Genomic DNA, 212,050 nt, shown 5'->3' on the forward strand with positions numbered 1-212,050 from the left:
AAGCAGGCAGTTGGCTTAGCAGCGGTCCTGAGCAGGGGACCCATTTCCCTAATTTGGGAGTGTGAAACTCTGGACGTCACCATCCCAGGCACATGACCCCACATACGCGCCTCCCTCCCCAAGCCTAAATCCCATGGAATGAACTAAGTCAGATTCTAACAAGGATGAAAATAGGGCAAAATAATTCCAGTTCCCTCTCTTTGTAGCCCCCCAAAGAGCTGATTCTACACACACACATACACACTTCTCATTTTTCATGATTTGCCAATTTAATATCCAATCAAGAGAAAACTACTCCCTTTGCCAATTCCAGAAAATAAAACTGAGCACAGCTTGCTGGCCCACTGCATATCCACGGCCTCGTCCCTTTGTGGGAAGTGGCCTCTGTCTCCCAGATTTGGGACTTCACTAAGTGTCACCATCATAATCCCAGGTGGCCTCACCATGTCCTAACCAACGACCGGTCCCTGTACCTGCCTCACACCAGCACCGTCAGAAAGAGCCGTCTGCTGTGGAGAAGTTGTCTTCTGCCCTGTCCAGAGCAGTAGTCTGTCACCAGCCACCTGTGGCTATGTGGCCACTGAAGAACTGAAGTTCTCATTTAAATACATTTACATTTAAGTAGCCACAGGGAGCTAGTGGCCGTGGTACTGGCCAGCACACAGTTAGACCCTCATAACAAGTCTGTAACGATTCTTCCCATTTTACAGATAAAGAAACCAAGTCTGAGGGACCAAGTCTAAGGGCCATAGAACTAGCTCAACCGTGGTCCCAAGGCTCTGTGTTTGGGGGGAACATTGCTTTGGAAACCTTCATTTCCTCTCCTATTTTACCCCTAAAAAGACAAATAATTATCCATAATTCCTTCAACTAGATAAAACCCACTATAAATATTTGCCTATTCCCTTACAGTATTTTTCTCACACTCAAAGACGAAAAATATATACATTTTTAAAAATTTTAGACATTTTTTACACTTGCTCAGTAATTTTTTTAGAAAGTTTATACTGATTTATAATCGGAGTATAAATGAATGTTTTCTTCCTGCACCTTCGTTAAATATCCTATTTTCTTTTGTTAAATTATTCGTATGTTTCTGTAGTGTGATGTCCCTTTCCTAGCATTAAGTGGCCATTCCCTGATACTTTGTTTTTAAAGAAATGGGGGTGTCACTATGTTGCCCAAGCTGGCCTCGAACTCCTGGACTCAAGCGATCCTCCTGCCCCAGCCTCCTAAGTAGCTGGGATGACAGGTGCGCACCACTGCACCCGGCTCCCTGATGCTTTTTGCTGCCTTCTTGTCCCAGCGTTCCAGTCCGGCAGGATCAAAATCCCCACTGGATCCCATGGACAAAGACACGCCGTCGTGGGAAGATGGAAAGTCATAAGGGTCAGCACGGGGTGGGGAAAGAAACACATCTCCTTGCAGTCTGCTTTTTACTTTATTTTATTTTTCTGCCAAAAATACTACACTGTGAGTTGCCACCGTCACTTGCCTGTAGCTGTACCTGTGACACCCAAAATGCCTACTTGGCAAACAGTCCAGGTTGTGTGGTTAGCAGCAACTAATCCACGTGGTTAATTACGTGGCCGATGCCATGCAACAACAGAAAAGGCTGCAGAGATGAGTCCAGAAGAGTGAAGAGGCCTTTGCGTCAAATGCTGAGTTCCGTCCTTATGAGAGCTCGGATCGGAGCTGCCTCATCCTTCCCCAGGGACTGCAGTTTTGGCGAGAGAAGAAGAAGGAGCCTCATGTTAAAGCTGCTGCAGGGGGAAAGCCCACCAGACCAAGTCACGACTGTGCGGCACGACCGGACCCCAGAGTAGATTTGGGGGTCCGATTGCCAGGATCCGAGAGAACACAGTCCCGAGCTTGCTGTGCCGGGAGGGCTTCGCTCAGATTGGGGCTCAGAGATGCAGCTTCCAGCCGAGCCGAGCTGCCATGCTGTCACTGTTCACAGCCTCCCGAGGCCTGTGGGCACTTTCCTGCCTTCATAAGCAGGTTGTCCTCTCTGCTGAGAACTGCCACATGGGCAGCTGGAGTGGCTTTGTGTGGTGTAAACATCACAGAGCCTCAAACTGGGGTGCCATGGGGCTTTATTCCAGAAGGCTCTCCCGAGTAACTGAGGCTGCAGAGATGGGGACGAGATCCAGGGTGTTTTGTCTTTAGGTCCTGGGTGGCCTCTGCTGTGCCTGTGACTCCAGCAGGTGATACGAGGGGGGAGGAGGACAGAGCTGTTGACGGTCTACAGAATCTGATGTCTGATTTGGGTCTCTGGGTTAGAGGCTTAGAGCTGCCACTTGAGCACCTCCCCTGCCTGCCTGTCCCCATCCATGAAAACTCCTGCTAAGACACAAATGTTTACCAGCCCCCAACACCTGCCTGGCCAGGTGGGACCAGCCCAGGGCTCACAGCTTATCCTATACACGTGCATGGGGACTTCCGCCAAAAGGGTTGGGAAATTTCCCAGCAAACCATGGCTAACCTCTGAGTCTTCTCTGTCCCAGGATGAGGTGGGGGCAGGGGCATCACCTGTGGGATGCCCACCTCTCAATGTCTCCATTTCTCCACCTGCCCACTCAAACCCCCAGGTTCTATTTTATGTGGACACGACATTCAAGTTCTAGAGAACAAAAACCAGTGCTGCATAAATGTAAGTATAATCTTCTCCAGGGAGCAAGGCCATGGGTGGAAAATAAATGATCATGGTCCCTCCAGCCAGGATACAGTCTGTGGCTAGTTCCAGTCCGGGGGAATAAATTAATGTCCAGGTCACTGGAGAGAGAAAAGCACCGCAGACCTCATCCATCAGCGTGTCGGGCAGCCCTGAATCTCACCCAGAGCTGCACGTGAAAGCTTTCTCATAAAAACTTGCCGGCAACTGCATCACAGGATCCTCAAAACAATCTTTTGCGAGAGGTGCTACCATTATGCCCACTTTACAGATAGGTACACTGAGTCAGGCTCAGACACTGAAGGGGCCATGCAAAGTTACAATGGTTGTAAAAGGCAGAACCAGGATGGGATCCCAGCATGTCAGACCCCAAGGTCCCCATGTCTGATACTGCAAGTGCATCAGTATCTGTGATGAATCGACATATCTCTATATATCGAACTGGAATCTGTGATGTTTTGGTCCAAGGGCCCATCTGGGCACCTCAGCCTCCGACACGCAGGCACGCACGGTCTTGTAGAAAAGAATAGTTCTTTCTGAGACTTCTCTCTCACTTTGCAGAAGACGCCTTGATACGTCCGAGTGGGGAAGGACACAGGGAGGGGAAAGAGGTGAGAGAAGAGAAGGACCCAGAACACACTCCCGCCTCTAAGTGTGGCCAGGTGAGTCACAGGTGCTAACTCACCTCTTGCCCCACCCGCAGTTTTTCCAACTACAGCCTGATAGCTCTAGGAGGATTTTTTAAATTTTGTGTTTTAATTTTTGTAACCTTTTTTTTTTGCTGATATAAAATGTCATGTTTTAATTTTGGAATCATCCATTGATGCTGTGCTAGAAAAGGTGAGACTGTCTCCTTTGCATCTTCCCACCTCCCACTCCCTTCTCTGGGATTTTTTTACTTGATAAAGTGCCTTCCATTTACATCCCATTCTGCTACCACAATTTCTCCGGTCGTTTGCTTGTTTCTCATTGAGGTCCATACGTTTTGATGAATTTTTTTTTCCTACAGATATTAGCCAGATAAGATACAGAACATTTCCATCACCCCAGAAAGTTCCCCTGGGCCCCTTGGCAGTCTCTGAAACGATTCTATCAGCAGTTTAAATGCCCAACCTTGATTCTAATGATACTTTGTGGTCGACAGATTTTTCACTGAGTGAATTTCGATTCTGAAGTTCCTGCTTCTTAAAGAGGGGTCTGCAGAGCCTTAAGAGTCTGGAAGGATATTCTCAGGGGTCTCAGACAAGACTTTTCCTTTAAAAGGGTCCAAATGTTACTCAAGATTGGGGAACTGGGGCCGGGGTTTTCTCTCCCAGCACACACAAGGCCCTGCCCTCGTGCAGGGCTTCCCAGCCGCGGTGCTGTTGCCATTTTGGGCAGGACCATTCTTGGTTGTGGGGGCATCCCGGGCATCGCAGGATGGTTAACAGCATCCCCGGCCTCGACCCAGAAGGTGCCGAGTGCACTCCTTCCCTCCGGCTGTGACAGCTAAAAATGTTCTCAGATGGGGGGAAATCACCCCTGGTTGAGAACCCCGGCCCTAGTTAGACAGGCTTAGGTCTGGAGAAATCAAAGATCCCTCAAATAAATCGGACTGTGACTTCTATAATGATGAAAAATAATAATAACTAAGGAGGTGCTGGATTTGGCAGGAGAGCTAGGACAGGCGGGGCAGGTGGGTGGGAGGCACCTGAGGGCAGGTGAGCCCCAGGGGGTGGGAGGTGGGCTCCCCAGCTACTCACACCCACGCCTGCCTGCCATCCCCACCCTGCCTCGAGGAAGGTCTCCGTCCCCTTGTCGGTGAGTCTCCTGTTCTGCAGGACCAGCAAGAAGGAACAGGGCACAGTTAGGAGGCCTGGCCAGGGCTGCCAGGAGCCCCAGAGTCGCTGTTGCTCGGATCACTGGTGGCCTCTGGGGTTTCCCGTAGGGAAGGGACAGTGCAAGAGTGGCAGGAAAAGCAGGTCCCCTGACTGAGAGGCTGGAACTCAGGGAGCTGTCCTCAGATCCCTGCAGGGGCCACAACCCCCAGGGACCTTTAACTCTGGGTTTATCCTTTTTTTTTTTTTTTTTGCCCCAATTGGAGAAGATTTACTTAAGCTCTTCTGTTTCAGTGAAGCTGCTCTTGTCCTGTTCCTGATGGAGTCACTGTTCTTGTTGGATAAATCTACCTGGGAGAAGAAGGCTTTGTGGCTGAAGCTGCCAAGATCTGAGAGACAGAGAGCCCTTAAGGGTTATTTCTTCATTTGTTTTTAACTTGAGATGTGGCCCAACCTAAATCAGTGCCTTGAGGGCTAACCTGTCATTTCCATGAAAATTCCTTCAACAGTAGATGGGTTAGGAGTGTGTGTGTGTCTTGGAATGGACTGGAATTGCTGTGTCATGTGGTCATTCTATTTTTTACCTTTTTGAGAAATTGCCAAACTGTTTTCCATAGCAGCGGTACCATTTTACATTCCCACCAGCAACTCACAAGGGTTCCAATTTCTCCACATCCTCGACAACACTTGTTATTTTCCAATTAAAAAACATGTATAGCCACCCTAGTGGGTGTGAAGGGACTTGGGGTGTTTATAGGATGTTTGTCACATATTCATTAAGGAGGAAATCACATCAAATATCCTCTTCCAGAGAAGTCAAAGTATCTACTTCTAGCAGTAGTTGTCACAAATAGGCTTTTTCATTAATATTTACACACTATCTCTGGGCATAATTGGATGCTAATGGCAAACCGGAGCAACCCTTCAGATTTGCAGACCTGGCCACAGATAGCAAAGGAATGCTCTCATTTTCTTCCCCAGCATATAAACTTGCTGTAATTCACAAAGAGACCTCAGTGAAAGATGTCAAAGTTAACAACCATAATATCTAGAATTTATTGAGTGCTTAAGCACATGTCAGAAACAGCTTCTATTTTTATTTCTGTTTTACGAATGGACTCTCCGAAGCTAAATAGCTACGAAATGGGAGTTAAATGGCTGTTGGGTGTCCTGGGGTTGGTAAGTGGCTGAGCAGAGGCTGACCCGGGCAGTCTGATCCCAGAGCCTGCGCACTCGGCCACACGCCATGCTGTCTCTCAATGGCTCCCTCCATCCCACAGCCCCAGTGGGCAGGACCTGGGAGTCCAGAGGTTTACCCAGCTGTGGACCTGGGTAAACCCACCCTCTTCTGAGCCTCAGCACCCTCATCTGAAAGCAAGAGGGTTGGACAGAGGGACCCGAGGGCACATCCACACTGACACCCCTGGACCCTCCACATTTTGGGAAGAGAGCAGACGCCTCACCTTTGCAGCCAGCCAGAGCAGCCTTGATGTCCTTTGGGGAGACAATATCGGTCATCATCATGGCTGGGCTAAGAATTAAGAAGTAAGAGTGGGTCTCTGCTCTGGTGCCCCCAGTCTGCCTCTGCTGACACTTAAAACCCAAGCCAAGCTGGAGAGTGTGGGGTCTGGCGATGAGGGAGGCGTCCTCAGAAACAGGCGAGGGCAGGATAGGAGGAAAGTCCTGTGCTGGCAGGGTGTCCCCACACACACACACGATACGGGGACAGGAAATGCAGTCTTGGCTGCCATCCCAGGTGCTGACTTGCACAGGTTGAGGGGGCCCCCCACAGCCTGAATCCAGCCCAACAACGAGTCTGGAATTGTAACTTCTGGAGGGCAAACGCATTCTCTGTTTAATTAAGAAAAGTGGATCCCTGGACCTGGCCTCCACCTCCCTGAGCGAATGCTTTAGAAATAGGGGTTCGGTTCACGGCTGGCGGTGGAGGAGGGTGAGGAAAAGCTTTTCTGCTTTGTCACTGTGACTGTTTGCAAAGGAAGCTGAGACGACCACCCTGTGAAGGAACCTGCCTGGGAATGGGAGGGTCCCCTCTCGTCCCGCACTGAGAGCAGGTCTCAGAGTCAATGGGGCCCTTCTGCAGAATTCCAAAGAACGTATCTAATGAGCAGGGCAGAGAAGGTACAACTCTCTTTGTGCCTGGCTGGGGAAACTCCTCTTCTCTGCCGTGAACCAGCACACGTCCCTGGGGCTCAGGCAGGGCTGGACAGTGGGTGGGGTCCTGGCTCCAAATCCAGGGGCCTGGCTGCTCCTGGGGGAGCCTCATTCCCTCCCTGGAACTGTTTCAGAGAACCCTGCTCTGTGATGTTCCACATTTTCCTATGGAAAAGGTATTATGAGTAACACGTGTATTACTTGCACAACTAAGATTTAATTTTTAAAAGGCTGCTTACTTGGAAACCACCATGATGTCACTCTTCCAGTTCAGAGACTTCCCGACCTGCATGTTATTGTGTTCTCAAGTTAATTAAGATCTTCCCTCTCCATTTTGTTCTCTTCATAGGAGTCGTGAAATTATCTTAGGTATTGGTTTCCTTTGGGGGTATCTGTCTTCACTCATTAGAATATAACAATAACAACGTGTATTAATAGAACTTACTCCACTCCAGGCACTGGTCTAAGGGCTTTGTCTATAAATTCATTCATTCATTAATGAATATGTCCATTAATACATCCATCTTATAGATGAGGACACTAATGCCGGAGAGATGAAGTGATCTGTCCAAGGTCACAGGGCCAGGAATTAAACTCCATCGTGAATTCTGGAATCTGGGTCCTAACCACCAGCCACGTTGTCGCTGGCCCATCCTAAGGCAGTGGCTGGTGCTTAGCGATGTTTCAAGGCATGTCTGTGGCCCGCTGTGAGGCACATGGTACCAGGGAGAGAAGGGGAGCAGTCGCATCTCCTCCCTGCACAGGTGCCGTTCCCATCAGCTCAGCGCCAGGCTCTGGCCTGAAAGAGGGTCCTGAGCCCATCAAGAAAGGGCCCCTGAAGGTGCTGGGGCCCACTCCTGGCTGCAGTGCTCCAGTTGGTCCCCATACTCTTAGGGACTTTACATCAGAAAGCATTACCCCTCCCCCAGTCCCCACCCCATGTATCCGGCAGCACATACTTGGGCTCCAGGCTTCCCCTTGGGATATGCAATTGGACCCCCAAGCCTACCTTTAGGAGCCAGGTGGGACCTTGAGGGTGGCCAGGAAGTAGATGCTGCCTCCTGTGGGACGTGCCCACACCTAAGCTTAGCCCACATACAGACCTCCGTGCTCAGCCTCTGGTTGGAGCCAGAGTCAGATGAACCCACCAAATAACCCCTTCGTGCTCTTTTTATCTCAAGAGAATACACAAGATATTTGCAAATGAAATAAGGTTAGTGGCTAAATCTGGCCAGATTGAATTTCTTATGATTTAAGCAGAGCCTTTAAACTTCTCCTCAAGCCCAGGGCCAAGGACAAAGAATCGCTGGGCCCTGCCCCAGGATGTAGGAGGAGCCACACGGACACGTGGGCAGTGCTGGGGAGCAGAGAGCCACTTACAGGTGCTAACTCATCTCTGCTGTGTGCGGAGAGCACCTGCGGACCAGGCTTGTCCTGCCAGCGCCTGGGCAGGAATTTAGCCTGCAGTATGTGGCTCGTGTTTTGGCAAATGAACAGGAACAGTGAGTTGTGTCAGGGCTCCCCAGAGAAACAGATCCAACAGGATACAGAGACATAGATATCGGTGATGCAGAAATACGAGATGGGTTTACTGTGGGAATTGGCTCAGGAGACTATGGAGGCAGAGGAGTCCCACCGTTCGCTGTCTGCAAGCTGGGGACCGGGAAGTCGGATGGCTCAGCCAAGTGCAAAGGCCGGAAACTTGGAGTTCTGATGTCCAAGGGGAGTGTCCCAGCCCCAGGAGAGAGTCAGAGAATTTGCTTTTCCTCTATCTTTTTATTCTTCCCAGACCCTCGGCCAATTGGATGGTGCCTGCCCAGCCTGGGCGAGGACAGGTCTCCCTTCCTCGATGCGCTGATTTAAACGCCAGTCTCTTCCAGGATCACCCCACAGACCCAGAGATCACACTTTGCCAGACCTGAACCCAGTCGAGCTGACACCTAAAATTAACCATCACAAATAGCGTTCACTCTGGTGTCCGAAAGAGGAAAATTATTCCCCGTTTGTTTCCTCCTCGTGAGCCGAGGGGGCCTGTCTCCCAGGCAGTCGCTATGACTGGCGGATGTCTGTCTCTGAAGCTGCGCACTCACCCTGGGCTTGGCAGATTTCTAGATTTCCCCTGAATTTACGAGAGGGGATCTTGTGCTTTTTTTTTTTTTCCTTTTTAGTTCAATAGTTATTTAAGGCCGGGTGCAGTGGCTCACGCCTGTAATCCTAGCACTCTGGGAGGCCGAGGCGGGGGGATCACTGGAGGTCAGGAGTTCGAGACCAGCCTGAGCAAGAGTGAGACCCTGTCTTTACTAAAAATAGAAAGAAATTATCTGGCCAACTAAAAAAATATATATAGAAAAAATTAGCCGGGCATGGTGGCGCATGCCTGTAGTCCCAGCTATTCGGGAGGCTGAGGCAGGAGGATCACTTGAGCCCAGGAATTTGAGGTTGCTGTGAGCTAGGCTGACGCCACGGCACTCAGTCTAGCTCAGGCAACACAGTGAGACTCTGTCTCAAAAAAAAAAGAAAAAAATAGTTATTTAAAAAAATTTTTTTAATTGCAATAAAATATATATAAGATTTATGATATTAACCATTTTGAAGTGCACAGTTCAGTGACATTAAGCACATATTGTTGTGTACCCATCACCATTGTCCACCTCCAGAACATTTTTCATCCTCCCAAACTAAAACTCAGTCCCCATTAATCACTGACTCCCTAACCCTCCTCCCCCAGCCCCTGGCACCTGCCGTTCCACCTTCTGTCTCCATGAATCTTGAATCTGGCTACCCCAGATCTCATATAAGTGGAATCATACAGCATTTGCCCTTTTGTGACTGGTGTATTTCACTTAGCATAAAGTCCTCAAGGTTCATTCATGTTGTAACATGTGTCAGGATTTCTTTCCTTTTTCAGGCTGAATAATACTCCATCGCGTGGATAGACCACAGTTTGTTTATTCATTCATCCATCACCGGCACTTGGGTTGCTTCTCTGTTTTGGCTCTTGCGAGTAAAGCTGCAAGGCACGTGGGTGTACAAATACCTGTTTGAGTCCTTGCTTTCCATTCTTTCATGTATATATCCAAGGGTAGAACTACTGGATCATAAAATCGCATTTTTAAATTTTTGAGGAACTGTCACACTGTCTTGCACAATGGCTGCACTATTTTACATTCTCACCAGCCAGTGCACAGAGTTCCAGCTTCCCCATGTCCTCACTAGCACTTGTATTCTGTTTTTTTTTTCCGATAGTTGCCATCCCAATGGGCGTGAGGTGCTATCTCATTGTGGTTTTGATTTGGATTTCCATAATAATTAGTGGCGGGGAGCATGTTTTCATGTGCCCGTTGGCCATTCGTACATCTTCTTTGGAGACATGTCTCCTCAAGCCCTTTGCCTATTTTTATCAGGGTTTTATTTTTATTGCTGAGTTGTAGGAGTTCTTGATATATAATCTCAATATTAATCCCTTATCAGATATATGACTTGCAAATATTTTCTCCCATTCTGTGAGTTGCCTTTTTGCTCTACTGATAGTGTCTTTCGAGGCACAAAAGTTTTAACTTCAATGTAGACCACTTTATCTATTTTTTCCTCTGTTGCCTGTGGTTGTGCTTCATTTGTAAAAAGCTGTTTACTTGGAAACCACCATGGCTTTTCTCCTACAGTCCTGATATGCGGACCATTGTGTTCTCCTAGTAAGATCTTTCCTCCAAGTGACTGCCGGGGGTTCTGCCTTCAGTTCATCCTGAGGAGATGGGTTCTCCACTGAGGGGGCAGTTCGCCTGCACCCCCCAGGGGCCAGCATCCGTGCTGCCATCCCCCAGTTAGTGCTGCAGACCGAATGGTTGTGTGTTCCCTAGAGGGGCTTGAAAATGGCTCATTTTGGTCAGTCTTCCCCCTTCTGGCACTAAGTCATTTTCTGCCATAGACAGAATCTATTTTGAACAGCCTTTTTTTGTCTCCTGCTTCATACGTGTGGGTCTCCTGTGGGTTTCACATCTGAGATGCCTCATTCCCTCGCAGACTCTCAGAAATAGAGCCAGCCAAGTGGGAGAGCTGTTCCCAGGCACAGATGGCACCAGTGGGGGAGAGGAGACTACTCCGGTTCTCTTCCACCCAGGCCCGAGGAACGAGGCCAACGCTTCTTGGCCACCCTTTGAAATCAGAAAGAGCTGACCACAAAGTTCCTTTTAAAGCCAGTTGCCAGAAGCCCTCGATCCTGTAAATAGGTTGCACGGTCGCTTCCTGTTCCCTGGGCTGAGATTGTGGTGGTTTGCAGACTGACGGCTCTAGAAAGTCAGACTTCTACAGGTGCATGTTCTCTGCTTAATTGGCATCACTTAGTGATGCTGGTAAGTGGCCAATTGATGGGGGGGAGGGGTGGATTTCAGGAGCAAAAGTAATTTGCTGTGTCTAGAATGAGGATTTGCCGGGAGGGATGGGGCCAGGAGAGCTGTAGAGTCACAGGACTTGGGGGTTCTGCTGTAAGTTGGCCACGGCCATCCTCAAGGGGCCACCACACTCTGCAATAACTATTTGAAACCCCCCATTCTCTCCCTGAGCCTCTGATCTCAGTCCCTTCCCTTCCCCCTTGCTCAGCCGGTGGCCTCACCACTTACTTGTAGGGTCCTGGGAGACTTCAGGCAGAAACCCGACTCCCCTAAACACACAGACCTGCCCTTATTCCTCCCTTCTTCTGCCCGAGCCTGTTCCCACCCACGACTTGGACCCCTCCCTGCATCCCTCCTACCACCTCTCCTGGTCCGCGGATCCACCAGGCCCTCCCCATCTGCCTTTCAACAGGCTTTAGCCCCTTTTATTAGAAACAGAAGAAAACACTCAAAACCCTCCCAGGACCCTTCCCTCCTCCAGCCATTCTCTTCTTTCTGCTTTTGCAGCCAAACTCCCCCAAAGATGCCTCTGACCTCACTGCCTCCCATCTACCTCTCTCTGTTGAACCCTCTCTCTGTCCCCACCCCTCCACTCCGGTCACAGTCACGGATCCAGGGGGCACGCCAGTCCTCTTCTCACCTGTTCTCTTGGCGAGAGGTGCTGGAAAGTTCTCTTTGCTGGGTTGGTTCAGTTGCTGCCACCTCGCTTGAGCTGCCTTCTCTGTTTCCTTTGCAGGTTCCTCTTCCTGCACCAGGCTGGGCGCTGCCCCCTCCCTCCATCCCCACCCCCACCCCCACCCCCGTGACTCCATGCATCTTCTCTGATCGCGGACATTCTCGTCAGTTTCATGTGATTCCCTATTCCCCATCATTATGTTCTATAAACTCAGCACAGACACCAAATCATCGAATACTGGACCATGGCTCCTGGGGGAAACATGGGGTTAGGTACCCTCGAGCCTCTCTGGTCACAACATTTTCATCCACTGATCAATGGGCGACCTTGTTTTATGTGTGTTTCTTCATAAAGACACATTATTTAATATATATTGTTGATTCATTAACATTGAACTTATGTCCAACAGCACTATTATTCATGACTGAATGACGTCTAACACATGTATATTCTTTTCAATATTCTAGATATATGATTATTCTATATGCAAATAATTATAACTATAAACACACTTATTTCTTTCCCTTATTTCCTTGCCTTAGTTAATACTTCCTGAACAAGATGAAATAAGTTGAGGCAAGTGGACATTCCCGTCTTTAATCCTGCTTTTTTTTTTTTTTGTTTAGACAGAGTCTCACTCTGTTGCCTGGGCTAGAGTGCCGTGATGTCAGCCTAGCTCACAGCAACCTCAAACTCCTGGGCTCAAGCAATTCTACTGCCTCAGGCTCTCGAGTAGTTGGGACTACAGGCATGCCCCACCATGCCTGGGTAATTTTTTCTATATATTTTTAGTTGTCCAGATAATTTCTTTCTATTTTTTCAGTAGAGACGGGGGTCTTGCTCTTGCTCAGGCTGGTTTTGAACTCCTCAGCTCAAACGATCCACCCGCCTCGGTCTCCCAGAGTGCTAGGATTACAGGCATGAGCCACCTTGTGCCCGGCCTATTCCTGCTTTTAAAATAATAATGTGGCAGGGTGTGGTGGCTCACGCCTGTAATCGTAGCACTCTGGGAGGCTGAGGCAGGAGGATTACTTGAGCTCAGGAGTTTGAGACCAGACTGAGCAAGAGCGAGACCCCGTCTCTACTAAAAAAAAAAAAAAAAAAAATAGAAAAAATTAGCCAGTGTTGGTGGCGTGCACCTGTAGTCCCAGCTACTTGGAAGGCTGAGGCAGTAGGATCACTTGAGCCCAGGAGTTTGAGGTTGCTGTGAGCTAGGCTGACACCACAGCACTCTAGCCTAGGCAACAAAGCGAGACTCTGTCTCAAAATAATAATAACAATAATAATGTTTCCAATGTTTTCCCTTTAAACGTGATGCTACACACACATATACACAGTCATGTTAGGGAAGAATCCATCTCATTATAGTTTGCTAGGAGTTTTTATTAAGAGTAGGGGTTGAACTTTAACATCTGTTCAGAGGATTAATAGGTCTCTTTTTGATCTTTTGAACTGATGCACTATCTTAATGCTTTTTCAGACACTGAGCCAACCTTGCGTTCTAAGAATGTACCTTTTTAATGGAATGCTAAATTCTTTAAAATTTTATTTTAAAATTTTGCATTGGTCTTTAAAAGCAAGATTGCTCTCTAGACCTTTATCTTGGAAGCTGTTTGGATTAGGTTTTAGTATCGGCATTAGGCTGTCATTATAAAAAGAATTTGGCAAATTTTCCTTCTTTTTAATTTTGTGATTTGTGATGGAATCAGCTGGAGTGGAACTTGTCTCGCGGGTGGTTTCTATGATTACATTCTCATTGTCATCCACCGTTGCCAGACAGACAGCCGCTCTTACGCAGGCAGAGAGAGGAGGGGCTGCCGAATCAATGAATAAGCTCAGCCTGGCTTGAGTGTCTTTGGGAGACAAAATTGGACTGAAGCAGTCTACACACCTGCAGGTGCTGCCCCCCGGAGCATCAGCCCTCGGAAGGCCCCATTTCCCGTTCTCCACGTGCCAGTGAAACTCTGAGCCCTCTGAGGAGAGTGCTGTTGTTTGAGGGTGTATTTGTGTCCTGGGGCTGCTGTGATAAGCCACAAACTGGGTGGCTTAAAACAACAGAAATTCATTCTCCCTCAATTCTGCAGGCTGGAAATTTGAAACCAAGGTGTCACCAGGGCCACACTCCTTCTGAAGGGTCTAGGGAAGAAGCTTCCTCACCTCTTCCTCACTCTGGTGGCTCCCAGCAAGGCTTGGCTGGTAGCCGAATCTCTCCAACCTCTGCCTTCATTTTCACAAGGTCATCTTCTCTCTGTAAGTGTCTGTCTCTTTCCTCTTTATAAGGAAATCAGTCATTGGATTGGTGGCCCAACCTAATCCAGTATGACTTCATTGTAACTTACATCTTAATTATATCTACGAAGACCCTACTTCCAAATAAGGTCACACGCACAGGTACCGGGGGTTAGGACATCGGCATCTCTCCGTGGGAGACACAATTCAACCCGCAGCAGGTAAGAAGCATCCGTCTCCCTTAAGACATTCCCCACTGGTTCAAACCCGTCCCTAGGAGTGATGCCAAACCATCCTGTGACCACACCCTTGTCATCATCTCTACAGGTCAGGGATGTGCCCTGAGCACAGTCAGAACAACGGCCCATTCACGAGGACCTATTGTGTGCCAGACACTGGCTCCAGGTACAGTGATCTGCCCAAACAGGAGCCTTTGTCAGTATTGGAAGGTTGAGGAAACCAAGCGAGTCACCGGTGAAGGGAGGTGCCTTGCCCAAGGCTACCTGGCCACCGAGAGGCAGGGCTGCGGGCTGCAGAGCCATCCTGCCCCTGTCCTGTGGGTCTGCTTGTTGGGCAGCAGGGGAGCAGAGACAGAGGGCAAGTGGGATTGAGTGTGTTGCTGTGGAGGGGACCCCTTGCCCAGCCAAAGGCAGACCCAGGCTGGGTGGCTTCTGCTGCCCAGTTTGTTGAGTCCACCCCCAGACTCAAACTCCAGGTCCCCCCCAAGGAAAGGAGGAAGGTGGGAAGAAGCAGGACTGCCTGACCGATGGTGTCCCGGGAAGACTCACCTGTTCCCAGGTTAACCACACTCCCAAGGAGGGCTGCCCAATCCCAGCCACAGGTACAACACGAGGGGCCCCCAGACCCCTTCAGGAGTAAAGAACCGACTCCCCCTCACTGCTGGGCATGCTGCCAGCAGATGGTCCTCTGCCATGGATCCTCTGTAGTGTTGATGTGGCTGAAGAGAGACCTGAGGTTGCACAAAGGCATGCTCTCTTCCCAGGACAGGTGTGTTCATTGACTGACTGACAAAGGGGTATGAAGACCCAGCCCCCTGCCTCAACTCAAGTCAGCTGTGAAGGGCCCTGGCAGTTCCGGCACTCCCTGTGGAGTCGGCTGAGGCCTTCATGGAGACTGCACGGCAACTCGGCTTTCCCTGCTGTCAATCCTGCCTCCTTCCCAGCCTGCCTTCCTCGGGGGGGGGGGTGACCCCAGGGGCACCCCCCCATCAGTGTTCTCCCAGCTCATCTCCGTCTGTGACACAACCTTGACTGGAATGATCCTGCAGACTACCTTCTCCCAGGGGCTGAAGTCAACATCTTCCCGGTGTGCACTTGGAAGGGGTCTACGTTTCCACTCTGCACCCCTCACTTTGGGTGCTGTTAACATGCCAACCCCACGTAAAGTGATGGCTTTTAATTAACATTTGTCCTCACTTATCCTTTTGTGCTTCTGCAGAGCATCCTCTAGGGCAGCAGCCTAGTTGGGGGTGGTTGATATCTGGTTAGTGAGACCCTGTTCAGTGCCTCACCATCCTTTCGACCATTCTCCACAGACTTTGAGCCAATCCAGCTGGCGGATCCACCTGTCACGCCACTCTTTCAGGTACCCCCTAAGGCATCCTCCCTGATTCTGAGGAGTGCCCAGCCTCAGCTAATCAAAGTGCCAAAGTACCAAGCCACCCTTGGCAAGGATCTATTTTTAAATTTATTTTTACTGAAATACATGCATAGCTCAGCTTACCATGGCCTAGACGCCAGTCTAAGGGTCTTAAACATGTTAACTCATTTAATCTGCACATCAACCCCATGAAGTAGGCACTAGTCTTATCTACATGTTATTATAGATGAGGAAACTGAGGAAGAGAGAAACCGAGGAACTTGCCCAGGGCCACACAGCTAGTGAAGACAGAGCTGGACTTGAACCCGGCCAGGAAGCCTCCAGACTCCGCGGTCTCCTGGACGATCGCAGTAACTTCCCAACCGGATGGTCCCTGTGCTGCTTCCATCTCAGCAGGCTCTGGCATGTGGCAGCCAGATGTCCTTTTACAAATGGAAGCCTCGGAATGAAGTTCTGACTCATACTGCACGTGGATGAAAACGTTATGCTCAGTGAAACAAGCCAGACACAAAGGGACAAATACTGTGTGATTTCCATGTATATGAAACATCTGGAACAGGTGAATTCACAGAGACAGAGAGTAGATTAGAGGTTACCAGGGGCTGGGGCAGAGACAGGTTATTGCTTAATGGGTACAGAATTTCTGTTTGGGGTGATGAAAACGTTTTGGAAATAAACAGTGATGATGGTTGCACAATACTGTGAAGGTGATGGATGCCACTGCACTGTGCACTTAAAAATGCCTAAAGTGGCGGATTTTATGTTATCTATGGTTTGCCACAATTTAAAAAAATTACCAAAATGTAATATACCAGAAACCATTGAATTGTATACTTTATGTGGGTAAATTACATGGTATGTGAATTACATCTCAATAAAATTGTTTTGTTTTTTTTTTAAATGGAAGGCTTACATCAGATCAATGTCCTCTGGTGGTGAGATGCTAACCTGACTCAGCCCTTGGGGGGTCTTCCACCCCCAATCCCTCTCTGACCTTCTCTCTCTCCTCCCCACTCACTTCTCAAACCACTTGGACCACTTTGCTGTTTCTCCAATACACCAAGGATACGCCTGCCTCAGAGCCTTCCCACATGCTGTTCCCCTGCCTAGAACTCCTCCCAGATTCCAGAATGCTAGGATTATAGGCATGAGCCACTGTGCCTGGCCCCAGATGCCTGCATGGCTCACTCCCTCACTCCCCTAGGCTCTCCCCCTAGATGTCATCTGAGACACCTTCCTTGGCCCATACAATAGCACACACACAACCCCAATGCTTTCTGTCCCCTGCTCATTTGTTTTTTTTCTTCTTAGTACATTTCACCACTTGACTATTACAAACATTTAGAACATTTTTGTCTTTTACAACCAGAATCTTGGCACTGTGAGAGAAGGAACTTTGTTTAAGTCCCCAACCCCTACAACAATGCTTGGTGACAGGGCATGTTTAAGTAATATTTGTTGAGAGAGTAAGGAATTGCATAGAATTCCAGGTTATGGGCGCCACATAATGTATTTAACCAGCCTTCACCACTATTAACAATGTTGCAGTATATTTAGGTCTTTGACTCCATGTTAGAGTGTGCCTAGGGCATAAATTCTCAGAAATGGAACCGATGTGTCAAAGGTCATGTGCATTTTGGGGGCAGAAAGAAGTTCCCAAATTGTCCTCCAAACACGGCATCAACCCTGCTGTGGCTGACCGTCCTATCAAGGACGTAGGCTTTCCCCACATCCTAAGAGACAATGTGCTACATTTTATCTTTGCCATCTGAGAAGTAAAAAAATACTCTTTCCTTCTAGTTTCAATTTATAGTTCTCATTTTGAATAAGTTTGATCATGTCTTAAAGCCATTTGTTTGATCTGTAGCTTCAAAACAATCCTGATCTATACAACAAACCCTTATTAATGAACATGTCTGTTGTTGCCATGATTTCAATATTTTAAATAAAACTTCAGTGCATAGATCACATGGCTTTGCATACTTGTCTGGTGATCACTTTCATGAAACGTATAATAGAAACGCTGTTTCAAAGTATACACCCCTTCATACTTGGGGTGGTTAACTTAGTCTTCCAAATAGTCTTCCAAAGTCTTTCCAGTTATTTCCACCAATAAAGTATGAGAACATCAATCTGCCTCCTGGAAAGATCTGTAATCACTTACACTCCCAAAACAGAGCTTGAGAAGACCTGTTTCCTTGTACCCTCATTACTCTGGGTTTTGTTATTTATTGTGCCATAAGGAATTTTATCTTCCCCAAAGAGAGGTCTAGCCTTTGCTCCCAGCTCCTTGCGCTGGGAATGTCCTCCTGATAAGGGTGTCTTCATTTGTTTGGAAACCTTAGGCCAGGCCAGATAGTCTAAGGATGTGATTTAGGGTAGGAGCTTTGAGTCACGTGGCATCAGCTCGACCTCTGGAGGGGCAGGAGACTAAGGTCTGCCACATGGGTGGTCAACCATATCTACATGGCTGAGCTCCATTGAAAGAAAACCTAGACACGCAGGCTGGGGTGAGCGTCCCTGGTTGGCAATACGTCACATGTGGGCATTGTCATACATCACTGCCGGGAGATGTTAGTGCTGCTCACGGATCCACAGGGAGGGGAAAAATGGAACCCTCCTCGACTCTGCCCCATGCTGAATCCCTTGGCTGAGTTTAATCCATGTCCTTTCCCTGTAGTAAACCATAACTGTGAGTCTAATGGCTTTGCTGAATTCTGTGGGTCCTTCTTGGAAGTTACTGAACCTGAGGCTGGTCTTAGGACCACTCAAACTTGCACTTATCCATGCAAAAAATCTGGCAGCTTCCTGTGTGGCCCATGTATGCACTGCTGTGGAAGGAACAGAAGCATCTACTTCCTTCTACCTGCCTTTTGGGGAGCCCTGATGGTTCCCGTTTTTTCCCAACTTTAGCTATTTGAGCTTCTGCTCTAGCTCATGGGGTTCTTCTCGGAGAGCTCGTGGGACATGGTCAGGGTGCACCCTCCCATGCTGGTTTGAGACTTGAGGACAAAACCTTGATGAATCAAGCACTCCGCTGGCCAGGCCACTACTTGTGAAAGATGTGGAAGACTAAAAATAGCTCACACGTCCCCAAGTGGGAGAATGGCAAAATGAATCATGGTACCTCTCCCAGGTGGAATGTTACGCAGCTGTTCAAAATAACCACATACACACAAAATAATAACCACAAAGACTGCAGCAACACATAAAAAAATGTCCATGATATAGTTTTAAGCAAAACAAGCAGAATCCAAAATTGTATCTGTGCTGACTCAAACCGTGTAAAAATACATTTGCAAGTGAACAGAGATGGGACAGGACATAGAAAAGTGTAGAGATTGGTATGGATGATTTTTCTTTGTTTGGTCCTTTGCTGTTGATGAGGCAATTGATATGGACTGAGAGAGGAGGGAGACGGGGAGTACATCTCATTCCTCTGCATTGAAGGGTTGTCAGGGAAAATGTATTGGTCTTTTCTGCAGTGCTTTGTACAAGGGGGCCACTGGGCTCTTCGCATGGGGGTCACAGGTCCACAGACACTCATGGCGGCCATGTGGACCTGCATTTCCCAATGTGAAACATGTCCCACCTGATTTCAAGACAAGTGGGTTTTTGCTCTTGTTGTTTATTGATTTCTGACTTCTAGCTTACAGAAGTGTGAGACAATACATTTCTATTGTTTTAAGCCACCCAGTTTATGGTACTTTGTTACAGCAGCTGCAGTGTTATGGACCGAACTTTGTCCCCCTCATCCCCCCAAACTCGTATGTTGAAGCCTTAACCCCCGATACCTCAGAATGGGACTGTTTTCAGAGATAGGGCCTTTAAAAGAAAAATTAAGTTAAAATGAAGTCATTAGGGTGGGCCATAATCCAATCTGACTGGTGTCCTCAAAAGAAGAGGACATTAGGACACAGGAGGGACCCTGGGCATGTGTGTGCACAGAGAAAGGCCGTGTGAGGACACAGGGAGACGGCAGCCGTCTGCAAACACAGGAGAGAGGCCTCAGGAGAAACCGACCCCATCGACACCTTGATCTGGGACTTCCAGCCTCCAGAACTGTGAGAAAATAAATTTCTGTTGTGTAAGCCACCCAGTCTATGGTATTTTGTTATGGCAGCCCTAGCAGACTAACACACCCAGGAAACGAATACAGGAGGAATCTTTTGTTACCAGTGACAGAAAACATCCTCTGGTTTCCGCAGAAAGGAAATGTACTACAGGAAGGAAATTTAGAGTAACTCGCTTTTCAAACTGAAATATATTTATTTTAAAAATAAACCGTCTGCCACTCCCATAAATAGCAAACAGCAATCGTATCCGTGAAATCCTGAGAACACACAGGAGTCATTTTGGCTTCAGGTGGGGCTTGCTAAAGCATCCACACAGCTTCACCAGGATCCACGCCTCAGCTCTGCATCCCGGGGTTGGTGCCAGAAAGGCTTCCCCTCCGCGATCACAAGGCAAATGGCAGCAGCTTCCGAAAATACCAGTTCCCAAAGCTACACTCAGTTCTGGGCTTACAGCCAGCAGGAAGGAGAACGCCCTTACCCACCAGCCTGGTCCTGGGCTTTGCTCTGATTGGACCATCTGAGGGCACAGGCCCATCTCTGAACCAATCGCTGTCTCCAGGCAATGTGATCTACCAATGAGCTTGGGCCTCAGTCACGTGCTCCTCCGCTTATGAGGGGTTGAGGGTGAGAAGTGGGAGGTTGCTTTCCTGAAACACTTTGGGCTGGTACCTTTGGGTGGATATCTTAAGGGAGGTTGGGGTGCTGTTAAGAAGATGGGTGAAAAGATACGAGGTGGTCAAAAACAGCAACTGCTATTGCAACTGTCCCAAATTTCATCCTCATAGTGATGCAGGGAGGCAGGAGCTATCATTGTCCCTGTGTCTATATGAGAAAGTCGAGCCTCTGAGAGAGGAAAGGAGTTTCCAGAACTGGCAAGTGGGAGAGTTTGGATCCAAACCTTAGTCTCTCAGTCTGTCCCCAAAGGCTGTCTCTTTCCCTCACATGCACATTTGTCCCCTCTAACTTCCAACACAGAATCTCTGCCCGATTCCTGTCTTACGTGTTATCTACTTGAAATCAGCCACGGTGGGAATAATTTACACCATGGAAATTGGCCACTGCTACATATCAGGGCTTTTCCTCCAAAGAGCCAGTGAACCTTGATAAATACCCACTATCCTTGTTCTTCCTACTGGTGTCCACCGTTTGGAGCCTCCATCTCTGATCTCACAAGTGGATCCCTAATGTTTTAATTTGGTCTGAAGAGATATACGAGTAGGGTGAGATAGAGAGGCTTATGCAAAGGTGAGAAAAGCCCGTGGCTGCAGCAGAGTAAGTGTGAAAACAGCGGCCTCTTTGTATCAGCAAGAAAGAGCGATTTGGGAGCCTCTCAGCAGCTGAGGCTTCTGGCAACCTGTGTTCCTGCACAGTCACTCACCAGGCAGCCACTGACAGGGCTTGCTCCTCCTAGCTGAGCTGGGGCTGTTGTGGCCCACCCATTCCCATCCTTGGCAGACCACCTGTTTGCTGGGTTTCCCTGGGATTCCTCCCTCAGCGTCCTGCACTCACAATGCTGGGGGATCAGGCAGGGTGGATGGGATACTGAGCTGCACTTAGATTTGGGCAGCAGCTGAGGATCAAATCTATTCCTAGATATATATTCTAGGCTTAGGGTCCAGTAACACTGTCCCCACCATGATGGAAGTGTTCTGTATTGACTTTGTCCAATATGTTGGCACTGGCTGCATATGGCTATTGAGCACTTGAAATGTGCTTAGTGAGACCAAGGAACTGAATTTTTAATCTTATTTAAATGTACTTGATTTAAATAGCCACATGTGGCTAATGGCTACCATATTGGACAGTGAAGTTCAAGAGAAATACTCTTTCCTGGACACCTGTACATGTTCATTGTTCTACTGTTTAAAATAGAGGAAAACTGGAAACTACATGAATGTCTACCAATAGAATGGATTGATTAAGGCTAATGCCTCAGAGCTACACAGCATGGCTGGGTAGCACTGCCATGGTGCTAGGGGACATAGAGTGTAGACTTGAGTGCAGCCCCAGAAATCTCACTTGCTCCTGCAGAAGCTGGCTGGCCCTCTGACAACGGCTCCAAATCCAAGAGGCCTCTGGGCACACTGGCAGTGCCCTGTGCAGTGTTCCTTCTTGTGGTTCACTCCCCTGGGATTTCTTGGGCAAAGCTCCTCAAAATCAGGCCCAGGCCCCTTGAGTCCCATCCAGCGACTTTGAACCCAAGCCCTTTCCCTGTCAAACACCCTTCACCACTTTTATCCACTCCCCCAACCAATGCCTAATCCTTCTTTGATAGTAGACCTTGATGGCCCATCCCCACCCTAGTAGATTGGATTAATAATAAAACCAAAACTGGCGGAGGGACAAACCAGTTACATTTCCATAGTAAAACGGCTTGAGTGCCTGTATCCTGATCCCTGAGCCCTTTTGTAAGAAAGTGCCAAACTGTCTTCCAAAGTGACTGTACCATTTTGCGTTCCCACCAGCAGTGAATGAGAGTTCCTGTAGCTCCACATCCTGGCCAACATCTGGCATTGTCAGTGTTGTGGATTTGGGCCGTTCTAATATGCATGTAGTGGTATCTCACTGTTGTTTTCATTTGCAGTTCCCTAATGACATGTGATGTTGAGCATCTTTTCGTGTGCTTCTTTACCATCTGTATGTCTTCTTTGGTGACATGTCTGTTCAGGTCTCTTGCCCATTTTTAAATTGGGCCGTATTTGTCTTATTATTGAGTTTTAAGAGTTCTTTGTGGATTTGGGATACAAATCCTTTATCTGGTATGTGTTTTACAAATATTTTCTCTGGGTCTGTGGCTTCTGTTTTCATTCTCTTAACCTGAGTCATTTCAAAAGCTCAGAGTAAAGATGGTTGGGGTACATCAGGGTGAGGGGAGGCTGAACCAGGGGCCAGGGGAACAGTGCAGAGTGGGACGGACTGGCCAAGGAAACTGGCCTCCCGACATGCCTTGCCCTCATCGCATGCGGAAGTATTGGGGCTTCTTTCCAGTTTCAAAAGTCTTCTGGGTTTGTAGGGGTGAGAACTCTGCTACAGGGCCAGCTACCCAATTTATGGAGCTGACTGCAAAATGGAAATGTGGACCCCTTGTTCAAAAGACAGCGAAAAAAGTGTGTTAAAGACAGTAAAATATCAAGTTTTATCCTTTCTTCTGCAGTCTGTCTCCTGACTTGTCATGGTGTTTTTAAAAAGTTTATTTTAAGTTTTATTTATTTATTTAGAGACAGAGTCTTGTTCTGTTGCCCGGGCTAGAGTGCAGTGGCCAGATCAGAGCTCACTGCAACCTCAAACTCCTGGGCTCAAGCCATCTTCCTGCCTCAGCCTCCTGAGTAGCTGGGACTGCAGGCACATGCCACTGCCCCCCCTCCCCACCTGGCTAATTTTTCTACCTTTAGAAGAGATGGGGTCTCACTCTTGCTCAGGGTGGTCTTGAATTCCTCAAGTGATCCTCCCACCTTGGCCATCCAGAGTGCTAGGATTACAGGTGTGAGCCACCACGCCCGGCCTGCAATGCCAGTTTTAAATACCAACATAGAAGCATTTAACTTGCCTCAGGAATCACCAAAATGACACAATTCATATTTTGTAGCTCATATGTGCATATGTATTTCCTTCTTACCACAACAGTGAGAATACTGCACCAAAATAACTCAACTCCTTTTATTTAGCTTCCTGACATGGACACATTCTGCTAACACTCTGTACTTTTGGTATACTGATGAACAAGGAAGAGCTGACAGCAAAGGAACTCTGCCCTATCTCACACTTTCCTTCCATGTCATCATTCCCAGCATAAGTGGTTGTCTCATACAGGGAAGAAACACAGTAAGAAAGGACAGGCTGGGTTCTGTGGTGGTTCATGTTTCTTAGGATGCCATTATATTCTTTTTGTATTTGAAGCAAGTTCTGGTTCAAATGGAAAACCTGGTCTCTCTGGGCTGTCAGCACCCACTCACTTCATACTAGCTTTGAACCTCACTGAACTCCCATGCATGGCAAGTCTACAGGGCATCAGGAATGTTATGTGGAAACGGGGCAGCAAGCAACAGTGACACACCACGCCTATCACCGCTGCTCATGCTCATGCCTCATGACCCATCAGACCACTCAGGAAACACAAGTTCAAAGATAAAATTATTAAGAATTTCAAGAAGGCAGCAGCAGAGGCTTAAACCAGATAGGTGACTCTTCTGAGCGCCAGGCCCTGTCTGACTGCACAACTGCTCACCCATGAAGCCTGCCCTGCTCTGCTGATGCTGCTGGGAGTGAGCAGATGAGGGAACACAGTGAGGGGAAAAGACTGGGGTTGGGAGGGAGGAGACAAGGCAGAGGTGACAAAGGAGTGTGGCTGGGGCATGCATTCTGATAACCAGCACTGTGGGCACTTAGAGAAAACCCACAGCCCTGGGCATAGGAGACAGGCCTATGCAAGAGGAGAAGTTGGAAAACATGGTTATAAATGTCCACTGGGGATTCAATGCAAAGATCAGCCACCATTAGCAATGATCTCTTACTTTCCTGAGGAGCAGGCCAGAAAACATCACGCAGAAAAGTTAAAAGGATGATACACTAAGTGTTGGTGAAAATGTGGGGAGATGGGAAGTGCACCCTGCTGGTGGAAGCGTTAATTGCCTCATTCACTTACAGAGCAATTGGCAATCCCTAGTGAATGGAGGATGCTAGGACCTCACAGCCCAGAAATTGTGTTTCTGGACATATTCCAGAGAGAATCTCTTGCATGAAGCACCAGCAGCAAGGTTGGAAGATGTTCATCAAAACATCATTTGCAATAGCAAACAATTGGAAACAATATAAATGAATATATTTTAAAAAATAAAATAGATATCTTAAAACAAAGGACTTCTATAAGGCAGCTGAAGTGCACATCTATCAAGAATAAATCTCAACAGCATAATATTGAGGGGAAAAGCAATTTTAAGACTGTGTACAGTGTGAAAATGCACGTGTAAAAACACAAAAACCAATTCTCTCCATCGTGTGTGGATACCTGCCTAGGTAATAAAGTGTAGAAGCATAAACAGGAAGGATGCAGCCAACTTCAGGATGGGGGTTGCCTCCAGGGAAAGAAAAGTAAGATTCAGGAAGGATGGAAAGGGGATTTCTGAAGGTAAAAATCAGAAACATGCAAAGCAAAAATGTTACCATATATTAATTCTGCATGGAGGGTACATGAATATTTTATTCCCTAGAGTTTTCTGTATGTTAAAACAATTTTATTTATTTATTCATTTATTTTACTTTTTATTTTTAGAGACAAAGGCTCACTCTGTCGCCCAGGCTAGAGTGTGGTGGCAAGATCATAGCTCACTGCAGCCTCAAACTCCTAGGCTCAGGCCATCCTCCCACCTCAGCCTCCAGAGTACCTGGGACCACAGGCGTGTGCCATCATGCCTGACTAATGTTTTAATTTTTTTCAGAGGCAGGGTCTCACTATGTTGCCCAGGCTGGTCTCAAACTCCTGGCCTCAAGCAGTAATTTCTGCCTCAGCCTCTCAAAGTGATGGGATTACATGCCACAAATTTTTTAAAAAAACAAGTGCTGAAAAGTTTCTCTTTTTGTTTTCCAATCCACTTCTCCCATCTCCGCCTTTTAAAGACAGGGAAACTAAAGCCTGCAGCGGGTGGGGATGGGGCGACAGGATTGCAGGCCGTGGATGAGACCAGGCAAGGGAAATGAGACCAGCTACCCACTTCCGGGATCCGGTTTGGCTCCGCCCCACCCAGCCGTATCCATGGCAACCAGGTCCATTTGCTTAACTGGACCAGCAGCCAAGCCAGGCCCTCAGGTGCTCCAGGTGGGAGTCAGAAGCGCTGCCTAGAGGAGCATTTCCTAAATATAAAGAACAGCGTTGTCCTGTCCTGCCCGGTCCCTCATAGCTGCATCCCCTACCCTTAGGGCGACGGCGAGTCACTTCAGAAACCGCTTTTGTTAAACTTCAGCTGCCGCCAGCCATTGACCACCACAGGTGTGCGAGGCGCCGCCTGGTGTCCCTCAGGGCTCTGCACATTTGTCATGGGTGTGTGTCTTCGTGGGGACCCCCCAGAGCTCATGGTGACAAATCACTTGGAGGCCCCAAGAGAAGAGAGGGCATCAGAACCTGCCAGTGTGCACTTCTATATACCAATATGCCCATCCGTAAAAAAAAAATGTTTTATAAGTTTGTTTTACTCTAAAAGTAACATAAATCTATAGAAAATGTGGAAAATCACCTCACCACCCATGCACAGCCAGAGCTAACACTCACATCTTTATCCTCCCGCATCCCCCTCCCCTATTCATTTTTGAGGAGTTAGTTTTTTTACCAAATGAGAAATCTATAGCCTCAGAGTGATTTTCAGCCACATCTCTGGAGACAGGTAGATTATGATACAGCTCCTTTGCTTAAGTGCCACCTTGGGCAAATTAATGAATTTTTCTACACCTTGGTCCTCTGATCTGTAATACGGGAATGGTAACAGCATCTACCTCAGAGGATCATTGGGAGAGTTTTCGATGATAAAATGCCAATAAAATGCTTAGCCGGTTCTGAACACATAGTAAGCAGGAAGTAGAACTGCAGCCACTGCTAAAATTATGGCAGCAAAATATAGCATGGGATAATTATAATATTCTATAATCCACTTTTAAAAATTTAATACATCATGATTTTTTTTTAAACCTTAAATATTACCTAAGGGCATGATTCTTACTGATCACATGACAATGTAATGTAGGGATGGATCCGATAACTTATTTAACCAATTCTCCACCACTGAATTGTGGGAAGGGGATGGTTCCTGATTTTTTCCTTTTCTAAACAATACCAGAGAGGGTGTCCCTTATTGATTGTTTACTTATTGTTGATTCATCAGCTTTTATGTGCAGGAAAACCTTCCCCTCCCCAGGATCAGATAAACATTCTCCTAAATATGTTTAGTTCCTTTATGGGTTCACCTTTTTAATTGACTTCTTTAATACCTCTGGAATTTATTTTGATACCATAAAGTGAAAACTAAGAAGTCTAATTTTATTCTTATTCATAATAAGCTAATCAATTGTCCCAGCATCATTTATGGAAGCAGCCAACGTTTCCTCCTTGATTTGCGTTTATTAGATTCTAAACTCGTCTGTGTACTGCTCTCTGTTGGCTCGTGGCTCTGGCTGGATTTGCACATGGCTTTGTTGGTCACAAGGCCGCACTTTGTTGAGGCTCACGGAAGCTTAACCTTACGGCACTGGCTCCAGGGTCAGAAAGAATTTACCAAGCCTCGAGCTCTTCTCCAGCCGGTCTTGACGGTCTGTTCTCTTTTCCCCACCATGTGCAATCCTGTATCCTTGTCAAGCCTCAATCCACATTCTCCATGCTTGGCCACATCTATCCATGGTCATTGTCATGACTTGGAAATCTCTCAGCACTTATATATTCAGCCTCCTCATGTGTAGCAGATTTTATTTTCCAAAGATGTCTTCACTGGCATATTTATCCATCCTATGTGCTCTTTTTACAAATTGACCGACAAGCCTCCCCTGAAAAGCCTATCTCTGTGCCCTCTGAACCTTAATGGGGACAGAGTTTCTGCTTGGGACGATGAGAGAGTTCTGAAAATGGATTGTGGTGATGGTTGCACAAATTGTGAAGGTACTTAATGCCACTGAACTGTACACTTAAAATGGTTAAAATTATAAATTTTATGTGATGTATTTTATCACAATAAAAAATACTAAAAAAAAAAAAGCAAAAACCAATCATCTCTGTTTTCCCCTCTCTAAATTTCTGAGCCACGGAAATCACCCCCACTAAGTTTGGGGTAATTTGTTATGCAGCAGGAGCTAACTTATATGACATTCTCCTGCCTTGCAGGAAACCCGGCCTAGGGAACAGTATATGTATTTTCCAGAAATGAATTGTAAATTTTCAGGGCAGAGCCTCTCCTCAAAGCAGCTAAAATACCTCCAAGAACACCAGTAGCTGCTCAATACATGTTTATAGACTTAAATTGAAAATGCTCTAAGCTACAGATGTGATCTTTAATTCTTTAATAGTGAGTAAAGTTACATCCTCTATCAGAGACTCTATGTAGCTCAGCATGTTGGAAAGAAGATTAGAACTATTTTTGGACTCTCCCGGATACCAGGCACATCATATACGTAGTGGTTAAATACCTGGCTTTTGGAGTCAGGCAAACCTGGATTCAAATTATAGCACCATGTTTAGGCTGATCTTGGTGTAATCTTGAGCAAGTTACTTGATCTCTCTGGGCCTTAGTTTCCTGAACTGTAAAATGGGTATAACAGAACCTCTTACAAAGAGCTGTTGTGAGGATTGAACAAGAGAGATGCACAGTAAAGCATGAGCAAAAACTTGGGGCATATTTAGTGCTCAAGAAACCTTGGCTCTATCTCATCTGCTCCTCACAATGGCTCTACAAAGTCAGAGCGGTCTTACCTCTGTGTTACAAGAACGTGGCTCTATGTTAGTTTTCTAGGGCTGCCGTAACAAAGTACCACAGTCTGGGTGGCTTTGACCACAGAAATTTATTGTGTCTCAATTCTGGAGGCTGGAAGTCCAAGATCAAGGTGTTGGCAGGGTTGGTTTCTTCTGAGGCCCCTCCTTGGCTTGCCCACGGCTGTCTTCCCTCTGTGTCTTCACATAGTTGTCCTTCTGTGAGTGTGTGTGTCCTAATCTCCTCTTCTTGGAAGGACACTGGTCCTATTGGATCAGAGCCCACCCTAACCCTAACGGCCTCATTTTAACTTAATCACCTCTTTAAAGGCCCCGTCTCCAAATACAATCACATTCTGAGGTGCAGGGGGTTAGGGCTTCGACGTATGAGTTCTGGAGTAACATGATCAGCTCATCACAGCTCGCCTTCCCTGTTCTTTTGGGGTTCTAATTCTGAAATAGGTGGCAGTGTAGATCAGCTGGGACCTCAGCCCCAGTGCCTCTTGGTTTCAGGGCTGTGTCTAGACCAGGAGGAAGCGCCCGGTCAGTGCAGAGCCGCCTGGCTGTCCCAGCCTCAGCAGCTGGTTCCACGTGGAACCAGGCCGGCCGCCTCCACCGCCGCCCGCACACCCTTGGCAGGACTAGAAAGAGCCAGTGAACCCTTGTGGAGAGACGCCTGTTTAGACAGGCCCAGGCCAGCAGCCGGCAGCGCTCACCTCCAGGAGAGGGGAAAAATTATCTGTTGGCTAAATGGAAAAGAACAAACCTTCAATTAATGACTCCCTGGGGGTGGGGAGAGGGTGAGGATTGGTGGGGGCATCGCTAGACGGTAAAAATTTCCATCCGTGGTGGCTGTGAAAATCCACTGGGATATACTGGGGCTGGGGGTGGGGGACAGGGGACAGACAAAAACACGGAAAAATAGATAAGCAAGGTGGTTTTAAATGATGATGCAAGTGAAGCCAGGTGATTTGACAAGGGGGTGCTGAGGGGGTGTCTGTTTTACAAAGGAGGGTCAGAGAGGGTCTCTTGGAGGAGGTGGCATTTGAGTCGAGGCCTGAAAGGCAAGGATTGAGTAATGGAAAGATCTAGGTTTCTCCAATGTAGGCACTATGGATGTTTTGAGCAGGGTAATTCTTTGGCGGGGGGTGGGGAGGGTTGTGTGCACTATAAGATGATGAGCAGATCCTGGGAACACACTCCCCGTCCGCTGGCCCCCAAGTTGTGACAACCAAAATGTCTCTAGGCCTTGCCATATGTCCTGCAGGAGGCAGCCTAACCACTGCTCCAGAGAGGGGCATCCAAGGAGAGGGAACAATAATAGTGGAGGCCCTGAGGTGGGAACGAGCTTGGCAGGTTTTCTTGGAACAGAAGTTTCTAGAAACAAATGCTTTCAAGGAGTCGATGGGTGGCATCCAGCATGGGAGGAGAGGGGAGGAAAGGGAGAGGCTGGTGGAGACGTGTGCAGGGGCCTGGTCCCACGGAGCCTGGTGCTGGGGAAGGGGGTGGGTCTCATTCAACATGTCGGGGCAACTCGGGGTGGGGGGAGGGGGGGTGGGACAGGACTGAAAAGCTCCCTCCAGCTGCTGGGGTTGGGGTGGGGGACAGACTGGGGATGACAAGAGGATCAGTTTTCCTGTGGCTGCTGTAACAAATTACCCAAGAGTAGGGCTCACGACACCAGCAACATATTCTCTCATTCTGGAGTCCAAAGTCAAGGTGTCAGCAAGGCTCCTGCTGGAGGTTTGAGGGGACGACTCTTCCTTGCCTCCTCCAGCTTCTAATGGATCCGGGCATTCCTCGGCTATGGCAGCATCATTCCAGTGTCTGCCTCTGTCTTCATGTGGCCTTCTCCCTGTGTCTCTCTGTGTCCTCTCCTTTTCTTATAGAGACACCAGTTACTGGACTTAGGGCCCTTGCTAAATATAGAAAGACAACTATTGCCGTCGCCAGGCAAGAAATGGGGCCCGGGACACAGGGCACCACGGAGATAGATCCCGTGGACAGGCCGTTCGGTTCACACAGCAGATAGCCCCAAGTTTCTGAAAAGGGGGCCCCCAAGTTTGGTACACAAGCCCAAGTCCTGCCCCAAAGTGTCCCCTCCCCTGCAGGAGGGAGTCAGCCCCTCCCAGGGCTGGGATCCAGGCTGCCTGGCACCGTGGCCGCCCTCCTCCCCACTTCTGGTGTGTGGCACTTGGAGAGTGCTGGGAAATCTCTGAGAAATCTCAGTTCAGTCCCTGGCCCCTGCCCTCCTCCTAAGGATCTCACATGAACATTCTTCTTCGAGAACTGAGATTACGAGCCTTTATCGCTGGGCCAAGGGTAAAATAGAAGAATGTCCCGGGCATTCCTGTGCATGTCACCCTCCTAAGTGTAGGGCTGGGCTTGTTTTTCAGGTTTTTTTCCATGAAGGATTTTTGTCCTCTGCAGAAACTAAACCAAGAGCCCTGGGTCCCCTGTCTTACTGGAGGACGGTGGGCATTGCTGGCCTGTCAGAGAGAGGGTCACCCCCATCTTCCAGCCACCTCTGCGGGAGCCCAGGTATTCTTGGTATCCCCCTCTGCCCCCCACCACACCTAGAGCCTCAGTGGCCCTTGGAATGGGGAAGTCACCTGGTCTCTGAGGTGACTGCTGCAGGAAGGAATGTTTCAGCAGCAGGGAGCCAGCTCCTGCTCCAGGCCACTGTAGAGGTGATAATTAGAGCTTGCAAGGTGTGGTGGCCACAAGGACTTTGCTGTAGGCAGGTGCAGACGTTGAGAGGTAAGGGGAAGGCTGAAGAAGGGAGGGGAAGGGACAGCAGGGGGCGCAGATCCCTGATGTCACTCTAGAGTGCAGTGTCTGTGCCACAGACAGGTCCTGCCCTGCCTCGACCTGCCAGAGCTACGCCCAGGGCTGTGGAGCTGATGCTCGGAGTCCGTGTTCTTGGATGCAGATGCAGACACGCTCATGCAAGTGACTCAGCTGCTCCCTGTGCACTGTGCCTGTCGTGGGGCTCACTGTACTGTGTGGGGACAGATGGCATTTACTGCCCGCATCTCCCCCTGAGAGATTTGAGTGCATGGACAGAGCCAGCCCAGAGAAGACAACAGAACTCTGAGCCGCCCCCTGCAGCCACTGGTCTAGGAAGCCCAAACACAACCTCTGCAGCCATCAACCCCAGATTCCTTAATTTCATACCTGCTTCCACTTAGGAACAAGTGGAGAAAGCCAGTTATGCACCCCCAACCAATTGCACAGGAGGCCCTGCTTCCCCGGCCACATACCTGCAGCACACCTGGGGTCATGTGCTTAAGGGCAGACCCACAGTCTTCCCTGTTTCGCTCTAGTGCTTTCCTCCTCCCCTGCCTGCCTCCGAGTCTCTGCCAAATGCAAAATGATGCTGTCTGACCCCCTCGCTACAGCAAGCTCTGAGTGAATAGCCTCTGTTTGTTCTCTTTTGGGTGGACTTCGTGCATTTCCACCAACTCATTATTTGAGCTGATTTGATTGTGTAACTTGCATCCTAACAGAAACGCCTCTTCTGCATCTCTCCATCACGAACTGGGCATAACTGTCCACTTCATGTGCCAGTCCCCAGAAGACCTTGGCACCTGACATGCCAGGGTGTTTTCTAATGGAAGGAAAAGAAAACCTGAACCCAAGTTGGGTTAAACAATAAGCATATTTGTTGTCCCACATGCTAAGGTGTCTGCCGGGGGTAGCAGCTCCAGGGTGGGTGCATCCACATGTCCAGCAAGGCCACCCTCCTGTGTTGGCTGGACCCCAGGGGACCTCAGGATGGCTCCCTGAGGGGTTTCATGACGGTAGACTCTCTTTGGGGTCACATTCAGGCATACAAGATCCACGGATGGAGTCTATTCCTTCTTCCAAATGTCCTGTGGGAGCAAGATGTCTCATTGGCCAGAACTGTGCCATATGCCAATTGCTAGCACTGGCTCTAGAATTATTATGATTAGCTGAGCTCAATCAATCACAAGCCACCTCCTGGAGCTGGGACTTGTCTTGGGGCTCCTGTCCCCTCCTCACTGGAATAAAAAGTGGGACCTGCCAGGAAGGAGAAGTAGGATGGAATGGGTGTTGGGGAGTAGCTGTTGCACCTGGGCAGTGCTGGGTTTTGGTCCTCAGTGGAGAGAAGGAACTATGCCCCAGGAATTCCTTGGGCTCCCACTGGGTGTGGACAGGGATGTTCCCAAGGGCCTGCTCCCCTCCTCAGGTCATTTATTCACGGTGAGGTCCTCGGCTAACTCCCTCACTGGGTCTGCATTCACTTTGAGAGCGAGAGTCCCTGGGAAGGCAGGAGGCAAAGCCTGGGAGTCCCAAGACCCTTTTCACTTCTGGCACCAACTGCAAAGTACAGAGGTCTCCAAGATCACCCTCATCCTGACCCCAAGTCACCATATCTACAAGTTCATGGGACTCCCAAGACCACCCTCAGGTTTGATAAATCACCAGAAGGACTCAGACAACCCACAGAAGGCCGGTACACTTGTGGTTACGATTTATTACAGGGACAGGACACAGATTAAAACCAGTCAAGGGAAGGCACGCATGGAGCAGAGTCTAGGGGGTTGCCACACACGGAGCTTCCATTGCCCTCTGCCCGAGGAGTCACGGGCGGCGCTAACATCTGCCAGCAGTGTGGTGTGACAATATGGGTGGAGTATCACTAACCAGGGAAGCTCCCTGAGCTTTGTTGTGCAGAGTTTTTATGGGAGCTCAGTCACAGACATAGTCTATGGCCCATGTGACTGACCTCAGTTTCCAGCCCTTTCAGAGTTTGAGCTGATACCGCACGGCCCAAAGCCCCCACCATAAACCACATGGTTAGACTGCCCAGCACGGCCAAAAGCCCCCAGGGAAACAGATACTCCTATCAAGTAGGATATTCCGAGTGCTTAGAGGTTATCTCCCAGGGGCCGAGGGCAAAGGCCAGACCTCTCTCTGGGTAAGGTTAACTCTTTTTTTTTTTTTTTTTTTTGAGATAGAGTCACTCAGTCACCTGGGCTAGAGTGCAGTGGTGTCATCATAGCTCACTACAACCTCCAACTTCTGGGCTCAAGTGATCCTCCTGCCTCAGCCTCCCCAGGAGCTGGGACTATAGACCTGCACCGCCACGCCTCACTCATTTTTCTCTTTTTAGTAGAGATGTGGTCTCACTCTTGCTCAGGCTGGTCTCAAACTCCTGAGCTCATGTAATGCATTTGCTTTGGCCTCCCAGAATACTAGGATTACAGGTGTGAGCCACCACGCCCGGCTGGTAAGATTAATTCTTTACTACCCACTGGATATTTAGCAAAAAATATCTGTCTTTGGAGGCTTTGATGTCACTATTGACTTTCAGGGAAGCCAAAACAAGAAGGGGTGAGGGAAGGTCTGAAAAGCCTGCATTGATCCCCCAGGAACATCTGGTGGGGGCCACATTCTTCAATGACTCCCTGGGCATCTTCATTAGAGGACCTTCCCAGACAAGAGTGTGTGGTGGTTAAAAAACAAAAGGAAGAAATTTGGTGGGAGGGGGATCTCATCTTCAGCCCCAAGCGGTTTTACAGAATGGCGTATTCAGAACTGAATGCTGACACCCCTCTCTGGTTAATTGTGGTTTTTGTCTCCAAGGGGTGGAAGCTCATTTTTCCTGTAATTAGGTGAAAATTCTGTTGCAATCATGTCAGTAATTGCTGTGCTCACACCACCAGGCAGACCTGAGTGGCCAGCCCTTGGGAACAGAAGCCCATGGCCCTTCCAGCTTCCCCTTGGACAGAGGCCACAGACTTCTCTCATTCCAGGTGCCTGGGACTCCGGGCTCATGGCCCTGAGGATCTAACCACCCTCTGGGTGTTTAAACACAGGCAGCAGGAGTTCCTGCAATTGTGATTTTCACCATTTATTGAACACCAGCTGCATGAACACATTACCTACGTTAGTGCATTCAGTCCTCACAATAATCCAAACAGATAGTTCCCAATAGACCCTGTTTACAGATTAGGAAAGTGAGGCTCAGAGAAGTAAAGCGATAGACCCAAAGTCATACAGCTTGAGGGGGCAGAGCAGGGGTTTGCACTGAACGAAGTGCGGGGTACTTGAAATTCCCTAAAACCTAGGTCTTAATCACGAGTCTCTCTCTTATTATAGATGCAGAATGGTATCTTCCCTCACACTTTAAGGTAGAAAACTGTATGTCTAAGTGGAGGGCTCTGCAGATCGGCCAAAGAATTTTCCTAAAATGTCAGCCATCCGCACACTACATATACACGCCAGCTCAAAACTGTGTGCTGTAACATATAGTGTATTAATCGAAAATGTAGAGAACACTTAGGCCAGCAGAGCAGGAGATGACTGCCTTTGAAAGATAGTTTTTTACTCACAGTTCCCAAGGTGGGGAGCCCTGTCACACCATGCCGGGCCACATGGGAAAGCACCAGTGTCCACCAGGAGGCAGAGAGTGAGGGAGGAAAACATGGGCAAGAGCCTTTATTGTGGTTTCTGGAAGGAATGGGAGAGGCAGGTTAGGCAGGGTTTGCACTGGCCAGTTTGAAGCATCTCAGTGGGCTCTGGGGCATAGGGGTTGTCCCTGATTGTCCGGTACCCAGCCCTGGGGTGATTAGGGCAGGAGATAGTGGCCAGGAGTGCGAGAGCCTGAAGGAGGTATTTGGGGTGTGGGCTCTGGATTGGTCGGTTTGCATATGAAAGGCACACTGGATTGGCTGAGTTGCTTGCTACCTTGTAGGATTTGGCTAGCCCTGGGAGGGAAAGTTCCTCTCCAGGGTCAGCAGGGTGCCAAGATGTCAATGCAACAGGATACAGAAAATAAAAGACACAGTTAATACACTATGCAAGGGATTTTCACCATCCTTCAATCACAATTGCACTCTGGACCATGTGAGAGGAGGAGGAAGATTTCACCAGGCTGGGAAGGAGAGGGAGAAGGAGAGGGGGAAGGAGAAGAGGAGGGGTGTGCAAGCAGAGGCAACTGTGCGAGCAAAGGTGAGGAGGCAGGAAGGTGCAGGTGTGTGTCACTGTAGTCTGGAAAGGCCTGGAAGGTCAAATAATCCAGGTGCCCCCCTGGATGCTCCCCTTCCTTTCTGTGCCAACCTGGCTGCCATCCCCTCAGTTTCCTACAATGCCTGTCATGCCTGCACCTGTCCACTATCTCCACTGCTCAGCCGAGTCCAGCCCCCATCAGCGCCCCCTGCAGGAACACCCGGGCTCCCAAGCGGTTTCCTGCCTGCTCTGAACCTTCCTCCCGGCTGCCATCTTCCTAGGAAGGACATTAATCTGATTGTGTTATTTTTCTATTCAAAACCTCCAGTGGACCTGGATATTTGAAGATATTAAGAAATTGCTGATTATTTTTGGTGATGACAGTATTGTGAGTTTTTTGGGCGGGGGAATTTATTTTTTAATATTTCCTATTTTTAAAATTTTCTATGATTTTGGCTATAATTTTTTTCTGGAATTTGCATCATAATAACATGGGTGGGCAAAGGAGCAGGTGGAGGTGAGATCAGACTTGCCTTGAGTTGAAGGTTTGCTAGAGCTGGAGGCAGGTAGAGGGGAGCTGTCCCTATATTCCTCCAGACGTTGTTCTGTTTGACGTGGCCCTGGCAAAAATTAGATGAAAAAAAAAAATCCTTCAGGAGTCCCTACCAACAACTGGACAGAGCCCAAATGCCCAGAGCTGGCATCACATAACCTCATGTCCCAGCCTCTTCTCTTCTCTGGAGGGTCTCCCCCCCTCCCCTGGGCTCCCCTGACATCCTAGAATGCACCCCACACCAGCCTCTGCTGCTTCCCCCTTAAAGGGAACAACCTTATGTGCTCAAGGCACATCCCAAGCCCAGCAGGGTGGCTCACACTTGTAATCCCAGCACTTTGGGAGGCTGAGGAAGGAGAATCACTTGAGCCCACGAGTTCGAGTCCAACCTGGGCAATATACTGAGATCTGGTCTATTTTTAAAAAGATACATGTCTTTTTTAAAGGAATTAAATTCATCTCCTTTGCCCAATATCTCCAGGCTGGCTTGCTGCCTTCACAGCTCTGTGTATTTACCTGCTTTATGGCCCAAATCACATTGTGTTTCTAATACCTGCTTCCTTATTTTTCACTGAATCAATCAATTAATCAATCACCCAATATTTATTAAGCATTTGCAATGAGCATTTATTCTAGCCTTTGGGGATATAGCAGGGATTGCATGTTTAACCCAGCCCAGGGTCTGCCATATTATAGACCAGATGATGGAAAAACAGGCCAGAGATGACGTTACCAGTCTGGCACCCTCTCAGGGGCTTCTGGAAATCTGAGCAGTGGGAACTAAAAGGAAAATGATGGGCATTGCTTGCCTGCGAGTGAACAAGTTCAGAGGCACATGCTCAATGTGTGTAAAGCATCCTTTCCAACAAATCAATGGCCCTTCCTTGGGTTGCACTGTGAATTGAGGGAAAGATGTCTCTTTAAGGGCATTTGCTCCCTCCTCTGTGGAGTCCTGGCCCACTGCTGGGAACCAAAACTCCCAAGCGGCAGCCAGTCTTAAAGCAATAGAGGAGAATCCTGCAGAAGCCACTTCAAACCTATGTAATGTGGGACATAAAACTTCCAAATACTGCCTGTCTCAGCTGCTTTACAATCCTAGGCCTATTTAAAAAAAAATTATTATCATTTATTTATTTTTAAACTGACAGCTAAGATTGTACATATTTATCGTGCACAACATGATGTCCTGAAACATATATACACTGTGGTACGGCCAAACCAAGCCAACCAACATGTGCATTATTACCTCACATAGTTGTCATTTTGTGACTGGAACCCTTAAAATCAACACCCTTAGCATTTTTCAAGAATACATGTGTTGTTATTAACCATAGTCACCTGATGTACAGTAGACCTCTTGAGGTGGTTCCTCCTATCTAACTGAAACTAGGTAACCTTTGACTAACATCTCCCCAAATCCCTTTCCCCCACCGCCCCAGCCCCAGGTCATCACTATTCTACTCTCTACTTCATGAGATCAACTTTTTTAGGTTCCACATTTGAGTAAGATCACATGGTATCTGTCTTTCTGTGACTGGCTTATTTCACTTAACATCCTCTGAGCCCATCCATGTTGATGCAAATGACAGTATTTCCTTCTTTGTTATGGCTGAATAGTATTCCATTGTGTGTATATATACATATCACAGTTTCTTTATCCATCCACCTGTTGATGATCACTTAGGTTGATTCTATGTCTTGGCTATTGTCAATAGTGCTGCAATAAATGTGAGTGTGCAGATGACTCTTTGAGACATTCTGATTTCAATTCCTTTGGATAGATACCCAGTAGTGGGATTGCTGGATTATATGGTAATGTTACTTTTAATTTTTTGAGGAACTTCTATATTCTTTTCTATATTTTTCATAATGGCTGGACTAATATACATTCCCACCCACCTTGCACAAGGGTTCCCTTTTCTCCACATCCTCACCACAATGATATCCTTCATCTTTTTGATAATAGTCATTCTGACAGGTTTGGGTGATAAATATCTCATTGTGGTTTTAGTTTGCATTTCCCTGATGATTAATGATGTTGAGCATTTTTTCATACAGATGTTGGCCATGTGTATATCTTCTTTTGAGAAGTGTCTATTCAGATCTTTTGCCCATTTTTAAATGGGATTATTTGGGTTTTTGCTGTTGAGCTGAGTTCCTTATATATTCTGGGTATTAGTCCCCTGTTGGATGAATAGTTTGCAAAGATTTCCTCCCATTCTGCAGGTTGTCTCTTCAGTCTGTTGATTGTCTCCTTTGTTGTGCAGAAGCCTTTTAGTTTACCATCCCATTTGTCTACTTTTGCTTTTGTTGCCTGTGCTTTTGGAGTCACATCCAAAAAAAATCATTGCTTGGACCAATGTCATGGAGCTTTTTCCCTATGTTTTATTCTACAGTCGTGGTTTTACAGTTTCAGTTATTACATTTAAGTCTTTAATACATTTCAAATTGATTTTTGTATATGGTGTGAGATAGGAGTCTAATCTAATTCTCCTGAAAGTGGATATCCAGTTCTCCCAACACCATTTATTGAGAGACTGCCAGGCTTATTTTTTTAAAACTATAAACTCAAGTGAATTTCAAGGGGAGAAAATGCAAAAACACTTATGCAACATTAAACCCCATAATCTCTTCAAATGATCTTTTGATCTTTCTTGAAGCCCATGGGTTTGTACATAGTTGTAATTAGTATGAACAGATATTTTGGGTTTTTCTCTTTCTCTTAACCTGATGTTTACTGCACAGTACCAGTGTAGTGTGGGGGGTTAGCTTAAAGACTGTGGAGCCAGACTGCCTGGGTACAACTCCTAGCTCCTTGCTTGCTATGTGTCCCTGAACAAGTTACTTAATCTCTCTGTGTCTCCATTTCCTCATCTGTAAGATCCAGTCCATAATAGTATCTACCTCATTGAATTGATATGATGATGGAATGAGTTAATCCACATGCAACACATAGAATAGGGTCTGGGCAATGGCAGAAGCAGCTCTATAGTTGCACAAGCCAGAGACTCAGAGGCCACTGCTAGCATCTATCCTCCTTGCTCTCCTTGCACGTCAAATTGATGACTACATTCTGTGGGTTACACCTAGGGAGGCTCTCTCCAGTCCTCTCATTTCTCCTCGTCTCTACCCTCACCACCTCTCTGTTGCTGGTCTACCATTTCCCACCTGAATGACCACATGCTCTGCTAACAGGTCTCTCCTCTTCACTCTGCCCTCCTGGTCCAGAGGTCCACAAACCTTTTCTTAAAGGGCCAGATTGTAAATATTTTAGGCCTTCTGAGTCATGCTCTTGAAACTGCTACTCAATTCTGCAGAAGACAGTCATAGACTATGCATAAACAAATGGGTGTGGCTGTGTTCCCACACAACTTTATTACTGGATCACAAAATTTGTATTTTATATAATTTTCATGTGTCATGAAATATTCTTCATTAGATTTTTTTCAACCATTAAAAAAATATAAAAACCATTCTTCCTCGTGGACCATACGTAAAATGGACCAGGGACCAGATTTGGCCCATGGCTATAGTTTGCCAACCCTTGGCTCTAGGCTCATCCATAAAGTTTTATTGTCCTGGGAAGGTGAGGTCAGAAACTGGACAAAGAAGTCGTTGTCTTAAAACAACCAATCAATATTTTTAAAATTCAAGCTATGTCACGAAGGAAGGGGATTTTCTAATTTCTTTTTGTTTCTATTAACATGTGTAGAGCCAGAACTGACTGACTTTATCATTTTACCTAATGGTTAGACCAGAAGTTCTTATCTAGCTATCTTTCCAGGTGGTAGAGGTTGGTGGACAGGAGGGAGCAGGTGATAACACTTGTGTGTTCTGATCTAGTTTTTCCATATCTAAGCCCCTGAAGGGGACAGGCAAGAGCTGAGGGCTTGGCCAATTAGTAAAGAAAAAGTGGGCTGCCCTTGGCAGGTGGGGCAGGGAGACAGAGCAGGACATACTCCAGCTACATACCACAACATGGGTGGCCAAAAACAGGCCTGCACAGTGGTGTGTTGAAGCCCGCTCAGACCTGCCAGTGATGTCACCAATTGGTGGGAGTATTTGCACTGTGAATATCAGCAAATGCTACAAATCAGGCCTGTATATTTTCTGGAGGGCCTACTGTTACCAGCAAATCCCTGAACAACTCTCAACAGATGATATGTTGAGCGAAAGAAGCTACTTACAATTTTACATGTATGATTCCATTTATCTGAAGTTCAAGAATAGGCAAACTTACCTCTAGTGACAGAAGTCAGAGTAGTGGTTATCTGGGGGAGGGGATGACTGGGAGGGACCACAAAGGAGCCCGGTCACATGGGGGAAATAGTCTGTATTGGTGCTGTCCCCTATGTAGCCACTAGCTACATGTGGCTATTTAAATTTAAATGTAAAATTCAGTTCCTTGGTATGATGATTCCTCAAAAAATTAAGCATAGAATTACCATATGATTCAGCAACTCCACTTCTGGGGATATACTCCCAAAAAGTGAAAGCAGGGTCTGGAACAGGCATTTGCACACCCAAGTTCACAGCAACATTATTCACAATAGCCAAGAGATGGGAGCAAACCAGTGTCCATCAATGGATGAAGGGATAAACAAACTGCAGTCTATCCATACAATGGAATGTTATTCAGCCTTACAAAGGAGAGACATTCTGACACATGCTGCAACATAGATGAGCCTTGAAAATAATTATGCTGAGTGCAATAAGTCACAAAAGGACAAACACTGTATGATTCCACTAATATGAGGCACTTAAAGTATCAAATTCATAGAAACAGAAAGGAGAATGGATGCTGCCAGGGGTTGGGGGAGGAGGATTGGGGAGTGGGTATTTAACGGGAGTTTCAGTTTGGGAAGATGAAAAGTGTTCTGGAGACAGATGGTGGTGACCATTGCACACAATGTGAGTGCACTTAATGCCACTGAACTGTACACTTAAAAGGGGTTACAATGGTAAATTTTATGTTATGTATATTTTATTTACTTCCACACTCACACCAGCCACATCTCAAGCGCCCAACATGTGGCCAGTGGCTACCATATTGGATGGCATGCAGATATAGCACATTTCCATCATCTTGGAACGTTCTACCGGCCAGCCCTGTGGCCAGGCTGTGTGGATGAGGAGCTGGTGTTATGACTCCTAGTGGTTGCTTCTCATTCATCTCATAAGAGAGCCACAAACTGTCTTCTTATGGACCTTGTGCTCAGGGAGTGGTGCTTGCCTGAGTTTTCTTATTGTCTTCCTGGATGGTTTGAACATGAACTGGACTTGATCACATGCACAAGCAAAGCCCCATGTCCTGTGTTCACCTTCAGCAGACAAGAGAGATGTGTGTCCTCACCCACCTCTAGAGAGACCGTAGCGAGTCCATCTTCCTCTCTGTGGCTTCAGCCTTATTTTCTCTCATCACAGCATCTTCACATCCTTGCACTGTGCCTCACCACGCACACTGGGGTCTCGCTGAGGACAGAGGCTGCATCTCACCTATTTTTCTACATTCTGTAGCGCCTACTATGGTGTTTGCCACAAAGTAGTCATTTGATAAGATTTATTTTTTAAAAAGTTGTACATGTGCCAGGTCTCCTGCCACAAAGGTTGAGATGGCTTATCAAAGGAAAACATGCAATAAAATAATCATAACTCAGATATAAAGAAGGAATCAGGGCTGGTTAAGGGGAAAAGAAATGACAACAAAGGACAAAAGCATTCAAAAGGCAAGTCAAAGGCTGACATAGTGGCTCTAGGCAGGCCTCTTATTTGGCTCAGAGCTTCCTGGCAGGCAAAGTGAAAAGGGAGACACAACCAATCAAATACATCCTTCTTATTGTCAGGGAAAGAAATAGGTCTTTGCCACCTTCAGGTCTGCTCTCAACTCTCTTCCAGGGTGTTCTCCATCCTACGAGGCTGAGCTGTCCAGAATATATCAACAGGTTCCTGTGCCCTTCTGCTCCTGGCTGGGATAAGCTCTGGCATGAGATCAGAGGGAGAGAGACCAGTGAAGTGTGACCATTTATCTGCTCCCTACCCTCAACTTTTTATTCCTTCAAGGTCAACTTGCCTTGGGCTGGGTATACTCTGCAGTTGAAGGTCATCCTTCTGTACCCAGCTCTCTTCCCGCCTGGGTTCTGGTAACCCCTCCTTCCGCACTCCTTCCTGCCATGGGTGATAACAACTTGGCTGCTATCATCCACACCTTTGTAAATAGCTCCTTTGTAAATAACTCCTCCTGAAATGCTCCTATTTTCAGTGCACCATCTGGATTCTGATGGGACCCCCAACTGATACAATATCCATTTCTTCAGCGAAGCAAGCTCTTCCTAGCCCTAAGTTCTAAAATAAGTTTCTCATGCGGAAGGTGACATGGGGGACAGTGAATAGGGGAGAGTTTGATGAACATGTCCCCACAGCAAGGGAGGAGGTGATGAGCAATGTCCCCACAGCAAAATCGAAATCGGCAATGATTTTCAATGGACTGCTTCCTTCAATGAGAGCTGGGAACATCTCATTCACTCATTCAACAAATCATTATTGAGCACCTACTATGTGCCTGGCACTGTCCTAGTTATTGGTAATTACAGTAGTGAACAAAACACTACTGAGAAGGCGGATCTGGGAGAGGCACAACCTGTGTGGCCCCCGATGTGTAGACTTGTGAGCAGTGGTTCTCAAACTGCAGCACCAGAATCCTCCGGGGAAGGCTTGTGTAGGCACAGATTGCTGGTCCCGCCTCCAGCTTCTGATTCAGGAGGTCTGGGCTGGGGTCTGAGAATGTACATTCCTAACAAGTTCTCAGGTGACGTAGATATTGCTGCTCGGGACCACCCTGACTTCTGAGGCTCAGATCCTGAGGGTGGCACATAGAAGGCCTCTGGGGCTAAGCATGACCTTCAAGCCCTCTAACCAGTAATATGTCTTCACCTTGACTTTTGTTAGGCCATCTGGGGCTGGGTACTCCAGCCAGGGCCCAGGATGCTAAAATCCCTGTTCTTGGCCATGGTCATTAGAAGCCAGGAGGAAATCCCTTTATGAAAACGAAGGTACCAATTCCAGGATCTGGCTGGTGTGGGAGAGCTGAAGGGTAAGATCTAAACCTGCAAGTGTCTGAGCACCCTCCTCTGTGTTCCCTCACTGTGGCAGAGGCTGCTAACTATCCCCCATATCTGTTGTTCCTTTCTTCCCTAGCAAATGAAAGCCACAATTCTTAGCTGGCCATGCAGCCACCTAGAATAAGGCCTATGTTTCCCAGCCTCTCTTGCAGCTAGGTATGGCCATGTGTCTAAGTTCTGGCCAATGAGTGTTTTCTTTGTGTGTTTCTTTTGTTTCTTTGTTTTTGAGACAGAATCTTGCTCTGTTGTCCTAGGTAGAGTACAGTGGCATCATTGTAGCTCAGTACAACCTCAAACTCCTGGGCTCAAGTGATCCTCCTGCCTCAGCCTCCCAAGTAGCTGGGACTACAGACATGCATCACCAAGCCTGGCTAATTTTTTCTATTTTTTGTAGAGATGGGGTCTTGCTCTTGCTCAGTCTGGTCTTGAACTCCTGACCTCAAGTGACCCTCCTGCATTGGCCTCCCAGAGTGCTAGGATTATAGCTGTGAGCCCCTGTACCCAGCCCAATGAGTGGTTGTTTTTTTTTTTTAATTGAGATATCATTCATATACCGTAAAATTCACCCTTTTAAAGTATACAATTCAGGCCAGGTGCTCTGGGTGCTCCTAGCACTCTGGGAGGCTGAGATGGGAGGATTGCTTGATCGCAGGAGTTTGAGACCATCCTGAGTAAGAGTGAGACCCCTGTCTCTACTAAAAAAAATAGAAAAAATTAGTTTGGTGACTAAAAATAGAAAAAAAAAATTAGCTGGGCATGGTGGCGCATGCCTATAGTCCCAACTACTCAGGAGGCTGAGGCAGGAGGATTGCTTGAGCCCAGGAGTTTGAGGTTGCTGTAAGCTAGGCTGACAGCACTCTAGCCTGGGCAACAGAGTGAGACTCTGTCTAAAAAAATAAAAATTAAAAAAATAAAAAAATAAAGTATACAATTCAGTGGTTTTGGGTATAATTCACAAAGTTGTACAATCATCACCGCTATAAGAATGGCCAATGTGTTTTAAGCTTTTGGGATCCTTCCTTAAAAGATGGCTGTTACAAACTCTCTGCCTCTTCTTCTTTTTCCCTTCTTCCATTTTCTCAAACCTGGAATGTGAATGTGATGGCTGGAGTTTCAGCTGCCATTTTGGACCATGGGGATAGGGCCACAGCTGAGGGATGGCAGAATGAGAAGCTGGAAGGAACCAAGACACCTGAGTCCTTTGTGCTGCCAAGACTGTCCACCCAGGCTTTTAAGTGAAAAAGGAATTAACTTTTGTTTCATTTAAGGCACTCTTTTTGGTGGGGATGGGTCACCAATAGTTACAGCTGAACTTAATGCTAACTGATAGCAAGAAGCCTGATGAATCAGTCTGGGTGCTTAGTTGTAATCACAGAGACTAATTCTAACAGGTTTGAGCAGAAAAGGAATGCGTTTGAGGATTCTGGGTAACTCAGAATCTCCAGGAAGGGCTGAAGAACCTGGCTTGGAGTCTACACAGTCAGGAACAAGCCTCAGGTCACACAACAGAACGGGTTCAACACAGCCACTGCTGCTAATGCTGTTAGAAGCAAATCTCAACTTAGCTGATTCCCTCTCACTAGACATGAGATGCAGCTGTGGCCACCCTCCTTCAAAGTGGATATGCCTGGTACCCATGCCTCTTTCTCCCCAGCCTCTGCTTGATGGAGTGCAGGTCACGTGGCAGGACCCTAGCTTCATGGGAGGCTGGGAAAATGCCCATCAGGCTCCTACAGCCAGTGCAGAGCAGCCAGAAAGAATGATAAATGGCCACTGTACCCACCCTTGGCCTCCTCCACAGCTGTTGCCAAACTAGAGGCTCTGATGGCTGTTTGCTGGACGGAGCCTCTGGTTTTTGCCTGTGTGGAGGAAATCCCTGATGGACAGTGACTCACCTCCACGACCTAATCAGTGGCACCATTTCATTCCTTCTGTTGCCAGTCACTGGATTTAACGAGTCTGTGTGGTGCCTTTCGAAATGCCCTGGCCCATCCCGAGGACAAACACGCAGGTGCAGCAAGCAGACCACGGGTTGCAAGTAGCTCCTGACCCAGCAGAAAATTTCCCCCCCAGCTCTTTCTCCAGATTCGCTCTTTCCTTTTTCTTTATCCCTGAGAGAATAAGCTGAGCAGCTGTTCCCTGGGCCCAGCCTTTATGACCAGAACAGAGGAACTATTTTGCTGCATGACTTGGACACAACACAGATTCTTCACAAAGTGAGGGCTTTGGACTCAAAGGTTTCTGAAGACCCCTCCAGCTCAGACTGACGTTCCAGGGTTCGATGCTGCTGTGTTTGCTACATTTCTTGAGGGGGGGCGTCCCTTCTGGATGCAGGGGTTGACACCAAGGATCGGAGCCAGAGAACTTTCTAAATGGCTAGTTTCTATCAAAATGTCTGCTTGTTCAGCAATTCCACTTCTGGGCATATACGCAAAAGAAGTGAAAGGGACACGAACAGGTATGTGTCCACCCATGTTCATAGCAGCATCACCCACAAAAGTGGAAATAACCCAAGTGTCCACCGACGAATAAATGGGTAAACAAAAGGCACATACATATGGTCGCAAAAAGACAAATACCTTATGATTACACCTGTATGAAGTGCCTAGAGCAGTCAAATTTATAGAGACAGAAAGTAGAATGTGGGTGCCAGGTGCTGGGGGAGGGGAAAGGGGAGTTAGTTTTCCATGGGGACACAGTTTCAGTCTGGGGTGATGAAAAAGTTCTGGAGATGGACGGTGGTGATGGTTGCACAACACTGAGAATATGCTTAATGCCATAGAACCGTACACTGAAATATTGTTAACCTCGTAGATTTTATGTTATGTATATTTTACCATAATAATAATAAAAAAGTCTGCTCAGAGTGGTGTCTTCAAAGACTCTCAGCTGGGTCTTATTAGCAGGACTAACATCAGCTGGCAACATAGTGCAAAAAGGTCTCATCAGTCCAGTTGGTTCATGGGTAATTGTAATCAACACAGAGGAAGACCAACCCTTTTTCTTCACCTGTGCTTGACTGATTTGCTAACCTGCATGTGCCCCAAGCCATCAAACCTGACTTGAGGAAAGCTGAAGCTCCACTTGGATATTACAAAGTCACATGGGATTTTTTGCTTTCCAATGACTCCAGCTTCCTTCTGAACATAATCGTGCACACCCAGATTGGAATATAGACGTGACAAATAGAATGTTATCTCCCTGCATCTACACCTTGCTCAGAAACAGCGCACAACAGCAAACTCAAAAAGCTATAAGCCACCACCAGACAGTAATAATCCTTCAAGTAAAATTTAAAAAAGAATACATGGAATGTAGCCAACCATCCCCACCAAAAATAAAACACTCCACTTCCCTCAGCCGATTCAATTATCTCTCTAAAAAAGAGCTTTTTTTAACACCTCCCAGCAGGCAGCAGATTCAGCAAGTTGGTGAGGATAACAGTGAATAATCATGGACCCAGAGCCCAAGGTGTAAAATAAAACACGGACTGGCTCAGCTGGGAGCAGTGGCGCCTTAGCTCCATGAATATAAATGTTTAGAAATGAATATTATCGCTTGGTGCCATTTGGAATATTTTTCACTATGGGAAGCACGGTTTTAGCAAATTCTTAATGATTTTCTAATGGTAAAGCTATCCGGGTGACAAAGTCTCTGTCCTTGACATGATATTGCTCTGAGTTGGAAATCTTGTCTGGAAAATCCACCCACTTGAAAACAAACATACAAACAAAGAAACCTCCCTCTGGCCTATAAAACAAGCCAGGCTCCTTACAGAAAAATGAAAACATTTGAGAAAAGAAGAAAAGACAAGAAAAGAAAAGAAAAAAAAGAAAAGAAAAGAAAAGGAAGAGCAGAAACATCCACAGTCCTACCACTCAAAGACAACCACTGTTAGTATGCTAATGCGTCGGTGATTTCCTTTCATTCCTTATGAATATGCATGAACAGAAATATGCATATGAGTATGAGGTCATGCTGCCTCTTTTTACTAATGCGATAACATGGGCATTTGCACTTGTTAACATGGTTGTTCCTGGTCTGGTTCTATTTGCACGATCCCCTTTTTCCTGCTTTTTAAGGCCTCTGCTGTCCGTCCTCTGGCTGGAAAGCTCTCTCTTGCCTTACTTGTTCCTTCGTCCTCCAGCTGCACAGGGATGTGATCCTCTGCTATTTATACCTCCCCAAAATGTGCATTTTACAGCCTTGACCTCCTGGCCACACTGGAGTCTGTGCTTGGGGCCTGTGCAGGGCGATCAGGCCCTTCTGGGGACCCAGCAGTTGGCTCTGCCCGACCCCAGCTCTTCAGCCAGGTCTCTCGCCCACCTGGACGGCTCTGCAGACAGTCACCGCTCACCACCAGCTTTATGGCAATGGGGAGACGTAGGGGGAAGGATCCCAAGTTGTAGATGTGTATTAGGATGAACAAGTCTAGAGCTCTAATGTACAACAGAAGGACTATAGTTAATAATATTGTATTGTATTGGGGATTTTTGGTAAAAGAGATTTTGAGGCGCTCTTGCCACACACAGAAGGGAAACTATGTGAGATGATGGATATGTTCATTTACTTGACTATTGTAACCACTTCACCATGTGTACGTACATCAAAACATATTGTACACCTTAAATATACACGATAAAAATAAAATTGAAAAAAATGGCTTATGAAGCCCCAAGTCTTTTCTTTGAAACACTTTTTTTGTAGCATCAAGGAGTTTGCATTTGGTTTTGTGCATAAGGAGTATTAGCTTACACGTTTTCCATTCCTTAGCCTCTTACCTCTGTAAAAAGAAAGTCACAGATGGTTGTACTCAAAGGAATCTGGGGGGAGGTCGAACAAGAGCCATATAAATCCCACAAGCAGAGGAGAACAGAGGCAGTTTTCAGGGATGCCCAGAGATGTGCCACACATTTGACACCTCACAGGGGGCGAGGAAGTCCCTGTTCACCATTTGAAGAGCTAGCTGAGGTTTTTGTCTGCTGGTATTGGCCCTGCTGTCCTGTCCTTCCCCAGAGTCCCGCCCTCTGCCTGGGCTAGACTGAGCCTCAGTCTGCCACAAGGAGAGCTGAGCAGGTGGAGCAGGGCCAATTGCCCCCAAGAGGACAGAGACTGCTGGCCTTAAGGCCCAAGTGAAGTCAGTGGTGAAGTTGGGCCTCCCCATCAGCTTCCCTCCTGCTGCCCTATAATCTGGCCCTATGTTGAGTCCTGCATCATCCTCAGGAAGACAAAGGTGCTCGGGTTTCTGCATCTGTAAAATGGGCCCAGCTCCACCCCCAGAGGGTTTACTCTGGGATGCAATGACATAACACACAAGAGATGCCTGCATGTCACCTGGGACATCCAGCTGTCTGAGCATCCTGAGCAGAATCTGAAATCGTGTGTGGCTCATTCCTGGGGAATCTGAGAGATTCCCACATGCCCTCCTGGCAGAGGAGATGTGGGTTGTGGTTACAACCCAGGTATACAAGGAGAGGTGAAAAGGCCCGTTTCTAATAAAATCTGGCAATTAAAAAAAATAGCTACAACTCCTTCTACTATTAAATAATACATCCATTGAACCTGCAGAAAGAACCACACATTCCGGCTGAGCCTGTTGGCAGACGCTGGAACCACCCTAATAAACAGTTTCAGGCTCAAACAGGTGGGGCAAAGGGAGGGGCAGGAAGTTACCTGGAATCTCCCCAACTTGGGCCCCAGCAGTGGGGGTGGAGGGGGTGGGCGAGGCACAGCTTCCTGCTGGGCTCTGAGCCCAAAAAGGGGCTACAGGCAGACCCAGTGAGCAACTGCAAGCAGCAGCCGGTGGGTTATCCAGGTGACCTTTGACCCCAGATTCTGGGCTGTTAGGTTACAGGGGAGTCACTTCCTCACTTCTCCTCTTAGGGGGTCACGTGAAGGGTTTGTTCCCCTGGCGGTTTGGGGCAGACAAACCTGCTCCCTTTTGGGAGAAGTCCCTGGAAAACTTTGAAGTAGGAGCTTAAGGTCAGGCAGACACAGAAAAAGCCCCCTGCTCCCCTTTCCTGCTGCCCTTGTTGAGACACTGGGATGGGACAGGGTGGCATCGCAGGTGGCATCGCAGGGGGTGGTGCGAGTCCCAGGCAGACCTCGCTGGAGGAGCCTCCCCAAGGACTCTGTTTGCGTGAAGGTTCAGGCTGTGTTTCCCGAACCCCTTTCTGGCCCAGTGGGGAGGAAGAGCCACAGGATGATGTCACAGGGGCTGGGTGGCCTGGGGGAGCCCCACCTGCCCACGTGCCAGCCTGGCACCAGCCTGCACGGCCTGCCCCAGCTGGCCTGGCGGGAACTGACACAGCAGGTGATTCCCATACAGCCAGCCTCGGTTTATGGGCTTGGGGCAAGGGTCCCATGACTGGCAGGGAAGCTGAGGCAGGCGGGGTTTTCCACGGTGGTCTGGGCTCTCCCCATCCTAGAAGTAACCTCCTTGAGCGTGGACATCTTATCTTCTTGTTCACCCTGTTGCCTGGGACACGGCCTGACATGCCACGGGCACTTTGTTTGTTTGTTGAAATAATTGTCTAATTATTGTTCTTTGAGAAGGAACAGATGTGAATAGAACATGTGCCCTGCGCAAGAGTGGTCAACAGAAACCAACAATTCTAATACAGAGCAAGGAGCTCTACGACCGCTCATGGCTGCCACGTGGATCTGTGGGAAGGGCAAGAGAGCTTTTCCCATCAAAACTTACATGCCCTAGGTCCTTCTACCAGTGACAGCCTCAATTTTGACACATCAGAGATAAAATATTAAAATCCATGTTCTTTCCTCCACCTGGAACTCTACCTCTCTCCTCCCTAAAAATTGAACTACCTATCTCCTGTTCCCCTCCTTGGGATTGCTGCTCAAATGTCACCTCCTCCGAGAAGCTCTCCCTGATTGCCAGGGCCTGCTCAGGTTGCCTTGTGTACATATTCTTCCCAACCCAGCAGGTCATGGTAGCGCATTCATAATCACATGTGTAATCAGCTGTGAGATTTGGTCTCCAATCAGAACATAAGCTCCAGGAGGATAAGAACTATGTCTGTCTCATCCATCAAGGTATTGCTAGTACCATGCGTAGTACCTGACACATAGTTGATGCTCCATGAATACCTGAAAGAGGATGATGTCATGAGGGGCCCTCTAGGGTTCCCTGCAGAGGGCCTGGCTCAGAAGCAGCACCCAAGGGAGAAGTGACCACAGGTCTTTGTAGAAGCTCCAAGTAGCTGACAGTTGGCTACAAGGACCTTCTGAGCAGGGTCTAGAGGTGGCTGGAGACCAGTGAATAGCTACAGGAGAGCTAGGACTTAGGCTCAGAACATAAGCAGCAACCAAGGGAGCTGGGCAGTAGGACTATCACCAGGCCCTGCCCTGGGAATTGTGTGGCTAGCCTGACATGGCTGCCAGAGCCACCTTAGACATGGGGGGTACCCATGGCCTGGCTGCTGGGGCCCCAGAGGACATGCCTGACCCTTAATCTTTACAGTGTAGTCCTATTACCAAGATTATATCAAGGAGCTTTCTCAGTATGGGAAGGGATTCAGCTGCCCCGCAAGCCAAAGACATTTAAAATCCAGGTATTCATCCCAAGGGAAGATTCTATCTTTCTCTGCAGGCAAAGGTTTATTGAGCAACTACTACCTTCTGGGTAGTATGTGTTCCCCCACCTCTGGCCCCACCAGAAGGCAACCCCTAATAGGGTCTCTCACCTGAGGGGTCCCCATGGAGCAATGTGGCCCACACTTCACATTTACGAAAGGCCTTCAATGTACACTTGACATGATTCTCTTTAGACACTGAGACTTAGCAAGGTCTCTGAAGCCAGGCTGCCTGAGTTTGGACACTAATTCTGCCACTTACCAGCTGTGTGACCTTGACCAGAGTCCTCAACTTCTCTGTTTCTGTTTTCTCATCTGCAAAATGGGAATAACAATAGATTGAGCCAGTCACAAAAAGCCACATATTATATTATTTTGTTTATATAAAATGTCCAGAATAGGCAAATCCATAGAGGCAGGAAGTAGATCAGTGGTTGCCAGGGGCTGGGGAGATGGTGAATGACTGCTGACGGGTACAGAGTTTCTTTTGTGGGTGATAAAAATATTCTAAAATTAGATAAAGCTTAAAGAGTTATTACTTATAAAGTGCTTAGAGCAGTGTCTGACACGTCAAAAGTGATCTGTAAGTCACTGTGAAATAAAACTTCCCTCCAAGTGAAGGCATACAAACTGATGAGCTTGGGGAAAAAAATATGTTCATAGTGCAATTTTAAAGTGGTATGATTCCATTCCCGAATTTCACTGTCTGTTGTGTACTTTTTGTACATCCCATAATTATCTTGTGGATGGCATCATTATATTGCTGTATAAGTTAAAAGTGTTAGTTTGTTAGAGTTAAACTTTAGCACAAGTTTTTACCATAGTGGGTGGCCCCTCCCCAAAATGGGAGGTACCCCAGGGCCTTGAAAGATACCTGGTGAGCTGTCCCTGAGTCAGACAGCTTTAGACAGAGGATCTAGAAGGCAACAACAGGTGAGAACGTCACACAAAGGCATTTAGAAAGAGTGCCAACTCATCATTACGCAGATAAAGTCGGCTGTCATCTAAGATGAGATATGTGGCCTTTGACTGGCCGAGAACTAAGGAAACTCAAATGACCTTTAACTTATTTGGTCTCATTACTTGCCTAACTCCAGGTTAATGTAACCACAGGAGGGACTCAGGGGAAGCAAGGGCAATCATAAAGACCTTGCAGGGGGTAGCCTATGGCAAGGCCACTGGTGTGCTGGCAAGGGTTTAACAAACGGCTCTCTGGGCAAAAAGAACCCTGATTAGCCGTGTTTGTTAATTTCCGTGGTATAAACGCTCACACCATGGCTTATTTCAAGTTATAGACATGTTACTGAACTTGGGAGTTGGGAAGAGATACAGTATTATAATTTTCACTATAAATAACCTCACCAGTATAGGTTACAGTAAAATGTAGTTAAATAATCAGGAATCAATGACTTTTCAGTGTTTATTATCTTTGTTTTTAACATGACTTTATTGAGATACAATTTATGGATTGTAAAATTCATCTCTTTAAAGAGGGCTTTAGTATAGTCATGGAGTTGTGCAACCATCACTATTATTTAATTTTAGAATATTTTCATCATTCCGAAAAAAAGAAACCCAAAAAGCCATATACCTATTAGGCATCACTCCACATTCCTTCCCCTGCTCCTTCTACTTTCTGCCTCTAAGGATTTGCCTGTTCTAGACAATTCATAAAAATGAAGTCATACAATATGTGGCCTTTTGTGACTTTTTTTCCCCCTTAGTGTAACGTTTTCAAGGTTTACCCATGTTGTAACATGTGTCAGACTTCATTTCTTTTTATTGCCAAATAATATTCCAATGTATGGTTATACCACATTTTGTTAACTCACTTATCAGCTGATAGGCATTTAGGTTGTTTTTACTTTTTGTTTATTATGAATGATGCCATGAACATTTATGTATAACTATTTGTCTACATGTCTGTTTTCATTTCTCTTGGGTATAAACCTAAGAATGGAATTACTGGACCGTATGGTGACTCTATGTTTAAGGGTTTGAGGAACTGCTTGTTTTTCAACATATCTGCACCGTTTTATATTCTGACAAGCAATGAATGAGTGTTCCAATTTCCCCATATTCTTCCTAACACTCATTATTGTCTGTCTTTTTAATTTATACCTATCCTGGTGGGTATGAAGTGGTATCTTGTTGTGGTTTTGATTTGCATTTCCTTAATGGCTAATCATGTTGAACATCTTTCCATACGCTTATTGTCATTTGTATATCTTCTTTGGAGCAATGTCTATTAGAGCGTTTGCCCATTTTAAAATGACGCTACTTAGTATTGAGTTAAAAGAGTTCCTGATGTATCTGAACACAAGTCCCTAATCAGATATGTGATTTGAAAATATTTTCTCCCATTCTGTGCATTGTCTTTTCACTTGTATTCTCTGAAACACAAAAGTCTTTAATTTTGATGAAGCCTAATTTTGATGGAACCCAGTCCTCCCTGCCTTTTTTTTTTTTGAGACAGAGGCTAGAGTGCCGTGGCATCAGCCTAGCTCACAGCAACCTCAAACTCCTGGGCTCAAGCAATCATCCTGCCTCAGCCTCCCAAGTAGCTAGGACAACAGGTATACACCATGCCCAGCCAATTTAAAATAATGTTTTGTAGAGACAGGGTCCCACTATGTTTCCCAGGCTTGTCAGGAACCTCTGGCTTCAAGCAATCCTCCTGTCTCAGCCTCCCAAAGTGCTGGGATTACAGGTATGAGCCACTGCACCTGGCCAGGATTTTCTACATACAAAAGGATGTTATCTGAAAATAGTTTAACTTTTTTGTTTTAAATCTGAATACCTTTTATTTTTTCTTCTTGACTAATTGCCTGGCTATAATCTCCAATACAATGTTAGACAGAAGTAATAATAGCAGACATCCTTGTCCTGTTTCTGATCTTAGGAGGAAAACATTCCGCCTTTTATCAAGTATGATATTTGCTGTGGGTTTTTCATAGATGCCCTTTATCATGTTAAGGAAGTTCCCTTCTATTCCTATTTTGTTGAGTGTTTTTTATTGTCAAGCGGATTTTGTCAAATGTTTTTCTGTGTTTATTGAGATGTTCATGTGTTTTTTGTCCTTTATTTACTAATATGGTATATGTTTACATAGATTGATTTTCATATGCTACCAAGCTTACATTCCTGGGATAAATCTCACCTGGTCATGGTGTATAATACTTTTTATATGCTTTTAGATTCTGTTTCCAAATATTTTGTTAAGGATTTTTGCATCTCTATTCATGAGTTATATTGGTATATATCTCATATTTTCTTTTACTATATAAGGTTACATATTGGTTTATATCCTTATTTTCTTTTTATTATTTCTTTTGCTATACTAGCTTCATAGAACGAGATAGGGTTCCTCTTCCACTTTTTGGAAAAGTTTGTAAAAGACTAGTGTTATTCTTCTTTAAATGTTTTGTAGCATTCACTAGTAAAGCTGTCTGGCCTGGGATTTTCTTTGTGGGAAATTTATGATTGCTAATTCTGTCTCTTTACTTTCCATAGTTCTATTTAGATTTTCTATTTCTTTTGGCGTCAATTTTAGTAGTTGTGTCTTTCTAGGAATTTGTCTGTTTCATGTAGGTTATCTAATTTGTTGGCATATAGTTGTTCATAGTATTCCCTTATAATTCTTTTTTATTTTTGTAAGGTTCGTAGTGAGATCCTCTGTTTCATTTCTGATTTGAGGCTTCTTTTTTTCTTGGCTAGTCTAGCTAAAAGCTTCATTTTGTCAATCTCTTCAAAGAATACACTTTTGGTCTTGTTGATTTTTCTCTACTGTTTGTATATTATCTATTTTATTCATTTCTGCTCTAATCTTTATTATTTCCTTCATTCTGCTGGCTATGGATTTAGTTTGGTCTTTTTTCCTAGTTTCTTTTTTTTTTTTCTTTTGAGACAGAGTCTCACTTTGTTGCCCGGGCTAGAGTGAGTGCCGTGACGTCAGCCTAGCTCACAGCAACTTCAAACTCCTGGGCTTAAGCGATCCTACTGCCTCAGCCTCCCGAGTAGCTGGGACTACAGGCATGTGCCACCATGCCCGGCTAATTTTTTCTATATATACTTTTAGTTGTCCAGATAATTTATTTCTATTTTTAGTAGAGACGGGGTCTCGCTCAGGCTGGTCTCGAACTCCTGACCTCGAGCGATCCACCCGCCTCGGCCTCCCAGAGGGCTAGGATTACAGGCATGAGCCACCATGCCCGGCCATTTTTTTCTAGTTTCTTAAGGTGGAACATTAAGTTATTGATTTAAGACCTTTTTTCTTTCATAATTTAGTGATTATAGCTACACATTTCTGTCTAAGCACTGCTTTAGCTGCATCCCATAAATTTTGGTGTGTTGGGTTTTCATTTTCACTTATCTCAAGTTATTTCCTGGGCCAGGTGTAGTAGCTCATGCCTGTAGTCTTAGGACTCTGGGAGGCTGAGATGGGAGGATTGCTTCAGCTCAGGAGTTCAAGACCAGCCTGAGCAAGAGTGAGACCCCATCTCTACTAAAAATAGAAAGATTAGCTGGGCATCGTGGTGCACACCTGTAGTCCCAGCTACTCGGGAGGCTAAGGCAGGAGGATGGCTTTAGCCCAGGAGTTTGAGGTTGCAGTGTGCTGTGATGATGCCACTGCACTCTATGCTGGGTGACAGAGCGAGACTCTGTCTTAAAAAAAAAAAAATTTCCTAATTTCCTTCGTGATTTCTTCTTTGACCCATTTGTTACTTAATAGTGTGTTGCTTAATCTCTACATGTTTGTGAATTTCTCTTTTCTTCTGTTATTGGTTTCTAATTTCATTCCACTCTGGTCAGGGAATACCCCTTATTATATTTCAATAAATAAATTTATTTTAACTTTATTGAAGCTTTAAAATTGGCCTAATATATGATCTATTCCAGAGAATGTTCCATATGCATTTGAGTTTATAGTGTTGTTCAACACTATATCCTGTTGATCTTCTTCCTAGTTGTTCTATTACTAAAAGTAGGATATTGAAATCTAAGTCTAAATTATTGTCATTATTATTTTTAATTTAATTTAATCTCTATTTTTTTTTTTTTTTTTTAGAAGCAGGGTCTTGCTTTGTGGCCCAGGCTAGAGTGCAGTGGCCCTGTCATAGCTCACTGCAACCTCAAACTCCTGGGCTAAAGTAATTCTCCTGTCTCAGCTTCTGAGTGACTGGAACTACAAGCCAGTACTACAAGGGCCAGCTAATTTTTCTATTTTTTTGTAGAGATGGGGTCTCACTATGTTGCCCAGGCTGGTCTTGAATTTCTGGCTTCAAGTGATCTTCTCACCTTGGCTTCCCAAAGTGCTGGGATTATAGGTGTGAGCTACCATGACCAACCTAAAGTATTATTTTTGAACTGTCCATTTCTCCCTTCAGTTCTGTCAGTTTTTGCTTTATGTATTTTGGGGCTGTGTCATTAGGTGCATAACTGTATATAGGTATTATATTTTCCAAATGGATTGACCCTTTTTTATTATAAAATATCTTTATCACTAGTAACATTTTTTTATTTCAAATTCTGTTGTCTTATAATATAATAATATATAATTATATGATGATAATTAGTATAGCAACTCCTCTTTTTTGGGTGCTTTCTGCATGGTATATATTTCTTCTTATTTTTCTTTAAACCTATTTATTCCTTTGTATCTAAAGTATGTCTCTAGAAGACAGCATAGAGTTGAATTATGTTTTCCTATCCATTCTGCCAATCTCTGCCTTTTGATTGGACTGATAAGTACATTTACATTTAATATAATTACCAAAAAGATAGAATTATGTCTGTTATTTTGCTCTGTATTTTCCATATTTCTTATATGCTTTTTAATCCTCTATTTTTCCAGTATTGCCTACTTTTGTGTAAAATAGGTATTTTCTAGTGTACAATTTTAATTCATTGTTATTTGTTGTTTTTAAATATATTATTTGAGTTTTCTTAGTGGTCACCCTGGAGATTACAATTATCATAATAGCCTAAAACAATCTACATACAATTAATACCAACTTAATTTTAATAGTATACGAAAACTTTGCTCCAATATAGCTCTTTTTCCACCTCTGTCTTTTGTGTTATTATTGTCATACAAATCACGTATTTATATATTATAAGCTCCTCTACACAGTTTTATAAGTATTGCTTTATGTAGTTGTCTTTTAAATAAGATAGGAGAAAAAAGAGTTACAAACAAAAATATATTTATACTTATATTATATTCTTACATTTAGCTACACAGTTTCCTTTACTTGGTGATTTTTATTTCTTTACATAAATTCAAATTTCTGATTAGTGACTTTATTTTGGTCTAAAGGACTCCCTTTGTTACCTATTGTAGGAAAATTCTGCTAGCAACAAATTCACTCAGTTTTTGTTTATCTGGAAATGTCTTAATTTCTTATTTATTTTTTAAGCTTTGCTGGACATACAATTCTTATTTGACAGTCTTTATCTTTCAGCTCTTTGACATGTCAGCATTTTGAATTTGTTATCCCACTGCCTTCTGTCTTCCATAGTTTCTAATGAGAGTCATTTGTTAATTCTATTGTGGCTCTCACAATGAGTTTCTTTTTCATGTTGCTTTCTAGATTCTTTGCCTTTGTCTTTTGACAGTTTGACTATGATGTGCCCAGGAGTTTATCCTCGTTGGAGTTATTTGAGCTTCTTGGATATGTAGGTTAATTTTTATCATCAAATTTGGGGCATTTTCAGGCATTATTTCTTTAGATATTCTTTCTTACCCTTTCTCTCTCTTCTCCCTTTCTGGGACTCACATTTTGTGTATTTTGGTGTGTTTAGGGGTGTCCCACAGGTCTCTGAGGCTTTGTTCCTTTATTTTTTTAACTTTTAAAATAAGCTTTTTGTCTTAGAATAGTTTTAGATTTATAGAAAAGTTGTGAAGATAGTACAGAGAATTTACATATACCCCATACCCAATTTTCCCTATTATCAATATCTTACATTACTATGGTATGTTTGTTACAACTAATGAATCACTACTGATACACTATTATAACTAAAGTCCATACCTTATTCAGATTTCCTTAGTTTTCACCTAGTGTCCTTCTTCTGTTCCAGGATCCTACCTAGTATACAATATTATATTTAGTCATCATGTCTCCTTAGACTCCTCTTGGCCATGACAATTTCTCAGACATTCTTTGTTTTTTATGACCTTGACATTTTTGACAACTACTGGTCAAGTATTGTGTAGAATGTCCCTCAATTGGGATTTGTCTGATTAAACTAATGTTATATGTTTTGGGGATGAAGATCACAGTTCATCACATTACAAAAAGAGCACATAATACCAATATGACTTAACACTGTTGATGCAGACCTTGATTATCTGGCTGAGGTAGTGTTTGTCAGGTTTCTCTATGCTTTGATAAAGCTATTCTTCCTGCCCTCCCACCATATTTTGCTCATTTTTAATCATTCTATTTTTTTCTGCTCCTCATACTGGATGATCTTCATTGGCCTACTTTCAAGTTCATTGATGCTTTCTTCTGTCAGCTCATATCTGCTGTTGAGTCACTCTAGTAAATTTTTAATTTCAGTTATTATATTTTTCAACTCCAGAATTTCTATTTGGTTATTTTTAAAATCATTGCTATCTTTTTGTCAATAGTCTGTATTTTTTTAGTGGTTTGTTTGCTCAGGTAATGAACTCACTTTTTTTTAAGTGTACAAGTCAATAGTTTTTAGTATATTCACATATATCCATAACCATCACTATAGTCAATTTTAGAAAATTTTTGTCATTCCCAAAAGAAACTTGTACCCATTAGCAGTCACTCCTTATTTGTTCCCATCACCCCCTCAGCCCTAGGCAACCACTAACCTATTTCTTTGCCCCCTCAGCCTCTGGCAACCATTAACCTACTTTCTATCTCTATGGATTTGCCTACTGTAGACATTTCATAAAAATAGAATCTTACAATATATGATCTTTTGTGACTGGCTTCTTTCACTTAGCATTAAGTTTTCAAGGTTCGTACATGTTGTAGCATGTATCAATACTTTATCCTTTTTATTACTGAATAATATTCCACTATAAAGATATACCATATTTTGCTAATCCATTCATGAGCTGATGGACATTTGGGCTGTAACCACCTTTTAGCTATTATGAATAATTCTGCTATGAACATTAGTGAACAAGGTTTTATATGGACATGTCTTCAATACTATTAGGTATATACTTAGAAGTGGAACCGCTGGGTAATATAGTAACTCTATGTTTAACATCTGAAGGAACTGCCAGACTATTTTCCAAAGCTGTACCATTTATGTTCTCATCAGCAATGCATGAGAGTTCCAATTTCTCCACATTCTCACCAACATTTGTCTTACCTTTTTTTTTTTTTTTGATACAGTCTCACTCTGTCACCCTGGGTAGAGTGCAGTGGTACAGTGGTGTCATCATAACTGACTGCAATCTCAAACTCCTGGGCTCAAGTGATCCTCCTGCCTCAGCCTCCTAAGTAGCTGGGACTACCGGTATGTACCATAACACCCAGCTAATTTTTCTATTTTTTTTTTGTAGAGACTGGGTGTTGCTCTTGCTTAGGGTAGTCTTGAAATCCTGAGCTCAAGCGACCTCCAACTCCCAGAGTGTTAGGATTAAAGGCATGAACCACTGTGCCCAGTGTATGTCTTGCCGTTTTTTATTAGATCTGTCTTTTTTATCAAAGACATTCTACTGGGCATGAAGTGGCATTGACTTGCATTTCCCTGATGCCTAATGATGTTGAACATCTTTTCATTTGTTTATTGTCCATTTGTATGTCTTCTGTGAAGAAGTGTGTGTTCATATCCTTTGTCCAGTTTTTAATTGTTATTCATCTTTTTGTCATTGAGTTGCAAGAGTTCTTTATATATTCTTATCAGACATATGATTTGTAAATATTTTCTCCCATTTTGTGAGTTATCTTTTTTCCTTTTTTGATGGTGCTCCCTGAAGCCAAATTTACCTATTTCTTTGTTCAGTTGTGCTGATAGTGTGCTATTGCTGAAACCATCATCTAATCCAAGGTCATGAAGATTTATGCCTATATTTTCTTGGAAGAGTTTCATAGTTTTAGCTTTTACATTAGGTTCTTGATCCATTTTGAGGAAATTTTTGTATATGGTGTTAGGTAGGGTTCCACCACCATCCTTTTGCACGGGGATATCCACTGTCCCCACACCATTTATTGAAAAACTACTCTCTTCCATTGAATTGTCTTAGCACCCTTGTTGAAAATCAATTTACTGTAGACTTTAAAGTTTATTTCTAGATTCTCAATTCTATTGTTTGATCTATATATGCCAGTGCTACACTGTTTTGATTACTATACTTTTGTAGTTCATTTTGAAATGAGGAAATGTGAGTACTCTAACTTTTGTTTTATTCCCCCCGGAAGAGTGGTTTGACTATTTGGGGTCCCTTGAATTTCCATATGAATCTTAGAATCAGCTTCTAAATTTCTGGAAAGAACCACATGGAATTTTGATGAGGATTGTATTAGATCTGTAGATCAATTTAGAGAGTATTGCCTTAACAATATTAAGTCTTTTGATCCATGAACATGGGATGTCTTTCCATTTATTGAGGTCTTCTTTGTTGTCTTTCAATCAACCTTTAATTCTTTAGACATCTTTATAATAATGATTTAAAGTCATTGTCTATTAAGTCTAACTTCTCAGCTTCCTCAGGGTAAATTTTTATTGAATGCTTTTTCATCCTGTGTATGGAGCGTATTTGTTTCTTTGTGTGTCTTCTAATTGTTTTTTGAAAACTGGACATTTTAAATCATGTATTGTGGCAACTCTGGAAATCAGTTTTCCCTGATATCTCCCTTCCCCAGGGTTTGTATTTTTGCTGCTACCACCTTTCATATTTTTGTGCTTTTCTTGGACTAATTCTGTGAAGTCTTTACATATTTGTAAATTGCATATGGCCACCAAAGTCTCTGTTTAGTTAGCTTAATGGTCAGCTAATGATTGCATGGAGATTTCCTTAAATGCCTTGAACCAAATCTCCCTGGTTTTGTTAAGGGTCTCTGTATGTGTGATGGGGCATGCATTTGATGCTCCTCTGGCGGTTTAAAATTCTGCCTCGGGCTTCAGTTCCTGCTTGCACAGTCTCATGATAGCCAGTGATGAGAAATGAGGGTTTACTCATGTCTTTCCTGTGCATGTTCATAGCCCTGCACATGCATATGGCTTTCAAGATTTCCAGGAATATAGTGGAGCTTTTCAAAGCCCCCAATTGACATATCAGTCCCTAGATTTTTCTTTTAAGTTTTTGATCAGCCAACTACTAATGCTGGCTCAGGTAGGCAACTGCAATGTTAAACAATCACCACTGACTATTTTCAACAAACCAGGGATAGGACTGTTTACAATGACAGATCTCTGAGTCATATCAAATAAAGACCCTGAAAATAGTGCCTTTCTAAGGAGCTGCATACAGGTCAAATAGTGAAAATTCTCTGAGGATATACCTTTTGGGGAAGCTCCAAACCTATTCTGTCTCTTTCAATAGCTGCTAGGTTGCTTGTTTTCACAGTTGCTATGGTAGTGAAGCTGCTGGTTTTCAAGGCTATCATGGAGGTAGGGAGAGAAGAATGGAAATAGGGCAAGTGAAAATGTCATAAAGCTCATTGTTCTTACCGAGATTCAGCCATTTTTCTTTTCTTTTCTTTTCTTTTTTTTGAGACAGAGTCTTGCTCTGTTGCCTGGGCTAGAGTGCTGTGGCATCAGCCTAGCTCACAGCAACCTTAAACTCCTGGGCTCAAGCAATCCTTCTGCCTCAGCCTCCTGAGTAGCTGGGACTACAGGCATGTGCCACCATGTCCGGCTAATTTTTTTCTATATATTTTTAGCTGTGCAGATCATTTCTTTCTATTTTTAGTAGAGATGGGGTCTCGCTCTTGCTCAGGCTGGTCTCGAACTCCTGACATCAAGCTATCCTCCCACCTCGGCCTCCCAGAGTGCTAGGATTACAGGTGTGAGCCACCATGCCCGGCCAGCCATTTTTCTTTAACAAATTGTCTCATGTTGTTGCAAACCTTTGGCTAATTCCTAGAGTTCTGAAGTTTATTTTGACAAGTTTTGCCAGTGTTCTTGTTGCTTTCCATTCTGGAAGTTCTTCTGCTCTTTACCTTTGTTTTTAATATAATTTAATTATAAATTTATATAATTTATTTTTTAACAAAGTCTGTGTTTAACAACCAGCATGCAAAATTCCTGAAGGTTGAACAGCTGGCTTTCATGAGGGCAGTTTCATAACTGCACCAACAGGACCCTCCTAGGTGCCCCATTTGATCCAGCTGAGCTCTGTGAACTTTTAATATCTCTGGGTGCCAGTCCTCTAGAGGTGCAGCTCATCCACTCCTAAACTTACTCCACATCCTTCAGCATCCAGCCCTCAGCCAGAGCTTACTGGTGGGACAGACACTGACAGGAGGGTCTTCTAAGTGCTGGCTTGCCATGGAGGAAAACTTGGAAAAGGCTGAGTCCGTGTGAGAACAGCTGTAGAAACTCTAAAAGATACTGCTCCTAATCTTAGGCATCTAGTCCCAAATTGTGCTAAAGGCTGTTTTCTAACGCCTAGGTAAAACTAAACAAAGCCAACAGGTTTTCATTTGTTTACTAAAAATCTCTAACTTCAAGAGAAGTATTGGGCAAAGGTATAAATGGTGAGGTGGGTGGTGGAGTAAAGGTTTCCTTTAGACACCCTCTGAGGATTGTGTACTTTAACCTCCGTTCTGGTGTTTTCTTTAAACTTTTGGGCTTGCTCAAATAATAACAAAACCTACTTTGGGACTGTAGTCTGATGTGTTGCTGGGGTGTACCTTAATTATGATTAACTACCACGTGGATTACGAGGCAGGGCCTTCGTTAGACCAGCACTACTGCAAGGAGTCAGAGTCTCCTCCCAGTACACAGCGTGAGTGTTCCCTGGCTTCCTTGAACTCAAAGTCCGAAGCTTCTTGATAGAAGTAGAAACACAACAGGGTGATTGTGTCTCTTTTCCAGACCTTTGCCTTCCTTCCACATCCCACATAGAGACCAGGAGAAGCCCGGGATGTTTTAACTCAGCATTTCACGTTCCAGCTGTTTGTTTCCTTAGGTGTTTATTGGCTTGCCTCAGTCATTCAACAAATGTTTTCTGGGTATTGTCTGTGTATACACCGCTGGGTTAGCATCATGTACAGCTGGCATTTAGGATGGACATTTGGGGAGTTTGGAGAATTGGGGAGGCTCCACTGTTGCCAGTTGGTCAAGTCCCATTTGATAAGATTCAAATCAGTTCCTCTAATCCACAAACTGGACACAGGTACTTCTCCAGAAAGGCCTGGCAGTTTCCCAATCCCCAGGCCCCTGACCACTATGTTACTTGTGCCTGGAAAGTGCTTTCTCTAGCTTCTCTGCAGGACCGTGGTCTCACCTCACCTCTTGGTGGGGAGATGCACCTTGGAGCTGCTCCTCCCTGGTACCCAGGACCAGCAGTAGGCACCATTTCTTTAGAGAACACCTCAAACCCAGGCCCTGCACCAGCCCCTGGGGATACCCCAGCTGAATCAGACTTCGTTGCTGTCCTTAGGGAGCATACAGTCACAGGCGCAATAGAACACGTAGCTGGGATAGCAGTCTGTACAGAGCCGGGGTAGGGCCCTAGGAGATGCTAGTCATTTCTCCCGGGTTTTCACAGATGACGTCATACTTCAGGTGAGTCTTGACAGATGAAAGGAAGAGTGTCTGCCAGGTAGACAAGAGGGGACAAGAAGGGCACTCTTGGCAGAGGGAACAACTTGAGCTCAGGAGCTGAGTCAGTGGGTGACGCGGGGAGATACATTCTCTTCTTGTGGAAATGAAAAGCTCCTTGATGGCTGATAGGATGTGTAGGTCAACCTAAGGAGAAAAGCCTAAAACAGTGCTGACAGGTAAAAAAAGGCAGAAGACAAAACAGACCTATTTTTGCATGTTATAAAGTACTGAGGAAAAAAACAGGATAATTTTTATGGTCTTCTTTACATTTTCCTATATTTTTAAATTTTAAAATAATTGTCGGTATTACCTACTGCCCACGCACTCCTCCGTCTGCAGGGGGCGCACCGGCGGCCACCTCTCTCCCCCTCAGGATGATGGGGCGGGGCCTCCCGGGCCAGAGTGGACTGACGAGTGGCTGGCCGGGCTGTCTATCACGGCGTCCCGCCCCCGCGCTACGTCACATGACGCAGCCCATCATGGCGGCGGGAGCGCGGCTCCCGGGGCCCGCGGCTCCGCAGGGCTGCTGCCGTTGCCGCTGTTGAGAGGCGGCGGCGGCGGCGCAGGCGGGCAGGAAGGATGGTGTTTGTGCGGCCAGAGCGGCAGGCGCGGACCAGGAGCCGGACTGAGGTTTGGCCAAAGCAACGTGTGCTCAGAAGCAGCCGGCGCGGGTGCCGTTGAGGCAGCGGAGGGAGGCAGGACCGACTGACGGACGGACGGAAGGAAGGCGACCGGAGAGCAGGTCCCGGAGCCGCGCGGTGGGCGAGATGCCGGGGCCGCCGGCGCTGCGGCTGCTGCTGCTGCTGCTCGTGGCCGCCGGCAGTGCCGGGGCCGCGCCACTTCCGCAAACAGGTGCAGGTGAGCGGGCCCGTGGAGGGACTGGGCTGCGGGTCCCCAGCGGCGGGGGCGGCGGGGGAGGGGGTGGCAGGCCCAGTCAGGCCTTGGCGCCAAGGTATCGGAGGGCCTGCCCAGGGCGGGAGGCCCAGAGAAGCAAGTGATTTGGAAGATTTCTGCCGCAGGGGCGTGGGATGGGGGGGGCGGGGGCGAGGCGATGCCTTTGGAGCTACGGAGGGCGGCAAGCGAGGTGGCAGCGACCGACCCCTCCCGGGGTAGGCTGCGGTACCAGCTCTGGACCTGTTGCCTAAAGGTCCTCATTTTCTATCCCTTCCTGGCAATTCTGCTTCTCTTTCCAGATGTCACCTGCGTCTTGTGCGTTTCTCACATCTTATAATAAGAACCGTTTCTTAGCTCTAATCATACTTAAATGCAAATGACTTGGCGAGCTGTGTGGAGTTTCCTTCGCTCCCTGCAACTTATTCTGAAGTTGTAAATTGATTTTAGACATTGTGCTTTTTATTCGGAATGAATCTCTGGGAATGGGAAGGAAACAACTATAAATATTTCTATTTTAGGAAGCCTGTGATTAGAGTAGCAGCCTTTGAATAACTATTGACAAACTGGCTGAAGGGTGATTGAAGTTTCTATTTTAGCTACGTCAGTATATGCTTTTTTCCTCCTCACCATTTTCTCAGCATTGTTTTCATTTGAGGTTTATTTTTCTAAATAAAACTTCAGCCCAAGAAAGCATCCCACGTTAGATCTTTCTTTTTTTTTTTAAAGGAAAAAAAAATCTAGGCTAACTTGCTACTATCATCTCGTGCTTATCTTTGAAGTAGGAAAAGATTGACATTTCATAGATTCATAGAATTTTAGAGTTGGAAGAGGCTTTAAAGAGAGTTTAGTCCAATTTCTTCATTTTGCAGTTGAAGATATCGGGGCGCTTGGGGTCAAATGACCTACTACCCAAGGTGACACAGCTAAATTATAGGCGGAGCCCTAAACCCAGGTCTTAGATTCCCCTATTTCTATGATTTTTTTCTACTTCAAGTCTTGTAACTGTTTTGGAATACTCTTCAGGTCAAGAGTTATTTTAGAATAATGGTAATTGGGTACAGAATGTAGAATTACTGTCTCCAGTATAGAGAGATTTTTCAAACAAATCTACAGTGGAAGCTACAAATAATTGCTTCCAGAGCTACACCAGGTTATGTCATTGAGTGCCCTTTAGGTGAGTGTTAAATGTTATCATTGTACCATATAATGTAAATTTCTGCCACTGCCTTAGATCAAATATTTGTAAGGTGAATTCTGTTTTCTGATCTGATAGATAAGAAGAGTGAATGTCATTAGAAGTGTGTAGGCGACCCAGGTAAGAGTCACAGAAAGTACGTGGGAAGTTATGGAAGATGATATGGAAAGATAATGATGTTGATATTTAAAGATATTGAAATTGAAAATTAGTACTAGAGTAGGAAAGTGGGTATAAAGAGTATTTATGTGAAGGGGATTCAAGAAGTTTCTGGATGACTTTGCACTTAATCAGATTTTTACATATTTTGAAAAATCAATTCTTTACAGGAACCTATGAAAATGTGTCTGCCTGTACACCTATTACCTGGTTTTTATTCATTTTTTTACTCTTTTATGGAGGCATGAATTATTGAAAAACTGAGTTTTCCTGGGGTGTTGTAGAACAAAGCAATCAGAAAAATTAATCCATACATAGCAATATCAAATCTTGACATAAATAAAACATAAAGAAATATTTGGTAATTTATAGTGGCTTTTGCAGATTTTTCTTTCATATTCTGGTCCTTGGAGAATAGGTATGTGTTTAGAGGTTTGGCGTATGAATAACAGGTACCTCAGGTTAAATTCTGTGAGAAAGATGCATAATCAAACAGAGATTCAGGGGTTTGTTTTTTCATCCAAAAGAAATTATTGATCCTGGTTAACTGAGATGGATTTTTGATCAAGATATATTAGACCAAGAAGAATAAAGACACCTTTGAGCTAATCCTGACTAGCGAGCTCACTGATTAAGAAAGAGGAACCTCTTCTAAACATATATGGTAGATAAAAGGGCAGTTACGTTTTGAAAATATAATTCTCAAGCTTTTGATGATCCAGGAGCCTGTATTCCATACGAACACGGTGCTAGCCATTTTCAAATAAAGATAGACCCATTGCATAGGGTCTTTTGCTTTCTTGGTCTTATTCTTTCTTCTTAAAGTTCAGACTGTTTAATTTGATGGTGGCTTGTGAGAAAGTATGTTTGTCAAAAATTTGTTGAAAAAAAAATACTTGAGTTTTATCCTTTGCCAGCCTATTTGCATGGGGAAAGAAATGAGGCAGTTCACTAAAATTCAGCTTTTAAACTGAAGTTCATTTATCCAAGGTGTCTTCATCATCCGGAGTCATTTCTAGGCTTGGAAGTTGAAAAAGATGTTTACTTGTTCAATCATAATAAAGCTAAGTAAATATACAGATTGTACTTGCACGTAAGGCAAGAAGGCATTTCTTGGTTGAACTTTATTTTGGATCTCTTCATTGCCGTGGGATGCCTTTATGCCCTCCTGTCTAGGAGCCTCTTTTCCTGAGAATCTGTATTTCTGCAAGGGCCTTTGTTGCTACATAGACCAACCTTGTTGGTTCTTGCTGAGAAGCTTTTATGTAAAGGGAGAAAGTCTACTGTTTTCACACTCAGTTAAATTACCAAACTGTGACTACAGTTCAATTCCTTTTTCCAGATCATAGTCATCAGGTCATTCTTCTCTTAGAAAACATTTATGTGCGTTTTGTTAGATTCTTAGGATTTACATCATAAATTGGGATGCAAAATAAAGATCTTGTATATGTGAAAGCATTCCTCTAAGCTCACACTTTCTTATTAATATTAGGATAGTGGTTAGACAAGGAAACCCACTTCTATTGTTCTGCAGCATATTAGGTCACAGAGTACAGAGGAAGCTTTTAGCAGTTCCAGATAAAGGACCTCACGGAAGTGTGTGAAGCCAGTGGGACTCAGCTACTGATTAAACCACGGCCTGGGCCTGTGAAACCGGGGCTCTCGTTTTAGGTTAAACAAACAGATTTGTATCTTGAAAAAGATTTCTAAAGTAAAGGAAATGCTTTCTAGAGTATGAATTTTTGTGTTTAACAGTTTCTGAGAAATCAAAATTATTTTCAACAGGCTTTTCATGCAGATTATTTCAGGATTTATACCTATTAGGCTTGAAATTTTATTTCAGTTGGGATTGCTGTAATTGCTTTTACATGGTGATATTTTGGGGTTAACTAAATATGCTCATTCGAATAGTAATAGGAAGCCTGTCCAGTAGTTTTGTAGCTGATCAGCATTGAAGTTATCAAATCCCTACAGTTTTGCTGATACCAGTGTGCTGAGTGTTCGCGCAATTCTCTTGAAATTTAGAAAGTCCTTGGGCCCTCTCTGCTGTCTGTGTGCTGTGTCATTTAGATAACAGCTGTACATATAATAAAAAAGACATTGTCATGTAAAGATGGGATGTCCAGGGTTCTGAAACAGTTAAACAAATGAGTCGTTGAAAGAGTCCTACAAGGACTTTTAAATGAACATATAAAAGAATCCAACGTTTTAGTCCAGTTGGGGGTAAAATACATGAACCAATCCTGGGAGGAGCACAGCATCTTGCAGAGAACTTGGGCTTTGGAGTTAGACTTGGGTGTGAGGCCTTCTGCTGCCACTTGAGTAGCTTGAAGACCTTGGATCCGTTACTTGACCTTTGGGCTTCTTAAAACTCAACCATTAAAAACCATGATGATGATGATGTTGTCATCTTCTACCTGAAGTGATGTGTGGGAGGGGAGTGTCACAATGGTGTGCCCTGTCACACTAGATTTCTTCATTTTTCTTTGTAAATTTGGTGGGTTATCATAGAATTGACTAATGGTAGGTGGTATGGCTTCAAAGAAGGAGCTTAAAGTGGTAGCTGCTTAACATGGCATGTCTGGAATTTACCTGATTTAAAAACCTTTGCTACTCACAATAACTTGTTATACAGTGGGTGGAGATTCTTTATAGAGAAATCTGGTTTATTTAAGTATGATATATAAGCTGGTGTTGTCACTACTTGAAATTCATAATGTTGAGGAACTATGCTAGAAATTTTTAGGATGTCAGGATGTGCATGGCTGAGAAAAAAAAAGAATTTTTAGGATGATCTGGATTAGTCTGCTTTTATGTAATAAACCTGTTTTTAAATTTCAAGATGACTAAAGCTCTTGCATGTGAACAGTTGCTGGTTTTAATTTTCTTAAGGGAAGTTTCCTTGATCCCAAACACAATTGTATATTCGAATGAAGCGTCCCTGAAGGCAGCATGATTAACCCAGGCTGTGGCAGAACAAGCCCAGAGCCGATGCTTCCCCCCTAGAAACTGAGGAGATTAATGTTACTGACTTTCTGTCTCTCTCTCTCTTTTAAAATTGTATACTTTTATAGTCTACTAGCTGTGGTTTATTACTCTCTTTAAAAATTTTATTTACTAAGACATGAAAAAATATTATGGAAAGTAAGTAGCTAGACCAGCATTCCTGTTTAGAACAGACTGCTGTATCTAGGGTTGTTTTTAGATTCGATTCTCTACTTTTCTTTGAGTCTTCACATGAAAATACTGTTGTAGAAAACTAGGGAAATATGGTAAAATCAGGGTGTCAGCAAAGCACAATAATGGAGTGATGTATTTTAAAATTGTAGCAAGTGACTAATTTGGAACCATGCTGTGGCATTACAATTATTTGAAACAAGGCAGACATATCAGAAAAATAACCTCAGTGTTTTTAAAAAGTTTTTTTGCAAAAGTTAGCACGGTGCAGTGATTCCAGATCTCATTTGATTTTGTGATCCAAGTGGGAAAAGTGAGAACTATTGACGCCAAATGTCTCAGGTGCCTCAAACCACAACGTAGTAAGTTCATTCTTCCTGCCTGATTTTGATCTTGGCTGTTTCTCCTCCCAGAACCACAAAAGAGTGATTTTGTGGTTTTGTGGCCCTCTGCTCCCTGGGCCTTCAGGGGAATGATGGTGGTAAACCTTACATTTTATTTTTGGCAGGTTGGCAGATTTGGGATTTTACTATATAATATGTGTTTATTTTACTATTTTTAAGGGCTTGAGTTACCCTCAAGTCAAATAGATGTGCCAGGACCATATGCTGTGGCTAAAGTAACCCTTGGCTCCCTGCGTCTAACCCCAGTTTGGTAAAGGGAGGTTATTGCATCTAGATGTCTGCTGTCAGGTGTCTGTTGTTTCTGTTGCCACCTTCCATAGGACTTTCCTAAGAGCTAAATTGATCTGTTTATAGCCTGTAAAACTATATTCTGTGCAAATTCTCATCTTCTAGCTCTCCATATATTATCCTTTTGCAGTTGCCTGTCTCTTTCCTTCTCTTAAGTACTGTTGTCTTTGTTTTTTTAACCTCTTTGCAGAACCAGCTTCCCTTCTGAGCTCTTTGTCCTGGCTCCCTTTAGAGATGCCTGCCCCTGTGAACTCTGGGAGTGTGCGCCTGTGGAGCAAGATGTTCCAGGGGTGCCTGATGAAAACATTGGAACTTATGTTTTTATTTATTTTCATGTTATCTTTTTAAAATTTCAACTTAATATGGCTTTTTAAGGTATAGACTATATTGGTACACTAACACTTGTATGGTTTATAAGTAAATAAATTTACATGGAATAGAAGGAACATACAGAAAATTTATTGGTAGGCTGTGTGATCAAAAAAGGTTTAGATTCATTGTACCAGTTTACCACTTGCACTTAACAGTACCACTTTGTATCATTGTGTAAGTCCTGTCTCTTCACCTAGTGTGCAGGGACCGTGTCTTATGTCTTTGGTATAGGTATATTACATCCTTGGTATTAGTGTTTGCATGGTATGTTGCAGGTTATAGACACTGAGTCAAAGTTTGTAACTGAGGATGATGAAAATGATACTGCAGAACCAAGTTCACCAAACCAGAACCCCAGCGTGTTTGTGTGTGTGTGTGTGTGTGTGTATGTGTGTGTACGAGTGTGTTAAAAGGAGAGGGTGTGAGCTAAAGCCTCCTATTCTACTACAGACTTGACTTTGCATGCAGCCACAGTCCTTCACCTGGAATGAAGCCAGTTATAGTTTTGTATTGTTTTTAAATAATGTTTTCTGTTAGAATAATTTTAGATTTATAGAAAAGTTGCAAAGATAGTACAGAGTGTTCCTGTATATCTCTTACCCAGTTTTCCCTATTGTTAACATCTTACATTAGTGTAGTACGTTTGTCACAACTAAGGAACCAGTATTAATACATTATTAGCTGAAGTCCATGCTTTTTTCAGATTTCTTTAGTATCAAATATTTCCCTAATGTCTCTCAGAATACCACATTGTATTCTGTTGTCCTGTCTCCTTAGGCTCCTCCAATCTGTTCCTTGTTTTTATGACTGACAGTTTTGAGGAGGACAGGTCAGGTCTTTTGTACAATATCCTGCAACTGGGGTTTGTGTGATGTTTTTCTCATGATTAGACTGGGGGTCTGGGTTTTTGGGAGGAAGACCACAGAGTTAAAGAGCCATTCTCATCCCATCACATTAAGGGCACATGCTTGCTGCATAACTTTTCACTTGATCACCTGGCTGAATGGTGTTTGCCCGCTTTCTCCACTGCAGAATGACTCTTTCCTCCCCTCTCCATAGTGTATGGGTGCACCTTAACCCTTCAGGGGTGGCCAGTTATGCTCCACCTCCTCAAGCGGAAGTATCTATGGACATTATGGGGAGTTCTTCTGTATGGGAGATTTAGCTATTCCCCCCATTTATTTATTTATTCAGGCATTTACTTATATGAGTATGGACGCATCAATGTTTATTTTATACTTTGAGTTAATCCAATGCCATCTGATTTATTTTTTTGCTCACGTTGTACCAGCTTTGGCCATTGGAAGGTCTTTCAGTTGCCTCCTGTGTGTCCCATTGACATAGCCCCATTTTTTTTTTTTCTTTAATAGCATTTCTTTACTTTCTAGCATTATAAGAAGCTACAGGCTCATCTTGTATATTCCCTGCCCTAGCCCTGGAATCAGCCATTTCTCCAAGGAGCCCTGGTTCCTTTTATTGGAGAATATTAGAAACCAAGATCTGGGTGCTGGATTTGCTCATTGCTTCTGAGACATTCATAATAGGGTTTTGATCCAATCCTTGGAGTTGGGGGAGGGGAGGGGAGGACAGTTTTGGAGGGACAAAGGACCTCTTAGAGACAGATGAGTTGGAAGGACTCTGCCCATGTTTTCTCCCTGTCACTTAAACTGTTAAACACTACCCTAAATATTCTAAATACCATGTTTGTGGTACCAATGTGTTGTAATAATATTGGCAGGATTTTATTTTTCTTTTTAGAGCGATAGATACATGAAAAGTAGATTTGATTTACTTTCTCCAAGAGCAGCCTAATCTTTATAATATGAGAGAAACCTCTTTGGCTTAAGAATTTAGTTAAAGAAGATTATTTTGTGTGTGGGGGTTCAGCATTAAAAATTGTAGAAAGGAGTTGTAGGCAATTCCTTGAATGGGTAAAAGTTCAGATAAAATTTTCCCTGACAAATCTCTTGAACAGCTCTTTTGTTTACAGGGCTTTGTTTTTCTTTTTTTCTTTTAATTTTTTATTATGGAAAATTTCAGACATACACAAAGTAAATAGTATAGTGAATGCTCATGTTCCCATCACCCGGCCTCACCAGTTTTTAATTTATGGTTCATCTTGTTTCCCCTCTGCCCTTTCCACCACCCTGGTCCCTGTTGTTTTGCTGTAAATCCCAGCCTCTGATCAGCTGAAAAGGCTTCAGGAAACAGTAAGGATGCTTTTATGAAACAGGATTGCTTACATCTGGATCTCCTAGGTGTTTGTAGAAATGCAGATTTTTGGTCTCCTAACTAACCAACTGAATCAGAGTTCTGGAGGGTGGTCTGGAAATCTGCATTTGTAATACTTTACTGGAAAATTGTCTTCCATAAAACTTAGGAATGGTGGTGGTAGGGTTGTGGGGGACACAGCAGGAGGTGAGTGGTGGGTGGGCCATCGAAGCTTCATCTTTATTTACTGCAGGGAGGGAGGGCACCCCCAACTGCCCCCCCATAGAAAAATTGTCTTCCATGAAACCAGTTCCTGGTGCCAAAATGGTTGGACACTGCTGTCTAGATGCAAAACAGTATCAGTTATTTACTAGAAGTCTGTTGACTCATGGAACTGGTGAGAACCAAGAAGGGAAGGAGAATTTTAGATATAATTGTAAACTTTAAATTTAAAATTAATGCCAACACCTGAAGTCTGAAGAGATCGCTAATCCTGACCACCATGCATGAATACTGTTCTGAAGAATCTTCCTGTGAGAAGTACGTAGGTTATAACCACAAAGGAATTTAAACACTCCCGGGTAGAAGACACTTATGGCTCTATACCTTTCTTTTTTTTTTAAACTTCAGCTCCTTCTCTGGAAGTCAGTATAAATAATAACCTCTTTACATCTTATGACTATCCTGTGTAAATAATCAGTAAAAACCGTGAGCTGGTAGCCTGACAGTCAGCAGCTGCCAGCAATAGTGAGCTAAGAACCTCGTGGCATAGATGTGCCAGCCCTGGGCTACCAGGCTCGGCCTGCTGCAGCTTGAGTCAAGGTGGCAGTTAACTAGCAAGGAAATTGCTAGAGCAGGTATAATATAATGACATTTTTAATTTCCCAGGTGATAGACATGAGAACTGCTGATTCTTGGTCTATACAATAACTTGCAGTTTTTTTCTTCCCCCAGTATAATATCATGTTGTTAACACTGTGCTTTAAAAAAGTTTATTTTTCTAAGTTAATTTATTTTAGTATGGCCTAGGACTTGTGGCCTATTGAATATTTTTCAATATGTAATTTTTTCTTAGCTAGTTCTATTTTGATATATTTGCTGTGGATGTATTGATATGTACAAAATATTCTTGTGTTGAGCTGGAGAAAGAAAACTATCTTTTAAACTGCTACATTATAATGATTGTATGTATAATCAGTTGGGTTTGATTAAGAACATCATAAGCTCATAAACTATAGTACAGACTATTTTTTTGGCAACACATTTGCCTTAGGTGGGAGAAAAGAATGCAAGCATCTAGGATAGTAATTTTTGAGTGAAGTTGCTCTTATTTAAAGGTGAAATTTTTTTTTTTTGGTAGTGATGAGGTCTTGTTATATTGCCTAGGCTGGTCTTGAACCCCTGGCCTCCAAGTGATCTTCCCCATTTGAATTTCATTTTCAAAGGCTTGTTTGTGTCCTTTTTCCCCCTTCAGGTTCATGTTCAAAGTCCATCCCAAAACTTTTTTCTATTTTTGCTATACTGACAGGAGAGTTGAGTTTGACACGGTATAATTGCAACCTTTAATTATAGGAAGTGAATCTCTAAGACATCTTGGACTTAGACGGTAAAGGATGACTTTGCAATCATTTTGCACATTTAAAATATCTATTTTAACCAATTAGTAATTGCAAAATTTTGTAGTTTCAACTTTTTATTGCAAAACCAAAGTGTTGTGATCTATTGGTTGCCTCTCAGATTAGCTGCTAAATTTCAGTTTAAAGTATTTTTCGCGTTGGAGATTCTTCCCCAGAACCCTCAATAAATTAAAACCCGTGTTCCTTTCAAAGGGGAAAAAAATCCTCTCCGGGTTAAAAAAATCCTCTCCGGGTTCCTCCCTGGCAATTTGTCTTTGTAGAATGATTGTCTACATAGGCAGCAACTGTTACTTTCCAAGGATACAGCCTGTCCGTGACTGTGCAGAGTCCCGCTTCACTCTTACCTCAGACTATTATTAAAATGCAACACCCGGACACTGATTGCTAGTAAGGCACTGAAAAATAACAAACTTACCAAAATAGTCCTCTGGGAACACTTTACCAGAGGACCACTGCAGCAGTGCAGTCCGGAAATCTGTAATTTAACTTAGTTTTCCTTCAGGAAAATGAAATTAACTTTAATAAAAGATCTGATCACCAGTATTAGCCACGTAGACTCTTGGTAGACTCAGACAATTTTGGAATCATAAATCTTGTCTATAGAATTTTAGAGCTGAAATGCCAATTTACAGATGAAGGAACTGAGGCCCAGAGAAGTTATGCAGTATAGTCACTCCCCTAGTGCCAGTTAGTGGCAAATCTAATTCTGGAATGAGGGATCCTAACACCTGGTCTACCCTGGTCGCCAAGGTGAACTGCCTCATGCTTTAGAGAACCCACTTGTTAGTGTGATGCATACACGGACACACATAGACTACCTCTAATCACGTCCCTTCTAGACATTTATTGCCGCTTACTCTCTGAAAGTACTAAGGTGAAATTTTAAACTATTTATCATAAAATTGATTCTTGAAATACTAAAGAAAATTCCATATTGAAAATTAGGAAACTAAAGTGCTGACTTCCATAATCAGGCTCAAAAAACCATATTGCATACTGTTTTTAAAATTGTAAGAGCAACTATTTAGTTTTGCTACCTCTGAGATAAAGTGGCAACGTTTAATTAAAGGTAATAAAAATATTTCTGACCTTTAAGAAATGTAATCATAACCTTGTAAACATGGAAAATCCTTTAAGCACCATTGATTTATATGCTTTTGTGGGGGTCTGGACCCTTTTAAGCGTCTGCTGACTGCTATGGAGTTCAAGAATGCTGCTCGTTAGCAGATATTTTGTATATCCTTTCAAGATTCACAGACAGGTATTTTAAAAACTGTGTGGGGTAGTAGACAAATGTCATTTTTGTCCTCTCTTCTTTCTCACAGTTCTTTAAGACCAGCTTCCTGATCAGTGCCCTTATCCCATCTTTTCCTGGCTCAGCTCCCTTGCAGGGCCTGGGGGACAACAGCCTCCCTCACTCTCATCCTCTCTGTTTTCTGCAGGAGCCTTTCTCTCAGCAACTCAATGTATGTATACTTTCCATAGAGCTTCATTCTGTAATATTTGTCAAATAATGTGTGTAAATGGTTTAAAAAGTTAAATAGTTTTCCAGGGCTTATAATTAAAATAGCAAGCCCCTGTGCTGTCGCATTCCTCCCCATCCTTACTGCCTGCTCCTCGTGGTACCGTCCTGCAGCTGTGTTAGCCGTATGGCTAAATGACCTGCTTGTACCACTGTTTGTTAGTTTAATTAGATATTGAATTTCTACTGTGCAAGAAGAGGATTTATATATTCACACACATACATGCATACCCTTTTCTCCTCAGCCGTTATTTTAAACTTTTTGTTTAAATCACTATTCATTATTTATATTTTTATGACCACAGACATTATTCACAGCTGACCCTATAGTGTTTATGATGATTAAATTTCTTTTACATCTTTTGGTTTGCCTGGACTTGCCCTTTGTTATCCATTTTTCAGTTTTTTATGTGCACATCCTTAATTCACCCATGCTCCTCAGCAGGAATTTAAATCTCCTCTCAGTGTGTTTGGCTGGTCTGTCGTGGAGCCCTCTGTCCCCTGTTCCAGTCTTGGAGTGGTGGCTCTGGCTGCCTTCCAGTGTTCTATTGAGAGGTCTGAGGGCATCTGATTTCCTTTCCTATGTAGCCTCTTTTTCCCCTCCTTGGAAGCGTTTGACGTTCTCTCTGTCTAGATTCTGAAAAGTTGTAAAGCTATGCCTTGGTATGAGTCTTTTTTCATTCATTCCATTCATTAACATGGATACTCAGTGGGCCCTTTGAATCTGGAAAGTTGTGCGCTTTAATTCTGGAAAATTTTCATATGTATGTATATACATACCTACACACCCTTTTTTGGGGGAGAATTATCTTCTCTTGTTTTTCTTTGTTCTTTCCTTTTAAAACTTTTATCAGTTGAATGTTGGATTTTTTGGAATGACCTTCCACTTCTGTTGATCTTTTTGTCTCTTTGTTCTTCCATGTGAGTATATTTTTCTATTGCATTTGATTTCCAGATCCCCCTTCCCCACTTCTTAAATAGCATCTTTCTTCTCATGAGCGTATTATCTCCTTTTGTTTCTGAAAATATTAATTATGGTTGTTTTGTTTTAGGTTTTTGTTTTTTTTTTAACCCCTGCATTGTCTGTTTTCTTGAAGTTCCTTTTTGTCTGTTTCTGTTGAGCACTGATTTTTGCCTAAAAGGTTTTCTCAGATGTCAGGTGATGCTTGAAAGCCTGCTCCTGTTTAAGAGTCAGGAATTTAAAAAATGGGTTGGAGGTGTCCTTCTTGGCCCTTTTCCCTCCTGCTTCACCTCACATCTGCCAAGTCCTGGCATTGCCTGCTCTCGCCCCGGAACTGTCATGGACTGGGAAGGGTGTACACTCTCAGTGTCCCCACGCAGTGGCTGTGACCTTGGGTAAGTTACTTTGTTTCTCCATTGCTCAGTTTCTTTGTTTTAAAATGGGGTTAATGATACTACCTACCTTAGAGGGTGGTTGTGGGATTGGATGAATTTAGAATAGTGCCTGGCACAATAATAAGCACATTTAGGTATTAGCTGTTTTTATAACCCCTCCGGACCAAAATCACCATCATTTCTTACATGAATTATTATAATATCAAAAATGTGTTCTCTGGTCATTCCATATAAAATAACAATGCCCCCATCCCCTGCTTTATTTTTCCTTACTGCTTCTCACCACAGGAGGTATCATATTTATTTATTTGCTTATTGCCTGTTGAGAATGGAAGCTGTGTGTGCAGAGACTTTGGTTTTTTTCATTTTTGCATTCCCAGAACCTATAGCAGTGCCTGTCCTATAAAAGAGGCAGAGTAAATGTTGGATGAATGAATGTGTTGGATGGGGCCTGCTGACTGGTGGGCTTCACAGTGGGGTGATTGAGCAGCCGTTTCAGTGGGAGACACCACTCTTCCACGGCCCTTTTAACATCTGGAAGTCTTTTATCTTAGGCTGGACAGCTGGGTATCTGGAAACGCCTGATTTATTGGATTGAATTGTCTTTAGGTTTATTTTTCTGTATGATGTAAAGATACATCAGTTGAAGCATCATCAAATAGGAAACCCTAGATAATCTTGCCTTTGTGTGCTATAGAACCTTGTCTAGGTCAGCGTTACAAACAATTTCTGGCTTAATTTTGAAGATAGTACTTAAAAAATAAAACTTTATTATTTTATTTATTTATTATAAATAAATATTAATAAATATTATTATATTTCTCTCTGAAGAGAAACTTTGAAGAATCCATTCCTAAGATTGCATTTTAGTTATATTAGCAAGAATTTAAGTTAGACCTTAGGAAGCTAGAGGGATTCTGAGAACATAGCTTCTATTAAGATGTAGCAGGAAATTTAAAGAAAAAGGTAGACTTGTTTTTCTAGGCTATTTAGGGTCCGCTCTACCTGGGAAGTAAGAAGCTTACATTTAGGACATCCCTCCTATGCTTTGGCTGTATTGTGCAGAAATTGTATTGGCTAAGTGTTGTGAATCTAGTACTACCATTGATTTACCTACACATTTCTACAGATTTCAAAGTGGAATTGTGTGGAAAAACAGAATATCCTTCTCCTAGACATTGGTGGTTCTCTGAACTGAGAACTCATGAGGGAAGAAGTGCTGGGAACCTGGCTCTGAGTTTCTACTTCTGGGACTAGATGCTTCCTGTTTCTCAGCCGGCTTTATGGGCTGTAGGATGATCCTGGTTCAAAGCTGTTACAAACATTTAAGTACTGTGAGTTACTCCACAATGAGACTATGCCATCAACTTAATTAAGATTCTAGTTCGCAGCCTGGTATGGTGGCCCATGCCTGAAATCCTAGCACTTTGGGAGGCTGAGGCAGGAGGATTGCTTGAGGCCAGGAGTTCAAGGCTGTAGTGAGCTCTGATCTGGCCACTGCACTCAAGCCCTAGCGACAGAGTAAGACCTTGCCTCTAAAAAAAAAAAAAAACAAAAAAAAAAAAAAGAAAAAAAAATTCTAGTTCACAAAATATCCATCCCATCATTTTCTTGGGGTGTGGGGGTCCAATAGCTGACAGAAGTCATTCAAGCCTGACTTTTTTTGGCCAAACAGTACTGCCTTAGATGAGCTCTTCTGTGGTTATTTCCATCCTAGTTATTGTTTTGAAAACTAGAATTAAGTGACTCTTTGATAACAGATTTTAATGGAATAAGCTGAGAGAAACCAGCATCTTTGTATAAAATGATCTCATTCCCAGGTATTTAATCAGCACTCAAATTATATAACCTTTTTGTAAGTGTGAGGCAGCAGTTGGGTTGGCTGACCTTGAAAATCACTTTTGAACAAGAGGAACACTTCATGTGATTAGCACACAGTGCGATTTGTTTTTCTAGGCCGTTGATATTCTGGCTTGGGGGGGGGGTCTTTGTGGAATCTCTGATTCATCCATTAGATCAGCTAGATCTGTGTGTTCTCTGTAGTTGAGTATATTTAGTGCTATGCTTCATTTCCCCTTTCCTTTCCAATATTAGAATACATTAGAGAGATTGTGGATTTTTTAATGTTATTATAAATAGATATATTGTTACATTAAGAGGCAAGGAAAGCATTTTGTGACTTAGGATTCTATGTAGAGGAAACCTATATAATAGATGGGTTTGTGATTTTGAGATGTTAAATAAAAATGTGTGATGTGCAGTGATTGCCCAAATTTTTATCCCCAAGTAGTAGGATGATGATTTGTTTCACTAAGTCTCTGGGATACAAAGCTACTTGTCAGGGTATCGGAAGAGGAAGGTGGACTTACTGCTTATTTAAAAAAAAAAAAAGAGGCCCAAACTGTATGTTTTAGAGATGGACTTTATGTCAGGGCCGGTTTGGAAGATTGCTAGTCCTTAGCTTCCCTCAGTTCTGCTGACTTTCCTTTGTCTAGCCCACCCACTATCCGCCAGTTTTATTAATAAATCTCAGGTAGGTACATAATTCCCTCCTGCAAATTCCCTAAGGTGAGAGTTTTTGGAAAACAGACAAGTTGTACATGTGCCTGACTCTCGCTTTACACTTGCTTTGCCAGACACAGTTCTTTCCCAAGGCAGGATATACCCATTCCTGAGCTGTCAAGGATGGACCCCTTACCAGTGGGGATGGTGTTCTTAAATTTACACAGCGCTATGGGCTGAATTGTGCTTCTCTGCCTCCGTAACTCAGTCTGTGTGTTTGGAGACAGGGCCTTCAGAGAGGTAAATAGGTTAAAATGAAGTCATAAGGGTGGCCCCTAATCCATTTTGACTGGTGTCCTTATAAGATAGGGACATTTGGACAACACAGAGACACCAGAGATGCATGTGCACACAGAGAAAAGACCACAGTGAGAAAGAAGGTGGCCATCTGCAAGCCAAGGAGAGAGGCCTCAGGAGAAACTAAACCTGCTGACACCTTAATCTTGGACTTCTAGTTTCCAAAACTGTGAGAAAATAAATTTCTGTGTGTAAGCCACCTAGTCTTTGGCATTCTGTTTTGACAGCCCCAGCTAACATAATACATATGGCGTTCAGACTAAAACTTAAAGCTAAAATGTAACACTTAAATTAATACTAAAATTTAGAGTCACATCTTAGCATCGATTGACATTCTTTTTTTTTTTTTTCCTTAAACAAATGTCAGAGTCTAGGCCCAAAGGCCTTGGCTAACCAGCAAAGGAGCCTGTCGATAAATGTGTTAAATATGTTATCACAGGAGAATGTAAGTTGGGGAATATCCACTTTTTAAGAAAACCTAATTTTTAAAGAAAATAACCCAGTAGTTATACTGCTAAACAGGAATTGCAAAATGGGTAATGATTTGTGGGAGTTCTTGGAGACCCGGGGAATAAGTGATTAACTGCCCCAATATAGTGTATGTTAGTAGTGAAAGATCCTCAACAAGTAAGAGCATAAAATCATTGGAGGAATGCTTCTTTTATAATCTTATTTGTTTGGCCCCGAAAACAAGTTTATTCTGTTACCCAGTAGGTGAGTGATGGGTTTCTTTCTCTCTGTTCTTTTCTGCATCTTGCTTGTTCTAATCCATGCTCATGCCCCTTCATTGCTGTCTCTCTCCCTTTGTCTCTCTTTCCTTCCCTCCCACTCCCCATTGCCGACTTCTAACTGAATGCCAGGCACTGGGGGTCACTGGGGGATTATGCAAGCCTGGGCCATGACCCCATTTAGCTTGCAGTCTTGTGAGGAAGGCATATGGGCATTTAAGATATAGAGTGATCGGCTGGGTGTGGTGGCTCATGCCTATAGTACCAGCACTTTGGGAGGCCAAGGTGAGAGGATTGCTTGAAGCCAGGAGTTCAAGACCAGCCTGAGCAAGAGCGAGACCCTGTCTCTACAAAAAATAGAAAAATTAGCTGGGCGTGGTGGCACGCCTGTAGTCCCAGCTACTCGGGAGGTTGAGGCAGGAGGATCACTTGAGCCCAGCAATTTGAGGCTGCAGTGAGCTATGATGCCACTGTGCTCTAACCTGGGTGACACAGTCTCAAAAAAAAAAAAAAAAAAAAATAGAGTGATAGATTCCATGGGGAAATTCAGGGTAACTGTGGGTCCGAAGACAGGGACTCTAACTGTGGGACCTCAAGGACAGTTTCCAAGCCGAGATCCGATTGGTGAGGATGAATGGGGGGTGTAGAGTTTCTTGGTAAGGGAGAATACAAGACTGAGTGACTGAAGATCTATCTGGAAGGACTGAGAGAGGGCCATCATAGCTCGTGGTACAGTTAGGGAAGAGTGGTGGTAGTCAGAGTTGGAGAGGTAAATGGTAGCCAGACAATGAAGGATGCTGTGAGCCTTGTTACGGAGTTTGGACATTAGGCTAAGGATAGTGAGAAGGCCATGGCACAAAAATAAAAAAACATCAATGGATAGAGTACCTCCTGCCTTTGTTCCCGCCACCCTCCCTGTTGGTAATTGCTGCTGCCAAATAGTTACCTACAGGGAGATAACCTGCTGTTCTCTACCTTGTCTGTTTTTGGTCTTTTCTTGTTTTCACTTAAACATGTATCCTAGAGATGGATTGAATTGTGTTCTCCCGGGATTCATTTGTTGAAACCATGACCCCCAGTACTTCAGAATGTGACCTTGTTTGGAGAGAGGGTCATTACAGGGGTGATCAAGGTAAAATGAGGTCATTAGGGTGGGCCCTAATCCAGTATGACTGCTGTCCTTATAAAAATGGGAAATCTGGATACAGAGGCACATGGAGGGAGGAGGTTGATGAAAAAACACAGAGAAAAGGCAGCATCCACCAGAAGCAAGGAGAGAGGCCTGGAACGAATTCTTCTGTCACGGCCCTCGGGAAGAACCAGCCCTGCTGACACCTTGATCTTGGACTTGTAGCCAAAACTGTGAGATAATGAATTTTGGATGTGTAAGCCACCTTGCTTGTGGAACTTTGTTACAGCAGCTCTGGCAAACTGATGCATGTATCAAGAGTAGGCAGGAATATAGGTTGTAAATTATTACATCTGCTTTTTTTTTCTATTTAAACTTTTTCTTTAATGGATGGGAAAAATTATTTAATAAATGGAAATCCTCAAGCCTTTGCATGACTAGATAGATACTACAGTGAATTCCCATGCACCTTTCACGCAGCCTGAATAATCATCAGCTTATGGCCTTTTTTCATACTGCTCCAGCCCACTCCCTCCACCCCTCATACTATTTTGAAGCAAATTCCAGACATCACTTAAAAGTAGGTCACTCTCTCTAAAAGATAAGGACTACTTTAAAAACCATAACCACATTACCATTCTCTCTCTTAGGAGAAATGAATCATACTTCTTAATATGGTCCGTTATTCAGTGTTCACATTTCCATTTGTTTCAGACGTCATAATTTTAATAGTTTGAATCGTGATTCAAATAACATCCATACACTGCAAAGGTTGGTATGTCTTTTAAGTCTGTTTTAGTGTTCGTGGCCCCCTACCCCATTTCTTAATCTCTTGTCTTTCTTTTTACAGTTTATCAGTTTTTTTCCCCCAAGTGTTTTTCATAGCCTGTATTTTGCTGATTACGTTCTTGTGGTGGTATTTCACATGTTCTGCTATTCTCAGTGTTTCTGTACCTTGGTATTTGGTTGAGAGGCTTGGTTAGATTCAGATTTTATATTTTGTGTTTGTTTTGGGCAGTATTATGTCATAGGTGGTGATGTGTTTTTCCATCAGGGGACACATAATGTCTTTTTGCATTATTAGCTATAGCTATAAATTTTGTGTGTCATGAAACATTGTTCTTCTGGGGTTTTTTAAAACAGCTGTTTAAAAATGTAAATTCTTAACTATTCTTAGCTTTCAGGCCATACAAAAACAAACCATGGGCAGGATTTCACCCACAGACCATAGTTTCCTGATCCCTATGCTAAGGTATCTACCTAGGAAGGAAACTGCTTAGACCACAGCAATGCCAAAGTGTTACAAAACGGTGCCAGATTGTTTTCTAAAGTGGTTGTAACACCAGCGGTGAATAAGTGGCTCTACTCCCTGAAACTGGGGTCTTTAAATGAGCAGTTCACTTTAAGAAAAACCAAGACTCTTGGGGAAATGATTGATATGAGGACTGAAGCAGGAGGGCACAGGGTGGGGGGAAGAGCGTGGAACACACCAGGAAACAAGAAGGAAATCCAAGACGTCTGGGCCCTGTTGCAGGACTGGGGAGCAAACCTCTTTGAAGGTCCTCCTGGCTAAAGGGCGGACGATGTGAGTGTCAGTAAGAATAACCACAACGGATAGAAACAGGCCAGGTAGTCTAAATCCATTAGTTCATAATGATACCACAGAAGAACAGCAGCTGTCCTAACTGGTGACTGCCAGAGAATGCTAGTGAACAAACCAACCCATTTTTTAAAAAACTAAAAGAGAAAGATGTAAGTATCCAGCCTACCTTGCCTTTATGACTTGAACCCCAATGGGTTATCAAATAGTTTATATGAGGAAATTTCTCTTTATAAAAGTCTATTAGCTAGTAAGTGAAGAAGGAATGACACAATTAGAATGTCAGCATTTTGTAATCCCTAATGGATCTAGACATTGATCATCATTTCTTATCTGTGGGCCTTTACAAATTTTTATTTAATCCAAAAATGGATTCATAGGTACCTCTTTAGTTAATTACATATGGTTCAAGTTCCACTTGAGGTTCTAGAGATCATGAATCAGATAATTCGGCTAGAGTTATAATGGTTGAATTAATAGTCAGGTAGTACTCCTGACTTACTCTGAGTCATTGCTAAGAAATTGCATTCTCCAAATTACCTGTCTCTAAAACAGATAATATGTACTTACCTCTTAGCGTTTCTCAACCTTTCTGCTTATTAAATCAAGTGCTACATAGCTATTAAAATGCTTTGAAAACTATAAAATGAAAACTCACAGAATGTGCTGTAGAGATACCAAGTAGTTTTAGTCAGTGTCTTGGGGAGGCATTCCAAGTACCCCAAGCCCCTAATTGCCCTTGTTCTTGGTTTGTAGTTGGTAAAGTTGCCTAAATATGGCCACACTCCTGTTGTTCTTGATGTTTTTCTTTGACAGATGATTGGTTTGATTTATTCCTTTCTCAGTGCTGTAGACTGAGAATGTTAAAGGAAAACTGCTTTTCTTCATCGTGTTCTAACAGCTGAACAGTTACAAGCAGGAACCTTCTTGGGGCTTGGTTTCTAGTTTGACCACTGGGGCATGGGGATTTTAGTTGTGGTTCCTCACGTCTAGAATTTACTTCCTCTCTGTGGTCTGTGCAAACCCATCTCACCTTCAGCCTATGGTTTGATTTCCTCATTTTATGGGAGTTTTTCCTTTATTCGTATATTTAAAGCATAGTACTTTGGACTGATGAAAAGAAGATTATAGTAAATAAAGTTTTTAAAAGTGGTAACTATAAAAATGCCTACTTGAGGCTACCTAGTAAATTTCTCAGGCAGTAATTTGTGGAGTCCTTTTAATGGATCTGTTAGACATTGAGAAAATCGGCGTAGAAAGAGCAAGTGCCCACTGCAGTCTTGTAATAGAAATAAGCATGGTATAAAGGTAAGGCACAGCTTGGCACAATGTGTTGTTTCTAACATGGGTGTTGCTTTTCACACCCACCTAATGACTCTAGGGACAGTTTCATGAATCAGATAATGGGCTGGCCTTTAGGCAGTCCTAATCTAATTTTACAACAAATGGGTAGTGTGTGATGGTAAACAACTATGGGTGAAGGAGAGGAAAAAGTAATTTTATATCAGCTTTTGGAGTTTGGAGAGTCCCAGAAGTATGAACTTCCTTAATTAACAGTGATAGACTTGAGTTCAAAGTACACTAGGCTGTTTTTAAGTGTTAAAAGTTAACCATATTGAGGCCGAGCAGTGTGGTTTCAAGGAAAGAGTAGGGGCTTGCACTCAGAACCCCTGAACCCTTAGTCTGGCATGCCACTTTCCCATTGTGGGTTCATGGGCATATCTTATATCTTCTTCATCTGTGACGTGGAGCAGACATGTTATGATGATCAAGTGAATTAACACCGTATTTTATCAAATCTCAGATAAGATTAATTATAAGTCACACCCTAATATTTGAACCATTAAAAAGGAGAAATGATGCCAATTTTAAACTAACTTGGTTTCAAGTGTGAGATGCACCTGAAATTCAGAGATGAGTTGGACACACTGTGTCTTAAAAATCAATATAATACAGTGTGTGTGAAAGTGCTTTGCTATATAATCCTCAGGAGTCATATTTAATTTTTATTATGTGAGTCAGGGGAGTGAGGCAAAGTTATTAAGAATAAATAAATACCAGTGGGGAAGCACAGGCCGAACTGGGTGAGAGAATGGCTAGCTGCAAGGAGGAAGAGAAGAAGATGATCTCTCTTGGTCTTCCTTCACAGAAAATTGGCTGTCAGTGCCTCAGGCTCCTCAGTTTACTTTTCCAAATGTATGCCAGTGCCAAATGTATGCTGTTGTTAGGGAATATCTTGTTCCCAGAGAAGGTTGACTTCCTCCAGATTGGTTTTGAGAAGAATCACCAAGTTACCTCCTGTGTTAAATGCTTGGAGGTCTGCTTTGGACTTTGATGATTTAGACCTTGCAGATTCTTGACAACAACTATTTTGTTCTGTAGCACAGACTTAAGGAAGGCTTTGACCAGAGCAACCCCACTTGTAACAATGGTGTTTCAGCATTGCTTTCACAAAGGGACCTTTTGTTATTGAAAAAGAACTTAGTCCTCTTTGCAGTTCATTTTAGACTTCTCTGATCTTCACTGAAGTTTATTTTAGAATAAACTTCAAGAATGTGTTTTGCTCACATAGGACTTTGGGTGAGTTTTTCTTTTCTTCAAGTACTATAACTTCACTTAAAAAAAAATGTGGCATTATTAACTTGTCTCTCTGCCTTCCCTTTGGTGCATTTGAACACTTAGCCATAGGGGAGGATTTTCAGGAAAAGTGTATTTCTTAGTAAAACCCCAGTAGCTGAGACTTAACAGTTTGCTCTAACAAAGAAAATATTCAAAGTAAGATGTTTTCTGGATAACTAAGTCCATGCTGAAAACTAGGTGTAAAAATCTTTATACTCTAGATAGGGATGGGAAAAGCAAAGCATTCTTAGCTGGGGAGGTCTCTCTGAGCAACAGCAGGCCACAGGCTGGTGGTTTGCAGACACTCCCTCCCCCTGTTAAGAAGAGCTCCTTTCATGACCAGAGCTCCCTGGAGAAATGGCTGAATCTAGAGTCAGGGTAGGGAAAATATAAGAGGAACCTGGAGCTTCCTGTAGTGCCAGAAAGTAAGGAAGTGTTAGAGAACAAGGAAATGGATGGAGTGTATCAAAAGGATCCAGTAGCCAACTTGAAAAAGCTCCCAGTGGAAAAGCTGGAACCATTTGAGCCACAAAATAAGTTATGATGGTATTGGATTATAACCCAGATAAATATCCATGAGTCCATAACTATATAAATGACAGAATAAAATAAGTGTGGAGGAAAAGGGACAAATCTTCCTCACAGAAGAATTCTAAATAATGAATATAGGGAAAAAGAGAAATAGAAAATCACCATTAAGACATCACAGTATTAATTGCTGTAGGTAAGATGCACTGTCAAATGCAAAAGTGGGTGTGCAAAACTTTAAGGAGAAACAGGGCATTTGTGTAGCCTCGGAGTATCTCCCCCCAAATATGTATTAATTGTTGTAGTGTTTTTAACATGTCTCTACAAACTCTTTTGTACTCCTTCCCCCAGAAAGTACAGCTTACTTCCCTTCCCTGTGAGTGTGCACGGACTTTGTGCCTTGCTCTTGAGGGATAGAACATGTGATGGGAAGGTGGCAACTTTGTGATGGTGAGGCCTGGCCAGAGCCACCTGGACTGTGTGATCAAAGGTCACCGGGAATAAGTCACGTTCCCTGATGTGATGCAAGGAGGAGGGCAATCTACCCTGGCAGTATTCTAGGTTCTTCCCAAATACCTATCACCTTGGTCTAATCCTGAGAAGACCTCAGGCAACCCAGATTGAGGGACATTCCACAGAATACCTCAAAGTTGTGAAACACAAGGAAAGACTGAGAAACAGACAGAGATGGGAGGAGACATGGTGATTAAATGCAGCCTTGGTAGTCTGGGTTGAATGCTGGAAAAGGAGAAGGACTTCAGTGGAGAAGATAGTAAAATCTAAACAAATCTGAAGTTCAGTTAATAGTATTGTGCCCATGTTATTGTCCTAGTTTTGACAAATGTACGGTGATATTGTAAGCTGTTAACATTAGTGGAAGCTGGGTGAAGGGTATATGGGAACTCTCTGTATTGGCTTTGCAACTCTTCTGTAAATCTTAAATTATTTTAAAATAAACTTACCTTGGATTCGTCATCAGTTTTATCTGGAGTGTTATTTTATTAACCCTTGGTCCCATTTGTATCCAGAGGAAGATATATTGGTTCACTAATTAAAGTTGATTTTGGAGTGTACATGTTTTTAATATTATTATCTCTCTTTCCAGGGGAGGCACCTGCTGCAGAAGTTTCCTCATCTTTTGTGATCCTATCTGTGTGCAGTTTCATGATATTAATTGTGTTAATTGCAAACTGTGTATCCTGCTGTAAGGACCCAGAAATAGACTTTAAGGTGAGCACAGATGGTAGGAACATTTAAAATCATCTTCTAATGTGTTTATCAATAGAATGGCTGCATATTACAGTCCCTTGGGAGCAGGGTCGGCAAACTTTTTCAGTAAGAGCCAGTAAGTAGTTTCTGCCACAGTGAATAGTACATACCGTGGGCAAGACAGTCTTTGTCACAGCAGCTGAACTTCGAGTCTGCCATTGTAGGGCTACATCAGTGATAGGTACTGTGTTAGCAAGTAGTCATGGTTTTGTGCCAATAAAACTTTATTTACAAAAGTAGGCAGTTTGGTTTTGGCCCATGGCTGTAGTTTGCTGACCCTGCCTTAGGACATCATTGACAGTGACTACTTGTCTGTGGTGAGTTTAAGTTTTTGTTAAGTGAGGAATAAAGCAAGATGATTGAATTCACTTGCCACAGACCTATGAGAAAGAGCAGGCTGGTTTTGTGTTGTTGTTTTCTTTTTTTTCCAAACTTTTCTAGGCTGGCGAATTTGTGGTTATTAATATTACTGAGACAAAAGGATCCCCCAATGTGTTTGTGTATGAGGAAGAACATGGAAACCTCCACTTCCCTAAAGGGGAGAAGAATGTTGCCTATTGTAAAATCCTGGCCTGGGGATAGGAGAGAAGGGCTGGCGGTGTAGCAGCTGTGAGTGGAATCTACCAGTAAACCAGCCGGGAAATCCTGTGCTAGAACTTGCTCTTTGCCTGCTGGCATGTATTAGGGCTCAGTAATTACTTGTTAAGGAGGAACACATGGAAAAAAAAAAAAAAAAAGAAGGAATGCATGCATGCAGAGAAAATGGTCCTGTAACTAGACCTGGCCCAGGAGTCCCGAGGGCCACTGGTTCAAATTGGGAAAAAAAGAAAGTTGTCTCCTAGCTAAAACCTTCACGGGGACCTGATTTCTAGAGCCTCATACTTGTTTTTATAGTGTGTTCTCTTTACCTTGAGTGTGGTGGCAGCTCTGAGGAGACAGGAGATGGGCTGTTCTCACAGCTCAGCACACAGAAGGCTGAGGACAGAGGAAGGCGGTAGGAAAAGTCTCACTAACATATGTCTTTTTCTTTAGAAGATTTTGCCTGAAACCTGTAGGGCTTTATTCACAGCATCAGCGCCTAGGCCTTAGAATCTGTACAGGTACTTCTGCGGGAACTTAATGACTGCACTACAGGGTCACAGTTGTAGGTAGACTGGCTGTGTCCCCTGACTATCGGTCTTGCTGAGGGACTTTGCACAGAAACCTGGCCATTTCGGGACAAAGATGAAGTCTGATCAGTGTTGTTGATACTGAAATCCAGTCTCTAGCTCACATTTCATGATACCTCATTCTTGCCTTAGATTGTTCTAACCCTTTTGAATCTCAGTATCAAATGAGGGAGTTTATTATGATGCAGATTCAAGGCAGGACGTAGGAATCTGTATTGTTGTCAGGCTTCCTCAGGTGATTCTGATGCAGGGGACATGATGTGTTACAGGACCCTCTCCAGCTCTAGAATCTATATGACTAAATAAGAGTTTTACCATCTGTGATTTGTTGGTTTCCTTTTAGACTTAGAGCTATGCAATTTCAGAGTTCATGGTCCTGTGGGCGTCATTTTATAGACCAGGAAGCTACAGTCTGCTGAAGTAAGCGACTTGCCCAAGTTCATCGAGGTAGCCGCTGGGATAACTTTAAAAGTGACCCAGTCTTATCTTATTTTTCTTATTATTATACTCTATTACCTGTCCGAGTCTTTAAAATCATCTACTGGTATACCTAATGGTATGTCATGCTGCTGCCAAGTTTTGAGTACATTATTTTTAAGATAGGAGTGATAGAGAAAGTCTTTTTAATGAGAGAACCTTTAGGAATGTCCAAAAAGGAAAATCAAAGAATTTTTTCAGCTCAGAAGTAAAGTTACAGTACCTTATTTTTCCTGCTCCCTGCCCCCTTGATACAAATAGCCATAATGTCCTTTAATGCATTTGAGAACATATGTGAGAATAATGTCTTCTCACATGCATATGTAAACATAAATGTTAGAGAAATCTACTTTCATAACTTTCAGTTTCTTCCTTGTATCGAGTGGGGGCTAAGGGAAGGTGGTAGAAAAGAAAAATGAAAGGAAGGATATTCATAGAGGAATGGAAATTGGTCTTGTTCACTGATCTGTTCCCAGCTTCTGTTATGGTGCCTGGAGGGATAAATACTTGTTCATTATCCGAATGAATGACTTGATAATTGGCTGTATCTATGGTAAATTAACATGGACATCAAGGTACACCCAACTCACTAGAGTGATGAAAGGATGAGTTGGAATAACTTTCTGCGGCACAGTCATTTAAAAGTTTTCCACAGCCTTATTGGTATGTCCACACTTTTAAAGTTGTCATCTTTAGAAAACCAGACATTATTGTATGCTAATTCCACTTACGTGCTACATGGTTTTACCACTGACCTCTGTGGGTCAGACCCTGATGATTTTTCTACCCAGTTTCGTAATGTTTTCATTGTTACTCTTTCTAGAGAAATAGGGCTCTCTTAAAAATATCTTTTGAGTCTTTTAACTGTCTTTATTTTGGTAGAAATCACATTGCAATTGGAAATACATACACAGTTTAAAAACAAAATGAATTTGTTTTGATTGAATATGCAAAGAGATTTGTGAAACTGAATAATTTTAAGAATTGCTTAAACTGTAGTAAAGTAAACTTTTCAGCTTAGAAGAGTATTTCCATGTTAACTTCCTTGGTTATTTTAGAAAATTTTGTACTTCAAGCCATCAGTTTTAAAAGTTACATAAAATGTATGTAATTTATTTTCAAATCTTATTTATTGTGCTGTTTGGAGTTGGAGAACATTACATATGCCTTTTTCTTGTTCATGTACAAATTGGAATAAAAAAACTACGGCAAATTCTAAATGAGTGAATGTGTCTCTATCTTAAGTGTTAGCCAGTGGTTTTTAATACTTACTCTCTTTTAATTTAGGAATTTGAAGATAATTTTGATGATGAGATAGATTTCACACCACCAGCAGAAGATACTCCCTCTGTCCAATCTCCAGCAGAGGTCTTCACACTTTCAGTACCAAATATTTCACTACCAGCTCCATCACAATTCCAGCCTTCTGTAGGTAAGACCTTCCATGCTAATGTCATATTTCCATGAATTGTTCTGAGAAGTGAGAATGGGAACCTTGCTATCATAGAATATTGGCCTGTCCATCCCCTCCTTTGCTTGGTTCTCTTCCCTCTGCTCCTGGTGAAGCTGGATTCTAGTGGTCAGGCCCATTGTATTCCTGCAAAAGCTGAGTCTTTTCCTTTCTGGACCATAGGCCTGGTATAAGAATAAAACTGGTCGTCTTGATTCATTGAAATTGAGTACTTGGACACAGAGCTCCTGGGCTCTGTTTTGGTAGCTGGTTTCTTTACTGGTTCTGGATCCTGCTAGTCGTGCTGAGTAGCACAGTGCTATCTTCTTACTGGGATGTCCTCCATTTGGGGAGGGAGGGATAGGTTAATCAGATTTACTTTTCATAAGCTTCTTAAGATAGGTTTGATTAGGTATTGATTTCTTGTTCAAAATAAAATATTACTTGTGGTTCAAGAAATAGGGTTTTCTAATCTAAGACTAATACAAGGTGGTTGTTTAAGTCTGTAGGTGCTAGGACTGCCTTTTGTGGTCCTACATGCACTGCGGGCTATGTTTAGGGCAGAATAAACCCAAGAGATGATTATATCACTGTAGGTATGCATGACTACAAGAAAAAGTCAGATGAAATATGACACAGCTGGTGCATTTCATTTAAATATTTGTAATTAAGGTGTATTTTGCTTAATCTCTCGGACAGCTTCTCTCCTCAGTAGGAGGATGGCTGCTAGCAATTCCAGGTCCATATCCTTGTAGTTTTACAAACAGAGAGGAAAAGGAGCTTCTGTCTCCTTGGACCAGAAAGAAAAGCCTTGGAGAGGCATTCTGGTTGGTCTCACCAAATCATGTGATATGGAGCCATCATGGTAGGTACGAAGGTAGGAACAGATAAGAGCCTGACAGCTTCTCTTCAAGATCTACTGGAGATGGACAGGAACACAGTCAAATGTGGGCGGGAGAGAAATTCTAGGAATCTGGGCAGCCATCCTAATTTTGTTTATACATATCCCCCCCTTTCTGTTTTACTGAAGCCCTCTGTTTTAAAATCCCTCTTAATAGGAAGAAATCATTTTAAATTTCTCTGCATAGAATACTTACAGAATGTTTTTTATCATCTTGGGATGTAAGAGGCCTTTCCAAGCAAAGCACCAAATTAGAAGCCATAAAAGAAAATATTGCCACATCTGATTTATAAAATGAAATATTGTATATGGAAAAAGACACTATACACAAATTTGTATATAGTAGCAAAAATATTTATGAAGTACAGACAGGATTTAAAATGGTTATGTATAAGAGTACAAACAATTATGTAAGAAAAAGAATAACAGATCACTAGAAAAAATAAGCTGAGGACGTGAAAGAAGAAACTCACGGAGAGAAATCAAATGGCCAATAAACGTAAGAACCTCATTATTAATTAAACAAATGTGGGCCGGGTGCGGTAGCTCATATACCCAGCACTTCAGGAGACTGAGGTGGGAGGATTGTTTGAGGCCAGGAGTTCAAGACCAGCCTGGTCAATATAGCTAGACCCCATCTCTATTTAAAAAAATGTTAATTAAAGAAATGCATACTAAGTAAGCTGATAACAGACAAAGATGAAGAGAAACAGCACTAGGTAGTGACTGGTGGGTGTTTGTAGAGGGAACCTGTACTGGCTCTTAGTATAGCTATGAGCTGATGAAGACATTCTTTCTGGAGGGGCAGCCTGACAGTATGTGTCATAATGTGAAATCTGTTTACTCTTGATCTAGCAATTCCACTTTTAGTCATTTATCTTCAGGAACTAATTGGTTAAATATACAAATGTATATGTAAAAGGAATTTACCGCAGCTTTGTTGAGCAGTGTAAAACCGAACCAGATTAAATGTCTGTCAATATGTGATTTGTTAAATTACAGTAAATCCATAAAGTGGAGTATTATGTGTTCCTATGAAAAGATGAAGGTGAATTGTATTTGACTATGAAAGATATTTGTGGTATGTTACGTGAGAAAGGTATGCCACATATTCAGGAGCCTAGAAAGAAAATTCTACCAGTTTTTTTCTTTTTTCTCTTTTTAAAATGTATTTTATTTTTTTTTGAATAAATAACATAGTCACTTAGTTCAAAAACCAAAACATAAAGTATATATAATGAAACGTCTCCCTCTAATATGTGAATCTGACCTCATTTTCCACCTCTACCCTCCTTAGGTAACAACTCCTCTTCTTGGTTCTTGGTTTCTTGTACATCTTTCTAGAGTTTGTTGATACAAATATCCCTACCTTTTTAAAATTTAATTTTTTAATTTTTAAAAGATTTATTTTTGTAGAGCAGTTTTAGGTTCACAGCAAAATTGAGAGGAAGGTACAGAGATAGCTACATACCCCCTGCCCACATATATGCATAGGCCCTCCCACTTTTTGACTCAGAGGTGTCATGGTAAATACATTAGTCTGTATCTTGCTTTTTTCACTTATCAGTATACCTCAGAGATCTTTCCATATCAATAAAAAGAACCTATTTATTCTTGCTTATAGGTTCATACTATGTATATTGTATGGATTTAGCACAATTTATTTAAGCAGTCTCTTGTTGAATATTTGCGTTGTTTCTAATCTTATGCTAGTACAAATGAAGCTTGTGTTTGTTTTGGACATTGTTGTTGTGCTTATATATTTGTAGAATAAATTTTTAAAACTGGGTCAAAGAGTGGATGTATGTGTTTATAATTTTGATGGTTATTGTTGGCTTACCCTTCACAGAAGTTGTGCCAATTTATATTCCTGTCAGTTGGGTATTAAATGGCATATGCTATTGCTTTTGAAGCTAAACTGGTATCAATTCAAATTAGATTGTTATAAGTTTAGGACCCTAGCCGTAATTGCCATGGTAGACACTAAAAATATACAGAAAAGGAAATGAAGAGGGAATCAAAATGATACACTAAAAAAAAAAAATCAATCACACATACACAAAGAAGGATGTTTTTGATGCACAAAGTTCCTAATTTTAATATAGCCAACTTAACAGTCTAAGAGTTTGAAATTTAAGTCAAAATTTTTTAGAGTGAAAACATTTTGTCTTAAGAAATCCTTCCTCATTCTATGATCAAAATAACCTCTCTTTTTTTTTTAATGTTTTAAGATTTTGCTTTGACATTTAAATCTATAACTCATCTTGAGTTGATTTTTGAGTATGAGGAAATTCAAGTTGTTTTCCTTTGTAAATTGATATATTTTTTCAGCTTCATTCATTCATTGGTCTTTCCTTTTCTTGCTGCTTCTGTGTGTATGCGTGGGGCTGTTTTAGGCTTTCTTTTCTCTTTCATTAGTTGATTTGTCTGTTTTTTGTCCCAGCACCACTCTCTTAATTATAACATGAATTACAGATTGTTTTTGCATTCTGTATACTCTCTTTCACTCCCTAAGTGTCCTTTGAAACATAAGTTTTTAATTTTGATGAAGTCCAGTTTATCTGTTCTTTTGTTGCTTGTGCTTTTGGTGTCATATTTAAGAAACTATCACCAAATCCAAAATCATAAAGATTTGCCTGTATGTTTTCTTCTATGAGTTTTATAATTTTAAGTCTTAAATTTAGCTCTTTGACCCATTTTGAGTTAATTTTTTAATATGATTTGAGTTAAAGGCCCACCTTAATGCTTTTACATGTGCTTATCCAGTTGTCTCAGTGACAGTGTTTGAAGAGACTGTTCTTTCCCCATTGACTTGTCTTGGCACCCCTTTTGAAAATCAGTTTACTGTATTTGTTTGAGTGTTTTTCTGGACTCTCAGTTGTATTCCATTTATCTATATGTCTGTCTTTATGCTAGTACCACACTGTTTTGATTACTGTAGCTTCTGTTTTGTACTGAGTTTTGAATCAAGATGTGTGAGTCTTCTGACTTTTGCTTTTTCAAGATTCTTTTGGCTATTTGGGATCCTTTACAATTCCATGTGAATTTGAGGATCAGTTTTTCTATTTCTGCAAAATAGGCCTTTGGGATTTTGATAGGTTTTTTTTTTTTTTTACATACCATTTTGATTTTCTCATTCTCTTTTGATGATATTCTTAAGATATTTTCTTAGTGATTACCATTAAGTTTACAATTAACATCCTAAATTGATCTCAGTTGAGTTTGAATTGATATCAGCTTAACTTTAATGGCATGCAAAAACTTTGCTCTTATATGGCTCAGTCCTTTCCCTTTAAGTTGTCACAAATTACATCTTTATATATTTTGTGCCCATTAATGTAGATTTATAATTTTTTATGTGTTTGTCTTTTAAATCATGACAATAAAAAGAGGAGCTATATACCAATAATACAATAATATTGGTTTTTATATTTACCTATGTAGTTACCTTTACTGGAGATCTTCATTTCTTCAGATGGCTTCAAGTTACTGTTTAGTGTCCTTTATTTCTGTGCTTTTATTTTCGCCTTTAACATTTGTTGTAGGGCAAGTATACTGCTACTGGCAGCATACTCTCTAAACATTTGTTTATCTCAGAATATCTTGATTTCACCTTCATTTTTGAAAGATAATTTTGCCAGATATAGAATTCCTGGTTCCCAGAAATTTTCTTTCAGTGCTTTATATATATCTCACTGCCTTCTGGCCTCCATGGTTTCTGATGAGTAATTGGCTGTTAATTTTATTGAGGATCACTTGTATGTGATGAGTTGCTTTTAAGATTCTGTATCTTTGGTTTTCTATAGTTTGATTATAATGTGTCTGAGTGTGGATGGATCTCTTTGAGTTTATCCTACTTAGAGATTTTTGAGCTTTCTGGATGTGTAGATTCATGTCTTTTAACAGATTTGGAGCATTTTCTACCTTTATGTCTTCAAATATTTTTTCTGTGTCTTTTTCTCTTTCTGGAGCTCCTATTATGTGTATATTGGTTCATTTGATGGTGTCCCACAGCTTCCTTAGGCTCTCTTCATTTTTCTTCATTCTTTTTCCTTTCTACTTCTCAGACTGGATAATTTCATTTAACTTATCTTCAAGTTCATTGAATGTGTCTGCTTAAGTTTTTTTTTGAACCTCTCTAGTGAATTTTTCATTTCACTTACTGTACTTTTCAGCTCCAGAATTCTGTTTCTTTTTATAATTCCTATCTCTTTATTGATTTTCTCTATTTGGTAGGACATCATTCTCCTGGTTTCCTTTAATTCTTTGTCCATGTTTTTTCCTTTAGCTCTTGGAACATAATTTAAGAGAGTTGACTTAAGGTCTCGTCTAATAAATCCAATGTCTGTTTTCTCAGAGATGGTTTCTGTTCATTCCTTTTTTACCTGTGAATGGGCTATACTTTATTGTTTGTTTGCATGCTTCATAATTTTTTTGTTGAAAACTGACATTTTGAATAATATTTACAAAAAAGAAGTCATAGAAAAGAAAGAAAAATACTCTCTAGGCCTTTACAGATTGGCCCTGTGTGTTAGGACACTCCTTCATCACTTAGACAGGCTGTTTACAACTCTGCCTTAACCTTTACTTCCTGAGCCTAAAGACTAGCCAGAGGTGAAAGCTTATGTTCTTCTCAAGTCTTTCTGAGCACATACCCTTGCCTGAGCATGCACATGGGTATCCAGGTTCCCCCCACACATAGTAGTGTTTCAAAGTCCCTTTTCTCCCCCAAAATCTCACTCCCCAGCTTTTCTGCCAAAGCTTTTAGCATATGTATTGTTTGCCTCAACTGTTACTTTTTGCCCCAGGCAGCAGCGGCTTGTTCATTTGACTTTTGTTGTTTTCAAGGAACATGTGACCACTGTGTCCTGATAGAGTTTTTTTTTTTTTTTTTTTTTGAGACAGAGTGTCACTTTGTTGCCCTGGCTAGAGTGAGTGCCATGGCGTCAGCCTAGCTCACAGCAACCTCAAACTCCTGGACTTAAGCGATCCTACTGCCTCAGCCTCCTGAGTAGCTGGGACTACAGGCATGCGCCACCATGCCCGGCTAATTTTTTCTATATATATTTTAGTTGTCCAGCTAATTTCTTTCTATTTTTAGTAGAGACGGGGTCTCGCTCTTGCTCAGGCTGGTCTAGAACTCCTGACCTCAAGTGATCCACCCGCCTCGGCCTCCCAGAGTGCTAGGATTACAAGCGTGAGCCACCGCGCCCGGCCCTGATAGAGTTTTGAGTTAGGTGAAACAAAGAGAAGCCACTGTGGCAGTCCTTCAGTGCTGTGATCCCCAACCTCCAGGCTGTGGATGGGTACGGGTCCGCGGCCTGTTAGGAACTGGCTGCACAGTAAGAGGTGACTGGTGGGTGAGCTAGTGAAGCTTCACTGTATTTACAGCCACTCCCCATTGCTCGCATTGCTGCCTGAGCTCTGCCTCCTGTCAGATCATCAGCAGCATTAGATTCGCATAGGAGCGTGGACCCTACTATAAACTGTGCACAAGAGGAATCTAGGTTGCACGCTCCTTATGAGAATTTGTTGGAAACCATCTCCCCCACCCCACACTTGGTATGTGGAAAAATTGTCCTCCATGAAACCTGTCCCTGATGCCAAAAAGGTTGGAGACCACTGCTTCAGGGAAACCCTAGTCAGGTCAAAACAAACACAGTTATTTGGGAATAAGGTCCACTTTGTTCCCTCTCAAACTGGTACTCACACTGGGAACACAAGCCATCTTAGACTGCTGCTGCACTGGGGTAGTGGGAGTGGGCTTAGGGTAAGTGAAAGCCACAACTTCAACCCTGTTCCAGTGAACTCTCTCCTGGTTCACTTTGGTTACTGTAAACCTTTGACTATCTTCCAGAGTTCTGATAAGGTTGATATTGATAGTTTTTTTTTTTTTTTTTTTTTTTTGAAACAGAGTCTCACTTTGTTGCCCGGGCTAGAGTGAGTGCCGTGGCATCAGCCTAGCTCACAGCAACCTCAGACTCCTGGGCTTAAGCGATCCTACTGCCTCAGCCTCCCGAGTAGCTGGGACTACAGGCATGAGCCACCATGCCCGGCTAATTTTTTTGTATATATATTTTTAGTTGGCCAGATAATTTCTTTCTATTTTTTTTTAGTAGAGACGGGGTCTCACTCTTGCTCAGGCTGGTCTCGAACTCCTGACCTCGAGCGATCCACCCGCCTCGGCCTCCCAGAGCTAGGATTACAGGCGTGAGCCACCGCGCCCGGCCGATATTGATAGTTTTTGAAATGATTTTTAGTGTTTCTAGGTAGGGACAGCCCCCAGAGATCCTTACTTCACCGTTTCCGCTGATGTCACCTCTTCTGTGGTCAATTCATTTGATAGAGGTGCAATTACATGGTGCTGGAACAAATGGATATTCATAGGCAAACAAATGAACCTTGATCCATACCTTGTACTATATGTAAAAATTAACTCAAAAGGCATCATAAGCCTAAATGTAAAGCTTGTAGAAGAAAATCTTTGTGATCTTAAGTTAGGCAAAGATTTATTAGATATGACACCAAAAGTATCATTCACAAAAGGAAATATTGATAAATTAGACTTTATCAAAATTAAAAACATCTGCATTTTGAAAGACACTGTTAAGAGAATGAAAAGTCAAGCCATGGACTGGGAGAAAATATTTGCAACTTTCAAAACTCAACAGTAAGAAAACAACCCAATAAAAATGAGGCAAAGATTTGCATAGATATGTCACCTCAGAAGATATATAGATGGCAAATAAGCAAGTGAAAAGGCACTCAATATCATGAATCATTAGGGACCTGAAAATTAAAACTAAAATAAGCTTGTATACCTTTTACAATGGCTAAAATGGAAAAGATTGACTATACCAAGTGATGGCAAAGATTTGGAGCAACTGGAACTCTCATGTTCTGAGAAGCAATTGGTAGCTTCTTAAAAAGTTAAATGTACACCTACCATATGATCTAGCCATTTCATCCCTTGGTATTTATCCAAGAGAAATGAAAGCATATGTCCATACAAAGACTTGTAAACATATGTTTATAGCAACTTGATTTGTGATAGCCCCAACCTGTAAACAACATAAATACCCATCAACCTGTGGATAACTAAACGAACTCTGGTATATCCATTCAGTGGAAAACTCTTCAGTGATAAAAAAGGATGGACTCTTGGTATACACAAAAACTTGATTGAATCTTAAAATAATTGATATAAGCCAAATCATTAAAGAATACATGCCATATGATTCCAGGTGCATAAAATTTTAGAAAATGCGAATTATAGTGCAAATGAATGTTTGTTTAGAGGTGGGCACAGGAAGGAGGGATTACTGAGGGGTGTGAGAAAACTTCTGGGGGTGATAGAGATGTTCAACATTTTATTTTGGTGGTGGTTTTACAGGTACATACATATATCAAAATGTGTCGAATTGTACACTTTAAATATGTGCATTTTATTATACATCCATTATACTTCAGTAAAGCTGTTCCTAAGACATTAAGGGAGAATAGTTTAGGAGGGCTAATCCTGTATCCAGGTGAGCTGTTAAAGAGAGATCATAAAAATAAGAACTAAGTAAAGGCTGTCTTAGTGGTGAGTGGTGGTTACGTTAGAGTAGTTGGGCCAGAACGAAACAGTACAAGGTATTAAAGGATCATGGTAGGATACTCATTAAAAAAATACGGTCAGTTTTAAAACCTGCAATTGTTTTGGCATTGTTAATTTGAAAGAGATGTTTTATGTGTCTATTTCTACCTTTATTGGCACAAGTGATAAATTTGTTAGTGTTTGTACTTTATAGGTTATGTATTTAATATTTATTTTAGTTAGAAACTTTTATTTAATTTTTAATATTCTTTTCTCTACAGAAGGGTTGAAGTCTCAAGTTGCCCGCCACAGTCTAAACTACATACAGGAAATTGGAAATGGCTGGTTTGGAAAGGTAAAATGTTCTTCACTTTGATTTTTTTTTTTGCCTCCTAATTTTACTGTTTAGAATTTAAAGCTAATTAAGAACTGTACCGTGAGACAATTCATGTTCTCTGTAGATGCTGTAGTACTAATTGAGTTTCCCCATAGTGAGCCTCAACATTCCTGGGTATGTAACTTTTTCCAAGAAGGTTGTCTTGGTTCATTCAGGCTCCTGTTAACAAAGTACCATAAGCTGGTTGGCTTAGAAACAACAGGAATTGTTTCTCACAGTTCTGGAGTCTGTGAAGCCCCACATCAAGGTGCCAGTAGATTCACTGTCTGGTGAAAGACCTGCTTTCTGTTTCCTAGATGCCACTTTCTTGCTATGTCCTCAGATGGTGGAATGGGAAAGGCAGCTCTCTGGAGCCTCTTTTATAAGTACACTAATTGCATTCCTCCCTAAGGACCACCTTCTTACCACGACATTGGTTAGGCCCCCACACCATGGCTCCATGCTCTGGTCTCACAGTAAGACTGGGACTCACCAGGACATTGGTGGTTAGGTTTGAACATATGAATTTTGGGGGAACACAAACATTCAGATCATAGCAAAAGTCTTTTTTTTTTTTTTTTTTTAAATATATTAGAGACTTTTTGGTCATTGTTTAGAGACAGGATCTTGCTCTGTCACTTAAGGCAGTTCTCCTGCCTCAGCTTCCTGAGTAGGTAGGACTACAGGTGCATGCCACCATACCCGGCTGATAGCGACTTTTCTAATTGTTGGCATAAGAACAGTTAAGAAGGGAAAAGAGACCAGAACTTTAGCAGCTTTTTGTCCTCCTCAAGTTAAATGATTTGCTTTTTACTTCTTCTCCTTTTTCTCTCCTTCCCCTCTTCTTTTTCCCTTCCCTTTATAGTACTGAAACCAGTTTAGCACTGTAAACATATAGTCTTAATATAATGACCACGGTGAAGAGCTACCTCTGTTTCTCATAGCCTGTCAAGTGGCCTGTAGTAACAGTGCTTTGTTGACCTTTTTCCCATAGAGTGTTCAGAAGGAATAATCTTACACGTCTTCCCACATGTAGCAGTCATTCTCTATAATAGGTTCCTAATTGAGGGGTGATTGCATCATCAACAGGGGGCCTAAGATGGCAGGATATATTTGCTCTGTCATCATTCATCCGATGCTGCTGCTGCTTCTGTTCAGATCTGTCTGTTGGTTCTGTATCTTTAATGTTTTCCAACCTTTATTAGTTACCAAATGTGAGCTGTTTAGGAAAACCTTTACATCCTAGGCATTGTTCTCAGGGTAGCGGTAGGATGTAGAGGACTGCAGGGAGTGCAGCAGCAAACCCAGTAGACTCCCCGATTCACAAGGCTTAAATCCCTAGCTGGGAGAGTTGGACAGTAAATAATCCGTTGCAGGAGGTGGGCTCAGAGAGGTATAGGGGAGCCAGATGATGCAGATATTGTATGCACTAGAGGCAGACTGTTACTCAGAGTGAAATGAGGAAGTACTCTGTTGGTTGAGAGATGAGTGACACGATTGTGTTACCTTTAAAAGGCTCTCTCTGGCAGTTGTAGGGGGAAAGGTGAAATCAGGAGGTTGGTGAGAGGGCTGCTGCAGTCATCCAGGGAGAGATCCAGACGGGCTTGAACCTGGGTGGTAGCAGTGGGGGTGGTGAGAAGTTGGGGGGACCCAAGATAGACGTTCAAATGAGAGAATGCAGGACTTCGTGTGGATTAGATGTGGAATCTAGAGGAAGGGAATAGTCAAGGATGGCTGTTGATGGCCTGAGTAAATGGAAGAATGGAGTTGCTGTCAACTGAAATGCAAAGAAGGCTACAAGAGAAGCAGGTTTGGAGGAGGAAGTCAGGAGTTCACTTTCGGCTATATTAGGTGTGAGTGGCTGTCAGACATTTAAGTGGGGCTACCAAGTAGGCAACTGGAAATGCAAATCCAGAGTTAAAGAGAGAGGTTCCAGGCCACGGAGTATACAGCTGGTGTTTAGAGCCATGAGACTAGAGGAAATCAGAGTTTCAAGATGGAGAAGACAGGGAGTATAAGGACTCGTCCCGGAGGCTCTGCACAGGGACAGGTCAGTGCAGTCAGGGAGAGCCAGTGGGCAGGGAGACGTGCAGGAGAGAGGTGTGTTCTGAAAGTCGGGTGAAGAAGGAATTCCAAGCAGATTAATTGTAAATGCTGCGGCTTAGGAATTGAATAAGATGAAGACTGGGAGAATTAGGATTCAGCCACGTTGAGTTCCTTGGTGCCCTTGAAGGAAGCTGTATAGGGGAATGGTGATGGCACATCTTTGTGTAGAATGGCTTCAAGAGAGGAAGAGGAGACAGTGCATTTAGACAACTCTCTTGAGGAGTTTTACTCTAAAGGGAAGCAGAGGTGACAGACAGAGACAGGAGGATCCCTTGAGGCCAGGAGTTTGAGGCCAGCCTGGGCAAAATAGCAAGAACCCATCTCTACGAAAAATTAGCTGGATGTGGTGGTGTGCCCCTGTAGTCTTAGCTGCTTGGGACGCTAAGGCAGGAGGATTGGTTGAGCCCAGGAGTTCAAGGTTACAGTGAGCTGTGATCACATCACTCCACTCCAACCTGGGTGACAGAGTCAGACTCTATCTCAAAAAAACCGAACAAATGAAAAAGAGAAGCAGAGAAATGGAATAATAGCTGTTTGGGAACCTCTGCAGGGCCAAGGAAAGGTTTTTTGATGTGCGTTTTTTTTTTTTTTACAGGATGGGAAGCTCTTTCAACATGTTCCTATGTAGAGGGGGAAGCACTGACAATGCAGGAGACAGGGGTAATTGCAGGAACAAAGTCCTTAGTGCGCAAGGGGATGATGGGTCAGTAGTGCAGCTAGAGGACTTGGTCTGAGGAGCAAAGGCAGCGTCTCTTGAAATGGCAGCAAAAGCAAAGGATGTGGGATACAGGAGCAGGTGGATTTGATGGAAGTTCCCTTCTGATTGTTCTTCAGTGAATAGGAGGCCAGTTCCTCACTTGAAAGGGAGGAGTAAAAAGATGTGTTAGAAGTTTGAACCAGAGAAGGTGTGAGAGAGTCATCTGGGAAAGTTTATCAGCTAGGGAAATGGGGAGTGGTGAGAGCTGAGGGCCCTCACCAATTGAAAGTGAGACTAGTCATTGTGGTTGTCTGGTCTCTTTTGTGTGTGTGTGCGCGTGCTTCTTTACAGGCTGGTAGTTGAATTGAACCAGCACTGGGTTTGGCTGGACTGATGTGCCTCAGAGAGAGGGTAGGGAGGGAGCAGGGGTCTAGGATGGTCCAGGAAGGTAGTGAGGACTGGTAGGGGGTTGGTGTGAGAAAATGGTGCTGTGAGTAGATTGGGAGGGCAGATTGGACACTTGTTGGGTTCCAGTGTTGGAGTAAGTGCGCTGGAACTAAAGGGTAGAGAAAGAGAAGTCAGAATTCAATAATAAGATAATTATTAGCTAGGTATAGACCCATGGAATTGGTTGCTGAGATTGTAGAGATGATTGGAAGGAAATAAAAGAGCTAAGAGGTAAGGGTGTAGAATGAATTGTCCCTGCAGGTATGGTAGTGATAGAAGGGGACAAGCTGAACCAGGTGGTGACAGTTGACTGTGGTTACTCTTTCCCTTTTCAAAAACTGATAGCTTATGATTGCTGTTCTTGTCATGTGTGTAGCTGGTTATTTGAAACAAAGAAGATGATTAATTATCAGAATTTCTTGTCCTCTTCATTTTTCTGTCCTTATATTCCTGATAAACACATTGAATTGTGTTCAAGTTCTTACTCTCTACTTTCAAGGCACTGAAATTAATCTATTTTATAGAAATATTTAAAACTATTTTTAAAAGGAAGTCTTTTAGTTTTCATTATTCTCTAAATAAAAACCTTTACTTTATCATCATTTTCATCTTAACTGTTATATTTTAGAATGCCTTGGCATTGTCCTATGTTACATTTAATACTTCCCTTGTAGGTAGTTCATTCTCATCTTGTATTCTATTAATTTCAGTGGACTGTTTTTCCTATGTATTTTGACTGATGTTTTGGTACAAGATAAAGGCCTGGTATTATTGGAATACCATGGATTTTTAAGTTTCAGTATGATTATTTATACATTGGCTGTTTGTCAGTTTATTTTCTCATGTAGCAGACTAACAAAAACTTAGTTGAAGTGTTTTTGAGAACCTTCGAGTTGTGTTTGGATTGAACTTATAAATTGCTCTTCTGTCAAGTCATGTTAATTTCCATGAAGTATAATACTTTTTAAAATAAATCAATAAATCAAATATAAATAAATAAAAAGTATAATGCATTTAAAAATAAATAGAAAAGAAATATATAAAAGTTACAAATATCTGATGAATGGTTTAACATGGCCCTTTTACTGGAGAAAAATATTTGAGTTTTGCAAGCTTTTTGTGAGTTAGTATGTAAAATAATAGAAGGCCATGTACTTGTTGTTTTGTTTTCCTGTATTCCATTACCTGGTAAATGAGACGTACTTCTTTACTGTTTCAATGGAAGTAACACAGAAATTGTTCTTTGGTTTTAGGTCCTCCTTGGAGAGATTTACACAGGCACTAGTGTAGCAAGAGTAATAGTGAAGGAGTTAAAAGCAAGCGCAAGCCCAAAGGAGCAAGATACTTTTTTGAAAAATGGAGAACCTTACTAGTAAGTAAACCTTAACGTGTGCTCTGAAACATAGTATGTGGTCCATGAAAATCAGGTGTTTAAAACTACTTTGGGATTTCCGCCTGCAATGTACATGATTAAATGAGACCCAGAGTCTCATGAGGCCCAAAATGTCCAGGTGTCAATTGAAAATCACTTATTACTTAAGAACCGGGAGAACTCACCTTAAATAAGAAAAGACAACAGACACCAGCCCTGAGATGACAGTGATGTTAGAATTATCTGGCAAGATTTTAAAGCAGCCATCATAAAAATGCTTCTCTGAACAATTGTAGCACACTTGAAACAAGTGAAAAAATACAAAGTGTTAGCAAAGAAATAGAAGACATGAAGAAGACCTAAGTGGAAATTTTAGAACTGAAAAATATGATGACTGAAATGAAAAACTCAATGGATGAGCTCAACAGCAGAATGGAGAGGACAGAGGAAAGAGTAGGTGAAAGTGAAGATAAAACAATAGATATTGCTCAATTTGAACAATAGGGAGAAAACAGACTTGGGAAAAAATGAGTAGAGCCTCAGGGACATGGGAGACTATAACAGAAGATGGAACATTCACATCATAGATGTCTCAGAATGAAAGAAGATAGAGGATGGGGCTGAAAAAGTATTTAAAGAAGTAATGGCTAAACATTTGGAAAAGAAAAAGCCTGCAGATTCAAGAAATCAAGCAAATCCCAAACAGGGTAAACCCAAAGAAATCCACGCTGAGACACATCATAGTCAAACTTCTGAAAACTAAAGACAAGCAAAAAATCTCGAAAGCAGGGAGAGAGAAACAACACCTTACCCATGGGGGGAAAACAATTTGAATGGCAGCGGATGTCTCATCAGAAACCAGGATGCAGAAGGAAATGGCATGTTCTTCAAGTGCTGAAAGAAAAGAACTCTGAAATTCTATTAATATATCCAGGGAAAATATCCTTCAGAAATGAAGGGGATATCAAGACATTTTCAAATAAACTAAGACAATTTATTACCAGCAAACTTACCCTAAAAGAATTACAAAGTTTTCTAAACAGAAAAGAGATGACAAAAGGAATCTTGGTACATTAGGAAGGAAGAAGGAACAACAGAAAGAACAAAAATAAGGCTAAACTTTCTTAAAAGGAAAAAACTGATATATTGTATCATGAAAATTAAAAACTTCTGCTCTGTGAAAACCCCCAGTTAGAGGGCGAAAAGACAAGCTACAGACTGGGAGAAAATACTTGCAAACCACATAGCTGACATAGCATTCATATCTAGGATTTATAAAGAACTCTCAAAACTCAACCAAAAAAAGATTCAGTTAGAAAATTGTCAGAAGACATTAAGGGACATTTCACTGAAGAGCATATATGTATGGATAGCAAATAACCACATGAAAAGATATTGCACATCACTAGCCGCTAAGGTAATTAATTAAGATCACAGTGAGATACCACTGCACACTTATTAGAAAAGCTATAATGAGGCCATGCACAGGGGCTTATGCCTGTATTCCTAGCACTTTGGGGAGGCTGAGGTGGGAGGATCCTTTGGGGCCAGGAATTCGAGACCAGCTTGAGCAGTACAGTGAGACCTCATCTCTAATAAAAAATATAAAAATTAGCTGGGTGTGGTGGTACATGCCTATGGGCCCAGCTACTCAGGAAGCTGAGGCAGGAGGATCACTTGAGCCAAGGGGTTTGAGGTGGCAGTGAGCTATGATGACACCACTGCACTCCAACCTGGGCAACAGAGCAAGACCCTGTCTCCAAAAAAACAAAAAAGTTATAATGAAAAAATTGTGTCAGTAATACCAAATGATAAGGATGTGGAGAAACTAAGTCTCTCACACATTGCTGGTGGAAATGTAAAATGGTAGAGCCCCTCTAGAAAATGGTTTGACAGTTTCTCAAAAAACTAACATATTAATATTTATCATAAATACTAGCATTCTCCAGAGAAACAGAACCAATAGGATGTATATGTACCTATACACATATACAGAGAGAGAGAGAGAGATTTATTTTAAGGAATTGGCGTATGGCAGTTATGGATGCTGGCAAGGCCATGGTCTGCACGGTGGGCCAGCAGGCTGGACAAGAGCCGATGTTACTGCCCAACACTGGAGGCTGTCTGCTGCAGAATTCCTCCTTCCATGAGGGAGGTTAGTGTTTGTTCTCTTTAAGGTCTTCAACTGATGTGTAAGACCCACCCACATTATGGAGGGATCTGCTTCACTGAAAGTCCACCCATTTAAATGATAATCTCATCCCTAAAACACCCTCAGAGAAACATAATAACATTTGACCAAATATCTAGGCACTGTGGCCCATCCAAAGTGACACATAAAATTAAGTATCGCATCATATAACCAGCAGTTGTACTCCTGGGCATTTATTCCAGAAAAATGAAAGCTTATTTCCGTATAAAAACCCTTATATGATTGTTCATAGCAGCTTTATTTGTAATGGCCAAAACCTGGGAAAACTAAACTGTCCTTCAGTAGGTGAATGATTAAACAAACTGTGGTACCTTCATACCATGGAATACTGCTCAGTAATAAAAAGGAATGAACTGTTGTTACACTCAGCAGCTTGGATGACCTCAGGGGGATTGTGTTGAGTGAAAAAATCAATCTCAAAAGGCCGGCCTGGCGCGGTGGCTCAGGCCTATAATCCTAGCACTCTGGGAGGCCGAGGTGGGTGGATCCTTTGAGCTCAGGAGCTCAAGACCAGCCTGAGCAAGAGCAAGACCCTGTCTCTACTAAAAATAGAAAGAAATTAGCTGGACAACTAAAAATATATACAGAAAAAATTAGCCGGGCATGGTGGTGCATGCCTGTAGTCCCAGCTACTCGGGAGGCTGAGGCAGGAGGATTGCTTGAGCCCAGGAGTTTGAGGTTGCTGTTAGCCAGGCTAACACTACGGCACTCTAGTCCGGCCAACAGAGTGAGACTCTGTCTCAAAAAAAATTAAAAAAAAAAAAACAACAAAGTCTCAAAAGGCCACATACTATGTGATTCCATTTATATCATATCTGAGAAGAGACTGATAGAAATGGAAACAGATTAGTGGTTGCCAGGGGTATAAATGGGGTGCCTGGGAGAGAGCTTCGTGGCGATAGAATAGTTCTGCATCTTTGTGGAGGTGGTGGGTGCACGAGTGTGCTAACATGACCCAGAACGCTACACACACTTCATCACAGTGTCAGTTCCCTGGTTGTGGTATTGTACTGTATGTAACTGTGTCAGGTGTAACCAATGGGGAAACTGGGAGAAGGGTATACCAGACCTCTCTTTACTGTTTGTAACTTCCTGTAAATTCATACTTGTTCAAAATAAGAAGTTTCTTAAAAAACTATTTTGGCTGTCTTCTATTTAACTTTATTTTCTTTTTGACAAAATATCTTCCAAAAAGATTTTGCATATACTGTGGGAATTTATGGAAATAGTATATATAAGCTAGATAGCCTGAAGGAGAAACTGAGTTAGTATTTGGCTTGAAGTGCTTATTGAATTTGTATATACAGTTGGCCCTCTGTGGCCATGGATTCAACAAATGGTGGATTGAAAATATTTCGGGGGGAAAAAAACATCAATGAAAAGTAATAAAACAGTAATAAACAATAATACAAATAAGATATAACTATATAGAGTTTACATTGTATTAGGTATTACAAGTAATCTAGAGATGATTTAAAGTATATGGGAGGATGTGTGTAGGTTATATGCAAATATGACCCCATTTTATATCAGAGACTAGGCATCTTTGGATTGAATTTTGGTATCTGCAGGGGTTCCTGGAACCAATCCCCCACAGATAACAAGGGGTAACTGTATAGTTTGCCTTCTTTTAAGTGCTCTCTTAAAATATTATCTCTAAACTTAAATTACTAAGGGTAAAGATTTTTATGTTAGGATCTCTCTTTTGTGAAAATGTTTACCTGATTGGTGTGGAATTATTCAATCACCAGATAACTTAGTTAATATCTGTTAAGTATAATCTTCATGTGATCTTTTCCATTTGTCATATTTAAATCATGAATGTTAAAATTTCGATTACTGTTTGGACAATGTGACTGTCATGCTTCCTGGTGAATAACACTATGACTTTTATTTTTACCAGTATCCTTCAGCATCCAAATATTCTTCAGTGTGTTGGACAGTGTGTAGAAGCAATTCCCTATCTTCTGGTGTTTGAGTTCTGTGACTTGGTAAGTTTTTAGCAGAAATTCAGTTCAAGCATTCAGAAGATTGTACCCAAGTGTTTTTGAGAGATAGAAATGCTGCATGAGGGACTGCTTTCATGTCTGTCCCCCATTTGAAGAACTTATAATGTATGAATTCATTATCTTTGGTAATAGTGTTGATTGACACATGGTGACTTACTATACTACAGTCCATGTGCTAAGCAATTTACTAGCATTACCACATTTAATTATAACAAACCCCGAGTCAGGTACTAATATTTGTCCATACTTTACATATGATTAAGACTTTACATATGATTAAGACATGTGATTAAGACGACGCTGTGTATTAAATATATGGCAGAGTGAGAGCTTGGTCTAGGTGTGCGTGTCCTAAGAGCTTGAGGTCTTAGCTTCAGCTGGGCATTTTGAAACACTTCACCTCAGTGAGAGAGCCCAAGAACCTTTTTACTTAGAGTACTCATGGTCTGTCAATTTTTGAGAATAGTGAATGTATATAACATTTATATTTCTAAAGAATTAGATTTATTTTCTTAAAATTAATGCCCTTATTTCTTGGCATGATATTACTTATTGAGACTTACAGTTCGAAAGATTGTTCTTTGTGTAGTTTTATGAATAATTTTTATGTGAAAAATTTCTGTAAATATCTTTTCCCCTATGGAGAATATTTCATCTTTTTTTTTAAAGCCTATTTTTAGCATGTAATTGTATTTTCCAAAAAGAGTGATAAGATGTTAATTTAATTAACTGGGTTTTAATTGATTTCTTTGCACTGTCTCAGTTTTCAGAACATTAAAACTTCCCTGGCTGTGCACAGAAAAGTGGGAGTACCCCCAAATAAATCCCCAGTTAATTCAGATTACATTTTCAGCTGTTAAAATAGTCATAAACATTGTGAATTTTTTGTTTTAATTTCTAAATGTGATTTGAATGTTTCTCTTATTGGTAGAGGTGATTAAGTTCAAAGAAAAATTAATGCATAAGCTTGATATATTAGCTTTCATTGGATTATGTCATAGTAACCCCCAAAACTCTTTGGTTAGAGTAACAACATAGCTCTTGCCCATCTTACATGTTGGCTTTGGGTCAGCTGTAGATCTTTTCCAGGCTATGTTCATCTTCAGTGTAGGGTCAGTGTTTTTTGTGTCTGTCAGCTGCTGGCAGAAAAAAATGTGTATTCTGGTGTTGTTCCATTCAGTGTTTTTTATGGGGCTTTTGGGTGAAGTATTGAGAGAGTATTGATGTGAGATTGTTCAAATCAGTTTTCTATTTAAAAGAGGCATATTAAAATCTCCCACTCTAGTTACGGATTTTCCTCATAATTCTCATTTTTTTGTTTTATGCATTTTGATACCTTGTGTAAGTGATACAGATTTAGGATTGGTATAACTACCTATAAATTGAAACTTTTATTATTATGAAGAGGCTCTTTTTAAGGTTAAAAGTATTACTAAAGATGAAGTCTGTTTTACTGGTGATGATATAGTGATACGAGCTTTCTTTTGGTGAGAATTTGCCTGGTTTTTCTATGTCCTTTGCCTATTAACAAATAGCTTACTGGTAAAAGTTTTCTTACTCTGGCAATCTTGGTCACTTAAAATGGGGCGTGTAGTCCATTTACATTTATTATGATTAGTGAGATAGTTGAAATTTTATCTACTTATTTGGTATTATTTTCACTGCCTGTTATAAGTTTTCTTTTTTACTTTTTTCCTAGTTTTGAGATGCTTTTTTTTTGTTGTTTCAGTTTTTCCCGACTACTTTACTTTAGATACTTTTCCTGAATTTTGTATATGAGTTACACTAGAAGTTACAACATGCATATTTAACTTAACAAAGTCTAAAATTAATTAAAATTTTAACCTTGCCTCAAAGAAGCTGGGACCTCATAGAGCTCCTCCTCCATGTTAGGGAAACTGGAATTAACCTACTTTCTGGGTTGTCCCCATATTCTCTTCCATTGAGGAGGGTGCTTACTTACTGAACACTTGCTGTAGTAACGCAGCATGCTGCATCCTCGAGATACAGAGACAAAATGTAATCATGCTCTAGGTCTCACAGTTAAGAGAGGAAGCACGTGGTAAGTTATCGAGAAGAGGCATGAGAACTAAGAGGAAGGAGTTCTCACTGTGTTCCTGATAGCGTCATTGCATATTATATTTTGTTTTGATTATCTCAACATGGTCAGTTATAATATTTATGATCCCAGGTTATGATGATATAAAGATAGCTTCCTTTTCATCCAGCTCTATGTGACCAGTATGATAGGTGATTCTGGTGCCAACATAGCATTTAGGAAAACAGATACAACACAAAGATGTGCTCTCATGTGATGAGACAAGTCTGCTTGTCAGAAGTTGACTTTTCTGAGATGTTTAGTGGTGCTTTTTTTGGTCCCTAAGCTCCTTATATTGGTTATAAATAACAACCGAAGTGTGCTCTTTGTGGGTGAAAATAAAAGAAATGTAGCAGGAATCAGCATCTACTTGAAATATCACCTGTTTCTAGGCTAATTGAGGTGGTTTATAAAACTATCTCATATATTTTTACATTTTTATATTGTTTGCACTTCCATATTCATTCCTGAAAGTTTTATTAGACAATATTGTTGGGTTTTTTTCCTGAAATAGTAAAAGACTGGATGCTCAACTTAATGTTTTCTTCTGAAGTTTTTTCTGGGTTCAGGAGACAGGTTTTGTATTAGTGCTGAGTTAAATTTATTTTTTAGTGAAGCTGTCCTTTTGGGGAGTAGTCTATTTTATAAAGAAACATTACACTGTAGCAAAATACACAAATAACTCCTGTACCATTAACATAAATGACCGAGCATTGATAAGATTCCAGCATATTCTTAGTATCTTTGTCATTTTTATGAAAATGTAAGTAATACATATGTTCTTTAACTCAACATTCTTTTTATAAAGTTTTTCCTGGCCAGGTGCGGTGGCTCACGCCTGTAATCCTAACACTCTGGGAGGCTGAGGCGGGTGGATCGCTCGAGGTCAGGAGTTCAAGAGCAGCCTCAGCAAGAGCGAGACCCCATCTCTACTAAAAAAAAATAGAAATTATCTGGCCAACTAAAATATATATAGAAAAAATTAGCTGGGCATTGTGGCGCATGCCTGTAGTCCCAGCTACTCAGGAGGCTGAGGCAGTAGGATCGCTTAAGCCCAGGAGTTTGAGGTTGCTGTGAGCTAGGCTGACGCCATGGCACTCACTCTAGCCAGGGCAACAAAGCGACACTCTGTCTCAAAAAAAAAAAAAAAAAAATTTTTTTTCCTCAACACTTTTAGATCTCAGATTTAAATACATGTTATGCAAGTACTTAGACTAAGTATTCAGAGCATATTAATTTACTGAAGTTTGATGGGCTTTCATACTTTCGGGTGAAGATTATGCATACAACCCTGTAGAATTAACAAATGTGACTTCTTGAAACCCATATTTTATGTGACCCTCCTAAGACACTTGGGGGAATAATGTTCACTCCTGGGGGCTGAACATCTGGAAGAGCTTTGGTCTCCACCAAAAGCTTCGTTGGCAGTGAAGAGCTAACAGCTATTTTTAATTTACATACATCACCCAGTGGTACATTGGTCAGCAATAAATTTTTAAAGCAGTCATTGTCAAAAAATTAAAAATAGAATAATCATGTGATCCAGCAATTCCACTTCTGGGGATATACCCAAAAGAAATGAAATCGGGGTCCCAAGCAGATATTTGCACACCTGTGTTCACATTTTTCACAATACTGAATTATTATCAGCAACATTATTCACAACAGCCAAGAAGTAGAAGCAGTCCAAGTGTCCACCGATAGGTGGGTAAAGAAAATGCCGTGTATCTATACAATGGAATATTATTAAAAGGAAGGAAGTTCTAAGATATGCTACAACATGAATTAACCTTGACATTATGCTAAGTAAAATAAGCCAGTCACAAAAAGACCAATACTGTATAATTCTGCTTATATGTGGGACCTAGAATAGTTAAATTCATAGAGACAGAAAGTAGAATGGTGGATACCTGAGGCTGGCAGGGGTGGGGGCACTGGGAATGCAGAGGTGTTATTTAATGGGTACAAAGTTTCAGTTTTGTAAGATGATCAAGTTCTGGGGGTGAATGGTGGTGATGGTTGTGCAGTGAAGTGAATATGTTTAACACAATGGAACGATGTACTTAGACATGGTTATGATGGCAGATTTAATGTTATGTATTTTTTACCACAATAGAAAAAATATTGATAATTACCTACTACTGTTTAAAGTGCCATGTCAGCTGTTACCTATGTTAGGAGGAGGCTAGTATGACCTTTGGAAGTCTTTGGTCATTACTTGGCATGGCCAGACTCCTGTCAAAGTAATGGCCATTAACCCGGGGGTCCCTCCAACTTGCCCAGTAGTAAGAAGTCTCTTTGGTCATATTTGTCTCCTTGGTCAATTTCATGCTCATTACTTCTGGGCCCGAGTAAACTTCTAAAGGGCAGGTTCTCTAGCAGCAAGGACTGGGGCCCTGGCAGTGTCTTTGATACTGAAGTCCAGCTTCTCTGGGCTCAGTTTGTGCAGAGACTGTGTGGCAGGCACGGTCAGGCAGCACCAGCCCAGTGAGCCAAAGAGGGTGTCCACCTGCACAGACTGACAGATAGCCCTTGGGACACAGCTAAGTTTGCGCTGACACTGAGCCCCACTCCCAGCCTGGATGCCCCAGAACCTGCCCAGATTCCGGCCAGTCTGTGCGGTGGGGGGGGGGGGGGGCGTAATCCAAGGCAGCGCCTGCCCTCTGGCTGTGGTCCAAAGGACAAAGAGGGCAGTGGTCTGGGGTTGGTGATAGGCAACTGTGGCCGCAGTGAAAGGACCAGCTCTCTTTACCTGTGCTTAGTAGGTCAGGAGCGATTGAATGAACAATGGCCTTTTAGTCGTCACTGCTCACTGATCGTGCCAGTGATAACATCTTCCACGTAGAAAGGGAGAGAATATTTTTGCACTGACTTAAGTTATTCCTTTTAAGATGGAATTGCCAGCCTGTTTTTAAGAAACACTTAATCTTGGAATTTTTATGCAAGTAAAGGAAAACTCTTCTGAGTTGGTAGCTGGACTGCAGCCACCCATTTGTAATGCTGCTGATGGTGGCAAAGTTTATGAAGTGAGTTGAGAGATTACCGCCGGGTGTTTTGTATACCTTGTTGCCATAGCAGGTACACAGTGCTCTCACGTGAATGTCAAGGCAATGAGATTGTCTGTTGGTTAAAGATCACTCATTCCACAAAAATGTATTGAGCAGGTATGAAGTGCAAAGAGCTGCTTAGCGTTTTAGGGCACACAGAAGGGAATCAGCCCCTGTCCCTGCCTTGTCTGCCTGCAGAGCCAGCTGGCCTGCCTTCAGGTGTCCATCCTGCCACTTACTTGTTTATCACCTTGGAAAATTCCTTAACCTCTTTAAGCCTCAGTTTAGACATCGGTAAAGTAGGGGTAATACAGCCTACCCCCGGGACTACCTTGACCATTAAATGAGGTGATGAATGAAATGACTGAGCACATAGAAGGTGCTCAGTAAATGGTAGTTATTTTTAGTTGCTAAAATTAATTGGTTGTAATTACTTATTAAATAAAGTTTTGAGTAATGTGTGTAGAAGTATAGAAGATTCTAACCAGGATCATTGGGGAAGGCTTTGCAGAGGAAATGGCATTTGATCTGAGTGTTGATGAGCGAGTGCGTAGACTTTCTTTTGGCAGAAAAGGATTGCAGGAGCCGCCTGGGCCAGGCCTGGGAGTCTGGCAGTGCTTGTGGTGTGGGAGCAGGAGCTGATCTGGCTTTGAGTGTGGGGCCTGGGGCTAGAGTGCCCAGGGGAGGCATGCTAGAGCTGCGGTGAGAGAGAGAAGGGTGTAGATTAGACTCGACTGTGTCTTAATCTTTCTTACTAGTCACCAGTTTCTTCAACTCTACCACCTGCCTCCAGAGCAGGGGATGATGGTATTATTATATTTTTTGCACAGGTGTGTTCTTGAGTGTAGAGTTTTGATTTCCTTCACTGATTCAGCCAGTAAAGCAGTGACGCAGTTTCTGAAAGCAATTAGCAGTGGCCGAATGGGAATGGGAAAGACGTCTACTCAGTGTTCTTTATGTGCAGCGTGTTCCTCCATGGGATCTGCTTTCTTGGGACTCTTGTGAGGAGCACGTGGTCCAGGTGGGCAAAGTCAAAGGAGGTTAGACTCACGGGCTCTTGGACCTGGAAGAAACCTTGGCTGCTGTCCCCAGCGGGGCGTTGGGAAGGGAAAGGTCTGATCTCTCTGTGCTGGGCCTTGGGCTGGACATTTGCTATTTGTTCCTCATTTCACAAGTCTTCCTGACAGCTGTAACATAGGTCGCAGTGGCTTCATTTTACAGTTTAGAAAACTGAGGCTGAGAGAGGCGAAGGGACTTGTTGAAGAATCAAACCCAGGTCTGTTTTCAGGACTGTGCTTTCTGTTCTTTTATTTGATTGGCTAATTGACTTGCCTGAGGGCACACAATTACTAATGCCAAAGTGGGCGTTTTAATGGGTGGCTTGGTTTTATTCTGTGTACTTCTACACCAGGTGGTGTAATGCTTCTACCCGCAGGAAACCCCCATTTTAGAATCGGCTTTTTGTAAAGAAAATGCCTAATTAATGGGCATCTTTGCTTTACAAATGTAGTCAAGTAAGCCCTGTGTACCAGGGACTCTTCCAGGTGCTGGGCACACAAAGATGAATGAAGTGTCCCTGCCCCTAAGGAGCTCATGTAGAGGAGGGGACATACAGAATCATAGTGGAACAAACATGAGGAGGGCTGGGGAGCAGGAGGACGGTGTCCCTCACTCAGAGCCAGCAGAGGGGACGCCTGCGCAGGATGACGACGACTGCATGATCAGGCCTGACAGTGAAGTGTGGGGCGATTGCCGGGTTGTATTCCCAGGCCCCGACCCGACCCTGTACTGGTGCCCTGCCAGTGGCCTTCTCCCTCCCCATGCCTGGCTGCCACTGGGCACCACAGCCTTGGCTCTTTGCTGACAGGCTGCCCAACTGCTTGTGGCCAGGCCCTTCCTGCCCTCCCTGGTGCCTGCTCTCCCTGCTCCCCACTCTCCAGGTTTGCTCTGCAGGTGCTGCTCTCCTGTTTGCTGTGGCCACCCTGCTCCTAGGTGCTGTCTCCTCCCCAAGTCGCTACAGTGATGGGTCATCACTGCTTACAGCACCAAGGTGTGGGAGGGACATGCAGTGGAAACAGTGGTCTCAGAAGTGATAGCTTATGGGCCGGGTGCGGTGGCTCACGCCTGTAATCCTAGCACTCTGGGAGGCCGAGGCGGGTGGATCGCTCGAGGTCAGGAGTTCGAGACCAGCCTGAGCAAGAGCGAGACCCCCCGTCTCTACTAAAAATAGAAACAGATTAGCTGGCCAACTAAAATATATATAGAAAAAATTAGCCGGGCATGGTGGCGCATGCCTGTAGTCCCAGCTACTCGGGAGGCTGAGGCAGTAGGATTGCTTAAGCCCAGGAGTTCGAGGTTGCTGTGAGCGAGGCTGACGCCATGGCACTCACTCTAGCCAGGGCAACAAAGTGACACTCTGTCTCAAAAAAAAAAAAAAAAAAAGAAGTGATAGCTTCTGGAATGGTATTGGGGGGCCTCATCATTTATCTGTAACTGCACCAGCCACAGGTGACTATTGAGCCCTGGGAATGTGGCCAGTCTGGATGGATATGCTGTGGAATGTAAAATTCATATCAGATTTTGAAGACTAAGAACAAAAAATAAATTAGAGTATCTCAATTTTTTAAATATTGATAGCATGTTGAAATGACATTATTTTGGATGTATTAGGTCAAATAAAGTACATTTTTATTTTTTGAGATAGGGTCTTCTGTCACCCTGGAATGCAGTGGCCTATTCATAGCTCGTTATAACCTCAAACTCCTGGGCTCAAACAATACTCCTGTCTCAGCCTCTGGAGTAGCTAGGACTACAGGTGTGCACCACCATCCCTGGCTGATTTTTAAATTTTTTTGTAGAGAAGGGGCCTCACTGTGTTGCCCAAGCTGGTCTTGAACTCCTGGGCTCAAGTGATCCTCCCACCTCAGTCTCCCAAGGTGCTGGGATTATAGGTGTGAGCCACTACACCCAGCCAAAATCCATTGTTAAAGTTACATTTACCTGTTTCTTATGTCTTTTTGATTTTTATATTGGTACTAGAAAATTTTAAATTTTATATATATATATATATATATATATATATATTTTTTTTTTTTTTTTTTTTTTAAGGCAGAGTCTAGCTCTGTCACCTGGGCTAGAGTGTCTTGGTGTCAGCCTAGCTCACAGCAACCTCAAATTCCTGGGCTCAAGCAATTCTCCTGTCTCAGCCTCCTGAGTAGCTGGGATTACAGGCACGCACCACCATGCCTGGCTAATTTTTCTATTTTTAGTAGAGACGAGGTCTCGCTCTTGCTCAGGCTGGTTTTGAACTGCTGACCTCAAGTGATTCTCCCACCTCGGCCTCCCAGAGTGCTAGGATTACAGGTGTGAGCCACCTTGCCAAGCCTGAAAATTTTAAATTATATATCTGGCTTGCATTGTATTTCTGTTGGACGGTGCTGGTCTATAATGTATCTCTAGAGAAATGCCTTCTGAGGTCCAGGTGGTTGGTTATACAGTCATGCGCCACCTACCTGTGTTTTGGTCCACCATAGACTACACATACGGTCGTGGTCCCTTAAGATTATAATGGAGCTGAAAAATTCCTGTTGCCTAGCAACATCGTAGCACAACATTTTTCATGTTTGTGGTGATGCTGGTGTAAACAAACCTGCATTGCCAGTCATTTACAAGTCTAGATGGCACATACAATTATATATAGTACGTAATAATTAATAATGATAATGAATAAGTTACTTGCTTATATATTTACCATACTATTTATCATTACTTTAGCAGGTACTCCTTCTACCTATTAAAAAAAAAAAGTTAAATGTAAAACAACCTCAGGCAGGTCCTTCAGGGGGTATTCCAGAAGGAAGGCATTGTTGTCATGGGAGATGAGAACTCCATATGTGTTATTGCCCCAAAGACCTTCCAGTGGGACAGATGTGGAGCTGGAAGAGAAATATTGAAGATCCTGACCCTGTGTAGGCCTAGGCTAATATGTGTTTGTGTCTTAGCTTTTAACAAAAGTGTTTAAATAAAAAGTTAAAAAAAATTAAAAATGGAGAATAGCTTAGAGAATAAGGCTATAAAGTATTTTAATATAGCTGTACAGTGTGTGTTTTAAGCTAAGTGTTACTACAAAAGAGCCAGAAAGTTGAAAAATTAAAAAGTTTATAACGTAAAAGTTACAGTAAGGTAAGGTTAATTTGTTATTGAAGAAAGAAAAGTAGTGGAGGTTTTATAAATTTAGGATAGCCTAAGTATACAGTGTTTATAATAAAGTTCACAGTAGCATTCGGTCGTGTTCTATTGAGGCCTTCACATTCACCACCACTCACTGACTCACTAGAGCACTTCCCGTGCTCCATTCATGGTAAGTGCCCTAGACAGGTACACTTGTGCCATTTTTTATCTTTAATACTGCATTTTTACTGTCCCTTTTCTGTGTTTAGATATGTTTGGATACACAAATACTTGCCACTGTGTTAGGATTGCCCACAGTATTCAGCACAGTAACATGCTGTCCAGGTTGTAGCCTGGGAGCCGTATGCTTTACCAGACAGCCCAGGCGTATGGTGGGCCAGACCATCTAGGTTTGTGTAAGTGCACTCCAGGGATCTCTACTTGGACGCTCACCCACCTGGATCTGTAACCCTTACACATCTCCTCCTCTTTGGTTACCTGAATTCTTTACCCTTGTAAGCTCAATCTCCTCATGAGTCCATCTCTTCTTTCCGCTCTAACACTCAAGTACCTCCCAGGTAAGTCTGACAAACCTTCCTCTGACTTCACAGCCCCTTTCCTGCTACCATCCCATGTTTCTTCCCTTCATGGATAAACTCCTCAGAAGCCTGATCCTGTTCTGGCTGGCTCCACCTCCTGGCCTCCCCCCGACCCCCAGAATCCTCCAGACACACTTTTTGCCCACCACTTGACCCCACCAGGACCACTAACCCATGACTAGATGCCTCCTTCCAACCATGGTGGGTTGCATCTCACCAGCGTAACAAGGAGACAGGCCCAAGTGGAGAAGAAACAGACACAGGCTGAGAACTTCTGGGGCGGGGGCGGGGGCGGATGGGTGGGGTGGGGGAGACATGGCCTTGGGTTGGACGAAGGCATGGCACGTTCATCAACAGGAGGGGAAGTGTGGCACTGTGTCATTATTAGTTAGCTGTGAAACAGCTTTAATTCTTTCATTAATTATTGTTGAAAAATCATAAATTTTTCCTAGAATCATCCTATTAAACATATAAATGACTATAATTTTTCAGATATAAAGCTACTTGTTGACTTTTTACATTATAATGAAATTAATTCATTGCTCTTGGGGTCCTGCAAAAAACTGAATAAAGCCCGCCTGGCCTTTTATATTAGCAATTAGGAGGGCGCTTATGAGTAACACATTTATAGGTCTTAGAATGACTCATTCTAAGAAGTCATCGCCAGTTGCTTAGTCTGCTGTGGGAATTCTTAGTGTAGCACTTTGCTGCCCTCTAGTGTCAGAAATTTTTCTTCTGAGTTTTTTTGGGGGGGTGGAAAAGAGCTGAGAAATTTTTAAAAATTGGATAAAGGAAAGTTTATTTTAATTCAGAAAACATTGCTGTTCTTGGTGAGTTGTTTTTTTCTTTATATGGTGGACCCAAGTAATAATCTAAAAGTTTATTTTAATTCAGAAAACATTGCTGTTCTTGGTGAGTTGTTTTTTTCTTTATTTGGACCAAAGTAATAATCCATGTCTACTCGTCATTAAACAACATTTAAATACAAATAAAATAAACCAGATATCTAAATATAGATTTGTCTTCAAGACTAAATATAGATTTGTCTGTTTTTGATAGAATGAACCAATTTTAGTACTTGTTTAATGTAAAAGTCTTTACTGTGACTAAAGATTTTTATGCTGATTTTTTTCTTTTCAAACTGTGGTGTACTGGGAGAGCTTTCAGGACCATTCTAGAACATAGAACTAACCCTAGGTCCTACATGGTCCATCACAAGCCTCATCTGTGAGAAACCATGATCAGGATCCTCAGTAATCTCTGATGTTGACTCCTTATTCCAGGTTAAAGATATTTTTGCCTGGATTGTGCTGACAATGTCAATTCTTAAGTAAGATCCTCTTTTCTTTATTCTTGCAGTGAAATTTGGGGAGGGGGCTGTTGCAGAGAGAAGCCATTTGAAGAACAGTGGGTGGTAATGTATATACTTCAGATAACCTTGCAAAATAACCGCACCCACGCCGCTACCCCTCTGCCTCCGTGGCCAGAGTCACTGTTGAGAATTAGCCAGATACAGCACAGCATAATCGTGCTTTTGTGTGAGAGTAGTTTTTTCCTTAGATGTTGCAGCAGAGTGGTTAGGCAGAAGAGTGTAAGTTGCCGTTGCATTGGTGATGTAAGCAGACTTCAGCTATTTCATGTTTAGTTTCTATATGGGCTACCTTATGAATAAAAATCTCATTAGCCTATAGTCCTGGAGTTTTTTGCTGGAATTTTTCTGGGTTAATTTAACTGTCATCTAAATCACTCATCATTCTCACAGCTCTCATGCTGGATAGAGCCTAGCCTGGACCAATGAGCATATATTTTTAGAAGCAAAAAAAAAAAGATGTCTGTTTCTCCTCTGGAGTAGCTTTAATTCCACTGGGGACAAAAGAAGAGAGCACCATGTTTGGAAGGAAATCTGTGAAGGACAGTGATGCCAAGTACTGCCTCAGTGTGCATGGTGGCATCAAGGGGAGGGTAATGTGTCCCTGGAAGATCAGTCACATGACACTTGGGAGAATTCTGCAAATTGATGGCATTGAGCTTATGTTATTTTACCGTCATTCTTATAAAGCAAATTGATTTCATCTGCATACTAACTTAATTCACTTGCTAAATAGAATTCTCTTGACTAGTTGGTAAACCAAAAAGAAGCAGCACAGCCCTATTCTTTATTAGCTCTGTGGCCTTGGGCAGATCTCTTAACCTCCCTCCCTAAGCCTCAGTTTCATATCTGGAAAACACCTCAAATTGTGACAAGTATTTGCATTAATAAGTGTGAATGCTTGGCACAGTGCTCAAGAGCTCAAAGGGGTAGTGAATATTAATGTCAACGTTATCATTCAATAAGCATCATTGAAACTGGGAATGGAAACAAATCGAGAATCTTGGAGTGGACCTGTAAGTGCTTAGTATTAAATGTGGACGAATGTTTATAAAAGAATATTGTGTTTTAAAGTTTTATTCTGGGAGGAATTTGATAAATTTGCCATCTTTAGTAATTTAGAATAAATGTATTCTTTAGCTGGTTAAGGAAAATTCCCTTCCTTGGGAGTCTTTTCTTGACTGAGATTTAAAGAACACTGAAAGCTATGGGCTTACTTTCTAAATTTTATTAACTTATTATAGAAAGCTTTAATTTGCTATTAAATCATAACAGCTATTTAATCATGTGGTAAGGAGAATATGGAGAATTTCCTCAAAACTGTCTCCCCCAAAATGGATATACTGTAAACCGCCCCCCCCCCAAACATACAGTTCCAAATTAGACTTATGAAATAAAGACAGGGTGACACAGGGAGGACTTGCAGGAGAACCTGGGAGCTCAGCATTTGCATGTCTGTGTACCGGACGCCTGAATGTGAGTTCGTTCATTTCCTGCTCAGGCTGTTCTCCTTTGAAGCCTTATTAACTTGATTAGGTTTTCTGGAGTGACTAGAATGGTCTTTCTCATGGTGGTCTCTGGGCAGCACAGGGCCCTCGGGAAGCTGGGAGAGCCGTGAAGCAGTTGTTACTAGAACTGCCCGGACTCTCTCTCCTCCCTTCCTACCCATTTTTCTTTCCTTTTCTCCCCATCCATTGCTCATCAGAGCTTTGGTGGTAGACACGTAGCCCTCATGACAAAATGCCTACTGCCCGGGTATCTCCTAGAATCCTTCAGACAGGCAGTCTGAGTGGCACCGTTTCTTCCGCTCTCCATGTTGTCTTAGTTGCCTAAGAATCTCTACTTCTCTAGTGTACGTAGTTTAAATTGTACATCATTGTACATCTTTTTTTCATGGTTTTGTTTTACATGTGTTTATATAACAAAGATAAACTAATGTTTAATCTAGTTAGGATGGCCCTAAAAACATAATAGTGTTCCATACTTTTGAAACATTGGGTTAGAATTCCTTTTTGTAATTTGAAACTTGTTCAGTCTGAGGTTCTTTATTAGGTGCAAACCGAAGTAATTTTTAATAAGTGATCTTAGTAGGTAGTGTCAACTAAGGCACATGTTTAAGTACTCAGTTTGTTTCTGCAGTTCATTTTGAAACTCAAGCGGGCTGATCTTTGCAGGGTGATCTGAAAGCGTATCTGCGCACGGAGCAGGGGCACATGCGGGGGGACGCACAGACCATGCTGCTGCAGAGGATGGCGTGTGAGATCACCGCGGGGCTGGCCGCCATGCACAAGCTGCACTTCCTGCACAGGTGGGTCACAGGCATGCCTCACACATCATTGGCGTGGCAGTCCACAGAGGCTGTCCAGATGTGAAAGGATCTACAGAAACCTCAGGGACAAGCCACAGAGTGAATTTCTGGCTTGTGCAAGGAGAAGCTACCCCTCTTCCCAGTGTCTGAGTAAGGGTTGAGTTAGGCTTCATTGAAACCAATACCAGGGAATAAAATGTCTTAATACAGCCTAAGATCTGGAAATTATTTCCAGAATTTCAAAGAATGTAAAAAATTGTCCTTGCCTGAGAGTTGGGAGTAAACAGTATCAATCTACAGCTCACTTGTTTCATCCTTTTCCTGTCAGCCTTGGGCTTCTGATTTTTCCTGCGAGGTTTCATGGTGTATCCCAGTTCACATTCCTGAGAGAGGAAGAGAGAAAGAATCTGAGAGGCCGACAAGCCTCATTTTTTGCAAGGTCATAGCATTGGTTTGTGGCCAGCTAAAAAGGTGGCTTAAGTTGCCTTCTCTGAAGCAGAGGTGTCGTGGGATCCCAGCTGAAGAGGCCTGCCCCTGCGTAGGGGTCAGGGATCGTGTGTGAGCAGCACAGTGATCCATGTTACACATTTCTGTCGTAACCTTTCAGAGTCCGCCTGAGTGGCCGCAGTTCTATTTTGTTCAGATCATGGATGCTGATTTTCATAATTAAAACAACAAAGGGCTTTGAGTCCTAGCCCAAATAATAGTTTTGTTCTGTGAACCCAACAGGAGATTTCTGCTTCTTTTCCTCTAGGCTGTTGAGCTCTGATTCATGTTTAAGATATGTTTAAAATTATTTCTTAGGTCTCTGGGGAAACCAGGCAATATCTCTTTAATTGACTTTAAGTAAATCATATAATTCTTAATAATCCAAAGACCTAAAAAGGAACACCTGTATGTCTTGAAGGATGTGTATAAAGTATTGTTTTTTTAAAAAGCAGGTTGTATAATAATATAGTATGACCCCATTTTTTTTAAAGTAAGAAAACACCTGCTCATATTTCTAGAGGCGCGTGTATGAATAGGCATGGAAAAGTACTGTACCTATCAAACTCTCAACATTACTTCAAAGTGGGGAAGAAGGAGAATTATTAACCTTTTTTTTTTAACACATCTATATCTTGTTTGTCTTGCAATAGTGAACAAATCATTCTGATAAAGTGTTTCTTTAAAAAAAAAAAAAAAAAAAGACCCAAAAGGTTATAGGTTTCTTAAGACCCAAGGCAGATCCCTTATGTGAAACTTCAAAATATAAGGATTTTATAGTGGAGAAATCCTATATATAGTTTCCTGAGTCTTTTATAACAGGTTACTGTCTAGCATAATTTGTATTGTTAATCTTTTGTAAAATGCAGGTGATTATTGCCTAACACCTGGTTTAGGAATTTTTAAATTTTGGAGAAGAGAATTTAATTTAAAAGAGCATCTTACCAGAATCAGTAGCATAAAGTTAGAAACAGCTAGAAATTGTGTTCAAAGCCCAAGTCTGTTTCTTCTAGTGTATTTAAAAAATTGGTGAAGTTCTCGAAGTAAGTAGTATTTTTCCTGTGTCTTCAAGTTAAAGTTTTACTTAATTTAGAATCTTGTGGACTTTAGAATAAATAAGAATGATAAATCACATAGTTGAGGTTTTATTCAAGTTCAGAAACACAAGGTAAAGAAAATCCTTAAAACCATTGACAGCTGTTTCATTTAGTTTTAAAAAGTAGCCATATTTTATCTAAAATTTCCATTCGGGGCAAAGTTTTGTGTTTTAAGTTCTTTTTCTGTTGGTAGCATATCATACAGTATATTTTTAGGTTGAAATTTAGAATATTTATTGGTTGACTCACAGTAGAACTTTCTGTGTTGTTTGAAAATAGAACAACCTGCGTGTCCAAGTGAAAGTTGTTAGCTGCGTTCGGAAACTAATCTAGTAAAGCACCTCCAATAAAATTTATTTTTGCTTATTAAGAAGAGCCTTATCCCAGGGTCTCAGGCAGCCTGCATCTCTGACGTAATGCACGTGACATTGGTGAAGGCCACATAAACAGCAGGTGCTGCCAGTTTGTTACCGTTCCATGCCACTCTTTGCCTTGCTGGCCTAGAGCCTGAGCCTTCCTGTCCCCTACCTCTGAGTCTTCCTGAACAGCGCAGCAGTGAGATAGATGCCACCAGGTTGCTGTGGTGAGCTTAGTGCAGAAAGTTCCCTTAGGCATGTGTGTCCTCACGGTGGCTCACATAGCTGGACACCTGGAACAGTGCCCTCCAGTAATACTTGGCGATGATTATGCATGAAAGAGCCTTTTTAGGATTTGCCCCGTTTTAAAGTTAGAGTTACTTTCTGCTGAGAAACGTGGAGGTTACTAAGTTTTCCAGCTCTCAGAGTGTTGGGTAATCAGGTGTTAAAAAAGCATGATAAATAAACCCTTAGTGTTTGGTGTCATTTTACATTATTTTTTGTTACAAATTGTATGACAAGTGTCCAAATTGGTAAAATTTAGTAAGTCTGGTCACTAATCAGCTTGTGCTACAACTCTAGCTTGAGTGTTTCTTTGAGTCAGTGAATTATTCTTAGGGGTTTTATTTGTGTTTGTGTGTAAAATCTTTAGATTACGCAGTCATGCACTGCATAAATGCATTTTGGTCAACGAAGGACCACATATATGTTGGTGGTCCCATTAAGATTATAATGGAGCTGAAAAATCCTATTGCCAAGTGACCTTGTAGGGGTCTTAATGTTGTGGTGCAACACATTACTAACCCGTTTGTGGTGATGCTGGTGTAAACAAACCTACTGCACTGCCGGTCAAATAAAAGTCTGGCACATACAATCATGTGCCGTGCATAATACTTGGTAATGATAATGAATGACTAACTATGTTACTGGTTTATGTATTTACTATATTATGCTTTTCATTGTTATTTTAGAGCGCACTCCTATTTATTAAAAAAAAAAAAAGTTAACCGTAAAACAGCTTCAGGCAGGTCCTTCAGAAGGTATCCAGAAGAAGGCATTGTCGTCATAGGAGATGACAGCTCCATGCTGTTATTGCCCCCAAAGACCTTCCAGTGGGACAGATGTGGAGGTGGAAGGTAGTGATATTGATGGTCCCAACCCTGTGTAGGCCTAGGCTAACATACACGTTTGTGTCTTAGTTTTTAACAAAAAAGTTTAAGAGGATAAAAAAAATTTTTTTAATTAGAAAAATCTTAAAGAATAAGGATATAAAGAAAGAAAATATTTTTGTACAGATGTGCAGTGTGTTTTTTAAACTAAATGTTATTATGAGTCAAAAGTTAAAAAATTAAAAAGTTTATAAAGTAAAAAAGTTACAGTAAGCTAAGTTTACTTTATTAAAGTAAGAAAAATTTTTATAAATTTAGTTTAGCCCAAGTATGCATACAGTGTTTATAAAGTCTGCAGTAGTATACAGAATATACAGTAATGCCCTAGGCATACTGTATTTTTACTGTCCTTCATCTATGTTTAGATACACAAGTACTTATCATTTTGTTATAGTTGCCTACAGTATTAAGTACAGGAACATGCTGCACAGGTGTGTAGCCTAGGAGCAATAGGCTACACCATATGGCCTAAATGTATAGTAAGCTCTACCATCTAGGTTTGTGTAAGTACATTCTGCGATGTTCACACAACAGTGAAATTGGTTAACAGCACGTTTCTCAGAAGGTATGTCCATTGTTAAGTGATGCATGACTGTATGTACTTTTAAAAATTCCTTCTCATGTTTACTAATTTAAAGATTGTTCTTTAAGGACAAATGGATATATGGCAATAAATATAATTTTTCTTTGATGCATTTGATTGTTAATTTTAAATCAAAGCCACAGATAGTGCCTGGCACATAGTGGTATTAAATTGAAAAGGACACTGCACCTCTAACATCATTTTGCTTTCCTGAGGAAAACCCAAGGCTTTCCCGTAGACTTTGGAATCGGGCCTCAGGGGGAAGCCTGCAGTACGGGGCCAGTGTGCGAGGAATGAGAGGACACACAGGCCCAGCCTGGCTCATGCTCTTCACTAGTAAAGTGGTAACAGTGGAACTGAGTTCTTGAGATTGGTGTGAAGAGCCAGTGACATCCAGAGCTCCCGTGAGTGTCTGGCCTGCTGACAAGCAGAGGAAGGAGGAGAGGCAAGAGAAGTGATGGTGGGGATGAATGAGGGTGGGCCTTGCCTTACTTTTAGAGTTTAAAGTTTTCTGCTTTTTTGAATTTGGTTTGATATTAAAGACAATGTAAAATCTGTTGATTCAGTAAGTATTCATTGAACTTCCACAGTCTGCAAAGTTCAGTGATAGATAAGGTGAGAAATAGAGACATATATTGAAAATCAAAGCAAAATACAGAGTTCTTGCTCACCACCTAACAGTGCAGCAGCAGAGTTCAAACATGCATTTACGTTCTGCAGGATGACCACTGTGTCCTAAGCATTTGTAAAATGTTCTGTGAATAGTTATTTGATCCTCAGGACAGCCCAGTGAGCCACAAGGCAGGTACTATCATTCATCTCATTTTACAGAGGAGAATACTGAGGCTCAGAGTAGTGACCAGTTTGTCTGTCTCTGCCACTAATTTGACCAGGATTTTGAAGCCAGACACAAATGCCACATGTAGTTGTTTGTACAGGAGGAGTAGTTAATTGTTGCCTGGGAGGAATCCAGGCAGGTTTTCTGAAGGAGGTGGAGTTTTAGTGATCTTTGAAGAATGGGCATAAGTTGGAGGATGGAGGAGATTAGGAAACTGCTGGAGAAGGGAGCAGCAAGCTGATGCATGTGGTGGGAGGAAGAGGAGGAAAGGGAGTTGAGAGATTTACCCAATAATCTAGCCTAACTAGTACAGAAGATGTACAAGAGCAAATAGTGAAAGAGACACAGCTTAAAGCCAAGTTATAGAGGGCCCTAGTGCCAAGGTAAGGCCTTCGGACTTTATTCTGTGTGCAGTAGGATGGCACGTCCAGAGCTTTGTGCGTGTGTGTGTGTGTGTGTGTGTGTGTGTGTGTGTGTAATCACTTCTGCAGTACAGTTTAGGATGGTTTAGAAAGAGAAGATGCCACTGAAGAGAAAGCCAAATAGGAAGTCATGTGTGGTGGCTGTGCTTGGATGTTTTTTATTTCCCTTTCTACATGGAAAGTGTATTGAAGGCAGAGATTGGATCTTTACCTTTGTATCGCCATGATGTATTTTACGTAGAAATGAGGAAAGGCATCAGGAAAGGAAACACTATAATGTAGTCTAGACACAAGAAGAGATGGAAAGGCTATAATCAATCAAGTGGCTCACCTGGAAAGGTGATTATAGGGCTTTCATGAAAAAGGCACCAGGTGCAGAGGGTTTCATGGTTGATTTCTGTGTGACCTTTAGAGAACAGATGAGTCCAGTGTATTTAAGCTGTTCAGTATCATAAGGAGGATGGAAAGTTCTATAACTCATTTTATGAATCTGACATAATTTAATAGCAAAAGAGGGTATAAGAGGTTATTGACAATTCTCATTTATGAATATAGATATGAATACCAGCAAACTACATCCAGCAATGTGAGAAAAAAGCAAGTAAGACTTATTCTAGGAACATAGTGGCAGGCTTGTATTATTAATATAAAAATATATCTGCATAATTCATTACATTGGACAGAATAAAAGAGGGGAAAATATATCAGTAGATTGCTGAAGCCTCGTTTGGTACAGTTCAGCAGCCATGCTATATTTAAATCTCTGATAGGAAAGAAAGAAAACTCATAAGGACTAGTTACCAAAACTCAATAGCAGTATCATTCTAAATGACAAAATTTATTAATAAGGCCTTTTCAATTAAATGAGAAACCAAACAGATACCCACTAATCCTATTAGTTTTCAGCATTTCATTGGAGATACTAGTGAATACAAATTAGAAAATTATCACTTTAAAAATAACATTTAAGCATCGTGGCGTGTGCCTCTAGTCCCAGCTACCCGGGAGGCTGAGGCAGGAGGATCACTTGAGCCCAGGAGTTTGAGGTTGCAGTGAGCTACAGTGATGTCACTGCACTCCAGCCTGGTCAACAGAGTGAGACTCTCTCCAAAAAAAAAAATAATAATAATAATCATGATTGTTAAGATTTACTGAATGATTTTCATATGCCAGCTACTTTCTAAGTGCTGTGTTTTATCATTATACCAACTCTGAGAGGTAGATGGCTGGTCCTTTCACTCCATGTTATAGGTAGGAAGACATAGGTACATACAAGCATATTTAACTTGTTCAGGGTCACACAGCTGTAAGGTGGCAGAGCTGGGATTCAAACCCAGACCCTCTGGTTCCAGAGCCCACACTCTTAGCCACTAAGCTACACTACACAATCATTAGTAAAGAAGAAAACAACACCCATCTTTACTGGTGACATGATATTATATATGGAGAAAAACGAAGAAACTAGTTTGTTTAAAAAATTAGAATTAATAAGAATTTATTGTGGCTTACTGTAAGGCAAATGCACAAAAGTCAGTAGTTTTACTCTGTACTAGGAATGAGTACCTAGAAACCAAATGGGAAAAAAAATTTCATTCTCAATAATGCCAAAATTAATTTGGGAATCAATTATGTGAGAAAGACAGGACTACATGAAGAAAACTATGAAATCTTATTGAAGGATATAAAATAACATGGAAACAAATGGAAAGATGTGTTATGATTTATGGTGGGAAGACAACAGAGAAATGTCAATTAACAATTCCAGTTAGAATCTTAACAGGGTTTTTTATTTGAGGAGGCAGGGAGTTGGAGGAAATTATCTTTAGCTTCATTTGGAAGAATAAATGTCTAGAAAAGCCATAAAGTATGAAAAAAGTGAACCATGGGGGCAGACAGGGAGGCTTGCTTTACCAGATATCAGAATATACAATAAGCCATTACAGTAAAAATCAATATAGTTTTGGCAGAGAAATAGGTTAATAGACAGTACACAGTACAAATAGATGTGACTATATGACAAACATATTTCACATCAGTGCAAAAAAGGACGGCTTATTTATTAAATGCGGACACAGTTATCTGGGGGAAAAAATTGAACCACAACATTTTCCCATATATAAAAATTGATGGAATTCTAGGAGACTATCTGTATAACACAAGGATGAGTAAGACCTTCTTAATTAAGACAGGAAACCCAAGAGTTATGAAATAAAAGGTGGATGTGGTTGACTATATAAAAATTACACACTTTGTATAGAACAGATACTGTAAACAAAGAGAGTTGGAAAGACACATCTGCAATGCATGTAGCAGCTAAAGGCTAATATTTATTAATATAATACACAAAGAGTTCTTACAAATCATCGAGAAAACCATGACCCAGTAGAAAAATGGGCAAAGATATAAACAGGCCCACAAACATGGAAATGTTCAAATTCACAAGTTGATAAGAGCTACAAGTGAAAGTAACTGGGACTCAAAAAGTAAAGGAGTGGCCACACCTATTGCCAGGAGGATACGAGGGAGAGTTTTTGCCATAAGTTGTATATATGTCATGTCACATGTAAATTATTGTGATGTTTTGAAAAGCTATTGGGCAATATCTATATAATTAAAAATGTTATCTTCCCTTTAATCCCATATAAACACTAGAATTTAAGATTATGTGTATTAGAAATAACTCTTGCAGCATTGTTTGAAGTGGTGGCAAAAAAAAAAAAAGACAAGTAAATGTTCATGGGGGAACTAGCATAAATTTAGGTACATCTGCACTGTGGAGTATTATGTGACTATTGTAAAGATTTAGAACTGCTAGGCTGGGCGTGTTGGCTCACGCCTGTAATCCTAGTACTCTGGGAGGCCGAGGCGGGTGGATCGCTTGAGGTCAGAAGTTCGAGACCAGCCTGAGGAAGAGCGAGACCCTGTCTCTACTAAAAATAGAAAGAAATAATCTGGCCAACTAAAATATATATGTAGAAAAAATTAGCTGGGCATGGTGGCGCATGCCTGTAGTCCCAGCTACTTGGGAGGCTGAGGCAGTAGGATCGCTTAAGCCCAGGAGTTTGAGGTTGCTGTGAGCTAGGCTGACGCCACGGCACTCACTCTAGCCCGGGCAACAGAGCGAGACTCTGTCTCAAAAAAAAAAAAAAAGAACTGCTAGACTAGTTGACTTGGAGCAATTTTCATGTTGTGATATTGTTAAATAAGGATGCAGATAAGAAGGCAGAATATCACATTTTTGCAAGGCAAATGCTCCTTATTCCCCCCATTTTGTGTATTTGTGTGTGTGATGTGTGTGCATATGCTGTGTAAGTATGGAAAGAATGTAGGAAGAGTGTGCCTACCAGTTTGTCAATACCTAGTACCTGGAAGGAGGAAGATGGTTAAAAGAAAACAAGGCTGCACTTGGGGAAGACACAGAAGAAGCCCAGCGTTCATACCACCCAGTGCTATCACTCCATCTCTCTCTGTCCTGGTTTAGAAATTGGCCCTAAGCAGAAAGCTGAGGGAATGTGGGGCTTAACTCTGGTACTTCCCTTCTCTCCAGGATCAGAAGCCTGGGCTGTCCCTGGTCCAGTACTTGAAAACTGCTTCCTTTTATATTTTGTCCAGTTTTATAGTTGTGGGACCAGAAGTTGAGGCCTCAATATGCCTGACTATCCAAGCCCAGTGTCAGCTTGATCCCTATTTTATCACTGGCCTCAAAACCTGGGTGTCAGTGGCGGACTCCATTTCAGCCAGAGGCATTTTCCTCAGGCTAAGAACTTCACAGTGGAAGAATTCCCTGTGTACCCAAAGCCTAGCCAGGTGCCTGGTATACAGGAGGCGCTCAGCAAATGCAGTGTTGCTCAGCCAGCAAGAACTGACCTTATAAGCAGGGCGAACTATCATAACCCCTTAAAGTTGCCTCTGTGCACCTTCTCAGAATCCTCCTGGTTTAATCTTCTGCTTGTCCCTCTCCAGCCCATCTTAGAATGGTAAGCACAGCGTCTCTTCAGATCCTTAGAGCTTTGTGGCCGCCCAGGCAGAGTGGCGTGGTCAGCAGAGAGAGGCTTTGAGATTGAAGTTTTAATTCACTTCTCATCAGCTTTACCGGTATAAGCCTCAATACTTAATCCTTTTGAGCTTCCCTTTTCTATAAAATGGGGATCATCTTTAAAGCCCCAAAGTGCTGCTGTCAAGATTAAATAGAATAGTGTGTGCCAAGCTCCTAGAAGTGTGTTCAATAACATTGTTATTTTGCTCCCTATTTGTTACTCTTTTTTATCAAAAATTCAGGTTACTCAAGAAAGCATAAGTAGTTCACATGAATAGCAGTGGGGATTGTTTTGAAAATGGCTCCCACTGTGGTCGAGCAGTTTGCGTCGGGGACTCTTTCTGAAGATAGGCAGACTGTAATCTACGTGAGTTAAAAACAAGCAGTGATGCTTTCTTGTGACTCGGGACGGGGCTCCCACTTCCTGTGCCCATCAGCCCTGCTCACATGGCTTTGAATCCCACGTGGCCACTGTCCTGAGTCACAGGAGTGCTGCCAGGCAAAGGTGACAGAGCCAGATCCTTCCCAGAGCCTTGCAGGGCTGGAGTGTTTGGCAGCCTTGTCACTAGACCTGTTTTTCAACTTGAAGGGAGAATATACTGGCTACATGTTTGTGTTTCCTGACAAAAGCTGCCATTGACGTCAAGAGTTACCTCTGTTGTTAAGAAGTTACACTGGTGTGTTTTTCTAGTCTTTGGCCTTGCACGTTGTTGGGCTTCAGAGAATATTATTTTTACCAGTTTTGAACTGAAGTATATCATTATGTTAAATCTGTACAGCACTTTAATGTTTTCAAAACATTTCATATGTATTCTTTTATTTTACCCTTTTAACAACCTTGTGAGTGAGCCATTTCAGCTGCATCCCTATTGTTTTGTGAGGAAACTGAGGCTCCGATGTGCATATGGCTTGCCTAGTGTCGCATGGGTCTGAAGCAGTGGTTCCAGGCTCCTGACCTCGCCCAGCACCCGTCCCACTGTGCTGGGGTGCCTGGGGTGCTCGGGTGGAGGTGGGAGCAGGCTTGTGAGAAATGCCCCCGGTCACACCGCTGCTGTCTTCCTCATCACCTCTGGGTTTCAGGTAATGAGAAGCATTCCTCCTCCCCTGGGACTACCAGGTGGGTTGCATTGGAGTTTTATGATGAGAGCCAAAGGCTTTCTGCATGCACAGTTGTTCTCCTTTATCAGGCCTTCATGTTTCTTAATCTGAAGACCTACACTGAACACTTGAGGAGAGAGAGAGAAGAGGAGGGAGGAAGTGGGACAGCCATCCTGTTGCCCAGGAGGTGCCTGAATGGACCTGCACCCTGATGGCTCCAGCCAGCCTCAGGTTGCTGCCCCAGCCCAAAGAGGACACACACATGCCCTTTTGGGAATGCTTGAGTTCAGCTTTTAGCTGTGGTCTTAGGAGGGAGACATTGGGAAGGTTTGGCAGGATCTGTTTGTAGAGACCCTGGAGATGCTCGTCAGTGGTTCTCAGTAACTGAACCTCCATTGGCAAAACCCACAACTATCCAGTTGCAGCTGTCGACCCAGTGGATAAAGCAGCCTTAAAGTGTTTTCATTTTCCTGCCTTCAAGTGGCATGTTACTCCTCCCTCTTTCCCTCCCTCCCTCCCTTCTTCGCTTAATTCCAAAAAAATGGGACCAGTTTTCTCCTTAAGATTGGAAGATTCTGGCCTGGTGGTGCAGTAGGCTCATGCCTATAATCCTAACACTCTGGGAGGCCAAGGTGGGAGCATTGCTTGAGGTCAGGAGTTCAAGACCAGCCTGGGCAATAGCGAGACCCCATCTGTATAAAAAAATAAATCAGTTGGGTGTGGTGGTGGCCTGTGCCTATAGGCCCAGCTACTCAGAAGGCTAAGGCAGGAGGATTGCTTGAGCTTAGGAGCTGGAGTTTGCAGTGAGTTATGATCACACCACACACTCCAGCCCAGGCAACAGAGTGAGAGTGAGACCCTGTCTCAAAAAAAAGAGTGTAGAGAGCAGTGTAATATAATTCACTCGAGTCCACCTGGACCATGTTCATTGAGGACCAACCATGTGCAACTGTTTCTGTGTTGTCATTCATAGTTATAGACGGTAAAAGTATGATAATCCTACTGAATAATAATTTGCTAGCTTTGTGGCCCTAGTGAAGTTACTTCAACTCTCTATGCCCTGGTTTCCTTATTTATTAATGAGGAAAATAATAGTCCCCACCTCATAGGTTTGTTGTGAAGATTAAATGCTTAGAGAAAATGCAAAGTGCTTAGAGAATGCCTCGTTTTAAAGTGCTTTGTGAAGATTAGCCATTATTATATGATTGAATCAATGTTGTTATGTACCACACTGTCATTGAATTATATCAGTGTTAGCTGTTGCCACTGTTACCTTCATTATTATTATATTTCAGACATGTGAGCTTTGGACATCAAAATCTTCAAAGATATGAATTTGATAGTTTAAGTTTTTGGTCTTTTACAATTATATAAAGACAAACATTTTTAATTTTAGACTGTAGAAATTTAGATTCCAATATCTTTAATTTATGCCTTAAAACTATAAATTAGGTATCCTTGTCTATTTTAATTTAGTGCCTTTTTAATTCATATGCCAGTTGATTATTTAAAAGATTCTAAGGACTAAAGCCAAAATCCAAACAATTTAATCTGTTACCTATATGGAAATTTCCTTTAGGAAAAGCAGTTTTTACTTGTTAAATCATGTGTTTTTGAAAATTAACTTGTTCTTAAATTATATAAGTAAATTGTTTTAAGTAAGTCTTGAAAATAAGCTCTTGACCTCCCTGTGGGGAGGTGGAGTTTGCAAGACTTGAGAGTAATTTGGAAAGGGCTCAATTATAATGCTTGCATATCTTTGAGAAAGGAGGAAAAAAACAAACATTTTTAGCAATGAAGATTATTTTGGGGTGCTTGAAGTTGTAACTTCATTAATCTTATCTTAAATAACAAATAGACTATTACTGAAGTAATAAAAGTTCTTATAAAAAAATTCAGACACTTTAGCTAATAACATTTTAGAATTCTTTCTTGGTCACTCTTAAAATACTAGGAAATAAGCCATAAATCTGGTTTTAATGCAGAGCATGGTATAGATATAGTCATTATTTAACCTTAGCATTCATGGTTATTTGCCCCAAAATGTGATCTTCATTATTTAAGTAATTGATAATATATTTAATATATAATCCTTTTCCTGTGAAAAAATTTTAAAACATTAATTATTAAGCAGAGATCTCAATATACTACACTATGATTCCTAGAGAAAGCCTTTTTATGTAGCAATTTCATGCAACAGTATCCTGATTGTTGGTTCTCCGTGTTGTTGTGTTCACTTCGCTCTTTCTGTTTTCAGTGATTTAGCCCTGCGGAATTGCTTTCTTACCTCTGACTTAAATGTGAAAGTGGGAGATTATGGAATAGGATTCAGCAGGTACAAGGTAAGCCAAAGGTTTAAATGTTGTCTCTTTAATCTGAGTTAATTTCAGTTGTGAAGTTGTAATAGCCCAGAAATGCCTCTCTGTTTTTGGAAGAGAGGGGCAAGAGTCTTGGTCATGATGCCTTTCTGGAGAGGGGTTTGTTGCAGTCATTTTAATGGCGGTATTGGCTTCTGTTGAGTGGTTTGTCTACATCAGTGGCTTTGTGCCCAGTGTTTTGTGATGGCTTTCCAAGTGCTTTGTTTAAAATGATTTATAAACAGTGTAATTGATATAGTTGGATGGTTCATAATAAATTTTAGAATGAACATGTGAGCAATAATAGTTACTATTACTTGTATAATAAAATATACATGTCATATAAATGTTTCTCCATTATGTGGTCAGTAAAATTTCAGCTCAGATTCATTAAGCTTGATTTAGGTTTTTTAACTCTTGTCATAAATATATCCCCAAAGGAAACAAGGGAAGAAGTAGATGAGATTTTCATTTGTGTGTGTTTTTGTAGCCCAGCTGAATGAGGTAGCATGATGTGGGGCAGAGAAGGAGATTGTCCCAGCTCCGTGCTGTCAGGAGACCTTGGATAAGCCATTTGGCCTCCGTTTTCTAAGCAGCATCATAAAGATAATACCTGTTCTATCTTAGGGGATCTTAGGGGCTAAAGAGGTAACATTTTCAAAAAATATTGTGCAAATGTAAGTTGATGATTTGTCTACATAGTGGCTCTAGTGTCTTGAGCACTTGCTATATACCGAGCATTTAGAAGTACTTGCCTTCATCATCTCATTTAATCCTCATCAGAAAGGAGGTAGTTCGTATTATCCTCATTTTACAGATAAGGAAAAAGACTTCACTTAGTTGTTGCTTACCCAGAGTCACATAGCTGGTAAATAGTAGAATGGAGAACTTACAGCCCAGTCTGTCGGATTCTAAAGCCTACAGTCTTATTCATTAACCAGCATCTCTATTCAGTGCGTAAGGCCCAGTATATTTTAAAAGATGTTTTGCTCAGTCTGCGTTGCATGCATCAGACACGGCGTACCTTCCTTTTCCAGGAAGGATGACTTAGCAGGCATTCATGGCTGAGAGACCAACTCATGAAGCCCAGGAGGCTTCAGGGAAACTCTTTACCTTCTGCCCAGAAAGTCTCTCTTCATGCCCACTTTTTTTTCCTGATATGTTTTTTGGGTTGGGTATATGTTTTCTGAGAATGCTCTGGAATTAAATCATTGAGCTCACTAAAAGTATCATTCCATTCAAAATTCTGTATGCTTTCTAACAAAACAGGAGGATTACATTGAAACAGATGATAAAAAAATTTTCCCTCTGCGATGGACTGCTCCAGAATTAGTAACCAGCTTTCAAGACAGACTATTAACTGCAGATCAAACTAAGTATAGTAATATATGGTATGTATTGGTTTACCATTTTATTAGGCTTTTGTTTGGCAAAGTCCTAGCTTCTTTCTCTTTGAGTAATTTCTTAAGGGAAAGTAATTATATAAGATGTAGGAACAAAAGAATGCCTGATGGTGTGAAAGAGAGCATTGAAAGATATGATAGCAATTGTCACAGTTGCAATGATATAATTAACTGTTTGGAGACTGTGTCTCTTACCCGTTTTCCTTTACAAAAGCAGGAACCAAGTCTGTTTTATATTCTGTGCCTCCCATGGGGCCTGGCATATAATAGATATTTAATACATATATATTGAAATGAATGAGAAAACCAAAAGGGGTTTGGACTATTACTTAATACTATGATTTATAGGGGTCAGTTTAGTGGAAGCTAAAAAGATGTATCTAAATTTTTGACTAACAGTTTCTATCACAACCTTAATTTATAGTTACTTTTTTTTTTTTTTTTAAAGACACAGAGTCTTGTTCTTTTGCCCAGGCTGGAGCAATCATAGCTCACGGCAGCCTCAAACACCTGGGCTCAATCAGTCCTCCTGTCTCAGCCTCTCGAGTAGCTGGAACTACAGGCATGTGCCACCATGCCCTGATAATTTTTAAAAAATTTTTTGTAGAGATGGGGTCTCACTGTGTTGCCCAGGCTAGTCTCAAACTCCTGGGCTCAAGTGATCCTTCTACCTCGGCCTCCCAAAGTGCTGTGATTACAGTTGTGAGCCACCATGCGCTGGCCTATAGCTGTATTTTTTGTGCTCTTGTTCTTTTTCCGTTTTCTTTTTCTCTTCTTGCCTTCTTTTGGATTAATTTCTTTAAAAAGTTTTTTTTTTTTGCTTTTATTGTTATCTTTAATTGACATAATAATTTGTGTATATATTTATGGGATACAGTATTATATTTCTTATGTTTCGATACATGTATACAATGTGTAATGATCAAATTAAGGTAATTAGTATATCCATCACCTCAAGCATTTATCATTTCTTTGTGTTGGAAACATTCCAAATCTCTTGTAGCTATTTGAAAATACACAATAAATTGTTGTTAATTATAGTTGCCCTATAGCGCTATAGAACACTAGATCTTTTTCCTCCTGTCTAGCTGTAATTTTGTATCTGTTAACCAATCCCTTCCTATCTCCTCTTCCCCGACCCTTCCCAGCCGATAGTAACCACTATCTACTCTGTACTTCTGTGACCTCAACATTTTTAGCTTCCACATGATTGACACAGTTTGATTCCTTTCTCTTTCTCCTTTGGGTATCTGCTTGCTCTCCCAGTGAGTTTTATATTTTTGCGTGTTTTCATGATGGTAGTTACCACCTTTCTCTTCCAGATGTAGGACTCCTTGAGCATTTTTTTTGTAAGGCTAGTGGTGATGAAGTCCTTCAGTTTTTGCTTGTCTAGGAAAGACTTTATTTGTCTTTTCATTTCTCAAGGATAGCTTTGCTGGGTATGATATGCTTGACTGATAGTTTTTTTTTTTTTCCCCCTTTTAGCACTCTGAATATATTATCCCATTCTCTCTTGGCCCATAGGGTTTCTGCTGAGAAATCTGCTGTTAGTCTAAGGGGAACTCCCTTAGACTTGATGCTTTTCTCTTGCTATTTTTATTTTTATTTTATTTTATTTTTTAATACAGGATTTTGCTTTGTCACCCAAGCTTGAGTGCAGTGGCACAGTCGTAGCTCACTGCAGCCCCAAACTCATGGGCTCAAGTGATCCTTCTGCCTCACCTCCTGAGTACCTGGGACCACAGGCACATGACCCCACATCCAGCTGATTTTTTTGTTTTCCTGTAGAGACGAAGTCTTGTTTTGTTGCCCAGGCTGGTCTCAAACTCCTGGGCTCAAGCAATCCTTCTGCCTTGGCTTCTCTAAGTGCCAGGAATACAGGTGTGAGCTACCACCTGGCCCATTTTAGAATTCTCTCTGTCTTTGACCTTTGACAATTTGACAATAGTGTGCCTCTGAGAGGACCTTTTTAGGTTGAATCTATTTGGGGACCCTTGAGCTTCCTGGATCTGTCCATATCTCTCCCAAGACTTGGGAAATTTTCAGCTATTATTTTCTTAAGTAGTTTTTTTCTATTCCTTTTCCTGTCTTTCATATATTTGTGTCTTATGAGTCCTGTAGGCTTTCTTCATTCTTTTTCATTCTTTCTTCCTTTTTTTCCCCCTGGCTGGGTAATTTCAAACAACCTGCCTTCAAGTTCAGAGATTCTTCTGCTTGATCTCATCTGCTATTGAAGTTCTCTGTTGTATTTTTTATTTCATTCATTGAATTCTTCAGCCGCAGGATTTCTGTTTGGCCACTGGGCAGGGGTGGTTTGGTGGCAGCTTGGCCTCAAGAACAGAAGCGTTCCAGTTCCAAGAGGATGCAGCACAGTAGCTGCATGGGCCACAGGGGGTGGGGCACGGTGTCGGTGCCTTCTCTGGAGGGGGTGCAGCCGTGTGGACTCAGTGCCTGTGAGGACTGGAGGGGACCCCAGGAGGACTGGAGGGGACCCCAGTAGTGAGGACTGTGAGTCCAGGGTGTTACTGGGGGCTGCTGAGATCCTCTTGCTTACCTTTCCCCTCAAGGAGACGTTCCTCCTGGTTCCCAGCTGATCCTGCTAGGGGATGGAGTGGTGCCGGGCAGGCATGTCCTTCTCTTCTCTGTGTGGCTGTCCTGAGTGTCTTTGCTCACCAGGGTTTCTGTTACTCCTTTGATGTATTCCACATCTCTGCTTTAGTTATTTTGTCAAAATGTAGTTCATTGGTTGTCTTGGCTGTCTTTGTGGGGGAATAGCGCCAGGGGCTTCATTAGTTGCCCTAGAAATTACAGCTTGCATATACTTCACCTACCTCTGCTTAATATTAGTTCGTATCTTAACCCTCCTTGTGAACAATACAGGGACCTTAGAACACTTTAACTTAGTACATCACACACACACACACACACACACACACACACACACACACACACACATGCACACAGTTATAGGTTATTGTTGGGTATTTTAAGTTTTTTAGCATCAGTATTTTTTTTTTTAGATTTATCCACATAATCAAACCACTTTGCTCTTCATTAATTTTTTTTTTTAATCTCAGACCTTCCATCTGGGATCACTTTCCTTTTGCCTGAAGTGTATCCTTCAGAACTGCCTTTAGTGAGGGTCTGCCTGGTAATAGAGTCAATTTTTTGTAGGTCTGAACATACCTTCATTTTGTCATTCTTGAAGTATATTTTTACTTGATGGCTTTTATTTTTTCTCTGCATATTCTACTGACTTCCATTATTGCTTTTGAGAATTCGGCTCGCTGTAATCCTACTAAGTTCTTTGAGGTAATGTGACTTTTTCTCTCTAGCTGCTTTTAAAGTCTTCCCTTTATCTTTTTTCTTTTTTGTAATAGTTTCACTGTCGTGTGTGGGTTTGGATTTAAGTTTTTTGCTTGGGATTTACTTGGCTTTTCAAATCTGTAGGTTAGTGTTATTCATTGGTTCTGGAAAATTCTTAGCCCTTATCCTTTAAATATTGCCTCTGCCCCCTTATCTCTCCTTCTAGAAATCTAATTAGACATGTGTTATATTATCTTGCTTTTTATCTCCTATCTCTCAGTCTCTCTTACGTATTCCATCTCTTCGACTCTCTCCCACATTCTAGATGGTTTTTCAGACTTAGACTCTAGCCACTAATTTCTCTCTCTTCAGCTATGTGTTCTTCTGTTAAATCTATTAAGTTTTATAATTCCTTTATTGACTTTTGAGTTTTAGAAAATATTTTTTATTTTAAAAATTTGTCACAGTGTTTTTTATAGTTGGATTATGATCTATGTGAGATAATTCCAATAACTAAAGTCTTGATCCTGCTGCTGCTTGATGGTTCCTTGTTTCCTCAGGGACTTTTTTGTGTTGGGGATTCTTGGAAATGTAGAATTGAGGTACATTCTTTCAGAGAAGATCTATATTTGTTTCTCCTGGGTACCTGGGGGTCCTGCTGTGGACAGGGCACTGTACGAGGCCAGGGCTTTACATATTCAGCTTGAGAGTTTATGAACCACTCAGATGATGTTAATTTGGGCTGCAAATCCAGGTAAAGGCCAACTCTGCAGTTACAACTTCTTAGGGCCCTGCCCCGCTTACACACACAGTCTCCGCCCTCACAGCACCTCAGTGCTAAGGCAGCTTGCCCTCCTGCCTGTGAAGGGAGGCAGGGGCAGGTTGATCCCTACCTTGAGGTCTCTCGGTGAACCCCCTTACCTTGGGCCTATCATCCCCATCAAGCCTTGGAAACCACAAACACAGAAGCCCAAGGTCTGTGCTTCAGCAAAAGCCCCAAAGGAGGTTGTAGTGTTCTGCTTAGTTCTCTAAGTTCTAGATTTTTGTCCTTGTAACTCCCTCTGTTCTTAGCCACTCTTAGATGCTTTTAAGAAGATGCTTTTGATGCTTCATCCAGCATGTTTATTGTTCTTAGTGGGGGGATTAAGCTGGCAGTATAGCCTATATTTCCAGAGACAGAACCAGCCCTCCTGCTGACAGTTTGAGCAGTCACTAGTGGCAGTGCCAGGTCATGCCAGCGGCAAAGCCCACACTGCCTCATGCTGGGGCAAATGAGAGGGACCTCGCTCAGAGAGTTTGGGGGTGAAGAGGGGATAAGAACTACAGGACATTTTTCCTCCCAGAAGAAAGAGTCTTGATGGTATTAACGAGGCACAGCCCATGGGAGGGGAGGAGGTGAATCCGAGGCAGAAGAGTAGGTGATGATGCCATGATCCCAGAGGATCCCTGCACGGCAGAGAACGCAGAACTCCAGGAGACAGATGTGCAGGGAAGATGCTAAGAGGCAGTAGGGGTGGGGCTGGGGAAGCCTGTGCTTCCTGTTCTGTGCAGAGTAGGGGGCAGGTAGAGGCTAGAAAGGGTTTGGTTTGTGGATAGGCCTTACTGGGGGTGGGAAAGGGAGCTAAATTAGGCACTTGGAGAAATTGAGACGGGCAGAGTTACTTGCCAAAGGTCAAGCCAGGCTTGGTGGTAACACTGATGTTGCCATTGATCATAAACCTACCACCTTTGTGGTCTTTAGTATTTCATGGAAATTTCTTATTTTCCTCCGTCAAATTGTAAACTCATTTGAGCAGCATTATCAAAAAGCTCCCCAAGGAGCTCCAACAGGTCACTACCCTAAACTTTTGTACAGAAAACTGTCACCTACCCCTACCAATTCTGTGCCAGGGAAGAGAAAGCACTTCTTACTTTCTAAATTAGACTGGTTTAGGTCCTTTTATTTCCTTTGATAGAAATGATCTCTCAACTTAGATACTGAATGTGCTGATTGTTTTTCACTAATTTGTGAAAGTGTAAGAGAATTTAAAGTTGTGTTACACGATGCCAAATAAACTATTGATAATTTGATACAGTTTGTAATTCACATAAGCATCCTGGTGGGTATTGATCAAAGTCGTGTAAACCACGAATGGATTGGTGTCAGAATCACTAGGGAGCTTTTTAAAAACACGGTTTTGTAGGCCATACCTGGATCTACCACCTAAGAGTCCTTGGGGCGGACCCCAAATACCAGTGTGTTTGTTTAAAGCTTCCCAGATGATACGGATGACCAGCCAGGCTCGGGAACATTGCAATAAATAGGAGAGTATAATGCAGGACAGAGGCAGTAAGTGGTGGGGAGGAGGTGCAGGGACCACGTAGAGGAAAGGACAGGCACTTCGTCTAACCTGAGCAGCAGAGGCCATGTCCGTGGGGGCAGAGCACAGGGTTGTGAGAATGGGCTGGGCAGGGACAGAGAAGGGGCGTTCCTGCTGTGTGCGGCAACCCTGGGGGCCTCAGAGGCTCAGGCAGGTGTCCTCTCCTCTCCTGGCACAGAGACGGCTGCCAGAGTGCTGGGCCATTCTGTGTGATAGCAGGAAAACCCAGAATGCCGAGGAGTAGCTAAAATAAGGAATGCGTGGGTCTCACAGAGAAGAGATTTTATTTTCCACATAAAGGTTTCGTTTAGATATTTTCTGGCATGTACTACTGTTGTGAATGAGCTTTTTTCCCACCCAAACCCCCAGAATTCAGGGTGTTTATCTTGTCTGCAGCCATTCTGCCGAAGTCGTGAAACATTCTAATGGCCTTTCACGTAATTTCTTGAGTTTTTGAAGTTGACAGTCATATTAACCTCATCTCTATAATTATGCCTGTCATCTCTGGTTTGTATTTTTTTTGTGGGCCAAAACTTCTAGAGTGGTATTCAGTTGTGATGTGAGGAGGCATTCTTGTCTTCCTTATTTTAATGGAAATGCCTCTTTTTTGTTATCATGATATTGATTATTGGTTTTGGAGCTATTTTACTAGGTTAAAGAACTACCTTATTATTAATAATCTTCAATACACACCTTGTCCTTGAAATTACTGACCACATAAATAGCAATGTGGGTGTTAAAAATTTGACGTCTAAAGGGAGAGAGAAATAACCATGTTTTTTTTCCTCCAGGTCCCTGGGTGTGACACTTTGGGAGCTTTTTGATAATGCTGCTCAACCATATTCCAACCTTTCCAACTTAGACGTTCTCAATCAAGTCATTAGAGAGAGAGACACAAAGCTCCCCAAGCCCCAGCTGGAGCAGCCTTATTCTGATAGATGGTTGGTAACTTCATGTTCTCTGGGTTCTGTTTTGTTACCTTCACTGCGAAGATGCTGTGAAATGTCCTGAAAACACAAAAATTTGGTGGTATATTTCTTCATTTCCTCTTTCACCACGCTCTCACCATGAACTGAAGTCCTTGGTGTGGTTGGCAGCGATTAAGGTGTAGAAATTTGTGGGGTGTTGAGTTTCCTTCGGGGTCCTTGTAAAGTCTTTTCTTATTTTAAAACATATTATTGTTCCATTAATTACTTCTCCTGTGCTGCTAGGTATGAGGTTTTACAGTTCTGTTGGCTGTCACCAGACAAGAGACCAGCAGCTGAAGACGTGCACAGACTGCTGACTTACCTGCGCATGCAAAGCCAGCGGGACTCGGAAGTTGACTTCGAACAACAGTGGAATGCGCTTAAGCCAAATACAAACAGCAGAGATGCTTCCAGCAATGCTGCTTTCCCAATTCTTGACCATTTTACCCGGGATCGGCTGGGCCGTGAAATGGAAGAAGTCCTCACCGTGACCGAGACGAGCCAGGGACTGAGCTTTGAGTATGTCTGGGAAGCGGCGAAGCATGATCATTTTGATGAGCGCAGCCGGGGCCACCCAGACGAAGCCTTGTCCTACACAAGCATCTTCTATCCAGTCGAAGTGTTTGAGAGCTCCCTTTCCGATCCCGGGCCTGGGAAACAGGATGACAGTGGCCAGGATGTCCCCCTGAGGGCCCCTGGAGTGGTTCCTGTTTTTGATGCCCACAACCTTTCTGTTGGAAGTGACTATTATATCCAATTAGAAGAAAAAAGTGGTAGCAACTTGGAGCTTGATTACCCTCCTGCGCTGCTCACAACTGAAATGGACAATCCCGAAAGGACGGGCGCGGAGCTACCCCAGGGTACAGCACGCAGGAGCCTTGAATTAGAAGAATCTAGTACCGATGAGGATTTCTTCCAAAGCAGTACGGACCCCAAAGATGCTAGCTTACCCGAGGACTTACATGTTCCCAGCGGCCCTGAGAGCCCTTTCAACAGTATATTTAATGATCTGGACAAATCAGAGGATTTGCCTAGCCACCAAAAAATATTTGACTTAATGGAACTAAACGGTGTTCAAGCTGACTTTAAACCTACCACTTTAAGTTCGAGTTTGGATAACTCCAAAGAGTCTGTAATAACCGGCCACCTTGAAAAGGAAAAGTCCCATAAGCTTTTTGACTGTGATCCTCTTTGTCTGTCAGAAAATCTTATGCACCAAGATAATTTTGATCCATTGAATGTTCAAGAATTGTCAGAAAACTTTTTATTTCTTCAAGAGAAAAACTTACTAAAAGGCTCGTTATCTAGCAAAGAACATGTCAGTGATCTTCAAACAGAGCTTAAGAATGCTGGTTTTACTGAAACTATATTAGAAACTTCACCTAGAAACTCTTTAGATACCGAGCTTAAGTTTGCTGAAAATAAACCAGGCTTTACTTTGTTAGAGGAAAACCTAAGTGCAAAGGGCAAAGATACAGATGTCGTGCTCACGGATGGCACTCCAAGCGCCTCGTTGCTGTCCTCCCCGGAAGTGCAGGTACCTCCTACCTCACTCGAAACAGAAGAAATGTCTCATGATGTACCTTCAGGTTCATTCCTGCAGCAGGGAGAAACCAAACCCGCATGTTTGGATGTCAGTGTCTCTGAGGACTGTCTCTGCCAGGACGTCAGTGCAGACACCGTGACTGTCCCAGTTGAAATTCTCTCAACTGATGCCAAAACTCACAGCGTTGGTGATGGGTCCCAGGACTCAACTCACCAAAATGAAGAGAACTTGGGAGTAACCAAAAGTGACCCAGTTGTTGTTGATGATATTCTTCCTAGTAAAGTGAGTACAGGGAGTAGTCATTCCAAATTAGGACAGAACTTACAAAATAAACCATTTTCAGAAGACCATCATAGTAATAGTTTGCCGGAGAAAAACTTGGAAGCTGTGGAGACTTTGAATCAGCTCAATTATAAAGATGCTACAAAAGAAGCCGGCTTGGTGTCTGCCTTTTCCTCGGACTCTACCAGTCAAGACAGCCTCTTAGAAGACAGCTTGTCAACACCCTTTCCAGCCTCGGAGCCGTCCGTGGAAACCCCGGACTCTTTGGAGTCAGTGGATGTCCATGAGGCGTTACTGGATTCTTTAGACTCTCACACTCCTCAGAAACTCTTGCCCCCCGATAAGCCTGCAGACAGTGGGTACGAAACAGAGAACTTGGAGTCTCCTGAGTGGACTTTGCACCCTGCTCCTGAGGGCACCTCCGACTCAGACTTGGCTTCAGCGGGTGACAGCGGTCAAACCAGTTTGCCCCCCAACCCCGTCATTGTCATCTCAGACATAGGCGATGGCCACAGAGGTACCGATGTGACCTCACAGACTTTTGCACCTGGCTCCCAGAGTTCATATCGAGACTCGGCGTACTTCTCAGATAACGACTCTGAGCCCGACAAAAAGTCTGAGGAGGTCCCAGGAACCTCCGTGTCGGCCTTGGTGTCAGTACAGGGCCCGTCCCTGCCCGAGCCAGTTGGCCCAGAGCAGAGTCCTGATGCCGAGGGTAGTTTCCTGGAAACCACAGAGAGCCAGCCGGCTCAGGGTTGTCCGCCTGCTTTGCAGAATTCCGGTCACCTGGAATTAAGAGAAATGCTGGAGCCAGCACAGGCTGATGTTTCCAAACAGATACATCCTGCAGACGACGAGGCTGGCAGTCCCTTGAGTTTGCTGCATTCAGAACTTAGCAGCAGTGATGACTTAGAGACACAGGAAGATCACCCCTGCACCCTCACTTCCATCGGAACCAACACTAATGAACTCCTGGCGTATGCAAGCTCGGCGGTAGATAAGTCCCTAACCGGCCACTCTGATGGCCCCAAGTTGAAGGAGCCAGATATTGAGGGGAAATACCTGGGGAAGCTCGGTGTGTCCGGGATGCTCGACCTCTCTGAGGACGGGATTGACGCGGATGAGGAGGATGAAAACAGCGACGACTCCGATGAGGACCTGAGGGCCTTCAACCTGCACAGCCTGAGCTCTGAGTCAGAAGAGGAGACCGAGCACCCCGTGCCCGTGATCCTCAGCAACGAGGACGGGAGACACTTGCGCAGTTTGCTGAAGCCCTCGGCAGCCGCGGCCACCGACCAGCTACCTGATGACTGGAAGAAAGAAAAGAAGGCGGTCACATTTTTTGATGATGTCACAGTTTACCTGTTTGACCAGGTATCTGTTACCTCTAAATTATATATACACACACATGAGAATTCCAAAATATGTTAGGAAATTGAGTGTGGTCTGGTTTTTAATTGCTGTTTTGGGGCAACAGATTGTGATTACTCAAAAAAAGCGATTTGGGGTTGGTTGCAGTTCCAAGAAGATGCAGAAATGTGGTTTGCACAGGAAATTCCTATTCAATTAGGCGAAGGAGACCTGGATGCTCTTCCTGGGTCACCTCGCAGAGTCTTACTGAAACTAGTTAGCCTTTACAGACCCAATTTTTAGTATCTGACATTGGCGACAGTACCCAACACCTGGGTGCAGCCCTGGAGACAGGCCGGCCAGCAGCAGCCCCTGCAGTGCACACAGCAGGGGAGGCTGTGGTCCTCCTGGCCTGTCCCTTGCCCCTGTCCCCTTTCTCTGCTTGGAGCAGACAGTTAGTGTACCCTGCTCAGAGGCACAGGCTAAGGATCCTTTAACAGCTTATAATTTGAGCATTTTTTTTTAAGGTTCTTTTTTTTCTAGTCTTTGTAGCCCTTTAATTTGCTTCTTGCACCAGCTGGATTGTGAGTAAACTCAGCTGTGGGACATGGGGATGGGGTCCCATCGCATCCCAAAAGGTGTGGGAGTCCTTGGCGTCTCCTTCACGGCTCTTGCCCTCCCTTAACCAAGGCCTTGTTCTCTCAGCCCCTGCGTAGCACAGTCCCTCTCAGGCCCGCAGCCCCGGTGTCCTGAGCGCTGTTCCACCTCCTCCCCGCAGATCTGCGTCTCCCTTTCTGCTGCACGGTACTTTATGCTTTGTTGCTTCTCTGTGTTTTGTTCACTTTTGTGTTTATGATGTTTCTCAAAAAAAAAAAAAATCATTAAATTACCCACATTTGTACTAAAGCATATATTGTGGGGAGGTGGACATTTAAAAAAAGAAGAGCAGCTTCCTGCGCTCAGCCGGACCCATTGAACCTGAATCTGCGAGAGGGCCCAGGAGGCTGCCTTCCTCTCTTCCTTTCCCAGGTGCTGCCTACACACATCTGACCTCGAGAACCTTTGAGCTCAGGGAGCCTGGGAAAGTAAGGTGCCATTTTCTACGAAGAGTGTAAGGGTGAAGGAGTCACCTGTGTTCTGTTGCCAGTGCATCCCAGTAGGCCTTTCTCCGCTGTCTCTGTGAACTTGAATTATAGTCACATTTCTGCACAGACGGGCCGATCCGCAGGTGGGACACAACTGTAAACTGTGTTCAGTGAGCTGCTCGGGAGTCCTGGGTCCAGCTGGAGTAGTGAGATGGACACAGCCCCAGGACAGGCAGCGGGCAGAGGAAGCTCCCGGGGCTCCAGGAGGCTGGACTCACAAGCGCTTCTTTGTGGAGCATGTCACGTTTTGCTTGCTGGCTTTACGAGACGGGACAGAATTGCAAAAGATGAAGAATCATGAAGGGCATGCCAGTGACAGGATTGAAAGTACAGAGATCAAATGTGAGACACACTTTATAGATGTGAGGCTTTGACCCAGGGTTTAGTGTGATAGAGAAAGTCAGAAAGTGGCTTAAGGCCAGAGAGTAAAATCCTGAAAATCTGATGATCTAAAATTAGTTTTCTTATGTGTCTCGTGCAGTTTGCCTTGGGGCGACAGCTACCAACCTTTTCAAGCTGATGATTGATGGTTTTCTGTTGCTCCTACTTTGTAACTTAATGAGCTGGTTTTGATGTAGTTTAGTTTTTAAGTAGTTTAAGTATCTTAGCTGCAGAGTTTTTACTGAGTGTTTGTGGGTTTTGGCAGCATTGTGCCTTGGTTGTGTCACTATTTGTTAGTTCAGCAAATAGTTAACCAACACTTACTACGTGTGAAGCAGCATTCTCACGAAATCACAGCCAGGTTGGTGAACAGTCTGTTGGTGCTGGCACTTTAGACACAGGGTCTTGTATTTCTCCCCATGCAGGGGTGGTTGTCTCGCATCTTTACGGAGAGGACCCTGAGGCTCAGAGAGGTTAGACCTGGCAGAGGAATAGAGCCCCAGTGAGTAGTGGCACCAGGACTTGCGGTGAACTTTTCACCACCCAGCCCTGCAGCCTCTGGCGTGGGCCTTTAAAATCTGAAGTATCCGGTTGACTTTTAGCTCCTACATTGTTTTTCTTGGTTACACCGTTCTGGAGGCAAAAGTAGTTGGTAACCATGCTTGCCCTCCTGAGCTTTTGAGGAATAAGCATTCTTGAGCTCCCCCCAGGTTTTTCTGTTGGTTTTGTTTTATTTGTTTTTTGTCACCGTCTTTGGTTTTGGTATCAGAGTAACTCTGGCCTAAGAAACCGAGTTGGGAAGTATTTCCTTCTCTTATAGTTTCTAGAAGAAAGATTTGTTGATCTTTCCAAAGAATTGTTTTTGGTTTCCTGGATTTTTTTTTAATTGTTCTTTTTCTTTTCAATTTCATTGATTTCTGCTTTATCTTCATTATTTCCTTTCTTGTTGCTTTGGATTTATTTTGCTTTTCTTTTGTAGACTCTTAAAAGCTTAGGATTTGAGACCTTTCTTCTTTTCTAATATCAGCATTTAATGCTATAAATTTCCCTCTTTCTACTACTTTAGCTGCATACTACAATTTTTAATGTGTTGTATTTTCACTTTCAGTCAGCTGAAATTACTTTTTAAATTTTCCTTAAGACTTCCTCTTCATCTCTCTACCTGTCTCATTCTATTTGACATGAATTTCTTGTAGGTAGAAGATACTTGGGTGGGGTTTTTAAAATTTATTCTGAAAATCTTTTAGTGGCATGTTTAGACCATTTACATTTAATAAAATTATTATGTTTGGATTTAGGTACATCATTATATTCTATTCATTTTTCTGGTCCTTATTTCTCTCCTTCCTCTTTTCTTTTTTCTTTTGGGTAATTTGAACATTTTTAGTATTGCATTTTAATTTATCTCTTGTGGTTTTTACTGTATATTTTCTCTTTGTGTAGTTTTATGTGGTTATTCTAGATATTACAATATACATAGTTTTCACAATCTACTTAGAATCAATATTTTACCATTTCAAATGGAATGTAGAAACCTTTCTACCATATAGGCCTTTGACTCTCCCTCTCTATCTTGACACCATCTTGTGTATTAACGTACACATGCAGTGATAACCCATTGGACAGTGTAATACGTTTTACTTTAATCATCAAACATGTTTTTAGAGATAGGGTCTTGCTCTGTTGCCCAGGCTGGAATGCAGTGGCTCAATCATAGCTCCCTGCATCCTTGAACTCCTGGCCTCAACTGACCCTCCTGCCTTAGGCTCCTGAGTGTAGCTAGCAGTTGCCACCATACCTGGCTCAGTCATCAAACATATTTTAAGAAACTCAAGAGGAAACAAATAGTATTATATGGTTGACCCTTAAACAACATGAGTTTGAACTGCACGGGTCCACTTAACACACAGGAGCTTTTTTTCTAGCCAAATGCATATTGAAAATACAGTATTCATAACTTAGGAAACCCATGTATGTATATGGAGAGCCAACTTTTTATATACTCAGGTTTTGCAGGGCTGACTTTGACTTGAGTACGTGCAGATCTGGTTATACATGGGCAGTCTTAGAATTAATCCCCCCAATATACCAAGGGATGACTGTTTACCCAGATAGTTTCTACTATAGTCATTCCTCAGTATACAAAGGGAATTGGTTCCAGGACCCCCCTCAGATACCAAAATTTGAGGATGTCCAAATTCCTTGTGTAAAATGGTATATATGTAACCTAGGTCTGTATATAACTTATGTACATCCTCCTGTATACTTTAAATGATCTTTAGATTACTCATAATACCCATACAATGTAAATGCTATGTAAAATTGTTATACTGTATTTTTTCTATTTATATTTATTTATTTATTTATTTATTTATTTTTTTTTTTTTTTGAGACAGAGTCTCGTTCTGTTGCCCGGGCTAGAGTGAGTGCCGTGGCGTCAGCCTAGCTCACAGCAACCTCAAACTCCTGGGCTTAAGCGATCCTACTGCCTCAGCCTCCCGAGTAGCTGGGACTACAGGCATGCGCCACCATGCCCGGCTAATTTTTTCTATATGTATTTTTAGTTGGCCAGATAATTTGTTTCTATTTTTAATAGAGACGGGGTCTCACTCTTGCTCAGGCTGGTCTCGAACTCCTGAGCTCCAGCAATCCGCCCGCCTCGGCCTCCCAGAGTGCTAGGATTACAGGCGTGAGCCACTGCGCCCGGCCCTATTTTTTTTTATTTTTGTATTATTTTTTCCAAATATTTTCAGTCACGGTTGGTTGAATCTGCAAGTGTGGAACTCTTAAATATGGAGAGCTGACTGTACTTCTGTTGTTCTTTGTTCATTATGGATGTTCCAGATTTTTTTCTAGTATCATTTCCCTTCTAACTGAAGAAGTCTGTTTAGCTTTTCTTTGCGTTCTTTTTTTTTTTTGGTGGGGGGAGGTGATGGAGCTCACTATGTTGCCCAGGCTGGTCAACTCCTGCGCTCAAGCAATCCTCCTGACACAGCCTCCCAATTAGCTGGTAGCTGGGATTACAGGCGTGTGCCACTGCACCTGGCTTCTTTTCTTTTCTTTTTTTTTTAAAAAAAAAAAACAAAAAAACACAAATTCTTAGTTTGTTTTTTTTTTTTTCATCTGATACTGTCTTTATTTGACATTCATTCCTGAAGGATATGTTCTTTGAATATAGAACTCTGAGCTGACAGTTCTTTCAGCATTATAAAAATGTATCGCTTCCTTGGGGCATTCATGGTTTCTCATGAGAAATGTGCACTCAAGTTATTATTCCCCTAGAAGTACAGGCTGAATATTCCTTATTTGAAATTCTTGGGACCAAAAGTGTTTTGGATTTTGGATTTTTTCAGATTTTGGAATATTTGGATTATACTTACTGGTTGAACATCCCAAATCCAAAAATTCAATATCCCAAATGCTCCAATGAGCATTTCCTTTGAGCATTTGTCAGTGCTCAAAAAATTTCAGATTCTAGAGCATTTTGGTTTTGGGGTTTTCAGATTTGGGATGTTCAGTTTGTAGTAAGTGTTTTAGCTCTGGCTGCTTGTAAGATTTTTTTCTTTGTCCTTAGCTTTGAGCAGTCTGATTGTGATGCATCTGGGCATGGATTTCTATGTGTTTATCCCATTTCCAGTTTGTTGAGCTTCATCTTGCAGCAAATTTGAGAAGTTTCAGCCATATTTCTTCTAGTACTTGTTCTGCACCACTATCTGTCTTGCCCCTCCTGGGACTCCAGTGTTAGACCTTTTCGTGTTGTCCCCCAGGGCCTAAGGCTCTGTTTCTTTCTTCTCCAGTTTTTTTTTTCTTGCTGTTGTTTGGATTGGATAATTTCTGTTGCTCTATATTCAAATTCGCTAATCCCTCTGTCATCTCCAGTCTTCTGTTGAGCCCATCTAGTGAGTTTCTGAATTTTAGTTATTGTATTTTTCCACTGTGAAATTTGGATTTTGTCATTCTTTTCATCCTTTATTCTTTTGCTAAGACTTTCTATTTTTCCATTTATTTTAATGCTCTTTACTTGTAAGAGCATTTTTATAATAGTCTTTTTCAGATAATTCCAGCATCTGTGGCACGTTGACATTGGCCTCTGTGGATTGTCTTTTCCCTATGAATTGAGGTTTCCTGGTTCTTTGCAAACTAAGTAATTTTAGATTTCATAGCCTCACATCATGTTACGTGATTCTGTCTTGTTTAAATTCTACAGAGATGTTATTTTTGTCTTAGCAGGCTTGACCGGGTGGGTTCAGGCCACAAGTTCCAACCAGCCTTCTGTGGGTTGTGGTTTCAGTGTCACTTCCCCTTTGAGAGCCTTTGTTGTGCTAATTCGAACCCACCCACGTGTTCCGTCCACTGACCAGGCTGGAGCTTGGTGGTGGTCTCCCCTGTAGTTCACTTTTCAAGGCCTTGTTGTGTTGTTGGGGTCAGATCTACCATGCGTGGCTCAGGGGTAAGCCCGGGGGTTCCTTAGCGGCTCCTCCCTCTCTGCAAGGTCCCTGGTACTTCCGATTCTTTGGGACCCCCCTTTTTGGTCCTCCAGCCAGAAAGTTGAGGCTTTAGGTACCATACTATGCTGCATATTTCCTGCAACTCTGCCTGTGTCTGCAGCCAAGTGGTGGATGATCGAGGGCAAAGAAAGCAGCAGGGGTGCCCCTCACTCTTGAGATCATAGTCCTCCAGGGGAGAGGAGGCTTCGCTCCTTCAGGACTGTAGGCACCTGTCACCCGGGATTGCCTGGGGCTGGGAGAGACCTGAGAGAGGAAAACAAAATAACCTGGAGGTTCGTGCTCTTCCTGAGCATCAGAAGGCCCCCTTTCTGCTCCTAGAACCAGAAGCAAAGGCTTCTCCTGGAACTCCCTGTCCACAACCAGTGCCCGCTTTGAATTTGGGGCTTGGTTGAGTCCAGGCCAGCGGATATGGGAGGGCACAGTGGCAAACTCAGTGCCGGTTTGGTGGTGCTTTGAATTCTGGCGTTCTTCCCCAGTCTGCCTGCTGCTGTTTACTTCTCCGAGGCCTGAGAGAGCAGCTTCCTGCATGCCCAGGTGTCAGAGCTGCAAGCAGAGGGGGAGACAGGGCTCTGTGTCTATTCTACCCCACCCAGGCCTGGAGCCAGCCTTGTTCTAAGATGCACACTTCATAGTCAGCAGCCAGACGCACCTGCCGGCTGGGGTTTCCGTGAGCAGGCCTCTGCTGACAGTTTCTGTTTGGCTTTTCAGGAGACCCCAACCAAAGAGCTGGGGCCCTGCGGAGGAGAGGCGCGTGGCCCCGAGCTGAACAGCCCAGCAACGTCCTCAGGGCTGCCCTACTTGAGCAGGTGCATAAATTCTGAAAGTTCCACGGATGAAGAAGGTATTTCACTTCACGGATTAGTTTTAAAGAAACTGAAAAATAGAGCTTTGAATAATATAAATGGTTTTTGAGGATAATGTTGCCTGTTGCTTTAAATGATGCCTTCCCGACACCGGGAGCAGCTATGCCATCTGTCAGCCGAGCTCACCTGTGCCTTCGTGCTCCTTCTCTTCTTTATTGCGCAGTGATAAGGGGAGGGTTTTCTGTTTTTTTATTTCTAGGTGGAGGCTTTGAATGGGATGATGACTTCTCCCCAGACCCTTTTATGTCAAAGACAACAAGTAACCTTCTCTGCTCCAAGCCTTCTCTGCAAACATCAAAGTACTTCTCGCCACCGCCGCCAGCCCGGGGCACGGAGCAGAGCTGGCCCCACGTGGCGCCCTACTCCAGGTTCTCCATCTCCCCCGCCAACATCGCCAGCTTCTCTCTCACGCACCTGACCGACTCGGACATCGAGCAAGGAGGTGAGAGGCACGTGTGTGCTGGGCTGGGGGGCGGGGCGGGGGGACATGCCATGGTGGCCTATGGAGCTATGTTCCCATGGTGTTTGCTGAGTAGATTACAGATCGGTTTTTGTCAGACTCCGACAGTCGTGACAGTGTGCTCTCAGGGCCATGTGCACCACCCTCGGTCACTCTGTGGGCTCATTACTGCTTACCCCTGCAGGCAGGAGCAAGCAGGTGGCACCACAGCTCTGGGTCACTAGGATGTCCCCAGGGTGGAATTCTCCCTCTTCCCTGTGTCCCCCTGTTCTCCCTTTTGCTGCTAGTCACCCTCCCCCAGCTTCCCCACCTCCTTCCCAGAGGGACTGCTCTGCAGAGGCATACGCTCCTGCGAGCACGTGACCCGTGAGTTTGGAACTGAGCCCAAGTGCGTCTGGCTCTGCCCCTGGGAATGTTGACTTTGCCATTAAGTGTTGGTCTTCCAGCGATACCAGAGGGCCGGTGGGAGTTACTGGGCGGGGCCCATTTGAAGTGGTGCTGTCTGTACATACGGACCCTCATTTCCCCATAACTAGATTGAAAGATAAATGGTAATAGGTACATTTTTTAATTTGAAGTTTACAGATCAAATAATAAATATGAAATAGAAAGAGCTTTTGTTTGTGTTTGCCCTGCGTTTCACGTGTGCTGATTAGATAATGCCAGTTCCCTCCCGCTCTGTCCGAGGGCAGACGTGTGGATCAGAGCGGGCTTGCCCTGCGCCGAGCGTTGGCATCCAGCTGCCATGGGAGCCACGCAGATGTGTCTGCGGGAGAGTCAGGCAGGTGCAGCTGCTAAAAGGGGAGCCGGAGCAGCTCGGGCAGGTGCTGCGACCCGAGCACTAGCTTCAGTTCCTCTTCCTGCAGTGCACCTCCGAGGCTGTGCAAACTGTCAGTCTGTGATGATCGTGTTTAAACACCCAGCTTTGTTGTGTTGCTTCCTCTCCCCTAAATAGGAAGCAGTGAAGATGGAGAAAAAGACTAGGCGGCTGCCGACGTGCTTTCAGGTCGGAGGCTGCTCCCCGAGCCGTGGTCCTGTGCCCTCAGCCCAAGCAGCGCCGTCCCCTCCACATTTGCTGCCGCGAGATTGGGAGAGCGGAGAGCGCACCAGGAGAAGGGGAGACGCCCCGAGCTGTGTCCAAGCCGGGGCCCCAGGGAGCCCCAGTGGGGAGCGTGGCCATGGCCATGTCCCAGCAGCTGGTGTCCCTCAGCTCCGCGCACCCGCAGCTGCTCTCACACTTGAAGTGCTCACGTGGTGGTCGTTCCGGGGAAGCGCCCACACCACCTCCGTGCGCCGGGCCGTGCACACCGCTGTGTCAGCGCTCCAGGTGGGCGTTCTCGGCGTCCACACCTGTACACCCGGTCCCCGCATGGGCGCCGCAGAGGACGCACTAGGGAAATGGTCACGAGTGAGCCATATTTATTATTTTTAAACAAATCACTAATTGCTTTCTGTAATTGCACTGTGGATAAATGTTAAGAGTCTCCAATGTTGTACAGAATCTTAAATTATTCAAGGAAAATAAGGCAGGTCAAGCTGGTGCTACCCACTAGTTTGATTTTTTTTCTGTTCTATAGTTTGCTCTGCATGGTACCTGTAAAGCTTAAATATTCTGAGTGTTATGCTGTCCTTGGAATTGTTGGAATTGTACATATGGTACTCTTTCATAAATGATAATGATTCTGAATGTTAGTGTTTTATGTTCTTATAGGAAATATTTTCAGTGAGTCCAGAAATACCACTCTGTTGTGTTAATGGAAGCAAACACATTTTTGTCTCTTGTCTACAAGGTGGTTTCTCTGCAGCAAATGAGGCTTCTCTCTGAGGAGCTGAAGGGTCTTGCAGCCTCTCCGTGCAATTCTCCCACCCCACCTCCCAACTTTTAAAACCCCTTTTGGTAAAAACAGACTGGTGGTGCGCCCCAGAACTCGGTGCCCTGGCCCTCGCCCTCCTGCCTGTGTCTAGGAGGCTGACTGCGGTGTAGCTTCAGTGTCCTCGTGAGTCCATCCTTCCAGAAGCCGGGACTCGGAGGAAGATGCATCTCCACAGAGGGCTCTGGTTGTTGAGGATGGTTTAATTGTTTGTATACTTCAGGTGGTGTTGATTAGAGCTTTTTAAAAAATCTCCACAGCTGAATTTTCCCCTCGGAGCCACTCCAAGTCACGTCCAGGTGTGGCCAGTCTCCTTGTAGCCTTGGAGATACACTACAGCCTGCACCTGTTGGGGCAGGGAGCTGAGGGACAAGGGCAGAGCCTCAGCAGCTGAGACGTCCGCCTGGTTGGGACCTTGGGTGGCCCTGTGTGGCCCCGGGGCTCCTCTGCACAGACCCTTCCCCCTGCATTAGGCACCAAGTTCTCTTCTTGCTTTGAAAGGGACCGATGTTTCCAGTGCAGCTTCATGGTGTTGGCAGGAACCGGTGTTCACAGCGGTGACACAAGGCTGACGTCATCCTGCCCTCGGTGAGCTCTGCCCTGGCTTGAGGAAGCCTTCGGTGGCCGGTGCAGCGCGCTGTGCTGAGGGAGTCACCATTGGTACCAGCTGGGTCCACAGGCCTGTGGCCCCCTCACACTGGCCCTTCACCCCAGATATTTTCCGGTGCTGATGTGCTTTCCAGACCCGGCGTAACCCCGGGCCAGCTCTCCAGACCCCGGCGGGGGCTGCCCCGTGTAAATCGGAGGGACTTGGGTTCTAGTGCAAAATGCAGATGTGGACACGGCCAGAGTTTATATAGCAAATTATGACCTTTAGTACCAGTTCTGGTTCACTCCACTAATTTTTTATACTAAGCAATAATTTTCCAAAGCAAGAAAATGTAGAATGAAGAAAGAATCCCCTGCCCCCAGCTTGGTGTGAACACCGTGTGCTCCTGGGCTGTACAGACAGCACTGGCTCCTGGGACGTGTGTATGTTTTTTAAAAAAATTAACAGGGCATTAGAAGATGATTTTGCCAAAATTGTCATAACTCACAGTTTCTTGCTATGGAGACTTCCTGAGTTTTCTGAATTTTTACATCTAACTGCCAGTCTTGGTTGACAGAGAAATGAGAGGTGACTATACTCATTTTTTTCAAATTACAGACTTACGGAGTTCAAATTTAATGAGTGAAAATCAAGCAGATCCATAGGATATATAGTATTCTTACACAGCCTAGGATAAATTTATTGATATTTGGGGATTGTACATTTTTCACTATGATTAAGGAGATTTTAACAACATAATTCCCAATTTTATTTTAAGTCTATATCACTCTCACAATTGCCAAAACATTTTATACATTGAGTTGGGGTAGACTAGTGGTGTTGCATGGAAGAGAAGATTTATATTTATAATAAACATGTGAGTAAACATGTTTTTTTTGAAATCTCAAGCAATACACAGGAAATTTAAGTAGATTGAAATTTTCAGCCCATTTTTGAAATGTCAGCATGTGCTTTGTTGTTCAATTCAGTTTTTGTTTGTTTGTTTTTTTTTTAACTAATAAGTTGGTTAACAGTAGTGGGTTTTCAAAATGTACTTGTTCTAATCAGTTGTGCCATGAATAAACCAGTGACATTCTCTAGATCAGCGGTCCCCAACGTTTTTGGCACCAGGGACCGGTTTCATGGAAGACAGTTTTCCACAGACTAGGGTGGGGGGAGGCAGCGCTCAGGCGGCCATGCAGGTGATGGGGGCGGCTGTACATACAGATGAAGCTCCCTAGCTGCTCACCTCCCGCTCTGTGGCCCCCCACACCGTCCCTAAATTGCATGGAAGACAATTTTCCACCAACCGGGGTTGGGGGGAGTTGGGGTGGGCAGTGGAGCTCTGCAGTCTGGTCCCCGTCCGGAGGTTGGAAACCTCAGCTCTAGATGACGTGGGGCAAGGTTTCTGGTTCACAGTGATATCTCCTGGCCTCCTTTGCATAGTAATCCAGAATCTGTCAGATTTTAATTAGTCTTACTTTGGTGGAGTTTGTATATTTTAAATACTATAATAAAAATAATCTTTCATTTCCTTCCTAGCAGATGCTGTTTTGTGTTATTAAACGACCCTGTCATAAGCCAGAAAGGGCAGTGTAGAAAAAGCGTCCCCCATATCCCACTGAGACTTGGACTGTGTCATCTTAAAGGTGAAAGAACCTCAGCTAAACTGAATTGAAAACAGAGCATTCATTCTATTTTTAAATGTACAGGCTCGATTGTTTCTATACAAATGGGTTTATCTCAGAAAAGTCTCTGTATGTCTTGCTGCCGTAAAACGCTTTTCAAAACCTCTTCCTTTGATTCATATTTCCCATAGGGTATTTGTAGCATTAATGACCTATTGCATGTCTGTCCTGAGGGCCCCAGGGGAAGGGAGGCAGCTCCTAGCCCGTATCTGAACATTTAGAAGTGAACCACGTGTTATACTCCAAAGGTTGGGCTTCAGTTATGGGGGCTTCAAAACATTAGCCTTATGAGAAGTAGCCTTAAAGTAAGAATGGGTGTACACAATTATTTCAGATTTAGGTCTCAAAAACAATATTCCTAAGTAGTAATGGGGTTGGCTCAAGCCTTGGCTATTAACAAAGGAAATTCTTTTTAGTATATAAATAAATTCTTAAAGATGTGTTGACAGTATTGAATTACCGACAACCTGTTGAGATCAATTGAGTGGCTCGAATTTGTGCTGTTTGAGTGTTCAGGTTCGCGAGGGTGGAGCTGGATCTTGATGATGGGACCTGGCGTAAGTGTCCACTATTTGCTCCCGGCTGCAGAGGAGGACTGACGGGGCCGTCACACCTTCCAGGTCTCCCGTTGTACTTTAACACGGTCAAGAGAGGTTCACGGCAATATAACAGTTAATGAACTTTGAGTTTAAATTGTGTACATTTTTAAATTGTAAGATTTTTACTGTATATTGATGCATAGTGTGATTCAATAAATTGCTTGTAATTTAAAAACTATTTAATATTCAAAATAAATATAGTTATATATTTATAAACTCTGTTGCTGCGTTTATTCCATGTTTTTCCCACCTCGAAAGAGTGGGGTGGCCTGGCACGGCCATGCGTGTGCCCTTTTCCATGCCATACTTATATTCCCCATGCTCCTGCTAACACGAAGATTTGCATAATCCCTGGAAAACTATAAACTTTTATGTGGTGCTGGTGCTGCCTTGAAGCAAATCTGTAATCAGAAGCCTTTGCACTCAATGAACAATTTCAGAAGCATTTTCATTTTGGTGGTCTGCCTTTGGCCCAGCCCCAGCAAGCAATAGGCTGGAGCCTACCTCCCTAATCTCGGCTCCAAACCAGCCTTTCCATGCGAGGGTGGTCCTGCCCTCTCTCCCGGTCCCTCCCTCCGGGACCCAGCTGCCAAGAGTGTGGGAACAGCCTCCTACCAAAACCATGGCTAAGGGGGTAGCTCCAAGACCGGTGTGACCCCCAGGAAGTACATGAAGGAGACCTCTGAGTCCCCATTCAGAGATGCCCGGGACCCAGCAGAGAGACCCGCCTCCCAGCTGGTCCTGCGGGTTGGGAGTGTGTGTGTGGACCCCAGGCCTGGCAGCTGCACCTGGACTGGCCAAAAGACTCCCTGTCACCACGTTGCTACAGTCCCCAGCGACCCCTGAGCAAGATGCTGCTTTTAGCCCCTTTTAAGCTGTAACAGGCGTGGAGACCGAGGCATGGGGGTCCAGTAAAGCGGCGGGCAGCTGAGCTGGTTTGGAGCCCAAGCTGCCTGCCTCTCCGCGGAGACCTCGGAGTCCGGGTCCCCAGTCCCTTAGGAATCTGGGCTGTTGCTCTGGAAGGCTGTAGCCGCTGCCCATTTAAGATCCTAGCATTGCAGGACGGCTTTTCTCCTGTGACTGGCTTGGTGTTCTGAGCCTTAACCCCAAGGCCAGGTGCGATGGCCACGTGCAGTCGTGGGGTTTCCCCTCCGCCAGGGCGGGCTCCCAGGCTCAGCCTCCTCATCCGTGAAATGGGCTCGGGGCCCCGTCATGCCACGCACCCGGGCGCCCTCGGCTCCAGCCGGCTGCGGGGGGGATGCGGGGGCGGGAAAGGCTGTGGGGGGAGGGGAGGACGTGGGGGGAGGGGCAGGGGCCGCAGGTTGGGGGAGGCTGCGGGGGGCCGGGAGGCGGGGAAGGCGAGGGGGGCGAGGCTACGGGGCGGGGCGGGGCGGGAGGAGCCGGACCGGGCTGCGCGGCCACCGAGTCCCCGGGTCCCCGGGTCCCGAAAGCGCCGGGCTCGGCTGGGCCGCCCGCCCGCAGGTGCCACCGCCCCCCGGGCCCGCCCCCGACACCCCGACCCCGGCCCCGCCCCGGCCCCGCCCAGCGGGTCCATTTACAGGCGTCTGCGGCCCCGCCCGGGGCGGCTAAAGCTACGTGTCCTTGTCCCCCGTGGGCAGCCTCGGCGCGTGCGGCCGCGGATCCCCAGGTAAGCCGGGAGCTGTGGGCCCGGGGCGGGGACCGCGGGGAGGGGCGCAGAGGCAAGGCCGGGTGGGGCTGGAGGAAAACGGGTGGCGCGGTTCAGGACCTGGAGCCCCTGCCGGGGCCATCCGCGCGGTGGGACTGCGGGCCGCTGCGGGGGCCACTGTCGACCTCTGACCTCCGACAGCTGCCCCATGTCCACAGCGGGCCTGCCCCGAGGTTGTCCCTGCGTGTGTCACGTCCAGCGGAGCAGGACAGGAGCGAGGTGGCTGGAGTCCATGCCTGTCAGTGGGGCAGAGAGGAGGCAGTGCAGCCTCGGGCGAGGGGCCGCCCTAAGCTAGGGTCGCCGCACATCTCTGGTTGGTCTGAGCAAATTGTCAAAGGTCACCTGAGCCCAGGAGGCACTCAGGGGACAGAGAGGGGCGTGGGCCAGAGTCACCCAGGGGGAAGGCGGGACAAGAACAGGGACCGGGCTGAGGGGTCAGTGTGGGGTCAGCTCAGGGCTCTGTGAACGGAAGGACCCTGGGGTCCCCTAGCGCCGAGTGGTCGCTGCCACTGGCTCCTGGTGTCATTGCCCTCAGCGGAGGGCCGCTGTGCGTGTGCCCTGGCTGTGCCAGTGACCGGCATGTCCTGTGCTCTGGATTTCAGTTCGAGGGCCCCCTCCCAGCTTCCTCTTCCCGGGACAACCAGTCCAGAGCCATGAAGACCAAGAGCCGGCCCCCCAGGCGCCGGGCCCCGCCACAGGACGCGGACGCGGGGGCCGCCCCCGGGGAGCGCACCCCCGACAGGTCCCCGCCGGGCGCGGGCCCCGATCCGGCCAAGGGCGTGCGGAGCCGGGCGGCGCGGGCGGCGGCGGCGCGGGCCGAGGGCGGGCGCAGGCGGCCGGGGCCGGGGCCGGGCGGCCGGCGGGACAGCAGCGCGCAGCGGCGGCTGGAGAGCAACGAGCGCGAGCGGCAGCGCATGCACAAGCTCAACAACGCCTTCCAGGCGCTGCGCGAGGTCATCCCGCACGTGCGCGCCGACAAGAAGCTCTCCAAGATCGAGACGCTCACGCTGGCCAAGAACTACATCAAGTCGCTGACGGCCACCATCCTGACCATGTCCAGCGGCCGCCTGCCGGGCCTGGAGGGGCCGGGCCCCAAGCTCTACCAGCACTACCAGCAGCAGCAGCAGCAGCAGGCGGGGGGCGCGCTGGGCACCCCCGAGGCCCAGCCGCAGGGCCACCTGCAGCGGTACTCCACGCAGATCCACAGCTTCCGAGAGGGCACCTAGGCCCGGCCCTGGGCGGGTGGCAGTGGTGGCCGGCCTGCTCATCCCAGCCCTGGTCCCCCATGCTGGGCCACAGATGGGTGGTGACATCCCATGAGGACACGGCCCCAGTGACTCCATTTTCCCTGGGCTCTCAGCCGCAACGCCCCCAGCAGTTTGTCCTGCACCTGTGGGGACAAGCAGGTGGCCTAGGGAGGCCATGGCTCCGGGCGGCCTGAGGCCCAAACCTCTGTGCAGAGCCGGAGTCCTGCGTTCCCACTAACCGGGAGTTGAAAGGCCTCAGCCTTTTGTAGCTAAATTCTCTTCACCTGACTCCCTCCCAGGCAAGGGAGATTCCAGGAAAAGGTTTACTTACAAGTGTCCCAGCCACACTGGCCAAGGCCCGGGAAGGACCCTCCTCCAACAGCAGTGTGGGGCTGGCTGAGGCCTGGGCCCAGCGTCCTCATTCGGGGTAAACTGAGGCCCAGAACAAGCTGGGCAAAGCCTGAGGCCTCTGTGGAGGGTGCCCGAGACGGTTGGAGCATCCAGGTCAGCTGCCAGAAACCCCTCATCAAGTGACCTTGACTTCAGTCTAACGGACCTTGGGACGAGGGGCTGGAGTCTTCTCCCTCCTCCTGAGTGGGGGCTTCTGTGGGGGCAGCAACCCCCCGCTGCGGAGGGTCTGGGCCGACCCCTGGGGGCGCTGAGGAGCTGGAGCTGGAGGCAGCCGGGTGTTCCCGGCGCTGCCCTCGGGGCTCACTCAGGAGAGAAACTTCCAGGCCCTGGAGCCTCCTGCCCAGCCCTGGCCTGTGTGGGGACAGGGGTTTGTCCTGGGCCTCCCACATAGTGTCATATTCGTCACTGATGTGAGGTCGCCCTGTAATTGGCGAGGGCAGTCTGTAGGACTCTAGGATGTCCTGGGTCCTGGTTTGAGTTTGGGGCCCCTTTGGGCTTTCTGCGAGTGGAGCCTGGGGGTGGCAGCTCTTCCCTCCCCCACCCAGGGTGGCAGGGCCCGGGCGGCTTGGCACGTCCCCGCTGCCTCAGGCCCAGCTTCCTTCTCTCGGGCGTTCCTGCCCCACTGGCTCTGCCGGACTTAGCCACTTTGCTCCCAACTCCTCCCTCGTCCCTTGGCCCGCAGCTGTCCCAGAGCCCCCTGGGGGCCAGGCCTCTCCCCCGGTGCTGTGGTTGGGGGCCAAGCCAGGCGCAGGGCACTAGCTGACCAGTCCCCACCAATTCAGCCTTGCCCTCCCCTTGGGGGTCCTGGCACCAGACGCTAAATGCACCAAGAGGCTTGGGGGCAGCCCTGGCCACTATATTAAGGGCAGCAGGTGGCACCTGAGAGACTTTTGGTCAGGCCCTCTGGAAGGCGGCCCCAGCACATGGCGCTTGCCTCAGTGAGACTTGCTTTCGCGCCGGTCCTGCTGCCCCTGTGGGTCTTCTCTGGGGCTGAGCATAGGTCTAAGCTCGGGAGAGGGAGAGGAAGCCCAGGTCTCCCCAGCTGTGGGCACCCACCCAGCGGGGCTGTGACATGGTGGGGCCTCCAGCATGAGGACAGTCAGGGTGCTACAGGCCTGGCAGCCTTTGTTTCCCACCGAGCCACGGCCAGAGCAGGGCTCCGTCCTTGCTGAATGAACACACAGGCTGAGCCCGAAAACACAGGGCAGGGTGCCCAGTGGAGGCTCTGTCCAGGAGACCAAGCCTGGTGACACACCACAGCCCAAGGCTGCCCAGGGATTTCTGACCCAAACTGGCACCTGTGCCCTCTGCTTCCCAGAGGGTGACCTGGGGCCAGCTGCCCAGTCCTTCACCCGTGGCCGGAGGGGATCTGCTGCCCCGTGGTTGTGTCAGGAAGGATGTTCCGACGTCCGAGTCCTACTTTGGGGTGTCAGGTCTGTGACAGGCCTGCTGCCGGGCTGCTCCCTGGCCCTTGTCCCGGACCCCAAGCCCAGGGTGGACTCTCCCGTCCTGCAGGGAGGCTCTGCCTGGGCCGTGAGGTCTGAGTGTCCCGAAGTCGTCACACAGCAGGTCAGGGACCCACATGCTGCTGAGCCCTGGCCGTCTGCGCCGCACCCCTGGGCCATCAACCCAGCCACCTACCCACCCCGCCTGGCACCAGCGCCCTGAGCCAGCTCCGGAGGCGAGGTCCTCACCAGCACAAGCAGAGAAACCAGAACTGCCACTTTTCTGTCTGGGAAAACCTGACTGGAACTGAACGGCCTGTGTCCTGCTGTAATTGTGAAAATGTTTCTTAAATGACACAAATTTGCTTTTATTTTTTTCTAATGGTCCCTTCAAAGTACTAATGAAATCAATGCTGTGTCATAAAATGAAAATAAAAGATTTCACAGCAGTTGCTGCTGTTGCCCAAGCACAAGTGCACGGGGACTGTGCGTTTTAATCACAACGTAGCAATAAGGACATCACGCCATTTACACTCTGGCGCAGATTTTTATTGAATAAAGCATCCGAAGGATGCTGAGCAGGTAAACAGTTGGTGCTTAGCAGTGAGAGAACACGTCACCCTGGAGAAAGGCAGAGTGACACCCTGCAGACAGCGAGTTACAGCAGGACGCACGGGGCACCGTTGCAGGGGACGAACCACAGCGCCCACCCCCAGGACAACTGACACTGGAATGTAAACACGCAGCACGGGGTCATCGCCCAGGACTGGCCTGAGCCCCGCACCAGACACACCTGGCCCCACCCCCAGCAGCACCCTCCCCACCGTGGGAGGGGACCCCAGAGAACTTTCTTAGAGTCAGCGTCTGGGTGACAGACACCGTGCAGCAAAATGGGATCAGATATAAATGCACAGCTGACCCCCTGCTGACGACGAAACAGGCAGGATCCCAGGAAGGCCAATTGGTGACAAGTCCCTTCATTCCACCTCAAACTGAGCAGAGACAGGACTTGGGCTCCGACGACCTCCTAGGCAAAGTGTCCAGTGTAGGAAGCAAAGTCCCCAAACGGGGCACAATGGGATAAAAAGCAGCAAAGAAGTTGCTGGACAGGAGCCAGGGCCACTCAGCCAGGGCCTTCTTCCTCGCCTGGCCGGGCAGGGCTCTCGCCCTGGGGTGCACAGGACAGGCTGGGGGTCTGCGTCCACACCCCGCCGCCGGCCCAGGCATGGTCTTGCTCCCCAGGACGCCTGCTGCCCCTCAATGTGATCCTACATCCGAGGAGCCCCTACACCCCCCGCACATCTGAGGAAGGGGCTGTCTAGGGGCTAACGGCGACCCAGCACACAGACGCCATCTCCCAGCCCTGGGCAGCCTCTGTCCTCTTCCAGCCTCCTGGTCCGCAGCCCCGGCACACCCGGGGGAAGAAGACACCCTGCCCACTCGAGCCTTAGCTGTGAAATTAAACCCCCTTTGCAAATCCTGCTCTGAGAAACAGTCACAGCTCATGACAAAGTGGCCCTGAGCCCCAGGCCAGTGTCTCTTGGGTGGGGGGGCGGGGGTGGCAGGCCTGGGTTGCTGCCAAGGGGTGGGCTCCAGGGGGCTCCTTCCTGGGCTCTGGTGGAGGTGGGAGGGGCGGGGCCTCTGGAGGTGCAGCCCCACCCCCACCCGTGGTGCTTCTGGGGGGCGGGGACACGTGCGGGGCATCCACGGAGCTTCACATTTCTGGGCTATTTCAGCCAGTGCTTCTGAAGTAGCTGTGGCCTCGGGCCAGGTTCCCTCCTGAGCCCACCTGGGTGGCCCCCCCATGGCACACACTGCAGCACAAAGATGGCTCAGCCTTAATCCTTCAACTGGGCACCATCCGCATCCAGGAGCGCTGCGGCCTTAGCAGCAGGCGGGGCCCGGGGCCTTGTGCAGGGTGCTCGGCTCCTGCTCCCGGGATGAGCTCCGGGGGGCCCTGGTGGCATTGGCCCGGACAGAGATGTGGTCCCAGCCCCCCTGGAAGGAGAAAGCTGTGTTTCAGCGGGTGCCAGGGCTCCCAGGGGCTCTGCCTGGGGACCTTCCTTCCACCCCAACTGCCCCTGAGTCCCAGTGCGGCAGTGTGACCACAGCCCTGGCCGGGGCAGCTGCCCCAACTCACCCCGATGCCGTAGTCCCAGCCCTGCCCACTGGGCTCGTGGGGCTGCACGCCCGTGCGGTGACACACCGTCCCCCGGCTCAGACTGCGGCTGCCCTGGACTTTGTCGGCGATCACCCAGACCTGGAACATAGACCCGCTGAGGCCCGGCCCCCGCTGCAGTGGGATTGCTGGGGACCCGGGCACCCTAACACCCGCCACCCTCTGACCCCCTGACCTGGTCCAGGGGCCCCACAGACACGCTGCACACGTTGTTGGACACGTGCTCCCAGCTGGAACCCTGCGGGTAGCTGGGCGTGATCCCCTGGCGACACCACAGGTTCCCTGCGGAGAGAAGCGGGTCAGACGCAAAGGCCTCCTGCGGGGTGGCTGGGGGCCTGGCCACCCAGTCAAGGCCGCCGCCCCTGCTGTCCTCTTGCCCGGGGCCAGCACCGCCCTCCGCACGCTCTGTGCCTCCCCGAGCCTCATAATCGTCCTATCGTGCCCGGCAGGGCTGGCGTCCTGATCCTCTTTCTACTGAGGGAGAAACTGAGGACAAAGAATTTTTGAACAAATAAAAGAGAACCGGGCATCTGAAGTAAACACCCTGGATTTCAGTCTTTTTTTTTTTTTTTTTCCTATTTTTAAGACAGGGTCTTGCTCTGTCACCCAGGCTGCAGTGCAGTGGCGCAATCACAGCTCACTGCGGCCTCGAACTCCCGGCCTTGAGCGATCCTCCCACCCAACAAAGTGCTGGCATCACAGGCGTGAGCCACCTCGCCCGGCCTGGATTTCAGTCTTGATTCTACCTCTCCCGGCCTTCTCCTTATCTGCAACAACTCAGATACGCAGGGAGCTGTCGAGAGCCCTGCCTGAAGCGACATGGAGTCAGGGATGGCCTCCTGTCACAGGCCTTGCCAAGCAGCGTCACCCTGGCCTTGACGCTGTGCCATCAGCAGGTGCCCCCAGCCCCTGTGAAACTTGGGGAAGAGGCTAAGTGCCTCTCACGGTGGTTACAGGTCCGTGTCAGGGGCCTGGGGCGGTGCTGCTCCGTCCTGGGCCCAACCCCCGGTGGCCTTTGGAGCCAACCTCATGGTCACTGAGATGGGCAGGTCACACCTGCTCAGCCCTGGCACCTGGTGCTCCACAGCCCCTGGGAAACTGTGGCCCAGAAAGGCCTGGATGCTTCTGGAGAAAGGGAGGACCCCCCCCCCACCTCCTGCAGCCTGTCCAGCACGGGGGCCTCATCCCATCAGGTGCTCAGGGACCCCGCAGCTCCCAGAGGACCACGGAGGAACATCAGAACAACTCGCCATTTTCGTCCAGGGCGTACACCGACGTCTGCCCGACAGACACCTGCTTCAGCCTCTGTTTAGGAGGAGACGGGATGTGGTACCAGCAGTCGCCTGCGACGGGAGAGCTGACTCAGGCCGCACCCACGGGCCCAGACACTCACAGCCCACCAGGCCTCCTCCCCAGCTCGCAGTGGGCCGCGGTCGCAAGCACACCGGACCTGTGTCCTGCCGCCCACCCAGCACCCCGGCCTTGCCCTGGGCCCTCCGGAGGCCGTGGCGGGTTCAGACCCGTCTCACCAGCATGGACACGAGGGCGCCCAGCCTGGCACTCAGTGGAGAGCCGGCCCTGGGGGCTGCCCTGCCAACCCCGGGTCTGAACATCCAGCGAACAGCATGGCAGCACGGCCTGCCCTCCCGCACGGTCCCCAGAGTGGGCCACGCAGGGCGGAGGTACAAAGTGACCCCTGGAAGGGGTGGGCAGGCCTGGCCAGGGCTGCCCTGTCACTGGGTGGTCCCTGTGGGACGAGGACACGGCCTCTGGGGATACCCTGGCTCAGCCCCGGCGCCTGGTCCAAAGGTGACATGCAACAAATTTTTGCCAAGCTGAACTGAAAATGACAAGACCAACTAGCCAGTGCCCCCAACTCAGACATGTCACTCACTTGTCACAGCCTCCTGGGGGGTGGCACTCACCGGCCGGCCGGGAGGGGGACACAGAGCCCCGGTAGAAGGCGGAGCCGTCCCTCGCCACGGCCCACACCTGGTAGCAGGCCCCGATGGAGACGGAGGTGAAGGGCTGGTCAGTGCCCACGTGCAGCCAGGAGGAGCCCTGGGGACGGGCGAGGGGACACTGAGGCGGCCACCAAGGTCGCCAGGCCCACCCACCCCCAAGGTCTGGGTGACACAGGCCCAGCAGGTGGGCAGTGGGGCAGCCGGGGGCAGCCAAGGTCACACAGACCCAGCCCTGCCTGACTTGGCCCTGACTGTGGCCTGATGGGGGCACTTGCCGAATCCTCCGTTCACCTTCTCATCTCACACGCAGGGAAAGCAGCAGCACGCGCACCTGACTACGGCAGTGTCCCCGGGCCTGCCTGTCACCCTTCTCCAGGCCCCGAGAGAGGGTGGGCCCCTTGCACCAACCTATCCTCAGCGCCAGCTGCTCACAGGGCCCGGGGAGGCCCGAGCTGAGCCTGACCCAGAGCTGGAGCCCGGCACTCACCGCGGGGTTCAGCGCGGACACGCCCAGGCGGCACAGCACGTCCCCCTTGTCGCTGACGGCCCAGAGCGCGACGCTGGGCCCACTCCTGTCAGTGCCTGGGCTCTCCGGGATGATGGACACGTCCCTGAGGGCGATGGGAGCCACCTCCAGCCAGGGCCCACTGGTCACCAGCTTGCATTTTCTGTACAGTGGAGAGAGAGCACAGAGGGGACCCTGATGTCACCATGCTGGAGCCCTGGGCACGAGGGAGGGGGAGGAGCAGAGCAGCCTGAGACTGAGGGAGGCGGAAACTGGGGGCCAGGACCCCGAGAGGGGCCAGGATGAGTGCCCAGGGGTGGCTCCTTCCCCACCCCCGCTCCCCACCAGCCCTGTCCTCTGTCCTTACAACTGGCCAAGCCTGCCAGTGACATTTCTCTTATTTGTTCTTGAAAACAAACTCTTCTGAAACCAGAGAGCACTGGGAGCCCTCGGGCATTTCCTGGGCTGACATTTACTTAGACTCGGCTTCCTGGCTTCCGGGTCCCTCTCCCCGTCCCTCTGCCCGTCCCTCTCCCACTGCTTCCTGGGACTGAGGGCAGAGGCCAGGGACCCCGCGGGGGAGAGAGGGAGCAAGAGTGACTGTCACTGTGGCCCCGCCTCACCTGGCCCAGACCCTTCTCCTGACAAAATCCTTCATGGTTTTGTACCCATGGTAAGAGCTGCAAGAGAAAGAAGATGAGATCAAGGCCACTTCGTGGAAGTTTCTGGAAAATGACCCCACACCCATTCTTTTTCTGCCTGTTACAGGTCACACAGCCTCAGTGTAAGCCACTGACAGGCTCAGAGGAGTAGGTGTCACGGTGCATGGTCCTTGCCCTGGGGACAGTGAAGGGGCCGAGGCCGAGGGCAGGGTCTGTCCTGGAGGCCTGGCTGCAGCGAGGGATCGGCCCTGGGTGAGCCACAATCCGGGGGCTGCTTCCTCCTCCCCGGGCCCTTCTGGCTCCATCGTCTTCTGACTGGACGTGACTCATGTGGCCCGAAGGGCCTGTCCATGCTCCGTGCCTGCCGGCTCCTCACCCACCTGCCCCCGGCGTGGGGCCAGGGCTGGCCGGGACGGGGGCAGCACGATGCAGGGAGGTGCTTACGCGGGGAAGTCGCTGGCGTACTGCCAGCCCTCCTGGTCAGTGCCCCCAGGCACGCTGAAATCCACAGACCAGTCAGAAACCTGGGGAGGAGCGAGTCAGTGAGGACGGGGCCCCCAAATCCACAGCTCAGGTCAGTTCAGGTGGACACCCCCTCCCAGGGGGCGACGGGGGGCTCACCCAGGTCCACTGCAGAGATGGGGGCTTCGTGCTGGCCTTGGTGCACTCCTGCAGCCCCGTGGCGTCACTCCACATGTACCGGTCCGTGGGCAGACCCCTGGGGCAGAACGACAGGGGTGCGCTGATGAGGGAGAACCCAGAGCAGGCCTGCCCAGCCCAGGTACCTGTACCGCCCGGTGGGGACCTGAAGGAAAGTTCCGGAGCTCCAGCCCCAGGGCAAGCCGCCTCCAGACACTCTCACTGGGGGAGGGGGGTGACAGGCAAAACCAGAACTGCCCTGGGCAGGAGACCAACTGCAGTGACCCACATCACCTGAGTGCTCCATGCAGTGTGGAAGCCACCTCTCTTTCCCTTTTGCTACAGGTTGAACTGTGACCCCAAAATATGTCAAAGTCCTAATCCTACATTCAACGCCTGGGAATGCAGCCTTATTTGGAAATAGGGACTCTGCAGATAGCCATGTTAAGATGAGGTCCTCAGCCGGGCACGGTGGCTCACACCTGTAAATCCTAGCACTCTGGGAGGCCGAGGCGGGAGGATCGCTTGAGGTCAGGAGTTCGAGACCAGCCTGAGTAACAGCGAGACCCCGTCTCTACTAAAAATAGTAAGAAATTAGCTGGACAGCTAAAAATATATAGAAAAAATTAGCCGAGCATGGTGGTGTGTGCCTGTAATCCCAGCTACTCAGGAGGCTGAGGCAGGAGGATCGCTTGAGCCCAGGAGTCTGAGGTTGCTGTGAGCTAAGCTGACGCCACGGCACTCTAGCCCGGGCAACAGAGCGAGACTCTGTCTCCAAAAAAAATGATGAGGTCCTTGTGGGGGGGTGCCCTAATCCAAGATGATTGGGGTCCTCACAAGAGGAGGAAATTCAGATTCAGGCACACATGGAGGGAGGCCACAGTGAGGACCCAGAGCCTGGGACAGAGCCCTGCGGCAGGTTCTCCCTCATGGCCCTGACAAGGAACCCCCCCTGCCCACACCTGGGCCTTCCAGCCTCCAGAATCGAGAGACAATACACGTCTCACGCTCAAGCCACGCAGTCTGTGGTTCTTTGCTGTGGCTGCCACAGGACACCAGCGTGGCAGAGAGCAGCACACGGGCCGGCGGGGGCAGGTGGCAGAGGCCGGGACGTCTGGAGCCTGCAGTGGGCACTCATGGGTGAGGACCCGTGTGGCCCTTGGCCTGCCCTCTCCGACGGACACGGGAGCACCACCCCGCTCTTCGTGAGGACCGAGGAGGACGTCAGGAGGACATCGAGGTTTAAGTCACCAGATATTTAAGAAACAAAAAACCAACCCAGAAAACCTCACACTAACATCCTGTGTGGACGCTACACTCGGCTGAGGTGCAGGTTTTCAGGAGATCTTGGCAACGTGCATCAACCGCCTTAGAAATGTTGAAATCCTCTGATTTATGGGGCAGACAGAGAGACACAAATATTTACACACAAGGGAGTCCTTTACATTGTTCCGTGTGGCAGCGGAAGATCGCAAACAATCTACACGTTCAAGACTGAGCGGAGGTCAGATTGGCCGGGTCCACCGTGGGTACGGGGAGGTGAGGCCGTTGCAGCCACCATCGCAGGACTGGCCTTGTCACCCCCACGCAGACACACGCGAGCACAGGGGCTGGCTGGGAGGCAACGGGCCACGTGCTAACAGTGGTTACTATCTCTGGCTGGCGAGATTAGGGTCCTCATGGAGTCTGTTCTTCATATCATTTGGTATTTATTTTGCCAATTTCGAAAATCAGGAAGGAAATCAATTGTTATTTCTTTACACAGCCTCCAACAGTTGAAATAGGAAATAAAGAAGTTTGTGTCATTTATAATGGTATCAAAAACCATAAATATATCACCTAATAAAAGATGTCAGGACATTTACATGGAAAACTACAAAACCTCATTGGGAAGAAATTACATAAATGGAGGCGTCAAGTCTGTCCACAGAGTTAGAGACTTACTCGTGGAAGAGAACTGTTCTCCCCAAGAGACCTACAGATCCAAGACCTTCCCAACCAAGATCCCAACAGCTTTTAAGGACAATGACAACCTGCTTCTAAAACTCATCTAGAAATGCTCCAAGAAGAGCGAAAACCCCATTGAAGAGAATTTGTTCCAGCTTTGAAACCTTCCTGTGGAGGGACAGTGACTTCACCGTGTGGATTGGTTCAAGGACATCAATTCCTCGGCGGGAGAGACCAGCCCTGGAACAGGCTGCTGCCGCTTGCTGCCTGGACACTCGATTCAAGACTAAGGTGGCACTTTGTAGTGCCGGAGGGAGAGGACAGTCTTCTCGATAAATGGTGTGAGTCACCAGACATTTAAGAAACAAGCAAAAAAACAACTTGACCTCACGCTATCTACCAAATGGTCTTGGGGGGGCGGCAGCTGCCTGTTTCTGTACGGCCTGCAAGCTGAGGGTGGTTTTTACATTTTTAAATGATTGAAAATCACCAAAAGAAGGCCAATGCTTTGAGCTTAGATTCCAGTGCCCAGTAGAAAGTTTCACTGGGACACACACGTTCCCTTATGCGCTGCCTGTGGCTGCTTTCAAGTGACAACTGCAGAGGTGGGTAGTGGTGACAGAGGCCGCATGGGCCACAGAGCCTGAACTATGTGCTATCTTTATAAAGTTTGCTGACTGCTGTTCCAGAAGATGGCAGAATATGCCTGATGCCTCCGGGTGACGAGATGTTGTGAAAGGATTTCTTAAAGGCCCTAAAACTTTATGCAGAGAAGATAACTGATCCGCTGGGTCACATTTAAAAACCAAAAGTCACCGCTAAGAGAGGGAAAAGGCAGACCACAGCGCAGGAGCCGTGTCACCACCACCTGAAATATGCAAAGCACAGCGGTGGCCAAAGTGAGGGTGGCAGGTCTTGGGGACGAGGGGGTTTCAGAGAGAAGGGCTGGGAAGGGGATGGGGGCAGGGAGGTTCGCAATGTGCTGGTCTTTGACTTGGGTGGTGATGACACTGGTGGCCGATTCGTGAGGACTCAGTGACATATATGTAGAGAGATATACACCATACATACAGATATGTACACATATTTGCTTTGTGAACTTTGTATGTTATACCTCTTAATTAGTGAGTTTTTAAAATGTGCACTCCACTTAAAGATTTAAGGGGGAAGGACCCCTCAGAGAGCAGTAAGGTCCAGCCAGCTCCAGGCCACAGTGGGCGTTGCTGTCCCGTTTCCGTCAAGGCCGGGGCCTGACGCAGGCAGCACCCCGGCCAGGCACCCGCGCCGCTCACCTGCTGGTGTAGCCCGTGACGGGGTTCCAGCGCTGGTTCTCGTAGATGTAAACGCTCTTCACGTCCGACTGGGTGTAGATGTTACTGGTGCTGCTGGCCAGGCCTGCGGGGACAGGAGGCTGCTGGGACCGACTCTGGCTTTCTGACTGAAGCGCTGATTCCAGCAGAGGGCAGGTGGGAGGGTGGGTTGGAACCAGGCCGGCGGAGGGGGCGAGCAGGCAGGGCCGGCCTGACTTGGGTTTCTCTCCTCTGTGCCCTGATTATTCTGGGGTTGCGCGACCTCAATGGGAAGAATCTACTGTGCATTAAACCTCCCATCCCCGCCACTCCCAGCACCCCCGCCTCACGCTCTGCTCTCCGCCGCACCTCTTCTTCCTTGCCATCCTCCTCATTCACTAGGAAGGTGCGAGGTCTACCCAGCTCACTCCTTATTAGCAAAGGTACCTTGGACCATTAACTTTATCTCTGTGAGTCCCAATTTCCTTGCTTGTACAATGAAGACGAAATTCTTGCCTCACAAATAGGAAAGTTGGTAAGTCTGCTCAGATGCACATTCCTATGGTCTTAGTGGACCACAGTTCTACAGGGTTAGCTGCTCCCCACTGTGGGGCATGTGGGCTGCAGCTTAGAACATTCTTTTTCAGTGTTTCTGCTTTCATTTTCTAGTAGGAGACACAAGGACTCCACCTCCCAGAAGGTGGGGGACCCACCAGGGTTCAGTAAGCTCTGGCCCTGAAGGAACAACCCACCTAACCGGTGACCAGACCTGTGGACTCGGAATCAAAGGACCAGGGACTAGGGCTCCCCGACGCCCCAAAACTTCACAAACAAAGGGCTGGACAGCTGGCAGCTGCCGTTCTAGAATCCTCAAGGCCTCTGGCTCAGCAGGTGTGTCCGTGGGGACGTGTGGGAGACAAGGCCTGGTCCGGGGCTCCTGAGCCTCATGGGTCGGCCCAGGTTGGCTCAGCCTGTGTGGAGGCTGGCAGTGGTGAAGGTCACCTGTCAGCCAGCTGCTAGCCGAGTGTGAACACTGGGACAGCCGCCCGGCGCCGGCAGGGGAGCCAGGCGGGGATCCGGGCAGGGAACGCCCTCACCTTGGAAGCAGCCTCCGCCGTAGCCGCCCGTGTACACCCAGGCCGTGTGGTCGTAGCCGAGGCCCCACACCACGCCCTGGCTGTTGGCCTCCACCACCCGCAGGTGGCCTCCCATCTGCCGCCAGAACCTGCGAGGACGAGAGAGTGTGGCGGGAACCTCAGTGCCAGCTTCCCAACCTTCCGCTTGCCACGGGCCTCTGTTCTGTGGCCTCCCCCGGACACGGTATTTTCTAATGCTCGGTGTCCGAGTGGGTGGAATCCTGCCCTGTGTGGCTTCCCCTTTTGCATTGACACTACCGAGTGGCATGAGAGGGTCCCTCACGGGCAGGGGGCCTCAGAAGCCTGTCCACCAACCCCTGAGGTGACACGGATGGGTGCAAGGCCAGAAGCTGTTTCACGCCACCCCTTGGGGTCTGGGACGTGGGGACGGGCTGGCCAGTGACAGGTGCAGCCAGGCTTGAATGTCACGGCAGAAAGCAGGAGGTGACGTCTAATCATCTGCATGAGCGACAGTACGGCCAGCGGCTGCCAGGGTGTCAGCAAGAGGCTGCCCTGTGACAGCACTGCCTCCTAGGTGGGCAGAGTGCGGCTGGCGGTGGGTCAGCCCTCTGTGGCCGCGGCCCTGTCCCTGTCACCAGAGGTGGTCTGACTCACCCCCTCCCGTGGCCAGGGCTTCCTGGGCTCATGTATGTCCCCTGGTCCTGGTGTCCGCTGGTAACTGAGCCCAGGGCCCCCACAGCACTGGATGGCCTGCTGGGCAGCCCCTCTGAGCAGGCCTGGGACAGAATCGTGAGCACTGGTGTCCCCTGCTGGGCCCTCCTCCTCAGGACTCTGCTCACACTCTTTCCCCAGGGCAACCTCACTCCATCGGTGGCTTTCAGTGCCCTGACAGTGACGCCCCCCACACAGCGTCCAGCCCCGGCTGCCCACCTCCTGGTCCTCCGGGTCCCGCCTCCACCAGAGCCTGCTCCGGTCCTCCCAGCCACCAAGCTCCAAGTCCTCTCTCCTGCCTCACGCCCTGTGGACCTCAAACCCCACCATCTCTACCCAGAAAACACACCCCCAGTGGAACTTTCCCTTGGCCAGCAGCTATTCTCCCCCTCTCTGCCCCTGGGCCCCGGCCACCCCCCACGGCAGGGGCTTGGTAGGATTGTAAGCCGAGTGCCAGGTCTGTGCCCTGGGCAGGTGAAGGGACAGCCCTGTCCTGGGACCCCAGGGGCGGGGGGTGGCTGAGCCAGCTCATCCACTCTCCACGTGGCTCCTGACACTCGGCAGCTGCCCAGCCCTCAGCCCAGCCAGGCTTCCGGTTCCGCAGAGGGGTCAGGGCCAGGGAACCCGCAGCCTGTGGTCCCGTGCGGGCTGTGGTCCTCGGGGGCCTCCCTTCTGGAACCACGAGCACTGGGTGCTGGGGGACGGGGAGCCCCGGGCCCCGTCCGAGCGCGGCCTACTCACATCTGGTCGCAGGGCAGCGGGTGCTCCTGGGCCTCCAGGTCGGGGCTGGGCTCGCTCACAAAGATGTCCCCCTTGCAGGTGACAGACCAGATGGCCTGCGGGGACGGGCGGCCGTGGACCTTCCGGTTCTCACAGCAGGACAGGCTGAGCAGAGCGAGCTGCCACGGCACACTGCTGGTCACCACTGGGCAGGCCAGGCCGGGCTGCCCCGAAATGGCCGTCCCCCAACCCCCGCCCACAGGGACCACCCCCTGCTCACCCAGTCGTTCATGTCCTGCTCGGTGGCGGCAGCCAGACGCACAGGCCACCTCTGTCGCGTCCTCTCGGGGGTGTACAGGGCAAAGGAGTGCTTGCCCTCACTGAGCAAGGGCACCAGCACCGTCACGTCGTTGAGGAACACGTGGATGTACTGTTCAGAGAGTGGGCGCAGGGGCAGGGCTGTCACCTGGGGCAGAGTGGGCCTCGGGGAGGTGAGCCCCCCACTGTGGGGGACAGACAGGGACAGGTCACCGTGATTCTACAGAGTGTGGCCTGGGCCTACAGGTCTGAGTGGTGGCTACAAGGCCAAGCAGGTTCCAGCATCAAAGCCGGACTCCGTGAACAGACGCCTCCGGGAGCCACCACACCCGGCCGAGACGGCGACTGCCTGGCATGTGCCCGCTGTCGGGAGGGGTGACAGACCATCTTCCCGAGCCTGTTCTCCTCCGGAAAACCAGAGCCTGTAAGCGGCTGCTCGGCAGGGGCGGGGGGACGGCTCCGTGAGGCCGTGGGCGCCCCGGCACGACGTATCTGCCCACCACTGGCGGGGCCGGAGAGCGAGCGCTTGGTAAACTCGAGACGTGGATCCCAGACTAGGCACCCCGGCCCAGTGTCCTAGGCCCACTCCTGCACCCCCAGCCCTGTGTCCCCTCTCGTGGGAACCCTGCCCCTTGGGGACACTCCTCTGTGGGCACCCTCAGCCCCGCACCCTCTCCCCCGGCTCCTTCCCCAGTGGGGACCCCCAGTCGCACCTTCTTCTCCCCGTGGACCACGTAGTAGATGAAGAGGATGCTGTCCCGAGCGCCATCGTGCCCCGTGAACTGCTCCAGGGCCACGCGGACGTCTACCCACTTGTGGGGCTTCCAGTCGCACCACCACTGCAGGGTCCCGGTCTTCACCCACACGGACTGGGCGTGTGCCCCAGGGCAGGGGGACAGTCATGGCAGGCCCTGGCCCCACAGACCCTGGAGCCCCACTCCCAGCACCCCCAGTTCCACCTCTCACGCTAAAGACAACAGTAATGCCATTGGACACCCGATGTGTTCTGGCTGGGGAAACTGAGGCTCAGGGAGGCTCTGGGCTGGGCTCAGTGTCACAGAGTGAGTCAGCAGCAGCAAAGCTGGGACCCAAACCCTGGCCGGCCTGTGTCCAGAAGCCCAGCTCGGCCACTGGCTGGACGCTTCCGCCAAGCCTGCGCCAAGCCCCTGAACGAGGCTGGTCATGTGCTCCGGGTGGGTCTCGGAGGGCCTGGGCAGGGTCGGCCCTGGGGAGGGGCTAAGGCAGCCCTCACCCCTGTGCTGACTCGTGTCAGTAAGACGACGCCCGTCTGGGCGCAGAGCTGCCCTTAGCAGGGACAGCACGATGCAATTCCCCTCCCTTCCTGCCTCCCTCGGAGGTTGCTGCCACCTCAGGGTCCCCAGGGTCTACATCCCACATGGAATGCAGTGGGGCCTGAACAAAAGTTCCCCAAGATAAAAGAATAAGCAAAGGAACTCATTTCTTTATCTTTGAATCTGCCGTGTGGCCTGAGAGGGATGGACAGAGGGGTCGATGCACTCGTCTATTTCTTCCGCCCCACCTAAGAGCTGGTATACAGCAGGCACTCAATGAATGCCTGTTGGAAAAAAATGCATCCAGGGAGAGCAGGGCGCCCACCTGCTCCACGGCCTGCTCGTAGTGCCGGAAGTTCTCCAGCTCCCGCTTGGTCCTCTCCGTGAGCTGCTGGAGGATCTGCTTCCTCCAGGCGGCGGTCTGGGCCGGCATGATGGACAGGGACAACGTCTGCACTGAGGGGGACAGGCCTGCAGGCCGGCCAGAGCCTCAGGGCACCGTCCTGCCTGCAGCTGGGCAGGAGGCCAGGGCTTTTATTCCCCCCAAGATCAGCCTTTTCTTGCTAGAAAGCTACAATCTTTGCAAAATGCCTCGTGAGCCTCTCCCCACGCTTCAATCTGATGGGCAAGTTGCTGCCCCCTAACAATTCAGCCTAGAAAACAGTCACTGCTACCAGGACAGGGGGCGTTCAGGCAGGACAGTGGGGCTGCCCAAGCCCCCAGGCCTTCTCTTTCTCCCCACGTCCCCAGGAGCACCCTCTGGGACACCGGGCCCTGCCGATGGCCGCGGGCTCCACAGGAAGCCTTACCTGACTGGACAGCGAACCACTTGGGCACGGAGCAGGCCTCCACCGCGCAGCCGCCTCCCGACACCCAGGCCCACAGCTGGTGGTCGTCCGCCCCATAGGGCTCCTCCAAACCCAGGGGAAGGAGCCCTAAGGAGGAGACGCCGGTGGTCTCGGGGAAGCCGGCAGCTGAGTGGCTGGGCACCTTCTTGGGCTCTTTCAGGTCAATATTGGTCCAGGGCAGCTCCGCTGGGGTGGAGACCAGGCCAGGGCCGCCCTCGGTGGGGCAGGCATTCTCCATGGCACCCTCTGCAGTCCTGCCGGCCCCTGGGCCCGAGGCCAAGCTCTCCTTGAGGTTCCTGGAATTGTCCAAAGACTCCACGGGGAGAGGCTGGCCAGGCCCTGGTCTCTCAACTTCCGAGGAGGCACTGGTGTCGCTAGGCGCTGACTCGCCACTGCCCCTCACCTCATCGCCAAAGAAGCAGCCAGCACTGGGGACAAAACAGGACAGACCCGTCACTGCCTTGCAGGGGACACACACTGCTGTCAGGCAGGCCTGGCTTCAGGGTGCTCCACCTTGGCTGCCCACGCGACCTTGGGCAAGTCCTGACCTCTCTGAGCACCTGTCTCCTCCTCCGTGCAACACACATGACTGTACCTGCCTCCCAGGGAGCAGACCCTGAGCACCCCTCAGACCAATCACATCAACACATCTGTGGGTCGAGATCCAGAATTAGGATTCTTTTTTCACTGTGTTTAAATGCATGACGTAAAGATTCCTGCTTTACCCATGCCGAAGCACACAGTTTAGGGCATGCAGTAGATTCACAGTGTTATGCAACCATCACCACCTCCTAGTTCTGGAACTTTCCATCACCTCAAATGGAGACCCCCGTACCCTGAAGCAATTAATCCCCATCTTCCTCCCCGCCACCCCCGACTCCCCTGGCAACCACCGATCTGCCTCTGTCTCTGTGGACTTGCCTACTCCGGACATTTCATAGAAATGGAATCGTGGAATCCACACGTGGCCTGTTGTGTCTGGCTTCTCTCACTTGCGTGATGTGTCCAAGGATCGTCTGTACGTGGTGCGTGTCAGGGCTTCCTCCCTCTTTGTGGCTGAGTGATGTTCCATTGCACCATTAGACCACATTTCGTTCATCCACTGATGGACATTTGGGTTGTGTCCACTCTGGGCTGTGATTAGTGTTGCCGTAAACATCTATGTGTAAGTTTTTACTTGAACACCTGTTTTCAATTCTTTTGGGCACATGCCTAGGAGTGGCTTTGCTGGGTCACGCGGTAACTCTATGTTTAACTTCTTGGGGAGCTGCCAGACTGCTCTCCACGGGGGCCGCACCATTTTACATCCCCCCAGCAGCGCACAGCGTTCCAGTTTCTACAGATCCTCACCAGTGCTTGTCGTTGTCTTTCTCACTGAGGATGGCTGTCCTGGTGGGTGTGACGTGGTATTGATTAAGGTTTTCATTTGCATTTCCCTAGTGACTAACGATCTTAGCATTTTTTCACATTGACTATTTGTGTATCTTCTTTGGAGAAATGTCTATTCAAGTTCTTCGTTCTTTTTTAATTGGGTGGTTTGTCTTGTTGTGTTGTAAAACTTCTTTATATATTCTAGATACTAGACCCTTAGCAGACATAGGATGTGCAAATATTTTCCCCCATTCTGTCTTTTCACTCTCTTGATGGTGTTCTTTGATTCAGAAAAGTTTTTAATTTTGACGGAATCCAATTTATCTATATTTCCTTTTGTTGCCTGTGCTTTTGGGGTCATATCCAAGAACCACTGCCAAACCTGAGGTCATGAAGATTTGGCGTCACTAGTTTTTGAAGCTTCTCAGCTGATTCCAATGTGCTGTCCAGGTTAAGAACTAGCAGCTGAGGAGACTAAAGCCTCAGGTGAAACGTGAGCAAAGCCCTTCCCGGCTCCCCCCGGCCCTCTGGGCTGACGAGGCAGCAGCGTGACGACCACCAAGCTGGGGGAGCGAAGAGGTGTGGACCAGGGGCTGGGGAGGGTCCGAGGTGCAGAGCCAGGGCCCCACGTGCTGTCTCAGTCAATGCCCGTGACTGTGGGCACTTCTGCTGTAGCGCTGAGGTGTCCCCAGCTCGGACACCAAGTCACTCATCTGGGCTCTCATGGCTGGTGGGCAGAGCTGGGACTCACCCACACTCTTTAGACCCGTGGGTCCCAAGGTGAGGTCCCCAGGACTGCAGCAGTGGCAGCATGACCCGGGACTTTATGGGAAACAAAAAATCTCAAACAGAAACTCTGGGCTGGGGCTTGAAACTTCATGTCTGAAGGAGTCTTCCAGGCGACTCTGGCGCACACCAAGTCTGAGACCACTGCTCCAGACAAGAGACCCTCCATCGTGCCCTGGCTTCCCTTTCAGAGAGGCCTTAGCGTCCACCCCACAAACAAGCCGTTTCTCTCCCAGATCTTCTGAACCAACGGACCAGCCCTGCTCAGGTGGGTCCTGGCTCCTTCGGGACACCCCAGCCTCAGCCTGCCCCCAGGTGCGGCCCAGGGTGTCCAATGATGCCTCCGTGTGGCTGCCCCAGCTGCCCCCAGGCCCCCCTCTCTGGAGCCGAGGTGTCTGAGCGGCACACCAGGCACAAATCTGAGAGCAGGAGGCTGCAGCCCTTAGTGGTTCTTGTGGGCCAGAGACCGATTTTCTCCTGCCTGGGACAAGACCCATCACCCTGCCAAGGCCAGGTGGCAGCCTCCTCAGGACACTGCCCTCCAAGGCCACAGAAAGCCCATCCCTAGCCCGACTCCTCCACACCCTGCCACCCAGGATCACCTTAGGAGACTCGACGAGCTGCCGGAGTGTGACCGGTCACACTCTCGGGCTGCGATGATGGCCTTCCATGTCTTTCCGCTGAGCTCGCTGGGGGTGACACCCTGCCGGAAGTACATGGCTCGGTCCTCGCAGCCAATGCCCCAGACCTGGAACAGAGAGGGTGCTGCTCGGAGGAGGCTGGTGCAGGCCTAGGGGCTACTCCCGCTTGCTGGGAGTGCGGGGGTGGGACGGGGGCCAGAGGATTGTGCCACAGAGCTACAGGACACATCTGCAGACACAGGCAGGAGCTGCCACGTGTGGGGGGTGCGTGTATGAGTTTTTGTGAGGGCTGGCAGGTCCGTGGGGGGCTGTGCAGAAGTGGAGGGCACACCAGCAAGCTCAGGAGAAGCAGGGACCCGGTCTTGGCTCCCTGACCCAGGCAGACCCAGGGCTTTGGGGTGACAAGATGCAGAGGTGGTGGTGTGGCTGGTGGACCCGGTGCCGGACATGAGGTCCTCCCATGTCTCTGTCTTCCACGTGGCCTCTGTTGGGAAGCTGATCCCCAAGTGAACCCAAAGACAGTCCTGCTCTTTTTAAAGATGCAAAATAACCTCGTCGATCCTGAGCTCACTCTCCGGGGGAAGCGTGGCTGGGCTGGTGTCCTACCCTCTGCCCTTGGGTGCTGGGGAAGGAAGGTTTGCTCAGGGGCCAAGGTGGCCTTGCTGGGTGGGCTGTGGCATCTCTATCACTTGGCCAAGGAAGGCTGAGCCAGTCACTGCCTCAGGCTCAGCCCCCCGGGCACCAGCAGGCACCTGTCCTGCACCAGCCACTGTGGGCTGTGTCTCCAGGGTGGGTGGCAGGCGTACGTGGCGGCCGAGGGAAGCCCGGCACCCTGGAAGGGGCTTCCAGTGCAGTGTGACAGGGTGCGGGTGTCGCCTTCACGGCAAGGGCTACACCCTCTGAGTCTTACAGCTGCCCAGATCTCACCATGTATGAGCAGGAGGCCCCGCTGTAAAACCGGGCAGGCAGTGCTTAAACGAGCGGCACCCACAGAGCCAAGGGCAGGGGACCAGCTTCGTCCTTCACTTGGTGGCCAACCCACCTGAGTCAGCCCAGATGTTTCGCAATGAAACCTTCCAGTCTCCAAGACACTTCCCGCTGATCCGTACTCATTGCTCTGCGGGTCCTTGGGGACTGACCCAGGGGAAAGCAGGGGCTCCGGGACTGTGGCAGATCCAGCCACCGAAGCTGAAAGTGTGCGGAGGTGCTGGGACCCCCGCTGTGCCACCAGCACCAGCCCCCCTCAGTGGGAAGGGACAGTGGGACACGTGGAGGCTCCCCGCCACCCCCCGCACCGTTTCCGAGCTGCGACCCCAGCGCACACCTGGTCGTTGAGGCCCACGTTCACCATCGTCATTTCTCCCACCATCTCGATCCAGCTGGTGCCGCAGGGGTTGTGAGAGTTGACACCTCTTCGGAACCACACCTGGGAAAGTCAGAAATAAACATGCCTCCCTGGAGGGCCACTGAAACAGAAGGGATTGTTTTAAGGCTCAGGAAAAAGAAATGAATAATTTGATCCCTCAGTGCCTGCTACAAATGAGCAGGCCACATGTTTACATGTTTAGAGAGGACGCTTCTGAGCACGTCCCTCTTCCCACACCCTGGCCGCATCCCCTTCTGCACTTGGCACCATCCCCACCCCACCCCGAGGGCTGGGGGGTCACCCGGCCTCAGCCACACCTGTCCTGGCAACTTCCCACCGGTTCTCTGGCCTAAAGCTTAGAAAAGGCCACTTTATTGAACCAAGTTTGCCTCTGTGGAAGACACCGGCCTTAATGATATTATCTAGGAAAACTATTTCTTTAAACTCATTATTGGAATAAATAACCTATTTGGGGTCTATTCTTAGTGCTTCATAAACAGTCTCAGTAAAGCTAACTTTGTTCACACCAACTTGTAAAAATACACACAATTCAACTGTATTTCCCCCAGGCCTACCTGTGGCTTCACGAGTCACCTGCATGGGTCTGACCCCCCACCCCAGCTTCAATGCGCTCCCTCAGGGCTCGGGAACCCCCCCTTGACGTGTGGCTAGAGAGAAATCACATGAATCTGAAATTGGCTTATGTTACCGGACCAGCCTCTGATAAAACACAAATGACAAGCACTGAGTAGGAGAACGGGGTGGTGTTCAGTTAACTAGGGTGTCAGTAAATTAGCTTCTGATGACTTGAAACGTTGTGGCCTATTAAGTGATAAATGCAGAGTCTGCACCTTGGTACGGGGTGTGGGTGAGGGAAGATTTCACGGCGCCAGACATCCTGGAGATGGGCAACGATTTTAGCGACATAAAAGCACGTGGTGCTTGGCTGAGGCCGGATTTGTCGAAAAGGGTTCAGATCACACTCATATGAACAAAAAAACACAGCCTTTGACAGATCCAGCCCCAGCGTCCCTGTCTTACCTTCCGGTCCTTGGTGACAGCCCAGACCACGCCGACTCCCACGGAGACGTGCATGATCCCGTTTTCAGACCCCGGAGCCTCAACTATGGACCAGCAGCTTCCTAGCAGCCCAGAGAACCCAGGCGGCCTCCATCAGCCCAGATGCGGGGCAGCGAGCACCCCTTTCCCCGGTGCGGGGCAAGGGCCGGCCCTGGGCTGCCCACCTGTGGGGCTGTTCCTGCTGATTCCTTCCCGGACCAGGGCCTGCCCCTCCCACAGGGTGGCCCACAGGAGGTCGTGGGGCCCACAGCTGATCTGGACCACCTCCCCAGGGGTGTCCACCAGGGACCAGGATGAGCCTTCGGGGTTGGAGTGGCTGACGTCCTCTCTGTACCACACCTGCGAGGCGAGAAGAGGGCATGGCACTTGCGTCACATGTCCACACCGGGGCTAGGGGCTGGAGTACCCAGCCTGGCCGGGTCTGGTTCCCAATCCCCACTGCCTTCAGAGTTAGAGGACGCTCCCACTCCGGCAAAGAAATGCAAACCCTGGACCTCAGCGTCGGAGGATAGACTTGTTAAACCTGACGCCACAGGAGCAGGTCCCCATGCTGCTCCCGGCCAGCCCGTGCGTCCTGCGCCCCCTCATGGTGATGTGCTCTCAGGACACCGTCTCTGGGGGAAGCCGGCCAGGTGGCTAAATGGCAAAACCCCCAAACCCCGCTCGCACAAATGACTAAAACATCTAGTTCTTTTTCTCCTTAAGTGAGTAGTTAAGATCCAGCAACTCACTCATCTCATCCAAACTGGCTCATTTTATCTGGGGGAGGCTGCACATCACTTGGGGTCCAGGAAGGGCTGGTGACCCCCTTCAGAGAGCTGTCCTCACACTGGGGAACCCTGATCTTCAATCCTGCCACCGGTCCCCCAAAACTAGCCCCACAGGGCCAGGCCTGGGAAGCTGTCCGCCTGCTGCCGGGTGGTGTCAGGGCCCATCTGTCTCCCTGGCTACTATGGGAGCCTATGGTCCTGGTCCGACCTCTCATGGACCCCAGGTGGGGCACAGGGCAGCATGTTGCACCGCTGACACTCGGGGACACAGACACTGTTCCGTGGCCCCTGTTCTCCCCTCTCTTCGGGTCCAGGTGGGCAGGCCCCTCCATGGGGGCTCCATGCCGGGCCAGTTCCCTACTCTGTCCGACCCCCTCCCCCCACCCTTCAGCACGGCTCGGAGGAAGCAACTGTGGTTAACCGAAGCCCGGGCCACAGGGGACCCGCAGGTGAGCCTGCTAAAAACCCCTGCCGTGACTGTTCCAAAGCTGACTGGAGAGTTGTGGTCAACCTGCGGTAAGAGCGACTGAATAATCACAAAGCGCAACTTAAAACCGTGACTGGAGTGCTGGTCACCTGCGCTCAGGGCCGTCTGCGCCGCTGCTGCCGTCGGGGTTGGCCTTACTCCTGTGCTTATGTCACACATTCCCTGAGAAAAGGATCTGCTCTCTCTAGACACCCCCAGAGCCACATCCGGCCGCCGCACTCCTGGAGACGGCGTGGGAGGCGCCGCAGGAGCCGGCAGGGCGCTCGGCAGCTGTCCGAGGCGGTAACATTGATGGCGCCTGAGCCCAGGGTGGGCTCTGACCAGTATGCTGGGGGCTCAGAGGAGGGGCAGGCTAGGACCAGGCGTGTGGGGGGGACAGAGGCTTCTGGGAAGTGCAAGACCCAGGGTCCACAGAGCAGATCCCTAGGAGTAGGGTGTGGCAGTCCTGTCACCTGCCTCCTGAGCAGAGGCGAGGAGAATGTCTCAAAGGCACCTCTCACCCCTCCTGCATCCCTGGGAGGCCACCCGGGCCAGCTTCTCTCCTCCCCGCCGCCGCCACTGTGGCCGGCTCCCACGACCACCTCTCATCCTGGGCACGGGTCTGGCCTTACCTTTCCCTGCACAGACACGGCCCACACTGACAGGCGGCCCGAGGGCTCCTCCGTGATCTCCCACCCCCCCACGGAGAGGTCATTGAAGGGGTCAGGCAGTTGCTTGGGGTCATCCTTCGAGGGGATCTGAAACAAAGGGGCAGGAGGCAGGGGCAGTCAGTACCTGGACAGGACCCCTCCCTGCCCGCCGCCCCTCTGACCTCCCACCCCCAGCTCGGTCCCAGCTGCCTGACTTCACAGAGAAGGCAGCACCAGGACTGCGGCTTCTTGGCCCTGGGTCCCCTCTGCCCTGTTCTGTCAGCCGCTAGGCCTGGGCCACTGTCCCCGAGTGGTCACTGCTGGTCCTGAGTGGAAGGTAGACGCACCACAGGATCTCAGCTCTGGGCTTCCCAGTGACCTGACCGCTGTGACTCTGTTCCCCGCCGTAGAACAGGGCTGATGATGCCGCTGGCCGGCACCCTGCTGTCCCAGTCCCAGGACAGCCAGGCTGGGCTGGCAGCCCCACCTCACGGCCATGGGGTGTCCAGCGAGGTCTGGTGAGCGCCTACGGCCTGCTCTCACTCGGCCTGGGCCCCTCCTAAGTGGGGAGGTTCTCCAGGGTCATGAGAACACTAGAGCCAGAGGTGCTCCCTTGGTTGGGGAGGGGAGGACGAAGTGCCAGAGGGAGGCTCAGCCTGGGACAGAGCAGCTCGGAGACCTCAGTCAGAACATGTTCTCTGTCATCCTGGGCCAGTCTGGCTGGGTTCCTGTGTGGCCGTCTCCTGGATGAAGGGACGCGCAGCGCCATGGTATTCCAGGGATAGGAAACAGCTCAGAGACCAGGTCCCGGGGTGGGGACGAGGCTTCATGTGACCCTCCTACCAGGCCCTGCTGGCCCCAGTCCCCCATCTGCCTTGGCCCTGTCCTGCCCCTAAGCCACACTCAGGAACTGAGACCTTGGCCCAGGTGTCCCGGGACTTGTATCTCCTGTACCGGATCCACTTCCGCCGCCGCACGCAAGAATTCCACTTCTTGTCTCGTGTGTAGGTGGCAGGAAAGTCGATGGCATATGTCCACCCCTGAAACACCAAGGTAGGGGCACTGTGAGCCTCCAGGGGGAAGGAATTTGAAAAGCTAGGGAAGGTGGGGAGGAAGGAGAGGAAGAGGAGGGAGTGAGCCAGCACGAAAATCCCAATCCCCATTCCGTACACAGCAAGCAGAGGTCAGACACCATGGGGTGTTAGGGACAGCAGCACGGGGGGCCAGGTGAGCCCAAGGCACCCCCCAACCCAGGGCAGCCACGATGGGCACTGAGTCCACCTACCCCTTTCTCCGTGGGCTCCCCTCCAAAGTTCTCATCCACGTACCAGTCGGACTCCCACTCCCAGTGCGGTGAAGGCAGCGCCACCCCATCCAGCGGCCGGTGCTGGAGCCCACTCACATCGCTCCACGGCCACCGGTCGCTCAGCAGGAGCTTCTCACAGAAGCCGCCCATGGGGTTCCAGCGCTGAGGGCCGGGGACACAGAGACGGCCTTGGACCCAAGCCTTCCAGAACAGTCCCAGGCAGGCAGGGCCTCTCCGGGGCCAGCAGACCCTGCCCAGCAGGTCCCTCCTGCTGGTCTCCAGAATGGGAGGTGAGCAGAGGGCTGCTCCGGGCCGAGGGATCAGGGACCCCGTGCTGCTTCATCATGGCAAGCACATCGGCACAGCTGCAATGGGCAGAGGACCCACCCACCAGCCACGGTGCTCCCGGGGGCCAGGCAGGGAGGACGACCTCATCCTAGGCTCCTGGACATCACCCGCAGCCCGCTCCAGCCCCACAGACCCTGGACGCTACACAACTCGGAATTAAGTATGAGGAAGGGGATGCGTGTGGGAACTGGCGGGGAGCCTGCAGCCTCTGATTCTCTTCTGCGGTTCATCACGTTAACCAGTAACCCAGCGAACCCGCCAACCCAGCAACTGACTCCAAATGCGCAAGGCTACCTGATTCTCATAGGCCTCCTCTCGGCGGCGGATGGGGACATCGCTGGCGCACACGTACACGTAGACCTGGTTGTCGCAGGCGATGCCCCAGCAGCATTGCGTGGCTGCGCTGACCCGCTTGAACTCCAGCTGGCCGTCCTTGCACAGCTCCCAGTACTGGCCGGCCGTGGAGAGCGTGTGCACTCTCCCAAACAGGTCCACCGCCCACAGCACCGAGTTGGGCATGGCGGCGGTGGCTGGAGGAACACTGGTGGCAGGAAGGGGAGAGTCAGTGTCTCGGCTCCCGGCCCAGGGGGCATCAGGGCCAGGTGGGTGTGACTGTCTCATGCCATGGATGGCAAAAGGAGGTCCAAGGAGGGGGGTGAGTGGTCACCCCACAAATTAGAAGCAGACCTGGTTTCCAGTGTAGATTCCTTTTTCTTTCTTTGCCTTTCCTTCCCTCTATTTTTTTGTTTTGTTTTGAGACAGAGTCTCACTCTGTTGCCTAGAGTGCAGTGGCGTCATCGTAGCTCACTACAACCGCAAGCTCCTGGGCTCAAGCGATCCTCCTGCCTCAGCCTCCCGAGTAGCTGGGACTACAGGCATGCGCCACCACACTTGGCTAATTTTTCTATTTTTGGTAGAGATGGGGTCTCACTCTTGTTCAGGCTGGTCTCAAACTCCTGACCTGAAGTGATCCTCCCAGAGTGCTAGGATTACAGGCGTAAGCCACTGCGCGTGGCCTTCCTTCCCTCTAATTATGGGTATTTTTAAAAACATACAGAAAAGTACAGGGGAAAAAAGGTAACATCTAAGTACCTACCTCCCCAAATTTAATGAATATTATCATTCTGTTATATTTCTTTTAGATCTTTCCTTTCAAAAGAATAAATGAAAGCTTATGGATTTAGTTGAGTCTCAAAACATACAACTGTCCTGCTGCTGCCCCAGGGAGGGCAGGTCTCTCCCCCTACGCGGGCCCCTCCCTGCCGATGGCATCCACATGGGCCGGGCATCCCAGCCAGAGCCTTTCTGAGTCCTGCAGGAGCCACGTGACCATGCAAATTCAAGGACGTAAGGGTGCTCTCTTGATCCTACCTGAGTGACTGCCTCCTTCTCTCCCCCATCTCTCTCCTGCCATTCTCCACTCCTTTCCTTTTCTCTCCTCTTCTTTGTGCTTTGTAGGGGGTGCCCCAGGCTGCTGCTAAGCTCTGCCACTGACCACCCCCCACCCTCAGGCCTGACACTACTGGGGCTCCCTGGGGTGTCATTTCTGGAGCCCTGGATTCTGGTAGGAACAAGCTCCCTGTTAGGTCTGGAGCTGAGAGAGAGAGACACACACGGAGCCTCATGTGTAGCAAAATGCTGTTTATTTTGAGCCTCTAGGTGCAGATGGATGGAGGCCGAAAAAAGCGTCCACGACAGAAAAGGGGACGAACGAGCCTTGGGTTTTATAGAGGGTTTCTCTGGGGGGAGTAAGTAAGTGGGCCAGAACAGCTGCTTGTAATAAATTCTTTTTCAAACAACCAGCTCCTAGGACCCCTGCCCCAGTCACATCCATCCTTCAGCTCTGGAGTCCTCTTTATCAGGAGAGCTAGGGAGGGACAGACTTCATTCCTATGGGGGGGGGGGTGGAATGCTGGCTGCAGCTGTCTGTTAGATTTACAACATCTGGGGACTCTCCAGTCTCCTGAGGCCATTGTTTTACAAGCCTAAGTTTTGCATTAACCGCATTTTGCACTATACATACTTTTTGGGTTCCTACCTGGAACAAATCCAACCCTCCCTACCATGGCAGGGCCACATGGCCAGACACAAGGCAGACAAACACAGAGCAGCCAGAGGAGGACAACAGGGGAATCACAATGACAAGCTCTGCCTGACAGGGCGGCTCCCACATCCAACCCTGGAACACTGCCCTGGGGCCAGAAGAGAGGAAAGAACCTACGGATGAGGGTGTGGCCAGTCTTGTCTGAAAACAGGAGCTACCAGGAGACAGTTTATTTAGGTGCCAGGAGGCTGGGGCCAGAGGCACGTGGGCGCTTCAGAAGGCAACTGTAAGGACAGCAGGGGATGGAACGCAGCTGAAGATAGGAGCATCTGCCATGGGCAAAATCGGCTCTTTGGGAACAAAGTGTATCTTGCAAACACCAAGAAGACAGAATGCAGGTTGAGAAGGAAGCGATGGAGGAGATAAGGAACAGGAAGACAAAGGGAAACAGAGCTGAGCTCTGGGAAACACCTACAACAGGAAGCGGAGAGAAACAATAGGAAGTTGACTCTCAGTTCCTAAAAAAAAAAAAAAAACAATAGGAGGGAAACCGACCAGCAGAATGGAGCAAGCCAGTGAGGAAAGAGCTCCTGGCAGAAAAGGTGACCTTCTTAACCTCAGGAGCACCAGCACCCATCAAACAAACAGGAAAAACAGAACACGAGTCTTCTGGAGCCATTTGACAACCAGCATCTGCATCCAGATGCCTGAGTTGGGACCCCTGGTAACTCCCAGCTACCCCTTATTCCTCCCTGGTCAGGGTCCCTCTGGCACCTTCACAGTGGCTAAGAGTGCCCAAGCTGCTTGGACCCAGACTGCCAGTATTCAGGTCCTGGCTCCATCACTTTCTAGTGCCACCAAAAGCTAACCTCTCTGTGCCTTGATTTCCTACTTTATAAAAGGCAGAAAGGAATAGTGACATACTTACCTAGGTGTTGTGAGAATTAAATGAGATAATATAGGCACAGAGCTTTTAATGAACAGTGTTCAGTAGCCAGCAAGAACTCAATGAATGTTATTGATGTCACCTGGCATTTTCACTTGGCATTATTTACTTTTTACTTGGCATTTGCTGCCACAAACTGCCATTTATCTGCCATCTCTGAAGAAATCCCCGAAACTCAAGTCTCTTTCTGGTTAGCCTTTCCTCACAACAGTGCTCTGCAAACAGTAGGTGTTGACACAGCATTTAAGGATAATCACCACCGTGTACCTTCAACATACTGCCAACTCTCTAAGACAGAAATAATGCTCCAGGAAAGCAAAATGTCATGAATTACTTTTAAAGTAAGGTCATAATTGGTGGATAGACAAGTGATAAAGCAAGTATAGTGAAATGTCAGCAGTGGAAGCTAGGTGGTGGATATGGGAATGTTCACCATACAATTCTTTCAACTTGGCTGCATGCTTGAAAATCTTCAATAAAATGTTGGTGGAAAAGTAAGATTTTTTTTTAAAATGTAGGTTTCTGTGGTGTCATTTTAATATAAGTTAGTCTTCAAAGATAGCTCATAATTCACCGTATAAGTAGCCAGTTTAGTTAGGCTCAGTCTGCAGGTTGAGCTCAAAGACTGGAGACTTTGACTTGTACTTAATACACTTTGCTTCAGATAAATGACTAAGCAGTAATTTCCCTAGAGACATAATTGAACCTTCTGGGCAGTTAATGGAAGAAGACTCTGCTGCAAAGAAAGTATGCGTTGGGGACTGTGTTTACAAACTCCCTTAAGAGTGGAGACCCAGGCACCAGTCACTTCCCAGCTAAAGGTGACACAAGGTAAACATCCTTGGTGAGACACACCCTTCTGCCTCTGCCAGGATGCTGCCCCACATCCTCATGTGCCACTTCCTGGCAGTGAACTGATCAGGCAACCTGTCCAGGCTCACTGGGTCAGAGGACTCTTGAAAGGAGGGTTGGAACACAAAATCCCATGATTCTGGCATCCTGGGACTTCTTTGTGTTATAGGGGTGAAAGGATGGGGGGGTCATCTTCCAAATAAGTAACCTTTCATTTACCAGCAATATCGACAGAGTGAATTTGAATTGATCCTTCAGTCATTCTACTAAGAAGACCTGCTCACCACCCTCAAAGCCATCTACCGTTCTGCAGCAGTTTATTCATAGATCCTTTCAGAGACCAAAAAGTGCCCAAGGGAAGCGGGGCACAGATGTGGTAGGAGGGACATAGTACCAAGGAAGCTCCCCAAGCATTTGCTTCCTCTGAGTTAGGCATTAGGAGTTCTTCCTAAAGGTTTCTTATCACACTGTCACCCACCCGGTGTGCAAGCAGAGAGAGCACTGCCTACTAAGGCAGCTTGCTGGCTTCCAAATGCAGGGTCTGTTCAAAAGCGACATCAGAGTTCAAAGAAGTGGGTGAAGCAGTAGAACTTGCATGGTAATTGAGTCCTTCCTGAAGAACAGGGTCTGCCCAGCCCCACTGGGCAGGAAGTGTCCTGAGTCAGCCTGGCTTTCGTCCCAGTTCTGTGCACTTGGGTGACAGGTGGACCTTCTGCACTGCCACCAGTAGCATATGTTGGAGCCGGAGCACTGGGCCCTGACCATCTGCCCACACTAATCCCAAGACAAGAAGATTTGCTCCCACCAATGCCCAGGAAGAGGGCTAAGCAGGCCCCTTGCAGCTCGATTCTCTAAAGCAACCAAGCTCCAGTGATTATCAAATCACTCCAGTCCAAAGGCTGTCGTGGGGGCATCCCCTGAACCCGGCCACTAAGCCGGCCTGTGGGCGTACCAGGGCGGGAAGGGGGCGGCGCCCTCCAGGTGCGCAGGCAAGAGGACAAGTATAGTCCCTCCCTGCGAGTCTCCAGGTGAACGCAGTGAGGATTACGGGTAAGAGGCGCCGCTGCCCTCCGCCGCCGCAACCTTTCCCACTGCCCTGCCCGCCCGGCAGAGGGGGAGCCGCATTGCACTCACCTGGGCCGGCGCCCGGCGGGGCGGAGTCGCGGTGCCTGCTCCCTGTCGGCCGGGCGAGCAGGCCGGCCCTCCCCCGGCCCTGGGCGAGCGGGCAGGCCGGAAGCGGCAGGCAGGCCGGCGCCCATTGGCCGACCTGGCCGTGACGCAATGGGCCGGGGCGTGCGATTGGCTGCGGCGCGGCGAGTCAGCGCGGCTTCGGGGTCGCGGCTGGGGGGGGCGCACGCCCACATCCGGGGTCGCGCCGGGTGGGTGCGGAGTTGCGGAGCTGGTTCACCGCGTTCCCCTGGGCGAAGCCGGCAGTTCCCTCGCCGCCCCCAAGCCCGGTCCACAGAAGCGGAGCAGGCGGTGTGGACGCGGGCCCGCAGGCGAGGAGAGGGGGCGGGCGAGCGGGAGGAGCGCCGGCGTGTGGGCGCTCGGCCTGGGGCACAGAGAGGAGACACGAAACAGGTGTCTCGGGGGTCTCTATCGAGCCGAACTGTAGCCCTTAAGTACATGGACTTAAAACTTTACTCTTCTTGGGAGGAATCTGGGACCATATGTGATTTTGTGACTGTAGCATGATGTGTCACTAACAGGGCACTGTATTGCTCAAACTGCTTGTGTTGCCAGTGACAGAAAACCTAATTCAAGCTGGCATAATATGTTAATAGTAATATGCGAGTGCTCGCTGGGTGCCAGGCACTGATGTAAGTGCTTTACGCAGAACTGCTCACTTCAGCCTCCTAGAAACCCAAACAGGTGGTGTTATTGCCAGGTTACAGCTGCGGACACAGGCTCAGAAGTTGAGTGACTCACGCCGTAGGCAGTGAAGCGGGGATTTGAACCCACTGTGTCTGGCTGGGGAGAGAAGTAGCAAGGTTAGGATGGAGAAAGTAAACAAAGGAGGGATGTCTGATAAAAGGTCAGGCACAGTCTGACACAGAGGCTAGAATAATGTCACCTGGATCTAGTTTCCCCTTCTCCCTGGGCTTTTCCTCGATCGTCCTGGCAGGGGAAGCCCTGCGTAGGCCAACTCCAGTGGAAGGAAAAGCAGAAGCCTCCTGCTACCCCTGGATGGCTTAGTGGAGCCCTATGTCTAACCTTGACCTTAGCTTGCGCCTGAGAGTTTGGCATTTGTGCACATAGTCTGGAGATGTGGGTCATGGGGCTCAGCCAGGCAAAGGAGGTGGTTGCTCAGAGGAAGATTATGGTACTGTTAGCAGAAGGAGGCTGAGTGGCCGCTAAACTGTAGAAGCACTAGTCTGCAGGCAAGAGACGTGGGTTCTGTTCTGGTTTGTGACACTTTGTAGCCGTTTCTCCTGTTTGGCCTCAGTTTCCATATTGAAAGAGACATTGAGCTCTCCATGGTCCCTTGCAATTTTTGCATGCTGTGACAGTTCAATAATGGTTTTCCTGAATTCAGGATCTGATACAGCAGGCTTTCTGGGGGCCCCTATCCCACCCCCAGTTCTTTCTGCTTTTTCAGAACGAGTTCCAGAAACACTTTAGAAACAACAGGGTTCAGCACCATTCCACATGATTGATCGAGGGCTGCTTTCCGGGTGACAGACATTACTGTATTTATCTCTAGTGTTTGGGACAAGGGAGGGACAGCCGGACCAAGGTGAGGTTAGGCTGACTAGACCTCCTCAGTGGTTGCCCATCAGCCACAGGAGAGTGCTCAGGATCTTCCAATAGCTTTTCCCCACCTGGCTCTGCCTTCTTTGGTAGCCTAATTTCCGTACAGCTCCCATGAGCCTTTGAGCTCTAGCCTTGCCAGAACTCACTACTGCTGGCTCTCCCCCAACTCATCAGACCTCTGGGCTCCCCACATACAACCCCTACCGTCTTGAATGTCCTCCTTCTTGCCCTGTCCATTCTCACTAAGTCTTTGAGTCTCAAATCAAAGGTCAACTCCTGCTGAACCCAAGGGAAAATAGGCCTGGGTTTTGGTGCCTTTGTATCTTCTCCATTCTAACCCCTCACATGTTATATTGTGATTGTTTTCCCATCTGTCTCCCTGACCACACACAGTGAGATCTTTTTGTTTTTAAGAGATGGGGTCTTGCTATGTTGTCCAGGTTGGAGTGTAGCTGCTATTCACAAGTGGGATCATTGTGTACTATACCCTCGAACTCCTGGTCTCAAGCAGTAGCTGGGTCTGTAGGCATGCACCACTGCACCCAGCTGGAGATCTTTGAGGAAATACCTTTTTACTCATATTGGAATTTCCAGGGCCTAATGAGTGCCTAATACATAATAGGTACTCTATTTATTTATTTATTTATTTAGTCAGTCAGAGTCTCGCTCTGTTTGTTTGTTTATTTATTTATTTATTTATTTATTTTTTGAGTCAGAGTCTCGCTCTGTTGCCCAGGCTAGAGTGCCATGGCATCAGCCTAGCTCACAGCAACCTCAAACTGCTGGGCTCAAGCGATCCTCCTGCCTCAGCCTCCCGAGTAGCTGGGACTACAGGCATGTGCCACCATGCCTGGCTAATTTTTCTCTCTATATATATTTTTAGCTGTTCATATAATTTCTTTCTATTTTTTTTTAGTAGAGGTGGGGTCTTGCTCTTGCTCAGGCTGGTCTCGAACTTCTGAGCTCAAACAGTCCTCCTGCCTCGGCCTCCCAGAGTGCTAGGATTACAGGCGTGAGCCACCATGCCTGGCCAGGTACTCAATTTATATTAAAGGAATGAGTACTCCTCCATCCCCCTAGATAACCAGTAGGTCATGCATTGACAAATGTTAGAAGAGCCTCAGCAAACGGGGTAGAGATTAGCAGAACTGGCCTGTCCATATCTGTCTCCTCTCTCTCTCCACTTCATCCCCCACCTCCACCAGCAATGTATGTGGCTACCTTGGCCTTCTCCTGACACTACTTCTGGTAGCTTCTTTGATCTGGCCCCACAGGGAGGCTCTGCACATGTAGAGGTGGAAGTGTTTGGGTCATTCCTAAGCTCTTCCTGATGGCCTGTTTGTTAACCATTGATAGAGTTTTCCTTTCTCTATGGAAACTATTATTTGCCAAGAGTAAACCCTTAATCATGAGTGGTTCGCAGTATTTTTACTGAAATTTTTGCTTACGGTCATTCCTCCTTTGTAAAGTGAGTCAAACGTCTGGCAGTGAGCCTGGTGCTCCTGAGGTAGGACTCTGGGCTTCAGCCACCCCATCTTTCCACTCAAACCAGCAGTGCCAGCACCTTGTTTGTGCTCTGCTAATTAAATTAAGCCCAACACTTTCTTTTTCCCTTGTGATAATTAATGTGCCCGGTGAAGTAGCTAGAAATATGTTTTCCCTGTCCCTGACAGAGGAAAGCTCACATAAACCATCTGCAGAAAAGTGCAACTTGAAGTTCGTGTGCATGTCCAGATTCTTATATCTAAATACGGGCAACAAGGCCGGGCATGGTGCCTCATGCCTATAATACCAGCACTTTGGGAGTTTGGGACAAGAGGATCACTTGAGGCTAGGAGTTTGAGACCAGCCTGGGTAACGTAGTGAGACCCAGTCTCTGTAAAAATTTAAAAATTACCCAGGTATGGTGGTGCGTGTCTTTAGTCTCAGCTGCTTGGAAGGCTGAAGCAGGAGGATCACTTGAGCCCAAGAGTTTGAGGTTGCAGTGAGCTCTGATGACACCACTGCACTCTAGCTCAGGCAACAGAGTGAGACTCTGTTTCAGAGAATAAATAAATAAATAAGGGCAACAATGCCTTATTTAGAAGTGATATTTTGTTTCTTCAAAAAAAAAAAAATTGAAACCACAAAACCTCTAAAACCTAAAACACAAACAGACAAACAGTGGGCCAAACCTGGAAGTGAGTGATAGCCACTCATTGCCTGGGTGACTCGTGCCTGAGAAAACCCAGGACTGTTTTATGCAAAGTCATGCAAACATGACTGCATCAAGTGTGCATTCGACAAACATTTACAGATACTTAGTATGGGTTAAGTTCTACGCTAGCACTGTTGGGGTTTCAAATTGGCCAAGAGACCGTTTCACCTGGAGCTGTAAAAGTCCAACGTGGAGGAGAAAGAAATACTTTAGAGGGCAGGAAAGACTGCAACCTGTAGGCCTTTATTGGAGTTGTGTAAATCAAGGCCGTTAGTTAGGGGTTAAGTAGGATAAACTGATGAGGTCAGTGGTAGAGTGCTAGGGTCAGGAGTAGACAAAGGAAAGCCCAGGTGAGTTGGCTTAACAGAAACTACTTTCCAGGAAGCAAAATAAAACTTGCACTCATACCTTTAATTGAGGTCCCTAATGTTTATGTACCAGTCGGCATCCACGTGGTCCTGTATGTACTAGTGGGCAGGAAGCTCGCTTTCTGCATTGCTCTCTACAATGCCATGTGACTGCTACTGGTTGATAGTAGTTTGAGGAGCTTCTAGGGATGGGAAAATTGCACAGTATGTTCAAACCCAAACCACAGTCTGCATTATACCTGTATGTAAAAGGAACATACCTGTATATTTTCACTCCAGAAATATAATTTGTCATACAAACCAATCATTGTGCCTAAAATGTCTTTGATTGTGTTTTATAATAATTTACACCAATGAGCTTTATTTCATGTCATTAACCTACTCTAGGGTGATGTTTCCCATCCCAGCCCTGTCAGCTCGCTTTCCAGCACAGAGACGCCTGCTGACTGCAGCCAGAGGCAGGATCTGCCCTCTGCAGGGACTGCCGAAGCCCTCGTGGTCTCTGCTCTGCTGAGCCTCATATCGCAATCCCAGGCAGACAGGGCCCTGAGGCTCAAAGGCACGCAGCCAGCAGGTGTGAACTTCCACAACATTCCATCAGACTTTGCGCCTCTCCAAAAGCCAGTAATCTATCATGGTCAGAATTAGAATTAGCAAGGAAGTGCTACTAACTCTTTTCTAAAAAGACAAGCTTAAGAATTTGTACAGACACTCTTTAGAGTAAAAGGGGATGTTGGCTGGATGAGATGCTAGGACATGAAGCATAAATTTAGACATATGGCCACTCTATGACAGATTTAAATGTGAAAAACACAACAAACCTTTAGGATAATAAAGAAAATATCCTGGGCCGGGCGCCCTCTAACACTCTGAGAGGCCGAGGCAGGTGGATCATTTGAGCTCAGGAGTTCAAGACCAGCCTGAGCAAGAGCGAGACCCCGTCTCTACCAAAAAATACAAAGAAATTAGCTGGACAACTAAAAAAATATATATATAAAATTATATATATATATATATAAAATTATATATATATATAAAATTATATATATATATAAAATTATATATATATATATGGGCATGGTGGCGCATGCCTGTAGTCCCAGCTACTTGGGAGGCTGAGGCAGGAGGATCACTTGAGTTCAGGAGTTTGAGGTTGCTCTTAGCTAGGCTGACGCCACGGCACTCTAGCCCAGGCAACAGAGTTAGACTGTGTCTCAAAACAAAACAAAACAAAACAAATAGCCTAGCTGGGCAGGATGGCCCATACCTGTAATCCTAGCTACTCGGGAGGCTGAGGCAGAAGGATCACTGGAGCCCAGGAGTTCGAGGCAGTGAGCTATGATTGAGCCACTGTACTCCAGCTTGGGTGACAGAGCAAGACCCTGTCTCTAAAAAAAAAAAAACAACAGAAACAAAAACTTCCGAAAGATTTTGAGATAAGGAGGATTTCTTTTAAAAGAGATAGAAAGCACCAATCTTTTGGTGAAGGAAAAAACCGGTACAATTCTGTTATGTTAAAATCAAGGCCAGGCACAGTGGCTCATGCCTTTACTCCTAGCACTTTGGGGGGCCAAGGTGGAAGGATTCCTTGATGCTGGGAGTTCAAGACCAGCGTGGGCAACATAGCAGGACCCTGTCTCTACAAAGAATTTAAAACTTAGCCAAGTATGGTGGCACACACCTGTAGTCCCAGCTACTCAAGAGGCTGAGGTGGGAGGATCACTTGAGCCCAGGAGTTCACTCCTACCTGGGCAACAGAGTGAGACCCCAATCTCTAAAAAACTAAAAATAATAAAATAAAATCAAGAACTTCTCTTTATCAAGATACCTCAAGAGGGTGAAGAGGCAAGCCACAGAGTGGGAGGAGATATTTGCAACACAAATAACCAACAAAGGACTAGGATCCAGGATACAGAAAGAACTGCAAATGAGCAAGAAAAAGACATTCAAATTGAAAAAAGAAAGGCAAAGGACTTGAACAGGCCCTTAAAAAAGGAAGAAAAACAAATGGCTAATTAACTTCTGAAAAAGTGCTCAACCTCAGCAGTAAGCAGGAACATGCAAATTAAGCCCACAGTGAGATGCCTGCTGGACCGGCTAAGTGGAAGAAGGAACTGTGCCATCCGCAGGGAAATCAGTGACATGATCTCCTAAAGCCGCAGACAGGACTGCCCTGTGGGCTGACAATGCCTTAGATAAGATACGTATGCGGGGAGTTAGCTACGCTCCCCGCAAAGGGGTTTTTTCTCTTTCTTTGGGTCAGGTCTCTAAGTTGACCACGCCAGTTTGCAGGGAGTCAGCTACGCTCCCAGCAAAGAGGTTTCTTCCAGTCAGGTCTCTCAGGCAGGGGTCGTCGCAAAGGATGAAAAAATAGTAGGAAACAGAAATAATAATAATAATACACAGAGCCAAAGATATAGTTTACAAACTAAAGGTTTATGAAAATAGATAAAAGGAGGGTATCCGGATGGGGATATTTCCTCCCGCTAGAAATATCTCCAAAACTTAATATCCACACAGGTATTATATAGGGTAGATACAAGCTCCCGTTGCCAAGGGCAACGGGATTCACATACTAACAGGCAGTTTGCTTTAGGGTCAAAGTCTTCTAAAAGGCAACTACAGATCCTTTAACTAACTCTATCTAGGGGAACAATGAGTTGTAAAATCTTCTTGGGGCAAACTTCTAAGTTTTCTGATAAGGCTATTACTTTAGCAAAAACCAGAGACATCTTGGCTCCGGTGATTGTGTTCTTGGAGACAGATGATCTCAGAAGTCAACATGAGCTGTGCTTTGTGTTAATTACTTTAACCGCATGGCTCCTTCTGGGCCAGGCTTGGGCATTAGCATATCTCTCTGATCAGCTCTCATCTCCGGGGGTCCTTGCCAGCTCCGGCAACCCATGGCTCTAGGAAGAGGCCTGTCTTGTCTTTCAAAACAGGTGAGAACCACAGGCCCAGTTTACAGCTGTCTCTTTGAAGTGCAGCTATTACTGACCAAGGAGAGGCCCTTCTGAGACAAGGCAGCTTTTGAACCAACACATTTCTTTTTTCTTTAAGGCAAAGCTTTATGCGATTTCTGAAATCAAATCTTGTCTCCAGAAATACAGAGGGCATTTTTATAACTCAGTATTCTTAGGCTCAACACGTACACGCCCGAAGCACACCCAAGACGGTTCTTAGCAGTATTGTTTGTAACAGGTGTCCATCTGCACTGGAATGAGTTGATAAATGGGATGTAGTCAAACAATGGACTATTATTGGCAACAAAAAATGAAGTCCAGGGCAGGGGCGGTGGCTGGTGCCTATAATCCTAGCACTTTGGGAAACTGAGGTGGGAGGATCACTTGAGGGCAGGAGTTCGAGACCAGCCTGAGCAAAAGCGAGACCCCATCTCTACTAAAAATAGAAAAAATTAGCCGGGCATAGTGGCACATGCCTGTAGTCCCAGCTACTCGGGAGGCTAAGGCAGGAGGCTCAATTGAGCCCAGGAGTTTGAGGTTGCTGTGAGCTAGGCTGATGCCATGGCACTCTAGCCCGGGCAACAGAGCAAGACTCTTGTCTCAAAAAAAAAAAGAGAATTCCAAGTATGCACAGCAATGTGGATGTTTTGAACATATGCGAAGTGAAAACAGCCAAACCCAAAAGAGTATATGTGATCCCATTTATATGTGAAGTTTAAAAACAGGGGAAAACTTCATTATAATGTTTGAGGATGTATTAATATGTTTGATGGTAAATGTGTAAAGACAAGGAAGTGATCACCATCATGTTACCATAGCTACCAGGGTGTGGTTGTCTTTAGGGCACCAAGGGACATGCTGAGGCTTGGCAGTGTCTGGCAATATTCTAGTTCTTGAACTGGGTGGTGTTTACTTAAGTTTTGCTTTATAATAATTAACAACATTTATCTTATATACTTTTCTCTGTGTATTATATTTTGTAATTTAGGAAGGTTTTTTAAAAGGACATACGGTGAAAGCAACTGTCCTAATTTTACATGAATGGGATAACTTCCAGTGACAGTATCACACATGATTTTCCTTTTTTTTAAGAGACACGATATCACTTTGTCCCCCAGGCTGGAGTGCGGTGGCTATTCACAGGTGCCATCACGGTGAACTTCAGCCTCGAACTCCTGGGCTCAAGTGATCTTTCTGCCTCAGCCTCCCAAGTAGCTGGGACTTCAGGTGCACAGCACCCTCCACAGCTCACACATGAGTTTTAAAATTGGCCTATGTCTAACAATCCAGAAAAAAGACAAGATATGCCCTGGAGGGTGCTGAGAAAGCTCTGGGGTGATGACGACACCAGTGTTGAAGATGAGGAGAAGCTTGAGTAAAGTCATTTGCAGAAAAGTGAGAATGAAAAACATTTTCTAAAGCCGGGCACAGTGCTGTGCACCTGTAGTTAGTCCCAGCTGCTCAGGAGGTGGAGACAGGAGGATGGCTTTGGTGCCAGGACTTCGAGGCTATAGTGCATTGTGATCACCCCTGTGCATAACCACTGCACTCCAGCCTGGGCAAGATAGTGAGACCCACTCTCTTAAAAAAAAAGTTTTTTTCTAAAGTAATATTTTGTGCAAATTGTGTTTTTCTAAGTATGTAAATAGACATCTGTTTTATTTTCATTCTCAAAATTTGAGCCAAAGTTGACCAGATCTTTTGAGGGAATGTCTCTTGGGGAAAGAGGAGTTCACCCCATATATGGGGAGACCCAGTAGCTGTTATCAGCCCCATCAGACTTTGTCTGCAGAGAGAGAACGTAGTTTGCCTAAGTTCACACAGCTAGTGAGAATTCTTGGGTTCAAAAGCAAACTTGGAAGGAAATCCATGGTAATGGGCATTGTGTGCCTCACCGAATCAGCAGAAGGCTGGAAGCCAGGTTCCGGAAACAGACAGGAGTCAGGGGCAGCCAAGAGCCAAAACCACAGCTCAAGTCTTGCTCAGCAACCCTGCTCTGGATGTGGCATTGATGTTGTTGGGCATCACCCTATAGTCACTGTGTTCCCTGCCCTCTAGACCGTGGACGCTGAGTTCCCAACTGTTTGTCCTTTTTGTCACTCTCTGTAGACCTGGTCACAGGCTCTGATACTTGAGACTTGAGCCTGTGATGTCAGGTCTGCAGTGAGTAACAAAAAGTCCTTTGCCCGTGTCTTAGGGACTAGAGGTTTCAGAGAGCAAGGATTTTGCCTTTTAGGATCCTTGCTCTGGGAAACCACACAAAACATTTCTGACACCAGATGTGTGTTTTTTTTCCCCATACCAACCAATTTTCTGACACCAACTGAATGTCCTACAATTCAATCCAATTCTGTCACTATCTACCTGGAGTTAATGTCAGGTCACACGAGTTCAGGGTCCAGTCCCACAAAATTGCCCTCACTTCAGATGCCAGTTGCTTGCCCGGGCCTCCCATACTTCTGACTGATTGGCTATAAATTGGGGGTTCCCACAACCCTATCCTCGGGTTTGAAAATTTCCTAGAATGACTCACAGAAGTCAGGGAAACACTTTACTTATGTTTATTATAAAGGATGCAACTCAGGGACAACCAGATGGTAGAGATGTGCAGGGCAAGGTATGGCGAGAGGGGTGGTACATGGAGCTTCTGTGCCCCTCTGGGTGCCCCACCCTCCCAGCAGCTCTTCAGATCCCGAGAGTTCTCACAGAGCTGGATCTCCAGCCTCCTCCCTCGTTCCAGAGGTCAATGATTGGGTCCAAAAGTTCCAACCTCTTTAATCACTTGGTTTTTCTGGCAACCAGCCCCCTTCCTGAGGCTAAGGGCACCTCATTAGCATAAACTCAGGTTTGATGAATAACAAAAGACACTCCCATTACTTGGGAAATTCCAAAGGTTTGGGGTGCTCTGTGCCAAGAACTGGGGACAAAGACCAAATATATTTCTTATTACACCATACCTACCAAGACAGCCAGCTTTCCCAAGCAACAAAGGGGAGTTCACATACTTGTCAACCTTAAATAATGAGATTTGGAAGACATGATTAAGTATGGAGTTTATTCAAGTACTAAGCTTGATCATGACCTGGGAATACCAATGCCAAACAAATGGCATCAGCATTCTAAAGTGGAGGAGTTAACGGTTCACTTTCATAGGCAAAGATAGAATTTTAGCAGGATAACTTCTCCATACAAGGCTGGTGCAGCAATTTGATTGGCTATGGGTTGCTACATTCCAAGGAAGATAATTTATTAGTCCAGGAGAAGGGGTAGTGATCTGAGGGGGGCCTTATCTCTGGCACTGTTTGGTCTTCCTAGTTGTTTACAGGGGAAAAAAAGGCAGAAGTTGCAGCTGCATGCCACTGTGACTCAGGCTGTATAGCCACATTCCTCTCAAGGCACAGAATAAAGTTCCAAGAGCTTTCAGTTTGCATTGTTTAATTTCCCATACTGAACAGTTGAAAATCCAGTCATTGTCCCTTAGGGCTAGTCAGTGGCAGGACTGGGACTGATGCCTGGGACCACATGGATTCCAACTGTCCCTGCTATCTTGTTTTGCACGTGGGGCTGAGATGGGTGGTGAACGCTAGACACCAGGGCAATGTCTACACCCTCCTGCATGGTTGCTGGCAGCAGATCCCTCAGCTTGCTCACAGAAAGCTCACCTTGCTGTGCTGGAGTGAGAGTATTAGGTAGACAGCAAGGGATCTCCAGTCCTTCCTGGGGACAAATGTGGGTACTCTGCGCAGTTGCCATACCTGGGGGAGGAGGGAACACCCTACCAACCTGCCAATCAGAAGTTAGCATGCCAACTGCAAAAGAATGCAGAGGATTCCTTAGTCTGCAAGCAGCACAGCTACAATAGGGTCTGGAAGGTGACCTAGATCAACCTAAGGCTAATTATCATGTCATTAGCTGAAATCCCCCGAATGGGCTTTCAGAGAGGCTCATGGGAGTTCCACATGCACAGTAAGACTCAGGTTATATAACTCCCAACTGTCCATCAAAATGGTTCAGTGGTGACATTTGAACCACGAGGAGGGCCCAGCCTCGACGTTATAAAACAAGACCCCAGACCATAACCAAGGCCCTTTTGTTAAGACAAAGGGTCTGTTTATCGTCTGTGATGAATGTATCTTGCTCTTACTCTGTGAACCTATATCTTGCACTTGCTCTGTAAACCTATCTTGTCCTTCTTCAATAAACTTCATTTCATGCTTGTCTTGCTTTCAGTGTTTGGTGTATCTGGTCATTCTTTGGCCAAGAGCACACCAAGAACCAAGAACAGACTACCACGCAACAGGAGGCTACAGGAAGGAACCTCCTGAGGTCACCTCACAAAAGAATAAATCCCGATAGCCTCTGCTCAGTTACTTTCATACCAGGGCTGGTGCACAAAGAAATACTGTGTGAGACTCCTGTCCTAAAATAGCTCATGGTCTAATCTGTTTAAAACAAACAAACAAGCCCATCAGCTGTATCTGACTGCTACCTTTACTGGAATGTCCTTAATATAAAATTTCTGAATTCCTCTTTCTGTCCCCTGCCCCGCCCCCCACACATTGTATTTCCAAGTATATGTTTTATGGGTGAAGTGCTGCGTGTGAGATATCTTTCCCCAATTTGTATTTTATGGTTATTTTTACTCCTTTCTCCCCTAAATGATTATTAATGGAAAAAACCAAACTGTAAAATAATTTAAAGAGGTTTATTTGCCAAATATGAGCGACCGTGGCCCAAGGAAGCACAGTCTCAAGAGATCCTAAGAAAGTGGTCTCAAGGCAGTCGGGTTACAGTTTGGTTATATACATTTTAGGGAGACAGGAATTATAGGTAAAATCATAAATCAATACATGGAAGGTGTACGTTGGCTTGGCTCAAAAAGGTGGGACATCTCTAATTGGAAGCTTATAGGTTATAGGTGGATTCAGGGATTCTTTAATTTGTAATTGGCTAAAGGAGTAAAGCTTTGTCTAAAAACTTGGAGTCAGCAGAAAGGAATATTTCAAGCTAAGATGAGGAAGTCTGCTAATCATAGAGCAAGCCACAATATACCGACTCAACATGATCTGTTAAGCAAATTGATCGATGGCCTATAGGAGTGACTTAACCTTTGCCTTGCAGGGCCCTAGGGCCTGTTTATAATTTATTTATTTATTTATTTATTTTCATTTTTTTGAGACAGAGTCTCGCTCTGTTGTCCAGGCTAGAGTGCCATGGCATCAGCCTAGCTCACAGCAACCTCAAACTCCTGGGCTCAAGCGATCCTCCTGCCTCAGCCTCCCCGAGTGTTAGGATTACAGGCGTGAGCCACCATGCCTGGCCCTGTTTATAAATTAGTATTTTATTGCCACAAAGAGTCTGTTTTGTCACTCTTAGGATCTCTATTTTAACATTAATGCTGGTCAGTTGTTATGTCCAAACTCCAAAAGGGATGGGGTATAATGAGGTGTGTTTGACCTCCCCTACATAGCTGGGAACTCAGTTTTAAGGTTTTTGTGGGATCCTCTTAACAAAGAGGGAGTCCCTTCAGCTGTGGGCAGGTAAGTAGTGGAAGTGATGTGAGGAAATGAGAGAGAGAGAGGAAAGAAAGAATTTGACTTAGGTATGGAGAGGCTTCCATAAGCAGCCAAAAATAAGTATGTCTGCTGATCTAAAGGAAGTTAAATTAAGAAAAATATAGGCCAGGCATGGGGGCTCATGCCTGTAATCCCAGCACTCTGAGAAGCTGAGGCCTTGGATTGCTTGAGGGCAGGAGTTCAAGACCAGCCTGAGCAAGATCCAGACCCCATGTCTTCTAAATAAAAAAAAAAAAAAAAAAAAATGGAAAAATTAGCCGAGCATTGTGGCACATGCCTGTAGTCCCAGCTACTTGGGAGGCCAAAGCAGGAGGGTTGCTTGGGCCCAAGAATTTGAGGTTGCAGTGAGCTATGATGGTGCCACTGCACTCTACCTGGGGTGACCGAGCAAGACTCTGTCTCCACAAAAAAAAAAAAAAAAAAAAAAAGTCAAATATAAAGGACATTTCTCTGGAAAACATAAAGAGCCAGGAAAGGGACCAGAGCAGTGTGGGGTCCCTGAGAGAAGCACAAACCAGGGTGCTAGACTGCCAGGGGCGAAGGTGAGCCCCCCTGAAACCACAAAGGAGAGACCTATACCTTTCATCCCAGAGAGAAAGGAGGGACTTGCACGACCATGTACGCGAGCCAGGTGGCTGGCTGAGGCCAGACTGCTGTCCTCACTTGACCAAGAAGGACACTGGGATGCTGAGATCTGTCCTTTGGGCAATCAGCCCCAGAGCCTGTGCTCTTAATCCCCTCTCCACTGCCTCTCTGGGCTGTCTTAGGAGTTCTCTGATGAGGTGATATTTTAGCAGAGGCCTGAATACAGTAAAGGAGGGAGGGCATAGATCTCTTGGGGAAGAGACAAGTAGACAGAGGGAACTTACAGTGCAAAGGCCCAGGACTAGCAGGAGACCAGTGTGGCTGCAGCCTGGGGAGAATGAGGCTGAGTAAGATGAGCTCAGAGAGCCTTGAAGGGAGGCCTTTGGGAACACAGCAAAGCCATGAGTTCATCATAAAACTCCTAAGGGATGTGCCACTATGAACTGTACTCAAAGGTATTATTATAATAGTTGTAAATGCAGAAGAGTGATGAATGGTAGACTGTGTTTAATTTTCACTGATTTCATTAAATAAGTATGGCAGACAAACTCTAGGGTGGCCCCAGATCTCTGCCCCCTCTCCTTGAATGTGGGCTGGACATGTGACTTCCTTCTAGTCCCAGAATATGGAAAAGATGAAGGGATTTTGCAGATGTAATGAACTCAGATCAGTTGATTTTCAGTTAATCATAAGGGAGAATACTTTGGATGAGCTTGGTTGAATTAGATAAAAGCCCTTGCAAGAGGGATGTGGCCCTTTCTGAGGCCATAGACTCTCTGTCTGCTGTCCTTGCAGAAGCAAGTGGCTGTGTTGGGAACAGCCTCTGGAGAGGGCCACAAGGACCCAAGGACGTCCTCCAGCCAACAGTCAGCAAGGAGACGGCCTCAAGGAAATGAATTCTGCCAACCTGAATGAGCTTGGCAGCAGACTCTTCCCCTCTCACACCTCCAGATGAGAATTCAGCCTGTCCAACACCTTGACTGCAGCCTTGCGAGACCCTGAGCGGAAGACCCAGCCAAGCTGTGTCCAGACTCCTATCCCACAGAAACCATGAAATGATAAATGTGCATTGTTTTAAGCTGCTAAATTTGTGATCCTTTGTTGTGCAGTGTTTTAGTTCATTTGGGCTGCTATACCAAAATACCTTAGACTGGGTAATTTATCAATAATACAAATTTATTCCTCACGGTTCTGGAGGCTGGAAGTCCAATGTCAAGGCCCAGCGATGCAGTGCCTGGTGAAGGTTGACTCTGCCTCATAGGTGGCACCTCTTGCTGCATCCTCACATGGTGGAAGGAGCGAACAGCTTCTTTGAACTTCTTTTGTAAGGGCACTAATCCCACTCAGGAGGGCTCCATCCTCATAACTTAATCACCTCCTAAAGGCCCCACCTCTGCCTATCGCAACGGCGATTAAGTCTCAACATACGGGTTCTGGGAGGGCACAGACCATAGCACACAGCATAGAGAGCTAATACGGCTGGAGATTGCTAATATATGGGTACGTCGCTTTTCACCTGCTTACAAAGCGATACTGTCTGCACATTTTGATCTGTGTAAATCAAAAGAGGAAAACACAAGGGACGCAAGGAACAAATCCAATGGCCCCCCCAAAAGTAGGAGCTGTCAGCACTAGTGGTGAGTGGAGAGAACCAGGAAGAAAAGGGCTCACACCTAAGGGCCAGGTGAAGAGCAGGCTTGGGACTGCGTCCCAGACACCACGTCACCCACCGATCCTGAAGAGAAGACGCGGGCAGAAGAGTCAACGCTTCATCTCGTGGTGATGGGATTTCTAGGTGACCTTCTGATTTTTAACATGATACTGATGAGGCAAACATAAAACTTTTCATAATGCTAACAGAGCAAGTCACTCTTTCATAATGGCAGAACCATGTTAATCAATCATAATAAAAACCCAAAGATGGGTTATGTAATACTAGCAAGAAAGACTTAAAAAGCATTTCAGGAGGCGTCACAAGGTTGCAAAAAGCTAAAGTCTATATGAAGGGCGTGGGCTTTAGAGAGTGTGAGCTTTATTGATGCAGCAAATGAAATTTACTTATGAAAAGCAACTTTGGTTGGATGACCAGTGGCCTAGTTTGAATTGCCTTGGGAAGAGCAATCTAGATTCAGCCCTGGCCTCACATCAACTCATCTACAGGCACTTAGCTGGTTAGAGATGTCATCTTTTTTCTTTAGGGCCCGTAACCTTGGAAAAATGGCAAAATGTAACTTTAACCCTAGAAAGGCATTTTTTTAAATAAAGGAAATAATGAAGATGTTAGTTAAATCCGTGATGTTGATATGCAGAGTAAGAAATTGGTTTTGTAATCATTACATTAGTATGTGCCTTGCTTGCTATCTGAGGTGTCTGCGGTATTCATATGAATCAGCCACACAACATTAATAACTGCAGGCCAAATTGTTTAAGAGAATTAATGTCATTTAAACCCAAAGAGGGGTTTTAAATATTTGGTTCATTAAACATATGAATTTAATAATAAATTGAGTATTAAAGTACAGGAGTATGGATGTCCTCTCTGTACCAGACACTCCTGGGATAGCCAGGAACCTAGCAGCATAGAAAAGAGGACAAGGGTCCCCGAATCTCAGCGAAGAGTCCGGCCTTCCAACGAGCAGGGTCATAGATTGTAATAAGGTGGGAGACAGAGATCACAGGCATCTCTGTGGAGGTGCACAGGTCTCCAAGTGAAAAAGCAAATTGCAGACTCGGGTCTTAAAATCTTACAAGTGTGTGATTCTGTGTGGGGAAAAAGTCAACCTATATAAATTACACATACATGTAACTAACGGAAAAAGATAAAGAGGTCTACTGTAAACCTGCGGTCTCCAACCCCCGGGCTGCAGACTGGTACCAGTCCGTGGCCTGCCAGGATCTGGGTGGCACAACAGGAGGTGAGCAGTGGGCAAGCCAGCGAAACTTCATCTGTGTTTACAGCTGCTCCCGGCGCTGGCATCACTGCATAAGCTCCACCTCCTGTCAGACTGGCCGTGGCATAAGATTCTCATAGGAGCTGGAACCCTACCATAAACTGCGCACGAGAGAGATCTAGGTTGTGTGCTACTTATGAGAATCTAATGCCTGATGATCTGAGGTGGAGCTGAGGAGGTGATGTTAGTGCTGGGGAGCGGCTGCAAATACAGATTATCACTAGCAGAGAGGTTTGACTGCACAATAAATGTAATGCTCTTGAATCATCCCCAAACCATTCCCCGCCCCCAGTCCATGGAAAAATTGTCTTCCATGAAACTGCTCCCTGGTGCCAAAAAGATTGGGGACCTCTGCTCTAAACCATTCACCATGGAAAGAGAGGGGAGAAGGGGTGGGGGCTGTCATGTGTCACCTCACATAAATGCTTGGGGTTCAGGAAGGAGGGGGGAGAAGGGGCAGGGGCTGTCATGTGTCACCTCACATAAATGCTTGGTGTGCAGGTGCCCGGTGCAAGGTCCCCAAGCAGCACCTAGCACTCAGAGGCAATAACCACGCAACGTGGGTTGATGCTTGCTCAGCTCCAAGCACTGCCTCACAAGAAACCTATGAAGCAGCAGATGCAATTATCACCCCATTTTACAGATGAGGAAACTGAGTCCCAGGTGGACTCCTAGTTAGTAGGCTAAGGAAATGGGAGATTTGAACCCGGCAATCAGACCGGGAGCCTGTGTGCTTAATCAGAAAGCTACGTGAGAACCCTCCCTGACTTCCCAGCTCTCTGGCTGGGGAGGAGAACAGGTCTGAAGACACACCAGTGAAACGGAGTTCCCGTGAAGTGGCGCTCAGCAGTGTGTGCCGGGGGAGTGACCCGGAATTCAGAGGAGGAAGGAGAAACCAGCTTGTGTGGCGGGTGCTCCTCGCAGGGGCGCTCTGCAGGACACAGTGATCACAAAGGACTCGCTGAGGGGCCGATCTCACCCTGGGGGCCGTGGGGAGCCACCGAAGGTTTCTCAGCGGGGAGAGCTGGTGGCTCAGCTGAGCATGGTCACTGTTCCGGGGAGGGGTGCATGGAGCGAAGAGATGGGAAGCTTGTAGGTGACAGGCCAGGACCAGCAGTCATGAGATGGAAATGAAAGTTGTGCAGCCTTTAAAAGAAAGTCTGCACCGTTACTCCTCAATAAGGCTGTTTCCAAAAATAAAAAATTAAAAAAAATATACAAAAGCCTACGGGTCCTAGTTCCTGTGTGCAGGAATTCAGGAGAGTTCGTTTCCACAGAAAGGCGGTTCTCAGAAACTGAAGAGGGCTACGTGTCGCACTGTTATCATCATCATGGTACCAAAGACCAAAAATTATCCGACAACATCCAGTTTTCTTATTGGAATGATGCCAACTTCGGGGAACAGCTCAGATTAGAAAACGGGCCCCGTAGGCAGCGTGGGTGTGGTGTGAAAGTGGAAAGGATTCCACGGTTCACCTGTCACAGTATGTCACCCGCAGCACCAGCAGGAAGCATTTGATTTGTCCCCAGCTTGGGGAACACTCGTCCCCAGTGGACACAGGACATGCCCTGGACAGCGTTGACCTGCTGGGTGCCTTTTAGGGGCCCGGCCTGCCTGGATCACCTGACACCAGCTTCACACACAACCTTGGGTGCACCCTCCTCCGGGCAGAGGTGTGTGAATACACGTCCCTTTTTCTAAATCCTGCCTTGGAAATGCAAGAAGGAATCTGTCCCAGGACACTGAGGAAAATGACGCACCAAAACAAACGAAGGAACGATGGTCCTCTTTGAAGGGGACTCAGTTTGTGGAGTTGAGAGGGCCGCTCTCGCCTGCTCATGGGTGAGGCCACCTGTTCATCTTACTGGTCCCTGCTGACACTGCCTAGGGCCTCAGGGAAAAGCCTGAAACTAGGCTGTTGTCTTTGGGGCCTTGTCGCATTTTGTCTTCACGTGGCTGGTTCTACTCCCCACCTCTCATAAGCCATGGGTTTTTTTTTATTTTTATTTTTTATCAAGGATGCCCCGGCAGAGGTATTCAACAGGCTTCTCCCCGAACCATCCCAGCTCCGAGAGGTGATATCTGGCAGGTGGCGCCATGAGCCCCTTCCCACTGGTGGGACTCCAGGCTCAGAACCTGAGAACCTTGGCGGTGGGCAGGATTGTGAGGCTGCATTCTGTCCCCATGGGGCCTGGCTCTGCCTGGTTCCTCCCGGGCCTCCCCGCGCCCTCGATGGCTCCTGCCTCGTGGCCTCTTCGGTTGCTCCTTCATGTTGGTTGCTGCCCTGTTGGTCACTGCTCGGCTTCTGCTGGAGTGTAAAGGGGCTTTTCCCAGCCCTGTCCTCGGGCTCCCTCCCTCCGCTCCTCCACGTCTCACTGAGACCAGCCATGGCCACCACAGTGCAGGAAGAAGGTAGGAGCCCTGGATGGGGTCAGGCAGGCAGGGGAGGGGGCCAGGCCAGAGGAAAGCATGGAGGGACCCATGGGAAGGAGAAGGGACGAGGGTGGGGGCCTCCTGCAGCAGAGGCCTCGGGAGGCCCTGGCGGCTTCTTCCCTCCGTCCCTTCACCACGGTGGCCTGGCTGCTTCTTGCAGACCCCATCCCAATGCTGTCCCCCAAGCCCACTGGTTTCACAAAGCCAGGGCTCCATGACAACCCATCTCAAAGCCTCAGTGTCTTCTACTTCATTCTGTGGCTTGAGGGAGAACTGCGTTCTGGGCATCGCTGGTGAAATAGAACAATGGCTAAGAGAAGGCCAAGATCATTACAGGCCCTGCAAGGCTCCCATAAAAATCACCATTTGGGGGTGGATCCCAGAAGTCCCTTACCGACTAAAGGAAGTGACCTCTCCATCTCAACTTGGGAGTGGTCACTTGTCTGTCTACCTCCAACCAAAGGAGATGCCCAGTTGTCACCAAATTCAGCCCTCTGGTAACCAGTGACAAGTTCCACTTAGTTTCTCTTTATCATCATAAATGAAGCAAAGGCTAAAGATTTTGAAGGGAAAGACCTTCTGTAAACCTGCGTAACTTTCACTGTCATCCGACAGAAGAGACAAGTCACAGAGGTGCATCACTTCCCCTGAATGATGCTCTGGAGTCACAAAAGCCACCCAGTGGGATCCCAAAGGGATCATCAAAACCAGCATCTTCTCCACCATCTGGGCTGTCACGATTTTTTAAAAACCAGAAATGGCCTTCTAGAATGATCCAGGCACATTTCTAGCCTGAAGTGAGGGGTGCACTTTATAGACTGAGCCAGAGCTTCATTCTGGAAGTGGGAGGGCCTAGGTTTGAATCACTCCCTTGCTAGTGCAGTGATCCTGGGCACTAGTTCACTTAAACATTTTGAGTACCTACTATGTATTAGGCTCTGTGGAAACAGATAAGACACTATCCCGGCCTACACGGGGTTCAGGGGAGCCAGGTGTTTTCCTCATCTGTAAGTTGGGGATGGTGACATCTGTCTATCAGGGCTCTCGGATTAAATGTGATGACAAGATATGGAAGTACGAACACCACATGGTGTCCAACTCAGAACAGGAGAGAGAAATGCTGCTGGCTTCTCCCTTGAAGTTCCATTTAGAAATGGTGACTGTCATTTTGGAAGGTGGTGAGGTAAAAATGCCCCCATAGAAGAGACATCATTGTAATTCTGAAAGGATGATTGAAGTCTGCAGTTTTAAGAAAGCCTGGCTCACAGATGTTAAGTGACTTGCTCAAGTCACATGGGAAGTATGTAGAACAATCTGGATGAGAACCAGTTCTTCCAGCCACAACCCACTTCCCTCAACACCCAAATTTGGCCCAAGTGTCCTTGGATGCCCTCTGCTGCCAATCAAAAAGTCTCAGAAAAGCACCCTGTACTGTTCCTCTGAATGTGGCAGAGATAAAAGGTGTTTGATGAATTTTGCACGTGTTGCCACAAACGTGTTGACATTCACGTCTTAGCCTAGTAGTCTAGATACATCAGTACGTGGAGTAAGACTGCAACTGCTTGTCAGGGGGTTTGAGTGCAGCAGCTTGGAAACTTACTTAGCCAGAAACTTGCAATTCAGAATTTGCTCTTTGTTCTTGTGAGAATTGCTTGAAAACGTGAACTACAAAGCGATGCTTTGTATGTTTCATGGTACAAGTGTGTTCTAGCTGCAGTGAGAACCACCCCCTTTGAGAATGAAGGGTGTAAAATAGATTTAAATATATATTAATAGATACATAACTTGTGATATGATTTATCATGTGACTCAGCAAGACAAAGTTTTGTCCATGTCACGGACGAACTTCTGTGCTTAATTTATAAAATATTTAGAAATATTTGCCTAGAATTGTAAGGCTTACCCACAGGCTTACCATAAAATGTAAAACTTAAAGTGTTTATTTAAGGTAAACGTTTAGCAAATATTCAGCAAATATTTGACAAGGGCCTTCCCTGAGCCAGGCACTTGTAATTGGTTACAGCCTTGGATTTTGAAATTATATTTTCTTCCTTTTTTTTTTTTCCTTTTCTGGTCACAATCTGAACCATGTGAGATACTGGCTTTTTGTCTGTGCCCAAAAGCTCACGTGATATGTTATCAGCACTTCTGAAGAGCATGCAAGAAAGGGCATGACCCTTGTTTTAGTTTCCTCTGGTACATCTGGGGAGAGTTCGTGGTGACTGTCACTGTCTGGGGGACGATGGCACCTCCTGGTCCCCACGCGGGGGCCAGCACATCCAGTGCCCCCAGTAGAAAACATTTACACATGTCAGTTAAAGCAAAATAGTATTTATTTGTTTTTATGGAAGTGACAATACTAAAAAAATTTTTTAATGTCTGTGTGATATAGAAGTGGGTAAAGGGCAGAATTTCAGCTATCTGAAAAATATGCATATTTGTATATTCCAAGTCTTCAGTAGGAATGTGTTTCTGTTAAAACCAGCAACCCATGGTGTGCTTCTCTTGCGTGCTTGGTGTGGCGGCAGCATGGTGTGATCTTAGGACCGAGTGGTGGATCTGGTGTAGGAAGATCCACCGCTACTGGCTGGGAGACCTTGGAAACATCACAGCAGCTCCCTGTGCCTCGGTTTCCCCATCAGGCAACCGGGGGGTGTTAATGCCTACCTTCCCAGACGGTCCTGAGGATGAATGGAGATGCAAAGCATGTAAAGGACTGTGCACAGTGCCTGGGGGATCCGAGTGGATCAGTACATAGTAGCTGAGATTATTAGTGGCCTCACTTTAAAGTTGGTGGGGGGTGGAGGCAGAGGTGGAAGGATCGCTTGAGGCCAGGAGTTCGAGACTAGCCTGGGCAGATGGTGAGACACCCCCCCCTCACCCCCCCCCCCCCCCGTCTCAAAAAAAAAAAAAAAGATTGGCACCACTAACCTCCAGGCAGCCCACCATGCTGCCTGGCAATCGGATCATGATTCTCTAAGAGCCTGTTTAAGCCTCTGTTCTCCCGGGGTGACTTCACATGTGCCCTTCCTCTCCTCAACCCCCACCACCTCCCCTGCCATCCTCGGCCTTAGCTGCTGACTTGCTTCCTAGCTCGTAAAAGAAACAGCTGCGACCACAATAGACTCTAAGGCATCCACCTGTCTACCTGCCCCACCCACTCTGGTTTCTGCAGGTGGTCCATCGGCTATGCACCAGTGAGACCCCTTCTATTCTCCGCTGCAGTGTTTTGCCACCTCCATTTACAGACAGACTGTTCCTTCCCCATCTCAAGACAACAAGCAAAAGCTGTGCCTCCGTATCCGCACGCTTCACTCTCTGAGCTCCCTCCAGTCTCCCCTTCTCCACGTGCCCACCCTGAAGGCCGATGCGAGATTGCTAACCACTCGGTGCCGGCCTGCCCCCTCCTCCCATCACACTCACCACGACATTGGTGCCACACC

General features: G+C 45.9%; 3 protein-coding genes across 7 annotated transcripts; 2 read left to right on the top strand and 1 right to left on the bottom strand.

Annotated features, from left to right (window-relative positions):
- Nucleotides 1-63,552: 63,552 nt before the first annotated feature.
- Nucleotides 63,553-157,408, top strand: LMTK2 (lemur tyrosine kinase 2). 2 transcript variants are annotated; one of them, XM_045541317.1, is made up of 14 exons: nt 63,553-63,956; nt 86,882-87,006; nt 89,979-90,123; nt 98,903-98,976; nt 103,501-103,619; nt 107,735-107,822; nt 121,298-121,431; nt 133,774-133,858; nt 135,143-135,264; nt 141,734-141,883; nt 142,154-145,112; nt 151,831-151,963; nt 152,185-152,427; nt 153,401-157,408. In XM_045541317.1, exons 1-14 carry the CDS (start codon nt 63,866-63,868, stop codon nt 153,427-153,429), a joined length of 4,497 nt encoding a protein of 1,498 aa, XP_045397273.1. In that variant the 5' UTR covers nt 63,553-63,865; the 3' UTR covers nt 153,430-157,408. The 2 variants fall into 2 exon arrangements, with proteins under 2 accessions (XP_045397273.1, XP_045397274.1); XM_045541318.1 differs by having other exon boundaries at nt 63,566-63,950.
- Nucleotides 157,409-158,763: 1,355 nt separating this feature from the next.
- Nucleotides 158,764-162,449, top strand: BHLHA15 (basic helix-loop-helix family member a15). The gene is made up of 2 exons (XM_045541325.1): nt 158,764-158,840; nt 159,482-162,449. The coding sequence occupies exon 2, from the start codon at nt 159,533-159,535 to the stop codon at nt 160,103-160,105; it is 573 nt and encodes a 190-aa protein (XP_045397281.1). The 5' UTR covers nt 158,764-158,840; nt 159,482-159,532; the 3' UTR covers nt 160,106-162,449.
- A 60-nt stretch (nt 162,450-162,509) lies between these two features.
- TECPR1 (tectonin beta-propeller repeat containing 1) lies at nt 162,510-190,023 on the bottom strand. Of its 4 annotated transcripts, none has more exons than XM_045541321.1 (25): nt 189,914-190,023; nt 185,232-185,478; nt 184,569-184,751; nt 184,201-184,323; nt 183,266-183,391; nt 181,562-181,736; nt 181,359-181,459; nt 180,276-180,377; nt 178,913-179,058; nt 176,115-176,581; nt 175,631-175,776; nt 174,727-174,882; nt 173,976-174,125; nt 173,717-173,811; nt 172,265-172,392; nt 171,171-171,273; nt 167,914-168,010; nt 167,737-167,816; nt 167,254-167,310; nt 166,613-166,793; nt 166,087-166,222; nt 165,412-165,504; nt 164,337-164,443; nt 164,123-164,242; nt 162,510-163,980 (listed from the first exon to the last, which is right to left on the bottom strand). In XM_045541321.1, the coding sequence occupies exons 2-25, from the start codon at nt 185,454-185,456 to the stop codon at nt 163,867-163,869; spliced, it is 3,411 nt and encodes a 1,136-aa protein (XP_045397277.1). In that variant the 5' UTR covers nt 185,457-185,478; nt 189,914-190,023; the 3' UTR covers nt 162,510-163,866. The 4 variants fall into 4 exon arrangements, with proteins under 4 accessions (XP_045397277.1, XP_045397278.1, XP_045397276.1 ...); XM_045541322.1 differs by having other exon boundaries at nt 165,412-165,466; nt 166,154-166,222; nt 173,717-173,874; XM_045541320.1 differs by having other exon boundaries at nt 165,412-165,466; nt 173,717-173,874.
- Nucleotides 190,024-212,050: the final 22,027 nt, after the last annotated feature.

The sequence above is a fragment of the Lemur catta genome, chromosome 2, assembly GCF_020740605.2.
Source record: "Lemur catta isolate mLemCat1 chromosome 2, mLemCat1.pri, whole genome shotgun sequence".
NCBI classification, from domain to species: Eukaryota; Metazoa; Chordata; class Mammalia; order Primates; family Lemuridae; genus Lemur; species Lemur catta.

Bases quoted from the DNA above. Each gene is read 5' to 3' on its own strand.
- LMTK2 (XM_045541317.1), top strand. From the start codon at position 63,866: ATGCCGGGGCCGCCGGCGCTGCGGCTGCTGCTGCTGCTGCTCGTGGCC. The intron at 63,957-86,881 runs GTGAGCGGGCCC...CTCTCTTTCCAG, and splicing joins ACTTCCGCAAACAGGTGCAG to GGGAGGCACCTGCTGCAGAA. The intron at 103,620-107,734 runs GTAAGTAAACCT...TATTTTTACCAG, and splicing joins AAAAATGGAGAACCTTACTA to TATCCTTCAGCATCCAAATA.
- BHLHA15 (XM_045541325.1), top strand. From the start codon at position 159,533: ATGAAGACCAAGAGCCGGCCCCCCAGGCGCCGGGCCCCGCCACAGGAC.
- TECPR1 (XM_045541320.1), bottom strand. From the start codon at position 185,456: ATGCCCAACTCGGTGCTGTGGGCGGTGGACCTGTTTGGGAGAGTGCAC. The intron at 176,582-178,912 runs GTGATCCTGGGT...TTTTGTCCCCAG, and splicing joins AGCTCGTCGAGTCTCCTAAG to TGCTGGCTGCTTCTTTGGCG. The intron at 165,467-166,086 runs GTGAGTGCCACC...CCTCCTAAACAG, and splicing joins GTCCCCCTCCCGGCCGGCCG to AGGCTGAAGCAGGTGTCTGT.